General features: G+C 36.8%; 14 protein-coding genes and 1 pseudogene across 15 annotated transcripts; 10 read left to right on the forward strand and 5 right to left on the reverse strand.

Moving 5' to 3' along the window:
- The first annotated feature begins 4,848 nt into the window (after nucleotides 1-4,848).
- Nucleotides 4,849-83,054, forward strand: LOC306863958 (cell adhesion molecule DSCAM-like). Its single transcript, XM_079407588.1, has 33 exons — nucleotides 4,849-4,988; nucleotides 20,337-20,654; nucleotides 22,169-22,315; nucleotides 47,627-47,773; nucleotides 47,986-48,264; nucleotides 48,359-48,634; nucleotides 48,708-49,004; nucleotides 50,310-50,585; nucleotides 50,688-50,966; nucleotides 51,052-51,171; nucleotides 55,033-55,212; nucleotides 65,300-65,514; nucleotides 66,539-66,635; nucleotides 66,801-66,929; nucleotides 67,077-67,244; nucleotides 67,592-67,662; nucleotides 68,722-68,962; nucleotides 69,271-69,417; nucleotides 72,464-72,619; nucleotides 72,768-72,901; nucleotides 73,160-73,313; nucleotides 74,233-74,350; nucleotides 74,620-74,780; nucleotides 74,897-74,995; nucleotides 76,270-76,458; nucleotides 76,570-76,860; nucleotides 76,945-77,121; nucleotides 77,312-77,342; nucleotides 78,289-78,404; nucleotides 78,502-78,669; nucleotides 78,755-78,952; nucleotides 80,106-80,408; nucleotides 81,527-83,054. Exons 1-33 carry the CDS (start codon nucleotides 4,946-4,948, stop codon nucleotides 81,874-81,876), a joined length of 6,075 nt encoding a protein of 2,024 aa, XP_079263714.1. The 5' UTR covers nucleotides 4,849-4,945; the 3' UTR covers nucleotides 81,877-83,054.
- A 6,436-nt stretch (nucleotides 83,055-89,490) lies between these two features.
- On the reverse strand, nucleotides 89,491-109,071 carry LOC306864576 (calmodulin regulator protein PCP4-like). The gene is made up of 3 exons (XM_079408672.1): nucleotides 108,975-109,071; nucleotides 92,204-92,252; nucleotides 89,491-90,266 (listed from the first exon to the last, which is right to left on the reverse strand). Exons 1-3 carry the CDS (start codon nucleotides 108,981-108,983, stop codon nucleotides 90,133-90,135), a joined length of 192 nt encoding a protein of 63 aa, XP_079264798.1. The 5' UTR covers nucleotides 108,984-109,071; the 3' UTR covers nucleotides 89,491-90,132.
- An 8,146-nt stretch (nucleotides 109,072-117,217) lies between these two features.
- On the reverse strand, nucleotides 117,218-137,145 carry LOC306864012 (immunoglobulin superfamily member 5-like). Its single transcript, XM_079407666.1, has 11 exons — nucleotides 136,817-137,145; nucleotides 131,911-131,979; nucleotides 129,640-130,948; nucleotides 127,611-127,681; nucleotides 125,137-125,448; nucleotides 121,941-122,222; nucleotides 121,513-121,632; nucleotides 121,288-121,315; nucleotides 121,077-121,165; nucleotides 118,744-118,793; nucleotides 117,218-118,455 (listed from the first exon to the last, which is right to left on the reverse strand). Exons 3-11 carry the CDS (start codon nucleotides 129,642-129,644, stop codon nucleotides 118,396-118,398), a joined length of 1,017 nt encoding a protein of 338 aa, XP_079263792.1. The 5' UTR covers nucleotides 129,645-130,948; nucleotides 131,911-131,979; nucleotides 136,817-137,145; the 3' UTR covers nucleotides 117,218-118,395.
- Nucleotides 137,146-141,349: 4,204 nt separating this feature from the next.
- On the forward strand, nucleotides 141,350-145,220 carry LOC306863970 (uncharacterized protein). The gene is made up of 6 exons (XM_079407603.1): nucleotides 141,350-141,736; nucleotides 143,651-143,677; nucleotides 143,785-143,814; nucleotides 143,919-143,954; nucleotides 144,052-144,150; nucleotides 144,248-145,220. The coding sequence occupies exons 1-6, from the start codon at nucleotides 141,719-141,721 to the stop codon at nucleotides 144,284-144,286; spliced, it is 249 nt and encodes an 82-aa protein (XP_079263729.1). The 5' UTR covers nucleotides 141,350-141,718; the 3' UTR covers nucleotides 144,287-145,220.
- A 1,956-nt stretch (nucleotides 145,221-147,176) lies between these two features.
- Nucleotides 147,177-155,081, forward strand: LOC306864351 (mitochondrial intermediate peptidase-like). The gene is made up of 19 exons (XM_079408336.1): nucleotides 147,177-147,539; nucleotides 148,314-148,487; nucleotides 148,568-148,656; nucleotides 148,737-148,823; nucleotides 149,710-149,773; nucleotides 149,869-150,051; nucleotides 150,224-150,380; nucleotides 150,481-150,529; nucleotides 150,612-150,672; nucleotides 150,785-150,837; nucleotides 151,329-151,482; nucleotides 151,603-151,680; nucleotides 152,513-152,717; nucleotides 152,813-152,922; nucleotides 153,003-153,077; nucleotides 153,966-154,082; nucleotides 154,192-154,313; nucleotides 154,567-154,640; nucleotides 154,736-155,081. The coding sequence occupies exons 1-19, from the start codon at nucleotides 147,411-147,413 to the stop codon at nucleotides 154,819-154,821; spliced, it is 2,067 nt and encodes a 688-aa protein (XP_079264462.1). The 5' UTR covers nucleotides 147,177-147,410; the 3' UTR covers nucleotides 154,822-155,081.
- Nucleotides 155,082-155,422: 341 nt separating this feature from the next.
- Nucleotides 155,423-156,729, reverse strand: LOC306864352 (small ribosomal subunit protein eS25). The gene is made up of 5 exons (XM_079408337.1): nucleotides 156,635-156,729; nucleotides 156,219-156,311; nucleotides 155,905-156,088; nucleotides 155,590-155,688; nucleotides 155,423-155,483 (listed from the first exon to the last, which is right to left on the reverse strand). Exons 1-4 carry the CDS (start codon nucleotides 156,635-156,637, stop codon nucleotides 155,594-155,596), a joined length of 375 nt encoding a protein of 124 aa, XP_079264463.1. The 5' UTR covers nucleotides 156,638-156,729; the 3' UTR covers nucleotides 155,423-155,483; nucleotides 155,590-155,593.
- Nucleotides 156,725-160,393, forward strand: LOC306863805 (glucose-6-phosphate exchanger SLC37A4-like; annotated as a pseudogene). The gene is made up of 6 exons: nucleotides 156,725-156,764; nucleotides 157,157-157,388; nucleotides 158,155-158,407; nucleotides 158,744-158,899; nucleotides 158,997-159,082; nucleotides 160,349-160,393. The product of its transcript is annotated as a glucose-6-phosphate exchanger SLC37A4-like (transcript).
- LOC306863995 (galactosylgalactosylxylosylprotein 3-beta-glucuronosyltransferase 1-like) lies at nucleotides 159,951-172,103 on the forward strand. Its single transcript, XM_079407640.1, has 8 exons — nucleotides 159,951-160,175; nucleotides 162,081-162,235; nucleotides 162,326-162,548; nucleotides 168,513-168,576; nucleotides 169,182-169,300; nucleotides 170,421-170,935; nucleotides 171,004-171,300; nucleotides 171,393-172,103. Exons 5-8 carry the CDS (start codon nucleotides 169,189-169,191, stop codon nucleotides 171,477-171,479), a joined length of 1,011 nt encoding a protein of 336 aa, XP_079263766.1. The 5' UTR covers nucleotides 159,951-160,175; nucleotides 162,081-162,235; nucleotides 162,326-162,548; nucleotides 168,513-168,576; nucleotides 169,182-169,188; the 3' UTR covers nucleotides 171,480-172,103.
- Nucleotides 172,104-174,199: 2,096 nt separating this feature from the next.
- LOC306863996 (beta-galactosidase-1-like protein 2) lies at nucleotides 174,200-183,618 on the reverse strand. Its single transcript, XM_079407641.1, has 19 exons — nucleotides 183,368-183,618; nucleotides 182,156-182,335; nucleotides 182,013-182,081; nucleotides 180,694-180,789; nucleotides 180,349-180,457; nucleotides 180,176-180,268; nucleotides 180,024-180,105; nucleotides 179,239-179,303; nucleotides 179,078-179,162; nucleotides 178,686-178,823; nucleotides 178,192-178,272; nucleotides 177,496-177,602; nucleotides 177,257-177,403; nucleotides 177,100-177,171; nucleotides 176,471-176,549; nucleotides 176,293-176,380; nucleotides 176,106-176,217; nucleotides 175,480-175,596; nucleotides 174,200-175,174 (listed from the first exon to the last, which is right to left on the reverse strand). The coding sequence occupies exons 1-19, from the start codon at nucleotides 183,457-183,459 to the stop codon at nucleotides 175,091-175,093; spliced, it is 1,896 nt and encodes a 631-aa protein (XP_079263767.1). The 5' UTR covers nucleotides 183,460-183,618; the 3' UTR covers nucleotides 174,200-175,090.
- Nucleotides 183,619-183,669: 51 nt separating this feature from the next.
- LOC306864066 (etoposide-induced protein 2.4 homolog) lies at nucleotides 183,670-189,375 on the forward strand. The gene is made up of 11 exons (XM_079407768.1): nucleotides 183,670-183,768; nucleotides 184,338-184,468; nucleotides 184,775-184,920; nucleotides 185,000-185,060; nucleotides 185,143-185,209; nucleotides 185,295-185,419; nucleotides 185,879-185,998; nucleotides 186,090-186,201; nucleotides 186,295-186,406; nucleotides 188,380-188,454; nucleotides 188,539-189,375. The coding sequence occupies exons 2-11, from the start codon at nucleotides 184,427-184,429 to the stop codon at nucleotides 188,699-188,701; spliced, it is 1,023 nt and encodes a 340-aa protein (XP_079263894.1). The 5' UTR covers nucleotides 183,670-183,768; nucleotides 184,338-184,426; the 3' UTR covers nucleotides 188,702-189,375.
- Nucleotides 189,376-190,795: 1,420 nt separating this feature from the next.
- Nucleotides 190,796-197,943, forward strand: LOC306864454 (dolichyl-diphosphooligosaccharide--protein glycosyltransferase subunit STT3A-like). Its single transcript, XM_079408474.1, has 18 exons — nucleotides 190,796-190,986; nucleotides 191,617-191,739; nucleotides 191,824-191,884; nucleotides 191,968-192,089; nucleotides 192,308-192,453; nucleotides 192,546-192,636; nucleotides 193,206-193,312; nucleotides 193,419-193,583; nucleotides 193,663-193,843; nucleotides 194,021-194,176; nucleotides 194,917-195,008; nucleotides 195,102-195,257; nucleotides 195,341-195,529; nucleotides 195,620-195,736; nucleotides 195,839-195,941; nucleotides 196,070-196,258; nucleotides 197,370-197,485; nucleotides 197,578-197,943. The coding sequence occupies exons 2-18, from the start codon at nucleotides 191,652-191,654 to the stop codon at nucleotides 197,614-197,616; spliced, it is 2,118 nt and encodes a 705-aa protein (XP_079264600.1). The 5' UTR covers nucleotides 190,796-190,986; nucleotides 191,617-191,651; the 3' UTR covers nucleotides 197,617-197,943.
- A 665-nt stretch (nucleotides 197,944-198,608) lies between these two features.
- LOC306863806 (FAD-dependent oxidoreductase domain-containing protein 1-like) lies at nucleotides 198,609-201,342 on the forward strand (the record flags this gene model as incomplete). The annotated part of the gene is made up of 8 exons (XM_079407356.1): nucleotides 198,609-198,742; nucleotides 199,521-199,741; nucleotides 199,995-200,105; nucleotides 200,222-200,298; nucleotides 200,473-200,567; nucleotides 200,648-200,749; nucleotides 200,856-200,932; nucleotides 201,073-201,342. Exons 1-8 carry the CDS (start codon nucleotides 198,637-198,639, stop codon nucleotides 201,340-201,342), a joined length of 1,059 nt encoding a protein of 352 aa, XP_079263482.1. The 5' UTR covers nucleotides 198,609-198,636.
- Nucleotides 201,266-205,969, reverse strand: LOC306863949 (cryptochrome-2-like). The gene is made up of 11 exons (XM_079407575.1): nucleotides 205,879-205,969; nucleotides 204,879-205,146; nucleotides 204,558-204,752; nucleotides 204,374-204,492; nucleotides 204,152-204,306; nucleotides 203,334-203,474; nucleotides 203,086-203,253; nucleotides 202,870-203,010; nucleotides 202,628-202,779; nucleotides 202,322-202,542; nucleotides 201,266-202,227 (listed from the first exon to the last, which is right to left on the reverse strand). Exons 2-11 carry the CDS (start codon nucleotides 205,097-205,099, stop codon nucleotides 202,169-202,171), a joined length of 1,572 nt encoding a protein of 523 aa, XP_079263701.1. The 5' UTR covers nucleotides 205,100-205,146; nucleotides 205,879-205,969; the 3' UTR covers nucleotides 201,266-202,168.
- An 84-nt stretch (nucleotides 205,970-206,053) lies between these two features.
- Nucleotides 206,054-210,936, forward strand: LOC306863950 (m7GpppX diphosphatase-like). The gene is made up of 6 exons (XM_079407576.1): nucleotides 206,054-206,413; nucleotides 207,633-207,783; nucleotides 208,780-208,925; nucleotides 209,018-209,131; nucleotides 209,207-209,317; nucleotides 209,839-210,936. The coding sequence occupies exons 1-6, from the start codon at nucleotides 206,246-206,248 to the stop codon at nucleotides 210,103-210,105; spliced, it is 957 nt and encodes a 318-aa protein (XP_079263702.1). The 5' UTR covers nucleotides 206,054-206,245; the 3' UTR covers nucleotides 210,106-210,936.
- A 2,745-nt stretch (nucleotides 210,937-213,681) lies between these two features.
- Nucleotides 213,682-215,640, forward strand: LOC306864236 (ATP-sensitive inward rectifier potassium channel 1-like). Its single transcript, XM_079408088.1, has 2 exons — nucleotides 213,682-213,844; nucleotides 214,458-215,640. The coding sequence occupies exon 2, from the start codon at nucleotides 214,465-214,467 to the stop codon at nucleotides 215,635-215,637; it is 1,173 nt and encodes a 390-aa protein (XP_079264214.1). The 5' UTR covers nucleotides 213,682-213,844; nucleotides 214,458-214,464; the 3' UTR covers nucleotides 215,638-215,640.
- The last annotated feature ends 72,718 nt before the right edge of the window (nucleotides 215,641-288,358 follow it).

Here is a 288,358-nt window from a genome sequence, read left to right on the forward strand (position 1 = left end):
TTATGGGAAACACTTACTGTATCAAAACTAAAAAATGCTGTCCACAAGCATCATCGTAGACCATTGCATAGAAATGATATCACGTCAAGAGGTTTAGTCTTGTTCCAGAACAAGCATAGAATAGGAATTAAGGTACTAAAGAACATGCTTTAATGCATAAAACGTTTTATAAAACTAAAGCGCATGCAAACGTCATCACAAATCCCTGAGAGTCCTGAAATGTTTCCTGGATAATTTTGTTCTTTATTCTAAATGTTAAAAATAAAATGTTATTTAATTTAATGAAATTTAAAAAAATTATAATTATATATTTTTTTTAATTTAATTTAATTAATATATAACTATAGAATATTATTGATAATATATTCCACCACATTGGAAAAAATTTGTAAATGTGTCCTGAAATGTTTCTTGGCCTTTTTTTCTTCTTTTTTTTTTACTTTACATAAACTTTTTAATTCAATTTAATCGTTTTATTTAATTAATTTTAATGTTTATTTTAGTTTAGTGTTAAATAATTTTTTTATTAAATTTAATTTATATAAAATTATTAAATGTTACTGATAATGAATAGTAACATGTTATAGAATAATACTCCTTTATTCATGCAATTTCTGACAGCCAGAAAATATTAAAGCGTTTAGAGATCCATACAAATGTATGGATAAATATACATCCATAAAATGCATTGCATTTAATATTAACTTGCAATCTAAAGGAAAATAGGAACTAAAAAGCACGTTTTAATGCAGTTTACGAAACTAGAACGCATGCTAACATCATCCAAAATCCTGAAATGTATATTTATAGAATATATAGAATACTTTATTTTATAAATGTAATACTTAATTTAATGTAATTATTTATTTAATTTTGTATTTAAATTTAATTTATATAGAACTATAGAATGTTATGGATAATAAGTAATAAAATATAGAATTTGTGTAAATGAGAATTTAATTTTTAACTTTATTCTAATTTTTTTTATTTAATTTAAATTAGTAGTATAGTGTTTAATTTTTAAACTTTAAATGTAATTTTTTTAATGAAATTTAATTTTATGAAGAACTAAATATTAAGAAAAAATATGGAATTTAATTTCAATTTAAACTAAATATTTTATTACATTAGAATTTTCCTTAGAATTGTGCTGCATGATGTCTGCAGTTTCTCGTAGCCGGGAAATATTAAAACACCTAGATATCCATATTGCCTAAAATGTATGGCTTTTAATGATAATTTACAATCAACATGAAAACAGAGGAACTAAGGTACAAAACAGTCTACGAAAGTAAACCGCATGCAAACATCATCCCGAATCCCTCCTGACTACTGCCTCTCCTGCTCATAATTAGCTGTTCTGTTTTATCCGCTCCCTGAGGTTCTCTCCCATCCTCTAGGCTGGAGTCACTCCGAGAGAGCGAACCGCAGGAGACGTGTCCATGGGCAACGACTATCCGTGGACACAACATCCTCTGCGTGCCTGGTGCACATGACTCGCCCCCTGAGAAACTACAGCGAGAGCCGCCTTGATATCTGCTCTGTGATAGCAGCCAACGCAACTCCCCTCGGCTAAACCCGCCGCACCATCCACTGCTGTATTGCATGGGCTGTGCGAACCCAGCGCCAACATTGTTATTGGCTCCAAAAGCAAAGGAAACCGTGGCCTTTTCTGTGTTTGGTGTCTTGTGTCATAAGCCTGTCTGCTCTGTGAATCAATGGCTGCTTCTGACAAGCTTGCGGTGCATGTGGAAGCTCAGTTATGCTGCAATGAAGCAGCTCGTGCATGGAGAGAATCAGATTGAATGTTGTAGACCAGTCATTAATGTGACAAACACGTCTTAAAAGGAAAAATAAGACAGGATTGTGTGTATAGAAAGGGAATCCTGGGGAAAAAAATGGTGTGTAATTCAGTAAATGGTGCAGAGGTCGTGCTGGGCGGTGGGTGGAGGGAATGTAATGAGTTGTGCAGCTCACGTGAAGACAGCCATGGAAAAAACACTACCGGACATGGTGAACGGAAACAATACGAGCGCATTAAAAATCACAGGGCTGTTTGAGAATTGATTCCTAAAATGAGAATCGTCCCAGATTCTCAGCTTTATTTGCCAGCGGAATTTGTATTTCATTCCGCCTGTTGAGTTAATCGTAACAGCAGACTTTCTAGTAAGTTGCGTGTGTGGAGGGGATTTGTGTAAATGTATGAGGATAAGCGAGTGTGTCGCGGTGGCTGAGTCTAATGATGTGCTGTGGTTTTGTCAGTGACGAGTGACAGCTCCTGTATTCTGCAGCATGCACAGATCTGTGCTGAATCTGAACACCACTGGCAGAGCCTGTGCAGGCAAGAAAAAGAGCAATTTGTCTACAAATCGCACTGGAGATCAGTGGATGAAGGAAGATCAGTGGATGAAGGAAGATCAGTGGATGAAGGAAAAATATGGCACTGAAATATTCTTACTATTTGTTTTTAAATCTCTGCACAATCAAGCACCCATTTATCTATCTGAATTGCTGCATCAGTATATCCCCTCGAGAAGCCTAAGATCTCGCGACCAGAACCTTCTTTTAATTCCGCATTCTAGACTCAAGCGGAGAGGTGGCCGTGCCTTCTCAGTAATTGGGCCTTTGGAAGTCTCTTTTAAAAACTCACTTGTTTTCATTGGCCTATTAGGAATTTTAGTCTTGCCTATTGTATTTCCTTGCCTTATTTTTCTGGTTGTAATTTTGTGTTCCTAATTTTATGATGCTGATTCTTACTGTAAAGCACTTTGGTCAGTCTTGTGGCTGTTTTAAATGTGCTATATAAATAAAGTAAACTTGAAACCATCAACTTTATTCTTTTGTTAAACTTGTTGGGAAACTTTTTTATAAATCAAAACTAAAAAGTGCTGTCTAAAAGCATCATTCTAGACCGCTGCATACAAATAATAACAGGTGTAACATTGTTGCACAAACAAGCACAAAATAGGTTACATATTACAAAAGAAAATAATATAATGCATAAAACAGAACTAAAATGCATGCAAACATCATCCTTAATCCCTGAGAATCCTGAAATGTTTCCTGAACTACAAATAATAGCATTATTTTTAAAATAGAAAGAAATATCACATTTGTGTATTTTATTTCCTTTATTTTTAATAGAATATAGATACAGTGGTTCAAAAACATCAAGTATACTCTGTTATTATTAGACTGAACATAGGCTACTCAAATCTAATTAAAGGTTAATGTTTTTTCATGAAAACGCAATGAGTCGGCCCAACGCCTCACTGCGCAGGAGGCAAATGTTCTGATTTGTCAAGGTCAATTAATGAAGCCAGCTTAAGGGACGGAAAAAAAAAACCTCACACGCCCTCGGGGGTCCAGAATCCTAACACAAACCACATTAAATTACATCAATTCATGTCCACCAATTAAGATCATTTAGAGGAAGTTGTCATACACAACTGTGATGTTACTGTTACCTTCATTCCACGCTGTTTATTGTTCATTTAAACATGCATGGTGTGCAATTTCTAATGAATCGATGACAAATAAAGATTATAAAATGATTAAAAAGGAGAAATGGCTTTAAAATTCGAATTTAAACCATGCTTGTTTTGTGTTGTAGTTACAGTCATGTTGATTTTATTCGTTTTTGAAAAAAGGTCATATTAAAAAAATTGTTAAAATGTTCAGTGCTGTAACTATCAAGTAAAAAAAAAAAATAATAATTATAAAATACTTTTTTTATGTACTGTGGAAACGTGAGTTAATGTATTGCAATACATTTTTTCCAAACATGTTTTAATTCTTTTTTATATTTAATGAATTTTAAATATCAAGCTACAAACAGTTACTCAGTTTTACTTGTACAAAACATACACTGTACATTTTTTTTTTTTTTTGGAGTATGTTTTACAAGACCAACTATTTCAATCTTCACATTTTCAGTGCTGAATTGCTGTTTCTTTGTAATTATTGGTGAAATTTACTAGCAATTTCTTGGTTAAGATCATTTCTACACCATTTTTTTTTTTTCAGAGTAACTATTTATAAAAAAGTCAAAGTTTTTGATATTAATGACAGTCATAAGTGTCTAAAACAGTCCTTTAGTCACATAATGACCAAATGGCTTCCTTTAAATTAGACTTTTTTTTTTTTTCGGGATAGCTACACCGCCTAGACCTTTTTTACTTGCCAAACACTGTTTTTTTGTTTGTAGGTTTCGAAAATAAACATGAGCGTCAAATAAGTGGCCCTACTATGTTGCATATGCGTGATGATCACATGGTTTCTTAGAGTTGCTTTTGGTGCGCTTGGACTCTCTCTTTAAGAGCAGCACCCCTGCACCTTTAAGGCTGCAGAGCAGAGAGAGAGAGAGAGAGAGAGAATGAGAGGGGGGTGTTGTGTTGTGTGATGCTCTGGTGCTGATGCTGAGCTCTGGAGTGATCAGTGCAGCAGGGGAAGATGCGCGTGCTTGCTGACTGCTGGACGGTGCGAGGTGGTGAAGAGGGATGTTGCTCTGAGTACAGCTAACAGCCATCAGCTCGATCCATTTACGCGCTGGAGTTTCAGAGCTTTTTCTTTTTCATTTCTTTTTTCGTTCTTTTCCTTTCTTTTCCGCAAAAGTTTCCGCTATGATTTTGACTCGTTAATAATTGAGTGGATTTACTTTCCCGCGGTTTTATCCCTCGCACGCGCCTACACCTGTACGCATTGCCCTCAGTAAGCGTGCGCTCTGACTCAGCATCGCACCTGCCCGCCGCTCGCTCACCGTGTCGCGCCACAGCTGGATCTCAGCTCGGAGAAAATCAGCCCCGGAGCGCACGCTTCATATGCATCCCTTCCGCTGGAACTACTAAGTACAGATATCCATATTCCTGCGCAACGGCTGTTTCTGGAGGAAAAGTGTGCAGTGGGCAAAGAAAAATCTTAGTTTGGAGATTGAAAGGAGCAGGGCATGTGGATATTGGCCATCATCTTTTTCCAGTGCATTTTGAATGGTGAGTTGTGTTTTGTTGTATTATTATTACTATTATTATGCAGGCTGTAACTTCATAGAAATTAATTAACAGTGCAATGCATTTATGCATGCTTGAAAAATAATGCACTGTGGTGCACTGTGGAATTAGTCTCACACCACCTTTAGTGTATAAGGTTTACAAATATAATGTTAGTGCTTGTATCATGCATTCAATGCATGCAAATTTTCCCCAACAGTTCATTATAAATATTGCATATTAATTTGACCAAGTAATTCAGAAGGAACCAGACTACTTAATAAGCATTTTATGATTGGTCACTTTATAACATTTCACAGCTCATAATACTAAACAAACATGCATGCATTATTATGCAAACGGTGCATCAGGAATGTCAAAAATATGAATCTGGACCAAATGTGATTTGATGTGACAGATTTTATTGCTTTATTTTATTATGACCTTGGACAAATTTTTATATTAAGCGTTAGAATAACAAATTGATCTGCTGATATACTTTTAAAAAGAACATGCGCTAAATTGTAGAAAATTAAAGTAATAAAGCAGCTTTATGAATTAAAAAAAGGCCACCAAAAAACCTTGAAAATTAGCTTAAAAACACACAAAGAAAAAGAAAGAAATTAAAATTTGTTGTATTATGGCATAGTGACACTGCCGCCATGTTTCACGAGGAAGCAGTGAAGCACTGGAAAAAAATAATAACTCGCAGTCACTCAATTGGCACTTTACTGAATGCTTTCGCTGTGACCTTTTCACAAAACATTTATTCAAACATTTTTTTCCCCTGTGTGGGTGTCCGATTCATATTGACCTCTAAAAAAAAAATCTAGCACAAATGCTCGACAGGAGGCGAGTGTGTTGATGGCTTTAAAATGGAGAGACAGCGAGTGGGTGCTGGTTGCTGGGCTAAATCAGGATGGGTGTGTTTGTGGTGGAATAGAGATAGTGAGAGGGGGGAGTATGAGGGGAAGCGACAAGAAAATGGGCCATTTTGGTGGTTTTAACAGAGTAACGCACTGGGACGTTAATATCAGACCCAGGTCACTCCAACATAGACTGACCGCCGATGGCAGACGCGTTTTGATAGGATGCACAAAAATAAGGGGACACGGCGATGCTTTAGCACAAAGGGTGTTGGAGAGCAGCGCAAGGAGCTCCGCGATGATCTTTTCCCAAGCTTTGTCAGTTTTTTCCGCAAGGCAGAAATGGACACAGTCGTTTAACCTCAATTAATGGCGTATCGATGAAATTGATTATCATTTCAGAGGGATTTGGGTTTTGGCCGACTGAGTGCTGCATGTCTAGCCAACTGTGTTCAAATGAGCATTTCTAAAAAGCATTTTAAGTGTTTCTCTTTGAATCAATATGGTCCCATTTGTGCCGCTGTGTTCTGGCCGTGTGTATGTGGGTCTCTGAGGCTCCATTGATCAGCGTTCTGATGCAGTGCCGCTGCTGTCAGTGCATTGAGCCTCTCTCTCTTTCTCTCTCTGGCCAGTGTAGCATGTTTCTTGCGGGTGTGTGTGTGGGGGGGGAGAGAGAGAGAGAGAGAGGGGGGAAAAGAAGCCATACAAAATGAGCCTTTCATGATTTGGTTAAGCTCACAGCCCAGTTCTCCGCTGGTCTCTATGGAAACCCCTGAAATGTATGTTGGTGCAGTGGCCTTGGAGCTTCCTGAGCAGGTGACCCCGGAAGTGCTTCTGTAATGACTAGCTTTGGAAAACATGGCGTGCTTGTTTGCAAAGCCGTTTGGGATTTTTATCTGGAAGGGACGGATACATTAATTCCCTGGTTTCTTTAGTATTCCTTTTGAGATTTCATATTTTTTCATTGCAGCTTGTAGATCCACTATTAATAAATTTGTATCATTTTTTCCTAATAAAAGACATCTGCACCATTTTTCTAAGCTCAGCTCCCTGGTACAGTGATATACTATTATAGTTTTTAATAATACTTTGAATTGTTTTTTTTTATCATTTTAATTTTTGTTAAAATTTTAGTCCTTTTGTCATGTTTGTTAGTCGTTTTTTTATACATGCATGTTTAGATTTTATTCATTTTTATTTTATTTTTAGTGCAGATTCAGCTTGTAGATGCACAATTAAAACAATTAATTTGTATCATTTAGTCCTAAAAACATTCACACTGTTTTTCTAATCTCATCTCCCTGATATAGTGTTAGTTTAGTATCATTTTTGATACTATTATAGTTTTTATTAATATTTTCAATCAATCTTTGTATTTATATTTTCCATTTTCATTTTAATTTGAAAGTTTTAGTCATTTTGTTGTGCGTTTTTGTCATTTTAGTAGTTTTTGTTTTTTCATACATGTGTATGTTATTAATTTTTTTATTTTAGTCTTAGTGCCATTTTAGCTTGTAGATGCACATATAATTATTTTGTAATATTTAGTCCTAGTAACAAACATGTGCACCATTTTTCTAAACTCAGCTCCTTTTAGTATTATTTAAATACTATTATAGTTTTTATTAATGTTGAATCAGTTTTTATTTTTTACATTTTCTGTTTTAATTGAAGTTTTAGTAATTTTGTTGTGTTTTTAGTAGTTTTTTTATACTTATAGTTTTCGTTAATTGTTATTCTAGCTATTTTTGCACATTAAGTTGAACTGAATTAAAATGTCAAACGTTACAAGTGTCTGAAATATAAAGTATGTTTTATTCTATGTCAGTGAACGTTCATTTCAAGTAACAATTTTTTTGAATGGTTTTATTTTAGTTAACTCTAATAACCCTGCCCTGATACTGAACAATGAATGTTTTTGCATGTAAAATCATGCTGAGTTGTTTTCAATGGCTCTTGTGTTGGTGAAGAGCACTCGAGAGTGTGCATATTAACACACAAATGTAATTGGAAAACAACTGTGCGTCCTCGCACAGACGGAGCGGAAAGTAGGTGCGGTGTTGTTTTTGTAAACTGATGCTAAGGGCCAACTGTGACATACACTCAAATGGACACGGGTAAACACCACGGCGTAGAGCAAAGTGCCCAATCAGCTGTCGCTTTCCATGAGATGCTTTTTAAGAGAGCTTTTAGCTGAGTCCAGATCAAACACACAAAAGTGTGTGGGCACATCCATTTGTTTTGCTCAACTGTACGCCTGTGTTTGACGACCGCGTGCTGCACTGTGATGTGCTGGAGAGAAATCAAGGCCATGTTTGCAGTCCTGAAAGCAAAGCAAACTGGATATTGCTCTGCAAATCATTTGAGATGTTTTAAAATCAGCTTTGATTCAGAACGCTGTAGATTCATTGTGTTTGTTCTTTGAAAGCTCCTGAAATGTGCATTGAATGTTAAGTTTAATGACAAGCAAACATGTTTTGGTTGTTTTTAAATAATTATGGTTATTATAGGCTATGTCTGACTTTTTTATGTCATTTGTATTGTTTTGCATTTTTTAAATAAATTGAAAATTAATCATTATTTACTTTATTTATAGAATTGTTTTTTTATATTTTTGTCTATTTTATATATTTATTTATTTGTGGCATACATAGTTTAATAGCTATCGAAATGAAGACTTATCATACAAAAAAATAAATTTCATGTTTAATTAAGATTTATTCTTGTGACAAGTTTTTTTGTTTTTTTGTTTTTGTCCTCAGATAAATAAATAAAACCTTTTGCATTTTTTTTTTAATTAAACAACATGATTTATGTGGCCTATTTTATTTTTAATTTTGAGATTTATATCACTTAACAACTTTGGAACAAGGAACAACCTAGGAACAACTTTGTCTCCAAAATATATTATATAAACTAAATATATTATATAAACCTTGCTGTAGATGAAACAATAAGAAAAAAAGTTCAAGGATGTGCTTTGAAGCAATTTTCACTCAAAAAGTTACTAGTAAATTTCACAAATAAAACAAAAAATTTAACACATTGAATTAAACATGAAATTCTGAAGTAGAAAGACTAATATTCATTGTATATTACATACTCCAATAATCTTAGTTGTATTCATAGCTTTGAAAAATTAAATTATTTCAAATGAGTTTTCTTGTAGGTTAATTTTCCCATTATAAAACAAAAGAAAACAAAAAAATCCTTTGAAGTAAAAACAAGGATAAAAAATAAAATAAAAAATCATATCTGTTTCTGTTTCATCTGTACAGAAACAGTATGGGCACATTTTAATCTTGTTCTAGGTATAAAGTCAGTGGTTGGGAAGGTTAAAGCTGTGCCACAGGGAAGCACAATGTGCATTAGAAATAGACATAAACAGATATGAGGTGTGAGTCAGACTCACACACACACACACACACACACACACACACACACACACACACAGAGCACCACTCAACCCAGTAGTCTTTCTCCAGCGTATCAGTAATTCCAGGAGTCGTTTGGCATAATGGCATTTTGATGATCTGTTTGTACTAACTGTTTAGCCAGCAGTAAGGCTGATCAGTGTTCATATTTTCCATCAGCACAGCTTATTGTCAATCAGCAGGAAATATGCCTGACAGACGGCCCTGTGCTGGTGGCCGTAATGTGTATTTATTTCCTGCTTTGATGACTTGGCAGAAAAAGCATGTTCGTATTTTCCACTGATGAGGACTTTCAGGCTTTTTTTTTAGTAAAGAAGCTTGATGACTTTAGCACAAACCTCTGCGTTCCTCCAGTCACTGTGACCAGCTTAAACAGGGAGTTTTTCCTGTCAGTAAAGCAGTGGAGCTTTTTAGTCTGTTATTGTGAAAGAAATGAATGCTAGAGGTTGTTTTTGGTGAGTCTTGATCAGAGAATGGATTCATGTGCTTCATGGATTTTGAGGTCTTGCATGCAGTGTTTACGCCTGTCCTTCTATATATTTACTGTTTTCTTAGAAGTCATTTGTGTAGGAAAGAACGTGAGAGCATAAAAATGTATTGATTTCAGATTTAAAGATCTAACATCTATATGTTATTACATCTATATGTTAACATCTATAACATCTATATGTTATATTTGTTACATCTATATTACATAAATATAAATATGCATCTATACATCTATATATTTGAAATAAATCCAAAATATATATGTACATATTTGCTGAAATATAATATTTAAAATACACACACAACCATATGTGTGTGTGTATGTATGTATATGTATATATATATATATATATATATATATATATATGTGTGTGTGTATATATGTAAAATATATATATATATCATATATAATATACTGTATATTAAATAATATAGATAAATATAAATATATAATATTTTAGATAATATCAGATATTATATTTTTTCAGTTAGTCTTTAAGACAATTTAATACAACCATGTTAGTTCCTAAATAATAATTTCTAAATCATGACTTAATTTATATATTTTCATATAAATCCAGATTTGAATATTGCAGAAATTACATATTACATGCTGTGTTGTTTGTAAATGTTCCTTTTTTGTTCTTTTTTTCATGAACATTTTAAAATATAAAACAACAACATCACTGAACATGAACATCACTGTCCAATTAATGATTTCTATTTGATTTTCAGTCACTAAATAATATCTTATATTAGTGATATTTAATATATAATAATACTGGTTAATGTTAATTCAGGTAAATGAAGTCGAATGTCAAATGAAGCACATTTTAGGTTACTTGATAAAGTATTAAAAAGGTGTTAATAATATTTACAGCGAATGTGTTACTTAATTTTTTTACAGTCCAAATGAGTTGTTAACAAGCATATAATGTTTTAACCTAAATAAATATAAATTAAATCATAATTCACATTTGAAATTGCCTCCAATATTGATATTAGCGATCAACTAGGCTTTACAAATTACAGTAGTAAAATAAATTGAAATTAAATTATAATATATAACCTAAGGTGGTTGTGGCCCTGACAAAAATGTGTTACTGTATGATTCCCTTCTGTAAAGAACTCGGGTTAAAATGGGTTAAATATGGTCCCCTCAGTCCTGGATACGTGGTTACATCCTTGATTTTTGTCCATGAGTTAACAGGATCTGTTTGATCACTGAATGTGTCCGTGTAGCAGAGCAGACAAAAAATTGGGCAGAATTTCAACAGCCAGAAATGTGTAACATTTACAGAGATCCCAGCAAATGTCTCATTAAAGCTGCTCTCGCCTCAGGTCTGTTCTGTTTCCATTGCATTCTCTATCGGCCCGTCCCCAGAAGTGATTATGCTAATTGCTGTTTGATCAGATGATTAAATTATAATTCGATTAATCCTGAGCACTAAATGCTCTGAATACATTTACATCTGCTTGGCTGCGTCAGAGCGCAGGGGCGCGAGCTTTCTGCCATGCAGCCAGTGAGGAGAGGAGACAAGCTGACCTGAGACTCACACCCAAATATTAGCACATGCACATGTTTGGAAGAGGCCAGGAACTGAGACACTGGGATACTGTTAGTTGTTTAACAAAACAATAAAGAGTTTTAATTAATTATAGTATTAGACAAGTGGTGAACCAATATATGTTCATATCAATATACTTATAAATAAACTGTAAAAATGCTGAAATTATTTAAATAACGTTAATTCAATTACGTTTTTAAACTAGTCAGCCTGGCTAATATTTTTGTCTGGTTGTTTTTTTGTGCTCAATTTATTTTGGTTGTCCAAAATGACCTTTTCCTGTTATCTTACAGTGTGGAACTGAAAATTACCCATCTTCGTTTTTTTTTCACTGCCGATGCTCCCATGGGGAATTTATCTGACCGATAAAGATGGCATGATTCCTCACTGTCTTCACTGTGGAGCTGCTCTTTGTTTTGGTCTGGGTCTTGAGTCATAAACACTTGATTTTAGAATAAATCCCACTTGTCTCTGTGTGCTTCCGACTCTGTATAAAATGCTCTTTGCCTTCCATGTGGTTGGATTTGCTGACATCTGACATGTGTGGAAGGTTGATTTGGTAGGAAAGGAGGTGGCAGTTTGCAAAAAAAAATAATTTGACAGGTAGTTTGGGACATAAAAGGGAATGTTTTTATGTATGTAAATAGCCAATAAAGTTGACCAGAAAGCATGACCTCACTCGTACGGTTTCATACAATTTGTTAAAAATCGTACATATTTTACGAGGTGGCAAATTCGTAGGAATTCACACAAATACCTAACACCTACAGTTAGTTCGTATGAATTAGCCACCTCGTAAACTATGTATGAATTGGCTGTGAGATAGCATTGCTATTTTAAGTAATATAAACTGAGATTTTTAGGGAACCAAAAATGCTTCTTCTGTGGCTACGTTTACACTACTGTGTTTTCGTTTTAAAAGTTTCCGCCATCTAAATACTTTGGTACCTTCGTATACATATCTATGGTTGTATCTGCATGAATTGTCATGTGACATGCGCTTTCGTTTTCGAGATCGTTTCTGAAACAGTGAAAACGCCAGTGTAGACAGGGATCGTTTTCATTTTAAAATGCTGTTTTAAAACGAAAACTCACTAGAGAAAACAGGGCCTATGGCATCACTATGAAAGGGGGAGGGACATTCTAGAGGGAATTTGATTGGACAAATATCTGTGTAGTGCAGGATGAGTCATCAACATTTTTGTGCTTTTTTCCCAATATAGAAAGACTTGTAGTATATATTATATACATACACTGTAAAAAAAATTAAATTGTTCCAAAAAGTTGCTTCAACATAAAATAATTTGTTACCCCGCTGATTTAAAATTTTATTTATTTAAAAATGTATAGTTTAGTCAACTTGAAATTTTAAGTTACTGAATGTTAATTTAAGGGACAACTGGAATATTTTAGTTGAATAAACAAAAAAATAAGTCAGCGGGGTAACAAATTATTAAAGTTGAATCAACTTTTTTTTTTTTTTACACTGTATATGAACGCAACTGGTGTAGAATGTGTGTAGAATGGACTTTTTACTCAGAAATTGCTTGTACATTTCATAATTACAAAGAAGTGGCAAGTAACGCATTGAATTAAATGTGAAATTTTGAAGTAGAAAGACTGAGGGGGCATTTACACAAATGAAAAACGTTTTATAAGTTCTTCCTGTTCATTTACACGACAATGTACTTTTCAAAATGTGTTTTTGAAAACAGTGCCATTATTGTTTCTGTGTAAACTACAAAAAAAAGTGAATTTGTGAAAATGGTAACATTACGTATTCAGTCTGCAGGTTTGTGCGCAGACGCATATAGTGTTTCTTTACAAAATGACATTGCCAACTACTGGTCTGGCATAATACTGCGTTTTTAGTCATTTTCGCAGATCCATTTGAACAGATTGTTTTGACAATATTGTTTAACAGTCATGTAAATGTACTCTGAAGTAGCATTTTCTTGTAAAATGTACTCCAATAATCTGTTGTATTTGCAACTTTTTTTACAGTGTATGTATTATAAATGATATATTATATTATATAATTTTTTTCAATAAATCAGTCATTTGATTTGTTGTTTAATTAAGTATAGCATAGATTTGGTTCAGTTGAAAATACGCAACCAGTATGAGTTGTTGTAGTACACGTGTCTCTGGGAGACGAGGGGCCATCAGCCCAGTGTGAGCAGCCACGACTCATTTAGCTCTGCCTCGTGTTTCCTCATCATCCGAGTCAGCGGCGCTTTAGATTCAGACATCAGCGGCGTCAGTTCTCGTAATTGATGTAGATCCACGGAGGCCGTTTGATCTCCTTCTCACCACCAGGGAGGCTCTAAATGAACGTTTGCTCTGACATTATTCAGATGATATTCAAATCATCTCACTTAAGAGATGAGAAAAAACCCCACAAGAAACTTCGCTTTTCCGGTGGGACTCGCGCTGCTCCCATTCTCACCCTTTCCTCTGCATCTGGGGGTTTTCTTCGGCTTTACATATTGGCAATGAGCGGGGGTCCATAAACCCAGACACGGCTGGGTTGTGCTTAATATTCATGAGAGCAAATTGCAAGCTGGTTAAATTGTGGTGCTCCGCTACAGCTCCCTGACGCCGGGCCCGCTGTAGCCCCGGGGCAGGGACTGGAATTCTGACTCTCCCGGCTGCTGTTCCGAGCTCCCCTGCACTCTCTGCCTTAATTACCTTGAGCCCGTGATGTCCCGTCAAGGTTCCGCAGCCCGCGGGGGGGGAAACACCCCTCCCATCCGCTGCACAGACAACAGCGCAGACACAGTCGGCCTGCAGCCAACAGAGTGACCCATCCACCCACACCAGAGCCAAGATTTCATCCTCAGAGAGCTGCTGATTTTACGCTTTGCACCGTTTAAAGACACTCTAACGCAGCTTTGGATTTAGAAAACTGGTCCCTTTAAACCTGCGCATACATTTCGAAATTTGTTTATTTTTATGAATTATACACAGTTCATTACAAATATCATTACATTAATATCATTACAAAATATTTAATTTGTCTGAAATTTAGTAATAACGCAGCATCTTTTACTTACAAAAAATTGTATGCTATTGCTACATTATGTTCTGTCTTTTTTTTTGACAGGTTCCATATGTTTTTTTCTGAATTATACAGAAGCAATTCATCATTAAAATGGTCAAAATATCCAAATATATATATATATATATATATATATATATATATATATATATATATATATATTTGTTTTTGTCAGATGTGCAGGTTTAAAGTGGATTAACACAAAAATGACCAGGGTATTCTGGGGTTAAATTTTTGGACTTGGTACTGTTGGTAATAAAAAAATTATCTTCTTTTTCTAAAGTTTACATAAGCAGTTCATCTTAAAAATACTATTTAAAAGTATTTTGATTTTGCTGGTTTAAAATGGATAATTAAAACAACAAATGTATCAGGGTATTATGAGTGCAGATTTTTGGACTTACTACTATGGTAAAACCATAGTCAAATCATCCGAATCCAAAAATATATTTGATTTGGTCAAATGTGCAGCTTTAAATGGATAAATACAAACATCATGTTATTAGGGATATATATTGTGGGACTATGGTAATACCATTTTTTGTGTGTGTGTGTTTATTTTTCGGTACTTTTTTATTTTTGTGAATAATATACCTGTGAAATTCATGACTAAAATATTCAAATCATCGAAACATATTTGAATATTTGATTTGGAAGGGTCAGGGGATATTTCAATTTTAGAAAATATATAATGGTATTACCATGTTTAACATGTATTTAGAAATTTTTTGTATTTATACATGAGCAATTCTTTATAGAGTATCCCAAAAAATATCTGAATATAGAAAAATGTGCTGGTTCAATGTAATTTCAAAACAGTTTTTTTTTTTTTTTTTTTAGTTAAATATGATAATACCATGATATACTGTATGAATATGGTAACCATTCAGTACCATAGTAAACATGATACTACCATGGGAATCATCTGATAGCTTTAGTGTACAGTAGTACTGCAACATCTTTTTGTATGGGTTTATTGTGACTTAAGGTTTGTAAGGGTTAATACTCGAGCCACCCTTGCGGTTTGCAGGGTAAATATTGATCGTACATTACTTAAATAAACTGCCTGGCTAGTTTTGAAAAGAGTCCCATGATGGCTGGTTACATACTGTCGGTGGACAAATGCTAATGTGTTTTCAAAACACAAACCCATATTTCTGCTCGCCCCTAAATGCAATTGTCATTCCGCTCAAATGTTCCTCATTACAAACCTCCAGTCAGTCTTGTCACACTCATATATAATGAACATTTATTTTTGTTTTCAAAGATTGACTTCTCCTTTTGTAACACTGACTTTTAATAAAACTGCACTGTAAAATCTGAAAATATGAATGAGAGCATTTTCTACTTAATCAGATTCTAAGATGAATATACTGCGATAAATTCAGTTATTTTAAATAATATTTTATATTTTTGATAAATTTAGTTTGACTTTTAAAAAGCCACTTTTAAAGTGCTTTAACAGCACTGTAAAATATGAAAATATGATTTTGCTTTAAAAAGCTTTACTTAATCTAATTTTAAAATGACTTTTTGGTGACATTTAATGTACTGAGGTGAATTGAGTTATATTAAATAATAATATTTACTTTTTAATATTTTACTTTTTTAAAGTTACTTTGAAAATATTTATTCGACTTTTATTGCTATAATGTTTTGTCTAGTTTTTAAACCATTTGTGGGTTTCTAGCCTAATATATATATTTATATTTATTTATTTATTTAAAATGTTCACCTACTGTATACCGTATGAAACTCCTCATTACTGATCAGTATAGAGTTATTATTTAAATAGTGAATATTTTTTTTAAATAGTCTTATTTAAATCAAAATATTTTATTTTATATTATTTTCATTATATACATTGTTAAATGTTAGCCAGACCTTCATCGTAATCGCATATATTGTTAAAGCAAAACGTGCCTGCCCCTAGATCAGCTTGACTTTAAAATGGTCTCTGCTCTTGAGCTGTCACATGCTCACCCCATAAATATCACCCTGAGTCAAGCCCAGACAGGGCCACAGAGGGACACCGCATTAGACATTCTCTCAGCGGGAATTTACAATGATCGGCTCTGAAAGACAGAAACAAGCAGCGACAAAGAAAGCGCTCTGTCCATTATTTCAGGCAGATAAGAATCGCTGTTAATCAAACAGCCTGCAGCGCTTTCTGTAAAAGCCAGATTAATTATAAATTCATTCAATTCATATTTGAAGAGTCGTGTCTGGTCGCTCCTATCGTTTAGATAATTGAGAGCATAATGATTCTGACGGCGTCGCTAAGCATGTGCTGGGCTTTACTATCTGAATTTGAATCAGATTAACAGATGCTGACCATGCAGAGTTTTAAAGATGAAGAGTCCATCAGTGCTTGAATCCACGCTCAAGCTTTACTGCATGATGTCTGAGGTGCTAAATCACATGCTTCACGTCTGGATAACAGCTGCTGGCTTCTTTATGTCGTCCTCTTGTGTCTGAGGGAATGGATTGTTTTATTGTCAAGATCTTTTTGGTTGCTGCATATATTATGATTTTTTATTAGATAGATGTAAAAATATATTTAATGAATAATATTGTAAAATTTTTCGTTTATGCCTAAAATCATCAGGATATTAAGTAAAGATCATGTTCCATGAAGATATTTTGTAAATGTCCTACCATAAATATATTAAAACTTAATTTTTGATTAGTAAAATGCATCGCTAAGAACTTAATTTGGACAACTTTAAAGGGCGATTTTCTCAATATTTTTTTTTCTTTTTTTTTTTGCACCCTCAGATTCCATATTTTCAAATAGTTGTATCTTGGCCAAATATTGTCCTATCCTAGCAAACCATACATCAATGCTGAAAGCGGAATAAATAAGCTTTCCATTGATGAATGGTTTGTCAGGATAGGACAATGTGCCTATTTTGCACTATCAAAAATATCTTCATGGAACATGATCTTTAGGCTACTTAATGACCTAATGACTTTTGGCATAAAATAAAATTCGATAATTTTGACCCATACAATGTTTTGTTGGCTATTGCTACAAATATACTCATGCCACTTATGACTGGTTTTGTGGTCCAGGGTCACACATAGAGATATTTAATAAATACTATTATATAAAAAGTATTTGAGAAATATTAGATGAAATAAAGAGCATTTACATTTTGTATTTTTTATTTATTGTTGATCTTGACTTTTTATCTAATAGTATTAATACTGTTTTAATGAAATTATATACAGTGGTAGTGCATATAATATCTGTTAAAACACGGCAGGGTATCACTATATAATCTCAGTATTGACATAAAGTCTTTTAATATTTAATGATTCTTCTTAAGATCCAAAGTTCTTTTGATCCTTCACTGATTCTTTGCCTTATGTTTTGTGTGGAAAAAATGGTTGGATTGCCAGTGTTATGTTAAATGCTGAAAGGTATGTGCTAAATGCAGATTTATAAAAAAAAAAAAAAAAAAAAGTTTAATGAATATAAAATATGAAAATGAACATGAATTGTGCTGTCATTGAGAGTAGATTTTGACCTCAACCAGTCAAATGGATAAGAATAGACTGGACTTTCTATTGTCATTTTTTGTCTGCTGATTCCATTTCTATTTCCATTTATCTGTGTTTTTTATCTGGGGGAATCAACTAGCTAGAGTATGGGCATAAATATTTTATTTTTTATGTGCTTTTAGACAATACTAGCTTTATCCATGGCCCAGAACTGAGCTCCATTATCTATAAAATACCCCAGGGCACTGAAATTGGTTTTCATGTCCACTATGTCCATCTGAAAATGTAAGTTATAAGTGAACAAATCCATTTAAATTCAAAAGGGCCTTACTGGTATTACTGTGTTGCAACAGTGCCAATGGCCATTGAAAATGTAATGAATGAATACAAAGTATTAAAATACATGAGAAGTGATGTGGTTTCATTAAAACAAGGTTCTGGACTCATTCTCTAAATGAAATCATTTTAAAAGTCCCAGTGGAGAATTGAGGCGGAATTTGGCCTTGCCTGGCTATATTTCCAGTACAATCTATATGTGACCCTGGACCACAAAACCAGTCTTAAGTCGCTGGGGTATATTTGTAGCAATAGCCAAAAATACATTGTATGGGTCAAAATGATGGGTCCCAAAAATCATTAGGACATTAAGTAAAGATCATGTTCCATAAAGATATTTTGTAAAATTCCTACTGTAAATGTATCAAAACTTAATTTTTGATTAGTAATATGCATAGCTAAGAACTTCATTTGGACAACTTTAAAGGTGATTTTCTCAATATTTCGATTTTTTTGCTCCCTCAGATTCCAGATTTTCAAATAGTTGTATCTCGGCCAAATATTGTCCAATCCTAACAAACCATACATCAATGGAAAGATTATTTATTCAGCTTTCATATGAGGTATACGTCTTATGACTGTTTTGTGGTCCAGGGTCACATATCAGTTTTATTTGAAAGATTAGTACAGTACATTTTCTGAGCTACCTGAATCTTGCAGTCTGCAATATTAAGTATATGAGTTCCAAATCTGAGAGATTTTTGCATATATGTAAGTATGTATGATTCTGAACCCTGAAATGAATAGACCAGTGACTAAAAAGTGCCAAGACTAACTGTTTTAATATATTTATGAGCTGTTAAAGTAATTCATCCCTGGAGATGTGTAGACCAGCTGTGACAAACAAGCTGTTAGTTCTTCATACAGTGAGAAAGAGCTGTATGAAGTTCTGATGAACTCTAGCAGTAACGCCGTTCCCTATACGTAGAGTACGCCGTTTGCGTAGGGCACCAACTCCCAGGGGGGCACCATCCCAGTTGTTCAAAAAAACCGCTCGCACCTCATATTTGCGGATGAATGCAAATCATCATAATTGATAGACAACTATGCCCGTGAAACGACATCAGCAATCTGGTGCCATGAAAACGAAAGCCCGTGCATCACTTCATAACCCTGTGAAACTTTTTTGGCTGTTGACGTTAATAACGTGTTTTAATGTCGGTAATAATTTAACCCCCAACAACGCATATAATATTCTCTCTGACTTTCTATGTTCCCTTATGAAAATTAGTCATGGTTTTAACACAAATAAAACCAAAAATCATGGTTCTTGTAGCCATGGTAACAGCAAATTAACCATGGTTTTGTTACTTCAGATAATAATTTACAAAGAAGTATTAAGATAATAATTTTTGTGGTTATAAAAACAGACCTAAGGCAACAATAGCATTTAAAATGACTTAAAATGCTTATATAAAAACATAATTAATAATGGTTAATTAAATGGTTAATTAATAATTATATGATTTAATCAAATAACACTGTTAAAATACATAATGTAGGCTAATAAACAATTTATGTATATTATATGTTATTACAAATGCCTACAAAGGGAGCCGCAGGCCTGTTAATTGCTGCTGTTACACTTACAGGAAGATCAAATCCTTGTTTAATAGGCAATTTTGACCAAACATTTAATTCATATATCCACTTAATCTTTAATTTTGGCCACCTTTTTGCTATAGATGACACAACCTCTATAATTTCTTCAACAACAACAACAACAAAACATGTGGACATCAAAACCCTTGCAAAAATGAACTATGGTTTTATCGTATAAAACTGCTTAATTTACTTTTATGTGATTTCTGAATGCTTGAGACTATAAAATTAATCAGACTACTGTATTAATAAAGCCATAGGTAACTGAGCTACAGTTGTACTTTGTAAATAATACAATTTATTTATTTACTTTTATATTGTATTAAAGTTCTATTTTGACCCCTATAGTAGGTTTTTTTTTTTTTTACCTCCATAATATTTGAGGGAGGTGGACACAACAATATAATCCTGCTTAGGGCACCCATTTGGCCAACAGCGGCCCTGAAGTCTAGAAACACTAACCGCAAGTCCTCTCCTGTCTCCTGCAGTTCTCAGTGAAGACCTACATTCCAGCTTGTATTTTGTCAATGCATCTCTGCAAGAGGTAGTGTTCGCCAGCACCACGGGGACTCTGGTTCCCTGTCCTGCAGCAGCGGTGCCACCCGCTACCCTGCGCTGGTATCTGGCCACCGGCGAGGAGAGCTACAACGTCCCAGGGATCTGTCATGTCCATCCAAACGGCACTCTCCAGATCTTCCACTTTCCTCCGTCCAGCTTTAGCAAAGTGATCCACGACAACACTTACTATTGCACAGCGGAAAATCCTTCAGGGAAAATTAGAAGCCAAGATGTTCATATTAAGGCCGGTGAGTGTTTAAAGATATTTACAGATTGTTGCAAGATTGTTTTAAAGCCAAATCAAAATGAGAGTTTTGTGATTTTAGTAACTGTCTATTTACTTTGAATTGCATGTACTGTAAAATTGCCATCCATTTAGATTCACAGTTTTGACATAAACATATAATATAAATAAACTATCGGTGCCAATGCGATTCGGGCGTCTCGAGTTTGAGTCCCGGCTTGCAGACCTTTCCCAATCCCGTCCCACTCTCTCTCTCACTTCACTTCCTGTCCTCTCTTCACTGTACTATCAAATTAAAGGCAAAAACACCCCAAAAAATAAATAAAAAATGTAAACTAATAAACGTTATGTGATGCATCATGCATATTTGTCACTCATTCATAATTGAAACAGGTGAGATTTCTGTAAAAGTACTAATAAACTAAATGCATTTTAAACACAATAACGAGGTTTATCTATTTAGCATCAATAAATACTATTTGTTTCAACTATCTTCCTTTTTAACTAACTGAAGATTTTAACTGTTCAAAGTTTTTAGATGAATAAACTCACTATGAAAAGATTTGCGCTGATTCTAAATAATTTGAATAAATGCATTTTAAATAAAAATAGATGCAAATACTTGATAATGCCACATTTTTGATCGCAAACATATTACCTGTTCCTTTCCTATTTGATTAATGTTTGACTGACAAATAAGCGTCACATTAAATGTGTGTATGTTAAAATAGTGTGATCCAAATGGATGAAAAGTTTCTATGCAGCTCAAATACAAAAATCTTAAATATATGTCTAAAGATTGTTTTTAAGTGTAAATGTTGGCAGAATTTATTACATTGTTATAAATGCAGATGTACACAAATTAAATTTACAGTCTTTCGTTTTCCGGGAAAATGGACCAAAAATATTATTGACTCATCCTGCACTACACACATTTTTGTCCAATCAGATTCTCTCGAGAAGGATAATGTCCCTCCCCCTAATACAATTTGTAACTGACTGGGAAGTACCAAATCATTGCTCATAAATAATAAATAAAACAATATAAAAAAAAAATTTCATGAGGTTTATGTGTAAAATGTTTTCACAAACAAATATTTTCAACAAAACATTTTGCTTCTGAGGTCACTTTATCTTGTTTTTTAAAAGGCCAAAATTGTGTAATTTCTGCACCACTAGTGTCGCTAAACCGAACTGCAAAACTAATGACTATTCAGACAGATTTGGATCGCGCCATCTGTCATTGGTCAATCAAACAGATAATTCCGCCCCAAACTCACACCATTGGCTGAGCCAGTGTTGCTATGTTAGGCTAGTCGGATTTTCAAAGAAATAAAAGAGTGTTTTACTAGAGCCATAGAGGTTTAGCCTACTTTTTGGTGAAAGACTTCTTGTCTGCATATTAAGATAGAAGATACTATTAAAAACACAACACATTTTTGCAGTCCATGTTTTTTTAGTTTTTTTTTCAAACAATGACAATTAAAGTATCAATCAACATGAACCATTTCTCTCCAGTGTTACGAGAGCCCTATACGGTCCGTGTGGCGGACCAGACCGCGATGAGAGGCAGCGTAGCGGTCTTCAAGTGCATTATTCCTCCCTCAGTGGAGAACTACATCACTGTTGTGTCATGGGAGAGAGACACCTTACCACTCGTCTCAGGTAGGACACTGGAGGCTTTTGAGTTTGAACTAAGATGCAATTTTATGTTACTGTAAAGAAACAGTTCACCAATGCCATCCCATGTTGCTCAAACCATTTGCATGAACCACTTGTTTCCATATAATGAAGGTAAATGGGGACTCAAACGTGTTTGACGTCAATGCTGCCATTTGATTTGAGGTTGCATCCACTCAAAGTAATTGCATGGCTTCAGAAGACTTGGAATATAGTGCATGAGTCATATAAACCTTTTTATGATACTTTCCTGGTGCTTTTGTGGACCTTCACAGATCCAGTCCTCATTTCCTTTCATCATACTGGCCTGGATATTTTTCAAAACTTTTGTGATCCACACAAGAAAGAAAGTCAAACTGATTTGCGATATGACAATGAGTAAATTACAACATTTTGAGGTCAACAATGTGTGATTTTAAACACACCCCTGAAAATCGGTGCACTTTTGATCTTCCTTTAGCCAATTACAGTCCTTGCATTTCTTGGTTTTCCATCAGGTTAACAACCCCAAGCCTGCTCTTGAAAACACATCCACATCTTTAAGTCGTTTCTTGTCCTGTTGCTGACAACGTGAGATTTATTAGTCTCTAACTTGGCATGCTGTCACAGTAACGCTCTTATAAAGAGCTCCTCTCTCGGCTCACAGCTGTCTAATCCTGAAGAAGTGGACGGTGGCAGTCGTGTCACTGAGATCCACTGTACTGACCTAGTTCCCTTCCAGAGGCAGCGCAGTTTTGAAAATCCGTATCAGCTAAATGGAACACTCGTCTACACAACTGTTTCCTTCCCTCAGGGCCGTCGGCTCGTTTTATGGGGCATTTAGCAAATTCAATAAAGAATCAGAAGTCTTTTAGACTGGGGAGCGAGCGGGGACATTTTCCATAGATGTGTTGCGTTTTTCTGTTCGGCTAAAAGACATCAATGAGATATATGAATCTTTTATTCATCTTCAGGGAGTAATGTGACAAATGTTCGCCTGCAGTCTAAATTACAGTCTTTAAATTCTTCAAAGATCGCATGTATAATGCTCAGTCTCAATTTGTGTGCACATTATATTCCTATATGAATGTCGGAGCCCAAGACGGGTCTATTTCAGCGTAGAACAGAGAAAGTGTGCAATGTATCTGACAGATGTCTGTCATTTAATAGCGGCTGTCACAAAACATTAGCTTGCCGCTTGTCTGCACTTCTTTTCCGTGCTAAATATTTCATACGTAAAGCAATATTCCTGCAAACAACAGTTTAAACACAGTTCACTGTGTGTGGAACACTTTCGCCACGCTGTCAAGGGAATTTTGAAGGAATCTGTGTGTGCTTGGTGTACATTTGCTAATGGCCCCTCTAAAATTTTCTAAAACCTATTCTTCTGCCCCATTCTATAAATGAAAAAGCTTTCAATGTTGTCTCGCATGAGGAAAAGTGAAGCTGCTGTATATTTTTTGTTATAAAATATTAATTTCTATCTGTATTTCTGTCTAGTGCATTTGGACTCCATCGGGTAGTGAAACATTTTTGTTTTCAAATGTTAGAATTCCACAACTTTGATATTTGTACTATTTGATATATGCCAAATGTCCATTTCTAATGTCAATCATTCAAAAGTTTAGGATCAGTAAGATTTTTAATGTTGTCTAATGCTCATCAAGGCTGCATTTACAGAAAAAAATACAGAAAAACAGTAATATTGTGAAATATTATTGTAATTTAAAATAGTGGGCTTATAGTTTAATATACTTTACAAAGCTGAATTTTCATTAGCCATTACGCCAGTCTTTAGTGTCACATGATCCTTCAGAAATCACTCTAAAATGCTGATTTATTAAAAATAGAAAAGATAATTTTTTAATAAATGTCTGACATTTTATTGTGTAAAAGGTAAACATTGCAAGTCTGATTGGTGATGCATTAGACCTCCTTTAAAGTAGAAGATTTGAATTATCCAAGTCCATAGTCTAAAAAGTGTGAGATAAATTACACCTTGATGGTTAGAGTTTGTGAAAAATGCAAATTATAGGCAATAATACCAGTAATATTTGTCATAGCGAGCACCACTAACTCTGGTTTCATGGCTGAAGTACATGCAGTGTTATTTGGTATTGCACAGGTGTTTTAGTCGCAGAGAATTCTGGGAAGATCTGGTTGCAGGCGGCTGTGATATGCAGTGGTGAGCCACAGAACAAACCGCTACAGGCGCTTTAGAGAGTCCTTAGCATTCCACACACACATGCCTCGCACTGAGACCTCTGGCCAGAACAACCACTAAAGAGAGAGAGAGAGAGAGAGCGCCAGCGATACAGACCCTTTCTGTTCTGTTTTTTCCTCTCTTTCTGGTTCCACCCTGCTCATATTCCGCAGTGAGCAAATGCATTTTGGTGCAGACAGATTGGCGAACATATAAAAATACATTCTACTCGGAGAAGCTTGTATTTATTGATGTAGATTAAATGCCGTAAAAATCCCACTTTAGGCCTTGCTGTGCGTCAACTGAATCTAGTGGCATGCCGGAGATTTTCCTTACCATGTTTTCCAGTTATGTTGTTGACATTTTGCAAACCATTGAGCAGCAAGCTGACCATTCACTGAAAATCGCATTTGGTGCCCAACGTGGGGCGTAGCATGCATTTAACCCAACACCAATTTAATGGAGTGAATCTAACAAGGCTCAGCAGCGAATAGATTCATTAGCACTAATCTGCTTCATAAATACTCATAAATGCTCAATATTTTGAGATCATTTAGCTGGTGGGGCTGAAAGCAATCAATACACTCCTACATTTTGACAAATATGGAAAGCAGAACATAAGTTTTAACCTTTCAAACATGTAGATATGCATGAAAATGAAGGAAAAAGGTTGTGTAGCATTCAAAAGGATGGTAGAGGAGTGCTAATGTTTTTAACTGGTCCCACTGCGGCTTTTTTCCTCCAAGCTGGGTGAGGCTGAGCTCTCGCCTCTGCAGTCCGTGTTTCTGTGTATGACAAGCAGGATTGGGGACTTTTGTCCTCGGTCAGGACAGCATGTATAAACAGGCAAGCGGGAGAGAAAGTGGCTCTGGGCTGGTGAGTGATGCTCTCTCCAGCCAAACTGTTTAAAAACCTCAGTGCTCAGTGAGTAGAATTCCCAGAATTCCCAACCCTCTCTCAATCCCTGCGTCTTTTCCACTCTGACAGAGATGAGCGAGGCTTAGCCAGATAAATAAAAGGGATAGTCTGAAAAGGAAAAGAAGAAAATCAATATCAGTGTGCATTAATCATGCTGCGGGTGCCGGAGAGAATTATGGGTACACGGAGGGAGAGATGCATGTGTGTTTTCTCATAGGAACGGTTGGGCTCACTGGTTTCTCAGGCATCCGATTAAAGTGATTGTGAGGAGTTTGGTATGATTTCTTATTATGGATTATGTTAATGCTGAATGTTGAAATATTTATGAACAGTGGACTGATGGTTGATATTCGTTGTTGTTTAAGAAATGGTTCTTCATGAAATGGTACTGTTATAGTCAATGCGACTTCACAATGAACCCTTTTAACTTTTTTAAAGGTTAGGTGTATAATTCCTAAACCACTAGCAGCATCAAATGAAATTGCAAAAGTTAAGTTTTCCTGAAGTTTCCCAAATATTCTTAGACATGGTGGGACACTCAGTGGGCCTCATTCATGAAACACGAGCAGAACAAGTTTTTTGTGTAAATCGTGTGTAAAGCCGTTCTGACGTAAACTTTCGAATTCATGAAGATGTATGCATTTTCAAAATGTTATTTTTATATTCAGTAATATTCTTCAAAATAAGATTCTAGTAATACTTAACTGATGTGGATCATAGCAACAAAAGCGTCTCAGCTGGAGATCAAATCAATGTTCACAATAGCCACCAGCTGGCCATTTTCAGAAGAGCATTTTTTCATCTAGCTAAAAACTATTAGGTGGACACATGTTAATTGAATATTTATTGCTAGGCCTTTTAGTCTTTTTTTGCATTTATGCAATATACTGGAGCCAAACGTGAGAAGGAAGTACAGAATATTCCACAGTGTTCCTGGACAAGTAACTTATGCACACACACACACACACAAATATATATATATATATATATATATATATATATATATATATATTAGCCCTTTCAAATATACATATATAGTCAGTTTGTTCTTGGTCATTTGAAGGATATTATGCGGAATCCAGTCTATTCCGATTTCAGTTTAATCTTTGTTAAATCGCTCGCATGCTGGTGTTGATTACAGTTCTTCCCACACAGATGATTAAACCCCAGCTTCAGAATGGATCATATCCAGCTTAGAAAACACATCATAAAAATAACATTTTGCTTCCCTAAAGATTTAAATTGGAACGTAAAAATTGTCCCCCAATCTGGCTAATTATGATGATGTCATAATCCTCATTTGACCTTTGACTCCTTATTCTGCATCTGCAAATCAGTTTCCCTACAGCAGCAGCTAATCACTCTCGAGGAGCGTGTCCATGAGCCCTTATCGTCAGCGGACAGCTGCCGCAGTGTGTTTGAATGGTGGCGACGTTTGTTCAGCGTTCATTGTGCTCATGACCACAGCCCCATAACACACCGCTTCCCTGCTATTGTTTACAGAGAGAAAAGGGAAAAAACCTGGCAGGCGCTTTCATGATAATCTTTGAAATGTTCGTGAGTAGGGGAGGAGGATAAAATGTTTGGTAGAGTAAAACGCTCAAGGTTATTTACGTGGCTAGTCTGGCAACACTACACCAAGCTATTCGAAAACAAACAAAGCTAACGGCTAACAGCTACGAGGACTTAGCTGTTGTTGCGCTTAACTCTGCAGTTCACGTCTGATGTGTGTTTATTCACCGATTTATTAGAAATTCACTGCACTGGAGACTTGCTAACCTACCTTGGGGTGGATTTAGGTGTTTTTATCAGCAGGGAAACATCTAGTCAATATCAAGGACGGTTTGCGTTTAAGTAAAAGAAAAAAAAATCATTACAAAATTACCAATAGCATAAGACAGAAATGCATTTTGGGATGAGAATAAAACTTCTGTATTCCTCAATAAATAGAAATGTTGTTGCTAGGGTTTTTCGCTGTTAGATACACAGGTAAATGATTGGCTGACACATTGCATGCCTCTTCTATTTGTAGCCAGTCAAATCTTCTGCGCCATTTTTTTTTAGTAAATTGCCTGGAGAAATTGAACAAAATAACTGAAAAGGGAGAGGGGGGTGGGTTGCGTTTCATCTAATTGAGAGCTTCATATTATCTGTGCGGAGAAGATAAGCCCTGTTCTCTTAACAGCTATTACTCACTCTGTTTATAAGTATGTTTCATCCTTTCTCTGGCGCTCTGAGGTTTCAGGCCTGCTATTCACCCCCCCCCCCCCCCCCCCCCCACGCCACAAAGCTTTGCCGCTAGTGCAACTGCTCAAACATGCAAACTCCAAAATGGAGGCCAAATCATGTGACTGTGTGCAGCCATCTTCTGTGTGACTGCGCAGTCAAGTTTGAGTCAAGACAAGGCTGTTCAATGACACTGCTGAATGAACGTTTTTAAGGATAAAAGGATAGATTTGTTGTGTTCATCATTGACATTGTAACATAGATGTGCATGAAACCTGATATGGTTGCAACACATTTATTGTACTTTCTTCATGCGTTCACGTACACTGCACAATAAAATAAAATACATTTTAAAGTAAATTTAAAAAAAAGTGCTACAGAAGCATTTTTACCAATGTGGTAAGAAAAAAAATTAAATGCTATTTTTTTGAAAACATAAAAAAAATTACAATTTAAAAATGAAAGTAAACTTTAAAAATACAATAATAATAATTCATATTAAAATGTCACAACCCTAGACAAGAGAGGGTAATAATAATAATAATATATATAGTGGCACACAAGGTGACATTTTTGCAGTGTGTTTTGTAGACTCATCACTTGAAGCCAGAGGCACCAGACACCAGTTTCTTTCCACAGATATGAGTCCTGATATAAATATTGTGAAAATACGGTGAATAATTTAGGAATGACTAACCCCAGATGCTGCACTTGTTAAAATGTGTTAAAATGTATAAATGTGTTCTCATCTGAACCTGGATTTATAATTGATGACATCTGAGTATTTGTTTTAAGGTTTTTTTTGGCAGCGGCTATTTGCACTAAGTGTAAATAGCGATAGACGCTATTTACACTAAGTGCAAATAGCAATTAGATGCTATTTACACCAAGTGCAAATAGCATATTTTTTTAGTGACAGATGCAATTTACACTAAGTGCAAATAGCGATGGATTCTATTTACACTGTTAAAATAGCAAGATTTTCTGCTATTTATGCTACTTATTGCAAATAGTGGCAATTATCTGCACCTCAGTATTGTAGTACATTATAAAACAGTACGCAATAATAACGTACTGAGTGTAAATTATAATTTTAATTCAAATTTATTAAATGGATGCCACCTTATTGGGACAATAAAGCCCTCCCTACACCTACCCTAACCCTACCCGATACTTTATTTTCAACGTTTTGATTATTTCCTTAATTTTTATTGAAAATAAATGCCTTTCTGATGCGATATGAGATTTGAAAAGGGAGAAAAAAATGTTTGGCAAAAGGTGGGCTCGAACTCGGGTCGATCGCGTCAAAAAGCATGCGCCTTACCATCTACGCCACCGAAACTGATGTTGAACTAGCTTCTTTTTTTAATCTTGACTAACCCAATCACACGTTAGTGGGCGGAGTTAGTGTAAATAGCCTTTGCCAACAAGATGGGCTATTTGCACTTAGTGTAAATAGACACTCCGTTTTTTTTTTTTTTGGCTCAACTTGTTTTTGAGACTCTGTGTGCCCATTGCACAAATGAAACCACCTGTGAGTGCTGCATTATTTTCCGGGATATAATGACATGGACAGGTGTGCCGTTTGGCTAATTAAAACCTGTTTCTGAGCAATCAGTCAGGGTTGCATTTACCAAAAATATTGAGTGCCTAAATGGATCATCTTAGACTGATTAATTTATATCTACATATTTACTTAATACTATTTTTACTTAATTCAATTAACTTAAATTCATTTGAAATAATATTAAATCTATATAAAATATATGTAAAAAAAAATGATTGTGAAAAATAAACGAAAATATATATTTAATGTATATGGAATTTTAATTTTGCTATGTACATTTTTTCACTCTGATATTTAAAATGGATGTTTCGATGTATAAATTGTGCAGTGACCTGTCGTTGAGGTTAGGATTTGAGCGAGTCAGCATTTAGACTCTGGACAAACACTGGTGAGTGATGGGCGCACTCTTCAAACAGCTTGTGTTGCTGTTGTCACGGCTGTGCTCTGCTCTTCTGTGTGGGGTGCACTGAGCAGATGGGTCGCGGCAGATTAGATGGACAGATGAGTGGAAGTCGGGTGTCTGTGGGGGAGGGGTGACCTCAGCATGCTGACCCTTGAGATATAAGATTTAGAGGAAAAGAGGAATACATTGTACCAACAAGGATGTGTACCGGGAAGTCATTCTGTGTACAAGGCCATCATGTTTTCCCCCCCCGTTTTCCATTTTCATTATGTAATTATAACACACAATTGTGTGTTTTTTATTCTTATATTATAATTATGTATTGTAATTATTCTAATATTATATATATATATATATACAAGTGTGTGTGTGCGAGTGTCTGTCTGTCTGTCTGCCTGTGTTTATATTTATATAGCTATTTTATATTTTATGATACATATATGATCAAACATTTATATATATATATATATATTTTAGATATTTATCAAGTTACCAAGGGTATGTGTGTGAATTTAATAGTAATAATAAAACTATTAATATTATTATTATTAAATAACATTATATTATATTACATTATATTATATGATTTGTTGCCATCACAGGAATAAATTACATGTTAAAATATATTAAAATAAAAATTTATTATTTAACATTTTAATAATATTTCTATTTTTACAGTATTTTTTTTATCAAATTAATGCAGATTTAAATAAACATAAGATACTTCTCTTAAAAACATTAAATAAACTTAATGCAGACTTGTATGTTAATATTAAATTACAAGATGTTATATTATAAAAAAAATTATAATACATAGTTTTTGTGTCTTTTTTTCATTACAGTGTTAAGGAAATAATGTGAAAAGGCTAATTTCAACTCAAATTATTAATAGTCTTGATGTTCATTGTTTAGTTTAACATTAAGGAAATGTTTCTAATCGACAATCATTAAATATCAACTTTTGTTTTATCCTTGCTCTGTCTTTGGACTTTAGTTGAAAATGGCACTGCGTACAGTTCCCCTCTGTAAAGGGGATGCCACTCGTCTCATAAGCAGGTTGAAAAATGGACCCCTGGGACGCAATCCAGGGCCACACAGACAGGGGCCACGTGGAGTAATTAAAGTGTCCACATCCAGACAGCAGATCTGTTGGTGTGCGGTAATCCGCCTGGCATATGGAGATGAACAGAATTAACGCAGAGACGAAAACAAATGAATTAAAGCGGCCAGAAGCTTAAAAGCAAATATTTGGTTTTTGGTGACCTATCAGGATTCTTCGCTGAGCTGAAGTGGTTTAGACAGACAGCCTGCTGAAACGCTTGCTGGCCCAGAGCACTAATGTGCTTCAGGAGAATCTGTCTGCTGTGACATAGCTTTGATTCGAGATTTTCCTGCAATTGATCATATGTTGCCTGTATAATATTGGCATTAATAGTTCCATAAAAAAAACCTTTAACATCCATAGAACCTTTCCAATGCACAAAAGGTTCTTTACAGTGGAAAAAGGATATTTAGATTATTAAAATATTCTTCACACTAAGAAAAAAAAAGTGATTCTTTTAACCCTCTGGTGGTGCTTGCGTGGGGGTCCATTTTTTTCCATTTCAATAAATATTTATTTACTATATTTTTGTTAAGTAATGTTTTTTTTACCTAATGTTTTGTATTTTTAGGGAATTTTATGGTAATAAATTATATATTTACAAAATAATTGATCCATTTATGAAAATGAAAATGAAATTTCCAATTTAAACTGTCATAAATCTTGATTGCTTTGGAGTTAAGATTGGTCTCTTTTTAAAAAAGAGACTGGCAGATTATTGCAGAAGTGAAACACACAAAAGTTATAGAAGTTTAAGTTTATTATTATTAGAAATGCACAAACACTATTTTAAAATTATATATGAAATATATTTTCCAAAATGTGTCTTAATCTAAAACTGTGTCAAAATTTGATATCTCAAAAAATTAGCTTCCAGTAAGATTTTGTTTAAGGGCAGTACCAAACATTTGCACTAGATGCAATTAATTTCCAATGCGGACATTTGTTACCGCGAACAATACAAGTGTGACTATTTTTCCAGGACCATTTAACCTTTTCAAATCATGTCCATGAGTTTTGTGTGTGTTCACATACTAAGTGCCAAAATCCTTACCAAGTTTCGTAACATTCTGATGAAGTAGAAAATTCTTAAAAACCAACGTTTCAGTCAAAAATGAGTGAAAAGCACCAGAGGGTTAAGAAATGTTCACAAGAAATGGTTATTTTATGACATTGCTGTGAAAATGCCTATTTAGAACATAAATTCTTGAGTGTATAGTCTAAAACAGCATCAAGGTTTTATCAAAGAGGTTTGTGGTAGTCATTGTGATGGTGCATATTTTTAACATATATTCGCTATGTCCTTCATTGAGTTTTTTATAGTAAATGAGCTAGATTTGTGTGGGTTTTTTTAAAATAAGAAATTATTTTAAAGTAAGCAAACACTTGTCGTGTCTGGGCCTGCATGGTGACCGGGGGTGGGCATAGACAGATCACTTCTCTCCATGGCAGTAAGTCAGGCCGTTAATGTCTAACTGGCACCCAATGAGGGACTGCAGTCTGACAGCCTCTGAGATCCGCTCTCATTACCTCTTCAGAGCCCACAACATCTCTGACTGTACTCATCTGAGCGCTGCGGTTCATCTTTAAACTCTTTAAACCATCAGGTCAGTGTGTGTTATTAATCAGCACAATCAGGATAAAATACTCTTATTATCATCATCATCCTCTGTTAACTCACAGATTCATAACTTGCAGTGTATATTAGGGAAGTAATTACATCAATTTTACACGGATTTGAGGATTTTATTTGAAATACGGAAATTTCTTGTTTCTGTCAAAAGCTTCTTAGGTTTATTTTAAACTCGTCCCTGAGCCAAAGCAAATATAATACGTGTATCTAGTTACATACTATAGGATTATAGAGATCAAGCTTTCTGTGTATCAGCCAATTGTAAAATAACATGTGTTTCAATGTTCTCATGCCTCTAATCTGACTATTTTTTTTTGCAGATTTTCCACAGGATAAGACATCTGCTTTAAAAAAAAAAAAAACTCAATAATACCTAAATCTCTAGCAAGGATTAACTGAAGTGGATTTAACTGCTGTAGATTTTTGTTTATGTACTGTTAATAACACTGATTTAATCTGTATTGAAGATACACAATTCCAGTGTAAAGATAAAAACATGCCCTTTAACTACTATTTTTCACTATATGTTAGCAAAGAACATTAATATTGTGTAAAAAAAGAAAGAAAAATAAATAGTCTTTAGAGGAAGTCAATGTTTGGAGTTATTAGCATTGTTGCTAAAGCTAACTGAAAGTCTCAGCTGTTTCTTAAATAGTTTAGGCTGCTAGTTCAACAAACTGCTAGTCAGTTACGTTGGTTTTCCTAAGAGACACAGCCTCCGGCCTCGCTGTGTTTAATGAGTAAAACTGGGTCAGCAGGATAACATGAATGTCCTAAAATTGATCTAATTCCCGAAACAATGTTTGCTCGCAGGCAGAAGCTAAACCTGCCCTGGGTTTCTCATATAGCTGCTTTCTTAACTCTGCTGTATGTGTGCTAATGTGCCGCACAAGTTCATCTGCATAAGATGATACAGTAGCGCCTCAGGATATGAACAGATGGGAGTGTTTAGCAAACTCACAGCCCACCTTCTCCCCCCGCCGCAGTGCGGCGCCCCCCACGGGCGGCTCTGTTACCCTGTCACTTGTCATCACAGGAGATCCTGGCACCATATGCCCAGAGCACCAGAACCTCACCAGACATGAAAGCGGATGCGGTGAGGAGCAGGGGAGCTTCTTTTTTTGTGGCGTCTGTTGTCGCGATCAAAGATCTGTCAGTTTGCTCTGCATAATGTGGAAAACTGTTCTGATCATGCCACGTCTGCTTCTTAGATTGATCTCTGGGAGATGTTACTAGCTCATTGATCCGCCGCAGACACCTGTGAGAAACTCCTGTTGACTAGTTCAGACCTGAGAGGTATAAATTGTGTCTCTCATCAGCGTTTGTGAGTAGACAAACAGAATAAGTGACACCCTGATCTCAGCTTCATTTATTTATTTATTTTACTATTATCAATTTGCTAGTATTTTTGGTTGTTTTAGATTTGTAATATAGTGTACTATATAAATAGTGTAAATAAAAAAAAATGTATTGGTTTATTGGCACCATTGGTTTAAATAGTATGTTTAAATAATATTAAATATTTACTATACTATTTATGCAGAAAATGAAAATTTTGTCATCATTTGCTCATATTGTTCCAAACCCATATGGGTTTTAGAAAAAGAAAGAAAAGAATGTGCAAAGCACCAAAATGATCAAAAAGTGGTCCATATGGCTTATATGCTATATCACAAGACGTGACTAAAATCATATGACTTGTGATATAGCATGTAAGTCAAATCAAGTCACATGACATTATTCCCCAAAATTCTGGACAGTAGCCTTATATCCCCTTGCCATGCAAGTATTGTTTATGATCCATAAACAAATTTATCTATTGAGTCTGATCTTTTGTGTAAATATGGTTCTTTAGAATTAATTCAGAACAAAAACAAAAACATTCTTCGATTAACTAATTTCTTAAATATGACTGTAATACTAGCGCTTTATCAGTTATATTCAAAATTCAATATTTGTATTTTCAGAAGAAAATGTGACTGTACTGACCAGTGCAAAAGCTGCAAGTTGTTGCCATTGATAAGCACTTGCTAGGGTGTTCTGTGTGGTGTATTCTCAAAAAGTGACATGCTTATAAGTGTCATTCATGTTTGTAGCACTAACGATGTGGGAGGACTTACAAACCAATGTTTAATATTTAGTAGTGCCGTCAAGTTGATTAAAGTTTGTGTTACATAATGTGTGTGTACTGTGAATATCTATATGTAAATACTCATAATATATAAATATATATTTATACATGTAAGAAAAAATATATATATATATTCATATTTATATATGATTTATATTATATAAATTTTTTTTAACTGAAATATATACATGTATGTGTGTGTATTTTCATATACATATACAAAATACACAGTACACACAATAGGTAAACACAAACTTTTATTTTAATTTCGATTAATCAATTTGACAGCACTAATATTCAGAGTTTAGGCTTTTGTATACATATTCAACATGTATATGCGCAATAGTGATAGTGTAATGTAATTATTTGTGAAATTTTAAAGGGGTCATCGCATGCAAAATTAACTTTTCAAATTGTTTGAACATAAATTTTTGTTGGAAGTGTGTACACATCCATCCTATAATGATAAAAATCTACCCAGTGGTTTTTAAAAAATCCCTATTTTAAAATCCCGTTTCTGAAATCAGGCTGTTCTGAGATTCCTGTCAGAATGACGTAGTTCTGTACAGACCGTTCCCAGGCCGTCTTACCTTAGACCCGCCCTGAGTGAGCTGAGAGCTGTCTGCCTCCGGTGCAGGGGAAGACAAGATGTCTCCGATTAAGCGATTGAGGCATTTTGTTGTTGAATGCAATAATGAACATAGCAGTCGTCATTTACTCCTGACATCTGAGGCAGAAGCAGAAGATTAATGTTACTTTCGCTTTGAAGTGAATGCGCCGATCCCGATCTGCCTAAATGCATCTATGTTCGCCCGAATCATTCGTGATCCAGCTTTATCTACAGAAGAAGTGAATGTAAGGGTTTTTATGAATCTTTGCAAATCGCCATTCCTAATAATATGCTAGTTAGCCAGTTTCGCGGCTAAAGTAGTATGCTCCATAGATATATATACCTAGATGCCTCATTATGGACTGTTTCTATGGGCCCGCCATTTTTGGAACGGTCTGCGAATCTCTGAGCACATTGACTGTGTGCATCTACAACAGCAAGTTATACGCTTGTATATCTTTGAATATTCATTGATTATTATGGTGAATGCGAGATGGCTAACGCGTCAATGTATCTGGAGTGGTCGAATAGGGGATCTACATGTATCTATGGTCTGCTCGTCATTCCACGGAAGAGAGGGGCGGAGTCAGCAGAACTCACTAGGATTTAAAGCAACATGAACTAGAACAGCATGCTAAAAACAGAGCTTAGAAGGTGTAGAGTAAAGAAGGTGTTTTTTACACTACCATTGAGATATTTTAACCAAAGTATGATATACACTTTTCATTAAGACCCTAAAAAATCATATCAATAAAATGGGCATCCGATGACCCCTTTAAAGTGAAAATTGTTTAAAAGTAAATCCTACACAATTTTTCACTGTACACTTAAAAAAAAAGCCACAAGATTTTAGATATTCCTGTTTGTTGCACAAACGAAGTCACACACCAGGGTTTTGTATTCGTATATGATATTTACCTAACAAAAATATGTTCTACGAATGTTTTCTAATGTTCCCATTGAGTTATGAAAATTTTATTTCTGAATGTTCTGTGAACATTCAAAACGTCCAATTTTTTAATGTTGTAAAAGCATTGTTTCATATACAAATGTTGAGGGAACATTCCATTTCATTTTGCAAACATAATGGGAATGTTACTTTTGGATGTTCTCTGACCGTTCTGAAACAAGTAGTAACATTTAAAAGCCGTAAAAACCAAAACATTTCATTAATGATGCATAAATAAAGTTTTTGTGCTAATGCTTTGAATCAGAGAACTTTGAACATTCCTGGAAGAATGTTTGTTTGCAACTTCGTTCTCAGAACATTCTCTGTTAGCTGGCTAGTATGTGCAGTAGTGAGAATGATGTTTGCCTAAACAGCCACTGCTAATTAAACCAAGCAGTCTTATTTATTTAAAATTTCCCCCACAGCGCCATCTTGATGTGGCGAGAAACACGCCAAGGGCTTCTCGTAGCACACAGGCCTGCACCGTCCGATTTCAAACGGCTGAGTCCATCAAAAGAGCTCCATGTATAACATGTATAATGCATTCAAAATTCTACTCCAAATGTTCAGTCGAATGAATTTTGATTAAGACATTGCTGGGGGCTTGACGTCCTCAGAGGCAGGGCCCTAAAAAGGGATTATTTTCTCTCTCTCTCAGAGCTTACTCCTGCGAGGAGGAGACGGCGAGAATGTCTTGGTGCAGTAGACCAGTGACACATTGCTCTGATCTGCTTCCAGCAATCCCACCGCCCCCCAACCCCCCCGTCTCCACCCGCTAATGTCACAGCCTACGAGTCACTCCGCTGGTTGCCATCGTAACCGACTCACCTTCCTCTCGCCTGTCACATCACACCTAAAGAGACCGATATGTCTCGTAGTGAAGAGTCAGATAGAATGCAAATCATCTCTGAAATAGCTAAAAGCTCTTTTTTTGTTCACTATGTAGCCGGAAAAAGAACAGCTGTCAAGGAAAGAGAAAGAATCACGGTTTTGCTCGAGAGAGGCTGCGGAGGGAGGGGTGTTCTGGGTAGAAAGTGGGTGTATCAGACATGACAACCCGACTTTTGCAAATTTGCAAGCTTCACAGGACAGCTGTATTCGGCAGAGGAGCGTCTCGCTCTATACTGTCTGTCTGCCGCACGAGCGCAAGCTGTCTTGTGCATCGCAGCACTGCAGGCGGCAGCCACAGAGGAAACACAGCCTTTTGGCACCTGGGCATTTAACCTGCATTTTACTGCATGTGCTGACAGGCAATTAAACCGTAGCCAGGGGCTAATTACCTCAGATAGCAGCAGCTGCGGTTGGGACGAGAGGTAAAATTCGAGCATGTCAAAAATGGCGTTGTTCGCTTAAATTAAGAAGATGCGTGTTGTTGTGTCCGACGGCGTAAGCCGAGAGATCTGTGATTTGGTGATTTATACGATGTGGGTTCTTGGAAACTTTCACACGTTTTTGCACGAGGGCAAATGTGGCTTTTCGAGGGAAGATGTAGAGAGCTAAAAGAACAATGTCAACTCCACAAAAACGTAATGGAGTAATTGTCGGTCTCCACGGTAACATTCAATGCACATTGTTCAGGTGGAGCAGCTGACAGAAAGACCATTACGTACTAACCCGGAGAGAGAGAGAGACTATAATGTGGATAATCATGTGTTCTTTTCATCATGTAGAGTGCAGAACTTAAGAGAACTAACATTTTCTGGTTAGTTGAGCTTTCTACTTTGGTTTTAAAAAGCAGACCCTTTGACATTTTGATCTGACCTTTTAAATTTTGTCGATTCTAATATAATGTTATGATTCAGTTTGATTCAGTCATATATATTGTAAACTGTTTATTTTTGAATGAAACTTGTCATTTAAATTGACCATTTAAAGCAATTTTTTGCCTTTTTTGCCTTCACACACACATGGCCACAGTTGCATAGTGTCACAGTGAGTTTAGCATGGGAACATGCAACCCATATTTTCTTTAAAATATTTAGAAATTGTTTGTAATAATAAATGATAAACAATATTTAATAATAAATTGGAAATAAATAAATAAATTATAATAATAATAAAAAACAAAGACAAGGCAAGTGTAATGTTTTTATATATTTATTTTAAACATTTATTATGTTTTGTTTTTGTTTTTTCAATTTTTATATAGTAAGTTTTGCATGGGAAAGCGTGACTCACATTTTCCTAAAATATTTAGAAATGGTTTGTTTAAAAAAATATATTTTTTGTGTTTTGTTTGTTCATTTACACCAAATATACACCAAATTATAAATATTTTATTTATATTCATAAAATATTATATATTTTTGTATATTAAAATTGTATATTGTATGTATTAAACTGTCATTTATTTATTACTACTATTAATTATTTATTATGATTTATTTGTTATTTATTTCCTTTTTATATACAACCAATTATAAATTGCAATATACATTTTATACAAAATGTAATATACAAAAAAATCTAATTGGACCAGACAATCCACTTGCTTTGTCTTTTTTGAAAATCGTCAGTCATTTTGTATGCAGACTACTGCGTCTAGTTGACATGGGGAAGTGTTGTCCGGAAGTCCCGAGATGCATGTAGCCGTCTGTTCCTGTTTACTCTGACGGGGATGGCAGTCCTGCCAGCAGTCACGAGGGGATGGAAACTTCCCCTGGAGCAATTAAAATCTGAGCATAATTGACAGGGTGTTATCACACTTCATCTCTCCACTGACTCCAGGAGAGAGAAAGGTGCACAAGGATTATTTGCAAATAAACCTGGTCATAATATCCATTTAACAGAAAACACATTGAGGTTCACTGGCTCCTTTAAGCCGAAAGAAATTCTGTATCTTGTAATGTGTGAGCATCAGAGCGGAAACCTATTTATTTACATTGCACTTGTCACATGCTTTTATCCAAAGTGACTTACCGTGCATTCAAAGTACATTTTATCAGAATATGCCTTTTTCAGGAATCGATCACATGACCTTGCCGTTACCACTGCCATGCTGAGCTATAGGGAAATGTTTTTTTTTCCCATCAAAAAGAAGGCTAACATTTTTATTTGTTTTAATTTTAGTCCATAAAGCTGTACTGTTTTATTGTCATCAACTCCTCACTGTAAATGAAACTCGTTTCCCAGTAAACAGTGTTATAAAAGATTAACAGGATCTAATTTAGCACATGATTTGACATTATAGGCTTCAGTTCGTAGCAGTTTTTTTTTTATTATTTCTGGGAGTTTAATGAACTGAGCGCAAAAGCAAGGACACATGCTCTCACACTTACTGTCACAAGCTTTCATCTGTCCATCTATCTTTCATTTGTCTTGTTCGACCCTTTTTCATCACTCTCTCTCTCTCTCTCGCTCTCATACTCAGTCTTGAATATTTAATGTCTTTGAATTACGGTGCCTCTCATCCATAATGAAGAGATATCAGACAAATGGAGCTTCTGTTTTCAATCGCTCGTTTCGCAGCTGAGAAGCTAAATGATTTTAAGGGTCAGACTTGTTTGAATATCTAATCCAGATTCGCTCTCAATGTGTGTTCCCTGACTCAGCTGGATGAATTTCCTATTAGCTACTAATAATCACTGAGATGGGATGCTAATATATATATATATATATATATATATATATATATATGTGTGTGTGTGTGTGTGTGTGTGTGTGTATACATATGTGTGGGTGGGTGTGTGTGTGTGTATACATATATATGAATGTACATATAAAAATCAAGATTGTATAAGATTTCTAATTTCTATTTTTATGTTATAGAAATACACACACACACACACACACACATATATATATACAGTACATACATACATACATATATACACACACACACACAGTATATATATATATACAGTATATATATGTATATATATATATATTTGTATGTATATATGTATATGCATATACGTATATGAGTATATGAGTATTGGAATATCCATAAGTATTGGAAGAGTAAAGACAAAATTGCTCTGTTGGCTGTGGAGTCAAGACATTTGCAAATATGATTAAAAGATGAATATGAGACAAAACGACAGAATGTCACATTTTATTATTAGCCTTTCAACACACATATACCAAATAAAAAGAACAGCACTTTTAGAGTTCATCCCACTCATTGATGTGAACATAAGTATTGGGACAGTTGAACATAAGGCAGATATAAAGGATTAAAAGCTATCATTTAGTTGCAGATCCCTTGCACACAATCACAGCAGTGAGTCTGTGACCCATAGACATCACCAGACTCTTGGTCTCATCCTTTGAAATACTTTTCCCAACCTTTAATGCAGCCAATTCCAATTGTTGCTTGTTTTGGGGAGTTTCTGCCTTTACTCTCCTCTTCAGCTGGTGAAATTCATGTTCAATCAGATTTAAATCTGGAGATTGACTTGGGCAATCTAAGACTTTCCATTTCTTTGCCCTTATAAATTCCTTGACTGAACTGGCAGGGTGTTTTGGGTCATTGTCCTGATGCAATATGAAGCACTTCCCAATGAATCTGGTGGCATTTTCTTGAATATTGGTAGGCAAGATGGTTTTGTACCCTTCCAAATTCATTCTGCTACTGTCATCATACATTAAGTCATCAGTAAAGTTGAGAGGGCCTGTTCCAGAGGCAGCCATGCATGCCCATGCCATGACACCACCTCCACCATGCTTTACTGATGAGGCTGTATGCTTGGGATCATTTGCAGTTCCCTTTTTTTCTCCACATTTTTGCTTTCCCATCACTTAGATAAAGGTTCATCTTTGTCTCATCGGTCCATAAACACAGTTCCAAAACTCTTCTGGTTCACCTTTGTGCTTTTTTGCAAAATCTAATCTTGCCTTTCTATTTCTGGTGCTGGTCAGAGGTTTGCTGTGTAGCATCTGTAATTATGTGTCAAATCTGCTGAGGACAGTAAATTGTCAGAGCATCACCCCAGCTTTGGGGGAAGTCGTGGCCTAATGGTTAGAGAGTCGGACTCGTACTCTAAAGGTTGCGAGTTCGAGCCCCCGGCCGGCAGGGATTGTAGGTGGGGGGAGTGAATGTCCAGCGCTCTCTCCACCCTCAATACCACGACTGAGGTGCCCTTGAGCAAGGCACCGAACCCCCAACTGCTCCCCGGGCGCTGCAGCATGGCTGCCCACTGCTCCGGGTGTGTGTTCACGGTGTGTGTGTGTGTGTGTGTGTGCATTTGTTCACTACTCACTGCTGTGTGTGTGCACTTGGATGGGTTAAACGCAGAGCACCAATTTCGAGTATGGGTCACCATACTTGACAATACGTCACGACTTTAAAACTTAGCTTTCTGGAAGTTGTTGGTGATATTACAGACACGTCTTTTAGGACTCATTTTCACAGCTTTTATGATTTGTCTGTCATCATCTACTGCTGTTTTCTCAGCCGATCAGGTAGTTGTTGGTTGCTGGTGTCGCTGGTAGTTTCCAAACTCTTGATTTCTTCATGCCCTTTGTTTTTGCTATAGCTCTAATTGACTTCCTCTTTTCTTTTAGCATCCAAATTGCTTGCTTTTCTCTCAGTCAGCTCCCTCGTCTTCATCCTGGTTTGTGTGTGTCATCATTGAATGCAAGATTCAGAATACAGAAGTAATGGATATAACTGATACGACACATTCCCTGCATTTAATATCTGAAGAATTAATGCAACAGGACACAGCTGATCACTTAGAAAGACCTGTGAGGTAACGGTTCCAATACTTATGCTCACATCAGATAGGGGGATGAAACTCTAAAAGTGCTGAACTTCTTAGCTGGTAAAACATCTATGTGTTGAATCACCCAATAATAAAATGTGACATTCTGTAGTTTTGTCTCATATTCATCTTTTAATCATATTTGAAAATGTCAGCCTTGACAGGGCACTGTATATATATATATATATATATATATATATATATATATATATATATATATATATATATATATATATATATATATATTATTTTTTTTATTTATTTTTTTTTTTTTTATTATATAGTAAACAGACAAACGGCATAGTCTTAGACTTTTTTAATTTGTTGTGCTTATGTGCAGCAATCTCTATGATTGGGTTTACAGTAAATCTGTTGATAGCCAGTGCTGTACTGTAACATATTACAGACACTATGAATGTTTGTATGAACAGCTGGATTGAAGATCAGTCCTCTTCAGATGTAGAGAGCAGACAGGGAGTGAGTGAGTGAGTGAGTGCGTGTGTGTGTGTGTCTGTGTGTCTGTGTGTCTGTGACTGTGTACAGTATCAGGATGGAGTGCGTTACCCTGACAACAGCAGCTGCTGTCAACATCTCACTCTCTGACAAATGATGCTTTTTACAGCCGTGTTAATTGCATTCCATCTCTCTCTCTCTCTCTCTCTCTCTCTCTCTCTCTCTCTCTCTGTCTCTCTGATAAAGACACTGATCAAACTGTAGCTCACTTATTAGCATGATTAGGCTTTATTAAATGCCTGGGTCTCTCACTCTGTTTTTCTTTTTTTTTCAGGAAACTCTCCCCTGTATTATTTTGTATAATGTGGTCTCACAAGAGGACTTGTATTTTGCTTTTGTGCTACTGCTGTTGCGTAAACTAAGAATTAATCACACTCCTAACCTATGCAAGCTTAAACGTTTAGCTTAGTCTTTGAGGTGTTTAGAGTTATAAATCACCTGAACTATAGGTTTAGTCAAGATTGCGAATGTCATCAGTTAACAAAAAGACTTAAGTGTGTTTGGAGTTTGAGTGAGATGAGTGAATATGAGGAGTATTAAATCATGTGGTGTAAAATGTCATGTGTGAATCAGCTGATAGAAGAATATCAGAACTTGATTTCTGGGTTGAATTGGTAAACGCCATGTTAACAATATCAGCATCAGACATGAAATTTCCATTTTTAAGCATGGTCTAAGCTGTGTACAAAATTAGACAGTGTTTTATTATAAATAAAGTGTTTTTATTAATATAAAGTGTGTTTTATTATAAATTAGCCCATGATTTTATGTGAACAGAATATTGAAGTGAAGCAGTGACTGACTGTTTATGTTAAAACATACATAGCCTTCAAAAGTTTGGGGTCAGTACGATTTAAAAAAAAAAAAATAATACTTTTATTCCGCAAGGACGCATTAAATTAATCAAAGGTAAGAGTGAAGACATTTATAATTTTACTAAAAAATTCTTTGTTTAATGAATATTGCTCTTTTGAATTTATTATTCATCATAGAAACCTGAAAAAAGTGCATCACGGTTTCTACAAAAATGTGAAGTAGCACAACTGTTTTCAATATTACTATAAGAAATATTGGTAACACTTTATTTTAGGGTGTCTTAACTAGTTGCTTATTAGCATGCATATTACTCGAATATTAGCCATTTATTAGTAGTAATTAAGAACACATTAATGCCTTATTCTACATGAACTTATTCTGCATCCTTAATTCTAATATCTAAACTTAACAACTACCTTTCTAACTATTAATAAGCAGCAAATTAGGAATTTATTGAGGGAAATATTGTAGTCAATAGTGAATAAGTGTTCCCTGATTCTAAAGTGTTACCGAAATATTAAAGTAGCAAATCAGCATATGAGAATGATTTCTAGAATCACACCAAAAATTCAGCTTTGCCATCACAGAAATAATTACATTTTTAAAATATATTCAAATGTTATTTTAAATTGTAATAATATTTCACAATAACTTCTTTCAAAAATATAAAAACAAAATCTCCAAAATTTTGAACAGTAGTGTAATCGTCTTACAGGACAACAGAAACTGTAAACAAAAATCATTCAGTGACTTGTTAGACGTCTGATTCACAAATGAATCATTCTTTTGAACTGATTCGTATAATCAACTGTTAGCTCCGTAGCAGGCTTTACTAACTAAATATATATTTTACCACAAATGCTTGATTGTTTGATGTGAAGACTCAAAAGAATCAGTGAATCACCTTTTGAACAGCTGCATTGAAACACTTGACTATACTGAATCAGACTTCTCAGCGTTATCAGATCCTCACTGAAGGCTCTTCTTTGCAGTTCACATTGCAGACAGGCCACTGTCAGAGGCGAACTGGATCGTTACTATTAATCTCACGTCATTGTTCAGTGACCACACACACACACACACACACACACACAAACCAATTAACAGCTCAAATACCTTACAGGATGTCGTCAGAGGCAAGGGGACAGATTCATGTGGATTGTGTTCAGTGTTTTCGTGTGTCATTTAGAAGGTGACACGTGTGTGATACTTTAACTCTACAATGAAAAGCAGAATTTCCCTTGCTCTTACAGAGCGTAAAGTAAAGGGTTAAAACTGTTTCGTGGGATATGCATTGAGGTCAATGAGGAGCATTGTGTGGCCTGGCTTTGCTACTGTGTTTAAAGGAGAGGGGAAAAATGTGAGATTGCTAGAGGGAGAAACAGAGAAATTGGCTTTACAGGAAGAGAAAGGAAACCAGTAACCTGTCATTTCGACACAGTTAAAGCACCTCAAGAGCTCCTGCTATCAGATTAAAAAACTGGGGCACACGGCTCCCCTATCGGCTCTTCTGTAAGTATATTCATCCTCAACGCCTGGCCTTTCGTTGCACCATCTAAAATACAAAACGGCACGGGATAGCAGTGCTACTGAGTTAATAATCTCATTCTAAATAACCTGAAACGTCTTCTCCTCATTCTCAAGACAAACACAGTAGTACATTACGTGTGACTGTTAGTAGAAATGTAATTGTTTGTTTGAATAAATGGGAGATAGCAGCAGAGCCAGGCTTTGACAGAGACGCGTGTGTGTGTCTGCTGCAGTCGGCACACATACACAAAGTTATTTTCCTTTTGTCACTGAAGACAAGCTGTCTTATACTAGCACTGCTCGCATGCAAAGGAACAGATAAACAAGTACTTCGCATATCTCTGCAATGTGATGTGTCTTGCTGGATTCGGACGGAAGGGATGGAAATAAAAATATTTCAGAAGATTGTGATGTGATGGACTTTTCAGTTTATTTGCCTCAAATTAGTATATCTATAATTATATGTTTTTTATCATGTATACACATTTTTAATTACAATTTATGAATTTGTATAATGTATGAATTAAAATGTTTAATAGTGTAGATACTAATTTGTGTCACGGTGCACACACGAGGGAGGAACCAGGAACACGCAGACGAGGATATAAACTCAAATAACACTTTACTGAACATCAAGACATGGCAGGGCAGGACAAGGCAAGGCAGACAAGGACATCACACACCGGGGTTAACGAGTAGACCAGACAAAGTTTAACTGAACAGACAGGACTAATATACACAGGTAAATCATAGATAACGAGACGAACACAGCTAGACAAGAATTAACTGATGATTACATATAACAAGGACAGGAAACAAACCAAATATGGGCACAAGAGGCAGGAACACATGACACACACACGACAGTTCCCTGACAATTTGTAAATGACTTCATATTTTTCTGATATTTTATTTTTATTAATTTATTTTTATTTTTAAAATACTATTTTATTTAATTACTGTACAATACCGTATAATTTTTAAATGATTATACAATTCAGATGATTAATGTTAAATATTATTTATGCAAATATATATTTTTTAAGTATTATTTTAATTCTTTAAGTAGGGTATTTCTTTTATACCTCACTTGTAATATATACATATGTAGTTAAACAAAATATAAAAAAGGACCAGAGTAAAGTAAATTTAACTCCAATGTAATAAAATTATTTTTTATTTAGATACTTACTTCCTCATGCTAGTGGTTTAAAAATCAGACAGCTCATTAATCTTTGCTTAGACAAAATGAACACTTTCTCTCTCTCTCTCTCTCTCTCTCTCTCTCTCTCTCTCTCGCTCTCCACCTCCACCCACTCGCTGTGTAAATTGTAGCTCGTCACACTCCACATTAAGTCCACGACTGGCAATGCCTGCAGGACCTCAGATCTGCGGTGTGTCATCTCTAACTGGGTCAGAACTCACAATAGCTGCATCTCGCCTTTTGGCTTGATGTAGCTTCTTTTATTCATTGCTAAACAGTTTACTTATGGTACTTGATTTAACACACAGACAGTAACAGACTCGCATACACATAAATACACACACAGAGAGGCATTTTGTAATAAAATGGAGCTTCTGTTGGAAAATAGCCCAGACAAAACCCACAGGAGAACAAGAGCATCAGGAGCAGCTCACAGGGGCATTTGAATATTTGTAATCTAGAGGGAAGCATCATCCTTATAGCTGCTCTTTAAGGCTTGTGATTTTGTACTGCAGGAATAGTTCACCCAGAAATGAAAATGATAATTTACTCACTTTCATCTTGTTCCAAACAAGTCTTTCTAGAGTAAAGCGTGCTCCTGGTCTTGCTTTTCCATTCAATGAAAGTGAACGAGGAAGTATTTTAAAATACTGTATATGACATTTATTTTTAAGAAATTTAATTTGAGTATATACTGTAATTGTTTGTAATTTATAAGAACATATGATCTGAGAATTACCCGTATTAACCCCATTGGAATGAATGGAATTTAATTAAATTAATTTAAATGTATAACTCACCAAATGTAGGAAGCCTACATATTTATTTTTAACAAAACAACATTAATATTAGGTTTTCAAACTAAATAAATACATTTTACTTACATAAACATTTACTTTCAGATAAAAAAAAAAAGATAAAACATTTTCATGCAGCAATTGATCATCAATAAGCGTACATATTCATGTTGTTCAATAAAATTCAGTCCCAAAAGTATGTGCGATATGGGGAAAAGCTTACAAAAGTTTTTACTGCTAATAGAACCATAGATCATTTTACTAATGACACCTAATGTTATCTTTTAAAATTTAATTGCAAAAAAAATTGAAAAATAATAATGATAATGTTTCATATTTTGAGGGTATTAAAATGTTTTGTAAATTTAATTCCCTTACTAAAAATTATGCTATTTAAAAAAATTATTATAATTTTTATATATATTTGGCATCTAAATTCACTCTCTACACTCTAATAAACCAATTCTATTTAGAAGTGTGGGAATTCTAGAAAACTGAGCACTTCTCAACTTTAAATGACGTAGTGGAATTACCTTCTTATGTGAGGCCTGTGCGATATGTTCTTGTTACAGGAAGTGAGACAAATTCCACCCCTCCGTTTTAGTCATTACGTAGAAAAGAGAGCAAATGGCATTCTCAATCAAATGTGACACAGACGTCTCCTCTGAGAGGCATGGCAGAGCATGTGGCGGCCCTGGCAGACATTATTCCTCATAAAGTTTTACGATCTGCATATTCTGTGTTATCAAACCATTAGCATGAAATCAGTACTTACTGGTACACGAGCGGCGGGGCAATCAAAACGGCACGTGACTGGCAGGAATAGCTGCGCTAAATCAGCGAGTTCCTACTGAGGCTGATGGGGGAAACAAGATTCTGTTAACCATGCCCGTAATGTCTCATTATGACATACAGATGCTACTGATTAACTGTGTTTAACGCTCACCAATTAATTAAAGTTTACAAAGATGTTTACCTCAACCTAATTATATCGTATTTTGTGAATTTAGGGCCTCGATTTCTCATAACGTCCACGGGGGCCCTGTACATCTTGGATGTGCAGAAGGAGGACGAATTATTCAACTACCGCTGTATGACGAGACATCGCTACACATCTGAGACTAGACAGAGCAACAGTGCACGGCTATTTGTGCCAGGTAAAGGTGTATAATGATATATTATTAGTCTGTCAGATCAGACATTCATCATTTCTGTTGTTTTAAAATTTCAGTGAAAGCCAGACCCTTGGTGCATACAGTTAACATTAAGATTGAACATGATGGATATATGGATGAATAGATAGATGGACAGATAGATTCAATTAAATTACACATTAAAATTAATTAAATGAAAATTTTCTTATTAATAGATCCAACAAACTCTGCGCCTGCGATCCTCGATGGGTTTGAGAAGCGGGAGGTCATGGCATCCCACAGAGTGGAGCTCCCATGCAAGGCCTCCGGACACCCGGCACCAAAATACCGCTGGCTAAAAAACAACAGACCACTAGAATCAGACTCCCGTTTCCATCAGAGCGCAACAGGCCTGCTGATCGAGAGAGCCCAGCCCAGTGACACCGGCAGCTACTTGTGTGAGGTGTGGAACAGCTATGGGAATGCAGAGGTCATAGGTCGTCTCACGGTAAAAGGTAGAACTCAAGTTTCTCCTGCCATATTTTTTTATTGATTTCTAAATATCTTATTGATTAAGTTAACATAAGCTATGCCACTGTGTTGTTCCAGAACCTCTTAAAGTGGTGGTCAGTCCGCGAAAGGTGAAAGGCAGCGTGGGTAGCCAAGTATCGCTAACCTGCAGCGTGACTGGCTCAGATGACTACGAGCTCTCGTGGTACCGCAACGGCGACAAGATCAACACCGGCACCAACGTGCGGATGAATGGGATCAATAAGGAGAACCTTGTGATGGACGGGATGGCGAAGAGTGATGGAGGAGTGTACCAGTGCTTCGCCAGGAAGGCCAAAATGTCAGCTCAGGATTTTGTGCAAGTCATTTTAGAAGGTCAGCACCATCCCTGCCTTTTAATTTTGGGTCATTTTAGTTTCTTACAAACTAAAAACGTCTTTGTCCACAGATGGAACCCCTAAGATCCTGTCCGCCTTCAGCGAGAAAGTTGTCGGTCCGAACGAGTTTGTCTCTCTGATGTGTCACGTCAAGGGAACTCCACAGCCTGCCGTCACCTGGACGTTGGATGATGACGTTGTCATGAAGGACAGTCGGCACCGCATCGGTCACAGTATAACGGCGGAGGGGAACGTGGTCAGCTACCTGAACATCTCCCACACCCAGGTCCGGGACAGCGGGGTCTATCGCTGCACCTGCAACAACTCGGCGGGGACGGTCTCCTACCAGGCTCGAATAAACGTAAGAGGTGCTTGTCAGATCAGCTCCTCCAAAACACACACATATATTTCATTCTGCTCATCTCAAGTTCATACGTGAGACGAGGGCCTGACTAACATCTGCTCTTATTTTTATTTCTGTTGAGCTTTCTGTGCTTTTGTTGCTTTTTTCGGTCATGTTCACTCTTTCATATGGATTGATGTGTATTTGTTTTCTTCTGTGGGATTCCAACCACACTCTTAAAAATAAAGGTTGTTTATTAGCATCAATGGTTCCATGAAGAAATTTTAACATCTGATGAACTCTTTATAGAAGGTTCTTTAATAGTGAAAAAAGGTTCTTCAGATTATTCAAATATTCTTCATACTAACAGGGGCGTTTACACAATTGCGTTTTGGGGATAGATAGATAGATAGATAGATAGATAGATAGATAGATAGATAGATAGATAGATAGATAGATAGATAGATAGATAGATAGATAGATAGATAGATAGATAGATAGATAGATAGATAGATAGATAGATAGATAGATAGATAGATAGATTGATTGATTGATTGATTGATTGATTGAAAGGTTCTTTGGGGGACCCAAAATGTTTTTCTATGGCATTGCTATAAAAACTCTCTTTTGGAACCTTTATTTTTAAGATTTCAGGGCTGTAGTTCTTAAAAGTAATTTTAACCTCTTTTAATTTAACCCTAACTGTTTCTTGTGTGTATGTAGTGTTTGTTTGTGATCATTTTACTTTTTTGTGTGTGCTTCTTCATTATTAATTTATATTTTACACTCTTTTTCTTTCCTTTTTTAGAACAAATAATCTTGGAATTCTTGATTTACTAATTCTGCAACAACCTGGCAACCACCCACAACACTCTAGCATCACTTTTGCACCGACAAACACAAATCACAATTAACTTTTTTTAATTGTGATTTTTAATCAGAGTTTGCAGACCACACACAGACTAGCATATTTTAAACAATATGTACTTTAAAGAAAAAAATATATATTTTTTTTCAATGATTTTATCTTATCTGCAAGTACAGTTTATGTTTTAAAATATACTATTAAGGTTTGAAGTGTATCTTCAATATAACACAAGGGTGTATAAAGGTATTACATTTGTGAGAAACAAGCCATTTGGGAGTGTTAATGACCATCCTAAACTTTTACTTTCTGTTTTCTGTTTCTTTGATCTTAGAAAGGCCCTCATCCATAAACCATAAATCTACATTTTCTTTATTATTTTTTTCTACATTTACTGCAAATTGGATTTTCATTCCAATGTCAATATTCTTTTAAAGAGAAGTGTTTCTTTTTTGTACCCTGAAGGTCCTGCTGACATACGACCAATGAAAAACCTCACAGCAATAGCTGGACGGGACATGTACATTCACTGCCATGTGATTGGCTACCCGTATTACTCCATCAAATGGTACAAGAACTCCAACCTTCTCCCTTTTAATGACCGTCAACGGGCGTTCGAGAACAACGGCACACTAAAGCTGCTGAACGTGCAGAAAGAACTGGACGAAGGAGAGTACAGCTGCCATGTGCTGGTTCAGCCCCAGCTCTTCAAGAACCAGAGCGTCCACATCACTGTGAAAGGTAGCGATACTTGACATCTGAAGTAAAATTAGTTACATGATGTCATTATAATAGCTTGTTCATTCATAGCAATATTTATCAATGTTCTCTGGTTGTCGGCAGTGCCTCCCTTCATCCAGCCTTTCGAATTCCCACGTTATTCCATCGGCCATCGCGTCTTCGTGCCCTGCGTTGTGCGCTCAGGTGACCTTCCCATCTCTATCACCTGGGAGAAGGATGGAAAGCCCATTAACGCCAGCCTGGGGGTGACCATCGACAACATCGACTTCACCAGCTCCTTGCGGATCTCCAACCTCCAGCGCGTACACAACGGCACCTACACCTGCATTGCCCAAAACGATGCCGCCGTCGTCAAATACCAGAGTCAGCTCATTGTTAGAGGTAAGACTAAATGTTAAGCATCCTTTTTTTTTTTTTTTTTTTTACAAAGACAGAACTTGAATGTGAATTTGTGGGATTTTTGTAGTTCCACCAAGGTTCAAAGTGCAGCCTCAAGACCAGGATGGAATCTACGGTAAATCTGTCATCTTGAACTGCTCTGCGGATGGAGAGCCGCGGCCAACTATTGAGTGGAAATACTCAAAAGGTACATGGCTTCATTGAAATTATAAACTTCCATGCAAAAATCACTTTCTTAATCTTTATGTTGTCTTGTAAATATATATAAAAACTTTCTTAAAACAAGATACATTTACTTCAGAAACAGTTGTGTAAGATAATAATGCATAATTCAATAAACTTAATACACTTAGCTTTCAGATAATATACTTTGAATGAAGTATATTCTCAAACATTTATTTATTTCATTTAAAGATTTGCCCAGTGAAGAAAAATAAAATATAACTATAATAATAGTAGTAGTAGTAAAAATAATTCTAAATTTGTTCTCTGACTTTTAGATTTTCATGGATATTTAGATATTTTCTGCTAACAATCAAGACAAAATTATAGCTTTTTTCTAGTTTAAGAATAAACTTCACACTTTTTTATTTTATTTGAAAATAATTATAACAAAACAACAGTGAGGAAATAAATAAAATTCAATAATAATAATAATAATAATAATAACAATGATGATAGTAGTAGTAATATACATGCTATTTAGATTATATTTAATGATGGCTTTTTTGTTTTTAAGAATAAGCGGTAACACTTTACTGTAAGGTTCCATTTGTTAACCTTAGTTAACAAGATTAGTTAACAAATTAACAATAAAAAAGTACTTCTAAATCATTGATTAATGTTGATTCCAACATTTACTAATACATTATTGAGATCAAAGTTGTATCATTAAAGAAGATGTGCTGTTCAGGTCTAGAAACGCTTTTAATCAACTGTAAACCTTTCTACTCGCCACGTTCTGCTCGTTCATTCTCGTGAGTGTCTATATTCCTCCGCACGCGCACATGAGCTCAGATTTACTGAAACTCGTTGATCAGATCACAGACACAGAAAAACAACACCAGGACTCTGTTTTGATCATTCTAGGGGACTTTAATAAAGCAAATCTCTCCCGTGAACTGCCAAAATACAGACAGCATGTTACATGTACCACCAGAGACAGTAATATATTGGATCACTGTTACACAACAATAAAGGACGCATATCACTCTGTCCTACGGGCAGCTTTAGGACTCTCTGAACACTGTTTGGTTCATCTTATTCCGACCTACAGGCAGAAACTGAAGTCAGCTAAACCTCTATTAAGGACTGTAAAGAGATCAACAAATGAGACAGAGCGGGTTTTACAAGCCTGTCTCGACCTTACTGATTGGAGTGTTTTTGAAGCTGCTGCAAACGATCTAGACAAGCTCACAGAGACCTTAACATCTTATATCAGTTTCTGTGAGGATATGTGTATTCCTACCAGGACTCATCTAACTTACAACAACGACACTGCTAAACTCAGACAGCTCCGTCAGGCCAAAGAAGATGTTTGCAGGAATGGGGACAGAGTCTTGTATAAACAGGCCAAATACACACTGGAAAAGGAGATCAGAGTGGCAAAGAGGAATTATTCCGATAAGCTAAGGATCCAATTCTCTTCCAGTGACACGGCTTCAGTGTGGAAAGGTCTGAAAGACATCACCAATTACAAGACACCATCCCCCAGCACTGTGGAGAATCAACAACTGGCAGACGATCTGAATGAGTTCTACTACAGGTTTGAAAGAACACCATTCACACCTCCTGTAACCCCCCTCTCCCCCACACTTGAACTGCAGATAAGAGAAGATGACGTGCGCCAGGTTTTCAAAAATAACAAGAGAAGAAAGGAACCAGGCCCAGATGACGTGACACCAGCCTGTCTGAAATCCTGTGCTGACCAGCTGGTTCCCATCTTTACACAGATCTTCAACAGATCACTGGAGCTGTGTGAAGTCCCTTCGAGCTTCGAACGCTCCACCATCATCCCCTTCCCAAAGAAACCCAAGATAACAGGACTTAACGACTACAGACTTGTGGCTCTAACATCTGTGGTCATAGGGCTGGGCGATATGGCTGAAAACTGTATCACGATATCAGTGTTTCATATCAGTCGATATCAATAATTATTGATATTTTTTTTAAGGTGGTACATCAAGTTCGTGGTATTACCAGTCTTGGCGGGGACGACGGTCTTGCATAATTTGCAGACGACATTTGGTCTGACTACGGTCAGACTTATAATATCCAAAAAACTGCCATACTGGCGAGCTGACTTTCTCTTTTATTTACAATTTCCTCGCTCGCTGCGGCACTCATTTTCTGCTTATGAAGAGGAATCCAGCAGACCAGCCAATAGGGTCTGGCTGCAGACGTGCACTCTCAGCCGCGCGTGCGCACTTAGACACGAGACAACGATATGGCGCATCCAAACATGATACTGTTACATGATTGGCTGTTAGCGTGTCACTCCCTATGTTGCTAGGTTACCAGAGAGCGAGTGCCTTTGTTAATGCAACAAAACTTGCTTCGCAGCCTTTGTTTTCTTCCAACGAAGAATAAAAAATATCGAACGTTTTATCAAACACATTTTTTATTGATATCGTTCACGTGTCTATCGCGATACATATCGTTATCGTTTTATCGCCCAGCCCTATGTGGTCATGAAGTCATTTGAAAAACTGGTTTTGGCTTATCTGAAGGATACAGAGCAAACAGGTCTGTGGATGATACAGTCAGCATGGGACTGCATTACATACTGCAACACCTGGACAGACCAGGGACTTACTGTTTGTGAGGATCCTGTTTGTGGACTTCAACTCGGCCTTTAACACTATCATTCCAAAGCTCCTCCTGCCCAAACTAACTCAGCTCTCCGTCCCCACCTCTGTCTGTCAGTGGATCAACAGCTTCCTGACAGACAGGCAGCAGCTAGTGAGGCTGGGAAAATACACATCCAGCACCCGTACGATCAGCACTGGAGCTCCTCAGGGCTGCGTTCTCTCCCCACTGCCCTTCTCTCTGTACACCAATGACTGCACATCTAAAGACCCCTCTGTCAAGCTCCTGAAGTTTGCAGATGACACCACACTGATCTGCCTCATACAGGATGGTGACGAGTCTGCTTATAGACAGGAGGTTAAGGAGCTGTCTGTCTGGTGCAGTTTTAACAACCTGGAGCTCAACATGCTCAAAACTGTGGAGATGATCGTGGACTTCAGGAGAAACCCCCCTGCACTCCCCCCACTCACCATCATGAACAGCACTGTAACAACAGTGGAGTCATTCAGATTCCTGGGCAGCACCATCTCTCAGGACCTGAAACAGTTCTACTCTGCCATCACTGATTCTGTCCTCTGCACTTCTATAACTGTCTGGTTCAGCTCAGCTACCAAATCTGACCTCAGAAGACTACAGAGGGTAGTCCGGACTGCTGAGCGAATCATTGGTACAACCGTCCCCACTCTCCAAGAACTATACTTCTCCAGAGTGAGCAAAAGGGCTGGCAAAATCACTCTGGACTCCTCACATCCAGCACACTCCCTCTTTGAACTGTTACCATCTGGTCGACACTACAGAGCTCGGAGCACCAGAACGACCAGACACAGAAACCGTTTCTTCCCTCAGGCAATCCATCTCATGAACATTTGAACTCTTAACAATAAACATGAAACACACAACACTAGTTTTTGTTTTTATTTTTTATTTAACACACATACTTATTACATTTCAAATTTGCACCTAACATACCTGTACATACTGAATTGTCTATTTTGTATATTGTTATAATGTTTGTACATTATTATTATTATTATTATTATTTTAATTTTATTTTTTAAATTATTATTATTATCTGCGTCCTGTCCTGTCGCTGTCATTCTGTCGCACTGTGGAGCTACTGTCACTAAAACAAATTCCTCGTATGTGCCAACACACCTGGCAATAAAGCTCATTCTGATTCTGATTTTGATTCTGTTTTAGCGCTTTAACTAGAGGATGTCTTCCTCTCTCTCTGTGCCAGGTGCTGGGGTGCCCCAGTTTCAACCCATTGCTCTAAACTCGGGCTTCAGGGTCCAGCTGCTCGGGAATGGCTCACTGCTGATTAAGCACGTTCTTGAGGAGGACGCAGGTTATTACCTGTGCAAGGTCAGCAATGACGTGGGAGCCGATGTCAGCAAGTCCATGTACCTCAACGTGAAAAGTAAGAAAACAATATTGTACAGATATATAAGATGATCGTCTTGACAGTTCACTTTGCAGTTCTGCTAAAATTCTAACCCTTCAACCGTACATGAATATTTAGGTGTCTGTTAAGAGGTAAATAGTTAGTGAGACATTTTGTCCATTGCATCTGAAGCAAGCTTGCGGTTTGTTTGCGTAACTTAATGACACAGTGGAGAAAGTGAGCATCATGGGGCTCGAACCAACAACTTTCTGATTACGGCCACTCTTGATTCACTTGCAAAACCAATCAAATGTGTGTTTAGGTCACAGCTTTTTTTGTTTTGTGCAGGTTTGGAATTATTTTTTGCAAGATTCTTGTCAATTTTACAACTAAACAAGAGTGGATTGTGTCAGGTTACAGGGTTTCTGCAGTGGAGTCGTTTTGTCTGCCTCAGACGCGTGTTTGTGTTTATCCACGAGTAGCCAAAAACCTTTTTCCCCCTCATTACACTGTGAACTCCAGTAGGAGCTGACATGTGGAAAAGCATGTGCTTTCAGTGTTCTTAATGTGTGTGTGCATGTCTCACTTTTTCTGTTTACACCCACTCTCTGTTACACTCTGTTACCTCACACATACAGTATAAACGCACAGGGAGAGAGAGAGAGCAATAGAGATTACCTTATTCTTCTTCATGATGCTTGTGTAAGAGGTAGTCAATTACAAACTAGATGATAGGAACAGAAATAGGAACAGTGGTGTTTATTTTAAAGACAGCATTAACTCGTCCTCGGCGTGTGATGCATTCAGAGTAAAACAGAATATTTTGAGGGGGAAAAAATAATGTTTATGCATTTATAATTGTATTAATAATTTTAATATTTATATTTAGGCTATTGTTCAAACATTGGAACAATGTGTCAGAAACATTTTCTGTTTGTTTTTGAAAAGTCTCCTTTCAAGGCTGCATTTGAGAAAACAAAAAATACTATAAAATAGTACAATTTAAAAATATCTTTAATTTATTTGAAAATTTATTTTTATTTAATTTATTTTAAAATGTCATTTATTCCTGTGACGCAAAGCTGAGTTTTCATCATTACTCCTGTATTCAGTGTCCTTCAGAAATCATTTTAATATGTTGATTTGCTGCTCATGAAATATTTCTTGTTATTAATGTTGAAAACAGTTTACTTACTGTAATGTTACTGTGGAAATCATGATGCATTTTTTTTTCAAAAGAAGAAAAGAACAGCATTTATTTGAAATGTAAATAATTTGTAACATTATATTATATTATTACACAACATTAATTAATTATTTTTTTAAATTGTGTTGACCCAACATGTTTTATATATTATATTATATTATATTATATTATATTATATTATATTATATAAAAAACAGTTTTGACCCCAAAAAAAGTAGAGCATAAAAAATATAAAATATGTATACGCATATAGTAGTGTATTTGTTTGTTTATAAAATTTTGAAATGCAAAATAAAATATAAAAAACATAACTATTTATGAATAAGATTTATATTATATTTATAAAAATTTATTATAAAATGAAATTTATTATAAAACCTGAAACATGCTTTGCAGGTAAACTGGGTCAATTTTGATTTGATGTTGACTCCTTCAAGTATGTTTATTTAAAATGTAGTCAAATCTTTACACCTTATTGTGTGACTCAAATAAATGCTGAAATCCATTTGATTTAACAGCGTTTTCTACAGCGTGTGACACAGCAGCTAAATGAACTGTTTTAATGTTGGGTTATGCTACTATTCCCTGTCTGCCTATGCATGCGGCAGCGGCAGAGTGTGATGTTAGAAAGGCTTATTTTCACACCCTGCTCTTATCACAACGCAGCAGGAGCTTCCCTGCAGAGCCGCTCTCTCTGCCCAATACAACCTCTTCTTCATCCTTTTCCCCTTCCTCCCTCCCTCCCTCGCTCTCTGTCTCTATTCTCTCTGCCGCTCTCCTTCTCATGTCGTGTATCAGCACACACGCAAAACTGTGTTCTCCGAGAGATCGATCAGGCTGACAGGTGAAATACTGTCGTGTTTGTGCGGAGAGCTCTGCTCCCAGAGGCACGGCTCTGTTGTTGTGGCTTGTTCTTGTAACTCGAGTCTCTCTGAGAGGTTAGTTTGAGAGTCCACTGTGATCTCTCCAGTTTACCGCAAATGAGCTCCTCATTAAGATTAGCCGTGATCAGCACTGAGAGTTCAGATCGTGTCCTCGTGGCCACAGAAGGAGAGAATTCTACCCTTCTGGAAGAAAACAGAAAAAATACTTGAATGCATTACTCGATACTCAAATCTAAATGCTAGAAAAAACAATTCCAGGTTTGAGTTTGTACAAGAGCATAGTGAACTGCTTTCTATGCAGTATATCAGCGTATACATATTTTATCATTTTTATTTATTGTTTTTATAGTATTGAAAAAATATTACATTGTTGCAACATGATCTCATCACATTGTATATTTACGTCATTAAATGTGTGATTTAGTTAATAGAAATAAAAAAGGACAACAATTAAAAATAAAATAGAAATAAAAAAATTAATTAAATTAAATTAAAAAAATAAATATAAACAATTCCAGTGTGATGAATTAATGAGAAGTAAAACAGCTGGCATTTATTATATTATATTATATTATATTATTTTACTGGTTTATTTCTGGTTTAGCTATCATACTGGAATTGTGAAAGATATAGAACTCCATTTCAAACTCAAACTGAAAAAAAGTGAATGCTAGATAAAGTTTAGCATAAGAAATGTCACATTGTGAGATATAAAATGACATTTTTATATAAGAAGTAAAGATTACTACAAATAAATAGTCAAAAGTAATATGGTCTTAGTGTATGCTACTTAGACTGTATGAACAAAAACTGATTGTACAGTGCAATTTTCAGGAAATCCTGCTGCTAAAAAAAGATATGATGATCCCATGAAACTCTCTATATAACAAGACATAATGGAGTGTCATGTCAGTGGCTTTTTAACCATGATCCCTCCCCTCTTTCGCTCTGATTGGCCGTGCACTTTTCCATTTTCAGCATCATGATGCGGCTCATTCTCCACGCAAAGCCCAATGGTGCAGTAAAGGAGGATATCAGGCTGCGGTGAACACAGCCACTTAACCAGTCAGCTCACTGTTTACCCCGGTGCATCGTGGGGCAGGAGCTGTTGTACACATGCGTGTAATCTGCCCGCCGGCCCAGCGAGGCGGAGGTTCTTGGCCTACATCCCCCACAAATGTCCCTGAGCGCTGATGTGAAAGGGGGTGATGGGTGCCCTCAGAAAGCCTGCGGGGAGCCAGGAGCCGCTATGAGACTGAGACAGGAGAGACATTACACTGCAGGATGACTCTGTCTCCAGATCCACTTGTTTCCGGCTTCGTTTGTAGCATTATGTGGCCAAGAAATTAAGCAAATGATAAACATAATATTTTTGTGATGTTGCGACAAGCTGTCACAGTTTATATATTTATCTGATTTATTATATGTATACATGTTCTATTATTTATAATTTTATATAATAAATATTAAATATATAAAATGATACAATGTAGGTAATACTTTACAATAAGGTCTCATTTGTCATCAGCTCTTAATGCATTAGTTGACATTAACTGATCAATGCGCTATATATATTAGCAGGAAATATGACTAATTAACTTCTATTGCTGTAGAAGTAGTATTCATTGCTAGTAAATTTCTGTAGTTAACTAATTTTATCAAACGAAACCTCATTGTAAAGTGTTAGCAAAATGCATATTTACACCACACTCTAAAAAAATGCTGTGTTAAATACTTGGGTTATTTGGCAACCCAGCGCTGGGTAAATATTGGGCTGAACACATGGTTGGGTTAAAAGTTTTTACCAAACATGCTGGGTTGTTTTATTTAAGTCATCTATTGTTTAAAAATTATTACATTGCTGGCTTAAAATGGACTGGAAATTAAAAAAAAAAAAAACAGAGAATTACTACAGGCAACGGCAATAATCACAAATTGAATATTTATTATCAAGCAAGAGCACATGGACAAATTAAATATATTTTGTTGAACACAGCATAGTTTAGAATATTACATACATTTAAACTCATTTAACAAGCATTTTAGACATAAAACATTCAACATTTTAAAAGTAGCATTTTAATTTAAGTGTATTCAACCATTCTCTGTAATCGCTTTTGACCAAAATAGTTCTAATTCTCGTGCCGGTGTGTCGCCGAAATCTGAGCCAGTGAAGGGCTGCTGTTCGCGGGGGAACTGCGAACTTTAGACCGCGGCGTTGCGCGTTTCACTCGTAGCTGAAAGATGCTGGCTTCAAAACCTGCCCATAAACAAACAGTACTGAGATTAAAGAACATATTTTAACATTAAATTAATTCAATTAAAGCACTGTCTCCCTCATCCAACACACCCGATTCAACTCGTCAGCTCATTAGTAGAGACTTTAAGACCTGAAGTGGGTCAGAAAAAGTGAAGAGAGTTGAGAGAAAACACGATGCGTGTCAAATCCGCGTCATGTTCAGCCGCAGCAGCTCTTAAAGAAATAGTAGGCAAATAACCTAATAACCCCATGGCTGTGATGTCTGTTAATCAAAGAAAAAAAGAGCTTTTATAAAATTATATTTATATACATATATATGTATATACAGTGGTGTGAAAAAGTGTTGGCCCCCTTCCTGATTTTTTTGCATGTTTGTCACACTTGAATGTTTCACAGTTGTTGCTGCTAAGGGTGGCCCAACCAGTTATTAGGTTTAGGGGGCAAGCACTTTTTCACACAGGGCCATGTGGGTTTGGATTTTGTTTTCCCTTCATAAAAAAAACCCTTCATTTAAAAACTGCATGTTGTGTTTACTTGTGTTATCTTTGATTAATATTTAAATTAGTTTGATGATCTGAAACATTAAAGTGTGACAAACATGCAAAACAATCAGGAAGGGGGCCAACACTTTTTTCACACCACTGTATATATATATTAGTGCTGTCAATCGATTAAAAAAAATCACTAATTAATCGCACATTTTTCTGAAATTAATAGCGATTAATCTCACCTAACATTAACGTTTTTAAATATACTTTCATATTGCAATAATTTCACATTCAATCTTCATATTAATGTACAAACAACACAAAGACAGCATATTTTAAATATTTGTTTACTGCCATCTTTTTTTCAAATTCCATTGTAACAGCTAGAGCATGTTGTCACTGTGTTAACGTTTTTTTGGTGAACTTTAAAGAACAACTTTATATAATCATTTGTAAAAAAAAAAAAAAAAAAAAGAAGTGAGACAGTAAGCTCCGGTCTGCCCTATTTTTTTCTATTTGCTTTAGAGACTTTTTTCTGTATAGGGGAAACTGGATCATATCCCTGCATCTGCACCCAACATGCGGCAAACGTGTCTCCGATTCACAGATTTATGTGTGGATTGATAGTTTGGGGTCAAATGTCATAAAGCCTTGCAAAGCAAACTGTCAATTCTGACCCCTCATGACCTAATTAGACTGATTAGTTCCACAACCTCTCCAGCCTTATACACATCAAGACATTAAACAAACACAATCCTTCTTTTCCCTTTGCACTATTTTGTTTCTTATCCTGAAAAAGCACAAGATTACCAAAATCATCATCCTCCCAGAGAAAGATATTCAGCTCGGATCCATGATACAAACATGCAGGCTTGTAACCGCTCTCCTCTGAAAATCAATTCTGGATGTTTGTTCTATTCTTGTCCTCCATTGACAGCACCCTCTTACAGCTGGGGGAGAGCCGGAGCTGGTTGGCATGGTAACGTGTCCAGGTGAAAGGGAGATGCAGGCATTGGCTCTCATGGGAGGGGAGGGGGGGGGGGGGGGCTGGGGGGTGAGGATAGCAGCCAGGATTCCCTGTGGGCTGGATATAAACCAGAGACCACAGACTCCCTCTGCATCTCAGTCAGCGAGACCTGTCAAGGACACACATCTAAAAAAAATCACCTTTGTGTTTATACAGATAGATAGATAGATAGATAGATAGATAGATAGATAGATAGATAGATAGATAGATAGATAGATAGATAGATAGATAGATAGATAGATAGATAGATAGATAGATAGATAGATAGATAGATAGATAGATTACACTACAATTAATGCAAATATATATTTAAATACATACATGAAAACTTTCAAACCTTTTTATTTCAAATTTCATAAATATCATCAATAAAAAATGCTTCAAAATATTTAGTTTGTGTGTTATGAGTCTTAAATATATATTAAATTTCCACTTACTGAAATAACTGATGAAAAATATTGAACTTGTTCCCAATATTCTAATTATTTGAGATGCACTTGTATATGCCTTACATGTCTAACGGAATGTAATACAATTTTAATAAATATTATTATTAATACATTAATAAATTTAGTTTTTTAAACATTTTTTCTTTCAATATGCTGTGCAGTCAGTTCTAAAACATTCCGTTTTTTTCTGAATGAAGGTAAACAAACTAATTTGTCAGAAAGATTGATGCTGCAGATGTCATGTGGTGTTGTTCTCACTAACATTAGTACCTTCAATAGTGTATTTCACAAGTACAAGTGATGATTGTTGCGCTTCCGTAATTAAATTTTGTCAAAGAGAGACTGCAAATGAATTTACCCTTGCTAGAAAGTCCCTAGATTTGTTTTTATAAAGAAATGTGCTGTGACCTTTCAACTGTTGTAGGGTGTCTATTGAACATGAACTTTAGAAATTACACAGAACCGAAATAAATGGTTAAATGTGAGTTTGGATGAAATAATTGTGTTAAATATATAGTTCAGTCATGAAACTCTAGATGGCACAGGCTGACGGGTTGTTAATGTAACTGATGATATTCAGAAAGTTAAACAACTTGGCACAAGCTGATTGGTTCATGCTGCATATGCAGCTAATGAGCTTACTGCCTTGCATTTATATGGCTGGCTAGCATTCACTTAAGATTCCTGCAGCACACTTCAGAGTTTCTCTGAAATCCTTCACCTTCCCCAGCTCCACCTGTATAGATCTGTTACAGGTTATTTTATATGCTATTTGTGCAGCAGCAGTATGTCTTAAATACTCACCGTATCGCTATATGCATTGGCAGTAGCAAGTTCCTGTACTTGCTTGCAGCAGCAATAATCCACAACTACAGCAATAACCAACAGCAGAAGCAATTCAGCAGCAGCGTAGCAGATCTGTTCCACCAAGACCAAATACATTAACATTGTCATATCCATCACCATGCTAAAATCTTCTGAAAGTTGTCATGATTGAAATACATGTTAAACACATGAATTTTGGCAGGGATAATGTACTGTACTTAATGTACATATAAACCTTTAAATATATACAGTTTGCCTTGATTGAAGTGAACAGAAATTATGCAGTGTTCAATTCAAGTTTAGAAATTAATTTTTCCTCTCAGGTAAATAATGCTGAATCTACCAGTTTATCATGTCCGTTTGTCTCTCAGGATGAGTGCATCTCACTTCTTCTGCCCCTGATAGAGCAGGGAATAAAAGCTGCTACCCCGAGAGACCGTGTGTAAATGTGTGCATTCGTGATGCATGCAAAAATAAAATAATGCTCCGGCTCAAAAGCACAAAGCAGCCTAACACAGCTCATTTTTGTCCATTTACGACCCCTAAATGAACGAGTAAAATGAGCCTGAATCAATCAGAGAGGATTCAGAAGAGACGTAAATCACTCCTACAGCCGAAGAGCAAGTTCCTGCCCAGCAACACACAGTTCTTCTGTCTGCATCTCAGGAGAGGAATTAGCACCTTCCTTTTCAGTCCAACTGCTGCTTATAATTCAGCTGGATATTAAAGAAATACATCAACACAGCAATTATGCAGTCATGATGAAGACAGCTCGCAGCCTGAGGGAAGATACAGCTGCCCCTCCAACACAGAGACTACTTCCCTCTTTAGTGTTTTATTCTGGATAATCATATAAGGAGCGAGCGCTCGGCTGGGATAAGAAATAGGATGCCAGTTTAAGCTGCCTGCGTCTTTTAGCGGGGGACTGTGCCTCTTCATTTTTACCTTCTGATAAACTGTAGTGGTTTTAAGAGACTTTGCACGTGTCCTCTCAGTGTTTACAAATAAAAACGCTAGGATTGCTAACAGGGTGGACATAAAGGGCTAGCGTTAGCCAGTGCTCAGTGATAGCTTACAGTACATGATGATCCCACTTTTGAAATGTTTAGATTAATCAGACTGATAATCATACAAATTGTGGTTAATTAAATTTTTTTATATACTTTTATACAACAAGGATGTGCTAAATTGATAAAAAGTGATAGTAAAGACATTGTAAAAAAAAAAAAAAAAATATATATATATATATATATATATATATATATATATATATATATATATATAAATTTTGAACGGCAGTGTATGTATGTATATATATATATATATATATATATTATTGCTGTCAAACGATTAATCGTGATTAATCGCATCCAAAATAAAAGTTTTTGTTTACATAATATATGTATGTGTACTGTGTAGATTTATTATGTATATATAAATACACACACATGCATTTATATATTTAAGAAAAATATGGTTTATATATTAAATATATTTATATATAATATAATAATATAAATATATAAATGTATATACATGTAAATATTTTCTAAATATATACTGTATCTGTGTGTATTTATATATACATAATAAATCTACACAGTACACATACATATATTATGTAAACAAAAACTTTTATTTTGGATGCGATTAATCGTTTGACATCATTTATATATATTTTGATATTTCCAGTTTTCAATTTCATTTTAGTTGAAGTTTTAGTACATTTTTATAATGATGTTATATTTTAATATTTCTCTTTAGATTTAAATTTCTTTATTTTTTTATTTTTACAAATCTTTATTTAGTTTTAATATTTAAACTGCAATTAGTTGCCAAGCTAACATTTATAATTTTTATTTTTTTAAGTTTTACTTTACTTTTTTACTTTTGTCATTTAGCAGACGCTTTTGTCCAAAGCGACTTACAAATAAGAAAAAGTAACTAAAACTAAAAAGTTACAACTCTATAAATACTATCTACCCACATATTTAAGAAAATAAAGAAATTAAATAAAATTAACACATGCATATAACAACAACATTTCAATGATAAACATATCAATGAAAAAATTAAATAAAAAGCTACTACTATCCCTTGCCGGTGTCCCTTTTTTAAGTTTTTAAGATAGTGTGTTAGTTTATCATTTAAAATGTATATTTTATTTAATGTCAGTTTTATTTCAGTAACCAAAAATTATTTTTAGTTTTAATTAACAGTAACTGGTGTTGCCTTTTTTTTTTTTTTTTACCTCTCTTGTATTAGCTACTAAAGTTTGTCCTGTTGTTAGTGATGTCACTTCCTGGAGGATGATGTCATGAATATTTTAAAAAGAAACATTGGGAATATTTCTTAGAAATTGCTCCACCCACCCCACCCCGTTAAACATGCAGCACTTTGGCAATGTTGCTTAAAATAATGTGACAAAAGACTAAAAAAACATTTTCATAAAAAAATGAAATGTTTAAATATTTAAAAACAATTTTTTTAAAAACAATTTTTATTTTTAAATAAAAAAATATGCCATTTTTAATTCAGGCATGGATTTTGTTGCTGCTGAGCTGAGAATTGCTGGAGTGAATAAGAGATGACATGTAAACGGTCGGGACTTTCAACCTGACACACTCAATCACATCACATGCTGTCCCGCTGCAGCCACGTACCCGCCTGGTGCTCCGCTCCCCCAATGAATGCCTGTGAGGAAACGGAGCATGAGTGTGTGTGTGTGAGAGAGAGAGAGAATGGAGTAAAAACTGTACCTCTGCATAAAGCATCACATTCAATCTTGTTATTGCCATAGAGCTGTAAAGCATTTAACTTGTCTGGGGTAGTACAGTGTTCTGATCCTCGCTGTTGCAAAGCGTTACATGGCATTTGCACAAATGTAAGTTAAAAGTCGTTGATGTCATAAGAAAAACTTGCTCAGTTTGATCCGCTGTGATGGTATTTGGCTTCAAGATGCTTCTTCTTTTCTCTCCCTCAGTTCCGGCCATGATAACATCGTATCCCAACAACTCACTGGCAACGAAAGGAGAGAAGATAGAGATGAGCTGCAAGGCTCATGGTGAGAAGCCCATCATGGTTAGATGGGAGAAGGAGGTGGAAAAGGAGAAGCAGTCACACATGATCAATCCAGACATGTGGCGGCACACGGTAACGGTCAAGAATGTCGGCGACGAGGTCGTCTCCACCCTGCAGGTCAGATTCTTCAGTTGTCATTTTTCATGCTTGGCCTCTGATACTTTGATGCAAGTAATTTTAAAATGAAACAATCTTTTCACACTTCATACTGATGGTTTAAATTATGAAAGTTTAATTAACGGTAAACAGGTCTTTCAAGGTACACAGACTTACAATTAAATTTTAAAAGTAAAAAAGATATACATAATAATATACAGTATTTCTATAGGTATTTCTATATTTATATAGTAATTTATTATAGATCACTGAAATGTAATAAATAAAAAATCTTATACAAAAACTTATACAAAATATGTGCATTAATGTTCAAAGATTTGTGGTTGGCAAGGTTTTTTGATATTTTCACAAGAAGTCTCTCATGCTTAATAAGGCTGTAATCATTTGATCAAAAATACAGTAAAGGCAGTAACATTCTAAAATATTCAAAATTTGAAACAACTTTTTTTATTTTAAAATATTTAACAATTTAATTTGTACAATTATTAATTGTTCATGTTAAAGCTGAATTTCCAGCATCATTACTCCAGTCTTTAGTGTCACATGATCTTTCAGAAAACATCATTCTAATATGCTGATTTGGTTCTCAAAAAGCAGTTATTATTTTACATTTTGAAAACAGTCACTTCAGATTTATGTGGAAACCATGATACTTTTTTTTTTCAAAACTCTTTCACAAGTAGAAAGTTTAAAAGAACAGCATTTGTTTGAAATAGAAATCATTTGTAACATTTTAAATATCTTTACTGTCACTTTTGATTGATTTAATGCATTCTTCTTGAATGTTTTAATAATCATCGGGCCCCAAAAATTTTAAGTATGTTTTTTTAAATATATCTATATATATTATTGAATTTATATTTGACAACCAAACTAATTTCAAACATATAAGCATATCAGGTCCTTCAGGTATCTGAACTTTCTTCATAAAGTTTGTATGAATGGTTTGTGATGAGCAGGGTCATTTTGGGTATGAATGTCTTTTTTCTTGTTGCTCATTCATACACCATATTCCTGATTTCAGATCTATCCAACAATGAGAGAGGATTCTGGGTTCTTCTCCTGTCACGCCATTAACTCCTATGGTGAAGACAGAGGCATCCTTCAGTTAACAGTTCAAGGTAAGCAGCCGGAAAATCGCCTGGGCTTGGTTAGAGATTCGGGGGATTTATTAGGGATTTGAAATGACTCTTGAGGAAAAGCTTCTGATTTAAATGTCATTGTTTAAATGTGGAGAGGGTTTCAACGCTTCTGAGAATCTGAGCGCAGTATTGTTGAATTCTCAGAGCCACCAGAGCCTCCTAAAGTGGAGATTCGTGAGGTGAAAGAGAGGACCATCGCCCTCCGCTGGACCATGGGATTCGATGGGAACAGTCCCATCACCGGATACGATATTGAGTGCAAAAATAAAACAGGTACATGATCCAAACCAATACGAGCAACAGTAGCCGTTTCGGTATGAATAAATCATCATAGAATTTGTAAAAGACCTATAAATGAATCTGATCAGCTGTCACATGAGATCCAGATATGTTCTCAAGCATCTCTCCAACCATATACAGAAACTTGGGAACGAGCTCGCAGGACCAGAGATGTGTCTCCCACCCTATACCAGGCCACCATCATAGAGCTTCACCCATCGTCCACCTACAACATCCGCATGTTCGCGAAGAACCACATTGGCGACAGTGAACCCAGCAATGAGCTCACAGTAACCACCGATGAAGCAGGTACGATATACTAGTCATATTCATGTTAATGGGGATTATTATGTACAGTTCATCAGTGGATGTTACTCTTTCATCTAATTTCTGATATTTAAAATGTACTGTACAGTCTTTTAGAAGTTTTTGAAAGGCTTTCCTATTTATAGAAACAATATTGTTGATGTTTCACTTCCTGTTCCATCAGCAGACACACAAGAAGGAATTATGTTGCAATACTGACAATTGGTGGTCAAGGGTGAAATTACAGGAGAGTGATTGAGATACTGATAACTACTGAGGCCACTGTTTATGAGAATCGTGATGGCAAATCTCAGACCAGTCTAAACAGAGTCTATGTTTGACCACTCTAGATCCTGAAGGACCACCCCAAGACGTCACACTGGAAGCCATCACCTCCCAAAGCATAAAAGTTACATGGAAGGTATGGCTGCACAGGTTATTGTGGCTGTATCAATTTTGATGTAATATAAACATACGCATACACATACCAATTAAAGGTTTACTCATTCTATATTATTATTATTATTATTTATAAATATATATAAGTAATACACATGAAAACGAATAAAATCTACATAGTTATATTTTTATGTATATAAATAATTTGTTTTGTTATAATTGTTTTGTAATATTTAATATTTATGTTATTAAATAAATATAGAAAATGTGTTATTTATTTGATTATATTTATTCCTAATATTTAATTTATATAATATATATATTTTATTATGATTGTTTATATTTAATATTTATATTACTAGAAATAAATAAAAGAACAAATTATATCAAATGTAATGTGCATGTTTTTTTATTTTTTCATGTTTTTAAATCTTTTTTATTTATTGATATTAAGTGCTAATTTCATAAAGACATTGATATTATATTGAAATATATTTGACTACAAAAATAATTTCAAGCATATACATAAACCATAAATGCAGGCATAAACTTTTGTTTATTTAAAATTTATATATATGTATATATGTGTGTGTGTGTATATATATAACTGTATGTATATATATATATATATATATATATATATATAAATAATAGATTTTAGTGTTAGTGTATAGTGTTTTTTCAACCATTGAATATAAGAGTACATATATGTATATATATATATATATATATATATATATATATAATTATTTTATTTTCCTTGCACTTTTTGTGATATTTATACACAGGTATACACTCTTAATTAGGTTTCAAAAGTGGGTTTTTCACAGCAATGCCAAAAAGAACCATTTTTGGTTCCCCAAAGAACCTTTTATTGATCAGTTCTAAAAATAACTTTTTATTAAATAACCTTAGTGTGAAGAACATTTTTATTCTTTAAAAAAAATGTGTGCATTGGAAAGGTTCCATGGATGTTAAAAGTTCTTTATGGAACCTTAGGTTCAAATGAAGAACTTTATTTTTAAGAGTGCATGCCAGTAACTGAGGTCTTGGTTCTAAACATTATGTTCCTCACCTGCAGGCACCTCTGAAACATCTCCAGAATGGCGTGATCAGGGGGTATCAGGTGTGCCATCGAGAACACTCCATCAACGGCAGTCACCAGTTCGTCTGCATCAGCATGGAGGCCACGGGAGAGACCGAGTCCCTGAGCCTCAACAACCTGAAGAAGTTCACCGAGTATGAGGTGGTGGTGCAGGCCAGTAACAGTGCTGGTCCGGGACCGGCTTCCAGTGAGGTCCGGGCCACAACAATGGAGGACGGTAAGCCACTGTAATCATTCACACGAAGCAGGAAATTTTAGTCCCTCAGTGTAAAGTTTTATAGCTTTAATTACTTCTTTTAAAAACTATTCATCAAAAATACCATGATATGCACGAAGCACATTTGTAATGTTTGCTGCCATCTAGTGGCTACTGGAAAAGCTGACAGTGCTTGAAATGGCTATAAGAAACCAGTTCAAGTTAATTCATCAATTTCAGTTTCTTTCACACCTACTGTACATGTTCCGAGCCAGTGACTAATTAGGTTAATTATGAGATGATTTTCTATATTTCACTTGTGCTCTCAGTACCCAGCAGAGCTCCAGAGAAGGTTCTGGCCACCGCTGCTTCCCCTGAGAGCATCTCTTTATCCTGGCTGACTCCGTCCAGGGAAGCTCTCAACGGCGTTCTTCAGGGTTTCCGCATCATCTACTGGGCCAATCTACCAGATGGAGGTACAGCTCAGACCCCAACCAGTTTAATGTGCCTGAAATAGCATTACTTTCAATTTGTAGACGTTTATATCCAAAGCATCTTATATTATGCTTAAATTAGAATATATATATACATATATATATATATATATGTGTGTGTAAATTTTGAATTTATATTTTGGAAAAAAAATTGAAATATTGAGAATATCGCCTTTAAAGCTGTCCAAATGAAGTCCTCTGCATTGCACATTATTAATAAAAAATTCAGTTTGAATATATTTACGGTAGGAAATTAAAAAAGAACAACGTTATTAATAGTTAATATAATAATATAATATATATATATATATATATATATATATATATATATATATATATAATAATAATAAAATCTAAATAATAATGATAATACAATTTTAATTGTATAATAATTTTTATATAATGTACGATATATATATATATATATATATATATATATATATATAAATTATAAATATTTACAGTTATAATAAATAATAATATATATATAAATACAATAAGATTTGAATAATAATAAATAATCAATTGTAATTTATGTGTGTGTGTGTGTGTGTGTGTATAGAGAGAGAGAGAGAGAGAGAGAGAGAGATTATAGAATTATTATGATTATATTATTATTATTATTATTATTATACATATTTTGCATCCATGGACCACTAGGGGGCAGAATGTACCTTTTCATCTGGGAAGCCAAAACAAAACTGACTACCAATATGTATAGTATATAAGCATGATGTATATTGGTATTAAGTTTTTTTTGCCTTTAAAAGGAAGAATTCCTAGTTGAAAAGGTATGGTAGTATATACTATATAGTGTGGCAATATTGCATCCCAAACTATAGCACATAATATACTATTTTCAAATTTTAAAGCTTTTTAGGATAATGTTATCCACAACTGGGTCTCTGATATCAATACATGCAGCTATGCAAGGGCTCTCAAGTACTAATGTGTCAATTTTTATTTCCAGCACTGGCATACTGACTTACTACATACCTGTACTAAAAAATACATACTACACTATCACCAATGTAGTACATGCATTTTGCAATTCAGCAATAGTCTCGTTTCATAAGTGTTGTGCCAGCATGCATACTTGAATAGGCCTTTGTCTGAACAGGCCTCTCATGAGTGATTTAGACTGTGAGGTTAGTTAATCGATCACTCAGCACTGCAGCACGCAAACCAGAGAGCAACATAACCCATTCTGCACACCTGTTTAATTGGCTGCTTTATGGCTCTCGATCAACTTGTGCTCAGTAGAACAAACTCACAGCACACATTATGTCGATCCGGCTCTTTCCAGGAGCTATTTGCTTATAAATTGCCTTATTATGATGGAGCTCGGGGACAAAATTCAGCACCGAGCAGCAAAAGACAGTGGCTCTTTTCCATCCAACAGCAGCAGCTAGATTGCTAAAGGAATGATAGATAGCAGGAAAAAATGGAGACATTAAAATTTTAAAACTTGCAACTTTGCTGTAGAACTGCAGACAGTCTCAATGTCTGCCCTATATACTGCATGGGTGTAAATTGTTCATTATTTAATCATACAATAACAAATTCCTGGTGAAAGAGCTGATAAAAAAGTCACATCATAAATTTTGTATTATTCAGTTGACTAAAAAAGGGATAGTTCACTCGATAATGAAATTGTTATCATTTTCTGACCCTCATGTTGTTCCAAACCTTCTTATAAACACAAAAGAAGATATTTTGAATAACTCCAGTTAGATTATGATTCTAGTTGTTCTTATTTTCCATCAAACCATTCTACGCTGACTGCAGCAAAAGCAGCAGACGGGATGGATGAAATTGCAAATTCAGTCTCTGACATTAGGTGGTACTTTTTTGGCACTTATTTTATTAGGCATCATGCGGAGATAACATGAAAAAAAATGTCAACGAAATTTTTATGAAGAAAGTCAGTTCCCTTTTATTCGTAATGCTTCCCCCTTTAAACCAGTAAATACACTCCTATGCCTTGCTCGTCCAAAGACTTTAGAAGGCTAATCTTACAAGTGGACATTTCTGAGCAGACACTGAGTGACACGGGGAAAAAAATCACGCATGCATGTAAGGTCTGAGGTGAAATGAAAGGAATTCGTTGTTTGCTCCAGAAATCCACTTTTCAAAACAGTGTCTAATTTTTAAAATGAATATTTAAAATGATTAAGTATTTCCAATGTCAACTAGCAGCAGCAGTTCTGTTTAGTCGACTAGCCGGCTATTTTCGCACATTCTTCTTCAAAATTAATTTATGTGAGTAAATGATGACAGAATTGTCATTTGTAGGTGAACTATCCCGAGCACCTTTTTGCACCATCAACAATCATACAGTGGTTTATTTTATATGACCAAATGTTTTTGAACGTCTCTCCGGGTTTTGCCACAATATCATAATTTCACACCAGTGTGGTATTATCGCTGGTCAAAATGCATTAAAAGTTTTCATTTTTCGTTGAAAACAGTATCATGTAAACGCCTCTTTAATTCCTAACATGATCAAAACTTTGCTGGAAAAACCTGTTGTACACAATCTACCACATGACTTCTGCCCTTTTATTGATAGTTCATACTTTTTAGCTAGTAAAAGGCCTTTTAATAAAATAGAAAAACAAACATCTGCACTAAATTGCATATTTTTGCTCAGTTTGGGCCTTTGAATAAAATTGAAGAATTTTTAATTGAGTGTGAGCTCCATATTCTACAAAAGCCTGGCCTATCAAATATGTTATGAAATGAATTTTTAAATTTTCTTTTTATATTTTGTCTAAAGATTTGATGCGCTGTTCTGTTTTATAAAAGTGCATTTTTTTCTGACTATTATTTAGTATGTCAGGCTTTACAGGGTTAAATTTGAAGTTATATTTGTGAATTTACAGGAAATATTGTATTAAAATCAGTGTTCACTTCATTTTAGAAACCTCATTGGCTGTCACTCAGTAGAATTGTGTTTAACTTGGCACAGTCGAGCTACTGTATGAGTTGATAGCAAGTCTTAAATAAGTTGTTTATTCCTCTGCAGAATTAGGGGAAATCAGAAATGCCACTACCCAGAAGGCCCAGCTGGAGCTGGAGGGTCTGGAGAAATACACCAACTACAGTATCCAAGTTCTGGCCTTCACCAGAGCAGGAGATGGAGTACGCAGCGACCAGATCTACATCCGCACCAAAGAGGATGGTACGACCCACAGATATCCATTCTTTGACCAACTAAAGTCACAGAAAAAAGATCTTCTGCTGTCAAATTCTGTCCTTCTGTTTGCCAATCTGTTAGCTAAAAAAGTTGGTAAAGATCTCTCCAAACAGCCTGAATCTTTTCTCTGCAGTGCCAGGTCCGCCCGGCGGGGTGAAGGCAGCTGCAGCCTCCAGCTCTGTGGTGTATGTTTCTTGGCTCCCTCCGCTGAAGCTGAATGGCATCATTAGGAAATACACAGTCTTCTGTTCAAGCTCGTATCCCACGGTAAGACTCGGCCAACTGCTCTCATACTAAAAAGAGAGATATCACGCTGGCTATTAAGACAGTGTTAAACAGCATGTGGAAGTGCAAAGCACTTTAGCTCAGAGCCAGTACTACGTCATCGAGCTAAAGGTAATGTTTAAATAGCTTCTTCTTTCCCAGTTTAAAATGAGAGAACTATGTGACGCAAGTTGTCAACTGATGGAACTGATGGAAGACACAAGGTCTAACCAGCAGTCATTTATTTTGGGTTTCGTTTAGGTGGTCAGTGAGTTTGAAGTGGCCCCAGATGAATTCCTGCACCGGGTTCACAATCTCAGTCGCAACAGGAAGTACAGTATCTGGGTGATGGCGGTGACTGCGGCCGGCCGGGGGAACGGCAGTGATATCATCACCGTGGAACCTCTGGCCAAAGGTGAGTCCATTCGTTCTTTAGAAGCAAAGCAGCTGATCTGTGGTTTTAGGGGGATATTTTTAAGTTAAGCCTCTTGTTCAGCCATTCTGTAAATCAACCATTCTGGAGTAATTAGTCATATTTTGAGTTCTTGTGGCCCTCCCGGAGCATAACAATAAACCATGAGCAATCTAAGATACAAAATATGCCAAAGTGTAAAAATATCCCGAAATGTACAGTGGACCCAAAAGATTCTTGAATACATTTTAAAAGATGGGAATGTCATTGCAATACAAATATTAAACCAACTAATCATTCTCGAGTCCGACTCTCTAACCATTAGGCCACGACTTCTTTGTGTCTGTGATGTTAGCATTTTTAGCGTACACTACTGTTGAAAAGTTTGAGTTTTTGAATGTTTATGCTCATCAAGGCAGCATTTATTTGATCAAAACTACAGTAAAAACAGTAATATTATGATATATTATTACAATTTAAAACAGCTGTTTTTTATTTGAATAATTTTAAAAAGTAATTTATTCCTGATTCAAAGCTGATAGTCTTCCAGTCTTCAGTGTCACATGATCCTTCAGAAATATAAAAATAATATGCAGATTTGGTGCTCAAGAAACATTTCTTATCAATATTGAAAATAGCTGAGCTTGTGTAAACCGTGATACATTTTTAAAGATTCTTTGATGAATGAAACTTCAAAAGAACAGCATTTAGTTGAAATAGGAATCTTTTGTTAAGTTATAAAAATCTTTACTGTCACTTCAATTTAATGCATCCTTATAAAATACAAATCTTAATTATTTTGAATAGTAGCATAAATATGGTGTAATTTGCAATGATTGTGTTCTGCAGCAAAATTGTGTATTAGGCTTTCCTAAATCGATAAATTAATAAATTATGGTGTTTTTTTTATGTTTTTAAACAGCTCCTGCCAAAATCCTTGCATTCAGTGGTACTGTTACAACGCCATGGATGAGGGATGTTGTTTTACCCTGCAGGGCAGTCGGAGACCCGCCTCCTGCCATTAAATGGCTGAAAGAGAGGTAAATAAACCTGTTTCATGGGCGCAGACTAGAATGTATAGAACATACACTCTCAAAAACATATTAACATGAGTATGAGCGTATGATTTAAGACAAACATGGCAACAGCTCCGTATTATAGTGAAAGACATACCGCATTGCAGATCTAGCCTTTCGTTAAGAGCAAACACAAGCATCTGAATACCTATGAGTAGAATCAGTCACTGGGGTATGCTGGGAAATGTCAAACTCTGCCATCTTCATTGAGGATTCACACTGTTTCTCGCCAGCGGGAGCCCGGCCCCTGCAGTCATTGATGGAAGACGCAGTATCCATGGAAATGGCAGCTTCGTCATTAAGACCGTGAAAGCAGAGGATTCTGGGTATTACACGTGTGTCGCCAGCAATAACTGGGGAACGGACGAAATAATTCTGAACCTTCAGGTTCAAGGTGAGGTGTGAGAGTCGGGCAGGATGGTCACTTTCTGTATAGCCTCGCCTGTGTGTCAGTTTCATTTCCTTTGAGTTATTACGCAGTGTTTCTCACTGTATAAATATCATCTTCAGTCCCCCCTGACCAACCTCGTCTCACTGTGACCAAGACAACCACCACATCCATTACTGTGTCCTGGATACCAGGAGACAACGGTGGGAGCTCCATTAGAGGTGAGCTGCTTCCACCTTCAGCTGTTTTCCTGCTGGAGAAAAACAAAACAGAAAAAAGAGAATAAAATTGTTGTTCGACTGCTCAAAATTTAAGCAAAAATCTTTCTTTTTTTGGCATATTGTATTCAAATCCATTTAGTATTTTGTAGCCTGAATGGAAAAAATAATAAGTGTTTTTTTTGTTTTTTAGAAACCCAGTCCAAACATTTGTGTGGTTTAAAATACAATTCAAATCAGATATTTTCCCCTAAAAGAATATAACATTTAATTAATAATATGTGATTACAGGTATGTTCTTTGAATGTGGCTCGTCCAATCAGAATTTAGCATCTGAACTATCGGTTTTATCATTTTAGTTTGACTATTTTTAATGTCATTATTACAATATTCTGAATCTGTTTTGTACTGATGGTGGATTTATTTGTGATGAACAATCTGGTCCTTTGGTTTAGTATCCATTAAGTTCAGAATAAGAAGAAAAATCGGATAAGATTACATGTACATTCAATTCACAAATTATTTGAATCACTGAATTGTCCCAAAAAAAAAAACATGGTTATATGTGTATAAATTATATACGCTACCATACACATTATGTAAAAGAAATTAGCAGCACAATTATTTTGAACGTTGATAACGATAATAATAATAATAAAAGTAAAAGAGCAGCAAATCAGCATATTAGAATGATTTCTGAAGGATCGTTTAAAGATTATTGAAGAATTTAAAACTTTTTCAATACAAAAGAAAGTTTTTTAAAATTGTAATAATATTTCACAATATTAGTGTTTTACTGTATTTTGATTAAATAACTGCAGCTTTGGTGAGCATAAGATACTTTTTTTTAAACATGAGAACATCTTATCAACCCCAAACTTCTGAATGGTAAAGTAAATATAAACCAATTGTACTTAACTACCATTAGAGAGATATACTGTAAATCCCTCATGTCGTGATGTTATCATTTGAAATTTAAAATGCGTTTCATTGCATTAGTTAATGAAATATGTAGTAAAGTGGCACCTGTGTTTGAATACATAAAATATAGCAATGTCTGCAATTCATCCACCCTTGTCACACTAACAGCAAGTCTGTTGATGTGGAAGAAAAGTCATTAATATAGCAACTGATGTGGATGAGCAGGATATAAAGTGCACTGAAAAAATGGATTCGATTGCATTGCTTGAAAAGTGACAGTCAGTCCTAAAGAATCGTTCGAAATCAAAAACAGAGATTTATCTTTATAAATGAATTCTGTGTCTGTCTTTATGCAGGATATATTCTGCAATACTCAGAGGACAACAGTGAGAAGTGGGGAAGTATTTCTATCAGTCCCAGTGAGCGTTCTTACCGTCTGGAGAACCTCAACTGTGGCACCTGGTATAAGTTCACACTAACAGCCCAGAATGCTGTTGGTCCAGGCCGAATCAGTGAGATAATCGAAGCAAAGACTCATGGGAAAGGTATGCATTTTGTTTTGTAAATATAATTTCTCAATTAATGGTGTGGAATTGTTTAAAATAATGATCACAAACACCCTTCCTGTTCTCCATCATCGTCTTCACCCATCACAGAGCCACAGTTCTCCAAAGAGCAGGAGCTGTTTAGTAGCATTAACGGAACATGCGTCAAACTCAACCTGATTGGCTGGAATGATGGCGGTTGTCCAATCACCTCCTTCACTCTGGAATATCGTCCGCTGGACAGCCCCGTGTGGACCAAAGTGAAACGCACCTCTCTTACGAAGAGCTTCAACCTGCTGGACCTGCAGGAAGCCACTTGGTACGAACTGCAGATGAAGGTGTACAACAGCGCAGGGCTGGCTGAGAAACGTGTCAAATTTGCTACTTTGAACTACGACGGCAGTAAGCGAAGTTTGATGGATCACCTTTAAAGTAATTGTCAAATTAATTGTTTGCTCTTTTAAATATTAAATGTGTTTGCAAAAGGCACCATTCCTCCACTGGTTAACACTGCGGTGAAGGACCCGGTGAAGAAAACCAGCAATGAGGGGATGAAGATGATGGTGACGATCTCCTGCATTTTGGTTGGAATGGTGCTGCTCTTCGTCCTGCTGATGGTGCTGAGGAGGAGGAGGAGAGAGCAGAGGCTGAAGCGGCTCAGGGGTTAGAAGTTTTTCACTGCTCTTAGCTACAGATCAGAGCGTTTTCAAAGAGAAGGTGTAGATTCGTAGGCGTAAATACAGACAGCATATGTTGCCGTTTGAGATTTTACTCATGCCAGGCTTATTTTTCATGACTCGATAGTACTTCCATTTTCTGTTTATGTTAATAAAGCTTATTGTTTTTTCCACAGATGCAAAGAGTTTGGCTGAAATGCTTATGAGGTAAACATGATGAATTTCAGTTTTGTTTTTTTAAGGCAAAAGCACCCCAAAATAGAAATCCTGTCATTTATTTGCCATCATTTTGTTCCAAACCCATAATGTTTTTTTCTTCTATGTGACAGAAAATAACATATTTTGAATAGTCTCTGAGCTGCTCTTTCCATTTAGTGACAGCATAATGATCCAAAATGACTAAAAGCATCATAAATGTAGTTCAAATGAGTCACTAGGTTCCAAATCTTTTGAAGCCATAATAAAATCTGTGTTTTTAACATGTTTTTCATTTTAACAGACAGTTACTAAGCATATTATGCAAAAATGAAAAACTCTATTAGCATTTTGTGAGAAAGCATCAAGTCATTCATGACATTCATCTGATGCAAACCAACAGAATCAGTTTCTTTAAACAGATTCATTGTAATGAATAGTTCAAACAGAAATGAGTCAAACTTAAATAAATCAAACTTATATTAGCATCGTTTAAAAAAAAAACAAGCACCAAGTAGTTCATAGGACTCACTATATTCCAGATATTCTGAAAAAAGCCAAGAATATTATGCACAAATGAATCAAACCATCAAGTAATTTATACGCCTCACTATATTGCAGACCTCCTGAGTCAGTAGAATCAGTTTTTGAGAAGATTCACTACAACAGACAGTTCTGAAGAACATTGTAGGGAAATGAATCAATAATAAATAGATTTGCGTGATGAATGAAGCACAAAAGGCTGTCGCTTCAGAAGGATTTAGGATGCTTTTACGATGACTCTCGTCCTTCATTGAGTTTGACAGTCCTTGGTTACCGTATTCTTACATTATATAGAAACTGCAGCTGGGAAATGGTTCAAAATTCTTATTTTGTGTTCCACAGAGAAAAGAAACCATATAGAAACCATATGAATTGCGGAGATGTTATTCACAGGCTTGTTTGTGTTCTCCTCCAGTAAGAACACAAGGCCTTCAGATACCATGAACAAACAACAGCAGACCCTTCGCATGCACATCGACATTCCCCGAGCACAGCTGCTAATCGAAGAGAGAGACACCATGGAAACAGTGGGTGAGTCGTGTTCGCTGAACCTAAACCTAAACATATATCTGAGAAAGAATGATACTATTGGGGTCTCTAATAGTTCCATCTCTCCCTTCCCTGTTAGACGACAGATCTACAGTTCTATTGACCGATAACGATTTCGGAGAAACTGCCAAACAGAAGTCGGCCACCGTCACGCACTCTGTCCACTATCAGTCTCTGTCGCAGGCCACTGGCCCGCTGGTGGACGTCTCTGATGTCCGACCTGGGACGAGCAAGAGCAGTCTGTCGAGTAAGAAAGAAACTTCTTAATGCACAAACAACACAGTGAATATGTGATCATGCTATTTAACCGTGCGTTTCATTACCGTCCCCAGATCCCACCTCTCGCCGTACAGCTAAAGCTGGCCCTGCGGCCCGTAATCGCTATGCCAGTCAGTGGACACTAAATCGCCCCCACCCTCCTGTCTCCGTCCACACTCTCAGCACGGACTGGAGGCTGGGAACGCCCAGAGTGGCCGGCTCGGTGGACAAAGAAAGCGACAGCTATAGTGTCAGTCCATCACAGGACACAGGTCAGTCTGCTACACTGTCTGTACATCTTGAGCTTTTGTTAGGTTCTTTTTTGTTGGTTTGAAATGTCATTAAAGCTGGGTACTTTAACAACTTTAAATATTATGTTGTATTTTGATTAAAACAAATAATAAATAATATATATATTTTAATTATCTTGTCAGCTTTTCATAATATTTAGTCAGTAATTTAACATGAATGTGTTTGCTGTTTTTAAAAATGCTGAACACAATGAAGAATGGTATTTAATTTTTTTATGCATGGGTATAAAACTACAAAGAAATAATAAACAGTAATATTTACATACTTAAACTGCGATAAAACATTTAAAGCGTATAATAAAGCATAAAATGTCATGCAGGAACATCCATGATATTTGTAAGTAAAGATGCAGTCGAATCATTCGGTAATTTTTGAACAGATTCATTGCAACAGACAGTTGTAAATAATATTTTGTGGGAAATTAATCAAAACTAGTCTATCAGCATTTAATACATTTTATTTACATTTTTTATTATTTTAGTTTTTTATTTTATTATTATTATTATTATTTTATTACAGTACTGTTAAAATGTCTGGGGTCAGTAAGAGTTTTCTTTTTTGAAAGAAATTAATACTTTTATTTAGCAAGAATGTATTAAATTGATAAAGTGACAGCAAATACTTTTATAATGGTACAAAATACGTTTATTTAAAAACACCTTTTTTAACTTTATATTAATCAAAGAATCATGAAAAAATATCATGTTTTTCACTAAAATAATAAAATAATTTTCTCAGGATTTCTAAAGGATCATGAAGTAATTTCTGCTTTTCCATCATAGGAATAAATTACATTTAATATTAAAATATATATATAAATATATATATAATAAATATATTAAAATAGAAAACAAATTATTTTAAATTGCAACAATATTTCACCAATTAACTTGTATATTTTTAATCAGATAAATGTAGCCTTGGTGAACATAAGAGATGTTTTTTAAAAACATGAAAAAAAAAAAAATCTAACTTTTGGACAATAATATTTAAATAATCACAACATTCACAGTGTTAATTTTATATCAGCAAAAAAATAATATCAAGTATCATATCAAAGCTAATACATGCTAGAAGTGCCTATTGTGATGAATTCTGACCCACTGTGTTCAGACCGCGCTCGCAGCAGCATGGTCTCCACTGAGAGCGCTTCTTCTACGTATGAGGAGCTGGCCAGAGCCTATGAACATGCCAAGATGGAAGAACAGCTACGACACGCCAAGTTCACCATCACAGAGTGCTTCATCTCAGACACATCCTCCGAGCAGATGACCGCTGGTACCAACGATTACACAGACAGTCTGACCTCCAGTACACCATCAGAATCAGGCATCTGCAGGTTCACTGCCTCACCGCCCAAACCCCAGGACGTCTGCAGGGTGAGAAACATGGCCGTACCCAAGGCCCACAGACCAGGTGAGAGTACTGGTGGGAGGTAATGATTCTAAACTCAATTTCAGCCAACTGGAGCTGTTCTTAATAATCCTGTGTTAAAAAATAAAGCTGGTGAAGATAGCATTTTAAGGAATTATATGCACTTATATGCAAGGTGAGGTCGCATTTATCATTTTTCAGTGGGTTTTTGTGAGCAAAATCCAGTCATTCCAAAAGGAATTCACGTGAGCTGGAATTTTGCATGAATGCAAATGTTTTTCCAATGCCGATCTCACAATAGTTTCAAGTTGCCTGCTGCTTAACCAACAGAAATGCATGTATCCTTTTTGGATGAGGCAATTCCACAATGAATTGTGATATTTGGAAAAACAATCTCAATCTCATTAAAATGACAATCAATTGTACACAATATTTCTGAGTGTTGTGTGGTTTTACTTTTTTTTTAATTGTTAGATTAGAAAAATTCTAACATCAAACTCCATTCAAAGTAAATTGTGAGTAGAGCTTCTCACAGAGCTTCATGAGAAGAGCATGTTTATCTTGTAATTTGACCGAATCATGCTGAAAAAACATTTTAAACCAGCATAAGCTGGTTTCCTAGCCTTAGCTGTTCCCCCAGTCAGGGTTGGAAGGTCCAGTGGGCTGGATTTGGAGGGATTTGTGCACTTTTTAGCTGGTCAGGCTTGGAGACCAGCTAAACCAGGTAAACAGAAGCTTGGCTAGTCTCACAAAACAGGTTAAATCATCTAAGACCAGCTAACAAGCTGGTTAAAGTGTATTTTTTGCAGTAAACAACTTAGAAATGAGGTGCTCATGCTGTAAGATGCTAAAAAAACATCAACACAGCATCTGAATATGCCTGCTTCCGTACCATAGAATGTAAAAATCAGCACATCCGAAAAATTAAAATTTATTTAATTTATTCAATATAGTTATTCATTTTAAAAAATGTTATTCATTTTATGCTTTTAAAGTGTCCATTCGATGGACACTTTAATGTACCATGAAGCTATGGGAGAGGTGTTGTGATTGGCAGTGAAATAACGCAACTGTCACTGTTAGGTCACGTGAGCGTGACGACGTGGTGCAATCAAAGTTGAACTGCCATCCTAACAAAAGTCTTTCTCTTTATCCTGCAGGAGGGGAGCTCGTACACCTGCCTCCGTACCTGCGGATGGACTTCCTTTTGAACCGGGGTGTGTCAGGAGCGTCTCGGGAAGCGGCGATGGGCCAGGCCTGTTTGGAGCCGCAGAAGACCCGCTCGCTGAAGCGCCCTGCCTTGCTGGAGCCGACGCCCATGGAGGTGCCGACCAGCAGGGATGTGCAGCAGTGGCAGCCGGGCACGGCCTCGACGCTTCCACAGAGGGAGGCCGGAACGGACTTGGCCCAGGCAGCCAAAATGAGCACCTCCCAGGAATCGCTGCTGGACTCCAGAGGACACTTAAAACAGAGCAACAATCCCTACGTAAAGTCCTACACACTGGTATAACAAAGATCGGACAAAAATAAAACATCAAGAGCAAAAAGCGAACTCTTCATGCGCGGTTGTATATATGTTTCCACTTCTACTCCTAACAGTTTCTTTATTTTATGCTTTTTTAAACCGTGAATTCACTTCTTAAAGAGAACTCCACACACCCAGAGATTGCCAAAATGATTTTATTATTATTATTATTATTATTAATGATGATGACATTGATGATTTACTAATTTACTTATTTTAGCAGTTAGTGTGCACAAACTAATGAATGGGAACCCATTTTCATTTTTTTTACTAAAATTTCTTTGTGTAATTAGTTTGAGATAAAGCGTGAGAGTGATTTCCATTGGTCCAAAGTTGTCAGCATTCTGTTTTGAAGAAATCCTGGGAGTGCATGAGGACGAACCAATTTAAGATGAAGATGACAGTATGAATACCGACCACTGGAGGGTCCAGCCCAGAATTTTTTGACAACGAAAATATTCAAATGTGAAGATTTCGTATTCTTATGAGTATAAATATATAAAAAAATATATATATAAAAAATGAGAAATCAATTTTATTTGTGGGTATTACAGGGAAATTTTTTGATTTGGTTAATAAAGTCCTTTAGTCATGTTTGCACATATCTTGTTTAACCTAGAAAAGAAAGTCTTGATTGAAAATTATTTGTGTTCCATTCTCTAATGGTGCAATATGAAAATCCATGAACCACGTTTGCTTTCTACTGTACTGTATCTCGCCCATGACGTGAGCTTCTGAGAGCCGGAGCGAATGAAATGACAGATTCAGGTGTAAATCAGCTGCGGTGAAAGGAAAGGTTGATTTAGCATGCTGCACGGGGGAGACTGGACCACCTACTGCACTGACAGTGTGGCTCTTTCACCTCCTATGTGTAGTGCACTAGAAAGGTGTCTTCAGGGCACGCTCTCTTGTCTTCATTAGATTTATTTTTGCTGCATTGCAGACATGCTGCACTACAGGGAAACTGAGACAATCTGAGATCCCCTAAAAGAATAACAATTGTGATCATATTCATAAAGAACAACAAGCAGTTCTATATGATTATGGGCCGTATGGTAGCAATATGTTATTGTTACCGCTCTGCACCAAACTGTCTTGCAGGGAGAGTTATGATGAAGAATTGTGAGATGATATTTCGCTATATTTGATTAGATAAATCTATTGTCCTCACTATACTCATTTACAAATGTTTTTATTGTTTTTCACTTTTTTTTCTATTTTTCAACAGAGTGCTCACAGTTGTGACACTCCAGAAAAGATTTTCCATGATAATCCTGTCGACTAATAAAAGGTTGATCCCTAAACGAATCTGGCAGTTTGGTTAACGCTTTTCATTTTGCTGTGGGATATAAAGGGTTCTGAGTGTATGTGATGAACGGTGAAAATGAACAGCTTATACCGAGATGGGATTCAATTCAGAGAGATGAACTTGAAGCAATAATTCCCCCCATTTATGTCGTTACAAACCTTCAGCATTTCTTCTTTTGTGTTCCACAGAACAAAGAGAGTCATACAGAGTTTGGAACGACATGAGGCTGAGTAAAGGATTTACATTTTGGGTGAACTATTGGTTTAATCACAGCAAAGACAGAATCACTGTTCACTGGATCATCTAAATGAATACTAGAGCTATTTCGTTTTGGAAATCATACTCAAATGAAAGACAGAGAGCTCAGCAGGAACACAATGAAAGTAGAACCACACATCCTCCTGAAAGGAAGCAGAACTTTCCTTTTCTTCTTGGTGTGCTGATTTTCCTCAGCTATGGTGGCCCAAGGGGAGCAACAGAACATTAGCAATGCAAACAAAAGTTAGAAATAGTCCACAACTAAACCGAAATAAACCACAAAACAAATAGTCCATATCACAATGGAAATAATCAGTGCAAAAGAAATAAGCCACAAATTGCTGAACTGAAAGGGACTATATGATATATGCGGGATTTATATATGTAATACTTTTATAATTCACACTGTTTGGATGACAAATGATCACATAAATGTTGAAAAGTTTCAGGAGTAACAACTGCAGTTATGAGTCAGTCACAATTTCATGATGATTGACACAGCAACGGACTAAACATCAAAATAAATGTAATTTAAAAAAAAATAGTTCACCTAAAAATGAACATTTGCTGAAAATGAACTCACCCTCAGGCCATCCAAGATGAGTTTGTTTTATTCATCGGAAGAGGTTTGGAGAAATTTTGCATTACATCACTTGCTCACCAATGGATCCTCTGCACTGAATGGGTGCCGTCAGAATGAGAGTCCAAACAGCTGATCAAAACATCACAACAATCCACATGACATGGTCCATCAATGAACATCTTGTGAAGTATAGAAAAAAATTTATTTTTAAGAACAAATCCATCATTAAGGCATTTTAACTTTAAACTACTTAAAACACCAGCCCTGAACACTCATGAAAATCCATATAAATAGTATGAAAATCGTGGTATTGATATGCAATCGGCGTGCATATAGTACGCAGTTTTCGCGTACATATGATACGCATCTACCCCACAACCCTAATCCTACTCATTGCGTATCATATGCACACCAAAGTCAATTTATGCGTATTAGGCCAAATCGAAACAAACTTGTGCTATTGATACGCACTTTCATGGGATTGGGTTGTAAAAACCCATAATAGCCTACATAATCCTTAATGACACTTCATCCGGTGAAAAAGTCACATCAATAACATATTTGTTTGTAACTTTTATGTTTTCCTTTCTAAATGGTGCTTGCATATTTCTCTCCTGATTCAGAGAATCAGATGACTTTTCACTGGACAAAGCAATATTATGATACTGACCACTGAAATTTTGGTATTGTGACAATACTAATTTGTTACACAAAGTCAGCAACGCATACCCTCATAATATTTTTTAAATGCTGTTGCCTAATTATTTGTAAAAAAAAAAAAAAAAAAAGTGATTTGATTATAATGTTACATGAAGAAATTCGTTTTATTCTTCAAAATAAATTATGCCACACTGGAAATTCCAGAGGGAACCCACGTGCTCGAAAATGCTTACCTGAAGTTAGTTGGATGAAAAACAATTAATTGCGTTGTTTTCATCTTTTGTTTACTATTCTAATTTTGTTCAGCCCCTTTAGACCACCGTACCTCACAGTCTGTAGCAACTCTCTCAAACTGCTGTATTGATTCAGAAGCCTTCAGTGAAGGACCGGAGACAGCCACTCAGAGCACTTGGACAGAAATTGGTTTTATAGTGCTATGTCAGCCCGGTGGGTAATGAGGGAACACGTTAGTCATTGTGACAACTATATTCTCCATCTTCATCTGAAATACGCAACAAATTAAGCGTCGCTGGCACATATTTATAGACGGTCTCGCTCAGCTGTTATTAACCTCCATCATAAATAAAGCAGCAGTGTGCTGAATTCTGATCTCCCTCAGAAACACACAGCTGTCAGCAACACAACACTGATGGCGTCTGAATGAAAGAAGAACCTGGCTGAGTTCCTCTCATTCTGTTTGGTTAATCTTCATTGCTTCGGCTTGAGAACGATTTGGCTGCGATCTCTATGGAACACTGGCAAACTGTTAAGTATACTGCAGTCTTTAAAAAGTGTGAAAATGTTAAAATATGTTTTGTGAAAATATTACGAATTATAAATATTGGGTTGATACTCTTTCTGAGGCGTTAAGGTTAAAAGCTAAAATAATGGACTAGTAAGTGTGCATAAATGTTTTCGCCTCTGCAGTCATGGCACAAAAATACCATTAAAATTCAAATTTGAAGAATATATTAAACTTTTTTTTATCTTGCATAACATAGCGAAATTTAACAAGCTGTTGATCCATTTTCAGTTAATTAAATTTTCTGAATTGAAATCTGCAAAGGATTGTAGGTGACTGAAGGAAGCAATTCTTGATGCATTCTTCAAAATAGGGCTGAATGATATGAAATAAAGGCTGCATACTAAGGAGCTTTCGAATCAAGATGGAGCTTTATGACATGGCAGGATGTATCCTGAACATTAGCATTCGCATAGCATTTGGGAAATTGCATTTTTAATCCAGTTTTCTATATTTAAAAAAAAAAAAAAAACACTAACTTGATGAATCCTATGTGGTAGCCTATACGGCATACTATTTTTTTTTTTTTTAAGTACTCCAAAAGAGTAGCACACTACTGCCACATGACTTCATCAGAGTGCAAGTGAGGTCAAGTGTTGTTGTCATGTTGGAAATAAAAATTATTATTTTGCATTTTTATTCATTTTGAGTAAAAAAAAAATTTACTTTTGGAAACTTGATTAACTAAAATGTCAAAAACATTAAAAACGTCAAGTTGAGCACATTGCATTATGGCATTATGGCACATTGCATTATGGCATATAGCCTAATATTTCTATACTGTGCATTTTGACAAATTTAGGTTGTAATATTCGCATACTGTATATGCAATTTAAAACATAGCTTCACTCGTGAAAAATTTGTGAAAATCAAGGCTAATATTTACTCCTAGTTTAACCTCACTGAAAATGAAAGATCAACTCAAGCACTTTGCCTTATGTGATATTTAGGGATATTCAGATATAGTAAAAGTAATATGGTGGTAAGAACATCGCTTGCTGTTTGACTGCTCACATTATTTTCAGTGTGTATTTCACAGTTTGGTTGTGAGCAATACAGATTAATACACATTTCATCTCAATGTTTTTCCTGTGTGAGCAATAGCTTTTGGATCAACGTGAATCCCTCTGTTTTCTTTCCTTTACTACGTACATCAGAGTATAACACCCCCTCCCAGCTGAAACCTAATGAACCTTTCAAACCTCAGCATGTGGTTCTGAACAGAAAAACTACCGTAATTAGACCCATGAGGGGGATTTTCTCTGAATCTCTTTGAAACCTCCTATGCATGACTCACAGAGCTCAGCGTTTGCTGCACATACTGGAATGACACCATAAAACAGTCAAATACAGCACAGTTTTATAAGATTATAATAGTCAGCAAGCTGTTGATGAAATGGGCTTGTCTTCTCATTCTCTCTCTCTATTTTAAATGAATGTTAATTCATTAAAGTAATTAATTGAATCACTTTCACAGATCAATAAACCAAGACTCGGATCCAGAATGAATTCATCACAATGGCTGTGTCCGAAACAGAACCAGCGGCCTCACTGCCCAATCGATGCCTTAACGGATAGCATTTTGAATGAAGGTGCCACCTGAGGAAACTAGTTTTAGATTGGCTTCTACTCTAATGCACAGTGAATATTAAGGAGATAACGTCTCGGTTACGTATGTAACCCTCGTTCCCTGAAGAAGGGAACGGAGACGTCACGTCGGTGACCGACGAATTGGGACTCGGAGTGACCGACTGATAGGGAACCAATTGAGTGGACACAGAATCATATGTAAAAAAAAAAAGATAGAAATTAATTTCTGTATATTTCAATGTTTCAGGTATGGAATTTGTACAGGATTAAGCAATTTCTGAATTGCCCAATTATTAATTCACTAATAATGACCATTAATTACATAATTCATAATTATACCAGTGAGGGTTTTTGCATTATTTGCCAACCCCAATTAACACTAAATTTGAACAGTTAAAATTTACACTAAATATTGAACTAGAAAATGTCCTATTTCCAAGATAAACTGATTTAAACTGGAATCAGTGATCTTTTCAGAATCGTCTGAAAAAACCGATTCAATAGAATGAATCGCACTTTCCAAACATGAGAGAGAGGGAGGCGTTAAGTAATAAATTCACTAAAATGAATCTGACTTTATCTCCGCTCGTCTGACGCAGTAAATTAGGTCATCTCCTTGTCGAGAGTTTAAAGTCTGGGTAAAGGAAGAAATAATTTCTCCAAAATTTGAGAAAAAACGCACAATATGGTCGTATTATACGCTTTATTAAAAAAAATAGCACAAAAATAGTGCTTGGGATATAGGTGCAGAAGGCCAGAAACACTGTTGAACAAAATGTGCTAGTTGTCTTTTCTGCATCCGTGTCCGTGTGCGTGTGTGTGTGTTTGAAAAAGTATTTTTACATAGTCCTGGCTGTGTAAATAGGAGAAAAAATAAAGTGGATGGGGCCGATCAGACCGAGCACCACAACTGTAGCCAATCAGAAGCAAACAAGAGACGTTTATTGATGGTGAAGAAAGAGTAAGCACGTGCGAGATTTGTTGTAGAAAGGCTGTAGAAAGAGAAATAGCTGAGGCATTAGCAAAGAGGAGGAGGTCAAAGGAATAGGCTATAACTGGAGAAGGAAAGGGTTACCCGCTGGAGAGACGAGTTGGAAGGCCTGAAAGTGGACGCTGAGGTTTTGTTTCTGCTCGACACGCGAGTAACCTTGGGTTTGCTGCGTTTCACAGAACCAAGATATGCTGTTGTTGTAATATTGGTTACAGTAACAGGATAGTTTTGTGTTTGTTTGGTGTTCATTTCAAATATCAGTCTCTCCACTTGACCACTGTACTTATTGGGTCCAAGTGTTCAAGACAGTGTCTCTGTACGAACAGATACGAACAGATCACAGAACAACTCTTTTTAAATGTGACACGCTTACAATATGGTGTTGTAAAAAAATGCACGTAAAGTTTTACATAGCTTTATTTATACATTGTGTACTTGTCACACTGACTATAACATGTTTTGTGTTTGGTGTCCATCTCAAATATCAGTCTCTCCCCTTGACCACTTGTCTACTTATTATTCAAAAGCTTTACTTGCATTTTTACAACACTATATTGTAAGCATGTCACATCTGTTAATCAAAAGCGACACCGTTCTCTTTTGATTAACAGATGTGACATGCTTACAATATAGTGTTGTAAAAATGCAAGTAAAGTTTTTACATAGCTTTATTTATACATTTTGTACTTGTAACACTTTGCGCTTTAAAATAAACGTATAAATTTCTGTTCCGTAGTCCCTATGAATAACAATTTAATTGGCTTTTCTATTTAAGTGATAAGAAGAAGCTGCATACGTTATACACATACCCATCTCTGTACCAATAAATGTGCAACACTTTACATTGTACACAAATGATATGTGTTATTTACATGTGTTACGTTACTAATTAAATTAACATAAACTGCAAAGTTTAAGGACTTCTCACAGTTTTAGAGGATGTGAGTTCCTGAAAATGCTCCAAAAGCTGTTTTAGAGATTTAGTGTATGTTAAATACACTTTGAGTATAGACATGATTAATACAACAGATATGATTGTTTTCTAATTTTATTTCCAAGCTATTTGAATTTCTGGCATCTTTGGGTGAAACAGTGCCTGAGTTTTTTCAAATACACTTTCTCAAATCTTTCCTCTCCCAGATTTGGCTGGAAAAATGTATGTGCGAGAACAGTTAATGAAATATTTTGTTTGTGTCTTTTTTTATTGAACCAGTTCTGAACTAAAAACAGAAATATACAAGATTTTGGCATATCGTAGTCTTAAAACCTCTAGAATAGGTTATGCTGCGTTCAAAAACCAGATGAAGTATTATGTTATGCAAACATTGGACAACCTTTTGATATTTGTAAGGTTTTGGACACAGCCAGTGTTGAAAGAAAAATGGTGAAATAACCCATCAGTCATTGAGGTCATCCCAATATTTATTGAGTTCACATACAATTATATCCAATAGTTTGGTGTCAGGAATATTACAATACACTGCTTTCTGACAAAAACACTGACTGGTAATGATAAATAATGATAAACCACAAACACAACATCAGTTCATCTATACAGACAAAAAACACAACATAGGTGAAAGATTAAATAAGTCTGTGTGAATCTTTATAGTTTCAGATGCCATTCAGGATGTTTCCTTAAGCAACATTCTTGATCATTTGGCAATAAATACGCCTGGTTTCTGGTCTTACACAGAGGAAATACTGTCACACAGTTGGTAAACACTTTAAGGTGGATATTTTCAAACACCTTGACATTAATGATGGATCTGTTCGTATTTATCAAAAAATAACAAAAGTATTTTAAAAGGAAAGTATTGTATTGAAAAAAATCTATGTACTAGTGGGAACCAGAATATCACATTTTATTCCTGACAGATGATAGCAAAAGGCAAATTGCCTCTTCACCTAGCATCTTCCCCCACCCTCACCCCAGTCAACCCATGACCCCCCACCCGAGAACAGTGCAGTTTATCTGACATGCAACTCCCTGCCCTAATGGTGCCATTGGGCCCGCGCGGGGCCAGGGATGCCCTGCATGGGCGCGATTATGATTTCACCACCTGCTTCTTCTTCTGGAACTTTCTGAATTGTGATTGGATGGCGACGGCTGCCTTCTCCGTCTCGGGGGCGCCCATGTCGATGTCAAAGTCCTCAGCTGGGACGTCCTTCTTAGAGGGGTCTGTGGGAACGACACATTGTGTATTGGATCGATATTATGCACTGCAGTTCTGTTGCAGATCTGCAGTCAGGCTCGACTCTGCTTTTTTTCATGGTTGATCAGGTTTGACCATTACATAGATCTTTGTACTGTGCAGTAGCTGTACGACATGAAAAGATACACACTCTTAAAAATAAAGGGTTTTTAGTGGCATCAGTCGTTTTATGAAGAACCTTTAACATCCATGAAAATTTTCAATTGCACAAAAGGTTCTTTATAGTGGAATATTTGGTTCCTTAGATTATTAAAATGTTCTTTACACTTTTAGATCTTTTAAGAATTGTTCACTGAAAGGTTATTTGGGGAGCCAAAAATGGTTCTTTTATGGAATTGCTACAAAAAGTCCCTACAAAAAGAGATACTTTTAAGTGTATTCACTCGTATATTTGCATTTTTAGAAAATACCTTTGAAAATTAAATTTTGTTCCTCACACAAAGCTGCTGTGATCTTCAACTTTATTTTGAAAAAACGCATAAAAGTAATGAAAACACTTTACAGTAAGGCAACACTTTACTTAAAGCGTTTATGTATAATGCATTATAAAAGGTTATTAAAGGGTGTAAATTAATGCATTATAATGATTTATAATATGCGTTGTAATGCATTATATTTTGTTGTCATAGATAATTATAACCAAATTTAAAATGCATAATGTAACAATGACAAGTATATAATATATTGACAGTGGTTACAATTATTCATTAGATTGTACAATTTTATAATGCATTATACATAAAGGCTTAAAGTGAAGTGTTACCAAAAATACTTGTACAACATTTATTGAACTTAGTTATTTCTACATTTACTAATGCATTATTAAAATGAAAAGCTTTATCTGTTGATATTGTTAATAGTCCTGACCTAACATGAACCAACAATGAATAGTTGTATTTATTAACTAACGTTAACAAAGATTATTAAATACTAAAACAAATGTCTCAAATGTGACCCTGGACCACAAAACCATAAGGGTCATAAGGGTCGATTTTTAAAAATTTAGATTTATACATCATCTGAAAGCTGAATAAATAAGCTTTCCATTGATGTGTGGTTTGTTAGGAGAGGCCGAGATACAACTATTTGAAAATCTGGAATCCTGAGAGGTAGTTCACTCAGAAATGCAAATTACCCTATGATTTACTGACCCTCAATTCATCCCAGGTGTATATGATTTTCTTGTTTCAGACGAATACAATCAGAGTTATATATATATAAAAAAAAAAATTAATGGCAATGAGTAGTGGTTGAGATTTTATAGCAAAATAAAGTGCATCCATCTATCATAAAAAGTACTCCACACAGCTCCGGGGCCTTAATAATGACCTTCTGAAGTGGAAGCGAAGCGTTTGTATAAGAAAAATATCCATATTTAAAACTTTATAAAGCCATCCTAGGTGTATATGCTGCTCGGACATGTTTTGATATAACTCCGACTGTATTTGTCTGAAAGAAGAAAGTCATATACACCTAGGATGGCTTGAGGGTGAGTAAATCATGGGGTAATTTTCATTTTTGGAACTATCCTTTTACGTTAATGTTAGTTCATGCGTTAAAAGTGTTTAAGTGTTTCCAACAGTACTTAAATTTCAAATTTTTCATTCATGTGATAAAAACAACATGATGATGATGAAGTGTTACAATAACGTAAGAAAAAGTCATTTAAAACATGAGGCTGATAAATTTTTGTGAGATCTATTTCTTTAATTGCACACTTTATTAAAAGACTGTTTCTTTACTAATCTACACTTACCTTCAAACATAAAATCATATTGCATATTCTACAAATATTGCACTGTGTAAGAGAGAAGGAGAAGTACTGAAAACTTGCAAAAGACTCTGTCATGACTTTATCCAGATAATAAAATGCACAATTCCACTGTGGAGTAGTGAATTATACCTTGTCCACCTGAGGGTTTGATGTTTCCAACTGGTCCGGATTCTTGTCTCTATAAACAAACAAAAAAGAACAGAGATAAATGTCTGTGGATATATTCAGAAGAAATCTAGCCAATGAATGATGAGAGTTTTCGGTCTCATTAGCTGATCAAAATTTAGTGCTTCATATCCTGAATTAATAACTCTGTGTGTACAATGAATTTCAAACACTTCAGAAGAGCTTTGATGCTCTGACGCTAAAGCAATCTTCCTCGGTGTGTGTGTGTGCCGCTCGTTTTCTGCTGATGGCATTCTGTATGGATCTGGTTACAGTGGAAAGCGTGTCATTATATGCAGAGGGATTATTCCACACACACATACACATACACACACACACACACTGGCACAATTTAATCATATTAGTCTCTCTCTCTCTTTTCCTCTGTCTCCTTCTACCTCAATCAATCCTCTTGTGTTCAGTTCTATCTTTGTCTTACAGGCTCTGATAAACGTGTGGAATTTACATAAGAATGTTTGGCAGGGGAAAATCTGTGAACGCTTCACGTTGCCCAAATACAAAATGCTCGGTTATTGCTTTGCATTTAGGACCCGATGCAAACAAGTCATCCTGCTGGATGGTGTAGCGTATAGTTTTGTGGCTGTTGTGAGGATGGTGAAGGGCGCTGCTGCATAAATTACAGTCATTTGAAATGTCATACGGCGTAGAGAGTTGAACGCATATGCACTCGGTGCTACATTGCATGATTAAAGCTTGAGAAATTAAATAGTTGCTGAAATGTGAGCCCAAATTCGCAATCAGGCAAGTCAAGTTGGTTCAAATCAGCTGCACAATATTAAACAGGAAAATAAGAGAATAAATGTTCGAATTTCAGACAAAATTCTGCTGTAAAGCAGCTTTAACAAGACAATAGTGTCATTGTCTGGCTCAAGCCAGTTCAATGTTGGTTCAGTTCAGTTCAATAACAGTAAATTTCAATTATGAAACAAATATTTAGCAGCAGCTCTACAGAAGACAATAGTGTTGTTATTCAGCTTGAGTCAGTTCAATGTTGATTCAGGAGGAAACATTAGAAAGTTCTGTAAAAAAAGAAAAACAATACAGGTATTCAGAATGATTTGATGCAGAAAAATATGCACATACTGGACATTTATTTGTGCATTAATCTTTCCATTTAAGTTAGTATTGTTATAAAGACATTTAAAAATATATATATGTATAATTTAACAAAACTCTAAATATAATCTTTAGCAAATTTCAAAATGAAAATCCCTTTTTCATATTCTACATTATAGTGTTATAATAGAAGACAAATAATCAGAATATATGGCTGTTTTTTAATTGCATTGTTTAAAAAAAGATAATCAGATTTAGTTTTACATGAAAATGCTACACTGGAAAAAAATACTATTTTGAAGTAGTATTTTCTTTTAAAGCATACTCCAATAATTATTTTGGGTCCAGATGGTGTAGTTGTAGTGTAATTTTCCAAGGAATTACTCACCATGCTAACTGTCTGCACAAACCATTGCATAATGTGATGCATTCCCAGCCAATAAGAAAATTTGAATGTTTCATGTACAGTTACATTGAGCACAATTTTGGACCAGTCGGATTTTACTATGGGCGGGGCCATCCAGTTTAACACCACAGATCTAGAAAAGCTGCTGACAAAGTGTCCTGTGACTCGTTGGTCGTGACTGGTAAGAATAAAAATCACTTATCGTGGTGTAAAGGTCAGGATGAATTAATGTATGCCAGGGCAGTTTATTCTGCTCCAGCACTTCCCATTTTCAAACATATTTCTAACCGCTCTGTAGGTACAAACCCGCAGTGAGACCCCCGCCCCGCTTCAGTTTCTGCTTGAAAAGGAGTGAAATGAGGGAAATCTCCTCACTGCAGAGGAACGCTCTCCTGTTTCTAATCCTGTTTATGTGAGGAAACTCTGGAGTGAGGAGCAGAGGGAGACATTTTCTGGCAGAATCAATATCAGCAGGGTTACATCCCTCCGTTCTGACAGTCTCAAACCACACAGACTCAGAGCTAATGCCATTAAACTTGGATTATTACATTGGGCTCCGGGGAGGCACAAACAAACACATTAATTGGAGTGAAGTGACAGTCAGCGGTGTGTCATGTGAAGATGCGAGTCGGAGTGTGGTCAAATAAGGGCGAGAGAGAGATTTTATTCAATTTATTTAGCTAATCAGATGGACATCTGTGCATAGCCACTTTAAAGCACGTCAGTTCACCTGGCGCCCATCTATCTATGTAGGCAAAGATTTACTTTATTTACAAAAATCTGTTACTCAAAATTATGCTCTGATCAGTGTTATTTTAGTATTATTTATATACTGTTACAGTATTTAAATGTAATTTTATTTTCAGTTTACATTGTAATTTTAGTTTTAGTAATTTTATGTACTTATGTTTTTATTAAATATTTCTATATAGGGATCCGATGCATCTATATTTGCTTTTAATAAAAATTTTAGTACTTGTATTAAAAGGGATGGTTCATCCAAAAATGAAAATTCTGTCATTAATTACTCACCCTCATGTCGTTCCAGACCCGTAAGTCCTTTGTTCATCTTTGGAACACAAAAAAAAGAAATTTTGGATGAAATCCGAGAGCTCTCTGATCCTCCATAGACAACAACGCAACTGAAATGTTCCAAGACCCAGAAATGTAGTAAGGACATCTTTAAAATAGTTCATGTGACATCAGTGGTTCAACCGTAATTTTACAAAACTACGAGAATACTTTTTGTGCGCAAAAAAAACTAAAATAACGACTAACCATTTTTCTCCCCCACACGCTGTCTGCCGCCATTATCAAGAGTACCGAAGATAAACAAAGGTCTTACGGTTTTGGAATGACATGAGGGTGAGTAATTCATGATAGAATTTAGATTTTTGGTTGAACTATCCCTTTAAAATGAACTATTTCAGTGAGTTGCCAAGGCAACATTTCTAAAGTTTTATATAATTTTAGCTTGATTTCCGATTCAGAAAATTATATTTAATAGTTTTATTTTTAGTTTATTTTAACAATAACAACACTGGCATAATATTCAATATCATAGTTAAAATCGATTTGAAATGTTTTCACATTAACACATTTTGCTGTTTTCAAGTTATGACTACATTAATTCTGAATGTTCTCCAAATGTTCAAAATGTTCCTGGTTATGCGAAGGTTAAAGGAACATTACAATTTATAATTTTGCAAACATTATGGGAATGTTACTATTGAATGTTCTCTGAGCGTTCAAAACGCGTTCTAAAGCATTTTTAAATGTTTCAAAAATGGTTTTCCTGGTTATGCGAACGTTAAAATTGAGTAGCATTATCATTTTGAAAACATTGTGGGGGTGTTACTTTTAAACATTTGGAAAAAAGTAGTAACATTTGAAAAATGTCAGATAAACATCCAACTAAAACCTTGAATAATGTATAAATAATGTTTTGTTTGAACATTTCGAGAACATTATTAAAGGCCACATAACATTGAGTAAAAGTTCTATTAACATTACTGGAAGAACATTTGTTCATAACTTTGAAAGAACCTTTCCAGAACGTTAGCCAAAGTTCTAAGAACATTCCCTATTAGCTGGCACTGTCAGGCTCACCTCTGCAGTCCAACAATGCAAACGACAATCTTAGTTATCCGAAAGAAAAGCAGGGACACAAAATCACATTAATGAGAGAATGACTGCAGGAAATAATTAGTTAATGCATAAACACCGGCTCCATTTGGAAGCGGTGAGCAGAGAGAAGCCGTTTTGGATGAAGCGTTTTCACCCTCCTCGTTCTCTCTCTTTCTCTACCACCATATGCCTCCCCCATATTGTGTGTTCATTATGAACAATGATGATTGCAATCATAAACTTCATTAGCTGCAGTGAAGAAAGGATTGGTAATGAAACCCATGTGTACATCACGGGGCAATTAAAATTTTAGGAGAACAGGATGTTTGCTGCTTCTCAGTGGACAAATTTGCTCGGACCCAAAGGGCTGCAGCGGATGAGAATTACGCCATGTAAAAATATGAATAAAAACCCTTTTACTTAGCATTTAATGTCAGGGGTGGAAAATAAATCTAATGTCAAACATGACTCAGGTGTCAGACTCAGACGTCTGCAGAGCCAAGCTTTGCAGTGAATTGAACCTGATGCCACAGAGATGCCCTGAGCTCAGCACACCAGTGCCCTTCAGAGCTGCGCTTGGCACTGCCACTCGACGCTGCGACAACATCCCTCTCCTCGCAGTTTGAGCATGCACTGCTGCGACGCTAATGAAGAACCTAATTTATTTCCACTCACTCTGACAGCTGGATTCACTAATTAATAGAAATGCGTTTTAAACCCCATTTACAGACAACCATTGAACCGAATGCTGACAGCTTCCTCCTCAAAGCTGATTTATGGACATTCTTCTGGTTTCCAAAAAGGTTTTTTTTCAACCAACAGTTAGTACCAATCATGCAGCTGATAGCTGTGTCTACAAAAATGTGAATCAAAAACTTTCCAGTGAAGATTCGCACTCAAAAAAGGAGCAAATTTCACTTCCAAATTCTTGTTGTGTTAAACATCTGAGGAATTTACCAAAAAAATACTGTATTCCGTCTTTTTTATTCGAAGCCATTTGGAGAGCTATTTTAGATTCATTTGGCAGCTCGAGATCTTGGAAAGGCTTCCATGCTGTTCTCAACATCTATTAAGAATTTAAGGGAGAAACACACAACTAGGACACAGACAGCTAAAGCGGAGGGGGGTCCGATGCGTCATATTTGAAGGCTAACAGATGCTCGACTGAATGTAGGAAACAGGCTGGAGTATGGGAACTCATACGGTGGCTTTTATTTGAGTGCTTCACCACCAGAAAACACTGCAGGACGTAAATACTGAACTGAATTCCATAAATGATTATCTCCAAGCAGATCTCGCTGCTGGAACGGATCGCAACTTATTTTTGGCACAGAAATGTATTGTATTCTACAGCATTCATATTAACTGCAGTTAAAAATCTTTAATAAATGTGTAAAAGATGGCTTGCCACTAATTGCTAATGGTTAAATAAGGATTTTTGGCACATAAACTTGTTTTATTTAACAGTATTCATAATCAAATTCAGTCAAAGAGTGAAAAAGAAGGCATGCAGCATTGCTAATTGCATTTATTAACAGCTAACTACTTAAATTAAACAAAATTCTATTGGACAAACAAAATGTATATATTAAATGACAATTTTGCATCTCGATCCAATCTCGTAATTTATCATTTTATCGGTCCCCTACACTGTAAAAAAAATTATTGTGATTTTAACGGTAAAATACTGTAAAAATACCTGTTAAATGATTAACTGTAAGTTTCCTTTCTATATACGGTGAATAACTGTAATCTAAGCTTTGTTTTTGAGAAAGTAGTCTCAGAATTGACACTCATAGACTGTGTCAGAAACCACAACCTAAACCCTCAGCCACTAGTTCTACAAGGTACGTTGACGAACTATTATGAAGGAATTTGGCTTTGGCTGTAAATTTTGTTTCTCTGCTCTTTTTTCTCTTTCCTTCTGTGATTTTACTTGATAACAGCAGGTGTTCATCACTAAAGCTCAATCCTCATTTAATTAGTCACTTCATTCTCTCATTAACTTCAGTGTTACTTCAACACTCTTTAGTGTGGACATATAAGTGCTCTTTAAAACCGAGGATTTTGCTGTGGGATTAAAGGGGTTAAATATGTGAGATGAAAAAAAAAAACATACACAAACGTAATTTTAACAGAAATACACTGTAAATAAAAAAACAACTGGTAACCAAAGCTGCCGATATTTCACCGTAAAATCAAGAGAGAATAAAAACACTAAAAAAAATACAAAATACTGTAAAACCTAACAGTCACCTTCCTGTTGTGTTTTGTGGGTCACCATTGTGCTGGAGAGTAGAGCCTGTGCTTAAGTCAAGGACAGACAGAGAACCACTGCATGTTGTTTTATTTAAAGGCAGTAACTGTTGCATTACTGATGCAGTGAGAATCTCTTTGCTCATTTTAATCATACATGTTTGTGTGCTCCTGTTATCTAAGAGAGTTGAGCTGATGCTTTTAATGACTTTGCATAAATCAGTAGGTTTTTCTTCATGTACTTAAGCAAAATAGTTCTCAATACCCTTATGCTCAGTTTACTTAAACATTATAAATATTAGTTTATAAACAAAAGGCAGTTGGACAGTTTAAGTGCAGTCGGTTTCTGCAATTAAAATGAGTTAACTGAAAAATTTGTATATTAACATTGTATCAGTTAATGAAATACGTTTTTTCACTGTAAATTTAAACAGTTCTGTAAATCCAAAAATGTTGCTACTGTATTTTTCACGGTAAAATTCTGCCGGTATTTTACCGTAAATTTAACAGATTTTTTTTTACAGTGTAGTGAACATAATAAAGAAAGCAATAAAGTTTTTTAAATAAATATATTATTATATAAATTTACATATACAAATGCATTATTTGTTATAAACAATACAATTTAAAATATATTATAAATCTACTTGTATACATTAAAAAATTGTTATATATATATATATATATATTCACTGTAAAAAAAAACTTAATTTTCTAAAATTGAAAAATGTATATTACATTTAATGAATATTGGTGTGTGTGTGTGTGTGTGTGTGTATATATATAATTATTAAATTAATAATTATGTTAATTTAATTATAGTGTATATAATAATAGATTTAAATCCATTTTTTATTTAAATAAATTATTTGCCTGATAAAATGGAGTGCAGTATACATTTTATCTGATTCCCATAAATAATCCTAGGATTTCAATTATAGAAAATATTTTTTTTATTTAGCTTTATATTTTCTGAAGAAAAATATGAATGCTTTGGATGTAGCAGATGATGGTGCTAATTGGTTGCTAAGGTATTGTTGAGTGTGTTTTAGCAGCGTGATATGCAGTTTCTAGAGTGTTTTGAGTGGTTGTTTGGCATGTTTCTAGGTGGTTGCTAGGGTGATTAGGGCACTCCCCAGGTGAACATTTTACTATATATTCCTATCTGTTATTTTGACTAGATGTACATATATCAGTTTCCATGCCAATTTACTACAAACTTTCTGAAAGGTCAGTTATTCTTGTTCTAGAGCAAATATGCATATTGATATGAACTCTTATATCAGGGCATTTCACTCTGGTGTCTTCTGAGCTCTGTTTACGACTCAACTAAAATAATATGCTGCTCAATGCAGAAAAGTTTGTTTGATTTACAATATTATCTCCAGGAATCGCACTAGCGCTGAGGCAAAACACTGTTCCAGAAATCTGCGCCTCTGTTTTATTCTTCAACAAGCCTTATGAATAAACATTACGATGGGGAAAACAGAACGAGAGCACAAAATCAGGGGAAAACACTGGGAAAACAGAGAAAGACAGGTGAATAGCTAATCACACTTGAGGAAACGAGTACAAATGATTGGCAGCTGCTTTTATTGGCCGTCTTGTTACATGTACATCCTGTTTCATAGGCTTACTTCCTTTTCCACCATCCTGCACATGAATTTTGCGATAATGGAATCTTTTTTTCCTGCTGAGATAATCCAAGCAAGACTAATGACGGTGACTACATGGACTCCTCATCAAATATTTAGCGACATTAGCGGTGGCAGCAGCCTGCCTTCAGGCACCTCCCACCACGCGCCTCACTTTCCCCGCATAAGAGGAGGACACCACTGCAGGGGTATTTCCTTCTGCCCTGACACGTGCCCCCACCCTTCACGCAGCACACTTCTATGGCAGGACGATTCTACCACCCGGCAGAACAAGTCAGAAAAATAAAGCACACCCCATTCGCCCCATCCGCCATTTTATGAGAAATGTCAAAACGTAGAGCACCAGTACAAAATTTGTTAATATCACGCCACAGGAATTTAACCCACCAGTCACTACGTGCCTCCTCAGTACTACAAAAAATATTTGTCTTAAAAAATAAAATAAAATAAATTCTGAATTCAGTTTAATTAACATGACAAGGTTACATACGTTCTTTTTTGTTTTGTCTTTGTCTTTGTTTGTTTGTTTTTTAATATATAGTTTATCATTAAACATTGCAGAAGACATTTATCACCAAAATGTTTCAGGTATACAGAATATTATTTTCAATACTTAATATTGTATGTAATATATTAGATATATAAATATATTAGATATTTTATATAGTATTTCATGTAAAGTCATGTGAAGAAGTTAGGACACCCTATTGAATTCCATGAATTTCCATATAAAGACATCATAATAAAATATCTTGTCCTTGTCAGGTCTTAAAATTTGGAAAATAAAACCTCAGATGAACAACAACACATGACATATTGCACCATGTCATTATTTATTTAACAAAAATAAAGCCAATATGGAAAAGCCATGTGTGACAAAGTTAGGACACCCTTACTGTTAACATAGGAATTAAGAGGGTAAGTAGCAGTCAGACACTGCTAATCAAATGCCTTTGACTAAATGATCATCAGCAAGTGTGAGCACCTCTATAAAAGCAGAAGTTTTGGCAGTTTGCTGGTCTGGAGCCTTCAGGTGTGTTAACACGATGCCAAAGAGGCAATACATTAGAGACCTTAGAGAAGCAATTATTGCTGCCATTAATCTGGGAATAGTAATCCAAACAAATTGAAGTCCATCATTCCACAGTGATGAAGATAATTCACAAGTGGAAGACATTCAAAACGGACACCAATCCTTCCAGGAGTGGACATCGCAGCAAATTCAGATCATGTAACGCTCAGAGAAATGGCAGACAACCCAAGAGCTTCACTGCAGACTCTACAGGCCTCAGTTAACATGTTAAATAATAAAGTTCATGACAGTACAATTATATATGAGACAAGTATGGCATGTTTGGAAGGCTTGCCAGAAGCTTCTATCTACCTCACAGTCACTGAGTTGAACATGAACTCCTCTGTATACCAAAGTATTCTAGAGAGTCAAATATGAGGACATCCGTCTGACAGCTAAAGTTAGAGAAGCAACATAAACTGGAGCAACATTGTAAAGAAGACTGGGCCAAAATTCATCCAGAATGATGTGAGAGACTGATAAAGTCATACAGAATGATTGACTGAATCATAGGGTGTCCTAACGTTGTTACACATGGCGTTTCCATTTTGGCTTATATTTTGTTAATTAATTAATAACAGGGTGTGATATGTCACATCACGTGATGTTGTTCATCTGAGGTTTTATTTTAAACCTATTATAAGACCTGCCAAGGACCAGATAATTTTTTAAAAGTCGCTAGATGTGTCGCTATGCTTTTTTTATTTTGGAAAAAGTCACTAAATATAGTTGGAAAAACTGCATCTAGGCAAGGGTCAAACAGAAAATGTGCGCTGCATTAATCGTGCGTTAATAAAATTAGTGCCGTTAAAATGAATTTGCGTTCATGCGTTATTAACGCATTAAATTTGACAGCCCTAATTTTAATACAATTATATTACAATGATTTAAGCAATTATAACAATAATTCGTTACATGTATATAGCACTTTTCTAGACACTCAAAGCGCTGTACATTGTAAGGGGGGGAGGTCTCCTCAACCACCACCAATGTGCAGCATCCACCTGGATGATGCGACGGCAGCCATATTGTGCCAGAACGCCCACCACACACCAGCTTATTGGTGGAGAGTGATGCAGCCAATCAGTACACTGTAAAAAACTTAAAAGTTTTTGTTTTCTCATCTTATTTTTGTAGGAGATTTTTGAGTTCTCTCAACTTTTTGTTGTATAAACTTAAAACAACAAGTTGAGAAAACTCAAAAATCTGCTTAAGCTAGTTTCCTTAAACGTTTAAGTTCTCTCAACTTTTTTACAGCATTGTAAAAAAATAAAAAATTAAAAAGTTTAAGTTTAAGACAACCAGCTTCAGCTGATTTTGGAAGTTGATACAACAAAAAGTTGAGAAAACTCTGAAATTTCCTGAAAAATAAGTTGAGAAAACGCAAAAATCTGCTGAAGCTGGTTGCCTTAAACTTTTAAATTTGCTCAACTTTTTTTTTTTTTTTTTACAGTGTAGATATGGGGATGGTTAGGAAGCCACGATGGTCAGAGGTCAATGGGCGAATTTGGCCAGGATGCCAGGGTAACACCCCTGCTCTTTTTCAAAGGACATCCTGGGATTTTTAATGACCACAGAAAGTCAGGGCCTCAGTTTAACGTCTCATCCGAAGGATGGTGCTTTTTGACAGTATAGTATTTTAATTAAATTATTTTAAAAACTATATCATTTTCAAAAAGTATATATATTTTGTCATCATACTCAAAATACCAGACATCCAAATTCTATTGATATCCACTGTTCAGTGTGCAGGGAGCAGTGAACACTGTGTAGAAACCAGAGTGCACCTTTGAGTGCAACTTGAGCCAGACACTAGTAGTGTGCGGTAAAATCTTCTTCATAGACTCTTTAATGGTCAATTTTTTTCTCTCTATCCACATCTAATCCTCCTCTTGCCCTAATATGCCTTCTTTCATTCGTTCATCCCTCTTTCTATCCTGTTCAGTGACATTTCCCTTTCAGAGCAGCTGCAGGGATTACTGCTCAAGCGGTGAGGCTGGGCAGAGAGCTGCAGTCGGACTCTCTCTGGCAGTTTAGAGGGATTACCGGGGATCCGAGCGGAATCTGTGCGTGTTGTCAGAATGATTATGGTTTGAGAGGATGGTGAATCACAAACATTACTGTGATAAACAGCAGACACATTACTGTGGACGTAATTCATCACACAGCGGATGCAGGTGATGCATCAGACATTATGAAGCAGGCGCAGAGATTGAGGGAGCATTTCATTAGCTTTAAAGTGGAACGGATCACATCCGATGCTTTACAATTTGACATGTTGGGAGATATTTATACAGCCTATCATGTAACGGGCCCTAAAGCCAGGTGCACGTCATACAGGTTTTTTTGTTTGTTTTTTTTGGAATGGCTGATTTTTTTCACTTTTGCATCAAATCAAATACTTATTTAAACAAGACAATCTGGCATAAGAAATACTGACATTATACAGGATATATTTTCTGAAAACAAGTTTTAACCTATCTGTCATATGTGATATGCAATCATCTAAAGCCTATAAATTATCACCATGATCAAAATTTGAAAGACCAGGTTGAAATGTGAGCATCAAATTTAGGCTTTTGAGGAATGTTTTTTTTTTTTTTGTCTTTCAATCATCATTGTATTGCATTGCATTATAAGATATTTATATGTATTTTGTGTATATAGTCTGTTACACTGCTACGAGGTAGTGTTATTTCTGTATCATTGAGATACTATTATAGTTTTTATTCATATTTTGAATCATTTTGTATTTTTATATTTTCCATTTTAATTTTAAGCATTTATTTTGATACATCAGTATAGTGTATGTCTATAATTTTTATTTCAGTGTTAGTTTTAGTTCATTTAATTTACATCAAGTACAGCAACTAGCTGAAATAAGTTATATAATGGTTTTAATTTAGTTTTAGTTTTATCTATAATAACGCTGATATAAATTTCTCATTGATTTGCATTACAAGCTATAAGAATTTCATCTCACCTTTTGGCCATATAAATATAAGCAACTGTACCAAATTGCATATTTATGTTCAGTTTGAGCCTATGAATAAAAATTTGGTGTTTTTTCCCACTTTGAGTATGAGATCCATATTCTCCTATATCATATGAGCGATTAAACACTGATAAATCAAATATTATACTCAACAAACAGATGCCAACATTTTTGCCAATATTTTAATATTTTGACTAAAGGCTCAAAAAACAGTTAATTTTTTTTCTTATAAGTCAGATTTTACAGGGTTAATATCTTGCAATTTTGCTTCTCAAGATTTCCTTTTTAAGAATGTTTAAATGTTATTTTTAAACAGATTTCAGTCATTTGCAAAAGGCATTGTCAACTGGCCAACGTTACAGCCCGTCTGGTGATTGAGTAGTTTTGTAGACAGTTGTCTTAAGATCTGGTCTTGTCTTCTGGTGTCAGCAACTAGATCAAATTTGCATGTGAGCGTCTGTCTCAGAATTGCTGTATGCTCAAATTTGTCCATAACTGTCCTCCAAGGGTGGATCTAATTCACTTACAAACGCCTTTAATCTGCAGATCGGGGGTTCAAAAAGGTGAGACGGACACAGTCAGTCTGCCAACCATCCTTTCTTATGCCAGTATTTCAACATTGCCGCTTTCCATGAATCAATAACCCTTCAGACCCCAAGCCTCTTCTGAAGAGCAAGCGGCACAAATCCCTTTCTGCCGATAATGGCTCCAGGTTCTGACAGGCGGTTCAATACTGTGTACACATTGCTGATACATCAGGGAAACAAGTGCAGTGCTGAGTTGCAGGAGAGTTTGCTCTGGAGTCTGCTCAGGGCAACTGACCAAGGAAATAAACAGTAAATCTGCTCCTGTGCAATGCGGGATCTGAGATCTAGTGCCGCGCCGTCAGATGTTTAATGCAGCAAGAGGAAGATGAAGACATAAACGAGCAGGAAGAACAGAACCGTGTGCCCCGGACCGCCGTGTGCAGCGCTTTTTGGGGGGTCGTTATGCGTGTGCAGTCTGGTTCCCCCATGCACACAGTCGAGTGCGCATTTCCTCTTTATCCGTGTGGAAGATGCAGAAGCGCTGGGCCGTAATGTATAAAAATCAATTGTCAGGCCTGATTACATCCAGTGTTTGCACCTCGAGGGCCATAAGTTACTTTTGATCTCCGTCAAGTTCATAGCTGCGTTCACCACAGCACATGGAGCTGCTCGGTTCAGATGTAGCTCCAAATAGATCAAGCGCATTTAGGTTTACAAGGGTAACCTAGTTATTTTGCATATGGTAACCCTCATTCTGCAAAACGTCTTCCAACGTTATTTTGAGCCCTGCAGCAACTCTACTGCTACCACAACACCAATATCAGAATCGCCTTTCATTCTAAATAATGACACTGATGTACTTTTACCAGCCATGAAATAGCAACATGGCCTAATGAGCTAAGACTGTATTTTACACAGTATCACAAAAGTAATAATAAAAAGTTGTACAATCTGTGATGACTTCAACTTTAAAATCGCACTATAGGGTCATATCGTACAATCTAACCAGAAACAATCATAAATGCAATGCAATGCAAAAATATATAAAAAATAAATAAATGTATTCTACACAAGTATTTAATTGTATGAACTTAAGAAATTGAAATAAATTGGACAACAGCTATTTGAAGTGCAAACCACTGTAAAATGTATATGCACGTTTCTTGTGCATATACAAAACAAATGTTTGTTTTATATACATAGCTTATTATATTTATTTAAAAGCTTTCATTTTTATTTTGTATTTAGAATTTTTTTAATTTGTAGGCAAATTAAAATTTAAATATAAACTTTATCATAAAATTATATATATTAAGATGTAAGCGAAACTATTTATAAAAAATACTATATAAAAAAATCTGATAAATACATTTTTTATCTTTGAATGTGCTGAGAAATATTTTTTAAAGTTAACATTTTAACTTTGAGCGCACAAAACAAGAAAACTACATTTCCCATGATTCTCAGCAGCAGTTTGCTTTTTTCTTTTTTTTTTGCATTAGCACAAAGAATGCTTCACTTCTCAGTAAGATAAAATAATAGAAAACATATGAAATTACTTCTCATTCAATTTATTTGACTAAAACCACTTGAGTACACTTCACACTGCAATTATGACTTCTGATCCACACGCAAGAACTTCCCAGGAGCACTTGAAGACGGCCTTTATACCAGATGTCAAAAGCGGACCCTTATTATGGTTCAGATCCAAATCCACCCTGTGTTACATAATCCTACACAGCAACAAAAGTCATCTACAAATCCGCTTAATATCTCCGTGTGGGGAGCAGTTCAATCTCTGGTCTGTCCACCAAATCTAGACCTTTTGGATGTAGTTCCATACTCGCATTCTGTAGCTTTATTTACAGATTTGCTAACCACACAGCTGTAGCTTTTCTGGGAATAATGGGAAGGCAAAGAGAAAAAGTGATTTATCCACTCTCAAATGTTGGAAAGACCAATCAGTCCATACCAACATTAGTGGAGGTCATCGCTAATTGTGCTTAATCCTGATCTCTTTGTCTGATCTCATCAGTCTGTGCGGTGTATTTTCACTGCATATTTATTAAATCCCTGTTTAAACAATGACTCTGATATCTAAGCAGGTAAATGTGTCACAGAGCCCATTTCAGGCATAAGAGATTACACTACAAAACATAACAAATCCTAACGCTCCCCCTCAAATTCAGACAGACTCTTGTAAACCGGACAGCTGTTTTGTTTTGCAGTCTTTTTTTTATTTACTCACCCTCATGCTATTTAAAAGCTGTTTCCAACTTGAAACTTGGCTACCAAACCCCAAAATGAGTAAATGTATTGTAAAGGTGGTTCATATTCTATGTGCATAGTAATGAAACAATTTAATATTTTAAATGATTAAATGAAATAGATTTAAAAAATTTAATAAATAATGCAAGATCCATTCTTTCCCTTCCTTGAGTAGCTATGCTTATGTCTTTTTTTCCTTAAATAATTAAAAGTAATTTTACACAAATTTTACAGTAATGATGAATGGCTATATTGACACATTTTGTCCCCAGAAATGTATTTATCAGTATCATTCATAGTACTTAATTAGTTAATTTGGAGATTCAATGTGAAAATGTTTGATTGCAAATTTGTTTTGCAATGTTTTGCAAAGCGTGAAGTAAATAAAGGCAGAGTTTAACTTTTCAGGTTAGGTAATCCTTTAAGAATAAAATACCAGCTATTGTGTTATATTGTTTTGAGTCCATAATGAGCACCCAGGATTCTGCCCACCTGCGTTTTCCCTCGTTCCCACCCATATCTCTGGAATTCCAGCAATATTCCTGGACATGCAAACACTTCAGCCAGTCTAAATTTGCAAGAGACCGTGAACATCTTTCTTTTGGCTCTTAAGTGAGAAGAACGTAGCTGGAACAGGTCAAGGGAAGATCTTGAATTATTCAAGAGTGTTGTATGAAGTCCATACTCCACTAGCACCTGCATGGAGGAGTTCCCAGCTTATCCTGCTCTAGCTAGCATTTTCTGGATTCCATGTGCTTCCTCTGTTCATTTAACTGACAGATATGCTAGAATGGGCCAGCAGATTTGTTTGAAGATGTGCAGTAGCCTACACCTCACGCCTTATTGAGCTCTTTTAGCAAATACTACGTTCAGGCATGTTTTTAATCGAGACTAAAATCATTTACATAACATTCCTACATTTCCTGCTCCTGCTATGAGGGAAGCTCCTCATCATGCTGCAGTGGGTCGGCGCGTACTATGCACAAACGCACGCGCGCGCTTCGGGCATTTCGAGCGCGTGCAAGGCAGTAGACGATGGTAAGTCCGAATCATTTCTGGAATCGGTTCTTTCGAACAAACAAATCCCTGGCACGCGTTGGTTCTAAAACGTTCCAGTTGTTTGTCATTTCATGTCTAATAGTTAAGTTTATTGCAGCCACGAGTCAGCTCATTAAAAAACAAGAACACATTTAGAATCTGAATATAATTAGCATTTAATACAATAGCAAAAGGTATTCTTACTTATATCGTTGTAGACCTTGTTTATTAAAATAATTTTCTTCAGTAAAACGAACTCTTTTTATTAAACTGTCATAATCTATTTTATTTATTTATTTATTTTTTAACATTGCTGCTTAGGCTACTTTTTGTCATATCGGTTCAATGAGGATTTTAGGTTGTGGGGATACGAGTGGGAAATTACAGGGGAATAAAAACAAACAAACAAACAGATGATTCTCGGTTTATGAGTGAGCTTGTAATACACATGATTACGATTCGGACACAAAGAAACGATTCTCTGTTTAATGAATCAGTGCGTTGCTGAATCGAAAACAACTCAGACCGATTCAGTTCGTTTTTAGAATGAATCGTTTTGACTTGTTCTGTAAACCAGTTCAATGTATTAAAAAGGTCCGAACAAAATAGCCTCCTAAACTGCTGTGTTTAAGATTTAGACTCAGCCTAATTTAAAGATAAATCCCAAAAAGATCAGCCAGAAAAAGAGTCCAGACAGCTAGGCGAAAAATGCGTAAAAACTGTGGTGGCTCCATGTGCACATAGTAAGTAAAATCTAAAACGAATTCTAAATACATATTCATATTTTGTATGCAAACATTATCAAAAGCATTTGGTGCATCAAAATACTACAAATTCGACTAATTCGAAAGATCATGAGAGCAAATTTACAAGCCTCGTATCATCAATAAACATCACAGTGTCATCCCAGGTTAGTTTTGAGTCTTAACTGTCATTTGTTGCATCATTAATCAAAGCGTGGATAATGCTGATTCGACTATCTGCCTGCGCGCGCAGATGCAACAGAACAATATTCCCAATCCGTCGCGCTCTTCTAAGCTTTATTAAGCATGTTGTTCTGATAAATGGGTGCCATTTCAGTTTTTAAAACGATTTTTTGCGGTTGTTGTGAAGAAAGCATGCGCTCAAACTCCGCAAACGGGGAAATATTAGACTGCAATCAAAGGAAGTTCAAGGCATTGCCTTAATGTAGTATTTTCAGGTCTCCCCAACACTGAAAGAGAATTTCCTCCTAGGGAAACCCCATTAGCTCGTTACAGTAGAGTGATGCATCGTGCACCGAGGGTTATAGTAGCCTATATGAGGAAAGCTCACCTCACTCATGCTGGATGATGAGTATGATGATGAAGGGTTGATTCGGCAGAAGAGCAGCAGTGATGCAGTCCTTCAGTCCGCGCGCTGCGTGGGTTTGTGCGCCTGCTGGAGTTTTATACTTGGAGCTCCAACTCCCTTTCATGTCATCACGTTTGCACTAAACCAATGGAAAACTGGTTAAAGTGATGTCACCACTTTAATCTTCTGAATAATCACTTAAGCGCACAGTTGCAGCCTTTATGATTCCTATAGAAATGTACAGCATGATAAATAACATATGTTGATGCATAGGAATTCAACTTTAATGCATTGAACATATAGCTGCATATTTCTATCAAAATATTTAATTTTATGCACATTTTAATGCACTTAACGCACCTTCATTGCATTGAAATAATGTGTATAATCTATAATGTGTGAATATATATAATGTGTGTGTGCATGTATGTGTTGAGAGTTAAAGGATAAAAAAAATAGTAGTCCTTAAAAAAAAAAAAAAAAAAATAAGACATTGGAAAGTCCCCACCATGATAGCACTCTGATACTACTCTGAAGAATAAATAATTATAATAAATAAATAATTAATAGTACTAATAATGATATAAATAAAATAATAGTAATAATTAAAATATGTATACAATACATTTACGTATACAACCAAGTAACTATCCCCACTAAATGTATTCAGTTTGCATTACAATTTGCAGAAATTAGACTTATTTAAGGTATTCCCTCGGTGCAGATCCGGCATCTCCCTCCTAGAGTCAGCATGCAGCCCTCGACTCACATAGATTCAGATGAACGCCAGTGCAAAAGCTTCACTGCAGCAGTGGTTCTTGGCATAAGTGAAGTTTGGATAAATGTAATCTTTAAAACAGCAGCAGGGAGAACGACCTAGAGCCAACCCTGTTGAAGAGAACTGTCCTTAATAAGCGGATATCTTAATAAATCATTTGTGTATTAGCATATGCATTGATTGTGCATGTGCAATGGAGGGGGGAAACGTGCAGTTTTCTCCTTCGCTGCAGCATGTGAGCTTGGGGAGAGTTCCTGTTTGCATGCTGCCACCCACAAACTAATACAATTTCAAACTGTTTTGAGGCTTGGTGCATCAGATTCACATACGGTCTTTATAATCGCTGAGCAGCGAGTTTGGTTATCACAGATGTTATCATCTCTCTCAACAGATGAGCTCCATTAAACACAAGCTATTCCTCTGGTGCTGTGCGAGATAAAACCAGCTAGAGCGATGCAACTACAGCCAGATCAGAATTGTGTGACATCTCTGTCTTTGTTCCTTGAATTCCCATAAATGACAATCGATTGCCTTTCATTAACGCAAGATGGAAGACCAGTTTTAACAGAGACATTTGAATGGAGATTGGAAATTTAAAGACAGTCCGTGGTGTTCTCTATTGACTCACACTTGGCCAAACAGGCCTTACAGGGCAATTGTCACCATGAATTTTGAGATGAACTATGTATAAATGGAAGAAAAACATAGATAGAAAATCATTTTATCTTCTTGTTTTTGCATTTCCAGCACTTTAAAGAAATAGTTCACTCAAAAATGAACATTTGCTGAAAATTTACTCACCCTCAGGCCATCCAAGATGTGGATGAGTTTGTATCTACTTTGGAACGGATTTGGATATATTTACCATTTCATCACTTGCTCATCAAGTGCAGTGAATGGATGCCGTCAAAATGAGTCCAAACAGCTGATAAAAACATCACAATAATCCACAAGTAATCCACACAACCCCATGCAGTCCATCAATTAACATCTTGTGAAGTGAAAAGCTGTGTGTTTGTATGAAACAAATCCACCGTTAAGGTGTTTTGACTTTAAACCATCACTTCTGGCTGAAATATGAGTCCAAAATCCATAATTCTTCCTTCAGTGAAAAGTCCATCCCCTGTTGACCTCTCACATTAAAATCCACTGACACAATTGTTTGTAACTGTTTTGAACTGTTTGTCACATGTAAACGGTGCTTTATCTGTGCATATTTCTCTCCTGATTCAGACAAGTTGACTTTTCCACTGGTGAAAGAAATGTTATGGATAAAGGACTTGCATTTGTCTAGGAAGCAATGAAGCAAACAATGGTGTTTGAAGTTAAAAAGACCTTAATGATGGATTTGTTTCATACAAACATGCAGCTTTTTCACTTCACACGGCATTAATTGACGGACTGGAGTCGTGTGGATTACTTGTGGATTATTGTATTGTTTTTATCAGTTGTTTGGACTCATTCTGACGGCACCCATTCACTGCAAAGTATCCACTGGTGAGCAAGTGATGTAATGTTAAATTTCTCCAAATCCTTCCCGATGATAAACAAACTTATCTACATCTTGGATGGCTTGAGGGTGTGTAAATTTATAGCAAATTTTCATTTTTGGCTGAACTATTCCTTTAATTCAAATCACAGCCTTGCAGAGGGTCACTGCTCTTTTCTTTACATAAGAGAATTGTGCTCGGGTCTCTGTATTTCTGGTCTTTCTTGAGTAAACAGTGCCGCAGACAGTCCCTGTTTAATGGCGCTGCCTGGTGTCATATAATGTCTCTGCTGCCCCCGAGCTCTGAATTTGATAATGACCCACACTGCCTCAGAGTTACACTGCAACACTTTAGTAAGATCCTCAGAAACGACTGGCTGTGTTTTTCAAAGCAGTCTCTAGAATTTTCCTGGTTGATGTGGAGTATTTGACGATCCATAACCGTCATCCAGCCAAACCTGACAGCAATAGCACATTACTGTACATATTCAAGCAAATGCTTAAAGTCTACTTCTCGTGATTACTTTTCAGCTATTCATTAGACTGACAAGGCTTTGAGAATGGTTAAGCCTTAATTAAGGCCATTCCTGATAGACTATCAATGACCATTAGCAGAATCCTATGAATCATCTCCAATGCACTGCTGGCACAGAAACTGCCTACACTAAGAAGAGCGCAGGAGATAGAGGAGGAGGAGGGGAAACGTTCATTGGCATTTATACAGCTTGTCTTATATTATAGTGAACCTACTTGTGTCTGAACCCTGTAACAGAGGAAGCCTTCTGTCCAGTGTTATTCTGTCATTGCTTGTGCATATGCAATCTTATGGCAGTTCATAACTATTTTATGTTCTGGCAAATTTGTGGGTAATTTATAATGTATAAACACACTAATACACTCTTATTTCTATATTTTTTGTATGATCTGCTTACACCCCCAGAGACAGTTATGGTTAGAGGTGGATCTTCATGCTTAATTTGATAAAACTTGATTCACATTGTATGAAATTGACAGTTCATGAAATAGTTATGTTTTCTTACTTAATTCATGCAGTGCCGTGATTTACATACTCTCTACATCTTACGAATGTGCAAAAAGCATTCAGACATGTTAGCAACCACATAACACCCTAGCATCATGGTGGTGAGTTCTGCACTGACAAACACCACTTATTTTCTTAATAATAATTATATCAATTATGTTAAGCCTTATAATTAATAATTATCCTTAACTATTCAGTGAGGACTTTATAGTGACCTAAGCACAATATTCACTTGTCATGTTTTCTGTCATGCACGTCACTTTGAATTTCATTAGCTGTGTGCTGTAATGAAGTGTTCAATTCACAGTGGGCTCATTTGAAGTAAATGGCTCTCTGACACTGAATCCTGCTGAATTATTACTGGCCTCCTGGAAAACTTGAACATTTTGGTGGAAAAGCAAGAGTTGCTCCTCATTCCAAATAACCCCATGGAAACATGTACAATACAGTTTTAATAGGTACTAGCTAATGATGCAAATTATTGATTGGCAAAATGGTGGAGTTGTGTACATGGATCTTCAATGCTGGTGAGAGAAAGATCTTGTTTACAGAATGTCTGCGTGTTTATTGGACTAGAAAATTTAATTAAAACATATGGGTTTACATGATGCACTGCATTAATACTAATCGCAAACGGACCAAACAGTCTCTATACCTCAACTGAGCCAATGACTTAAAAGCTGAAATCTACCTGGCTATTCATTAAATAAATACATTTTGGTTATATACCAAATCTAAATACACTTAACAAGAGCTAAAAGAGCTTATGAAAATGGATTGACGGGGCTTTACGGTTCATTAGTGATTGTTAGGATGAGAGCCCACCATTATGGGTCAAATCCCATCCATATAAAGCTCAGCATTTAACCTTAAAGGAAAAGTTCACCCAAAAATGAAATTTTTGTAGATTTAGAAAAATTGAGCATTACATTACTTGCTCACTAATGGATCCTCTGCAGTGAATGGGTGCCGTCAGAATGAGAGTCCAAACAGCTGATAAAAACATTGCACTTATCTATACGATACTGACACGACTCCAGTCCATCAATGAATGTTTTGAAGAGAAAAGCATAGTGTTTGTAAGAAACAAATCCATCTTTAAGATGTTTTTAACTTCAAACTGCTGCTTTCGGCTGCTTTTCGGAGTACTGTATCCATAATATTACAGAGCAAGTGACGTAATGCTAAATTCCTCCAAATCTGTTCATATGAAGAAACAAACTCAAACCCCCACTTTTTCTGCTGTAAGTACAAAAATAGCATGTTATTTTAAATAACAGACAGACAGAAATGGGTCTCAAGTGAGTATGCACCATGCAACCACAACAAAAGCATTTCTATTGGCTTGTAAGGGTATATATAGAGAGAACAGACAGTTTTGCTACTCTCTGGAGGTTTTATTGTGAGAAAGTCATAAATATTTAAAAGCAAGGTTGTGAGCAAAAGGTGATAATATTTCCTCTCCAATCATTAGCTCCTAAATTTTCCCTGAGACCAAGCTGTATCTTCTGGCAAGACCACCCTGGTGTATCAGTTTTAGAGGTTGAGGTATTTCTGTCTGGTTTTCTGAAACACAACAGTGGTTCATTAACTCCCGGAGAGCCTTTAGCAAAAGATCCAACTAGATTGTGTGGACAAATAAACTGTGGAGTCTGGCTGACCTTTCCGCTTCTCACATCCATGATCATTTGCTTCAGGAGAAGACAGTCATTCAGACCAACTGAATTAAGCAGCTATTCTGAGAGGTTGTTAATAGTGGGCCAAGATCTATGGAGAACTTTACATCTGTTCACTCACTGAATATTTCATAACATTAACTTTGAAGGTCCATGTTCTTGAAAATGCTTTTGAAAAGGGTTTGACTTTAATGGCCATTTTATGACTGAACGAGATGATTTCTGACAATTATTTTAGCGCATTACCACAGTGAATTTAGTGTAAAAATAATGGGAATGTCTGAATGTAAGAATGCCAAAATGTATTATTAATTATCCAGTAGAGTCACAAATTCTGGCGTTTTGGGTGACGTACCCAAAATATTTTTAGCAGTATATATAATCAGATAATTATAATTCATTTTCATGTGGTAGCCTAATAAAAAATAAACCTAAGCGAACAATAGCCTGTAAAATACAATAGCCATGAAAAATAGCCATGAAAAAGTTAATTTTTTCTTGTAACTTATTTCAAAAAGTGAAACTCTCATATATTTTAGATTCATTACATGTGAAGTAAAACATTTCAAAAGTTTTTTTGTTTTAAATTTGATGATTAGAGCTTACAGCTCATGAAAGTCAAAAATCAGTATCTCAAAATATTAGAATATTTATATTTGAGTTTCAATTAATGACCATCACTACAGTATAAATTCAGGGTATCTCTTGTTCTTTGAAACCACAATAATGGGGAAGACTGCTGACTTGGCAATGATCCAGAAGATGAACATTGACGCCCTCCACAAAGAGGGTAAGTCACAGAGGCTCATTACTGAAAGGTGTGGTTGTTTACAGAGTGCTGTATCAAAGCATATTAAATGCAAAGTTGACTGGAAGGAAGAATTTGGGTAGGAAAAGGTGCACAAGCAACAGGGATGACCGCAAGCTTGAGAATACTGTCAAGCAAAGCTGATTCAAACACTTGGGAGAGCTTCACAAGGAGTGGATTGAAGCTGGAGTCAGTGCATCAAGAGTCACCACGCTCAGACTTCTTCAGGAAAAGGGCTACCAAACCACTTCTAAACCACAGACAGCGTCAGAAGCATCTTACCTGGGCTGTGGAGAAAAATAACTGGACTGTTGCTCAGTGGTCCAAAGTCCTCTTAAATTTTGCATTTCATTTGGAAATCAAGGTCCCAGAGTCTGGAGGAAGAGTGGAGAGGCACAGAATCCATGCTGCTTGAAGTCCAGTGTGAAGTTTCCACAGTCAGTGATGATTTGGGCTGCCATGTCATCTGCTGGTGTTGGTCCACTGTGTTTTCTGAAGTCCACAGTCAATGCAGCCATCTACCAGGAAATTTTAGAGCACTTCATGCTTCCTTCTGCTGACAAGCTTTATGGAGATGCTGATTTCATTTTCCAGCAGGACTTGGCACCTGCCCACACTGCCAAAGGTACCAAAAACTGGTTCAGTGACCATGGTGTAACTGTGCTTGATTGGCCAGCAAACTCGCCTGACCTGAACCCCACAGAGAATCTCTGGGGTATTGTCAAGAGGAAGATGAGAGACACCAGACCCAACAATGCAGATGACCTGAAGGCCACTATCAAAGCAACCTGGGCTTCCTTGCCTCCATGCCATGTCGCATTGATGCAGTAATTCATGCAAAAGGAGGCCCAAGCAAGTATTGAGTGCATAGAAACATACTTTTCAGAAGCCTGACATTTCTGTTTAATTTTCTGAAACACTGAATTTTGGCTTTTCATTATCTGTAGCCATAATTATCAAAATTTCAAGAAATAAAGGCTTGAAATATTTCACTCTATGTGTAATGAATCTATATAATATATGGGTTTCACTTTCTGAAATGAGTGACAAAAAATATTGACCTTTTTCATGATATTCAAATTGTTTTAGATGCACCTGTATAATAGCAATGAAGTAATAACAATGGGTTCAAATAAAGCATCAAAAGCAAGTAATCATATGGTTTTATTGAGCAAAACTGGTAAAATACATAATGTGTCATAAACAATAAAACTAATGTACATTACATTTTATTTTAGTCATTTAGCAGACGCTTTTATCCAAAGCGACTTACAAATGAGGACAACAGAAGCAATCAATTGTAGTATTACAACAACTAAAAACAGATCCAAAACTAAAGGCTAAAACTTTATGAATTCTACCTATACACATTATAACAAATGCCTGCGATTTGTTTTCACCCTTTACTGTGCAATCTAATCCTTGTTCAGTATTAACTAAACATTTAATTCAAATGTCCACTTAAACTTTAATATTTGGCCATTTCTTTACAACAGAAGTTCTTGAATATGTGGACATCAAAACATGTAACCTCGGGATTAAACTTTTATTTTGAAGTCACAATGAACAGTTGAGAAAATGATTGTTTGCTTAGGTTTATAAATGATTCACCTTACAAATCAGATTAAATGGAGCATGTTGCGTTCCCAGATGAACAATATGCAGAGATGGAGGTTGAGATGCTCCACTCATAAATTATACCGTTTATGTGGAGCAGCATTTACTGTGAACTGGCACAGACGTGCTATAGCTTATTTAAAATACCTTGGAGTAGCATGAAAATACCATGCTATATGATAATTATTTAGTGCCATGGTACAGTATATATCGAAGCACCATGGTATTCTTTGACATCAACAGCTGATACCATCACTATAGCAGCGCATCACCAGAAGGATTCTCCATGATATTTTGCTTCATATTAGAATGAAACTGGAAATGTTCCATATCCGTGTCTTGGAGGTACACAGTGCTGGTTACATAAGAGGAAGTTTCTTTGGTGTGGTCGTAATGAGTGGGAGAATATCAGCTGCTCGGCCAGCTCAGATCTGGGTGGAGTGAGGCGTGAGGAAGAGGAAGACTCCACAGCTCATAACAAGCCACGGGGGAATAGATGCCTGCCTACAGCTGGCCATTAACCCAGCTTTATTTATTTATTTAAGAGCATTCATTATATTTTAAGGGAAAAGATGAAAGAGGGCTAATATTCACACACACTGACTGCAGAGCACTTATGTCAGATGCACACTGCAGCGAACGCTTGAAAAGAGCAGCAGAGCGTCTCTGTCTGTTATTTATATGTCTGTTCTTTGATTTAAAAAGTTCTCCAACTTTGCAGCTTCTGAACACATTTTTGAGATATCTTGAAAACAGAATAATAAATTCAACTTGGATGGATGGATGGATGGATGGATAAAAAAAACAATCATTGTACAAAAAGTGTTTATTGTTTATTACATAAGAATCTATAGCCACATAAATATGTTGTCTAACAAAAACAAAAACAATTTTTTTTTTACAGAATAAACATCCTTAAAATAAAAAATTTATTGAGTAGCAAAATAAAATATATTTTGAATTAATTTAGAATTAAGTACAATACATTCTTCATATCTCACTGGCATATTTTTCTTGTTTTAAGCATAAAAAGTGAGGTTCATGCTTAAAACTAAAAAAAAGAAAAAAAGAAAAAGAAATTCATAAAACATTTAATAAAGATGCAAAAAAAAGATTGAAAATCAAATTTGCTATTCATTAATAACACAGTTTTAAAAACATTTTTTTTTAATTCTTGGATTTTAGTGCCGTTAAAATGCATGAAACGCAGATAATTGAAAACTAATAATGTTGATATTATTGATTAAGTGACTGATTGATGTATTAATAAGGATCACATAGTTCCAGGCCATTTCATGACACCTCACTGTATGATGTAATTTTGGAGTTTAAGTAGTTCCCCTCTGTGGGGAGTTAAAAACCAGTGGTTTAGATGAATTGTTTAACTCTGTGAAGCATGATGTGTCACGCAGGATGATCTTCTCTAAACACTTCTGTTGTAAAATCTTTGGTTTAATTCTAAGTAGCTATAAAAACAGGAAGCAAAACTCTCACGGCGTGTGTGGTGCCATATGCTGATGATTTTAGGATTCTGGAGAAAACAGGAAGATGTTGATTCAAACAAACCTGCTGTGGAAATACAAGCATCTGATGAATGCATTATGCACATGCAAGGACTTTAAAATGAATCAACACTTCTGTCATATTGGTTTGTTTAAATACAGACAAGTGATTTCTGGCAGATCTTAAACAACCCCTCGACTGCCCTCATTCTGACCACTTTATCTGTTAAAGCTCAACAACACACTCTGATGGTGATTATACACAGTGTTCAGTGGGGTCCAAAAGTCTGAGACCACCAAGAAAATCCTTCTGTGTTCCAATAAATAATCCAATAGAGGTGAAACAGATCACCTCAAGTGCTAATGTGAAGTCCTTCAGGCTCTCTTTCTTCTGTAAGTAAACCTAAAATCATGATTTTATGTACAAGAGAGAAGAAGAGAGCCAGAACACCTGCTGTCTGTGAAGTCCAACATCTAGTCAGATTTAGTCTCTAGACGATGGTCATGTGTCTGTGGTTCCTGTGACCATCATCAAAAAAGCCATCAGGCATCTGAAAAACCAAAGATTTGTATTAGATCTGCAGTCTTGACAAATATTCATGCTTATGAAATGTATTGAAATGTTCAGTTCAAAATGAAAGCTACAACCCATTTTACTTCCATTTTGAGAAATTTTTCACAAGTAAAAAAAATTATCGGTTTTCACTTTGATGAAAGACAATTTTTCTTTGAAATAGTGTGCACTGATGAATCGTTCAAAACAAGATCATGTGTGTTAAGGAAGTAAATAGGTGAAGTTTTGATTTCATGTTGGCTTTAAGCTTGATTTGAGGCATCACCTGATGTTTGTTAGAGTGGTTTGTGTACCAGACTCCTCCATTGGTGTGTCCTGCAGTAAAGTGAAGCACATGATATTTCATAGTACAGAGTTCATTCATGCTTTCCTGAATCATTACATTAGAATAGATGTCAGTAAAAGAAACGAACATGAGGCTTCTTTTGTGCAAAAACATAATGCCCATTCAGATTTTTTACATTGATTGTGAATGCAATCAACAGCTCTTTTTTCCAGTTATTTATGTCTTTGAAGTTTTGAAATTTCACTTTAATTGTCAAGTACAGTACAGTTTCAATTTTGCTTGTTTTTTTTTTTTTTTAAATATCATAATATTCATAATATTACTGTTTTTATAAAAAAAATACTGTATTTTTGATCAAATAAATGCATATATGTGTGTGTATATATATATATATATATATATATACACATATATACATATACACGCATATATGTATATTAGTGCTGTCAATCGATTAAAAAAAATAACTAATCGCACGTTTTAAATCCCACCTAACATTAAACTTTTTAAATATACTTTTCTATTGCAATAATTTCACATTTAATCTTCAAATTAATGTAGAAACAACATAAAGACAGAATATTTTCAATATTTGTTTAATGGCATCTTTTTTTATGACTGTAGGTCAGTATCACTGACACCAATCCTACTGATGCCTCTATAAAATTTATTTTTTTTCTAATATGTAACCACTGACTATAGCCATTCAACATTACAGTATAATTGAGAGCTATCAATTTTAATATTTATTAGACTTTATTAAAATAACTTCTAATTTAAGTGAACTTTAAACAATCTTCACATAAACCCATTATAACCAATGTCATATTTAGCTACCTGTGCCTTTCATCAAGTAGGAGTTATACAGAAATTGAATAAAGTATCAAACGCTAAATTCTAAATTAAATATACATGAATAGGAGGGAAAACAAAGTCCAAATTCTCTTAATCATCCATCACAATGAGAAAAACCAAAGAATATATTTCTGATGTGCAGCAAAAGATAATTGAGCTTCACAAATTAGTGAAGTGGCTTCAAGAAAAGAGCTAGAGCAGAAAATTCCAATTTCCACCATCAGGGCAATAATTAAGAATTTCCAATCAACAGAAAATGTTACGAAACTTCCTGGAAGAGGAAGTGTGTCTATATCGTCCTAATGCACGGTGAGGAGGAGAGTTTGAGTGACTAAAGACTCTCCAAGGACCACAGCTGGAGAATTGCAGAAAATAGTTGAGTCTTGGGGTCAGAAAACCTTTAAAAAAATTGTCAAACAGCACCTACATCACCACATGTTGTTTGGGAGGGTTTCAAGAAAAAAAGATTATTATTTTTTTTTTTATAAAAGATCAAAAGTATTAACAAAGCAAATTAATTTCACAGCCTTCTTTGATCATATTTACCAAGGGTTCCAATATTTTTGGCCATGACTCTATATGGGTAGTTGACAAATAAAAATTGGACTGTGTTCTATGGTGTGACATAGCAAAAATGTAGAAACAAAAAACTTAACATACAAATAACATGAGAAAAATTTATCTTCGTTCTTAAGGTCATTGCACAGTCTGAAATTTTTGCATGCGTTTTTCCGTATTCCTCATCCCTTCCTATCAAAATGCATGCTATGGATGCGAAAATGCAAAAAATCTAACCTGATACAAATTTTTTATGATGGACGAAAGTTTCGGAGGCAGTGTGTAAATGTGATTGACACAACGTGAGGTCGTTTTTTTTTTAACGTGCGAACATTTCGGACTCGGTGTGCAATGACCTTTAGAGTTACAAATAGCATGAGAGGTTTATCTTCAATGTTAGAGTTTTTTTTTTTTTTACATTTTTCCGTCACACCATAGAACACATTGATACGTCAACTATATATATATATATATACATGTGTGTGTGTGTGTATATGTATATATGTGTATATGTGTGTGTGTGTGTGTGTGTGTGTGTGTGTATGTGTGTGTGCATGTTTATGTGGTTTATGAGGACACAAATTTGTATAATGACATGGGTATGACAGAGGTATTACAATATGAAGGTGGTTTATGAGGACACTGCCTATGTCCCCGTAATTCAAAAGGCTTAAAATACATACTAAATGGTGTTTTTTTTGAAAATCTAAAAATGCACAAAGTCTCCTGTGAGGGCTAAGTTTAGGTGTAGGATTGGTGTAGGGCAATAGCACACACAGTTTGTTCAGTATAAAAACCATTACGCCTATGGAGAGTCCCCATAAACCACAAAAACCAACATGTGTGTGTGTGTGTATATTGGATGATACCCCTATGTATGTTTGTTTATGCATACTCACCATCATGCCTGTCTCTAATATATCCTTGGTTGTCCCGTCCTCGCACATTTTCTGTGGCAGGCGTCCTATTCTGGGACTGGACTCTTGCCCTGAAACGGGAGCCCAGAACCTGTTAGCAAGCCACTCACAATAATAAGGGTTTTGAAAGAAATGTTTCCTCAATTTCACATTACAATTAAATGCAAAAGACACACTAGAGATCATTTCTCACCTCCTGAGCTCCTCCTGGTAGCTTGACTCTGTAGAAAAGAGACAATTTACAATTACAATTTAAGACCAGAATTACATCAATAATTTAAGAGGCTTGGCTAGTTAGCATGGTCCAGTTAGCTTAACAACACAATCTGGTTGCGAAAAGCACTTTTTGTGGGATGCACTAATGCAAATAATCTGTCTTACATTGGGAAAATTGGGATTCATCCCCACAATTACTCACTTTTCTTCCTTCTCTTGCAGAAGAAAACAATTCCGTAGATGATTAGAAACAATAGAGCCGCAGCACTGAAGGCCACAGTGATAGCGATCAACACCGTCTGATCTCTTTTAGCAAGCTTTCCTTGAACAGAAAGAGATAAGGGAATCATGCATGCTCTTCATCTTGTGCCAAACAGGACAGCAAAGTAATACAATTAGCTTTGATGATAATATTAATCTTCATGTGGCTGGATTGGTGTTTGCAGTGCCCTCTAGCTGTTACTAAAAGTAATTCTTCTGATTTTTGGTTGGAATTAAAAAATACCCCATTTATATTGCTGTGCTATGTTTAGAATTCTGATTCTGTTTGTGTTTATCCTTAGAATAGAAATAAGAATTTGTGATCTTCTGTATTTGTTGATCACTTAAAAGCATGTTTAATATTCTTACCAACGGTCAGGAAGACAGTGCTGCTGTCCGGTGTGCTCAGGGCTGGTATCTTGACCAGACACTGAACAGAAGAGTTTTTGACTGCAGTGACCGCCAGCATGCAGCTGGAATCAAACAGATTCCCTTGTGTTACAGAGCTTGTGTTGCAGGAATATGCCACTCCGTTAACAGACCAGGACACGTTGGGTTCAGGAAACCAGCCCACGGCCCGGCACTGGAACTCCGTCTGACCTCCTTCCGTTTTAGTCTGATTTCCACCTATGATCCCTACGCTGCCACGTTCTGGAAAAGAACAGAGCATAATTATCTCTTCGAACACACATTCTGCCCTAATCACTATGGATTTGAGAGTTTGCTTTAATGACGGCCGGGCCTGTCGTGAAACATGGCCCAATTTAATTAAGAAGTAGATTATTATTGATTATCTGCACTTTGAGAAGTAATCGGATAATTTCCCACAGGACAGCAGAACAGGTGAAAGCAGTGACTCACAGGTGTGGCTGATAACATCTCAGTTTTGTTTTGCTTTGTGTTGCACTTTGTACTTTTTGTGGTCTGTTATAAAAGCACTGACAGATCTTGAAAGGTAAAACTCCATTCACTTACAATGCATCAAAGAATGAGGAAATGATTTCAATATACATGCTTGCTAAACTCATAAATTCTCTGCTATATTCTGTGGCTAGTTTGGCCTTCTGCTGATACATTTTCAAGCTGAAATGTCTAATACTACATATATATATATATATATATATATAATTAAGATTTATTATAAAACTTACAGTACAGTACTGTACAGTAAACCTTGTAAAAGGTTGTAAAGATTCGAAGAAAACGCGGATCATGCATCTGACAAAAAATTAACAAAATTAAATTATTTTGTTTTTATTTAGAAATCAATTTAAGGAGAAATATAAATATATTTTTTATATTTTTTTAAATGTATAATTAAAGGGGGGGAAAGGGAAGTGGTGTGTGGCCAAGTATGGCGACCCATACTCTGAATTTGTGCAGAAGTATTTAACCCATCCAAGTGTACACACAGTAGTGAACATACACCCGGAGCAGTGGGCAGCCAATGCTGCAGCGCCCGGGGAGCAGTTGGGGGTTCGGTGCCTTGCTCAAGGGTCTCACCTCAGTCGTGGTATTGAAGGTGGAGAGAGTGTTGCTTATTCACTCCCCCCACCTACAATACCTGCCGGACCCGAGACTCAAACCCACACCCTTCAGGTTCCAAGTCCAACTCTCTATCCATTAGGCCCAAGCAAATATGACAGAATTAAGCTATTGTGTAATTTTCACAGTCTTCTTTGACCATATTTACCAAGGGTGCCGATATATTTGTGCATAACTGTATACATATATATATATATATATATATATATATATATATATATATATATATATAAAATTCTTTTTTTGTTTTTGTTTTTTTAATCAGCCTCCTATATTTGTTCAGTTATTTCACTTTAATTACATAGAAAAGGACCTATACATTGCCAATAGAGTAAAATTACTGAACCTAAACATAGCAGCCTGATAAAAATGCTCATTTTAAATGAAAATTTCGGATGGCACTTTTTTGGGGGCTTTTGCATCTGAACTCTTCATATATATATATATATATATATATATATATATATATATATATATATATATATATATATATATTCATATAAACATAAAATATACAAATAATGAATAAATAAAATAAATAAATATAAAAAATGAATACATATAAGCAACATTATTATATAGATTTGAATAAAACGTAGATTCTGCACAAAAAATGACCAAAATTAACTGCTTAAATGAACACTTAATTCCTGAAACAGCCGTCAGAAAAAATAATTTTATTTTAATACATTTTATTGCTCAAAGGTTGTTCTGGAGACTTAAAGGAGTGCTTCGTTTTGTTTTATTTTGGAATCAATTTAAGGAGAAACAGAAAGAAATTAGACATACATATAGAGCTATAAAAGTAATACTGAATATAATCTGGATTTGGGAAGAAGTTACTTTTGAGATCTTTGACTTGATTTATTTTGGCAAATCTGAGCATAGTTTGGGACATTGTTGAGATATTCTGAAACGTGAAATTACTAGGGAGTGTGTATTTTGTATTTGGTCTTGTTTTAATTTTATTGTTGTCTAGGAGAAACACTGACTTCTGTTATTTAGCTGATAGACGCTTATTTGGTCCACAAAGGTTATTTTAGGGCTGATGAGGGGGGCATTAGTTAGTGCAGATGTATTTAAGGAGACAGTCTCTGGAAATGTTCTAGCCTAATTTTACGCTCTGTCATGCATAAAATTGCTGAGTAATGCTTAAAGATTGTAAAAACAGATCAGCATATGGATGTTGAAGCCTGAAGCAAGAAGGTAGGTGCTGTTGAAGAGTGTAATTTAATATTCAAACCATGACACAAATCATTAAGGATGCAGCTTTGCATCAGAGAAGCAGTAGTTTGAACACAGAGCCTTTTAATATACTGACTGTAAACCCAAAGGCAACCTGTACAAAATGCAACCCAAGAATAAACAAGAGTTGAACTGAGAGTAAAATACCATGAATTATCAAGCTTAAGAGAGATCCAATCATGCTTTTTGTGTTTGCTTTTAATTGTTTACTTAAATCCTTGTTTAATGTTCTTAAAAAGACTGAATCAAGCGTTTAAAGAGATCCAAAAGTCCTCATGCAAATACATTTTTAATTTTTTTCTTTCATTTACTCTTGAAGTTCAGGGTCAGAATATTTTTTGAATATTTTTCAAGTAAGTCTCTTATGCTCACAAATCTGAATTTTCATGAGTCTTCAGTATCACGATGCTTCAGAAATCATTCTAATATGCTGATTTGGTGCTCAAGAAACATTTATTATTATTATCAATGTTGATGAACAGAAAGTTCAAAAGCAACATTTATTTGAAATAGAAATCTTATAAGGTTATAAAATTTTACAGTCACTTTTAAGCATTTTGCATACTACTTTCATAAAAGTAAACTTTTGAACGGTCTCTCTTTATACATAATGTTTTTAAATTGTTAGCTTTAATTATCTGCAGCTGCTCTGTCTTGATGACTTTCTCTCATATACTCTCATATTTCACTCTCAATTATTTCTGTGTAGTCATTTTATGTCATGTGGCATGGATCAGTTGAAATGAATGACGGTAGACCTTCAAACACTGCTCACCTTGTATAGACAGTGTGGCCATTCTACCCGCTCCACCCAAAACCTGACAGGTGACTTCACCTGCGTCCTCTCTCTGCACGTTGCTAATTACAAACTCCCATCTGTAATCTCCAGGCTTGGTGAAATTTGTGGCAGAAAAACGATCTGTGCTGTTCAGCACCTCAGATGCTTGCAGAATGGTGATAACCAAGCGTCCGTTGACCATCCAGTTCATGACGGATGGGGGCTGAGTTGTGCTGCAGTTGAACCGAGCCTTCGACCCACGAAGCACCGCTGCATTCAGAGGCTGTAGCTGCACCTGAGCGGACACCACTGCAGTCAACGACACACAAATAACAAATGATTTCAAACCGCTGCTTTTGTTTAATCCAATTATTCAAAGCATGTTTTCTTGTTTTTCTTCTCATCGTAAATCATGTTTAAAATAAGTGAACATCATTTTCTTGCTATATTTAGTTTTTTTCCCTCCTCTTTTGAAATTAAAGGTGCATTAAAGGTGCCATAGAATGAAAAACTGTCTTTACCTTGGCATAGTTGAATAATAACAGTTCTGTACATGGAAATGACATACAGTGAGCCTCAAACACCATTGTTTCCTCCTTCTTATGTAAATCTCCTGAACAAAGATCACTGAAAAATAGGCGAATCAGAACATAACACGGACTGTGACGTTACAGTCGGGATCACTAATAGTTACGCCCCCAACATTTGCATATACCCGCCCATGTTCTAGGCCAGCCGCCAGCAGAACCATCAGAAGTTCTGCAGGTTTCGAGGAAACAAGCGAGGACAACAGTGAAAATGCCAGATCATGGAAATAAATGCTATGTTCCAGGCTGTGCAGGGGATGTGAAGTGCAGGGATGGGTTGGTGTCTGTATTCAGAAAGGCACGGAAAGCAAATAAAAAACACGAGCCACTAAAGGGACATGGTTAGCTCCTTGCTAGCGGTAGCCTGTTGGAGAGATAACTGAGGATGATGGCGAATGATTTACAGATCCTGAGTACCACTGACAAACATCTGATCTTGTAAAATGTGTGGTAAGTACTGCCGCTCCATAGTATAAACAGAGTTTGTGCATCGCAAATCTCGAAAGTGAAAGTGAAACTAAAACGCAATCGTGCATTTGAAAGCAGATTCAATGCCCCGCATATCAATGCTCCCTGATGCACACATTTTATTTCCAGTATAAATATACCCAATGATATAACTGTGCGAGAAAGTATTGAAATATATATTTCTTCCTGCTGTGTGAGCTACTGAAATGAGCTGCACTGTGAAACAGCCAATCAGAGCAGAGCTCAACATTATTATTCATGACCCTTCCAAATAAGGTAATAACAGACCATTTCATTCTAGGGAGAAATCCTAGGGTTGTAAATGGGCATGTAAAACCGTTTCTGGAGAATTTTTGCCCTTACCTAAGCCACATACCTTCTATGTAGATATCAGAGAACAATTTAAGATATTGCATGCATTCTATGGCACCTTTAACATAGAGCTGAGCAAATCTAGATAAATACAGACTGGGGCTAGTTGTCACAGTGGATATATCTCAGTAAATATGAGGTTTTGAGTCAAAAATCAATAATAAATTACACAAATTTGTGTTTTGTGTGTGTTTTTGTTCTAGCAAACATTTCTCCTTCAAATTAAAATAAACTAAATAATGAAAGCTAAATTACATATTCAAACCAATATCATCATATTTTTGTACTTTTCTTAAATGACAAGTTGCCACAAATGTTACAAATGTACACAATCTATTAACTACAGTACTCGTTTTTATTTTGCTTTTTAATGACAGGTTTCATTATCTCAACTTAATTCATATGGGCCCGGTTTCATAGACTGGGTTTAGGCCATCGTTCAATGAGACATTTAAGTAATTTTTATAAACATGCCTTAGAGAAAAGCATTAATTGTGTGCATCTTAAAACAAAAATAAAAAGGTTTTAAGATCAGTCAGTGCACGTTTCTTTCAGTTGAAACAACTCAGATTTACATTTTAGTCTAGGACTAGGCTTAAGCCTTGTCTGTGAAACCAGAGGATAATGTGACAATCAAATATAAAACTAAGAAATACTGACTGTGACAACTTGCCCCGGTCTAAATTCCCATAGAAATTAATTTTACTTTAAGATTGCACTAATTTCAGTGACTTTTCCAAGTTTACAAATCACACCTTTAAAATGCTGATACTTCCACACACACAAAAAAACTTTTACTTAACCATTCATCCATCCATTCATCCATCCGAGACTTGTTTTCAATCATTTAATTTTAGAATAAATGTTAAGTTTATTATTAAAGAAAAAGAAAATGAATTTGTCAGTGGGTGAAACAAACAAGTCTTGTTTTGAGGATATTTAGATATTTTTACTGGAAAACAAAACTAAAATACTCTTTAAGTGTCTGTTTTTGATGCATGCGGATGCTGTGGGCACCGTGATAAAGTGAATATGAAAACTCACCCGTAGTGATCAGAAGAAAAAGACCCAGTCTAAAAGCATACATGTTTCCTCCGTTATCGTCACACCAGCATCTACAGCCGTGAAATAAATGCACATCATTGTGAAACAGGCAGGACAACCAATAGGACACAACCCTGAAATGATCAGTATGCTCAGTCGATTGTCTTCAATTCAGATTCAATTCCTCTTTTGCTTTTGTAGGTGTGTCTTTGATGTGAAAACTGAGCACAAATATCTAATTATGTTGTTAGGTAAACACTAATTTGTAAGCCCTTGGGCTGTTTAATGCATTTGAGACGTTGTGTTTTCCTCAGTGCATAACTGATACATCACAGGTATATTTTTCATCTGTAAATGTTAGGAAGTCATGTAAATATATACATTTTGCTGTCAGGAGTGGGCGAGGCATACGCGAGACTGAGCAGAATAGAATAATAGCGCAAGAATTCTGAATAAAATATACATTCTGCTAAAATATTTGTTGTTGGACATTAAATGTGAAACATATACTAACTTAAATAAGTTAAATGTGTGTTCCTTTTATCAGTTCAAATGTAGTCTGATTTCTATTATTTATTTTAATTCTTAATTCAGTGATTTTAACTTTTATGTTATTTAGTGTTTTTAAAGAGCCATTTTAGATTGTAATGTTTTAATGTTCTAATAACCATAAAAATGTTAAAATGACATTAGCCTACATTTTGGGCACAATACATTAAATATAGTTGGTTGTAGCCTATTTTATTTATTTATTTTTTTACTTTTTTTATTATTTGAGGTGTATTTTCTGTATACTTTTATTATTGGACTAATAATAAAGTCAATGAATTTTATGTGAGCGAGTCAGTGGTAATATTGATGCGTTCCTATTGGTCAGTGTTAGAGGAGCTCAGCTTAGTCTGACAGTTAGCCTGCTCTTGACCAGGTTAGTTTCTCAGCATAAGTTACCACAGTGACTGAGCTTAAGCTATGTTAATTTTGCTTTTGGAAACCAAATCAAGTGAAAATAAGTCAGAATTACTGAAATAAGCCTGGCTTATTTGGTAAACTAGTTTTATGAAACAGCCCCCAGCTCTGCTTGTCACATGCAGAGTACCATCCCAAAAGTACAGTGTGCTGGTAACAGCCTCATGCTATGGGGCTGTTTTTCAGCAGTAGGGACTTGGAGACTCATCAGAATAGAAGAAAAGCTCAATGCACCAAAATATTGAGATAGCCTTAATGAAAACCCAGTCCAGAGCATTCAGAACCTCAGACGGGCAGAAGGTTCACCTTCTAACAGGACAGTGACCCTAAGCACACAGAAGGAGTGGCTTATAGACAACTCTATGAATGTCCTTGAGTGGTCCAGCCACAGCCTGAACCCAATCAAATATTTCTGGAGAAACTTGAAAATGTGCATCTGACCCCATCCAACCTGACAGAGCTTGAGAGGTGAGGAGAAAAATGGCAGATAATTGCCAAATGATGATGAGCAAAGCTTGTTGCAACAAACCAAAAAGGCTGTAAAGGTGCTTAAGCGAAATATTTAATTAAGGGTATGAATACTTATGCAATGCACTTATTTAAGTTTTTTTATTTTTAATAAATTTAAGAAGTTGTGAACAAAACGTGAAAAAAATGAATACATTCGCAAGGCACTGTATATTATATATCACTATGAACTTCAGTATGAAAGAATTATTGATTTTACACTACCGAACTTAACATGTAATGTATTCATGTGATTTATTATATTTTGGGTCACACTTCTGAATAGTAGTGTATAATAGTTTCCACAAAAACTTTAAATATTAAGCCAGAAATAGAAATAGTTTTCAAGACTGTTAATAATATTTGTTTGTGGAGTAACAAATCAGCATATTAGAATGAATTCTGGAAGATTATGTGACTATGCTATTTTATCATAACTACATATATTATCAACACTACTACATTGTTTGTTCAGTACACAGACAGGTACCGGCTTTCAGATTTTAATACGCATGTTCCTTTTGTGAACTTAATAGTATCCTGAACAACAACTTACCTCATGAAATTCAATTAATCCAGTAAAACAGAGAAACAATCCCCAGTCTTCCTTCGTCAGATCACTTGTCAACCTACAGAGAGGCCAAAGTTCAGCTGACTTCCAGTCACGTTATCAAAGCGAGAGAGGTAAGCCATCTATTACATCTCCATGCAATCGAAACCCATCGAGCCTGTCTGCTTTGCATATGTCTGCAGATCTCGTGAGGATTTGACGTCACACTGACATGTCAAACAAGGTGGCCTGTCTATCAGAAAGATTACTTTTGGGGCACATAACCCATGATCCATCTGTTAAGGTTCACGCAAAACTTGCTTGAATGTAGTTGATTCAAATCTGAAAGACACACCCAGTTTCACTGAAAAAAAAAGAGTTGACAGTGTCAACAGCAGTCATTTCTGGAGCTCAGCTGACCTATATATCAAATCTCTATCACTGTATCTGTACAAAGCCACTTCTACAGGTGATGTTCACTTACCTTAAGGTGTGCAGACAAAACATCTCAGGTTATTGAGCAACTGTTTGCTTAGTTATCTATTGTTACCAGGGCATCAACTGCAAGCGTAATGTACACAGGACATATACAAACAGGTTACAATGATGTCAGGCCTGAAACATATTCTGTTTATACACAAAACTACACACCCCGTGGCACCTGGAGACACTGTATTTGGTTTCTTTACCTACTGCAAAGAAGACTAATGATAATAAAGCAACGTTGATCTGACTGGGTTTGTGCTACCAGCTACTCAATCGCAGGTGTAAAAACAAACCAAACCCTTAAGTGGAATGTACAAATGTGAGAAATATATATTTATAAAAATTTACACATTTGACAAAGGCTCTATTCAAAGTAATTTACCAAGCATTTAAGCTATACATTTGTACTTTGAGTTTTCCTGAGAATCTAAACTTCTTACACCATGCGTTATCAGTTGCTGTTATATTGTTTTCTGTGGAAAAAGAGTTTTTGCCAACTGTAAAATTCCCTGATATTTAAAAAGTATTTGTGCAAATAAAAATAAAGTATAATTTAAAGGATAAATTTGCTTGAGAAGTAACATAAAATTTCCAACCTTGGTTTCAAATATTAGCTTAAATCTTTAACTAAATATATGCTTAAAACAAGAAAATTTGCCGGTGGGTTAAATCAGGTAAATTATTGGAACCATTGATATTTGCTCTGCTGAAATCAATGACCTGGAGAAACCTGTCACTAGATTACTGATATGATACTTTTAAGATACATATTTACCTTGTCAGATTTGATGACCCTGCTGTATCTGTTCATGTCAGACTAAACTGCTTTCTAGAGAGTATTAAAAAAAACAAAAAAACAGAGGAGGTTAGACATGACCAGAGTGAATTTGGGTAACATTAAAACAATTCAGTGTGAAAATAAGGAGGATAATGGATTTCTGTAACCTATAATGCTGTGTTCTCGTATTTGGTGACCCTGCTGTATCTGTGTCTGTTTGCATCAGGCCAAAATGCATAGTAAGATATAAAATGCTGGAAGTTAGAAATCACCAGAGGGAATGTGGGTAACATTAAAGCCATTCTGTGTAAAACAGAGGGAGGTAACAGATTTTGGTGTCCTCTAGTCTAATGCTGTTTTGTTGAATTCGGTGACCCTGCTGTATCTGCAGCTGTTCACATCAGACCAAAATATTTTCTAGGATATATTAAGTAAAGGCGGATGGACATTACCAGGGAGAATCTAGGTATCATTAAAACTATATTCATTGTGAAAAAGAGGGTGCAGATTTCGGTTACCTGCTGTGCTCCCCTGCTGTACATTTGTGTCTGTTCATCAGACCAAAATGCTTTATAGAGCATAAAATAGAGGAGGTTGGAGTGAATTTGAGTAACATTAAAACCAATCTTTGTGAAATAGAGCGGTATAACTAACTTAGGTAAACTGTATTGCTACCTTGACTGATTCAATTACACTTCTGTATATCTGTAGCTGTTCACATAAGGCCAAAATGTGCTGTAGGAAATAAAACAGAGAAGGTTAGACATCACCAGAGTGAATTTAATATTCAAGCCATTCTGTGTGAAATAGAGGGAGGTAACCGATTTTATTTTATTTTTGCATCTGATTTGGTGACCCTGCTGTAGCCTATATCTGCTGCTGTTCACATATTTCATAAGATGTTAAATGTTACAAAATTTGGAAGTTAGACATCACCAGAGTGAATTTGGGTAACATTCAACCATTCTGTATGAAATACATGATGAAGAATGATGGTAAAGAATGTTGGTAACCTGTTACGCTGCCTTGATGGCCCTGCTGTAGGCCTATCTGTGTCTGTTCCTATCAGTCCAAAACGCTTTCTAGGATATAAAATAGAGGTTAGACATCACCAGAAAGAATATAGGTAACATTAAAGCCATTATGGAAGAAATATAGTGACAGGACTCGGGCAGCTTGTCTAAAAAGATTAAGTAAATGAACCTGTTTTACAGCACCGCTCACTCAACGAGTCTGTAGTCCGCAGCACTTCAATGATAATATCAAAACATTTGATGCTTGGAACACCATTTGCATTCTAGCACGAACATTTGACGGAAAACGACCTGTAGTCGCAGATTTAGCCAGAATAGCTGTGTGATTCTGTAAAAAATATAGGCTATATCATAAAACATGTCTATATGACTCATGTTCTATATTCTACATCTTTTGAAGCCACACGATAGCTTTGTGAGAAGAACAGACCAATATTTAAACCATTATTCTCTAAAGATCTTCCCAAACTGGTGGATTCAATACATTAAATAAGACATGATGTTTCAGTGGAGCAGTTTTGTTATTATGTCGGGAGTAGATGATCTATTCTACTGTATGCGGTTCACCGGCGATGCAGGGTCTGAGACAACTTGCAGGGGGCGGGAGTGAGTTAATGCGGAGGGGGCAGGTGCGCGTCAGCCAGCAGGGGGCAGGAGTGAGACTCTTTCTTTATTAGTATTGAGTGTGAACTGCACCTGTGGAGAGCCAGAGATGGCAGGTCACACATTTGATTAGAGTCAATGGGAGGGAGAGAAACCGCACAAGGTCACAGACAAAGGCTACATGCAGGTGCACACCTGGTGGACAGGGGACTTACTATAATGGGCGACATGGAATTATCATTTTTAGACATTTCCCATTAGTTCTATTTAGTTTTTCCTTATACTTTGAAAAAATATACTTGAATGCAAGCTGGATGTAACGTTTTGGACACTTAATTGCATGGTTGCAATTAAATTATAGTTAAAATTCATATTTAATGCGGTTAGTTGAACTTCAGAGCTTTTAGCCAAAGTAGAACTGAAGTAGCGATATCTTTATGTGTAATTTCGTAATTGCTTCTATTGTCTTTGAAATGTGGTAATGACGAATGTGCTGACAACTTGAGGTAAACTAAAATATACATTAAAGTCATTTTTATTTAAACTTGCCATCTACTTAAATATAGTTGTATTTACACATTTGTAATAGCCTAATAAAGTTGCAATTTAGTACATTTAAAATATGTTAGCTTTAACTGTAATATCAAATAACACCGTTGAAATTATAATCAAGTACATGTGCTTTAGTGCGTACTTCGTTAAGTGTGACAAAATATTAAAACATGACGTAAAATGTATTCCAAAGTAAAACTTTTAATTTTACATTATTCAGTGTGTTAAAAGTTTAAGTGTGTTTACAATTACCGAATTTTGCCATAAGTTAAATATATTGAGTTTCTGCAATACATAAATATATTGTGGAAACTTAATTTCCTGTAGAGCTGCTTTGCAACGATTTGTATCGTAAAAAAAGCACTATACAAATGAACTTGAACTTTAAGTACACTTAAGTGGCCTTTTATTTGATAGTATAGTATTATGTTATCTGCAAGTAAAGTTGTTTAAAAATGTACTTTTCAGACCTAAAGTACACTATAAGTTCACATTCAATACAGTTATGTGTACTTATTTTTCCACAAGGGATGGTAATAACAAGTAGGCCTGTTTTACATAACCCATGGTATTGGTACAAGAGTAATATCATGTTTTTCTGTTGGTTATACCATGTTTCTTTTGGCTGTAGTCAGTGTTGGGAAGGTTACTTTGGAAATGTAGTAAGTTACAGATCACAGATTACAAGTTACCCTATTTAAAATGTAATAAGTAGTGTAACTATTTCAATGACTTTATTAAAGTAATATAACTGATTACATTTTATTACTTTTCTAAATTTCTAGCAAATGTTTTCAACTGTTAATCATTTTCAAACATTTAAAGCAAGCCGAGTTAATCTTACAGTAGTACTCAACACCGATTATCAGACTTTAGCACCTCTTTTTACTTTGAGATCGTTCTGAGGTTAAATACAGATTTAAAATCATAACAAGAAACTGTTTAATAGCTATGATACTGTTTTTGAAATAAAATCCTTGCATAGCTATAACAAGAAATACTGGCATCTAACAATGCCTTTTGGAAAAAATAAAAGTTAATCTTAAAAAATGAAAGCATGCACAAATTCAAATAGGAAATAAATCAGTTATCGAATAAGCAGTGTCCTATTCTGTGTCCTAAACTTCTGAAACAATGGTGTCTCTTTAGTGTCTCTATTTTAGAGCAGTCAATGCAATTTATGAAAGAAATCAATTGTGTCTGTGTGAAAATATTCAGATGTAACCCGCTTTGTAATCATTAACATTTTCAGAAGTAACTGTAATTTAATTACACATTTTTTCTCAGTAACTGTAACAGATTTTTGTAATTAAATTACGTAATTCCATTACATGTAACTAGTTACTCCCCAACACTGGCTATAGTAATGAGGTAATTCCATCCAATGCTTTGAAGTACACTGAAGCCGTGTTTTAATTCTATGATATTTGAATATGGTGGAAAAATTGCATTTGATACCATCACATGTCACATTACAAAATATATTTGATCACAGAATGTGAATAAGATAACTGAATGAAACGTTGTTGCACTGCAGATTTTCCTCTTGGGCTCTTTGGTTTTCCTGCACCAGTGAATTGGGCTGCTTCATTCAGCAAAACAGAAGCAGGTTTGGCACAGGGACCCCAGTGGAGGGGTCATGGGGTTTGAGGTGTTACAGGTTTGGGAAGGTGTGACCTTGGTGTGAAAAAATAATTTTCTGGCTTGCAAAATGCTCAAGTTTTCTCCCAGCAAATGGAAAGCATTCATTAATATTTTAATATTATTACTTTTCATCTGCCATCATTAAACAATGCAACACTGATGCTGTATGTTAGCTGAAAGTGTGAAAAAATAAATTGAAATATATTTTTATGAAGTGGGGAAAACGTGTACACATTTGAACAGCCTACCTTATAGCTATAGTTGTTTGTTTTCTCTCATGTGGTCTTTGGCCTATAGGAATTCATTTTCCACAACTTTTTGTATTTTAAAAATATTAGTATTTATTTTTGTTATATTAGTGTATGTATTTTTTATTAGTAGTAATTTATTTTGCTTGACTTCTTTGCATTATTGTAAGATCTGCATCAATATTTAATGCTCATAATGCTCACTTGATGTTGGAAAATTAAATACAACATAAAATCAAATATAATAATATATTTTGAATTACCATAAATGCACTTTCTGAAAAAATAAATATTATTAATAATAATGATAATTTAGCATAACAATATAGGGTTGAACAAAATTATTTAATAAAGTGTTAGATTGTGAAATTATGCTTTTTATATGAGATGTTGTTGAATATTTGAAATGTTTTTCATGACTCGAGTATTATTATGTTTATCACCATAAACCAACCCTACAGTCTTAGGTAAGTTTTATTTTTATGGATGTGAAAATTATTTGGTACTTTTTTCCAGTAAAATACAGTTAGTAAATCCTGTAATATGGCTGTGAATTACATCAATATGTCAATGTGTAAACTCCAAACACTAGTTCCTTGCTAAATATTTGCCTTTGTCGCCTTCTAGTGGTGGAATGTGCTCTTACATGTAAAAATAGTCAATAAAATATTAGAAAAAAAAAAAAAAAAAGCAGTGTGTTAATTAAGCACTAGGGCAGGGCTGTCCAAACTCGGTCCTGGAGGGCCGGTGTCCTGCAGAGTTTAGTTCCAACTTGCCTCAACACACCTGCATGGAAGCTTCTAGTATGCCTAGTAAGAGCTTGATTAGCTGCTTCAGGTGTGTTTAATTAGGGTTGGAGCTAAACTCTGCAGGACACCGCCCCTCCAGGACCGAGTTTGGACAGCCCTGCACTAGGGCAATAAAATTCAAATAAAGCAGGAAGGAGAAAAACGAAGTCAGTTCTAGGGGTCATGACTGAAATTTCAGTCTGAATTTGAGGATTATTGTGAAATTGCCCATATATTTATTAGGATATATAATTAAATCACTTTTGTAGGCCGACTGGGATCTAATACACAAATAGCAGCATTGTAAGCAATAAAGACCCTCAGTGCTGCAACCAGGAAATATTGTATAGGATGGGGGAGGGGATTGAGCCCTCAAGACACTCTCTGGACCTGACCATGTTTTAAGGCACTAATACCACTACAGGGTCTTTAAATCCACTGCTGTGTCCCTCAAAATCATCTAAAGCTACTGACTTTTAAAAGTCCCATGTTAATCTCTTTACTTCACGCTTGATTAAACCTATTGTGTGTTTTCACTGCAATTTGAGACAATAAGTTTCATCACAAAAGAAAAGTTGGTCAGCCATGATGTCATTGTCTAAGACGCACCTCTAAGAAATCTGTTAAGCTAGTCGGTTGATCAGTTAAAGTGATACTTGGTCACAGCAGGTTCCTGAGCTTTACTGTACATCAATCTCCAACACGTGGCCTCTGTTGACAACAGTAGTATCATGTGTAGTGTGCAGGTTTTGCCTCAAAATACTAATTTTTATGATTTTTAACTTACTGTATCGTGTGAATAGACATATTATTGATACATTGTGTATCTTAAAATGTAAAAAGTTTATGTCAATTAGGTTCAATTCCCAAGGATAAAAATGTATACCAAGAATGCACTGGATGAAAGCATCTGCTAAATGTATTGTATATTAAACATTGTGAGCAAAGTGTTCCACGAGAAGTGTAGTGTAGTATTCCACTAGAAAATGTAATGATAACCCCAAAATATCAATGAAACACATTGTCTATTTCCAGATAACAAGTTCGTACCAGACTGGCGAGGAGCTCTGTCTGCTTCCCTCTCACTGACCCCTGCTGCATCACCATTACTCTGTGTAATCTGGGCTTTACGTGCACGTCCAGATGGGCAGGCAGCCATTCGCTCGAGGAGAAATCCACTTACTGATCCATATAGTCACTGGGTTACACTTGCACTTCCAAAATGAGTGAGTTCTCTAGAGCCGTCTGTGCTTGTAGCCAGTCCTGCAAGAGCACATCAGTGAAGCTTTACTGAACTAGTTTAATCTCTATGTTTGCATAATAACATTGCTGTATGTTTTATCAAGTCTGATCAAATTGCATCAACCTCTGCTAAAAACCTTTCTTAGTCAGCTACCGGCAGGATTCTAGATTGCACCACAATTATTATGTTTTACATTTTTAGCATTCACCATTATCATCTTCTGCATGCCTGTGCAGGTCTGGGTTTGACTGGAGCCAAATAGATATGTTTAAACCAACTCAAAGCTGAAGTCTGGTAGATTTACTATGAAATGGGTCTTAATTAAACGTCTGTACTCAGATTATATAATGATCGAGAGGATAATATGAAGGCGGTCGAGTGAGTAAGATGTTGTGGCAGATGATTGGATAGAACCACAGGAAGTGCTGCCCCTCAAAGAGGCTTTTGTTCAAGCTACTGGAAATACCTCAAGGTGACCTGGTATCTTAATCTCACTCATCAAACGCATCCCACTGTAAATCTATTTTTGCTGATCCTCACAATGCATCTTTCAACTTTACAGAATAACAAATGTCTTCCTTCCAAAAATGTACCATGATAACATAAATTTTTAACAAAACATAGTTATGTGGCGACATAACTTTGGCCACCACAACTTCAACAAAAAAGATAGAAAGAAAGAAAGAAAGAATAAAAAAGAGAAGAAAGGAGGGCACCCGATTGACTTGGGCGTCAACTCCTTTGACTTGGGTTTGTATGCAACCACCCAGAACACCCCAGCAACCACATAGCAATGCACACAAAAACACCTTAGAGAACACCTTATCAAATGTATAGCAATACCCTACAAACCACATAGCAACACACTAAACCCACCAGAAAACTCATGCAAATGCATAACAACACCCTTGTAAATGCATAGAAACACAAAACACTCAGAATATCCTTTCAAATGCATAACAACACCCAATAAACCACCCAAAACACCTCAACAACTAGATAAAAACACCCAATAAACCACCCAGAACACCTCAACAACCACATTACAACACACTAAATAACACTCACACTCAGCAAATGCATAGAAACACCTAAGAAACAGCTAGAACACCTCAACAACCCCATTTCAACAAACTAAAAAACACTCACACTCAGTAAATGCATAGTGACACCCTAGAAACCACCCACAACACCTCAACAATAACATTACAACACACTAAAAACACTTACACTCAGCAAATGCATAGCAACACCCTAGAAACCACCAACAACACTTCAACAATCACATTAAAAACACTCACACTCAGCAAATGCATAGCAACACCCTAGAAACCGACCGGAACACCTCAACAACCACATTACAACACACTAAAACAACACTCATTCTCAGCAAATGCATAGCAACTTCCTAGAAACTGACCAGAACAACTCAACAACCACAACTCAACTAGCAAATGCATAGTGACAACCTAGAAACCACTAAGAACACCTCCACAACCACATACAATAGCAACAAACTAAAACCACTCAAACTTTAGAAAATGCATAGTGACACACTAGAAACCAACCAGAACACCCATCAACCACACCTCAACTAGTAAATGCATAGCAACACCCTAGAAACTAACCAGAACACCTCAACAATCACATCGCAACACACTAAAAACACTCACACTCTAGCAAATGCATAGCAACACCCTATAAACCACTAAGAACAATCTCAACAACCACATAACACACTAGCAACACCCTAGAAACTAACCAGAACACTCTAGATACCACGCAGAAAAATCCATTCATAATGCTATTGCAAATGCACAACTACATGATGCAGTGTTTTCAGTTATGTACACATATTATAAGCTACTAAAATTCTATAGTTTACTTGTCTTTAGAAACATTGGAATTCTTCTGAAATTCTTTGTAAGCAAATGCACAGATTTGCAGTATGTAGCCGGTGATTAGTATGTGAAATAAACCAAACACTGAGGACATTCAGATGGTGCTCATGAGTTGTAAGGACCTCATTGTACACTTGTGTTGTGTGTTTTCTCAGTGAAGTGATCACACATGCACAATGATCTCATTCTCACATGTATGTTTAGTTAGTGACTTTGTAATCGTGTACAGCACAGATTACTTCAGTGCCCCTTTCCTTCCTGTCTCAACTGAAGTTTAAGGATGGCAACAGTCCTCAAATGTGACCTGTTATCTGAAACTCAGCAGCCACACCTACTACACCCACCCCCATCCCAGTCCTGCAGGAACATACAGACATGGGAGAACTTCACAAGCAGGACTTTCCCGCCTGAAAGAGGGTTTAATGTTTTCATGGGGGAGGGGACCAGCGAGGAGGGAGTTACTATGATCTGGTTGTGAAATCGCAAGGGTCTGGATAAGGAGATAGCAGTGTGGTTGAAGACATGACTGATTTTCATGATGTGGACCAGGAACCACTGGAGCCTTTGAAATTAGGACCTGAGACATAAACATTCCACTTATAACTGGAAAGAGTTAATAGACTAATGCCTTAGGAGCGCTTTTTAAGCTCCACAAATCACTTTTTATATTATATTTATTTAGAATTAACTATTTCTGTAATGTTGGTGTAGAGAAACCAGGAGATCTTCACAAGAAGAACCTGTATTGTAACATCAAGACTTTTATAAGCTCAAAAGAATCGTATAGCAAACTCAAGAACATTATAGTAGTCGTAGTCGTGACGTATTGTCAAGTATGGTGACCCATACTCGAAATTGGTGCTCTGCCTTTAACCCATCCAAGTGCACACACACAGCAGTGAGTAGTGAACAAATCCACACACACACACACACACACACACACACACACACACACACACACACACACACACACACACGGAGCAGTGGGCAGCCATGCTGCGGCGCCCGGGGAGCAGTTGGGGGTTCGGTGCCTTGCTCAAGGGCACCTCAGTCGTGGTATTGAGGGTGGAGAGAGCGCTGGACGTTCCCTCCCCCCACCTACAATTCCTGCCGGCCGGGGGCTCGAACCCGCAACCTTTCGATTACGAGTCCGACTCTCTAACCATTAGGCCACGACTTCCCCCAGTGTGGTATTATATAGTAACCAGTGTGCTTCAAGGAACCATGAAGAACCTTTGGTTTTTTAAAGTGTATGATGACACCAAGCTGTTTAACACATGTTTTAGGTCATACACTATGACAGATTTCAGAGCATCATTTATTGAAAGGCGTGACGTAAAAAGGAATATTTTATATATATATATATATATATAAATAATATAAATAAATATATATATAATTAGTATGCTACTTAATAAAACTACAAAGAAGTCTCGCAAAATATTTAAATGTGACCAAATGGAGGATTCAGCATTCTATGTTTAAAACATTTACCACAGAAATATCCACAGATTTGTACAATTTATTACATTTCCATCACTTTCCAAGCCTGGAAATCACTATTTTAGAATTCTCTTATGTCTACCCTTTTGGGGATTTTCTCATGAATGATTATTATTACTATTATTTTTGTCCTTATTTTTTTGTCAAAATGCTATGTTCTGGTTCTTTTATTTCCTAAATATCACTTTAAATAGTGATATTTATAAATAAAAGTGTTAGTTTTTTAAATAACGTGGATTTTAGTTTTTTAAATAACGTGGATTTTATTTCACTTATTGTATCATTTTCACACTGAAAGCAAAAACAAAAAACCTAAACAAATTATTTCAAATTGCACTGGGGAACTGCAACATTCATATTGCACCATTATTGCGCTGTCGATTCAGCTAAGGCTACATTTTGTTGGAGACACAAGTGAAATGTTTTCAGTGCACAGTCGCCATTTTCTCCTGCAAACCCTTTGCACGCACACGGGGGGCTTTAAAAGCCCAGCAGCTCCGTTTGAAATCCGGCTCCTAAAATAACCCGCTCACATCTGGAAACCATAGAAAAAAAAAAAAAAAAAAAAAAGAATAAAAAAAACCTGAAAACCCTTAGATTGTGCAATATTTATGATGTAATCGCATGGAAATTAAATATTTGGATTTCCTAACATTTTAAATCGACAACAGAACCAACAAAATCTCCCTTCACTAGCTCTAAGTCATTGTAAAAACAAATAAAATTCCAACTGATTGGCATGCAAAAGCGTCCACACGGGTATCTTGCTATGATTTGAAAATGTGCAGTGAGTCTCCGCAGCCCAATCACCGGAGCAGGAGGCGGAGAGACGGATTTGATAATCCTACTATGGTGAAAACGTGTCTTATGAATATTAAATTAGCAAAATTGCGTTCACTCTGATTGGCTTACAGGTAGTCGTTGGCAAGGGGACGCTAGTCTGCTGGCCAATGAACGGGTTCTACAATCGATATGGCATGGCTCATTAATATTAATCAAGGAAGGTTACCAAGTACCGTCATCCATATCTAATTATTATTCATGAGATGCGGCTTCGTCATAGTGGGAATCGAAAATTCGCTCAGGCCGGCCTGTGATGAATTGAATAGGGAAGAAGGAGGAGGAGGAGGAGAATCCAATCCGGTTTGAGCAGGTTTTTGTTTCGGACGAGCGTTAACGTCTTCCTATACTGTGTGAATCTTTAGCCGAGATCAACACACAGTGTCGACTGTTTTTCAGCGTTAAATCCGTGCATCTTGCATTTTAAACCGCTTTGATTTTTGCGCGTTGTACAAACCCACAGCCATGCCTAAAAGGAGCAAAGTAAGTAGCGCATTGGTTTCTTAATTTATCGAGGCACCATCTTTAATAGAACATGCTGTATAAAAATAAAGCAAAAGAGGAATTTAAAGAATAGTGCATGTGCAATAGTGCACTTTGCATGCAAATGTGCTTATTTTCATCCAGTTGCAGCAGTATTCGTGCATTTTTGTGTTTGCATACTCGTGTGTTTTAATAAACGCGTTTTGATTTGAGAGCGCGCGACTGAGATTTTTTTCTCCATCGGAGTTAACTAAATTAAACCGCAGATTAATTCTCATGCATGATCGGATGTGGAATATAATTTGTGCGTATATATGTGTCGTGTTTCTGTTTACAAATAGATGAAGTCTCTGTCGACATGCATCAGACAAAGGGGGTGTAACGATATTAGTTTTCGTTTATGTGCAGCTTATACAGTCGCGCAACCTAAAGGCTGTCGGGCGCAGGACGTAAAATCAAATTGTTGCATGGAATATTTATCTATCTATCTATCTATCACATGCAGTTTTTATTTTAGTAGGGTTTGCTACAATTGCACGTAAATGTCTTTGTATAGTCTCGGGTTTTTTAGTGTCATGGCTGCCCTTACACCCGATGATTTAAACTCGCTGTGGATCTGAAAACACAGCGACAGACGGCGCAATATTTTATCCTGCAGCTCATCGTCGCGCTTTAGGGATTTAATTCGTGCATTAGGGCTTTAGTGCACGATTGCGTCTCGATATATTTGATCGTGCAAGTGCCAGATTATGCAATGGCGGTATTCTTGCACATCATAGCGCCACTGTTTGGTGTTTCCTATTATTCTGGTATATTCTGTGGTGTTTTTTTCCCTCTCGGATGTGCACCTCGGGATGTTGTGTTTGAAAGCGAATGGCGGGAATGTCATGGAGCGGGGTCGGTGGGGCGAGAGCAAATCTCCATTAATCAGCATTGAACGAGTCGGTGTGCATGAAGGGGGCGGTGCGCGCGGACCGAGCTGCACAGTATTGGAGAACGAAGGCAGGACATAAACATTGATGAATTGCTGGCTGCATGTTTGGGAGTCGTTTCTTTAAGAAATAATCCACACAGTAGAGCAATGACTCATGATCCGATTCTTTACTGCACTACCCGGGTAGGCTCATTCCCAAACGAATGACTCAAGTGAACCGATTCTTTTTAATGATTCAAAACCATACGAGGCGACCTGTGTAGTCCGGTTCTCGAACAAATGACTCTAATGAACCGGATCTTTTTGAGTGAATCAATAATATACAGCTCGATTATTCCTGTTCCCCAAGGAATGGTTTTTATTAACCCCTTTCTAATAAATCACATGAATCAGTTAAAGGGGTTACTAAATTCGCAGTTGATGAAAACCACATGTTATTACTTTAGTCATGTCCGACTGGAAAGCAATCAACTGTTTCTGCGTTATGTTGTACTTATAGCTCATTTAAATTATTGTAGTAAGTTACTGACTGGTTATTCATGCCAAAGTGGCTTTATTCACATTATGACATGATTTTTGTTAAGTTTTGTTTTGTTAAAATAAATCAATGAAGGAGATTTGGTACCACGTGTTTAGTTTGTTTTGGTATTTTAACCAATTATTGACTGGAGTCTAAAACTATGAAAAGTCTTTAAACATCTTCAGCAGTTGTATTAAGTTGATTTCTGTTCTGTTAAAACATGAAATTATCTAATTTATTTTCCCCTCAGAATATGTCTTAAATGTACTAAACTAATTATTAAGGAGGAATCAGAATAAAAAATAAATGAAATTTGTAAAATTCTCCAATGATCTAGACTGTTTTAGTTAATACTTTTTGCCATTTTCTACATACAACTCGCGTTAAGATGCATCTGTTATAAATTACACTGATGGACTTGAGAATAATACTTTTTTCTCTCTCTCTTTTTCCCCCATAGGCGAACAATGATGCTGAAGTCACTGAGGTAAACAGATCTCACTCCTTATTGCACAGAAATAAAGTTTAATAAAACAATAAATATTTATTGCATCAAAATAAGGTACATGTTTTAAGCTTGTTATTACTTCACAGCCTAAAAGAAGGTCGGAGAGGTTGGTAAACGTGAGTATTCATGTTCTGCTTTTAAACACAGTACTCATTCAGTCAACAGATATGGCAATATTCTCTATTTATTAATTGATGTATTATATCTTTTTCATTTTTAGAAACCTGCAACCCCAAAGGCAGAGCCTAAGCCAAAGGTAATAAAACTGTTTAAATAAGAATGATAAAAACCTAGATTAAATTCTAAATTATAACTTAGAAACAATATAAAAAAATTAATTTACCACATTGCAGAAGGCGGCTCCCAAACCTAAGAAAACAAAGGAGCCCAAGGAGGAGGAGAAGAAAGATGAGGTGCCCGCAGAAAACGGAGAAACAAAAGCTGACGAAGAGGTAACAAAGTCATATGCTGGCAGATCTTACATATAACACCCTAAAATGATTTGTGGTCTTTATATGTAATCTAACGCCAATGATGATGTTTTTTCAGGCAACGGAAGACGGCGACAAGGGAGAAGACGGGGAATAACTTTGCTGAGGTCTCATCTTTTACCAGCACTCCCTGTACCTCTTTTCTTGTACAATTCAGGGGAATATTTTTATCTACTATTTTCTAAAGGCAGGTTTTTTAGTAGTTTGATTGTAGAGACACATTTTTTATGGAAGAAAAGAAACATTTTGAAAGTGATCTCATCATATCCAGCATTTTTACATTGGGCAGAAAAAACTACCGTCATCATAAATGTCGACAGGCGTTTTTTCCCCCTCTTTGCTCTCGCTTTCAAAGTGTGAGGTAGAGGGGAAGGTTGTGGGCATGTCGTTTACACAGACAGCTGGACATCTTATTGAGCTTGTCCGAATGACTAACATTCCATTGGCTCTATGAGGGATTTTATTTTTGTGCGTGTGTAACCTGTAATGTGTGTTTGGGGAGGGAGGGGTGGGCAAATAGCTCATTGTTTATTGTTTATAAGGCGAAAGATTACTTGTAGAACGTTTGTAAGCTGTGTTCCATATGTTAACTGCAGTTCTCCATAATCATTTCTGCTAAATAAACATATTCTCTAGTACTGGAGTTCATGTCAGGCCTGTGCTTCGTGTGTATTGATTTGGTCTCTTCTGTGATAGTACCGCAATAAATTTGTAAAACTGCTGTGAAAAAGATTTTTGGGGCTTTAAATCCAGTTTGTGTTATGGCACCGATGGCAGACGTGGGATGAATATCTCTGTAAAGCCAGCGATTCTTTAATATCCAAACGCATTAATCAAATGGGAAATTCAAGACAAACGAGTCATTACGTGTAAATTCTCTTTAGTTGAAAAGCGTTCTGACCAGCAGTAGCATTATTTTTGTGGGACTTAGATATCAAGTATAAATGTACAGTTTCTTTTGATCATTGTTTATAGATGTATCTTTGTGTGTTATGGTTCGATAAAACAAGCCAATAAAAAAAATCAGTTGTGATGCCCTGTTCTCCCTTTGATTTTGAAGTTACATTCATTACTGAAGGTTTAGTTATACTTGCAATGTTTTAAAAGATTGATATATTAAATAAACTGGGTGATTATGTATTACTTAGGGTCATTACAGTCAACTAAAACCATAAAGTTGTTATTAAAAAATGTATGTGTGTGTAAATTAGCTGGTTGCCAAAGAAATGTCTAATTTTCTTGATGTACTAAAATAAAAGTTATTATACTATATATACACACATTACTAAAACTTAATGTTTTCTTCCAAGGCATTTTTGTAAAAGTTGCTTAAATATCTTAATTGAACTAAGTCCTGGCTTAAGCTAAGCCCCGTTTGTGAAACTGGGCCTATAAATTCTGTAGTATTAACATGTTCTATATTTGAGCATGTACCATGGTAATACCAGTATAATTTTAATAGCAATGAGATAATATAATAGTTTTATAAATATTTTCTGTTCTGATTTCTCTTATTTTATTTGAAAGTTGTGCATCCTGACAATGACACTGACCTATTTTAAGATATGTCAGAGCAAGATATTTTCAGTCGAGACAGCTCAAACATGCATTTAAGTCTGGGACTAGCATAAGCCTTGTCTGTGAAACCGGGGGATAGTCTCTATTTTGATGTTTGTGCATAATTTGCACATATTTCTACTTTTGTCATGACTAGATGTCAAGAAATTAGTTTCAGGTAAAACATTCAGCTGTATGAAGCCTATGAGCTCTTCAAAAGTTATTAAGATGTATTTGTTATTTTATGTCAAATTTATTCCTTTTATAGCTAAAATTAAATTTCTTTGGTATGGTGTGTAATAATTCGGCAAGTAGGCCTATTGGAAGATTCGCTTGTCAGTTGCTTTCAAGAACATTTCAGGTTGTATTTTGATGAGTCTGACAGTTTTTATTATTATGGTAAAATGTGTAAGGATATAAATGCAGTGGCAGCAAGTTTATATCTATGACTGGTCTATTTCTTACACTTTATTCATTTAATATGACAGATGAATATGCACATGTATGAACTCATTTACATATTATTACTCAAAAACAGTCTTGTACTGATGTGAGTATCTTAAATGACCAAATCAGATGAGGGGCAGATGGATCCACGCTCAACAGCACCTGTTGACACTGAAACTGACATCAACAGTCACTCTGTTCCCACACGAAAACAGAGAAACTGCCTAATAAGATAAATGGATAAGCAGTTGCCCACCATATGTGATCTTAACTCCAGCCCCCACCCAAACTTTCTCTGACAGGGATGACCTAGAAAACACCTGTCAGAAGGGTTTTTGTTTATATTCAAACACACTTCAGCTTAAGGCAAGGGAGTGTCTGAGCTTTGTGTTTAGTGCCACATTCCTGCTATTTCTAATGTTGGCTAGATTTCCTTATGAAGATTTGTCAACGAGATGAAAAACAAACCTATCTGATCCAAAAGACTTACGTAAAACATGAAGAAATGAGGGAACTTGATTGTCCTTGATTGATTTTGCTCAAGGCATTTGTCAGATCAGCTAAAGAGCATAAAATATGAATGCTTGATTTGGTTGATCAGACTTTTCACAAACAAACAGTTATTTAATTCAGTGTTATTTGACCAGTGCATGTGATCACTTCATATTCAGATTTTGAACCAACATCAATTCCAGACATAATTGAGTCAACCAGTCATTAAAGCTTAATCTTCGTTTGAAACATTTTGGCCAGTGAGAACAAGGGCATGGCGACCTTTGTTTGCTGCTTTGGACGGATTTATTTACTCTGAGCTTTACGTCACAATTCATTTTCCCACCGCAGTTTCGTCAGTATGTGAAAAAACAAACGCGAATTAACTACAGCATTGCTAAACATAACATAATACATATCTGAAATATATAAACATAACAAAAGTTTATCGATTATATTTCCTTAACTAACGATTTGACGTTTTCATTGTTGATTATAGAAAGTGCTGAAGTGAAACCTAGGTGGGTTTTTTCACGAGAGAGGTGAAACTGAAATCTCTAGTTACAGCTGATCTTCGCAGATTTACAAGCTGGGAAACTTTAGTTAGGCGAATTACTTATGTTTGCATAATACTTTGAAAGAGCCGGCCTGGTTGTTTCACAATGCGTGTACACAGGAGCGTATGCTGTAATGTTAAATAGTGTTGTGTGTGATGATCTTCAGTGATGCGCGGCTCGCGGCTCTTGCTGCAGCGCTCGCACGCGCTCTACAGACGCAGCGTCAACACATGGTCAGCTGTCGGAGCAGCCTTCAATGCTCAGCACCGACGATTTGAACATTTACAGAAAAATGTGGTGAGACTTTTGTAAGAGATTATGATACATACATGTGCTTTAACAGTAAAATAATTTAGGCAGACGTATCTGTCTATAAGTGATTTTTTTTTAAATAAAACATTTATAAAGTTTTTATTTTAAATAAATCTTTCTATTTATTTTTAATAAAGTATTTCATGTCAATTATATAGTTTTGTATATTTGTATATTTTACGTTGTACAATGTATTATGATATATTATATAATATATACTTTTTTATTGGCATGACAAATGTATGGAGAAAAAAAAAGTGATTGTGGCTTTTCATCTCACAATTCTGAATTCAGACAATTTTTTATCTCACAATTCTGAGTTGATATCTTGGAATTCTGATTTTACCTTTCCCCCCCTTTTTTGAGAAATTAACTCTTTATTTTTTAATTGGTGGCAGAAATAACAAAACTAAAAAATTGTGAGATAAACTCATAATTCTGACAAAAAACACAGAATTGGGAAAGGTAAACTCAGAATTACAAGAAATAAAATCAGAATTGCAAGATGTAAACTCAGAATTGTGAAAAAAAATCTGAATTCTGAGTTTATATCTTGCAGATCTGCCTTTTTTTTCTCAGAATTGCGAGTTTCCCCAAATTGTGAAAGATAAGCTCAGAATTGTAAAAAAAAAAAAAAAAGTAATTTACCTTTTTTATTTAATATTTTACTCCTTGGCAGAAACAGGCTTCCATACAAATGACTACAGTTGCATTGACCTTGTTTTCTGTGTAAAATGAGGATCTTTCCTCTGTTCTCAGGGTCTGTTTGGAGTATCAGAGCTCAGCGGTCCTGCCGGTTTCCAGATGGCTCAGCATCAGGCTCTCAAGGAAGCAGAGTTTCTGGTCCACAAGGCTTGCACACATCCTCCTGGTGCCGTCACTGTGGAAACATTTGATCAGCTGTCTGACAGCTTATGCAGAGTTGCAGACCTGGTAAACATAATTGTGTTGGCGTAGCATAAACTGTGATTCTTGTTAGGGATCTGTGAAATCTCACAAGTGTTTCATTGCAGGCAGATTTCATCAAAGTGGCTCATCCGGATGCTGCGTTCCGGGAGGCAGCGGAAAGGACCTGCGTTGAAATCGGAACTGTTGTGGAAAAGTGTGTATCTGTCCTCTGGTTATTCTGGCAGTACTAAACAATATTTGTGTTTTATTTTTATTTGTTTGTGTATATTACAGACTCAATACAAATGTCGATTTGTGTCAGAGCCTGAAGAATTTACTGGAAAACGAGGCTGTTTTGGCCACACTGGACTCAGACACAAGGCAGGTGAACTTTGAAAAATTATTTTAAACTTGATTTGAAAGTTAAACGAGAAGATGTATTTCTGAAACGACTGTGGACTCACAACTGTGTTTGTATGAGTTGGAATCGGTAAGAATTGTCAGTGTTTTTGAAATTATGCTCACAAAGGCTGCATTTATTTGATCAAAAATGCAGTAATAATGTAAAATATTAGTACGTTTTAAAATATTTTATCAGGTAAATTGTACCTGTAATGTTGGAGCTAAAATTCATCAGTCTTCAGTGTCATGTGATCCTTCAGAAATCATTCTAATTTGCTGATTTGCTGCTCAAGAAACATTTTTCTTATTATCAATGTTGAAAACAGTTGTGCAGCTGAATATACATTAATATAAGAATCAGAAAGAGCTTTTATTGCCAAGTATGCTTGCACATACAAGGAATTTGTTTTAGTGGTCATAAGCTTCCTGTTCACAGACACACAGACAATAAAAATAAGAAAAAAATACACATATGTAAATATAAATAAACAAAAAAATGAAAAAGAAAAATAATTTGAAACACAAAATGATTATATATACAGTTGTGCTATAGATGATAGAATGGGATAGAATAGGAGATGCAGGGATGTACTAGGATGGAGGTGGTAGCAAATAAATATAAGGTTATTGCACATTGTTATGAGAGGGGGGCATTTAACTGTTCATAAGTTGGATTGCCTTGGGGTAATATACAACAGCGATATATATTTTTCGATTCTTTGATGAATCGAAAAGATCGAAAGAACAGCATTTATTTAAAATATAAAGTTTTGAAACTATATAAATGTCTTTACTGTCACTTTTCATCAATTGAATGCATCCTTGCTGAATAAACGTATTAATTTCTTTCATGTTGCTGATTTAGAAGAGTGGCAGAGCTCTTCATGTTTGATTTTGAGATCAGTGGAATACATCTGGATGAATCCAAGGTGAGAACAATCCTTAAAGCCCAAAATACGAGCCCTTTTTAATGCGGTCACACTGATTGTATATAGGCCCTATGTTTCTTTATGAATCATCTCAGAGGAGCAAGGTTGTCGCTCTGAATGTGAAGCTGCTGGATCTTTACCATGAGTTTCTGAGCGGCTCTCAGCTCCCAAACGCCATAGATAAACAAGTTCTACCAGAACACATCCGCCACTGCTTTTCCATAGACGGGAACCGCATTCAGATCGGCGGGTTGCATGCTGACTCTCCAAACGAGCTGGTGCGTGTGATCATATTATTCTGTTTACGTAGTTACCATCTCCCTGTTTGTTGCTTGAGCTTAAAGGTGCACATAAATCCATCATGACATGCTATTGGCTGTTTATGCAAGCTAGATGGCAAGGTTCGCTTTCGTTTGCATGTAAGCGTCTTTTTTTTCTTCCCTCTGGTAGGTGCGAGAAGCTGCGTATAAAATCTTTCTGTACCCCAATGCTAGTCTCTTGCTTTGTCTGGATGAGCTTTTGGCTTGTAGACATGAGCTGGCTACATTAGTGGGCTATGAGTCGTTTGCACACAGGGCTTTGAAAGGAACGATGGCTAAAACCCCAGGTAAAAATAATCTGAGCATCACTTGATGGCTACAGTCCTCTTTTAGCTGCAAATGGAGTTGAAACAAACGAATTTGTAAACTAATTTGTTTGCTTTACAGAGACTGTGATGAAGTTTTTGAAGCTGCTAACAGAAAAGCTCTCTGACAGGTATGTTTTGCACTGCTGTTTTTGAATAGGAATCTTTGATGTGTTGTATATATGTTTACTCGGTTTGTTTGTCATAATACAGAACATCAAGAGACTTCAAGATGATGAAAGAAATGAAGAAGCAAACACACTCGACAAATCCTGTAAATGTTTATCTTGTGCACTGGATTTGTTTTGTGAATTCTGCTTTCATTTTTTTTTCGTTTGCATCACAAATGCAGACAGATTTCCTAAATATTGTTTTTCGCATGTCAGGAAGTGATGGTGTGGGATCAAGCGTACCTCAGCTGTGCCATACGAACGGAAAAGTAAGGCGTTTTCATGTATACATCCCTCTGGATATGTCATCTACTTTCCCGATTATTAAAAAAATAATCCCGTCTATGGGGGAAGTCGTGGCCTAATGGTTAGAGAGTCGGACTCGTAATCGAAAGGTTGCGAGTTCGAGCCCCCGGCCGGCAGGAATTGTAGGTGGGGGGAGGGAATGTCCAGCGCTCTCTCCACCCTTAATACCACGACTGAGGTGCCCTTGAGCAAGGCACCGAACCCCCAATTGCTCCCCGGGCGCTGCAGCATGGCTGCCCACTGCTCCGGGTGTGTGTTCACGGTGTGTGTGTGTGTGTGTGTGTGTGTGTGGATTTGTTCACTACTCACTGCTGTGTGTGTGCACTTGGATGGGTTAAACGCAGAGCACCAATTTCGAGTATGGGTAACCATACTTGACAATACGTCACGACTTTACTTTACTTTACTTTACTTTACTTCCTGTTTATCCTCATACACATTCATGTACTTGTAGGTTTAACATTGATCCCAGCGTCTACAGCCCGTACTTCTCTCTGGGTGCTTGTATGGACGGACTGAACCGTCTCTTCATGCAGCTTCTGGGCGTTTCTTTTCAAGCGGAGCAGCCGAAGATGGGTGAACTGTGGAGCGAAGATGTTCGAAAGCTTGTGAGATTCTCTCCTCCATCTTTGTTTGCTCATTTTTCAAGACCAACTATCTGTCGATCACTCACAGATGAATTAATGCAGATGGGCAGCTGTATTTACTGGTTCTTGTGCTGCCAACAGGCTGTGGTCCATGAAACAGAGGGACTGCTGGGATATATCTACTGTGATTTCTTCCGCAGACTTGATAAACCTCACCAGGTACAGCTGTCTGCTCTTGACTGATTCTGTAAAATGCAGATATATAATTAAATTGGATATACATAATATTGGTGAAATTAAATGAACATAAACACACATATGACAAATGCCATTCAGAAGTTTGGGGACAGAAATTAATAGTTGTATTCAGTAAAGATGCATGAAATGTATTAAAAGTGACAGTAAAGACATTTCTAATTTAAATAAATGCTGTTCTTTCGACCTTTCTATCACAGTTTCCACAAAAAATATTAAGAAACAACTGTTTTACTGTATATATTTATAAGTATGGAAGCCTGTTCCTGCGACGGAATAAAAAAGGAAATTGTGACTTTTTATCTTAATTCTGACTATTTTGTTCTTGCAATTCAAACTTTACAACTTGCAATTCTGAGAAAAAAATTGCAGAAATGTGAGACATAAAGTCTTATTTAAAGTTTTGTTCTCACAATTGTTAACATCTCTCAGTTTTTTCCGTGCCAAGAAGAAAAAATAAAAAAGGTAATTGCGACTTCTTATGTCATGTTTCTCTTTTTGTCCTCTGAATTGCACGTTTATATCTTTAATTCTAATTTACGTATATATCTCACCATTCTGACTTTTTTATTGGAATTACAAGATATAAAGTCCGAATTATGAGATAAAAAGTCACTTTAAAAAAAAAATTCTATATCAGAAATGGGTGTCCATATTTAAGATACTTTTTTCAAACTTTGATGGGTAGTGTGTGTACATATATAGTTTTAAATGTTTATTTATATATTTTGGAAAAATGAAAAAAATAATATTGCTTTATTAGTATCTCTAAACATACTATTTCCATATATGGCAGGACTGTCACTTCACCATCCGTGGTGGGCGGCTGAGGGAAGATGGCATTTACCAGCTGCCTGTTGTAGTGCTAATGCTGAGTTTACCTCCACCCAGTGGCAAAACCCCATCTCTGCTTACCCCCTCTATGGTGGAGAACCTCTTCCATGAGATGGGACATGCCATGCACTCCATGTTAGGCAGGACACGCTATCAGCATGTCACAGGTCAGAGTTAACTGAATATTCACGGTTATTTGGTGTTTACATATAAATTGAATTTACATGACAAATAACTCAATTTAATGTATGTATCTGTACAGGAACCAGGTGCTCCACAGACTTTGCTGAAGTCCCTTCTATTCTGATGGAGTATTTTGCCTCAGATTATCGAGTTGTGAGCCAGTTTGCAAGACATTATCAGACTGGAGAGGTGGGTACATCGTCTATGTATCTGAAACACCATTAGAAGAACTGCATGTTGATGTAACATATGTCTTTTGTCATCTCTAGCCTCTTCCAGAGAGCCTAGTGTCCCGTTTATGTGAGTCTAAGAGGGTTTGTAGTGCTGCTGACACTCAGCTACAGGTACTAAAACATATCAGTGCTCTGTGATGGAGAACTATAGTGCTAATATGAAGTCAGCTTTAATGAGTCAGTAGTAATTGTGGGATGTAAACTAGTTGAGTAGATACATCAGGCTTTTTTGGCTCATATAGTATATGGGACACTCGAGGATGAAAAAAAAACATCTACATTTCATTTACAAGCCCAAACTGAGCAGAAACATGCAATTTGGTACAGTTGCTGATATTTATATGCCCAAAAGCCAATATGAAATTCTGATAGCTTGTAATCTAAATCAATGAGATTTTATATTAGCAGGCTACTTACATAAATTGCATGTAAATATCATTATCATTAAATATTTTCCAATAACGTGTCTTAGTAAATTTAAAAGCTTAGTTCATGATCAAAGATAAGTAGATTTTTATTGTGGGGAATAAAACGTATAATGCAATGCAATACAGTGATGTTTGAGAGTTGAACAAATTTCAAGTCTCTTATTTGATACATTTATTTAAACACGATTTTCTGAAGAAAAAAATGGTTTATGGATAATCATATATATCCAAGTTGTAATTTATACCCAAGTTGTTTCAGTCCAGTTAATGTTCATCTTAAAATATTACTAGCAATTAAAAATTTATAAGATTCAGTAAAGAACTGACAGCAAAAAGACTCATGAGCATGACCTGTAAACTATACTAAAAGGCCTTTTACTAATAAAGTATGAACTATCAATCAGACAAAAGGTGGCATGTAGTAGATACAGTAGGTTTTTGCGTACATCAGGTTTTTCAGCAAAGTTTTGACCATGTTGATAATTTAGAGGCCTTAAAATGTACGTAACAAAAATGCAGATTTATATTAAGTCTACTAGTGATCGTTTTTGTGCAATGCTTCTCTGTACAGATTTTCTATGCAGCTTTGGACCAGGTTTATCATGGAATACCACAATACAGATCAACCACTCACATCCTCAGAGAAATACAGGAGAAATTTTACGGGTTACCTTATGTTAATGACACAGTGAGTGGCAACTTCACAGGCGTATTTCAGATTCTGTGCAATTTGTCTATTACATTTTTTCAAATGTTTTTTGGCAATGTTATATATTATATATTCTCCGATGATGTAGGCTTGGCAGCTGAGATTTAGTCACCTGGTTGGCTATGGTGCTAAATATTACTCCTACCTCATGTCCAGGGCGGTTGCCTCGATGGTGTGGAGGCAGTGCTTTCTACAGGATCCCTTCAGCAGGTCAGTGTGAAGTTTTCAACTCCAACTCCTGGCCATGTAGGACAGCTTTGTCATGCATATGTTTTGCTATTCTGTCATGGATGCAGAGTACACAGATAATGGTACTCGCGGTGACTGGAAATTTTTATTTTTGTTTGATTTACATTATGTTAAATTTTCTATTTTACAGTGACTGTTCACTTTCAAAACATAAAATATCTGTAGTTGTACTGTATGTCTGGTCTAATTAAAGAGGAGACTGTGTCCTTTGCAGAGTGATGGGAGAGCGTTACCGCAGAGAGATGCTCGCTCATGGGGGCAGTAAAGAGCCTATGCTGATGGTCCAAGGTAAAAATAACACTTGTAATTACATTTTCTGTAAGACCTCAATATCAGTCAATTTTGAGAGTAAATATTCACAGATTCTTATTTTTGATCCTCAGGAATGCTACAGAAAACCCCTACCATTGAAGACTTTGTTGATGCACTAGTGTTAGACCTTGATGCAAATGTCAAATCCCAAACTTAGTAGAGGAAACGAAAGATTCTTGTTATTTGTTTGGTCTCATACACTGGGTATAACCTCACTCTTTCCTAATGTCTTGCTGCTTTTAAGCCTAATAAAAATGTGAAGAGGCAGCATGAAAGTATTTGTTACTTCTGCATATTGTGCCTGAGTTTCATTTAGTACATTGTGCCGAAAACAGCTTCAGCACACTGAACTTCACTAATAGTAGGTGTTGATTTGAAGATGTATATCTGATATTTTTGATAAGATAATCTTGCTTTAAAACATACCCTGTCCCCCTTATTTGTACTTAATTACGAACAAAATTACACAACCATACAGATGAAAGATGTTTAAGTTTTGACAAATATATCTATCATTATAAAATTTGCAAATGGCCTGCTTTTCTAAAATTACCATTTTAATTTTAGCTTTGAAAAACTCAAAGAAAAGCAATTTAAGATTATAAACTGGTATATGTATTAATTGGGAGAAATTAAGCTTTGTTTCTAAAAATTTCAACCTACTGTCATAAACCACAATATACATTCTCAAAATTATATAATGAGTACAAACACAACGCAGGTACATATGGACTTTGTTGAAGAAATGCACAAACAGGTTTCATGTTGTGGTTGTTTATTTACCTATACAAAAGACCATAACTCAAGCCAAGGTGGGATCTGAAAAAGAGATGAATCTACATTCAATACAGGAGAGCAGTAGATGAAACAACATTAGCTGGCACAAGACATCAAATATGAAAGTGAGTTATGAGTTGATAATCACCATGTTATGCCTCCTTCTCTGGAGCTACCTCATCTGTGCCCTTGGTGTTTCTGGTGTAGATCAACTGAGCTCTGTGCTTGGACACCAGCTTGATCAGACCTGACAACGATAAACAAAATATCACTCCATCATGAATTCAAAATAAAGCTAGAGACATCTCTGAATGCGTCAACTAAAATAAAAATCGGAATACTTTAAGTAAATAATTTCTGTAACGTTATAAGGCGTTTAGCTGACAAAAAGCCCTGCCATATGAGATGTACTCGATCAGTTTGTGAATCAATCATATTCACTGTTAGAGCATCAGATGATCACCTTTGCTGAGCAGCTCCTGCAGGGCAGCCCTGGCCAGCGAGCCCCTGATCTTCAGCCTCTCAGAGACCACAGCGGGTGTGATGAGCTTGTAGTTGGGAACTTCTTTGTACAGCTTGTCATAAGTGGCCTTGTCAAAGAGAACCAGGTTGTTCAGCTTGTCCCTCACCTTTCCTTTGGACCACTTCTACTCAAGACCAAATACAGGAAAATTACAATCCATGCATGCAATCACAGCATGAAGTCACAGTTAATGACTTAAAAAGGACGGACAGGTTTCTTAAGCTATGTAAAATACTTTTAACTGTAGTATTTACCTTCTTCTTTGCTTTGCCTCCGGATTTGTTAACGGGATCCTTGTCCTTTTTGGACTTGCCCGCATCTTTCTTCTGCTTCGAATCCTTGGGCGGCTAGACAGGCAAAGAAAACTCATTTCAATCACATGCATAAATAAAAGCGTATTTTAATTATTACATGGTCGGCGTTTTTTTTTTTTTTTTTTTTTTAAAGCAATGAGGTATTACGGTGCGTGTGTGTTCAGGCCTCGCGCACGATGCGGCAACACTTAATAAAAAATAATCACACACAAACGGCGAAATGGCCCAATAAAGCTACATTATGTTATTCATCATGCTTAAAAACGTAGCACAGTGTTGTTATAATACGACTATTACACGTGAGAAGTGGGTAAAAGTGCTATTTTCTAACATTAGGGAGTCGCTCGAGCACTCACCATGCTGAGCCGTTGCGAGCTGCGGAAGAGAAAGGAAGTGGCGCACGCGCACGTCCGCTTTGTCCGCGTGCACTTCGACTCGTGCTGTCTATGCGCTCAGTAGTTCACGGTCGCCACCTGCAGGACTGGAGTGCGGCTGTCATGTGGAAACTTTAGAGAACTCCTTTCCTCTAAATATAAACACTGTGACATTATTTACCCGTTTTAAAAGTGATAGTAAATAACTGTTTAATGTTACAAGCTGGATACTGGAAGACTGCTGAAACTTCAGCTTTTTCAACTTTTCATAGACTTTTAAACAGCTTTTTTAAAATTCAACATTTTATAATATATTTGAATAGAAAAGAGTTCACAATATAACTGTTTAACTGTTTTTTTTTTTTTTTTTTATCAAATAGGCCTAAATGAAATCTTGTGAAATGCAATGCAGTATTATTTAGTTGCTGCATGATTCTTAGTGATCAGATCTGCAAAGCATCCAGAGGATTTCAGCCTTGGTTTGTCCTGTTTCCTGTGATGCAGGACTGATCACCAGCAGCCAGACTCTGGCCTACGCTATCAGTAAGTTTATCAGCGGAGTGCTTTCGGACCAGATCAGCGCTCGCTGGCTCTTCTCCATCGGGCTCTTCATTGTGGGCGCCATAAACATCGCCTTTTCCTGGTCATCCACTGTCATGCTGTTTACCGTGCTTTGGTTCGTGAATGGGTTTGGTCAGGTTTCGGCTGGCCACCATGTGGAAAGGTGCTTCGGAAGGTAAGGCTGACCCTTTACCTTTAAATCCATCAATATGCACCTGTCTTCCAGTGTTGGCAATTCTAACTGCTGACCTCACGGCTCACGCTGATGGATTGCAGCATGTATTCTAGATGCAACAGCTGATGCCGGCCACAAACTTGTGGTGTCAAGCTGGGAGCATTACGACTTAAATCTAATTAAAGTAACCAGCAGTTGTTATCTGTGCCTGACCAACCTGGAAGCACTTGTTGGTCTGCAATAAAATTAATGTCATTGAGTATTACATAAATTTCAGTGGATGATCAAATGCATAATGGTCATTAACAGGCATTGCTCTTGGACTTTAATGAACTAAATGTTATTTACTTGCATTTCAGATTGATTTGTGGATGTTTCGTAGTCGTCTTAGATGAAAAATGAATACAAAAATACAAAAATGTAATTATAATTGTAGACTACTCCAAACCCTAGTGCTGAAAACTTGTATTTTTAGAATTTATTTAAATTTTATGATGTTTTTCACTTCAAGAACATCCCAAAATGACATTTTATTTGCTTTATACAACATTTTCGAGCAGCTTTGACCTGTGTAGCTACATTGTCCATGCACCCTGGGTTTCTTAAAGAAACTAAAAACCTTTTCTAGAAATCTAGCTTTTAAATAGTAAATAACACTAAAAAATCATTTAAATTGCCATTTTTACACTTTATCCCGTATTGACATTGTGTTTTTGGTTTTCCATGAAAAGTTTATTCAAATGTCCTTGTACTGGCCTTGTTTCAGTGGTTTGAACCGTCTCAGTTTGGGACATGGTGGGCCATCCTGTGCTGCAGTATGAACCTGGCAGGTAGTCTGGGACCCATCATCACTACAGTGTTGGTTCAGTACTACAATTGGAGACTCATCATGTCCATGTCTGGGGTGATCTGCATGACTGTCGCTGTCTTTTGCCTTCTGACGGTAAAGAACGAACCCAGTGATGTGGGGTTGCCCAATATTGAGCCTGGCGCTAAAAAGGGCAAAGGAAAAAAAGGAGGTAAGAAAGCAGTATATCATCTAGTGCTTAGATCATCTAGTTGTTTTCTAATCTATGGCTGAAGAGAATACATAATACATTACATTTTAGAATATATTTGAATACAACGTTGTTGTTTTAAATTGCCATAACATTTCACAATATTACTGCTTTTACTGTGTGCAGCCTTGGTAAGTATAAAAAGATTTCTTTCAAAAACATTAAAAAAGTTCCAAACTTTTGAATGGTAGTGAATAATATATTCTTGGTGTTTTTCTGTTTATGCAATTTAAATGATGTATGTTTGTTACTGGCTACTGCTCGTGTCAATCCACTCAGTCTTCACTCTTTTTCCAGGCCCTAATGATGAAAGCAGTCTAAAAGAGTTCCTGCTGTCTCCTTATCTTTGGGTGCTATCTGCTGGCTACCTGGTTGTGTTTGGAGTAAAGATCGCCTGCACTGACTGGGGTCAGCTGTTCCTCATGCAGGAAAAAGGCCAGTCTGCTATGATGGGTGAGTCTGGTACTTTATGTTTATCGTGTTATCCTAAGTTTTCTGTGTTGTTTATGGCCTGTGTGAGGATGCTAACGTGCTTTTTTGTTTTCTACAGGCAGCTCATACATGAGTGCCCTGGAAGTTGGTGGGTTTTTTGGCAGCATTGGAGCTGGTTATCTGTCTGACAGGGCTGTGGCTAGGGTGTGTTCAATTCATTTTGAACTTTTGAAAAGCAGCACAACAGTTTTCAACCTTGGTAATAATAAGAAATGTTTTTTTGAGCACCGAAACAGCATATTACAACAGAATGATTTCTAAAGGATCATGTGACCCTGTCGAATGTCTCTACACCTAGGGGCCAAACACTGTATCAAACATAGATCGATAGAGAAACTGGAGAGATAGCCTGTAAAAGACACAATTATTTGTTTCATACATGGTCTAGTTGCTTGAGGGGTGCATTTTGGCCAACCAAATTCAGAAGCATGGATCACAGAATTATTTACATGATGTGCATGGCCATTCTATTGTGAAAATATAGACAATGCTAAATGGTATGACACAGTTGGATTTTTGGAAAGGAAGCATTAAATAAGAAAAAATAAGAATTAGAGAGAATCAATAAATTATGAGCAATTCACTGCCATTTTATGAAAAATGTATAATCGTGTAATCCATAAAAAGTAACTGTAATCTGAGCATTACGAGTGCTCAATATTTGGAATCTGACTACATAATCCAGATTACATATAATCACTACCCAATACTGAAAATAAAGACATACCCTGAAAAAAATAAATGTCTCAAAATTTCAACAATAATGTCTAAGAGGTTGTTAATTTACCCTCACTTTTAAAACACACCACAAAGTTCACTAGCCTTCTGACATGCTGTTTAGATTTTTACAGCTAAATGTCATTGGAAACACTTAGTAGAAAATTGCAGTCGAAGTGACAATATAATGCCTAATGCCTCTATAATGGCTCTGTCTACCCATGGAAATCGACTTCTCCATGGTTCGACTCATTATGTGTGTTTGTGCATGTGTGTGTAAGTGAGTGAGACAGACAGAGAGAGAAACGGAGAGAAGCAGCGCAGGATGCTTTACTCCTTTTCAGATGAGGTTGTGTTCGAGTGTCTGTCTTGTTTTCTTTGTTTTGTAAAAACTAAATATTAGATTAGAAGCCGTCTTTCAATTTAGTTCTAAAAAAGCATTTGCAGGAGCAAGAGACGAACGAAAAAAGAGTGAAGAGTCTGTACAGAGTGGGACTTGGTACACTTGACAAGCATTCAGGTAAGAAAATCTATTCTCCTGCAATCAATAGACTGAACTATTATTAATTCATGCTCTGACTCATGCTATTGAAAAATTATTTCTAAAACAATTACAGACCCAGTCACATAGAAGCGTTGTGCTAGGGATTTGATCTGCTTTGAAATGTCTCTCTGTTTCTTTTCTGGGTTTAGTCTTCACAGCTCAGAAACTGTGATCACTGCAGCACGTGGACGTGACCGTGCAGTGTTGTCTGTCTGCTCCCCTCTGGTGCTGCAGGCTGAAGGCTTTTATTAGTACAGTCAGAGGGTTTTTTCTTTCAAACTGAACAGTGTCATTGTGCATGGACATCAATAAAGTGGCTATCAGCCAAACCACCCCAGGAGCTCATAGCACTGTCCCATGAAGTAAAGACTGCATTAACAGCTTTTAATGACCTGATTTAATGATTTAGAGTTAAAATGAGCTCTCTAAAAGAACTGGTGTGTGATTTGTCAGGGAATTTTCAGCTTTGGTATTTGCGCATCTTTTGGAGCAGATTGGAGTAGGAAGAAAATCTCATACTGAAACAGTACACATCAGTATGATAGAGAGAACAGAAGAAAGGAGCAGTGTCAGTAAGAACTGTCTGTCATTCATACCAGCGATCTACTGCCAGATTTGTCCCCCTGTTGCCATAGCAACAGTCATTATGCATAATTTCAGATTGTAGAGTTAATATTCAGGAACTGGTACTATCTGTACCTGCATCATTGTAAACTGGCTCACAAATATTCTTCATTTGTTATTTAAATGGGACTAAAATCTGAAAAGTGGAAGTTAAAAAGTAAAATCTCACAGTCTGGTTTCCTTCTCTGTCTACATTCATTGACTAATTTTAACCTCAGTCTGATTTCACGCACTGGTTTAGACTTCAGTCTGATTTTACTATCTGATTTACACCTTGGTCTGATTTCGCTGTTTTATATCCATTTCAGTTTGATTTCAAAGTCTGATTTCCACCTCAGCCTGATATCTCGCTGTGATCTACACCCCAGTCTGATTTCACTTTCTGATATCCATCTTTATTATTTCATTGTCTGAAAGTCTGATTTAATTGTCTTATCTCCACGGCAGTATGTCAGTGTTTGATTTCCAGCCCAGTTTGACTTTACTCTCTAATATCAACCTGAGTCTATCAACCTCTCTAAATTCCTCAGTCTCAATTTGATTTCACTCTTATTTTCATCTCAGTCTGATTTTGCAGTCTGAGCTCCACCTCTGTCTGATTTTTACCTCAATCTGATTCCATTCTCATAGCCAACTTCAGCCTAATTTTACTTTCTGACAGCCTGACTTCACACTTTAATATCCACCCCAGTTTGATTTCATTGTCTGATATGCATCTCAGTCTGATTTCACTCCTTTAATTCTACATAAGTCTGATTACATTGTCTCATAACCAACTTAAGTCTGATTTTATTTACTGACAGTCTAACTTCAAACCTTAATATCCAAGGTTTTCATTGTCTGATTTACATCTCAGTTTGACTTCACTGTCTGATATCTCAGTCTGATTTGACTCTCTTGTTTCCACCTAATTCTGATTTCACTGTGTGATCCCCACCTGAGTCTGATTTCACTCTCTTATTTCCACCATTGTCTTGTCTTCACCTCGGTCTGATATCTCACTCTGATCTACAATCCAGTCTGATTCTGCTTTCTGATGAGTTCACTGTCAGTCTTATTTCACCATCTGATCTCAATCTCGGACTGATTCTAATGTCTGAGTTCCAGCTCAATTTGACCTAACTGTCTGATACCAAACCAAGTCTGATTTCACTCTCTGATATCCACTTCAGTTTGATTTCTCTGTCCAATTTCCATCTGTCTCATTTAACTTCAGTCTGATTTTGCTGTCTCATTGCTGTCGTCTTTTAAATTCAGCCTCTCTACAGTGATTGAGACAGACGATTGCAGCTTTACTCATGTGGGATGATCTGATCGGTCAGAATTAAACAGGACAGACATTGTGTGGAGGAAAACCCACATTTCACAGCATCTCAGAACAGTAAAGGATAAAACAAAGCCTCATTCTTAAGGTAATATTATTGTATTGCTCATGTTTTGAGAATTTCAGTTGGTGACGTTGTTGATGAGTGCCCTTTGTCTCCACTGCCATGTCCCATCAGCATCCACAATTGCAGTCTTTGTTGTCTGAATGAGAGGACACATTCTTCCAGAGGGATGACCTCTCTTCTCCCTGCTGGCCCTGGTACTGCTGACACCAGCCCAGCAGCCTCTCTCTCCATCTCTTATTGTCTTTTCTCTCTCAAAGGCCACCAGCAGAATATCTGACTGATAAACAGAGTGTGTAAAAGACTGTGTCAAGGCAAAGAGAGAAAGATGGAACATGTAAGTATAGCTGTCTTTAAATCTTTTTCATTTTCTGTAGAGCAGATGCTGATATGCTTTCCTCTTAAATGCAAAAGTGTGAGATTTATGGTGTTTAACTATTTTACTGTCATGGTTTAAAAAACTGGTATGGATCATTTCAAAATTCAAAGTTGCTTTTTTATGCACGCTTGAGTTTGTGCTGAATATATGGAGCTTCAGCTTCTCTGTCAGCCAATTTTAGCAACACAACCATATCTCCCTCTGGGACACACGCACAATAAACAAACTGAGACAAGTGTGAGGCACCAAGCAGTGCTGCCTTTTTATTGGTTGTTTTAATGTTTGTCTAAACAGTAAGAAGTGAATCTGGGCTGTGTGCATAAGACAGAGACAGACAAGCGATTAAGCAATTAAGTATCTATCTTAAGAAAGACTGAATCATTGACATTGAAGAGGAAGTAAAGGATTCATGAATGTCCGTCTTGAAGTTTCTGTTATTCAACATTGTTTTGGAGAACATTTTGAATGAATCTCATAAAAACATTTTAATTTTATGTATGTATGTATGTATGTATGTATGTATTTATTTATTTATTGTTTGGCATTATGCCATTATTTTCATAACAAATAAGCACATTCACCCACAAATAGATTTTTAATTTGTTTAATTTATATTCTATATTATGTGTTGTAAATTTATATAAAATGTCAAAAATGTGTCAATTCTAGAAGGTAGCATATTATAATTTGTCAAATATTTTATGTTGTGATGCAGATTTGGTGACTTAAGGCCAGATAAAATGCTTCACCTCGATTCAGTGGCTTATTTGGACTCCAGTCTAAATCCCTGGCGGTGCTCATTATTTTGTGATTTATTGAGGCACACAATGGTTTGACCTAAATCTAGCAATCTGTGTGTGTGTGTGTGTGTGTGTGTGTGTTTATGCCTGGGTTTTCTGTTCATCTTCCTGTTTGATGCAGTGTATATATTTAATGCCTGAAATCCTCATGGGCAGAATGACCTGCCAAACCAGAGATAATGTTCTGCATGAATTGTCATGGAGTGAAATGCTGGCCAGGAATACATATAATATTTTAAGAGATATATATATATATATATATACAGTGCCCTCCAAAAGTATCGGAACAGTAAGGCCAATTCCTTTATTTTTGCTGTAGACTGAAAACATTTGGGTTTGACATCAAAAGATGAATATGAGATGAGAGATTAACATTTCAGCTTTTATTTACATGTATTTTCATCTGGATCTGATCCACAATTTAGAAGATAGCACCTTTTGTTTGAACCCACCCATTTTTCGTGTTACCAAAAGTATTGGAACAGATAGAATTATCATAGATTAAAGTGAAAAAGACTTAATATTTAGTTGCAAATCCTTTGCTTTCAATAACTGCATCAAGCCTGTGACCCATTGACATCACCAAACTTTTGCATTCTTCTTTTGTGATGCTTTTCCAGGCTTTCACCACAGCCTCTTTCAGTTTTGGGGGGTTACTCCATTCAGTCTCTTCTTTAGCAGGTAAAATGCATACTCTACAGGGTTTAAGTGTGGAGATTGACTTGGCCAGTCTAAAACCTTCCACTTCTTGCCCCTGATGAACTCATTTGTTGTTTTGGCACTATGTTTTGGGTCATTATCTTGCTGCATGATGAAGGATCTCCCAATCAGTTTGGTTGCATCTTTCTGTAAATTGTCAGACAAAATATATTTCTGTAGACTTCTGAGTTAATTTTGCTGCTGCCATCATGTGTTACATCATTAATGAAGATTAATGAGCCTGTCCCAGAAGAAGCGATGAAAGCCCAAGCCATTACATTACTTGTGTAATGTGTACTATAATGTACACCTGTGTACACTGTGTTTCAGATGAGCTTGTATGTTTGGGATCATGAGCAGATCCTTTCTTTCTCCAAACTTTAGCCTTTCCATCACTTTGTTACATAAAATCAGTCCATAAAACCTTGTCCCAGAATTTTTGAGGCTTGTCTCCTATTCTTCTTGCTAATGAGTGAACAGAACAGTGCATCTTCTGGTGTAGCCTCTGTACTTTTGTTCATGAAGTCTTCTGCGAACAGTAGATTGTGATACCTTCACTCCTGCCCTCTGGAGGTTGTTGCTAATGTCACTAACAGTTGTTTTAGGGTCTTTCTTTACAGCGGTCACAATGTTTCTGTCATCAACTGCAGATGTTTTCCTTGATCTAACCGTTTGAGGTGTGTTACTTAGTACACCAGTGGTTTCTTTCTTCCTCAGGAGATTCCAAATGGTTGTACTTGCCAGTGTTTGTGCAATGGTTTGATTGATTTTTCATCTTCTCTCAGCTTCACAATTGCTCCTTTTTCACCCATAGACACCTCTCTGGTTTTCATGTTGGTTACACGTCTAACTAACTATAAATGCAGTCTGCACGGATCTGAAACAGCGCAGACATTCAGTGCTATTTATTGTTTGGATAATCAATTAATAGGACACACCAGGGCAACAAAACACACCTGTCAGTCACATGTTCCAATACTTTTGGTAACATGAAAAATGGGTGGGTTCGAGCAAAAGGTGCTATCTTCTAAGTTGTGTATCAGATCCAGATGAAAATACCTGTAAATAAAAGCTGAAATGTTAATCTCTCATCTCATATTCATCTTTTGATGGCAAACCCAAATGTTTACAGTCTACAGCAAAATAAAGGAATTGGCCTTACTGTTCTAATACTCTAGGGCACTGTGTGTGTATATATATATTAGGCAAATAGAGTCTGATGTTTGAGAAAATTTAAAAGGTTACTAACTTCATTTATCTTTATTGTTAGACACTAATTTTCATTGTTTTTTATTTAATATGAAATTATGAATAACATCATTTTTTCCCTTTGACTTGTTGGACATTTTCAAGATAAACTTTGACAACAAGACAAACTTTGCTGTCATCCATTCAAAACTGTAGAAAACTGAAACACAAATTAAGATTTTTTGATGAAATCCGAGAACTTTCTGACCCTCCATAGACAGCAATGCAACTGACATGATCAAGGACCAGAAACGTAGTAAGGAAATCGGTAAAATAGTCCATGTGACATTAGTGGTTCAACCGTAATTTTATGAAGCTACCAGAATACTTTTTGTGCACAAAGAAAACAGTAATAACGACTTTATTCAACAATTTTTCTCCTCCAAGTTACCATCATGTCAGTTGCGTTGCTGTCAGTGGAGGGTTTTTTCCACTGACATGATTGTGTTTTTCATCAAAAATATCTTCATTTAGCCATCTGTAAGAGAACTGTTGTGTGTGTGTCATGTGTTCCTGCCTCTTGTGCCCATATTTGGTTTGTTTCCTGTCCTTGTCTCATGTCATTAGTAGTTTATTCGAATCCAGACGTGTCTGTTAATTTACCTGTGTATTTATAGTCCTGTCTGTGTTGTGCCATTTTGTCTGGTCTACTCGTTACTCCCCGGTGTTCCTGTCAGTGTCTGCCTTGTCTTGCCCTGCCTGATGTCTAGTAAATATGTTATTTGAGTTTACATCCTCGTATGCGTGTTCCTTGTTCCTCCCTGCTGTGTGCACCGTGACAGAAGACCAGACCAGTACAGTAAGCGTCGTCCCTTCACCGCGTTTTCTGTTGTCAAGTTTTTCTAGTGTTTTTTTGTTCCTGTGTTTTGTGTTTTTGCCCGCCGTTCGCGGGTCTCACGCCGCGGTCCGTGGGGAAAGCACACCCACTGTCCGCGGCTCCCCCAAGGCCGCTCACTCCAGCCTGCCGTTCGCGGGAGGCGAGCCCGCCGTTCGCGGATAACCAAGCCCGCCGGTCGCTGGAGAGGAGGCTGCCGTTCACGGGAGTCAATGCCCGCCGTGTCGCCGCTGACTCAATGCCCGCCGTGTCGCCGCTGACTCAATGCCCGCCGGATCGCCGCTGACTCAATGCCCGCCGGATCGCCGCTGACTCCAACCCCCCGTTCGCGGGAGATCACGCCGCTGTTCGCGGCTCACCTTGCCCACTGAATCGCGGGGAAGGCCAACCCGCCGTCCGAGGTCACTCGGCCCGACACCGGTTGGGGCTGCCTCCAGCCCACCGGTCCCTGCCGTTGGGATGGTCAGCCGGCCGGCTGCCACCGTTGTTGTAGTGGCAGCCGGCTGCCGCCGTATTGACCAGTGACCGAGGTCTTTTTAACTTGTGTCTAGCCCCGGAGGGCTCCTGATACCCCCAACATCCCCAGGGAAATTTTTGGGGGGGGTAGTAGGGTTCCGGCTGTAGGGGCCGGGCCGAGAGGGGTCCGAGGCCAAGGCTCCGTAGACCATCTGCCTTGGCCTTCTGTGCTCCCTGCACCGCCATGGTCACCTGAGCCCCTGGCTCCACCATGGCCTCCTGGGCTCTCCTGGGTCTCCGCTGGTCTCGTCCAGCTCTCCTGGGTCTCCGCTGGTCTCGTCCAGCTCCGCTGTGTCTCCGCTGGTCTCGTCCAGCTCTCCTGTGTCTCCGCTGGTCCCGTCCAGCTCTCCGATGTCTCCGTCTGTCTGTATCGCTCTGGAGGTCCCTGTCCTGTGTTCCGGTCCGTGTCTGTCCTGAGAGGCCTCCAGAGCGCCCACCCCCCCTCCCCGATGGAACTGTTAAGGCTCGGGACGAGCCTTTCGGGAGGGGGGAGTAATGTAAGAGAACTGTTGTGTGTGTGTCATGTGTTCCTGCCTCTTGTGCCCATATTTGGTTTGTTTCCTGTCCTTGTCTCATGTCATTAGTAGTTTATTCGAATCCAGCCGTGTCTGTTAATTTACCTGTGTATTTATAGTCCTGTCTGTGTTGTGCCATTTTGTCTGGTCTACTCGTTACTCCCCGGTGTTCCTGTCAGTGTCTGCCTTGTCTTGCCCTGCCTGATGTCTAGTAAATATGTTATTTGAGTTTACATCCTCGTATGCGTGTTCCTTGTTCCTCCCTGCTGTGTGCACCGTGACACCATCACTTCGATTCTATTTACTTTCTGCATCGTTCTCTTAGGATCTCCTACTGACTGTGTGGATCCCTGTTAATTTTCTCTCTATATTTCCATGTCCTCTCTCTCCCACTGATTTCTCTTCCTCAATCTCAAAAACAAAGTATCACATTTTATACTTATTTTCATGATACTCTATAACAGTACAAGTTTTCAAACTTCTTGATAATTCTTCTCACGGCTGTTCTAGACACTTGAAAACGCTTTGATAAACATGCATATGCTTCTCATCCTTTTGTGTGCATTAACAATTCTTTTTCTCAAGTCTAAACTAATTTTTTTTTTGTCTTTGCCTTGATGACAGTACATTATTATTTTACTAGTTGTTTTGAAATATACTAATCTGAGTACAATGCAAAGGCTTAGAGGATTAATTAGGTTAGTTAGCCAAGTCAATGAACAACAGTGGTTTGTTCCGTAGCCAATCAGATAATTTCTTAAGAGGGCTAATAATATTGACCTTAGCAATTTTTATTTTTTAAATAATTCTTTTATTCCGGGCAAATTGAAATAAGGCTTTCTCCAGATGAAAAATATAATAAGAAATACTGTTAAAATTCCCTTGCTCTGTTAAACATCTCTTGGGAAATATCTGAAAAAGAACTGTAATTTCACAGGGGGGCTAATAATTTTGTGCCTTTTATTGTAAGTGGACAGTGGAGAGCTGATAGGAAAGCATTGGGTGGAGAGAGGGGAGCGGCATCAGCAAAGGACCTTAAATGAGGTCCTTAAACTAATTAAAGTTGTCTGTGGAATTTTTTTTGTCACAGTCTCTGTAACTATCAAGTAGCCCTGAAGACCTTGATTAGATGTTTTAGGTGTGTTTGATTGGGGTTGGAGCTGAAATCTACAGGACGGTAGCTCTCCAGGGTTGAAAAGCACTTATATTGTATATTAATTTGGGCGAAAGCTATTGAGAAACTTGACTCATTACTGTTCATGATATCTGAATTTAAACATGATTATGTGTCTCTGTCGACATGCTGCAGATCATGATTGAGTTATTCAGACACTGACTGCTGAGGGGTTATGATGAGAGAGGAATAAACACAGGTGAGCTCATTTTTAACATGCAGAGTATTGACTGAAGATGTGAAACTGAAGACATACCCAAACACTTCTAACAAGATCAGAAATTGAGAGGATGGATTCGCATATTTTAGTCTTTTAATTTTTCTTTGATTGCAACAGAAGTAAAGTCTAAAGGAAATTCTTGTCATCATTTACTAACGCTAATGTCTTTCCAAAATTGTATGGCTTTTTTTCTGCTGTGCAACATAAAAGACAGAGCTGCAGAGAATATCTTTGTTTTTCAGTCACTTTTTCAAGTAAAGCATGACTTATTTCATCCTATATGCTACAAATCATGCTGCATGTTACAGGGATGAACATTGTGTGCCGTGAAAGACCAAGTATCACCAATAATAATACTAACTCTCGCATTAGCAAACGCCACTTGTTGGGTATGTCTGCTCCATTATGGCAAAAAAGCATAATCATATTACATTTGTCTTCGTCTGATTAATCTCATATATCTTTGAGCGAGTTAATTAACTACTGGTAATCACTAGTAAAACGCTTAATTTTACCGGTGTTCATTCAATTTTTATATATATTTTTTTTAATTATTATTTTTTTTTTCCCGATTTTTGCCACAGATAAGACATGCCGAAAAGAAAGGACGTCCTGGCACTCTTTTTGATTTTGTTACCGTGGACTTTATTGATCACATTTTGGCAACAGCGCTCTGGCAGCTCCTTGATTCCAGTTCCTAAAGGTAAATATTAATTTAAGATCATTCTTGCCTTTTAAAATGCTGCAAGATCATTTATGCATTTAGTGAAATATTAGCCTAGTTTTTGTGCCACTGGCACATGCAGTTGGATGTTGTGGTGGTACATCCTGTTGCTTATACAGTGCTTGAAGTGGGAAAAAAAAGAAGTGCCACACAATGAAGTAGACCGACTCTGCTTGCGTTCATTCACGTGATTGGTCGAGATGAGAGGTGATCCCGCCTGCGTAGTGTGATTTACATAGTTTCTATATAATTTCTAATCATATATGGGATCATATAGCCTAATCACCCAGACCCTGACGATTTTACTCTGAGTACCGGCAACATGTCAGAAGTGCCAGTACGCACAAAAAAGTGCAGGTACTCTAAAGGCTAATATAGAAGATATGTACCGGTGTGTACCGGCCCACTTCAAGCACTGTATATATATCTATATCAATAAAAGTTTTCATGCATGATATTCTCCGTACGGTAGTGGCGATGTAGTCACATTTAGCTCACAAACATCAGTGCAATATGCAACCCAAATTCTGGAAATGTTGAGATGTTTTTTAAATTTGAATAAAACGAAAAATGAAAAGATTCAGCTGGGAAAACATCTAGCAACTAATTAAGTTAATTGACATCAGGTCTGTAACATGATTAGCTACAAAACGGATGTCTTAGAGAGGCAGAGTCTCTCAGAAGTAAAGATGGGCAGAGGCTCTCCAATCTGTGAAAAAGTGCGTAAAAAGACTGTGGAATACTTTAAAAACAACGTTCCTCAACGTCAAATCGCAAAGGCTTTGCAAATCTCATCATCTACAGGGCATAACATCATCATTTTTATTTTTTTTATTTTGGAATTTGCAAGTACTCCTCACTCACATTTTTGTACACTTATTGATATAGTGCAATCAAATGCCTTGCACGTCAATACAGAATGCCACTTTTGTGCAATAATGGCAAGTGCTGTGTACTATGACACAGGTTGCACCACAAAATTAAGTAAATTTAAAAGTTCTTAAATATCCAATATGCACACAAACCAATATGGTACAGATATATTGTTTGTCCCTGCTCTAAACTCTTGCAGAATTCTTTTTTTTTTTTTGATGGTCAGATAACAGAACTAGGGCCAGTAAAGCTCACCAAAGAGGCTTTCGACTTCATGAGTCCTGCGTCACGGAGAACAAGCGCATCATCACTAAGGCCAACCGGATGAGGTACATCCACCAGCGACCTCCACCCTGGTCTGACACACTGCCAACTCTTCACGTAATAACTCCAACCTACAGTAGACTCGTCCAGAAGGCCGAGTTGACCCGCCTCACTAACACCTTCCTACACGTCCCAAACCTTCACTGGCTGGTGGTGGAGGACTCAGCGCAGAAGACGGCACTGATGTCCAGACTGCTGGAGAACACGGGACTGAATTACACTCACTTGAATGTAGAGACGCCTGAGAATCTCAAGACACAAAAGAAGCCCAGAAATGTACGTATCCCACGAGGCACCATGCAGAGGAACCTGGCTCTCCACTGGCTCAGGGAGAACATCAACCCATACTCCAGTCATAAAGGAGTTGTGTATTTTGCAGATGATGACAATACTTACAGCTTGGAGCTGTTTGAGGAGGTACGGTACATTTGGTCTACCGTTCAGTGTCCTTACACTTAACCGATTCCATCTTCCTCATACCGCAGATGCGTTGGACTCGTAAAGTCTCAGTCTGGCCGGTCGCCTTTGTCGGAGGTCTCCGGTACGAATCGCCCAAAATCAACTCTCAAGGCAAAGTGTTCGGCTGGAGGACGGTGTTTGACCCTCGTCGACCTTTCGCAATCGACATGGCCGGGTTTGCCGTGAACCTTCAGCTCATCCTCAGCAAACCTCAAGCCTACTTTAAGTTAAAAGGGGTAAAAGGTGGATACCAGGAAAGCAGTCTGCTACAGGATCTGGTCACCCTCAGTGACCTGGAACCCAAAGCCGCTAACTGCACAAAGGTCAGTCGTGAATGTGAATCTTCATACCCTTGCTGGAAATCAAAAGGCTTATCAATGTAAACAGAAAAATGTGTTCTTCGTCTTTTTTTCAGATACTGGTTTGGCACACCCGGACAGAAAGACCCTTGCTTGTGAATGAAGGAAAAAGGGGATTCACGAATGGCAGCATGGAAGTATGATGAACTGCTTTCATACTGTTTTTGAAATTGAACAAAACCTTAAGTATCTGGAACAAAAGTAATAAAACATTGTTTACAGCATTGAATGTAAACAATCAAGAGACACACTGAAGTATTTGATTTAAGGCTGGAATACACTACATGACTTTTGCCCAGATTTTTGCAGTCTGGAGTCGACGCATGTTGAAAGTCGCAGCCAGTCTACTGGGCAAAAGTTGACACACTGTAAAAAATGATCTATAAAATTTAGATCTTTAAAAACAGCAGCTGAAGTTGCTAGAACCTTATTGCAAAAATATATATTATGGATTTTACAGACTGTACTAATTTACAGTTAAATGTCATTGTCTTATATTGTCTTATATTATTATATTGTCTTGTTTGGTACCTTTATAATAAACTAACAACTATCATACACCACAGGTGCTAAAGAGGGAGCCATGTGACGAATCAAAGTTCAAGTAGCTTTTCCACAAGCTGAAAATATTAATAATTAGAAGGTGCACAGTTTCATCCACAAAAATACAAAACACCATCATGGTAACACATGAGACTTAAATAATGCAATAAACATTTAACAACATGAGATAAAACATACGTAATGCCCTAATCTACAAACCTGATAACAAAAAGCTAAAACTTTTTTTAAAATGAAAAACGATCATAGTGTCGCACAAGGAATAATTTTCCATGAAATTATAAGATGCTCTTTTTGACTTTTACTTTCAAAAACTGTATTTAAGAGTGTTCTACATTTAAAATGTTCCATTTTTCACCATGGCTGATAACCATTTACAATTCAAATTACAAGCGTTTTCTTACAGTGTGGATTTGACAGAAAATCACATGGTGTATGATGGGCACAGACTCTTTAGGTGTCTGCTCAAAATTCTGTGTCAAAATGCAATACTGCATATTTAATGTAATGATATTAACTCATTTAGTGTATGATGCCCTGTTTTTTTTTCTCAAACCATTTACAAAGTTGTCAAAGTTTATAATGTATAGTGTTTTAAAATTTGTCAGGTTTTAAAAGTCGTGAAGTGTATTCCAGAATTAAGACACTCTCATTGAAGAACAATTCTGAGTTAAAAAAAAGGATTTAAGTGAAATTCCCATAGTGATTAATTCCAGAAAATGCTCTGGAAAATGTTGATTCTAAAAGAAGTTTACAAAGCTGATTTGAGTTGAAGTTTTGATACAGTTTGGATGGAAATAGTATTTGATGAAAGCTTGATTGCTAGGTGGTTGTCACACGATCACGAAATCATATTCTGACCATAGATATTGACTATTTTCTGCCAGATGAAATTTAGGCCAAAGTTTGATTGTTTAAAAAGATCCTTCCTGATTTTAACTGTACAGTATGAGCAGTGTTGGGAAGGTTACTTTGGAAATGTAATAGGCTACAGATTACAAGTTACCCTACTTAAAATGCAATAAGTAGTGTAACTTTTCAATTACTTTATTAAAGTAATGTAACTGATTACATTTGATTACTTTTCTAAATTTCTAATGTTTTCAACTGTTAATCATTTTCAAACATGTAAAGCAGGCAGGGTTAACCTTACAGTAGTACTGAACACTGATTACCGTCAGACTTTTGAAATCCTTCATCACTTGAATTAAGATTATAATACTTTAATTTTATAGGAGACAATGAGTGCAAAATATCTTAATTGGCATATAAATGTGTGGACACAAACACCCTACAATGATAAAAGTCCACTCACTCCTTTATTTTTAATCCCCCAAAAACCTAAACGGTCTCATTTATCAAGTCATTTTGATTTTCTGAGCAGTATGACATCATACTGCTCAGGCCCCTCCCACGACAGTTGACCTACTGTCCCGTATTAGCATATTTCCACCCTCAGCCAGTTGTACAAAGTCTGTCATTTTCTCCGTGCTCGAGCATCTGTAGCGACAACAATGTCTCGTAAGCAAGGCAGGTGTTTTGTAGTTAGATGTAAGAATATAAGAGTCCTAATTTTCTCCAGAGATCAGAGCCGCTGAGGATGCAGCAGATTAGCTTTTGATTTTGATGGTAATGCGCCACCGAATACACCTAAATTTGTTTATGTCTGCACAAATCAATTTACTCCTGACTACTTTCTGAATGAGGGACAATTCAAGGCAGGTTTTGTTAAGTTAAAATTCAAGGACGAATTGGTACCCATAGTTCATGATCCAGCAGCACGTCCAGGAGTAGTAAGTCTCACACTTTTTATTTTTTATGATTATTTGCGAATAGCGTTTGCTCTTCCACAGAAGAGAGGGGCGGGGTGAGCAGAGCTCATTAGCATGTAAAGAGAAATGCACCGAAACGAGTCGCTGTGAACAGAGATGTTTTTGACAAGGTAAAAAGTGTTTTTCATGACCACTGAGATCATTTTGAGAAGGCCCTAAAGAATCATACCACCTTGTGGAAAATGGGCATCCGATGTCCCCTTTGAAGCACAGCCACCACAAAATCAGACTTACTTTAAGATCATTCTGAGGTTAAATACAGATTTAAAATCATAAGAAATAGTTTAATAGCTATATTGTTTTTGAAATCAAATCTTTGCATAGCTATGACAGGAAACACTGGATCTAACAATCCCTTAGAAAAAAAGTTAATCTTAAAAAGATAAAGCATATACTTAAACCCATTTAGGAAATAAGAGTTATCAAATAAGCATGTTATAAACTTCTGAAACATTGGACTTTCATATTTTAGAGCAGTCACTGCAATTTATTAAAGAAATCAATTAAGACTGTATGTGGGAGTGTGTGTGAAAAAATCAGATGTAACCCCCTTTGTAATCCTTAACATTTTCATAAGTAACTGTAATTTAATTACACATTTTTTCTCAGTAACTGTAACTGATTACAGTTACTTTTATTTTGTAATTCAATTATGTAATTCCGTTACATGTAACTAGTTACTTCCCAGCACTGAGTATGAGGTATGATGTATGCCTGTAACATAAACAATGTTTAAGTTCTATATAAAGCCTTTCTCAGTGTTTGCAAAAAGGGAAAACACGATAACGCTGGATCTACAGTAAATGCACTCATGTAAACAATTGGCTGCCTGTGGAAATTACTGAAAGAAAAATCAGTAACTTTCTGTTGCCTACATGGCCAGTGCAACATTTACATTTTCATATAAAAAAATTATAAAAATATTGCACTAATATGACCAATTTCAGCCAGTAAACAGCATGTGACAATCAAAAACGTAAATCTACCTTGTGTCTTGCTAATAAATAAAGCTGTCATTCAAACACACACCCTCAACTGAGTTATAATAGGCAGTCCATCTCAACATGCTCAAACATTTTCCATTTGAACACAAATTTAACAAAATTACACAGTTCCCAGCAAGACTGCGCTTTTTCATGAAAAAGTTGAATGTTTAAACATTTTAGAAATATCATGGAATGCAAAGCCATGCTTTTAATACAAATGTGCTATTGATGTTTTAACAATCCAACAGTGACATACAACTTTTTATTTATTTCATCTTTGTTCAGGCACTTTGGTATTGTTTATGTATTTGAAAGTACAGTCCTGTGTCTTTAACCTTATGTTGATTTACTTAAAACATTTTTGAATTTTGTTCACTAAATGTCAACTGTCATTCCCAGATCAGGAGAATCTTCAAACTGGATTTTAAAATCCGCTTCTGCTTCTTCAAACACAATCACCTGTTGAATAAAAGAAAAAGATCTTTCAGAACTTGCCTTAATTTGTTAATGGTCAATTTTTGTTGATTTGTTGCCACGGAAACAAATTCCACCACTAAAAGTCCAAACATTTTATTCAAGATTCTAAATAATATTACACTGGTTCAACACACCGATCTATATCTATTATAGATCAGTGGTTCAACATTGATATTTGCAGTAATTCTTCAAGCACATAACCAAAAATATTTATTTGGTGTCAAATAAATTTATATAAAATTGTATATAGCATACATTTATATATGGAAACGAGTATATAAACTGACCTGGTTCATTCCACTGTTGAGGAAGGGTCCTGGTAGAAACAGAGCTTGCTGTGGTCCAGCATCCCAGTACCGTCCGATGTTTTGGCCATTAATAAAGACTACACCCTTACTCCAACCCTGCATGGGGACATAATAAACAGTACAACATTTCTAACCAAATTTTAAAGAATAGTTCACCCTAAAATTTAAATTTGCAGAAAATTTACCCTCAGGCCATTAAAGATGTAGATGAGTTTGTTTCTTCATTGGAACAGATTTGGATAAATTTAGTGTTACATCACTTTCTCACCAATGGATCCTCTGCAGTGAATGGGTGCCGTCAGAATGAGTTAAAACCTCTTAATGATGGATTTGCTTCTTACAAACTTGCAGATTTTCACTTCACAAGGACTGGAGTGGTGTGGATTATTGTGATGTTTTTATCAGCTGTTTGGACTCATACTGACGGCACCCATTCACTACAGAACATCCATTGGTGAGCAAGTGATGTAATGCTAAATTTCTCCAAATCTGTTCAGATGAAGAAACAAACTCATCTACATATTGAATGGTCTGAAGGGGATTTTCATATTTGGGCGAGCTATTACTTTAAGCGATCAAATCTTGTCTTAATTCATTAAACTCACTGGCAGCTTGATGAAAGTGTCGCTGGGATATCCATTCACGAATAACCTTCCCTGGAAAAATCCTGGGAAGCTTGGTTTGTTAGGGACAGACTTCCAAGGTGCCCTGTACAAGCTGAAATAAAAGCATTGATTACTAAGGGTTTTTTTGGATCTTTTCTGGCCTGTCACATAGTAAGATTTTACTCACCTGTCAATAAAGTCAGGAGTCATACCAAGGCTATATATTGTGAAGTCTCTAAGAGGGGTATGATTTAATAAAATGTTCCCAACAATACCTGAAAACAGATTTTGAAAAGGTTGATGTAGTTATAAAATGTTTCAGAGAGACTGTGGCATCTTAAAACACAAAGCATTGATGGTCATACCTTTGCGCTGGTTGTCCATGTCTTTACTGTAATGCACACGGCCACAGTTCTCCACCAGCAGACTCAAAGTGCGTTTCTCCTACGGATAATCAATTCATTTATTTGATCAAAAATACAGTAAAACTAATATTTTGAAATATTATAATTTAAAATAACTATTTTCTATCTGAATATTTTAAAATGTAATTTAATCCTGTGATTAAAGCTGAATTTTCAGCATTATTACTCCAGTCTTCAGTATCACATGATCCTTCAGAAATCATTCTAATATGTTGACTTGCTGCTTAAGTAACAATTCTTATTATTATCATTGTTGAAAACAGCAGTGCTGCTTATTTTTGTGGAAACCATGATTTCTCAGTTTCAGTGAGTTTTCAGGATTCTCTGGCGAAACATTATAAATGTCTTTACTGTCACTTTTGATCAATTTAATGTTTCCTTGCTGGATTAAAGTATTAATTTTCTTTCTTTCAAAGAGAAGTCTTACTGACCCTAAGCATTTGAACTGTAGAGTTGATGTTTTTATAAATTATATTAATAGATATAATTACAAGATCTTACTATAATAAGATAATGTTTTTTAAAACGTTATCAGAACAAAAATAAGATATAAAGATATAAAATCATACCTTTCCATCAGGAACAGCTAATTCTACATTTCTGTGGTGGAAAATGCCAATGAAACTTTGGTTCACAAAAACCTAGGGGGAAAATCCTGATTAAAATGAAATTAGAGCAGATGCATATTCGTACAACAGCACAGCTTGACTGTTTATCAGCACTAACCAGCGCTCTGTCTTGGATGTTGTGTCCTGATTTTAAAGAGCCTCCTCTGATGATGGTGGTCTCATAGAGGGTGTATCCATACGCCTGGCCATTACCGTTATTCACAGGCAGATTCTCCATATTGACCGGGAATTGGGATTTGAAAGGCTTGAAGGTAAAGAAGTTGGATTTTGAGATTCATTTCTCAGAGTAAATATTTATATTTCTCAGGATAAGTCAGGGTCAAGTAGACTTCTTACCTCATGTGTGTAAGGCAGAGCGTCCCACAAGGACAGGTGCTGGAACAATATGGCTGCCTCATATTTTTCTTTCCAGCGGAGACCAGGCATCTCAGGGAGGATTTCACCTGAAGAGCATCACAGAAATCAGCACAGCTCAGGAAAATAATATTAACCGATAATATGTTGTACAGCATCCAAAATTGGGAAAGAATTCAAGATGCATGGCTTGAGGTGCAAAAAGCTGCCATTGTTTGTGGCTAAAATACGAATCCTCTAATATTGCTTTCTCCAGGATAAAAGTTGTCTTATCTGCACCAGGAGAGAAATATGCACAGATCTAGCACCATTTACATGTGAAAACAGTTGAAAACCATTCTAAACAAAAATGTTGATGTGAGAGGACAACAGGGGATGGACTTTTGCATTGGAGGAAGCATTATTATGGACTATGTCCAGGTATTTTGTCCAAAAGCAGTAGTTTAAAGTAAAAAAAGCCTTGATGGATTTGTTTCTTTAAAAAAAACCCACTTTTTCACTTCACAAAATGTTAATTGATGAACTGGAGTGGTGTGGATTACTTACAAGTGATGTAACGCTAAATTTCTCCAAATCAGTTTTGACAAAGAAACAAACTTGGATGGCCTGAGGGTGAGTACATTTTTAGCAAATTTTCATTTTTGGTTGACCTATTACTTAAAGGATGGGATCACGTACTGTTGAAATTGCTGAGAAGATCTCTGAGAAGATGGTACTTTGGTGTGTAATCTGCTGCTTCTGACAGAGGAGCATCATAATCTAAAAGATAGAAAGAGAGAAAGAAAGGCTTGTTATGCATTTTCAAATGCAACATTGTTCTGCTGTTTTTTCAGTCCTACATGAAACACTTGTGCTCTACTTAGCGCCAAACACAGGCCATATTGTGAAGTACAACATCAGTTCACCAGAAATGAAGATCCCTTACCCTCAACCGCATGTTGTTCCAAACCTGACTTCCTTTTTCATGTGAAACATAATTTTTTTTTTTGTCTGTTTATTATAAGCACACGCTCGTCTGCTTCTTTAAATTCTCGAGCTCATTATAGCAGGATGGATTCTGATTGGGATTCATCAGCTGCTATTCTTTAATATTGAGAATGATTTTTAGAACTATATCTTTATGGGAATCTGTATAGTTATCGTCCTTGGTGTGAACGGGCCTTAACACAAACCATAGCTTGTAACCAGAGCTTTGTAAGATGGCTTGGCCAATGCTCCATTCATGAAGCCAAAGTTTGTCCCTCCGTGGAACATGTACAAGTTGATGGACATTCCTCGTCTCAGTATCTCTCTTACCATGGCAACCAAGTCTATATTAGAAAGGAAATTTCACATCAGTGCTTTGGCCCTTTATGTTCATCATGTTAAAAGGCAATTTGTCAAGAGCTTTTTAAATAATTCATATAAATAAAACATCATTTAAATTAATAAAAAAATAAGTATAATATAACTAATGAATAATTATTGTTTAAATTGTTCATTTTAAAATATGATTTATTATTTGTTTTATTAATTTCTATGTGTAATTGTTTTTTTTTAATTGTGTCATATGACATCATCTTACCCTCTGCAGGTAAACTATGGTGTAAACCGCCCCATCCATCAGACCTCCCTGTCCAGAGCTCCATCACCAGCACAGGACTGTTGGGCTTTATGCACGATTAAAGTAATGTTAAACATTTCATATAACACTTTTATTTACAAAACAGACACTAAAATATCTACCTGTACTGTTTCCAGATATTTGATGTCATCATGATTCAATTTCTGTAGATTTAGAGTTCTTAAAGCTGTGATGGAGGAAAGAATATTTGAAAGCAATCATTTGTTATTGTTAATATCTAATCTATAATCTAGCACGTCAGTATTTGTGTGTGTGTAAGAAATTAATACTTTTATTCACCAATGATGCATTATGTTGCTCAAAAGTGAAAAAAGGAAAGAAAAAAGTATCATGATTTCCCCAAAATATTAAGCAGCACAACTGTTTTCAACATTGATAATACAAAATGTTTCTTAAGCAGCAAATCAGCATATCAGATTGATTTCTGAAGGATAATTTAACAATCACCCTCACACACGATGCGTAGAAAAAAAACAACCAAAAAAGGTCAAACTTCAAGCAAAAAAAATAATAAATCCTGCAAGCTATACACACTTTTAAATGTATCAAAATATTTATTAACTAACAATGTTTCGGTCCATGACCTTCATCAGGCATATAAAAACAATTCCAACAATCCAATACATAGAGACATCATTACCAATCAAAATCAATTATTATCCATTATTATTAATCATTATTCATGCGTTTATGGTATTTGTATTTTTCTATGCAAAGAGGCATGTCTAATAATGTATTACATCACTGATTTTGATTGGTCATGTGTTGTTTTAAATTGGATTCTTTTTTTGTTTTGAAGGATCGTTTAAAAATACTGACCCCCAAACTTAGTGTTACAGCAAATCATTTTTGAATTTATAGTTTAATTCTTGTGTTTTGTTTGTACCTCCTTGGACGCCACCATATCTTAGACCCTCATGGTCGTCTGATGTTAGGAGAACTTCCCTGATGCCTCTTTCTTGGAGAGCCTGGAAGAAATTTAATTCAAATTGAGAAAAAGCAAGACATCTGAGTTGGGAATGTTCATTCATACTGTACCTCTTTGATAAATGACATGTAGTTTCCATCTCTTGCATGTGATCCGTATTTGTTCTCCACTTGAACGGCAATGATAGGCCCACCTTTCTTAAACTGACATCATATAAGGCCAACATCAAAGATCACTCAGAGTATGTTTATTAGCACTTATTGTGTTTCAAAAAGAATAATACCTGGAAAGGCACCACTTTGGGAATTAGCTTATCGAAGTACACGTTTACAGCTGCTATGAATCCTGGGTAAGTGGTTCGCAGCATCATCTCTCTATCACGCAAAAGCCAGCTGTAGAGGGAAGTGGTTTGTTTGTGGTCATAGAAGCAGAACAAATTGATCTTTCTGCGTGATGTTACAATTCACATTGATAGTCCAGTGTGGCACATCATTTTGGTTTGATCAAATGCTGCCTTTGCTTGCTGCTTCACAGTTTTTAATCACATTTTCTCTGGAATATGCAGGATACAACTTAAAAGTTATGCTACAGAAGAGCTTTTTATATTTCATTCAATGGCAGAAATCACCTGGGCAGTCCTCCAAGGTCAAGGTCAGAGCCTATGTATGGGCCTGGACGTAAAATTACCCAGAGTCCCACCTCTGCAGCCAAGTGAAGGAAACTTCTGTGAAATGGATGGGCAAAACAAATTAGATGCCTAAAAATTGTCAGATAGAAGTCACGGAATTATAAATAAGTATCAAATGAATAGCTAAAATAAACGAGTTGGAATTTGTAAAGAAACAGTAAATTATTTAGAAATTAATTCTTGCCGTTTGAATAATTAAAAACATTTAACAAAATAAATAAAAATGTAAAATAAATTATATAAATATTGAATGAATATATTACTTAAATAAATACACTCTTAAAAATGAAGGTTCTTTATTGGTATCAATGGTTCCACAAAGAACCTTTACCATCCACGGAACCTTTTTATTCCACAAAAGGTTCTTTAGATTATTAAAATGATCTTCACACTAAGAAAAAAAATGGTTCTTTTAAGAACTGTTCACTGAAAGGTTCTTTGGGGAACCAAAACTGGTTCTTCTATGGCATCGCTGTGAAAACCCACTTTTGGAACCTTTATTTTTAAGAGTGTATGTGAAAGATGGAATTTATCAAAATAAAAAATAATTATTGCCATTTTAATAATTAAAGTATTTCACTAACTAACTAAACCAATCAATCTATACTTGAATGCTGGAATTTGTAAAGAAGCATAGTTATTTTGTTTGTAATTTATTACTGCCATTTTATTGAAAAATAAATATTTAGTTATATTTATAAATAAATATATATTTCAATATTTATAAATAAGTTAAAGAAGCACAGTTAACTACTTAAAAATAGATTATTACGATTTTAATAGTTAAAGTATTTAACAAAAAATACAAAATAAATGCGCGGAAGTTGGAATTTGTAAAGAAGCATAATTAATTATATAATATTTAGAACTGAATTATTGCCTCACTCTGATTTTAAAAGATCTTTGAATTTTGCATTGACATTAGTCTCATTCTCCAGTTGGAGGGTTGTTTTGTTATGGAAGAGCAAGGATCTACGCTAATGATGTATTCCCAGTGCTGTGCAGAGCCCAGATAATGATGCAGACCAGGATGAAACAAGAATGAGAACAAAGTCCCTCCTGACAACAGCAGACTGACAGTATTGTCAGAGGACAGGCAACAGGAGCTCTCAGAGATGTTTGTCTAACTACCGTAAGTGAAAGTCCAACAAGGCATTAAATAGAAGTGAGATCCTTCCAGGATCAAAATATACAGAGCAGATATCACGCTAATGTTCTCACATGTGGGAATTAGGCAAAGGATAGGGAGGATTTCTTACTCTATGTCAAGGCCTCCCTGGAAACGTAGTTCTCCTTTCTCTGGCTGATGGAGAGACCATGGCACATCACTGCAAGACAAACACAGTCTGATTACTGAATGCTTCTCAGTATTATTGACTGTGATTGTCCATTTCAAACCTACACAGTGAGAGTGTTGAGACCACAGGCTTTCATCTTCACCATCCGATCCTTCCAGTAAGCTCTGGGCAAGCGGAAGTAGTGTAAAGAGCCCCCCAGAATACGAAAGGGCTTTCCTGCCAGAGTGAACTGGGAAGAGTTCACCCTCAGACCCATTGATCGATTTATCTTTCCGGTTGGACCTCTGGACACACAACAAGAGAAAATAAAACATTTTCCTCAGGAAATTAACATCAACATTGCAATAGTTAAATCACTGAACAAACAAATAAATAAATACAAGAAAGTTGGAATTTGTTAAGAAGCACAGTTAATTATTTTGAAATTGATTATTGCCATTTTAATAAAGCATTCAAAATTAATGAATAACCGAATAAATAATTTGTCAAGAAGCACAAGAAGTAAAAATAAATAAATGTTTCCTGTAACTAATATTAATATGAATTCATAATTTAATCATTTTAAATAAAATGTAAATAAATTCTCAAAAGAAGCACAGTTAACTACTTAGAAATTGATTATTGCCATTTTAATAATTAAAGTTTAACATAAATAAATAAATACATGAAAGTTGAAATCGTAGACAGTTAAAAACTATTAAAGCATTTAAGGTAAACAAACAAAAATAAATATTTGAAAGTTTAAATTAGTAAAGCACAGTTACTTATTTTGACTTAAACTGACAATTAAAGCATTTAACGTAAATGAATAAATAAATAAATAAACACTTGAAAGAAGAATTATTGCCATTTTAATAATTAAAGCATTCAAAATGAACGAATAATTCGTCAAGAAGCACAATTACAAAGAGAAGTTAAAAACAAATGTTTCCTGTAACTACACTTTTACAATATTGGTAACATTTTATTTTACAGTGTCCTTATTTTACATTTAGGCAAGTAATAAGTAACAGTAAATGATGCTACATCATTAGCCTACATCAACTGCTCGTAAACCTAATACTCACCCCAACCTTATAGAAAGCAGGCTACATGTTGGTAATTAATATTTCTCAGTACTTAAACATACAAATGCACTTTAACAAGGACACATTAAAACACTAAACGATTCAAAAACCCTGCTAATGCTGAGATGAATAGTGAATTACGTATTTATTTTTATGTCTATTCCTTCTGTGCAGCTGCATGCAAAAGATTTCGAAACTAAAAAGATTAAATATTAAAGACTTTTTAACTTGGAAGAAATTGTGCCTTACCTGAAGTGTCGGTATAAAATATAGCACGCGAGACCCAAAAACAGAATAACATATCGCCTCCTATGATTGTTTCTTATACTGAAAACAGCCATGTTTTCCTTATTTAAGAGCTATGAAATATTTCAATAAATAAATAAAGTGCCCAACAGTATCTAGTAAAAGGCAGTGACATTTAAGCAGCAACTTGCTAAGAACAAACAGAAAGCGTCACTTGGGTATCTGCGGTGTAGTTCCTGTCAGTCAGCGGGGTCTAAAAACTACAAATCCCGTCATATATCAGACCGCTCCGCGCATGCGCAGCTGCACTGGCCTGATGCTGTTTTGTTGAGCGCCTGAGAAAAGAGAGTGAAACTTCAAGGCTTCAGGAGAAGTGTAGATTTTAGCCTAAATAGGCACATGAGGTAAGATGTGCTAGATTGATACGTTGACATGTTTTCTTTGATTATAGGGTTCCGATAATATCTGTTAAAGTAGATTTTTGCTGTAGTTAGCTGCTCAGCTAATGATCTACTGGCTAAAGCTGCTGGGTTTGTTGTTTACTAGAGAATTGGTCCATCAAACTGCTTCGTGACAATGTTTTTTTCATAATCGAAATGGTGATTATCTTATTTGGCCTGAAATATCATGCGGTATCTCGGAGATATAGAGTGTTTTTTTCCCCCTAAACCAAGCTTTAGTTCTGATCAAAATATCTTACAAAAAATGATTATTATATATGTGTGACCCTTGATCATGGTCACATGGAGCTCCATTAGGGCACGTTTTCAACGTACATGTCCCTCTAATAAAATTGAAGACACGTTATTCAATTTATTCCTTTCTTTCAGTTCATGAATAATGTTTTTCAGTAACTTAGTGTTGTTGTTTTTGTTTTTTTTCAAAGCTGCTGGATCAAATGGCTTAACACTGAAATTAAAGCATGGAAAAGTTATGAAGCCTCAGATATAAAGAGTTGTCTTTCTCTGGATAGTTTCCAGGCGTGTCCTCCTCCTGTCATGAGATCTTGCCTGGCCCCTGGCTGTCCCTCCTGCAGTTGATGACTCCGCAGCCGGTGTGGAGATGACGGATAGTGTCAGAGCGTTTGTCCGCAATGTTGCGACGGTCAGAACCAAATTTTACATCTAATAAACCTTATGTTTTAATGTCTTACCACTTGAAATAACATCAACATCTGTAAGCTCTTGGTGTGGGATCCTAGTTGGAAACACAAGCTTGCCTTTTAATATTTTTAATGCAAATATTAGAATGATTTCTGAAGGATCATGTGACACTGAAGACAGGAGTAATTATGCTGAAAATTCGGCTTTGCATCACAGGAATAAATAACTTTCTGTATTTAGTCAATTTTTAACATCATTCACACACATAGGCCTCAATCTAAATGGCAATCTTGCTGTTTTATTTTAGGGGATCAAGGACTCCATCCTGGGCATTGGAACGATCTCCAAGCTCGATGCTCGGATTCAGCAGAAGAGGGAGGAGCAGAGGAGGCGCAGAACGAGCGGGGCCCTGGCGATGAGACGGGCTCAGAGCGAGGAACGGAAGCAGGATAGGTATCAATGCCATTCAAATTAATTTATTCAGTTTATTATAATACTATCAGTCCTGATAAAATGCTTCTTTCTTTAACAGTGAACCAAAACTAGCAAGTCGAATTTTTCAATGCTGTGCCTGGAATGGAGGTGTATTTTGGGTATGTTTCTCAGTCTCTTATTGGCCAACTATGCATTGGCTAAACTGTTATATTAAAAAATCCCATTTGTTTTCTCTCACAGCTAAGCCTGTTCCTGTTTTATCGGGTGTTTATCCCATTGCTGCAGTCCCTCACTGCTAGAATCATAGGTATGTGGTGCTTTTAAGGAACTTGCATGTCATATAGTCCCGATATGTCTTTGTATTTATGCTTGTCTTGCTGATCTGGTTTCAGGTGACCCTTCACTGCATGGTAACGTGTGGTCCTGGCTCGAGTTCATCCTGACATCTGTATTCAGTGCTCTCTGGGTTCTGCCTCTCTTTGTGCTTAGCAAGATAGTCAATGCCATTTGGTTCCAGGTGAGACTTTTTTTGTACATATCTTATGAGTGGCTTGCTGGTTTGATAATGAAATCAGCATTCTTATTATTAAGTAGTTTTATTAGAGCAAAAAAAGAAACACCCACACACAATCAGACATTATTTACAGTGATTTTACGATGCTTATTGAGTTAGGTAGGACTTCATAGTGGTAAAATAGTTGAAAACAGTTTTCAAGTCTTTATGCATGAACACTAGTACCGTACAAAAGTTTGGGGTTAAGATTTTTTTATTTTTATGACACACGTCTCTTATGCTCAGCATTTATTTGATCAAAAATACAGTCAAAGCAAAAATCTTATGAAATTTTTATTACGGTTTAAATAACTGTTTTCAGTGTCGCATTATCCTTCAGAAATCATTCTTAAATGTTAATCTGGTGCTCAAGAAACAAGCATACCTTTTCACATACAATTTTTATTCTGTTTTGCTGGGCAGGACATTGCTGATCTGGTGTTTGAAGTGTCTGGACGTAAAGCTCAGCCTTTTCCCAGCGTCAGCAAGATCATTGCAGACATGCTTTTCAATCTTTTGCTCCAGGCCCTCTTCCTCATTCAGGTAGAAGATGGTTGAAATCTCTGCATCTATCCACACAACATATTCATCTCTCTTTTTTTAAAGCATGCTTTTTATGTCTGTTGTTTCTTAGGGATGGATTGTGAGTCTCTTCCCCATTGATTCTATTGGTCAGTTGGTCAGTCTCCTGCACATGTCTCTGCTCTACTCACTTTACTGCTTTGAATATCGCTGGTTTAATCACGGTAAGTGTGTGACTCCTCTGATCAATCAGAGTGATAAACGATCAGAGTATCTACTCTAAACTTTTCCTAATTGACATTGGATCTCTTCTGAAGGGATTGAAATGCACCAAAGGCTGTCAAACATTGAGAGAAACTGGCCATATTACTTTGGCTTCGGTTTGCCCATGGCACTACTGACTGCGTTGCCATCGTCATACATCATAAGGTACAATCAGAGTCCATTTTGACTCACTTTGGTCTGATTGTGATTAAAGAGAATGAAAATGACAATGAAAAATGTCATCTACTTGCTCTCATGTCATTTCAAACCTGTTCCTTCTTCCGCTGAATATATAAGAAATTTAGAAAAATGTCCTTTTACAGTGGAGCAAATAAGTATTTGATACACTGCAGATTTTTCAAGTTTTACAAAGAACGGAGAGATCTGTAATTTTCATTGTAGATACACCTCAACTGTGAGAGAGAGAATATAAGAAAAAAAATCCAGAAAATCACATTGTATGATTTTTGGATAATTAATTTCCATTTTATTGCATGACAAGTATTTGATACAATAGAAAAGTAGAACTTAATATTTGGTACAGAAACCGGTTTACAATTACAGAGGTCAGACATTTCCTGTAGTTCTTGACCAGGTTTGCACACACTGCAGCAGGGATTTTGGCCCACTCCTCCATACAGGTCTTCTCCAGATCTTTCAGGTTTTGGGGCTGTCGCTAGGCATGGAGTTTCAGCTCCCTCCATAGATTTTCTATTGGGTTCAGATCTGGAGACTGGCTAGGCCACTCCAGGACCTTGAAATGCTTCTTACGGAGCCACTCCTTAGTTGCCATTGCTGTGTGTTTGGGGTCATTGTCATGCTGGAAGACCCAGCCACGACCCATCTTCAATGCTCTTACTGAGGGAAGGAGGTTGTTACCCAAAATCTCGCTATACATAGCCCCATCCATCCTCCCCTCAATACGGTGCAGTTGTCCTGTCCCCTTTGCAGAAAAGCACCCCCAAAACATTATGTTTCCACCCCCATGCTTCACGGTTGGGATGGTGTTCTTGGGATTGTACTCATCCTCCTTCCTCCAAACACGGCGAGTGGAGTTTATACCAAAAAGTCCTATTTTGGTCTCATCCGACCACATGACCTTCTCCCATGCCTCGTCTGGATCATCCAGATGGTCTTTGGCAAACTTCAGACGGGCCTGGACATGTGCTGGCTTGAGCAGGGGGACTTTGCGCACGCTGCAGGATTTTAATCCATGACGGTGTAGTGTGTTACTAATGGTAACCGTTGAGACTGTGGTCCCAGCTCTCTTCAGGTCATTGACCAGGTCCTCCCGTGTAGTTCTAGGCTGATCCCTTACCTTTCTCAGGATCATTGATACTCCACGAGGTGAGATCTTGCATGAAGCCCCAGTCCGAGGGAGATTGACAGTCATCTTGAATTTCTTCCATTTTCTAATAATTGCACCAACAGTTGTTGCCTTCTCACCAAGCTGTTTGCCTATTGTCCTGTAGCCCATCCCAGCCTTGTGCAGGTCTACAATTTTGTCCCTAGTGTCCTTAGACAGCTCTTTGGTCTTGCCCATAGTGGAGAGGTTGGAGTCTGATTGATTGAGTGTGTGAACAGGTGTCTTTTATACAGGTAACGAGTTCAAACAGGTGCAATTAATACAGGTAATGAGTGGAGGATAGGAGGGCTTCTTAAAGACAAACTAACAGGTCTGTGAGAGCCAGAATTCTTGCTGGTTGGTTCCAATAAAATGGAAATTAATTATTCAAAAATCATACAATGTGATTTTCTGGATTTTTTTTAATATTCTGTCTCTCACAGTTGAGGTGTACCTACGATGAAAATTACAGATCTCTTCATTCTTTGTAAGTGGGAAAACTTGAAAAATCGGCAGTGTATCGAATACTTATTTGCCCCACTGTATGTCCATAAAAGGGAAATCGATGGGAACCAAAACTGGTTAGTTAACAAAATTCTTCAAAATATCTTCTTTGGTGTTCCACTAAAGAAAGTCAGTTTTGGAGCGACATGAGGGTGAATAAATGTTAACTTTTGATTTTAATCTCAATCTGAGACATTCCTAGTGTTTTCCTAGGCTTATGTTTTATTCCTGCAGCGTTTATTATGTATAATTTCTGTGCGACTACTGAATCTTGTACTCTTTCCTCTAGCGGCTGTTTGTTCTCCATTCTCTTCCCGCTCTTCATCATCAGCGCTAATGAAGCAAAGACCCCAGTCAAACTCTAGTAAGAGTTTTTTTTTATATACTTAACTTACTAAAAATTAGATTTTTATTGCTGATAACGTTGCTGTTTTTTCCAACATTGCAGCCACTTCCAGCTCCGCCTCTTTTCCCTGGTAGTCCTCATCAGTAACAAACTGTTCCACAAGACCGTGCACCTGCAGAGCTCCCTCACGACCTCCACGTCCACAGAGAAGCTGCCCTCGCCTCACGTGTCCCCGACGTGCCAGCGACCTATGCCCCCCCAGTGACCTCTTTCAGGATTCCCAATTCGGTTCGTTTTGAAAGTCAGGTGGATGGAAAAAATTTGCGTTGTCAGTCAATGTTCTTCTGAGGGATGAATGGGACGGGTTAGTAATGTGTTTGGGACTGATCGCCCTGTGCCGATACACAAGGTCATGATTCTGTGTGTGATTTTTGTTGGACTATTTTTGTACCCATTATGTGCCATTTGGGTGATTTGTAGAGACGGCACAAAGACCTCAGCGTGCACATTTTCTGTGAACTGGCTTCCCTCCTCTTTTTGGCCCTGTAGTTTCTATCTTGAGTCGTTTTATCTATTTATGGCCTTCTTTTTAATTTTATGTAATGGCTTTTTCTGCCTTGTGAGGCCCAGACACATGACAGGTTTGTTTCTCTGTTAACACTAAGCTCTATGACATGCTTTAGCTAATGACTTAAGGAATGGATGAGTAGAACAAGTGGTTCGTTTTTCTGCACTCAAATCTGGTCTAGACTGAAAAACAATCAAATTGAAAGGCCTCTTTATGCAAGGGATGTTTCTTGACCTAAAATGTTGTTGTGAGTTGTCTGTCTGCTAGATGTTTTAAACTTCCTTTAGTGATTACACATTATCTTAATGGATTAGTTTGGCTGAAAATCATTTATTCACCCTCATTGTTTCTTTCATCTGTGGAACACAAAAGTAGAGATTTTGCAGAATGTTAATGCCACTCAAGTCCCTATATCCTTATATTTTATGAAAAACAGCAGTGTGGGTTTCTTAGAAACTTCTCCTTTTGTGTTCCATTAGAAGAGAATCATGTTAGGAACGACATTAGGGTGAGTAAATGATCGCAGGTCCCCCCCCCCCCTGAACTGTTCTAGAAGTAGCAATGTAAAACTCAAAAGGGAGCTGCTTTTATTTGGTTTCTTTTATAATGTGTTTTTATTTTGGGAATACCATGTCAACATGATCCAGTGTCATCTGTAATGGTTTGGGGATGATTTCCAACAGTATGCACAAGCTTTATTAATCTGCTGCTGTCAGGTGACACTGCCAGACTGTGAGACACGTGTGAAACTGTTCTTTAAATGATCACGGATCCAGTTTCCAATGAATGCTGGCATGTCAAGTGGATGTCTACTGTGGTGTGTATTCCTGGAGTTCAGTACCTGGAACTTGTTTTGAAACTGAAGCACATCATTGTGGGGGTGGGGGGCCGTGGGGGGTTTGTATTTTAAAAAGGGTTGTAATTATCGTCAGGAGTCAATAGTGTTACACCTACAGATGGGAATTTGTGAGTGACATTTTGTAAAAGTATTACGTTATTTCAATAAATTTGGTCCGTGTCCAGTAGTACAGAATTCTCTTATTTTATGTTTACGTTTTACATTTATGCATTTGGCAGATGTTTTTATCCAAAACGGCTTACATTGCATTGAAGATGCATAATTTGGGAAACCCTAGTTGGTATGCATTTTACAAAAATATGTAGTTATATTTTACTGTAAATCATTGATTTTTTTTTAAAAGCAATTTTTATGTATTTTAATATATAGAACCAAATTAGCATATTAGAATGATTTCTGAAGAATGAGTAAGAGCTGCTTGAAATTCAGCTTTGCTATTACAGAAATAAATTACATTTTAAAATGTATTACAACAGAAAACAATTATTTTAAATGGTAATAATATTTCACAATATTACTGTTTTTACTGAATGCATAATCAATTAAATACAGCCTTGGTGAGCATAAGAGATGACTTCCAAAAACATTTAAAAAAAATCTGTTATTCCAAACTCTTGACCCGCAGTGTATATGTGTAGCATTTTTTAAAATGGTGTATAATCTTATTATAATATTATGTATTAGTCACAATACAACTGTCTGCTAAAAGTAAAAACAGACAAACTTTCCCAAATAAACACTGCTTTAGAAGTAGGCCAATAAAAAAACTTCATGCTAATTTTTTTTCTTGATATAAATTATGAACGTGCAAGGGGAATATTAAAATAACGTGTTATGATATTTAATAGTTAAAGTTTTAAAGTTCAGTGCTGCATGGACTCCTAAGTGCTGACTGTCTTTCTCCCTTTAGGACACGTCATATCTGGAGCGCCATGCGGAACTAGTCTTGACACGCTTGAATGACATCTCGAAGACCAATCAGCGAAGGACGTTCTCACAGAATCACGACGCTGAGCCAATTAGCGCCCTCTCTACGTGGATGGGCGGGGCTTGATTCGCAGAGAGGGTTGTGTGTGAGAGTGTGGAAAGGTTGGAGTGAGTGAACCGCCGATGATTAAGACTGGTAATTTAGCTTATTTATCATTTCTAATCTCATTAATTGCAACTATACGGGTCCGCTGTCATTACATTTACACCCGTACGTTAAATAACACATTTACATATAATAAAAAAAGCTTGGGAAGGTGTGAGACGGGTATGATATTAGCTAGCAGCTAAGGAGCTAATCAAGACTTAAATAGTTTATTATCACGAATAGTTTATCAGACGAACACAGAATTTACGTGCATACTGGTAATTTCTGAATTGATTTATCTGCTCGTACATGTGTGGTGAAGTATTAATGAGTATGGTTTTATATAGGAATTGTGCACAAACTGGCTCTTCCAGATTTTATAAAGAGTTGCCACTTTAACAGATGACATAAGATGCAGATTTATGCATTTCTGAAACTGCTTTACCCTCTACAATTCATATTTGACGCGTAATTGATAAACCTCTAAATCAAAAATAAGTTGTAGGGTTGCATAATCATGTTTAGAAGTTTAAATCTGCCAACATTTGCTTACTGCTTGTCCATAGTTTGTTGTTAAAGAAGCCCTATCCTACACTTCTCTAACATTAGATTTTTCCCCCGTAAAGCGTATGTATAGTTTAAGTTGCAGTAACGTGCTGCTGTTGTCTGTTTTGTCAGGTATCAAGAGTTAGTCCTGCGTCCTGTGTGTTAAGATGACCAAGCTGGGCTTCCTGCGTCTGTCCTATGAGAAACAGGACACCCTGCTGAAGCTGCTCATCCTGTCTATGGCAGCCGTCCTGTGTGAGTGGATAAACGTCCCTTCAACTCAGACTCCCTGTATGTCAGCTGTCCTCTAAACCTGTCTGTCTTGTCATTTTCCTCCAGCGTTCTCCACCAGACTGTTCTCTGTGCTTCGCTTCGAGAGTGTCATCCATGAGTTCGATCCGTAAGTGCAGGTTCCGCGTCATTATTGCAGTGCACCAGCATCTGAACACCTGTTTAAATGAGTTTCCTGTTTGTTGTTGGCAGGTATTTCAATTACCGGACCACTCGCTTCTTGACAGAAGAGGGCTTTTACAAATTCCATAACTGGTTTGATGATCGGGCTTGGTATCCACTTGGGAGGATTATAGGAGGCACTATCTATCCTGGTACATCTAATTTCAAAATCTATAGCAATATAAGATTATTTGTGGCCTGACGCTATGTACAAATGTTAGACCTTTTCATCTGACGGTTGATAAAACTGGCAGAGATCTATGGTCTATAAACCATATGTAAGGACTCTTTGACTAGTAACCTTATAGCAATAGGCTAAAACAACTTTTAACAGTGTAGCAACCACATGTTGTTTCTTTTTTCCTTACAGGGTTGATGATCACATCTGCGGCTCTGTATCATGTGCTGCACTTCTTCCACATCACCATCGACATCCGCAATGTGTGTGTGTTCCTCGCCCCTCTCTTCTCCTCCTTCACTGCTATCGTCACCTACCACTTCACCAAAGAGCTCAAGGTGAGATGAACCTCAGCACTCGTCCATCACACACACCTGCTCATTATTTGTCTTGCTAACTTTCCTAACTGAAGTAACATTGTATGTTGCAGGATGCGGGCGCAGGGCTTCTGGCTGCCGCCATGATCGCAGTCGTCCCTGGATACATCTCCCGTTCTGTGGCAGGCTCTTATGACAACGAAGGTATAATCCTGTCTCAGAAATGTGTTCAATTTCTCAAATTGATCGATATGATAAGGGTTTATTGAAATGGTTTTGATGCTTTTAAAAAGGCCTCATTAGGAAATGTTTTAGAATTTCTGTCAAATATCAAATAGTTTTTTCTTTTTTCTTTTATTAAAATAAAATACTTTTAATTCAGCAAGGAATGTGAATTGCTCAAAAGGGAGTTTCAATTAAGCAAAGAATTTTGTAAAAATGATCTCAAATTTTCTTCACAATAATATTAATTTTCAACATTGATAATAGTACGAAAATTTCTTAAGTTATAAAATTGTAAAATAATACTAATATTTTCACAATAAACGAAGCCTAGGTGATTATAAGAGAATTCTTTCAAAACAAACAAACAAAAAAATCTTACTTGCCCAAAACTTTTGAATGATAATGTGTTTATAATATAGTTTGTTCCTTCTATGTCATTGTGTTTTCAATATACTGAAAAATTTAAATGATTAATATATATTTAAAATTTACATTGATTTTATATATGTATATATTTAAAATATATATATTTTTTTTGTGATGTAAAGGAATTGCCATTTTCTGCATGCTGTTGACGTACTACATGTGGATCAAAGCAGTGAAAACAGGCTCCATTTATTGGTCGTCCATGTGTGCGCTGGCATATTTTTACATGGTGAGCTACATTTGAGATACATTGTCACAGCAAATCAATAAATTGTTATTTAAATACACAAAATACATTGTTTTAATAACACAATAACTTTGCGTGTTGGCATCAGGTGTCCTCCTGGGGTGGTTACGTGTTTCTGATTAACCTCATTCCCCTGCACGTGCTGGTGTTGATGCTCACCGGCCGTTTCTCTCATCGCATCTATGTGGCGTACTGCACAGTCTACTGCCTGGGCACCGTTCTCTCTATGCAGATCTCTTTTGTTGGATTCCAGGTAAGGAGTTGAACATCAGTTACCAAACAAGAGTTTCCAAACAGATGAATAATCTCTCTCTTTCTTTCTGTTTTTGTAGCCCGTCCAGTCCTCTGAACACATGGCTGCATTCGGGGTGTTTGGACTGTGTCAGATTCACGCCTTTGTCGATTACCTCCGGAGCAAACTGAACGCGCAGCAGTTTGAAGTGTTGTTCAAGAGTGTCATTTCGCTGGTCGGTATCATGCTGCTCTCTGTAGGCGGAGTGCTCATGCTGACAGGTGAGAGGAGACACTCCCATTCAAATATATATATAAAAAAAAAAATATATATATATATTGTTTTTTTTTTATGTTATAATTATCATTTTCTTTGTATTTTATTAAGTATTTATTTCTGGTCATTTAAATATAATTTTTTATTATTTCTAAATAGTTTTTTGTACTGGCATATGTTAGGGAAAATCTCACCTTGGACTGGCCGTTTTTACTCTCTGCTGGATCCATCATACGCCAAGAACAACATCCCCATCATCGCCTCTGTGTCTGAGCACCAGCCCACCACCTGGTCCTCCTACTACTTTGACCTGCAGCTTCTGGTCTTCATGTTTCCAGGTACAGCGCCTTAGTTCCTGTGGCTGCCTTTTGTCTTTAAACCATCAGACCAGTTTTGTTATTGTTAACTAAAATTATGGAGTCTTTTCACTTTTCTTGGGTTCTCAGAAGCGGAAGTCGTCATAGTTGTATAGATTTCTGAAGTGGTGAAAGGAAACTAAAAATATTTTTGTGTTCTCATTGACCCTAATAGCAAAATAAAAAGCATTTCTATGACTTTCTAAAAGAGGACAAAATAACGAGAGATCGATTACATGTCAAATTTGCCATTACTCCCTCAGCTGCTGTGCTAGAAACACTTATGCAGCAACAGTTTTATTTATTTGATGTTATAAATGTACAAAATTTGAAATTATAAAATGAAAATAGAAAAAATCTTTGCTAGATTTACAATGTTAATAACTGTGGAAACGCATCACAGTCTGTGAAAAGGGTCCATTAAATAGTTTTTGTTAATTGAAATAAAGCAAATATAAAATAAAAATTTTAGATAAACTTAAATGAAAATTAGAAATAACATATTGTCTTCTAACTGAAATACAATAAATTTACATTGAAGTACTAAAATGACTAAAACTGAAATAAAAATAAATTAAAGCTTGAAAGAAAAACTTATTAAAATGACGAAAGCTTAATCTTAATGAAAAATCTAAATATTAATGAAGACTATTATAGTATATAAAAATGCTAAAATTACAGTGGATCATACGTATTAAATCTGTCATATCTTGTTTCTTCAGTTGGTCTTTATTACTGCTTCAACAACCTCTCCGATGCCACGATTTTCATCATCATGTATGGCGTCACCAGCATGTACTTCTCAGCTGTGATGGTAAAACACGTTTACTTTAATATTTGAAGTCAGCTTGTTGGCATTTCTTTTAACAAAGGAATCTCTGACCCTTGTTTTATCTGTTCTGCTCAGGTGCGTCTCATGTTGGTCCTGGCTCCTGTTATGTGCATCCTGTCTGGCATCGGCGTTTCTCAGGTCCTCACCACCTACATGAAGAACCTGGATGTTAGCAGACCGGACAAGAAGTCCAAAAAGCAGCAAGACTCCACTTACCCAATCAAAAATGAGGTACCATCAATGCTCTTCATGTTTCTTAGTTTTCCTTAAATCATTGGTTCACTCAGTGATGCTGGACTCTGATTGGTCGGTAGGTGGCGAGTGGGATGATTCTGGTTATGGCGTTCTTCCTCATCACATACACCTTCCATTCCACCTGGGTGACCAGCGAGGCGTACTCTTCCCCGTCCATCGTGCTCTCCGCCCGCGGTGGTGACGGCAGCCGCATTATCTTCGATGACTTCAGAGAGGCGTATTACTGGCTCAGACACAACACACCAGAGGTCAGTGAGATCTGTCATGATGCTGAACTTCCTGCTTCTTTTGATTCCAAGCGGTTTTGCTCGTCTCACATTACTTTTGTGTGTGTACAGGATGCTAAAGTCATGTCGTGGTGGGATTATGGGTATCAAATAACAGCGATGGCCAATCGAACGATTCTGGTTGACAACAACACTTGGAATAACACTCACATCTCCAGAGTTGGTCAGGTGAGGATGTAGATTTATATAGTTTAAACTACAAAAATATTGTTTTGCTGTTAACAGTTTTTATACTTCGGAGATTTCTAAAAATGTTTTTCTTCTTCGCAGGCTATGGCCTCCACTGAGGAGAAAGCCTATGAGATTATGCGAGAACTGGATGTTAGTTACGTCCTGGTGATCTTTGGTGGACTGACGGGATATTCATCTGATGGTATGGGCTCAGATGCATTTTGACCCACAGAAGCGACTTTGTGGTTCTTAATGTTTGAATTGTAGTATCTGGATTGGATGGAACCTAAATAATATGTAAAAATGAATACGTTTGTGTATTTGTTTTAGACATTAATAAGTTCCTGTGGATGGTCCGTATCGGGGGCAGCACGGACACAGGGAGGCACATAAAGGAACACGACTACTACACACCCACCGGAGAGTTCCGTGTGGACCGCGAGGGGTCCCCCGTCCTGCTCAACTGTCTCATGTACAAGATGTGCTACTATCGCTTCGGCCAGGTTTACACCGAAGCCAGTACGTATCTCCTTTGTGTTTTCTTTCCTTTTTTTTTTTTTTCTTTTTTTTACTAACTATTTACCATACTTGTTTCTCCAATTAATGTAGTTACGCCCACTTTAAAATCTTCTCTTCATTCATTTCTTGTGATTGAATATTATTTTATTATTTGCTTGATTAATATTATTTTAATGAATATTACTTTTTAATTTTCTAATTAAGAGTAATTTTAGTACACACACACACTATATATATATATATATGTGTATATGTATGTTTTTTTTTCAGTTTTGATTGTAATTGTAGTTTTTCTTTATTTCTATTTAGCTTTAAATTGTTTTTATTTTATTTTTTATTTTATTTATTTTTTATTAATTATAGCATTTCAACTTATTTTCAGTTATTTGCCAAGGCAACATATGTATATATACATGTCTGTGTGTATTTTTTTTTTTTTTCAGCTTTATTTCAATTAGTGTTTCAGATATTTTTAACAGTTTTAGGGATGACACCAAATAATTTAATTATTTGAATAAATATGTATTAGAATTATTTTATTGAATATTATTTTAGCTATTTTGTTATTTTAGTATTATTTATATACTGTTGAAGAATTTATTAATATTTTTAAATAGCTTTTATTTGTATATTTTCGTTTTTATTTTATTTTAGTTTAAATTAATTTAAGTTTTGGTCATTATTTTATTTAATTTTTTTTCAGTTTAGCCTTTAAAAAATATATTTTTGTGATTTTAGTACTTTCTTTTCAGTTAGTTTCCAAGGCAAAAAATTCTGATTTTCTTTGTTGTTGTTTTTAATCTAAAATTTAGATTTGTATTCATTTCAGATATTTCAATTAATGAAACCAAAAGTTTTTAAAAGTTCAGTTTTAATTTTATTTTTAGTTAACAACAACAACAACAACAACACTATGAATTTGTATTATTTTATTGAATATAATTTTACTATTAAATTTTATTGAATTTTTTTCTTTTCATAACTGACATTATGGAAGTAAAATGAGTTGCAAATGCTGTTTTATGTTGAGTTTTAGTTTAGGGTTAGAACAAAAAAGTCTAAGAAGTTAGTGATGACTAGAATTAAACTCTACATTTACTTTTCTTTCCAGAGCGTCCTCCTGGTTATGACAGAGTTCGTAACGCTGAGATTGGCAACAAGGACTTTGAGCTGGATGTGCTGGAGGAAGCGTATACTACAGAGCACTGGCTCGTCAGGATATACAAGGTACATCTGAACTCACCTGTGCATCTTTAACCGTTACTGTCCCTCTAAACCATCTGAACTTCCACTGATGATCTTCTGCTTTACCTCCACAGGTCAAAGACCTTGACAACCGTGGCCTCTCAAGAACGTAAAACCCAGAACTCAAAATCCCACCCCCTTCTCCGGAACACACAGCACTGAACGTCTGCGGCCCCTATACCATGATCAGAGGAGAAAGCGTGAAGATTTTTATACTTTTGTTGTTATTGCTGAAAGAGATTTTCCTTTCGTACCTTTTTTTTTCTTGGTTTGTTTTTTACATTTGATTGTCAAATGTGATGTTTACTGGGGGCAGAAGGTGTCAGATTATCACCTGAAAAGATGAGATAAATGTTCATAAGTCATTTCTGCAATCAACTGGCCAGATAACTGTTTGATTTGTCTTTCAATGGGTGAATAAAGGAGTGACTGGGATTCAATTGATCGGTCTTTCTTTTTAACCATTAAAATCACATGCACTCCGAAGTTTGGAGTCCAGACCAGACCCACTAAAATATAGACCTTGGTTCAACACTTGTTAGTCCAAAAACCAAGCTGCCCATTTTAATAAATTGAAATAGAACCGATTTTTCCATAATTTAAAATAAATAATTGTGTTCTTGACACTCAGCAGTGTCAACAGACGATCAGAATTGAGATGTTTTATGTTTTTTCGATATTTTTTTCGTCCATGATTGAAATTCATCTTACGCTGAATTTGAGGAGCGTCTCGCTGCAGTCCACAAGATTCAGGGGGCGTGGATCTCCTCCCACCTAAACCTACCACCTAGATGTGGATCCAACCACGCCCCCTGAATCTTGTGGACTGCAGGAAGCCCCACTTGCTGAATTTCGTCCAGTTAATGTAACAGCTGGTCAAAATGAAAATACAAGTGAAAGTTAGTACATTTTTGCTTACATGCCCCCTATTGGACACTAAATGAAACTACAGCTGTGGGCTGGTGCTGGTGTGGCGTCATTGTGAGCATGCGCACTGGGTCAAATGAGTGTAGTGTACGCTCCGCAGTGAGCGGCGTGCATAGATATATATACAGTATATATATATCTATGAGCGGCGTGTCAGTGATTAGAGTGTCTTCTTCTGCATACATGACCGTCTGCCGACAATAGCAATGTGGCGCAAGCTGTTCACCTCCGTCCAGGCTTTCAGAGCCCTGAAAGCGCCCTGTCGGAGCTTTAAAAGCAGCAGCAGGGGAGCTGAAAAGGACTTTTTTAAAGGTAAGACAATTCACTTAATATACATTATGCATCTGTACGTTTATGGTAATATGAGAGTCAATAACCATCCAGTGTAAACTGTAAGCTGAGACAAAGTCATGCGTGCCTTCCTTAAATTCTCGCATTTCGAATCCTACTATGACAGAAAGGTTAACTCGTTAATATTAATTTGGTCATGCTGGCTTTGGTTTGCAAACTTCCTTCGAGCCAGGTAATGTAATCAATATTCATGAGCCAAGCCATTGTCGCTGTAGCCGTTCGTTCATTCGCTAACTGCGTAACGCCCACTTGCTTTTCAGCAAATCAGTGAGCTCTACAGGTCGAACGTAACGATGCGTAATTAATATTAATGAGCGTTGTTTTCGCTATAGTAGGATTTGTAAATTCGCATTCTGCATAACAAACATTATAGATGTATAATAGTAATTCAGTCCAGTTCAAAACTGTAATCAAAGTTAAATATATTTGTAGTGTTTATAGTTACAGTAGATGAATACAAATGATAATTTGTGTATTCTCTTTTTATTATATTTAATTCCTGAATAAATCTAGTTTCTTTTTTTTATATATTTTTTTTACTTTTGGATATAATAGTATAATTACCAAACGAAATACGTTTTTTATTCCAGTATATTTAGATGCATAAATGAGAAATTTACTACAAACCAGCATTACATTAATAATAAAACTCATGGATTCAAGAAAATGTAGGTACTGATGAAACTGGCTTCTGCCGATAAAACATATCCTCATCTATCTCATATGTAACTCATTGCAGATCTGGATGCTCAGCTGCGGGCGTTTCGGGACAAAGCGGCTGCAGCGATGCCCGGCAGTGACTGGAGCCCGATAGAGTTGACCCCTGGCCTGCCCCCGGAGAGGGCTGATGTGGTGATTGTAGGAGGGGGAGTCATAGGATGGTCCGTTGCATACTGGCTAAAGATGAAGGCGCGAGTGAGGGATGGTCTGAGAGTGCTGGTGGTGGAGAAAGACCCTACTGTGAGTTTATTCAAGGGCACTTGGGAGCGTGTCTCAAAAACTAGTGAACATTTATTTGATACTACAAAGGTATGTAGGCGGCTCAAACACTGCTTTTTTTTTTTTTTAAGTGTGTTTGTGTTTTAAAAGTCTGCTATATTCTGTGGAATGCTAATAATCATGTATTGATCATGTTTTTTTAAAAAGTTCACTCACAAAAAAGAAAAACTTCTTACCATGTCATTCATTAATTTTTATGTTCCTCTTTCTACAGTATTCCCAGGCGTCAACTGTGCTGTCATGTGGTGGAATTCGGCAGCAGTTCTCCTTGAAAGAAAACATCCTGCTCTCACTGTTTTCAGCTCATTTCATGAAGAACATTAATGTAAAAACTTCTATATTGCACTATTGAAAGCTTTCTGAAATATTGTTCCCGTTACAAATGCATTAATGCTACAGAATCATCTCAGGGTTGTAAATGAAGATCCCGTTGATCTGCAGTTTAATCATTCCGGATATCTCTTCCTCGCCAGTGAAAAATCAGCTCATATTATGGAGGAAAACTACAGAACTCAAAGGTAACAGGAAAAGTTGGATTACCAGATACAGATTATATACCAATTTCTTTCAACTTTAATAGGCGTTTTTATTATCAGGACTTTGTGTTAACTCAACCTTTCATAGTAGCTGATAAACAGCCTCGCAATACAAAGTTAAAGATTAATAAAACATGTTTTTGGTTTTATTTGTAGATACATGGGTGCAAAGGTCGCCCTCCTCTCACCATCTCAGCTGAAGGAGCGATTCCCCTGGATGAACACGGAGGGGGTCGCTCTGGCTTCTCTTGGTTGGTACCCGTTTTCACAATCTGTGATACATCTCACATCCAAACTTCATTACTGAGTGACATATTTATTCCTCACTAAGGACTAGAGAACGAGGGCTGGTTTGACCCCTGGTCTCTCCTGAACTCTCTCAGACGTAAGGCCATGTCTATGGGAGTCTATCAGTGCTTTGGAGAGGTCACAGGTCAGGATTCACAACAAATGTTGTCAAATTATTTCATGTTGTCCTACATTTGGTACTTTTTGGTACATTGCATTCTCAAGTCAAGTTGATTCTCTTGAATTTTTAGGAATTAAATGTGCTGCAAATTTGGCAGAAACCACAGATGGAGAGGTTCTTAATGTCCAAAGGATAAAGTATGTTAATGTAAGTTTATATGCCTTCTCAAAATGTCTCAGAACACACTGTCTGTACAGCACACTGTTTTGAAACTTGTTTTCATCGTTTTATAGGTGCTCTAAAGTTGAAGTGCACTAGTAGCATTAGTAGATGTGGTGTGGTTTTAGGTGCAGATGCCCAACAGTCTGGAGTATCAGCCCGTGGAGTGTGCCGTTGTGGTAAATGCAGCAGGTGCAAACTCAGGAAAGGTCGCCTCCATGGTAGGCATCGGATTAGGCCCAAAAGAATCCGTGTCTGGGCCTAATCCGTGTCCTGGAGTCGGACTCGCCGTGGCTGAGCTTATTCTGGACGGAGGCTATAAAACCATCGACCTTAGCGCTTTTGACCTTAAACGGATCCTCCTGCAGGAGCCCATACTGGAGAGTAACATTGTGTGAGGAGCAAAAAAACATATAGGGAAGATGTATGTGTCCTCGAATGGAGCCACTGGACATGAACGTTGCATTGACAGAACTCTCACTGGAACAATGGAACCGAATTTTCAGGAGGATGAGCTCAGTTTGGAAACAAAATATACTCAGATTAATAAGACATTAAGGACAAGAGTGATCCGTGCTGCTGGATTCAACAAAATTATACTCTACAAGAAATGTACGGTACAGATCAAGAAATCAGATCAGATTTGTAATTGCATATTTAAATATGCATATGAAACAGATCATGATTTGTCCTTTTTTTTATTATTATTTTTAAAGTGCTTTTCTATATCATTATATTTATACTGTTTCAAAAGTTTTATAAATCTGTATATCTTTAAATGTGTGTTAATATGGATACGAATACACATGCATAGTGTGGAAGAAGACATAAATGTGCTGTTTTATTATTTACTGTATTTTCTCCAAGTTAATTTCTGAATTAATTTCTTAAAAAAAAAAACCTTAGTGATCCCAAACTTTTACACACACAGTGTATATAATGAATATATGATGTATAACTTAAAGTTAAGTAGAAAACGGCAAATTTTCCTACATCCAAAATGCTGCTGAGATTAAAAAGTGCTCTATTCAGCCTTTGACCTTTAAAATGAACAGGTTACTTTACTGCAAAACTATGATAGCTAAACAATCCCAGCTAACCACTATAACAAGAATGTACTGTATTTTAAACACACATGCATCAATGTTATAAAGAAGTATAAAAAACATAATTGACCAATAGTGGAACACAGTATAAAAATCGTTTGGATGAGAGAGAACAACTTTATCTCTTTGCCTTCTTCTCAAACATATCCAGGATAGATGTTGCTTTGCGTTTTACACCTGGAGAGAGAAAACAAGAATCAATAAGTCGAGAATTTCATAAGAAAATATATTTTTGTATATATAAATAATATTTGTAGGTCTAAATAATTACCTTTGGTGATGGTTTTGTTATCTTTGTCCCCTGAAGAGCGCTTTGCATATGCTGCTTTCATTCTCTGAATATTCTTTTTATGGATAACCTCATGGTCCACAATAGGACGAGGGTAATCTTTTCCCACAATGCACCCTGCTCTCTCCTGAATGCTCCGAGGAGCTTTCCAGGGCTCATATATGTACTCGGCAGGGAATTTATTCAGCATTGGAAGGTATTTCCTGGAGGACAAGCAGAGTAAGCATTTTGTAAGTCCTTCTATCACAAAGACTTTTATATTAACAGAATGAAAAAAAACTAACTAACTTAATGTAATCCCCGTATTTGTCGGTTTTCTTTCCAAAGGCGATAGGAGAGTACACTCTGAAGTACTGCTGAAAGAACGCGCTGGCTGAGAGCCACTGCCAGTTTCCTGCATTTAGTGACCAATCAGCATCCAGCAGCAGCTCCTCAAACACCTTCAGATGATCGTGAGCAGAACACACCAGCTCAATGATTATATCTCTAAACTAGCTGTAGTATAGCATGTAAATGGGCAAAACACAAACCTTTTGGCCCTCCTCCCAGCTTATCCACAAGTCTCCTCGGGTCAGGAAACAGGCTACCGCATGCCGGGCCAGATGATGGATCCAGCCCTCCTGACGTAATTGGGTCATTATGGCATCAATGAATGGAAATCCGGTCCGAGCCTGAATTCACACATGCCCATCTTCTGTATTATTGTGATTTTAATATATTCAAAAAACACAAAAAACTCACTTTACCTCTCTCCATGCAGCCAGGTGCTCGGGATTGTTGTCCCAGTCCACTTGCACACAGTGAGGGTTGCCCTCCATTCTGTTGAAGTTTGGGATCCCATAGGCAGTGGTGTAGAAGAACTCTCTCCACAGCAGCTGGCCATGCAGGGAGACCGGAGGTTCAGAGTGCTTCTTCTGCAAAAGACAACATCGCTGTCAGCTGCACCAGGATCTTGCACTGTTAAACAGCTGCTTGTGGCTCAAGTAATGCGTACCCCTCTATACACGTCTGTGAGCCTCCACCAGAAGGTGCGTGCAGACAAGCAGCCGAATCGGACGTAGGGGCTCAGGACGGTGGTGCTGGGGATAATGGAGTTGGGGGATGTCTGTGGTTTCTCAAACTTGCACACCCACGCCTGCAAAAAGATAAAATCAGTATTTTCTTGTTAGTAATAAAGTTTATATTGTCATTTATCAAAATGAATATTTAAGCTACTTATGCTTAATCATTCAATTTATGGATAAATATATAAAAGATTCAGCATGTATTGGAGGTGTATTTATTGCATCCATAGTGATGCATTTCATGCTGTATTAAGATTACCACAATTAAAATGATAATTTAATCATTAAATTAATAAAAAATTGAAATAGCATTTTACTAAGATATATTTAGAGTGAGGACATTTATTTATATGTATTTAAGTATGCAGCCAATTCTAAATATCTAAAATCGCATTGATTTTCACTTTGAAAATGCTGTTGCTACCATATTTGTTTTTTCTATCCTTAATAATACCTGGGATTTATGTACACATTAAAATATATTTTTATAATTTATTTGTAACATTGTTTTATCCTTTGTTGGCACACTTTTTGACTACCACAATGCAAATAAATTATATAAAATTAACCTTTCTTTTAAATTAACAATTTGCTTGGTTTTTATTTTGTGTTTATGTAACTCTTGTATTCAACTGGATGCTGACATGACAATACAAATATATATATATGTATGTATGTCCAAAGCAAACAAATAAAAAAAAAATGTTAGGCTTTATATAGTTTTTATATTTAAAAAAAATGTATGTACTGTTCTCTGCATGTGCTCATCCAGTCTGCGCAGAGCTTCCTGTTCACCCCCCGGGAACAGATCTGATCCTAAAGATGACGTGTCCAGTCCAAGATCTTCAAGAGTTGGAATCCCAAACTCCTCTTCATGGTCCTCAGAAAATGGAGTGGACACACCTTCCAAAGAAACAGGCATTAAAATCTCATCTCATTTAGCATGATGTCCACAAAGATGTCTGGATACCTTTCATGTCCTCTTTGGTTGGAGCAGGAACAGGTTTTTTAGGATGACCTATGTCCTTCACCACACTCTGGAAGCGAACATAAGTCAAGGGAGGCTTGCCGTTGTTCTCTTCAATAATCCTGTTTGAAAACGCAGGTGAGTATTTTTTGTGTATATCTTTTTCAAAATATGATTTGCAAATTACCTGTCAATGTTGTAGAGAGTGTGAGAAATCTTTGGAATAACTTCCACACCATGTTCCTTGGCCAACTTCATGACTTCCTTGTCTCTGCTCTGACTGTACGGCTCCGTATCAACCTCGAAAGTCAACCGAGTGATCTTCCATTTCTCAAAGAGCTTCGGAAGGACCTCTGTGGGCGGCCCACTGACAACAAACAGCCTAGAGGTACAAGAAACAAAAAATTACATAAAACATGTTGCATTAAAAAAAAAACATATCTGTCCACATTTGACTCCCAGTACCCTCAGCTCAAACCTCCACCTGATCTTCAGTTCCCATCCCTACCTGGAGTTGAGTTTCTTCAGACTGGAGTCCAGGTCTCTGAGAGCTTCTATCAGAAATCTCCATCGATTAATGCCTATGCAAGTGTTGCTGGAGTACCAGGGGTCCAGCAGGAACAGGGGGTAGATGTGTCTACAGTCTTTCAGGGCAGCGATCAGAGCAGGATTATCATGCAAACGCAGACCCTTGCGGAACCAGTGAATGGAGTTATGGCTCATGGTCATTTTTGGGATGCACAGACCTCCGCACAGATACACGGATAAAAATGGCACTGGAAAAATGAGTATAAATAGTACTTTAACACACATTCTTCCAACAACACAAATGTGATTTTGCTGGCAGTTGTTTTGTATGTTAGTGCCAAAACTGACTTAAATAGAAACCATTTCCACAGTAATAATATCAATAATTTTGTACTTTTTTGCTTGATATTTTGTTAGTTTCCTTTTTGCTGTGTTTTTTTTTTTGTTTTAAAGTGTTTAAACTTAACTTTGTATAAAAGGTCTGTTTTGATTATACAAATCCTATCAAATCCATGTCTATTTCAAATTATCATCCATCATTTCTCAAATTAGTTTCTATAATTTTCACTTTTATAGAAATCTATAATTTACACACTTGTTTAAATTTTAAACTATTTATTATGAAAATAAATTAACTTAAAAGGCAATTTCAGTTTTCAATTGTACATTAATAGTTATAGATTAATGGTTAATAGTTATAGATTTATAGTTAGGATTAATGGTGATTTATAAACTGAATATTCAGTACTGCAACATAAGTCTTATTAGAAATAAAAATGTAGTTTTAAAAGTGTAGTGATGCATTAAAATGAGCCTAATGAGTCTAATGTACAGTACAATGAGCTTGTTGTTAATTCTGTTCGTACCTCTGGTTACGCTTAAAGTCTGTGCAATCAAATACACACATTCTGAGATAATAGTGCAAACTAAATAAATACTCTATGGGTATTTCAATAAATTAAATAATTATCAGTACTTACGGGTTTCCTGATTACGTGAGTTCGGTCTTGCGTTTTGTAACGCTTTCCCCAACGTTACAAAAGATGAGCCATTCAGCAGCACGTGTCTCACAAGCTCAGCCAATCAGTGACTGTTTACATGCTACAAGCTCAGCCAATCAGTGACTGTTTACATGCTACAAGCTCAGCCAATCAGTGACTGTTTACATGCTACAAGCTCAGCCAATCAGTGACTGTTTACATGCTACAAGCTCAGCCAATCAGTGACTGTTTACATGCTAGAAGCTAGCCAATCAGGATGCAGTCGGTGAGACATGCGCACGGGTTTATTTTTCCCATGTGTTTAGCTCGGTGCATCCTCATTGGTTTCTATTCAGCGGGCTGAATCATGGCGGAAAGCGAGAACGGGGCAGCTGCAAAAAGACTGAAAACCGATGCGGAGAATGATTGCGGAGACGCTGGAGAGCCATCATCCGACAGCCTGCTCTCGGACTTCGAAATCAGCCGAATTCTGCGCGACGGTGCGCGGGAGAAGATCATCTTCATCCATGGGAAGGTGCGTGTGCGGGAGGGAGAGCAGAAATCACAAACCACCAACCTTTAGGTCATTAACTTATACTAACTTTTGTAAAAAAAAAAAATAATAATTTCTAGTACGTAAATCAATAGTGACTTCTATATGTTCTGTTTACGTTTCATTAGAGACTGGCATTTAAATGAATGAGCTCTGACTCATTAGATAGCAGTACTGTGTGTCTAGTTCTTATTCAGTACATTTTAGGACCTATTCCTCTGTTACTACTAGTCCAGTAGTGGCAATAACTGTAGTATTATTACTGGTAACAAACTGTGGCCGAAATGTACCTATTTTTTTTTTAACAGCCTTTTTTACTAGTAACTGTATTGGGTAGTAGTTACTAGTAAGTTACTACTAGTATCCTCTCCAGTTTTTATAGTACTTATTTGTTAAATGCTATGTGTCTTTTGTTATACAAACTAAGCCAATTGCTTATAGTAGTAACATATTTTGATGTTTTATAGCTTTATAGGTCCCACAAGTTAAGGTTAGTAAATGTATTAACAAACTTTACCTAACAATGAACAATGCATTAGCAGTTTTTATCTTTGTTAACGTCAGTTAGTAAAAATAAAACCATTCATTGGTAGTTCATGTTAATTAATGAAAATGAACAAATGTGACCCTGAACCACAAAACCAGTCTTAAGTCATAATTTTCTGAAATTGAGATTTCTATATCATCTGAAAGCTGAATAAATAAGCTTTCCTTTGTATGGTTTGTTAGGACAGGACAATATTTGGCTGAGATACAACTATGTGAAAATCTGGAATCTGAGGGTGCAAAAAAATCAAAATATTCAGAAAATCGCCTTTGAAGTTGTCCAAATGAAGTCTTTGGCAATGCATATTACTAATCAAAAATTAAGCTTTGATATATTTATGGTAGGACGTTTACAAAATATCTTCATGGAACATGATCTTTACTTAATATCCTAAGGATTTTTGGCACAAAAGAAAAAGCGGTAATTTTCACCCTTGCTGTGTATTGTTGGCTATTGCTACAAATATACCCCTGCTACTCATGATTTGTTGCCCAGGGTCACATATAGAACCATATTGTAAAGCGTTATCAATTTTACTAGTACTGCTAATAAGATTACCTACTAGTAATTAAAAGTCAGCATTATTATCATTAAAAAATATACTAGTTTATAGGAATAAATGTTACAGTGACCTGCTGGGTTGTGTTTCCCTAGGTGAAGGACCAAGATGCTGTTGTGATCCTGGAGAAAACTCCCATCAGACAGGACACACTGTCTGAGTTACTGAAGAGCAGTCAGCTCAAGCTGGAGATGAAGAATGACGTGTACAGCACATACCAGCTGCAGGCTCCTGCACACCTGAACGGTAGGATCACAACACAACAACAGGTTTTCACCAGCTTCTCTCTGTCTATCCCATTCGATAACATGTACAGGAAGAGTGGCTTGCTTGTACTACCATGCTGTATATGATTTAATATGGTAAGCGTTTAGTATTCTGATACAGCATTGCATTACCTTTTAATACCATCACTGTACAATTTGTTATATATATATACACTACCGTTCAAAGGTTTGGAGTTGATATGGTTTTTTAAAATGTTTTTGAAATAAGTACCTTAAGGTAACCTAGACTGCATTTATTTGATTTAAAAATACAGTCAAAAACATACATTTTGTATCCTGTGATGTCAAAGCTGAATTTTCAGCATCACCTGTGCCGTCTTAAGTGTCACATGATCCTACAGAAATCATTCTAATATGCTGATTTGCTGCATTTTGTAGTATTATTAATGTTGAAAACAATGCTGCCTTACATATTTTAATATACAACCATTGTACTTTTTTATAGAAAATTCAAAAGAACGGCATTTATTAAAAATATTAATTGATTTCCATTTGCCATTTAATATATATTGCTATTTGGATTTTTTTTTATAGGTGATTATTCATTTAAGAACTTTACTGTTTCTTGATATGATTTTAAAGATTTTTAAAAATAATTCTAGGTTTAAATGTTTTATTTTTAAATATAATTTGTAATTTGTGAGTGACATTTTTAATTTGCCAGAATTATTTCTCCTATATTTTTTTTAAAAGTGTGAAAATATACTTGGAACTTTTTCCTATGAATTTGCATCACAATTAGACAATTTCTTATTTTAGTAATAAAGAATCACTGTCCCCAATACTGCTGTCATTACCTTCACAGCAAGTTTCATAAAAACAGTTTACTGTTTAGTTATTGAAAAACTTGCACGACTGCTTATTGAAAGTTCAAAGCTTGTTCAGCTCCATCACATGCAACATACAAAATCCACACCATCAAACCAAAAATAAAAAACGAAATTGTTCATAACAGAAATCAAAACGACAGTGGTGTGCCCTGCGACAGAGAAGCATGTTAAGAAGTATTTGCATCAGGAGGTTTTTCTGATTGAAGAATCAGGAGAGGATTATCGTAACCTCACCCTACCGTACATCAACAGCCAGAGCTTCAGTGTGCAGGTGAGCCTTCATTTCAGTGTTGTTCCTGTCCCATGTGTCTCCTTCCTGTATGAGGTATATAACTGAACTGCCCATGATTCATTTGGTTTCAGTGGGTGTACAACATATTGGAGAAGAAGGCTGAGGCTGATCGGATTGTTTTCGAGGATCCAGACCCCCATACTGGTTTTGTCCTGTTGCCCGATTTGAAGTGGGATCAAAAGCAGGTGAATCAGTGTTGTAATATTTAGCAGTGAATAAAAGGCCAATGTAAAACATGGAATATTTCCTTTCCTCTCCAGCTACAAGACCTGTATTTGATTGCTATCGTCCACCGGAGGGATGTTAAAAGTTTAAGGGATCTTACGTCAGAGCACTTGCCGTTACTCACAAACATTCGCAGTAAAGGAGAGGTGAGTTAATGGATTATCTAAGTTCATCTATACTGTAAGTCTGTAACAAAGTTATAAATGGATATAATGCAATATATTTGACAAGAAAATACTTTTTCAGTCTTTCTACTTTAAATGTGATTCAGTATATTACATGCCATTCCAATAGATTCTACATCATATTTTTTCAGTGTACAAATGAATTTCTGCACAATGAATAATGTAAAGTTGTGGTTCTGTTGTCCACTAGATGTCACTGTTGATCTTAACATGTGAACCACTTTTTGCTTAATCCACTGTATCTGCTTGCTTTCTAAAAGCACGTGGCACATTGGTTACCACATATGCACTAGATCTATTGATCTGTGGTGATCCTATGGAAGACATGGGTTCGGTCCCAGCCTGCAACATGTCACAATCTCAACTCAAAAGCCCTAAAACAGTATGAAAATCATAGCACAGGGCTTTCCCCAAGTGCATTTGTGAGTTGTAGCATGGCTGTATATGTCAAATTTAAATTCAAGTCTCATCTATATCCACAGGACACCATTCAGAAGCAGTACGGTGTCCCTCCGAGCAAACTGCGTGTGTATCTCCACTATCAGCCGTCATACTATCACCTCCATGTCCATTTCACCTCTGTGGAGTACGACGCTCCAGGTTGTAGAGTGGAAAGAGCCCACTTGCTTTCCGATGTCATTCAGAACTTGCAGGCAGATTCCAGTTATTATCACAATCGCAGCCTGGCGTTCCCGCTGCGGGCCGATGATGGTTTGCTCCTGAAGTTCAAAGAGGCTGGGAAAGTCTAGAGACCAGATTTTTGGGAACATTATTATAATTTTTTTTACTTTGTAAATGTTAAGTATCTGTACACTGCTTTTAAAAGATGCATTATTACAGTATCTGCTAGATGTATTGTTAACGGGTCATGTTTGTGACCTTTTGTTAGCAGTTTTATGTTTAAAAATGCTTAGATATTGTCATCAGCTGCATTTTTATTAAACTACTTATTGTTTTTAAATTTGTTTACTTATGTCTGTCTGTTTTTCATGCTTTGGTTGATTGTGTGGATGCAACCCATATTAATCACCAAAAACCCCAATTATTTTGTGCACCTGTCTGTGGTGCGACTTGGAAATTAATTTTAAAGCAGAATTTGAGCCAGTGGGCCCCAGGCCTTATTCTTTGAGGTTTTTAGGGGTCCTTTGAAGAGATTTGGCTGTGACTGACAGAGCAGCGGGCCGCAATGAAGCTCCTGGACTGTTTTTAAATCTTCTGAAAAAATGAACAAAACCTACTGGTTTAATATTAGTCTAAGATGCATTAAGAGTAAAATATTGTGAGTGCAGTGCAACTGATTCTGTTTTTGCTTTCCAGAAAGTTCAGCTGCAGTGAGGTGTATAGTTCTTTGGTTCAGAGCTCATTGTAAATCCATGGCTAGAGAGGCAGAAAAAGCCCCAAACTCCCCTGAAGAAAAAAGATTGACTGTTCAAAGTTTGCTTATGTGCTGTTTGTTTGTGGTTTTTAAAGGAGATTTCGCTGCTTTACATTACACAATCAAAGTCTTACAATACCCTCTGTTCACAAGGAGTCACAAAACACAATAAAATTATTTTTTTGTCGGGATATCAGCTCAGGTTATACTTAAAAAAAGAAAAAGAAAAAGACATTTCACCTGAAAATGAAAATAGTCACAAGCTACTTGTCCTAATCTGCATTTTGGCCTATTTTCTTACAAAAAACTATTGTGCAGCTTTAGACCACTTGAAATCTAGCGCTGGACTGTGTTTTTGGTCAATTTGGACCTCAACAGCCATTAGTTTCCAATCTATTTGAATTATTTTTGTGTTCCACAGAAGGTGTTGCTTCTGGCTAAAATGCGAGTCCTCTATTATATTGCTTTCTCTAGTGAGAAAGTTCTCTCATATGAATGAAATATTATGGAAAAATATTCACAGATCAAGCACAGTTTACAAGAGAAAACGGTTCTAAACAAATATAGAACATGGGATGGACTTTTCACTGGAGGAAATGTAATTATGGATTATAGGCTCGTATTTTGACCAGAAGCAATGGTTTAAAGTTAAACGCCTTGATGAATTTGTTTCTTATAAACATGCAGCTTTTCGCTTCACATCTTAGATGGCCTGAGGGTGAGGACATTTTCAGTTTTGGGAGAACTATTCCTTTAAAGCTTCACATTCAGATCGACCTGCTTGATTCATATTGAGTCAAATGTCAAAGATTTCATCTTTTGTGTTTTTTCTCTAAAGCACCTGAAGCCAGTTGCAACAAATCCCTCAGTAAAATAAAAATAAATAAATTATTGTACTACTGGTACAATAATAACTAATTGCTTTCTTTTCTTAATGTTTTGTTGCATCTGGCCACTACTAATTTCAGTGTTGTCACTATAACTAAATCACTTGTGTACTCCCACTCATGTGGCTCCAGCTCATTGTTATATGTTCATTAATTCAGAGTAATTACCAGGTCTTATTACTTATCTGCTGGGATATGTTTGGCAGCAGGATTCAATATTTAGACAGAAAATTCCAGAGAAGAATGTAAAAGTCCTTAAGAGCTTTTAAACGGCCTTACGGAGGCTCTCCAGAACAATTACATAATTATGCCATACAAGTGCTGCTGTCAGACAGAGCCACTCCATCTTCATATATCACTCTGCTCTGCAGTTCAGAACAATGCTTTTTGTAAAAAAATGTTTTTAATAATTTTAATGTACTTACTGACTACATTAAATCGGAACATAATATAATGGGAGTGTAATGAGACTGTATGTTATAACTTTTTGTTTTTAAAATGGGAAGTTTCATGGCCACCAGCCAGTGGTTTGGTGAATTGATTTTAGAAGCTTTTCAGCAGCTAGATGTTTTCACAAGCCTTTTTGTTTTTTGCTTTTCTATTGAACAGTGTATGAAAGTTTAAAACCGACCTTTACAGTGTATAACCATTAGTGAAAAAAAGTGTCTCTTGGAATTTTGTAGTTTTTCAAATCTATTAATATTGTAAATATTTCATATTTATTTTAAATGTATTGTTAAAATTATAAATTATGTTGCATTCTATTGATCACAAATGAAGTGGGCATGAAAATCTGACATTTTGTGCAATGTTTTACATGTTGAATGCCACAGTTTGCTTAGAATCTGACATTTACACTGTAAAAAGTGGTAAGTTGACTTAACTTAAAAAATTTGAGGAAACCCCTTGCCTTAAAATTATCAAGTAAATAATAATTTAAAAATTAAGTTAAGTTAAGTGAATTGTCAGGTTCACTTAACTTATTTTTTTTAAATGATTATTTACTTAATAATTTTAAGGCAACGGGTTTCCTAAATTTTTTTTAATTAAGTCAACTTATCAGTTTTTACAGTGCATATATTCCTGAAACTTGTTTCTGGTTTCAAGTTAGATTTCCATTTTAGTCTCAGAAAAAGCTCATGTTGGAATCAAACCCATGACTTTGGTGTTGCCAGTGCCATGCGTTGTTTGAGCTCCAGTATAACACCTCTTTGTTTCTTTCTCTGAAATGATTTGTGATCTGATATATGAGTGTGCTTTGACACCATTTGTAAATCTGAGCTTTATCTTACTGCAGTGTTACAGAGGAAGCTAATGTGGTTACGTGTGATAAGTGGTATTTGTGTAGCATGTTAGCAGCTCTGTGTGTTTGACTGGTATTTTTAATTTTGTGCCTGTTAATTTTTTTATTTTAATTTTGTGTCAGTGTAGCGGTTCACTAAAAACGTTCATATAACTTGTTCAGATTAACGCCAAGTAGGCAAAGAACATTGTGTGTTTTCCTGCTTTCTTCTGTAAATTCCCTGCAGTGAGGCTTTTGTTTTCATTTTGCACTTGAACTAAAGCCTTCAACTTTCGAATCCTATGAGTCACTTGACAAAAACCTAAAGATGTAAACTTGACAGTTGGACATTTTCACAAAACTTCTGAGTTAAACTTTGACCTTCACTGTAAATGTATTATCCAGCTCTCATTCACATCAGTTTATTTGAATGCAAATGCAGAGATGTGGGGAGTCAGAGGGGGTGAGGGGGCAAGGATCAGCACAACGGGAAATGTGATTCAACTATTTCTTTGTGTTGTTCTTTGCAAAGCCTTTGCGTTCCCATGGGTACAAGCAGCGAGGAGCTCCACAGCTGAAGTTCCTCCTTTCAGATGGGGTTCCCTGATTGCTGGGGAGGATCTGAAGAGGAATTTGGATAACTAGAACATTGACCCTCAATGTAAACCCATCCCGTATGCTATAATGGTGTCTCTTTAATTAGTTTTCCTCTGGTTTGCATTGGTTGATCGGTGTGCGAACACTACATCTGATGTGAGGTTAGTTTTGGAACCATTTTCTAAGATGTCTTTGCTTTAGAGTGTGTAAACTGAGGCATGTGCCTGGGATTAGGACATTTCATTGAGGATTTTAGCAGCACCCCGATGGTTATATGCTTGGAAAGAAAACTTCATGGCCTGAACTTCAAGGAACACTTTGTTTGCTGGGACCTTTTCAGTTTGCAGGTATGAGGTGAATACTTTTTCACATATAGGTGTCAAAAAAGCAATCAGTGCTTTATTGGTGTGGTTTGTTGTGTTTAAGAGGATTATGAGCTGCAGTAAATGCAGTATTTATCTTTTGGGTTAGCAGGCAACTTTTGAATGTGCTTTTCTTACAGAAGAAAAATACATTTTCTGAGTTTCACTTCTTGTAAGGCATCAAATTATTATAGCTGTGTTGTAAATTATTAAGAGGAAACCATTTTTAAAAATGTGTTTTTTAGCTTTAAATAAAATGTAATTGTCTTTTACATGCTTATATATCAGTTAAAGGGCACAATAAATAGTTTCAACTATTAAAAATGTAGTTTGTATATTATTAATTGATTTAACTTATGCTTTTATATACGTGTATGTATATAAAGTGTATATTTAATATAATTGTCTATTGTAAAAATAAGTGATCTAAATACGTTTGTATTTAATATATATTATGTGTACATATAAATGCAAATAAAATGAGTTATTTAAAAATTATTTTTTTATTTTTGAAATGAGTTATAGTAAAATTAAATTATTTATTAAAAATATTTATAGTGTTGTGCAACTGATATTAATACTTGTGTATTTCTACTAGCTGAAAGATGTTCCAGTTCATCCAGAAACAGATTCACAATCACCTTGTGGAGCGGAAAATTAGGAGAACTCGTCTTGTTACAAAGGATGGCCACTGCAACATTAAATTTGGGACCACTGAATATCACAACCATTTTGCTTTCCTCATGGACTTCTGGACTACATTTGTTGAGATTCGCTGGTGTTTTGTCATTTTTTTATTTGCCGCTGCCTTCACAGGAAGTTGGTTCATTTTTGGTTTGCTTTGGTATTCGCTTGCAAAAAATAACGGAGACTTAGATGTTCTCCAGAACTCATCTGAATCCCAGCGGTTGAAATGTATAGATAACATTAACAGTCTCACGACTGCCTTCTTGTACTCTTTAGAGACCCAGACAACTATTGGCTATGGCAGTCGGGCTCTCACGGGTCACTGCCCAGGCACAGTCGCCCTCTTGATCATCCAGTCCCTCATGGGCGCCATCATAAACTGCTTTATGTGTGGACTCATTTTGGCAAAGATCTCTCTCCCGAAGAGAAGAGCAAAGACGGTAACATTCAGCGAAACAGCGGTCATTTGTCTTTGGAAGGGAAATCTGTGCCTCCAGATACGTGTGGCCAACCTACGAAAAACTCTTCTTATTGGCAGCCACATTTATGGAAAGCTTCTCCGAACCACCATCTCTCCAGAGGGGGAAACCATCATACTGGATCAGGTGAATATTGACTTTTTGGTGGATGCTGGAAAGGACAACCTGTTCTTCGTTTGTCCACTTACCCTGTACCATGTGATCGACATATCCAGCCCGTTTTCCGAAATGGCTGTGGACACTCTTCAGCAGCAGGACTTTGAATTGGTGGTCTTCCTAGATGGAACGGCTGAATCCACCAGCTTGTCCTGTCAAGTCCGAACTTCCTACCTTCCACGGGAGATCAAGTGGGGTTACAACTTCCTGCCCGTCATCTCTCGCACCAAAGGTGGGAAATACCGTGTCGACCTGTCCAACTTTTCCAAAACAGAGGCAGCGGTGACCCCGCACTGCGCTTGCTGTTTCCTCAACGAACATAACAAGGAGCTCATTCTCCACCAACACGAACGTGAAGGCATCTACAATCTGGGATTTCATGTTATTGATCTTCAAGACTCTGTTGATGTAACTGAGAAGAGTGATTTAGAGTTTGCTGCAGTAGCAACTGGTTAAATACACGGTAAACCATCCTGTGAAAGTTAGATGCCATATAAAAGAGGAGGGAGGAAGAGGAGGACTTGCTATATTATGTTCTCTGACAGACACATTGGCTGTGTACCAAAACCTATTGAGCTGCCTCTGTAGGCAGACTTTTAAGAAATCATAAGCATTTCTGACACCAAAAGCTAACAATTGTAAAAACAAGATGCCTTGTTTTGATCAAGCTGTAATACCTGTCAAAAAGACATCAATTGAGTGTTTCTTTTTATTTTAAATTAGGATTCTTTGACTTGAAAGTTCAGAAGAACAGCATTTAAAATATAAATCTCGTTTAACATTATGGAAGTCTCTTGTCATTTTTCCAAAAAAATGTTTTATATATATAAATACATAAAACTGACCGTTTATTTTTGTATAATATATTCATATAACTTTGCAACATGTAAATGGCAAACTACGCAGTACCATTCGGTTTTAAAGAGAAAATGAAGACAAATGCTGTAGACATGCACATTTTCAGACATTTGATTGCACATGCATCACACTTCCTGTCAATGAATTGCTTTTAATCACAACAGTCTTCATTTTTATTCCATTATATTCAGTTGAAAAGTATCTGGATTTTTCTTCCTTCATTTGAACTGCACGAAATTTTTCAGAATTATGCATTCATGCCAAATCTATTGGATATTTTACTTTTGTTCCCCCACACTTAACCAAACCTTCAGTGTGTAACTCTGAACCCCCCAGAGAGCATTTCAAATCATCACTTATGGGGTTCCTTTTGTTAGAATCCTACTTTAGAATGCAGGTGTCTTTGTAGACATCAAGGCAGGTCAAATAGGTTTTAGAAAACGGCCAATATTTGCATATCTGTGCAAATATTGTTTTTTTATTCTGTTTCATAAAGATCTAACTTCTAACAGAATCACTGGAGAACAGTTTGGGGAGCTTTAAGTGCTCTTTGATTGCAGACATTGACAAGAGTCACCTGCTGAGTGTTCATTGGAGGATTAGAGCACAAGCCAAATTAGATTAAGGAGAAGCATAAGAGGAGTAAGTGGAAATCCAGTACCAGAGAAGAGTCCTTTGTCATAAACTAGCAATTCCACGCACCTTTCGAGAGTAGATGCGAACTGAGAATGTGATTTATTTTTTTTTTTAATTGCCTTGTAAACATTTTTGCTGTTCAGACTAAAAAGGACTGAGGCGCTGGAAATATTCGATTCTGCAGGAATGTCATACATGTTTATCTTTATTCACTAATAGGTGAGTAATTTCAACATTGCATAAACAGTAATGCTTCTTTTATTTAAATGTTGAAGTCTTTTATTCCGGTATTGTCCATGAAGTTGTAGTTTTCATGAGGGTTATATTGCTTTCATACAGCCTGATAAAATTCTGACCTACACTCTCCAGATAACCTATTAGTTTGTCTGATGAAATACATGAGCTATAATCCTTTACATTAAAGGGGTCATGAACTGAGAAACCAAAATTACCCTTTATCTTTTGACATATAAGAGGTCATTGTACTATAAAAACATCCTGTTTATTTCAGAACTCAAAACTTCATTTTTAGTCGAAAAACAGCTTATAATGAAGCCAGTTTGTCAAAACGACAGCTTAAAAACAGGACAGAAAATTGCTTTTTTTTTGACATAAAAATCTTTATAACATTAGAAGTGGACCTCAGAGAACAGGCTACAAAGTGAAAAACAAAGGCAGTTCATGACCCCTTTAATGTAGGCTACTTGGCAAAAAACAAACAAATAAATAAATAGCATGCACCAAGTAATAATAAATATGCTATAACCGTGGTACATTTGTTCAGGTTGTACTAGCACCAAGTTATAGTCGTTCTATACCCTACTTTTAACCCCGGCTAGGGAACCCTAAATATTACTAATTAAAAATTAAGTTTTGTTATATTTTCGGTTGGAAATTCACTAAAAATCTTCATGGAACATGATCTTTACTTAATATCCTAATGATTTTTGGCATAAAAGAAAAATGGATAATTTTGACCTATACAATGTATATTTGGCTATTGCTACAAACATACCCCAGCGACTTAAGACTGGTTTTGTGGTCCAGGGTCACATATGTACATGTTTTGAACAGTCACGGAAAGAGCGTGTGTTGTAGCCTTTCAGAATTTGAGTGGGAAAATGTCAAATGGTGACAGAAAACACATGAACCGAAGTGAACAAGAAAATGTTTTGTTCATTCTTTTATCGTCCGACAAGTCCATTCAGGAAAAACTCAATAGTCAGCATAATATGAGAAGGCACAATGCTAGAGCCATTATGTAAACAGATCGCATGCTGCATTCATCCAATCAGTCACCGCAAATAATAATGTTAACCCAGGGTTTAGGAATGTATAGTTTAACGTCAGATTATGAATAACCAGGGTTAACTGTTAACCCCCAGCCTGGGTAAGTAATTTAAGTTGAAATAGGCTTTTAAAGGTTTCTTTTCCCTGGGGGTTTCGAATGACCCACAATGAACTATTTTAAATGTGAAAGGGCTTTTTGTCAGGCACAACATAATCTTAGCATAAACCCTAAATTGGCATGTATGTGAAAAATGGCAAAACTCTGAAGGGCCTATTTTATTAAGACTCACATAAAAGATAGTTTTTAATTTAAAATATTTTAAACATTAACTAAACTAAAGTTGTCTGTCCCCTGTTGTGGTACATAAATATACAGGTAGGTAATTAGCTCAACCTAGATTTTTCCAGGCCAGCAAATCATTGCCATTCATTTGCAGTGTGGGTACTTAATTGCCTCTATAGCAGAGGCTAACTGGACAACTAGCAAACCTCAGCATTGGAGCAACACTCCAGCTCTCTTGCGCCTCCATATGATCTATGATCTCATATGGAATCTATGATCTCATATGGAATCTGAGAGTTCTCTGACCCTCCCATAGACAGCAAGGATCCTTACACGATCAAGGTCCAGAAACATATAGCAAGGAGATCGGTAAGATTATCCATGTGACATCAGTGGTTCAACCTACGAAGCTACGAGAATAGTTTTTGTGCGCAAAAGAAAGAAAAAAACTACTTTATTCAACAATTCGTCTCCTCCGCGTCACCCTCGTGCCATTTTGGAGAGTATCACATACGTAAAGCTTATGCTGTTCTGTGTCAGCTGTGCCACACGTTTCTGAACCTTGATCATGTAAGGACACTTGCTGTCTATGGGAGGGCCAGAGAGCTCTCAGGATGCATCAAAAATATCTTAATTTGTATTTCGAAGATGAACGAAGGTCTTTCGGGTTTGGAATGACATGAGGGTGAGTAATTAATGACAGAATTTTCATTTTTGGGTGAACTAACCCTTTAATATGTTTTTGAATCCTCACTGTTTTTAGAGCGTTTTGGATTTCTCGAGTCTCTATGTATGGCTTGCTGTGGGGAAGTTTGGATTAAGCCTATAACTCACTAAAACTGCAACACTGAACCACTTTTTTTAGCCTTCACAGCATCAACACCTCTGTTTAAATGACAGAGATGTTGGTAAAGACAAAGTCGTCTGGAGTTTTATCTCAGATACATGACGCGCTGGGAAACTAGATCAAGCTGTGTGCTTTTTTTTTTTTTTTTGGCTGCAAATTAACCGCCTGAACGTGTATAAGACTGGGTTTAAGATAGACGTTTAATTTTCTCCTTCTTGAGTGATAATTGGGCACAAACTTTGATGTTCTCATTAGTGGACACTGAGGTAGGATATTGTGAAGCATTTCAATATAATATACTGTTATCAGTTTCAAAATGAACCGGCACTTTGTTCACCATATATAGCAATAATAACAATGCCTAGTTTGATGGCTCTCGTTTTTTTGACACTTTTTTTTTTTCATCTGGAAAATAAGATTTTTTTTTTTCATAATTATTTTATATGTACTCCTTTTGCTTTTATTGAAAGAGCAAGACTGAACAAAACCCCATGATCCATGTTGTCCGGTATGATTTGATCTTATACTTCAGAGGAAGCAAAAACATCTGACCTATATCTGAAAAATCAATAGTGACTCAGTTTCATGCCTTTGTTTTAAATCTCTCAAAATCCTGAAAATATGATTAATTTTGGGGTTTAAATGTGGAAACAAATACAGATTTTTATCCAGATGTCTCAGACTTTGGGTTAGTTTGAGAGTTTGTGACAGACGGCTACTTACTATCATTTTCTGTATGTATCAAGTGTGATTTTGATTAAATATTTCTCCCAATATGCATTTTTTTTTTTTATTTAGTGACATTTTACAACCTTCAGTGAACCATATGACATTAAAAGCAAAAACACTCAAAGTATTCATGCCAAAATATTTTTTATTATTATTATTTTTCAATATTTGTGCAAATTCAAAACCAGCTTTGGCAGAATAACACTGAAACACTCAAAATAATACGGCAGAATAATTTTTTTTTAAGTTAGAAAAAGGAGCAATTCTCCTTGTCGATCTGGCGGCACTTCAGCAGTTTGAGGAATGTCTGCATCTTGTGTGCATCTTTCCTGAAGCAGTAGATCACACTGTAGTCTCTCCTCAGAGTCTCAAGTATATTGGAAGAGACGAAGCGATCAGATGTCTCTTCAGGACCCCCCAGAAGCAAACCACCTTCACCCAATATCTGACAGACAGAGAGACCAGATTAATCAAAAAGGGTGTTTGATTGGTTGATTAAGAGTTTAGACTCATAATTTTCAACAATTCATATTCACCTGTCTAATAAGAACCAGTACACCTTGCTCCAAGCTCATTAGTTTGGTAGACATCCATTTGTTCCTGGTAAGCAGGGCACTTGGGGCATTCTCATAATTCTCAAGAGATGACTGTACTTCTATCAGTGGATCAATCCAGAACTGGACCAGAATCAGGAGTGAGTGAAGAATCCATTTGTCCTGGAGGTAAAAACAAAAAAAAGACTAGTTTATCTTAGCAGTTCTGTGCAGAAAGTTACTCTGGAATTTCATCAGATGCCATTTGAGGAACTCACAGGCATCTGTTGGATTTCATTTTTGGACATAGGAGCCGGCATCGTTTTTGTAGCACACATGGTCCCTTCGGGAATATGCAGATTCATTCCGAATGAAATTAGAATCTCGTCCTGAAAATATTTAGAAATCATTCTGTGCTGGTTGACTGTTTACATATTCTCATCAGGTATTTAGTGAGACTGAAGTCTTGGTATATTGCAAAATCCAAAAAGAATATTTGATAAGCTTAGCTTTAGGTTCATTTCTCCGATACTCACAAACAGCAACTTGGACTCCTCTGAGACGCTGTAAATGAGATCTGCAAGTTGAATGGCTCTTTCCAGGAGCTTCTCCAGTGAGATGATGCAGGAAGTTCCTGCAGTATCTTGGTCCGAACAGTCCACAGGAGATCCAGTCACGGCCTGCGGTGAGCAGAGCACAAACGCCACACAAACCTGTAGAACTTCAGGATGGTAAGGGGACAAAAGGAGAGATTCATTAGCAGATACATTCAATAATGTTCACATTGATTTTGGAGCCTGAACATTTATTATCAAAGCAACTTTATGCATGCTTTAAAATTATTCCTTAGTGAGACTGTATGCGTATATAGACCATAAATACTCCTTATAAATAAGCTTTTCATACTCTTAATGAGGTATGCTTGTTAGCCATCATTAAATTAGAATATTTTGTGCAATATAGATTGAGCTACATTAATTTTTCCCTATTCAGCAAGACGTAAGACCCTGTACCTGTAGTCTTCTTCATTTTCTAGAACAAAAGAAAAGTCTTGTTGGACTCTCTGACTGTGATTCTGTCGCAGTTATCTATACCTTATATACTCTACTGGATTTATGAATTAACCAAATAAGACAAGAACTTGAACGCAAGTGATGGTAAGTTGATATTTGTGACCACATGCTACTTTGTTTTTATGCATCATCTCTACTAAAAAGACATGTCAGATGCAAAATTCAGCTGTTTCTGAGCATTTCTGTTTGTTCACCGTTAATTTGAGTAATATTATATCCTGCAATGTGACATAACAAATTTAATTTAAAACTACTTAAAGCAGCATTTTTTGTAATAGTGTTATACTGTAATATAATAGTATTATAAACTTTTAGCATTTTTTCCCCCTATATTATATTAAATGAGAAACTGGAACATTTGTACTTTTAAAAATTAGATTAATGCAAAACTAAATTTATATATAAATATTATTAATATTCAAGTACAAAATTAGGGTGAAGTCAGCTAAAATGGTCCAAATAAGGTTGTAGCATCATATCTCTTTAAATTTTGATAGAAAATCACAATAACTGATCTTGCATTGTTGCTTCAACACTTGTTGACATGTAACAATTTTTATTGGTCTGAGTTTTTTAAGGCGGGCAGGGCAGAGTTTTAAATGAAGCTCGTCAGAGAAACTGTAAGGTAATTGAGCCTGACATTGAAAATTTCATTAATCACCAATAAGGGTACTAAAGCAATTATAAGTAGCTTACCAACATGCTCTTTCAAATAAAAAAGTTTAATTTATAAAAGAAACTTTGATTTTTGTGAAGAAATGGCTGGTTAAGCTAAAATGGGGTGCATACACACACACACTTTTAGACAGAAATTGAGGGTGAAAATAGGTTTATAAGCCTAGATATGTATCCATACAAAATCTTAACAGTCTTTAAAAAAAATACAAGCATACACATACATGCACACAAAAGACACCAATGCGCAGAAACACACACCTATACATCATGATCAGTTCATTTTAAATTGCATTGTTTAATTAAATATTCATTCAACTTTCTATTTAATTAAATCCATTTATGGTGTTGCTATGGCACACTAAAGACAATAGTGTCAATTTACTGTTAAAAATAAAATGATTTAAGCTGAAATTACCTGTGTTGTTCTCTTTTTATACTGGCCCATTTTAACTGAACAGCTGGCCCGTTTTACCTGAATGTTGTGCCGTGGCTCAAGAAGGTACCTGCCGATACTCTAATTCTCATAATTTAAAAACTTTTATACTTTTTCACATTTAAAAAAATGTAAATATATTTAAGAGACCCATGCTTATTTATAAGAATATCATTAGATTTCATGCATAGCTTATTTGATGGTATTATAAGTCATTTACCAAAACGTGACCCATTTTAGCTGACTTCACCCTACTTATAAAAACAAAAAAAACAACACCTAAAAAACCCGTGACCTAAGCACAAGACAATGTTTGCTTAGGGATGTATGTGCGCATCGACTGGTCTAAGCTTTATTTTATGCTATTTGATCATAAGAAACAACATTTATGAAACGGTTGTTGTAAATATGAAATGTAATGGTAAGGTTGCTGAACAGTTTTGGAGAATTTTATGGAGGGACTTTGCTAATATCACACTGCGAACACGTGCGTTTCATAACCATAACTAGCGCCATTTTGCATCTCAGTTCTGAAAATCACTTAAGAGGATTTCACTATTAATTTTATTGTAAAATTGTTGCAATAAGTGTTCGTTTTATTGCTTGCCTGATTGTTTTGTAGCCTACAATTCACTAGATAAAATCCCAGTAAAACTGACTTATTTATATTTGCCTATAGGCTATATAGGCTAGTCTATACAGTTATGGCCAAAAATATTGGCACCCTTGGTAAATATGATCAAAGAAGGCTGTGAAAATTAATCTGCATTGTTTATCCTTTTGATCTTTTATTTAAAAAAAAATCACAAAAATCTTTCATTGGATAATAAGAATTTAAAATGGGGGGAAATATCATTATGAAATATATATTTTTTCTCTAATACACATTGGCCACAATTAACGGCACCCTTTTATTCAACACTTTTTGAATCCTCCATTTGCCAGTTTAACAGCTCTAAATCTTCTCCTATAATGCCTGATGAGGTTAGAGAACACCTGACAAGAGATCAGAGACCATTCCTTCATCCAGAATCACTCCAGACCTTTTAGATTCCCAGCTCCATGTTGGTGCTTCTTCTCTTCAGTTCACCTCACTCATTTTCTACAGGGTTCAGGTCAGAGGACTGGAATGGCCAGCAGAAGCTTGGTTTTGTGCTCAGTGACCCATGTTTGTGTTGTTTTTGAGGTTTGAGTTTGGCAGTGTTTGGGAGTAACTAGTTACATGCAATGGAATTACGTAATTTAATTAAAAAATAAAAGTAATTGTAATTACAGTTACTAAGAAAAAATGTGTAATTAAATTAGTTACTTATGAAAATGTTAAAGATTACAAAGGGGGGGGGGGTTACATTTGATTTTTTTTTTCATACACATTCGCACATACAGATTTCTGCAGTGACTGCTCTAAAATATGAAACACTATAGTTTCAGAAGTTTATACTGTAACATGCTTATCCGATGACTCTTATATTTCCTATATGGGTTTATGTATATGCTTTATTTATTTAAGATTAACAGTTTTTTTTTTCTAAGGCAATGTTAGATTCCAGTGTTTCCCGTCTATGCAAATATTTGATTTCAAAAACAGTATCATAGCTATTAAACTAAGATCATTGTGAGGTTAAATACAGATTTAAAATCATAAGATATAAAGCAAGTCTGATTTTGTGGTGGCTGTGCTTCAAAGGGGACATCGGATGCCCATTCTCCACAAGTTGGTATGATTCTTTAGGGTCTTCTTAAAATAGTGTCAGTGGTCGTGAAAAACAACACCCTTTTACCTTGCCAAAAACAGCTCTCTTTACATGCTAATGAGCTTTGCTCACCCCGCCCCTCTCTTCTGTGGAAGAGCAAAGGCGATTTGCAAATGATCATAAAAAATATAAAGTGTGAGACTTACTTCTTCTGGAGGAGCAGCTGGATCATGAACAATGGGTACTGCTCCATCCTTGAGTTTTAACTTTTTAACAAAACCTGCCTTGAATTGTCCCTCATTCAGAAAACAGTCTGGAGCAAACTGATTTGTGCAGCCAGACATTTAGTGAAATTTAGTGAAAGTGAAGTGATGTGTGGCCAAGTATGGTGACCCATACTCGGAATTTGTGCTCTGCATTTAACCCATCCAAGTGTACACACACACACACACACACACACACACAATGTGAACACACACCCGGAGCAGTGGGCAGCCATATTGCTGCGGCACCTGGGGAGCAGTTGGGGGTTCGGTTCTTGCTCAAGGGCCTCAATCATGGTATTGAAGGTAGAAGAGAGCGCTGGTTATTCACTCCAAAATCAAAATGGCTTGATAATTGAGACGGTTTAGGTTTTTGGGGGATTAAAACGATAAAAAGGGCTTTTTATCATTTTAATTTTTTTTTATCATTGTAGGGTGGTTATGTCCACACTCTGCCAAGACACATTTATATGCAAATGAAGATATTTGGCATCCAATGTTTCCTTTAAAATTAAAATATTATAATCTTAATTCAAGTGATGAAGGATTTTGAAAGTCTGACAGTAATCAGTGCTGAGTGTTACTGTAAGGTTAACCCCAGGACCTCCAGCAGAAATATAGGCCCACAAAATCAAAAATACAGCAGTATATTTCATTGTACACATGGGGTACTTTTTATCCCCGTGTTCGCCAAACCCATCTTGAGTGTGTTCTGATAAAAAAGCTCATTTTTTAGTTTCATCTGAACATAGAAGCAAGTCCCATTTGAAGTTTCAGTCGTGTCTGATAACTGAATATGCTGGAGTTTGTTTTTGGATGAGCTAGGAGAATTTTTCTTGAAACCCTCCCGAACAACATGTGGTGATGTACGTGCTATTTGACAATTTATTTATTTTTTTAAAGTTTTTCTGACCCCGAGACTCAACTATTTTCTGCAATTCTCTAGCTGTGGTCCTTGGAGAGTCTTTAGCCACTCAAACTCTCCTTCTCACCGTGCATTAGGACGATATAGACACACATCCTCTTCCAGGCAGTTTTGTAAAATTTTCTGTTGATTGGAAATTCTTAATTATTGCCCTGATGGTGGAAATGGGAATTTTCACTGCTTTAGCTCCTTTCTTAAAGCCACTTCACTAATTCGTGAAGCTCAGTTATCTTTTGCTGCACATCAGAAACATATTCTTTGGTTTTTCTCATTGTGATGGATGATTAAGGGAATTTGGGCTTTGTTTTCCCTCCTATTTATATTTCTGTGAAACAGGAAGCCATGGCTGGATAATTTCATGTTCATAATCACCCTGGAGTGCTCAAAATTATGAATATGAATGGGAATACACTTCAGAGATATTTTACTCATAAGAATTTCTAGGGGTGACAATAATTGTGTCCAACGTGTATTTGAGAAAAACATTTATTTCATAATGATATTTCCCCCCATTTTAAATTCTTATTATCCAATGAAAGGTTAGATTTCTGTGAATATTTTAAATAAAAGATCAAAAGGATTAACAATGCAGATTAATTTTCACAGCCTCCTTTGATCATATTTACCAAGGGTGCTGATATTTTTGGCCATGACTGTATATACACCCATACCCACATTTATAACATTTCAATTCAAATCAATATTTCATGTACACGCATTTATTTGGCCAGTAGATAAAAGAATAATGTACAGTCAGCTGGTCATAATAGTATTTTTATTTATTTTTTTGTCTCTGATAATCGAAAGATTTTAAATGAATGCATAAACAGCAATGAAATTTATAAAAAAAAAGTTTCATAAGGGCAGCAGACGGTGTCTAACACTCATGACGTGGGGAAGTCTGACTCTCTCATTTTATTATTCATAGTTTTCCATTTGCATGAGGGTGTCCACTGAGCAAAAAGATAAGCATAGAGAATGTCTGAAGGGTCTGTCCAGGGATCAGATGTCAGACTTGTGACGTTCTTCATGCCAAAAGTATGTCATCTTTTCATCTTTGTGATGATGTGAGTGAGGATGAAACTTTCCCCACTGAAAAGTGGACCCAACTGATATGTCTCAAATCCAGCTAGGATGCTTATAATAAATTAAAACCTGATTGGGTGAGTAAAATATAAGTGTTGTTTGCCCATACAAAAAAAAAGTGCCATATGCTAGAGTGTTCTGGGTAGTTGTTAGTGCATTGCTATGTGGATGTTAGGTTGTTTTGAGTGGTTGCTAGGTGTTTACTCCTAGCAAATAGTCTCTTTTATATATTTTTGCTTCTAGAATTAGATGTTTGCCCATTTTATTGTCAGCCATGAAAAGTATAAAGATGGCCACTGTTGATTTTGTGTGAAAATAACATTTTTGTATTTATCTAGAGCCTATGTATTGTGAAAATGACTACTTAGAAAAGTGCTGTGCTGTTTGTTCTGTACTTCAAGACACATGGGAATATCATCTCACATTCTGTCAGGCACGTGACAGTCATGCAGCACATGGCGGTTTGAGCTAGGCAGAGGTTTGATGAAGTTGCAGGAGGGCTGTGTTAATCACTAATTACCAAATAAAAGTGCATTTCACACAAATTAACTTCCAGGAGACTAATTGCAGTGCTAGAGTCAGGTCAAAACCTCAAGGGCACAACGTTGACAGAAGTTTCAACAAGAGTGTGATTTCAGGAACTTGAGATGAGATAAACTTCCCAATTAGAGCAATGCGCGACGTTCAGAGAACCAATCAGATATTTCCATCGGTTTACAAAAAGAATTACAGAAACACATAATTGCTTCTTGGCATTTATTAATGCTTCTGCTTCTACATAAATATCTCTTCTAGGGCGTATAAATAAACATACATATACCACATATAAATACATAAGCAAATCTGATAAAAACTCATTTTACCCACTTGCCTTTAATTATAAATGGTATCACAGTCATTAATCTCTAATTGTGCTAGTTATAAAATCAAGAGTTTTTAATCATCCCTAATACAAAACACCCGGTGACACCACAGTTTTGATAGAAATATAAGTTTTCATCTCTGCCTCTGACCTCAGTTTCTCTGTGTCAGGAAAAAAACACATTGAAGAAGGGGAAGGAGAGATTAAAACGAGTTTTCTCTCATTTAAATTCTTTGGGTGTTGGTTAGGAGGGTGTTTGCTAATGAGAGAAATAATGCAGTATATCTGATAAGGTTGTTTGTGAATGTTTTGTGGTTTGAGTGGTGTGAAATACAGCACATAGTTGAACGTGGTTATTGCAGACTTACTTCCTGATAATTAGTTGCATTGCTAGTTTATAAACACTGCATCAATGAAGACAGTGCTTACAGGCCCAATTTAATGCTGAAAGCATTTAACAGCTGGTGACTGATGGGGTCTCAGTGTTTGTGTTCAGAAGAGCTGCGTAAACAAGTAGGAGTACACTGACTTAAATGAGACTTGTTGGTTGAGACTTGTTGGAGAGTTGGTTTCTTCATTGGAACAGATTTGTTGAAATTTACATTGCTTGCTCACCAATGGATCCTCAACCCAGTGAATGGGTGCCGTCAGAATGGGAGTCCAAACAGCTGATAAAAATATTACAATAATCCACAAGCAATCCACACCACACCATCAATTAATATTTTATGATACGAAAATCTGCATGTTTGTAAGAAACAAATCCATTAATAAGGTGCTTTAAACTTAAATGTTGCTTCTGGCTAGAATACATAACCCATCAAGATTTAAGAAATCTAATCTTGGATTTATTTTTAAAAAATGCAGCTTTTCATTATTTTGTTGTTTTTTATGCATTATACATTTATTTATGTGGTTGCCATGTGGTTTCTATGATATTCTGTTCTCTATGGTTCAGATTCTTTGTTGTAAGTCTGAGTATTTCTTTCTTGATTGTTTTTGCATTTACAAAGCAAATACATCGTCTGATTACTTAGAAAAGTTATAGCACAGCCCTCCTTTGCAAGCAACACTACAAAAAAAAAAAAAAAAAATCAATAAAGAGGAATTAATCTTCCAATTTTCTTCCAATAGGTGTCAGTAAAGGTCCGAGAGGCTCTGACAGATGGACTCTATTCATCAGTTTCAGCACCGAGGGGCTCGGGTTCATTTGTGCAGAGGAGAGATGTCACGATAACAAAGACAGATTGTGAAATGATACACTCTATCAATCAGACGTGAAAAGAAGGAAAACAAATCAACTGCAGTTTAATGAAGAATGAAACGGAAGAAAATGAAAGTGCGAATGGAAATGTGTGATTACCTGTTGTACTCTCGTCTGCTCTTGCTCTCTTTTAATTGAAGGAAGGGAATGAGCTTTACAAATTCATTACTTTCAGTACACCTCACACACTCACAGACACACGTGCTGGATATATTTGCCATCGATGGGAGTTCATTTGTTTGCCAAATCAAATCAGACTCATTTGTGGTTTGCGCGAGACCTCTGAGACCCGGCGGAGTAAAGAAAAAGGGGTGTTTGATTGGCGGCGGGCATCAGAACAACACAAATGTTGGTTAACATGGAAAATGCCTTTGTGCGTTAAACTGCATTCATAAAGCCAAAGGGAGTTTCTTGCTTCCCTTCGGTTTGTGCTTCAGATATTTTAGAAGCATGAATGGTGATAATCTGTTTCCCTCTCGCAGGTTAATTTCCCCGCGCCGCTCTCGTTCAGCCCGTATTCACGTGGTTTTCAAATAATACGCAGGTGAATGAAAGCCACGAGACAGATAATGACGCCGGAACACTTTGAGAGCATAATGTTCACATCTCCACGAGAAGGCCCCAAAAAGGCCTGCAGAAAACTCAACAAGCACCTCTCGAAATAATTGGTCATCTCGAAAGAGTAATCTCACGCCCCCCGGCCCGGTTCTCTTTTACCGAGTTGGGAGATTTTATAGCTCTGCCATACTTATGAGCTATCTTCCTCTGATCAGTATTTGCTCGGCGGCGCTGTCAGATAAAGGACTCGCTGGCAAACAGCTTGAAGCTCTGACATGATCTAGTCGTTTCATTCTCAACTAATGCCCGCGTCACACTGTTCCCAACCGAGACCGCGGCCCCCAAACCCTTAAGAGCGTGCACGGCGCCGGAAATGATCGCCAGCTCGTTATTGCCAGGTATATAACAAACAGAACAAATATGCTCTCTGCCGTCCGACGGCACCGCTGGAAGGCTGCTTTATTTATTTTTTGCAGCGGCTCGGAGGTCATCGCGAGACCAAAGGCTTCTGTAGTCAAATGCCTGGGTTTCCAGCGAGACTCTATTCTCTCTGAAAATCGCATGGCTTCTCACTAACTGAACCCTGCTGGTCTGCAGCCAGCTGCCTAATAGTGAACTTTATTCATTCAAATGTATTTGACTCAATGACTCATAATTAAATCATTAGTGCGAGTATGGATTCATAGCACCGCTTATCAGAATAGAAATAAACAGCTGTAAATTCTGCTCTTGTCGGCCCTCCAGGAGCCCCTGGCGAAGCGCTCGAAAGAACCTGTGAAGTAAACAGTTAAGTATTCACCGCACACCTGACAGCACAAAAGCCACATAGAGAAATATCCATTAATTATTGCAATTCATCAAGTTAATAGGCTGTGTTTGAATAATAGTCTGAGTATAAAAAAGAGGAATAGTTTTACCTCATTAGGTTCTTTAATATTTTCCTGCACAGAGAACATCAGCACGCAGCAACCATCATTACACGCGCGTGCGCACGCTTTTATGATGGGATATGGATTTTTTTTTTTTTTTTACTGTCTATGAAATTATAGCATTAAAAAGACAGGCAAAGATCAAGAACATCGAGATCAAGAGATAGAAGCTGGTTATGACGGTTGGCTTCTCTACGCTGGGTGAACTGTTTAGAATGTCATGTTTCGTTTCTTTATTCTTCCGTGACTGATCATCTGTGGCTTTTTCTTGGTTTCTCCCAACTCATTTCTAGTTGTGCTTTTAAATACAAAGGCTAGAAACTCTGAACCATTTGAGTGGACACAACTGAAAAAGTAGAGAGTCATCTGATGGAAACTTCCAGGGTAAAAAAAAAAAGGTAGATTAAAAGGTCTTTCAATAATAACACATTTGAGAAATCTCACCTGTACCCCTGAGTGTCTGTGCCCTGCGTGTTTCAGCAAATGTAATAATTGGTTTTGGTCCAGAAAGCTCTTCATTGCCATGCTTAAAATAATACTCATGTATTTTTGAGGCTTGATAGAATGGGAGAGATTATTGCAGAAGAACAGTTTTGGGTTGCATGGCATGCATGCAAGCATCAAAATTTTGATTTTATGTATTGGGCCTGTCTAAAAACTATAGCTGAATATACTGTCAGAACATTTGGAATGCAGTACATGCATGCAGTGGCTTTAAAGATTAAATTTAGTTCTACGTCAGTCTCGGGTGTCGCTTATGCATTGTGTAGTCTGGGCAACACTATATCTGGTGTCTGAAGACCAAAGGCCCGATTAAATCTGTCGTTGCTCTGTGGGTCAACGTGTTGTGTCTTGGATCAAGTTGATCTGAGAGGTCTTTGAAAATATTTGCTGTGTTTATTTTCAAGGTTATCATGTGTGCACATCCCTTGTTCAATTACAATTGTTCGTTTAGTTTTCATCCGCTGCCTGTCACGTAATAGTGCTTCATCCAGACTATCCAGCTGGCATCTAAAAAATAAGATCAAGGTAAAGTGGTTTGAACATCATAGAACACAATTTGTCTTCCATAATGGTAGATTAAATCTTAACAATAATTTGGCAAACCAAGACTCAAAGTGTTTAGACACAAAGTCAAACTTAAAAATATATGAATATCATGTCCTTTTTAGTTGACCCTTTTCCAGCAAAAGTGAGTGATTCAGTGACCCACACAATTAATTATAAATCACCTTATTGCATTGTGCATTGTCACCCCCTCTACTTTAAAACATTATTTTGTAATGTTTTCACGTATGTAACCAGGCAGAGAGTTATAATCTATATGGAAATCAACAGAATCTTTTTAGAGTGAAATATGAGGTGAAAAAACAACAACATTTATTTATTTAACATTCTGTATTTTCCTTACCATACTACATTGGGTAGGCAATTACCATTGAGATCTATGGTAAGCTGTAAAAACCATTAACAAAGAGATGAGTGTATACAAATAAAGAATGAATCTGTGTGTATATAATATATAAATAATGATGCAATGACAACAGTTCAGCAAGTTAGTTTTATTCAGTAGCCTCTCTGACAGTGAAGGATTCAGTGGGTTCATTCAGTAAAGAATCATCAGATGAATTCAAATACGTAACTGCAGAGTTCCTCTTTTTGACTTATTCAGAATTGGACTGCACAGGACGTGCTTTGTTTTTTGAACATGGGATCTGCACACACTTGGTTATCATGTTCGATACATGCAATTAAAAGTTCTACCAGCCACCTTTTTACCAGAATCTGAGAACATTCTTTTTTTTAATTTATTTCTGACGTACACAGATGCTTCACAATTATTGCATCTATGAGAAGTGTTATTTTCCACTCTGTGACTCATTATGAAAACCACTGTTGTTGTACCAAATTATATATTGTTCAAATTTCATGGTTGAAATGTTAGCAGAGTATGTCAAGATTTTGTGTCACCTGTTACTCTGATAAATAAGAAGTTACTATAAAAAAAAGTTCAGAAAAGTAAAGTTTGTTTTTAGAAAAAATAAATAAATAAAATTTATTTTGATTAGAATTTGATTGCAAATATGGTTTAGGTGCCCAAATAGTTTTCAAGGCCACATAAGTAATAAACTAAAATATTTGTATATCTATATATATTTTTATAAATTTATTTATAAACCCGTAAAATAACCAATATCTACACACCTGGGGGTATTCCAGAAAGCAGGATATGTGACATACCTGGGTATGTTTGAGGATAAGCGAGCGGATAACTTCAGCTTCCGGTTCCAAAATCGGAGGTAACTTTCAGGGTGTGTAAGTAACCATAGCAACTTGGGCAGTCGTGGCCTAATGGATAGAGAGTTGGACTTGTAACCTGAAGCGAATAACCAACACTCTCTCCACCCTCAATACCACGACCCAACTGCTCCCCGGCATTGGCTGCCCACTGCTCCGGGTGTATGTTCACTACTGTGTGTACACTTGGATGGGTTAAATGCAGAGCACAAATTCAGAGTATGGGTCACCATACTTGGCCACACACCACTTCCCTTTCCCCTTTCCCTTTCCCTTGCTCTCTGAAGATAACCTGCTCCGGAGTAGGTTCTGTTTTAGGGTTAGTTCACTTCAGCGCTATCAGCGCATGCGTGATCTAATGACGAGCCTTCAGTGGGCGTGACAGCTAGCACACAACATTATATATTATTACAATATAGTTATGTAATATATCATATATATATATATATATATATATATATATATATATACATACAAGCCGTGGCCAAACATTTTGAGAATGACACAAATATTCATTTTCACAAAGTCTGCTGCTTAAGTGTTTTTAGACATTTTTGTCAGATATTACTATAATATACTGAAATATAATTACAAGCATTTCATAAGTGTCAAAGGCTTTTATTGACAATTACATTAAGTTTATGCAAAGACGCAATATTTGCTGTGTTGACCCTTCTTTTTCAAGACCTCTGCAATTCGTCCTGGCAATGCTGTCAATCAACTTCTGGGCCACATCCATAATCAATGCTTGGAGTTTGTCAGAATTTGTCGGTTTTTGTTTGTCCACCCGCCTCTTGAGGATTGACCACAAATTCTCAATGGGATTAAGGTCTGGGGAGTTTCCTGGCCATGGACCCAAAATTTTAATTTTTTGTTCCCCCGAGCCACCTAGTTATCAATTTTGCCTTATGGCAATGCGCTCCATCATGCTTGAAAAGGCATTGTTCATCACCAAACTGTTCTTGGATGGTTTGGAGAAGTTGCTCTTGGAGGATGTTTTTGTACCATTCTTTATTCATGGCTTTGTTCTTAGGCAAAATTGTGAGTGAGCCCTCTTCCTTGGCTGAGAAGCAACCCCACACATGAATGGTCTCAGGATGCTTTACTGTTGGCATGACACAGGACAGATGGCAGCACTCACCTTTACTTCTCCGGACAAGCGTTTTCCGGATGCCCCAAACAACTGGAAAGGGGATTTATCAGAGAAAATGACTTTACCCCAGTCCTCAGCAATGCAATCTCTGTAACTTTTTGCAGAATATCAGTCTTTCTCTGATGATTTTCCTGGAGAGAAGTGGCTTCTTTGCTGCCCTTCTTGACTCCAGGCCATCCTCCAAAAGTCTTCGCCTCACTGTGTGTGCAGATGCACTCACACCTGCCTGCTGCCATTCCTGAGCAAGCTCTGCACTGGTGGTGCCCTGATCCCACAGCTGAATCAACTTTAGGAGACAAAAGTTTTGAGAATGACACAAAAACATCCTCCGAGAGCAACTTCTCCCAACATCCAAGAACAGTTTGGTAACAAACAATGCCTTTTCCAGCATGATGGAGCACCTTGCCATAAGGCAAAAGTGATAACTTAGTGGCTCAGGCAACAAAACACTGACATTTTGGGTCCATGGCCAGGAAACTCCCCAGAACTTAATCCCATTGAGAACTTGTGGTCAATCCTCAAGAGGCGGATTCTGACACATTCTGACAAACTCCAAGCATTGCTTATACAAGAATGGGCTGCCATCAGTCAGGATGTGGCCCAGAAGTTGATTGACAGCATGCCAGGGCGAATTGCAGAGGTCTTGAAAAAGAAGGGTCAACACTGCAAATATTGAGTCTTTGCATAAACTTAATATAATTGTCAATATAAGCCATTGACACTAATGAAATGCTTATAATTATACTTCAGTATAACAAAGTAACATCTGACAAAAAGATCTAAAAACACTGAAGCAGAATACTTTGTGAAAATGAATATTTGTGTCATTCTCAAAATGGCTATATATATGTTGTTGTATGATATGTTAATGATAAAGTGCTAATATAAGTAACAAATAAGGTAATATGTTATTCTAATATGGTTATTACATTTATTTTATTGGCATAAATAACAGTTATCTGTATAAATTATAGAACACTATTATGACAAGGTAATGTTTAATTTATTATATTATACATATTTATTACATTTTATATTATGATCTCACACATGAATGTTTCTATAATGTATATCTCTATACCAACATACCTTGAGTAAGCAGGTTTTGGGTTAATCAACCGAAAGTTCGGGGTTTAGCTGACGGTAAGTTAACCATGCTTTCTGGAATACACCCCTGTACGTACTATTAAATTATAAGGGTTGTTTATTTTAATTATTAATAATAACCATAAGTGTCAGGCCCAACTTGGAATGGATGTATTTTTATCTCAGACACAATTATCATGATTATTATAATATAAATTATAATTATTGTAATAATAATCATATCATAATCACGTTTTATGTAGATCTTTTTTTTTCTATATTAGTGTGGCATAAACAGTGGTATTTTAGGATTAGTTTTTATTTTAATATTTTTTTGTTTTAATTTTATCTATATATTTAGTAATTCTGTAGTTTTTGTCATCTTTACTATATATATATATATATATACACTCACCTAAAGGATTATTAGGAACACCTGTTCAATTTCTCATTAATGCAATTATCTAATCAATCAATCACATGGCAGTTGCTTCAATGCATTTAGGGGTGTGGTCCTGGTCAAGACAATCTCCTGAACTCCAAACTGAATGTCAGAATGGGAAAGAAAGGTGATTTAAGCAATTTTGAGCGTGGCATAGTTGTTGGTGCCAGACGGGCCGGTCTGAGTATTTCACAATCTGCTCAGTTACTGGGATTTTCACGCACAACCATTTCTAGGGTTTACAAAGAATGGTGTGAAAAGGGAAAAACATCCAGTATGCGGCAGTCCTGTGGGCGAAAATGCCTTGTTGATGCTAGAGGTCAGAGGAGAATGGGCCGACTGATTCAAGCTGATAGAAGAGCAACTTTGACTGAAATAACCACTCGTTACAACCGAGGTATGCAGCAAAGCATTTGTGAAGCCACAACACGCACAACCTTGAGGCGGATGGGCTACAACAGCAGAAGACCCCACCGGGTACCACTCATCTCCACTACAAATAGGAAAAAGAGGCTACAATTTGCACGAGCTCACCAAAATTGGACGGTTGAAGACTGGAAAAATGTTGCCTGGTCTGATGAGTCTCGATTTCTGTTGAGACATTCAGATGGTAGAGTCAGAATTTGGCGTAAACAGAATGAGAACATGGATCCATCATGCCTCGTTACCACTGTGCAGGCTGCTGGTGGTGGTGTAATGGTGTGGGGGATGTTTTCTTGGCACACTTTAGGCCCCTTAGTGCCAATTGGGCATCGTTTAAATGCCACGGCCTACCTGAGCATTGTTTCTGACCATGTCCATCCCTTTATGACCACCATGTACCCATCCTCTGATAGCTACTTCCAGCAGGATAATGCACCATGTCACAAAGCTCGAATCATTTCAAATTGGTTTCTTGAACATGACAATGAGTTCACTGTACTAAAATGGCCCCCACAGTCACCAGATCTCAACCCAATAGAGCATCTTTGGGATGTGGTGGAACGGGAGCTTCGTGCCCTGGATGTGCATCCCACAAATCTCCATCAACTGCAAGATGCTATCCTATCAATATGGGCCAACATTTCTAAAGAATGCTTTCAGCACCTTGTTGAATCAATGCCACAAAAAAAACTGGGTCAAACACAGTATTAGTATGTTGTTCCTAATAATCCTTCAGGTGAGTGTGTGTGTGTATATATATATATATATATATATATATATATATATATATATATTAGGGGTGTAACGGTACACAAATATGACGTTTGGTACATAGCTACCTCAGTTTTAACGTCACAGTTCGGTATGATTTCGGTACAAATACATTCAGTTATAGTTAAAATTTTCTTAGTGATAAAACTCTACCTCAGCTTATGCTTAAAACTATAGGGAGCCCTTTTACATTATAAGGTTACAATTAGGCCAAACAACTTAACACAAATTTAAATTTAATTACTATTTATTTTTAAATAGATAATCAACAGTCAACTTACAATTTTTTTTCACATAATGCAGTTGTTAAATTAACGTATAAATAATACAATTTCTAGGCTATTTGTTAAAATATATTAAAGGGGTCCTATTATGCGTTTTCACTTTTTGAATTTTAGTCAGTGTGTAGTGTGTATGTTTGGGCATAAAAAGATCTACAAAGTTACAAATCTCAAAGTCCACTCCAAAGGGAGATGTTTTGTTTTTAAAAAATCCCTTTTCAAGAACTACAACGAACGGCTCGTTTGGATTACAAAGTTGTTTTCCTGTATTTGTGACATCAAAAATTGGTCCATTAGAATATAATTAAAATAAATCCTGCCTGCGGAAGTTCGAATGGTTGGGGGGTGGGGAGAACGCTTGGTTGAGCACTGCACGTTTCAAAATCTAAACCCGGGGCTGTTGTTTTTATATCACTATTTCTGAAGGAAACCGACTGTCTTCAGAAAATTTTGGATGTCATTTTAATTTCATCTTGCATGTAATGTCTGTTAAAGCAGCGTTTGTGAGCGGACCTCTGTTTTGTGTAAAGCGTTAACGGGGAAATCGCTCTCTCCTGCTCCAACAGCGCCTCCTGCTATACAAATAGTGTAACTCTGTGGGACTATGGTATAAATAAATTAAACCGTATAACAGTTTCACTGCAATTCATGTTATAATGTTAGAATTAAAGAACAATTAACTTAAAGCGGGCCTTCATCAAACCCGGAACTAATCGAGCCGTTTGTGCAAGGCTGGGGAGAAAGGTATTGTAATAATGTACATTTTGTGAAAAATAATGCGATTTTCGAACCACCAAGCATGAGAGCATGGTCTAGTACACCCCCCAAAACAAAACCAAGACTTTGTAAAAGAGCATAATAGGACCCCTTTAAATTACACACAGGCTGTCACAGAATGGTTCATAAAAGATTAATTTAAACTTAACATACATTAAATAATTAAGACTAACAGGTTTAGTAAAAGAATATTTCGCGACATGCTCCTCTCTAGACTTCATTTCTCTAGTGAACTAACGAGCTGTGGACACTGATGACTTGCTGAGGTAAACGAAATGCTACGAGACATTTTATTCCCACGCTGTTTTGTTGATGTGTTTCTGTGGTTGAAACACTGATTGAGCGATTACATGAGGCATGAGATGTTCAGTTATGTTTATTCTACGTTAAAACTAGTAGTACAGAGGAAGGAATGATTGCGTGTTGTGCCCATTTTCGACCCCCTGCCAAATTATTACCCCTTTCGTTGAAATTGCTATATGATTGACTAATCCTAACCCCACCCATACACCTAACCCTATATATATATATATATATATATATATATATATATATATTATTTATGTGTTAGCTTTAGTTATTTTAATTCATCAAATTAAACTAAATTAAATTAAAATGAGCAATAAAACATTTTTAAATGTAATTTTACTTTTGACTCTTATTTCATGTAGTGAAAATGTTTTTCAAAGTTTTAATTTTAGTTTCTGTTTTAGTTTTAGCTAACTATAATATCCCTGGCAGAAATCATTAATTTGTCCATTATAAATTAGGTCAGTCCAAATAAGCAAAAATCACTTCAATGCATATCTCTGAATGATTAAGTATGAACAAGATACAATTTTTGTCTAGCAACCATTTTAGCGTTGTCCCTAAAATGAAGCATAAGATTTGGTCTTAAATACTTTGTTGTGTATGTAACAAGACATACCTTATTTTGATTCCCACAAAAACAGTAAACTGCACGGCAACAACCAGTGGTGTGAGTTTGGGGCAGATCTATGTTTTTGACTGACCAGTGGTAGACGGGAGGACACCTGTTTGATAACAGTCATTATTTTTATGACTCCATTTGGCAGAAATGATGCACTTCATCTTTAAGTGTATAATAGAGTGATACTGGTGCTTTATTCATGGTTTTTCAGAGCTTTCAGCATCAACACAACAACAGAAGCCTGCGTCATGGAATCGGTCGCCGTCTGACTTTTCGATCACATCTGAGCCTTTCCGAAGGGCTGCAAAGATGGGGCGGCTCTTCAATTCCAACTCCGCTCTCCTCTCAGCTTTCAAGCCGCTCAGCTAATTCCTTCACTAAGCTGCACCTACCCCGAGGAGGCACTGAAGTATTCAATACTCAGTCAATCCATTAGGAACTGAAGCAGCTGCCTCAGCTCCAGCTGAGAAGAGATTCAATTTCCATGGAGCTGAAGAGAAGCCTGAATCCTCTGAATGAATACAATAACAAATTCCATGAAATTAATAATTAAAGACAGAGAAAGACTGCGGGGACCAGGGTGAGTCGATAGGAAGAATAAAACCATATCCCCGTTTCAGATATACACAGAAGCCTGAAGCCCTTAGAAAAACCTGAACGGGGAAAAGAAAACTCCATTTGAAAGCTTTGTGGCATTTTCTGTTCCTAGGGCCTCCCTTCATCTCTATCCGTGCTGTCCCTCTCGTCGCCTGTTTTAAATTCAACCTTAAATATGAGAGTTTAGACTCAAATGCCCGTTATTCACCTGTCTGACTGATTGTCAGTTATGGGGCCTGTGTGTTTCTGTCAAATTAACTAGATTTCAAATTTGAATTTTCTATGCAGGGCCATCATACACCATTTTCTGGGAACAGTTCTGGGGTCACTTGGTACACTAGGTGGCGATAAATCCCAAAAAACAACACTTCTTAAAAACTTAGTAGTCGTATAAACAAACAAAAAAAATCTTTTAATTCAGTGCTAAAGGTTTTGTTTATCATGCGAGGTCCACATTCTGACTATTCTGACCCTACTCTGACAATATAGGTCAACTACTATTTCTTATTTTATGAGTTATTTTGAGTTACTCACCCTCATGTCGTTCCAAACCCGCAAGACCTTCGGAACACAAATTAAGATATTTTTGATGCATTCCAAGAGCTCTCTGACCCTCCCATAGACAGCAAGGATCCTTACACACTCAAGGCATTTACATTTACATTTATTAATTTAGCTGACGCTTTTATCCAAAGCGACTTACAATTGCTATATATGTCAGAGCCTCTGGAGCAACTAGGGGTTAAGTGTCCTGCTCAGGGACACATTGGTGTCTCACAGTGGATTCGAACCCGGGTCTCTCACACCAAAGGCATGTGTCTTATCCACTGCGCCATCACCACCCCATAGGCTCAGAAATGTAGCAAGGAAATCGTTAAAGTAATCCATGTGACATCAGTGTTTCAACCGCAATTTTAGCTAAGCTACGAGAATACTTTTTGTGCACAAAGAAAACAAAAATAAAGACTTTATTCAACAATTCATCTCCTCTGCGTCACCCTAAAGCGCCATTTCGGAGAGTATCACATACAAAAACAACATATGCAACATCTGTATGCGGATACGTTGTTTACATTCAGATCAAAGTGTAAACGACAAAAACATCATATCTGCGTACGGTGCTGCTGACACAGAACAGCATATGTTGTTTTTGTAATAAAGTTGTTTTCTTTGCACACAAAAAGTATTCTCGTAGCTTTGTAAAATTACGGTGGAACCACTGATGTCACATGGATTATTTTAACGATCTCCTTGCTATGTTTCTGAGCCTTGATTTTGTAACGATCCTTGCTGTCTATGGAGGGTCAGAGAGCTCTCGGAATGCATCACAAAAATATCTTAATTTGTGTTCTGAAGATGAACGAAGGTCTTACAGGTTTGGAACGACATGAGGGTGAGTAATTAATGACAGAATTTTCATTTTTGGGTGAACTATCACTTTAAATGGTTTTATATGAGAGACTATAACATTTGGCATCATATTTTAAAATATAATTTAAAATATTTTCAATTATCTTTAATTTTAAGGCATTATGTGGTTTTATCAATTTTAGTTTTAGTTTATTTTAAATATTATTTAGGTTTAATTTCTTTAAGTTTTAGTTTTAGTTCAATTTTAGTATTTATTTTATTTCCAGACTACACAAATGAGAAAGTTTTTTATCTAATATTTGTATTTTTAAATTTCCATCTTTATTTCAAAAAAACAAAAACAAAACAAAACAAACAAAAAACACATAAATAGATAATCATTGATGATGATGATGATAATAATAATAGGTATATATGATATACATGACGTTTCAACAAGTTTTACTCTTTTAGATTAATAAACTGACAACGGGTAAAACAGGAGAAGGTAAGCCACAACCTATTTATAACAGGCTGTTCCAGGTAAATTACAGGCAAGTTCCAATCGGAATCCGCCTCTGTTCAAATGAGAAAGCCACCACCGCGGCATGATTCTGCTACAAAAGCTTGTTGTCTCAGTCTCTGCTCTCCAGGGTCTAGACACACAGGAACATTTTCTTCAGATGGGAAAGGGGCTTGTTACCCCGCCAGTGCCAGCAACAATGTGGGTGTCTCTTTCACACAGAGGATAGAGTTCCTAAATGTGAGCTGTAAAAGGACAAGCAGCCATAGGAGCACAGAGCCAATTAAAGCAGACAATAGAACAATACAGAAAACCTCAAACTGCTCCAAATAGGCATAGGTCTCAAATTTAAACCCTTTGCTTTTGGTGAAACCAGTGTTATCTTCTTCAAGCCGAAGTTGGAGAAAAAATATGAAAGCTTTTTATTATAATTCAAACAGAGAGGAATCTGATTTGTTGCAACACATCAAGTTGAATATAATTAGAACTGAGGCTACATGCTTCAAGAGTTTTATTTTTGTGCCATGAATGATTGTATTTACAAAATGCAAACACGTGAACACCATCACAATCTTGTGATTACCAGCAGGAAATCAGGAGGAATTGTTGGCAGCATGTCAATTTAAGAATCAAGTTGGAAGTTAATTGGTGTTGATCATAATCAATTATTGTTGGCAGTGTGAATGCTGAAAGTTGTGAACAGAAGTAGTTTTGATGAAGACAACTCATTTAACTTGTTTCTGAGGAATAAGGCTTGCCTGACAAAACTACATTTCCCATCATTCTCTGTGACAACTCAAGATTGGTAAAATATACTGACCATCATTTACACACCTAATGCGCATCATTTAATTTTTGTGAAATCTTCTTGTCCTGGTTAAACATTTAAAAAAGGGAGAGAACAAATGTCTAACATCATTGTATACCATCAAAATAATTTATACATTGAGGGCAGCAAAATATAGGGCACAAAATACTTTTGTACAGCAGTGCAGACTGCTGAGTGAACTATACAATTGTTACAAAATATATTTTCTCTGTTTGGTTTTCTTCAGAACAGCTTTGCTCACAGATCATGTTGGGCTAAATTACTTAGAGGAGAGAGACTGAAAGGTACAGTAACTATACAGCAGCAATGCTAATGAATGTCTTTATGAATTAATATGAATTATGCCTTTCCTCGGTATGGAATTGATACCTAGATTTTCATAATGAAAGGTAAGGTACTGTAAATCTTTTTAACATTTTGAAGACATAAATCAACATCATATTAACTAGCTATTACACTACCATTCAAAGTTTTTTTTTTTTTAATGATCTTACATTTTTAAATGTTTTTAAAAAAAGCCTCTAACCCACCAAGACTGGATATATATTTGATAAAAGTACAATAAAACACTAATAATGTGAAATATTATTACAATTAAATGATCTGTTTCATTACATGAAAAAAGCATCATTACTCCAGTTTTCAATGTCACATGATCCTTTAGAAATCATTAATATGCTGATTTGCTGCTCATGAAACATTTCTTATTATTATCGATGTTGAAAACAGCTGTGCTGCTTAATATTTCTGCAGAAACATGACTCTTTGATGAATAGAAAGTTCAAAAGAACAACATTTATTTGAAATAGAAATATTTTGTCACACTACAAATGTCTTAACTGTCACTTTTGATCAATTTAATGCGTGCTTGCTGAATAAAAGCATTAATTTCTTTACGAAAAGTAGTGTATATGATCATATTAGCCAATGGTTGTATGGATGTATGCTAGCTTGTAAAAATATGTTTAGCTAGTCCTTAGTTGCATAAAGTAACACCAGAAAATGACAACTCAATGAAATAAGAAGGAAGCAAACATACACTACAGATCGAAAAAATGTGCCAAACTTTAGAAACTTGATTTGCAGTTGTGCGCGTGTCCTCTTTTAGAGCATGTTGATTTATTCATGTATGTTTTGCACCAGGCCTGAGGCTGCAGGGAAAAGAGGCCCCTGTCAGGCCTTCCTCCCATCCTGAGCCCCGCACAAACCCCAAAAACACACTCACGCCGGAGAGCTGACAGTCATGCGCCCGTCTCGGCGGATCTCTCCAGATGCACGTCACAGGGATCAAAGGCTGGCCCTTGTCACCGCCGCGTGGCTCATGACAGTCGTCACACAGAAGAATAATTCAGGGGACGAAGCCCACCGGGGGAAAATGGCATCGGCGCACATGTGTGTGATTATTTTCAGCACACAAACTCTATGTTTCTCTCCTTCCCACCTGTGTTTGCCCCAGGCACAGAGGCTTACAAAAACTCACCTTCCCTTCCAGCTCACTTGATAAATATGAGAGGTTTGAAAACCCTGATAAGGGAGTGACAAACAGGATTACATGCTGTTTGCACCTGGTTGTCATAATTAGAGCACTGATGACAGGGGAGGAGTTAATTGAGATGAAGATCACACCGAGGCTGGTGCGATGTGCACACGTCTCTGCATGAACGCTCAACGGCTGTTTAGAGTGATAATTACTCCCTCGGTCACCTTAAACAGCATTAACAGGCTTTTCAACAGTTAAGGCCTGAAACATAATCTACACAAGGATGTGAGACAGGTATGTGAGCTCGAATTTGTGACTTGTTAAGATCTGGAGCGTGTCAGACCACCACAAGGGGTGCTATAGTATAAAGAAGAAAGAATTCATGCGTGTGAAAGTGTCTGTCCCAATATCCACACTTGCTGTTTTTGCACTTGACCACTTGTCTACTTCCAAGGAGCGTTATGTCTAAATAAGCTGGGAATGCTCAGCATGAATGAGTTCAGGGACTGGCTAAATGTTAATATTACTTCTAATTCCCTTGCCATTTAAGGTGTAGCATAAGACTTACATGATAAAATTTTGGGAATACGAAAGTAACTGTCCATATTATTTATTTGCCACATGACATTCATTTTCTGCCAATCTGTGCCAGAGGGGTTCACGTGCCATCAAAACTTTTCTGAATACAGTCGGTTCCCACTTATGAATTAATACAATTTATTCAATCATACATTCCTTCATATAATTTGTCTTAGCAGTCTGCCTTATTTCAGTCATGTTTTCAAACAAAATGAAACCTACTCTGCGTGATGCACCTGGGTGAAACTTACTAACATTGCTTAACCCTGAGCATTATTTACTGCAAGTTTTTCCAAATTGCGATATCAAATATGGTTTAATGATAATTAAAATAACCCTCATGGCTGATATGTGAACATGAATAATTAACTTGCATTGGAGGGGTGGGACACCTGTCTATATTAGCTTACTGAATAAAAAGTATGTATCTTTAGTATCTCTTCAGCAAGCCGACGCAAACTGTCACAAATGAAACTGGAAGTAAGTCGCAAACGCTGAACTCACAATCGTCTTTATTAAAAGTAATATGACTAACTTCTCTTTCCAGTGCTGATGCCGCTCTCTCTCCTGGTTGCAGTCTTTGATCTTGAAATTAGTTTATGATGAATAAAATGCAGCACATTTCTGTTGCTTTCATTGACGTAAACTCCGTTAAATTTGCATATAGTGCAGGAAGAAGATCGTATATATATATATATATATATATATATATATATATATTTTACAGAGACACATTTATATGGCCAAGTGTAAATGGAACTGTTTAACAAATCTGGGGTCCATTCTTCATACGTCGCCAGCTCGTTAGCTGGATTTGATTGTTGACGATTTGGCAAGATCTTGGATTGCTAAATTCTTCAAAGCTCATCCCAGAGTTGTTGTCATAGCAACAGGTCTGTAAGCTTAAACCTGCTTGGGAGCAGGCTTATTTCATGGAAACAGGATTAGATCAGTGGCGGCTCCTGGGTTTTAAAACAGGGGGGGCACGCTAATTGGTTTAACGCTAATAAACGCTAATCACGGAACCAGCTTTACTGACAAGATGTACAGTGTGAAACGACTGTTAATGAATACCCAGGATTAACAGTTAACCCCAGGTATAGTATGAGCAGTCTGAAACGTGATTACAGATAACCAGGGATTCCATTTATCCGGGGTTAAGGATGACCCAGGGTTAACAATTTCAAGGGTGAAATTGAAATGTTAGTATGAAATGAATTGCTAATTACAACATAGATATATATATAAATAATTGGGAATCATGTAAAAAAAAAAAAACAGTGCACATTTCATTTATCTATTATAACATTTATGTAGTTTTGTTTGCTTGGTAGTTTCCTTATAAAGGTTGAGAAATTTGTCAAGTTTTTCATCAGGTGGTTTAATTATATGATGTTATTACGCTGCTGTCTGGACACCAGCCAATCGCTGCATTGCTGATAGTGATTTTGAGTATTGATCTGCCCTTTTTGGGCAACACAAGAACGTGCACTAATTTTAGGCAACTTAATCCAGATATTTTAATCAAATCTGCAAATTCGTTTGAAGAACCAAATTAGCCAGAGATCAGTTCCCATGATTAGAAGATCTGGCATCTTTCAAATCATCTCAGATCTATTAAGCGAGGTACGAAGAACGGACCCCAAATAGATATCCGATCAGAGAAAACGCATTAAGTGACCAGGTGTAAACAAGTACGTTGATGGTATAGTTGGTATAAAAGCTATTGACAATAGGACTTGTTTTTTTTGGATGTGAAATTTTGATGAAATATCGTTACATCACTAAAGTGATTTTTCAGACCTGGGACAGTTTTTTTCAACACTTTCTGTCATGTGCATGCGCTCTCAAGTGGCCAAGACTATGAGTACTCAGAAAGGCCCTCAGAATATGAATTGAACTGGAATGACAGGAAGAGGAATCATTCTCTTTCCTATAAGCCTTCAATAAAAAAACAACAAAAAAAAACATTTTTTTCAGAACTTTTAAACAGTTTGAAACAACTTATTTTTTTTTTTAATTCAAAGCTCCCTGCATTTAAATTCCACTTGCAATTATTTTTGCTTACATTTACATTTAGTCATTTGGCAGACGCTTTTATCCAAAGCGACTTACAATTGGAGAATACAAGAAGCGATTCATCTTGAAGAGGCAATCAGATAGAGGAAGTGCTCGTAACACCAAGTCTCAGTCATTGTTCAAATAAGTACAAGCTAGCAAGGGAAGGAGAGAAGGATAGAGGGAAAGATTAAGTTTTTTTTTTTTTTCAAGTAGTGCCGAAAGAGATGAGTTTTCAGTTGTTGCTTGAAGATTGACAGGGATCCAGAATTCCGGATAGGGGTGGGAAGATTATTCCACCAGCCAGGAATGATGAATGAGAATGTTCTGGAGAGTGATTTTGAGCCTCTCTGTGATGGTACCACAAGGTGTCGTTCACTAGCAGATCTCAGACTTCTGGAGGGGATGTAGGTTCGTAATAGTGAGTGGAAGTAGGAGGGTGCTGAGCCTGTGGTCGTTCTGTATGCAAGCATCAGTGTCTTAAACTTGATGCGAGCTTCCACTGGTAGCCAGTGCAAGGAGATGAAGGGAGGTGTAACATCGGCTCTTTTGGGCTCGTTGAAGATCAGTCGTGCCGCTGCATTCTGAATCATTTGTAGAGGTTTGATTGTGTTTGATGGCAGTCCAGCCAGAAGAGCATTGCAGTAGTCCAGCCTGGAAACGACAAGGGCCTGGACAAGAAGTTGTGCAGCCTGCTCTGTCAGAAAGGGCCTGATCTTTCTGATGTTGTGTAGTGCAAACCTGCAGGATTGAGCAGTCTTTGCAATGTGCTTCCTCAATTCATATTCAATTCATTTCTGAATAGTGCACAACCCTGTCAGCTGCTTGTTGAGTTGAAAGGGATAGTTTTTGTCACAATTTATTTACCCTCATATCATTCCAAACCTGTATTTCTTTTTTCTTCAAAACTGTATTTCAAAACTTGCTTTCTTCTTCAGAACACGAAAAATTGGGAGGAATATTGGTAACCAAACAACACTAAAGCCCATTGACACCCACTGAGGTGTTTCTCAAAATATTTCATTTTATGTTTGAAATGCATTTTGAAATGACACGAAGGTGAGTAAATTGACAGAATTAAATTTTTTGGCTGAACTATCTTTAAAGACATTTGAAAGTAACTGAGATTACAACCAGAGTAACACAAGACAGAACTATGTATTGCCTACGCATTCACTTCTGTGTATCATTGTGATCTCTGTTTCTTGTCTAAGATAGGCAAAAATAGTCTGGAAACAGTTTTAGAAAGCATAAGTTAAAAACATAAAGATGTCACCACGATACCTTCTCTGAAATCCGAAGGCAGTATTGATGTTTAACTCCAAACCTTTGTGTTTACTTTACAGAGCTCCTGACAGTTTCTGTCTCATTGACGCACACATCAATACAACCTTTCCCACAAAATTCCAAACCACATCAATATTAAACAGATCTAGTGAGTCGGGTAAATTATGTAGATTATGTTTTGAAAGACTGGGAACATTTTTCTCACATCATTGCTGGTTGAGCCGCTCCACCTGGGCGCGTTTTGATGTGAACATGGAAGGGAGTGCTTCCATTAGCCGCGTTCACATTATTGATACGCACCTTTTGAGAAGGGAGTGTGGGAACAGAGTCTTTTCAGAGACGAATGAACTACTGTTTGTGCTGAGGAAAGGCTTTTGTTCCCGAGCTATGCAGCGTCGCACCCCACCGTCAGAAACCCAGATGAAGAAATTGAACAGAAAGTCTTATTTTACTAATCTAACACCTATAGTTTGTATCAGCTTGATAAAAATAGCTTTAAATAAAGCAACTTTTACAAGCAAACTGTGTCTGGGGTTTATCTCACAGGTTCTTAGTAAGATATTATCTTCAACAAAGCTCCATTTTCTCGAACATATTTGTCTTTTATGTTATGTTATGTGTGAGTCTTGCACCTAGCGTTTATTTGCGCTACTGTGAGAGAACTCGTACTGTAAAGATCTCACTATGACATTTAGCTGCTCATCTCTCTTTCAAGAATAAATGCTGCAATCATACGCTTTCGCAGTTTATTTTGCAAAGGATGATCAATGTGCTTTAATGGGGTGCAATAAGCTAAAAGACCTACTTATTGGAGTAGTTCACCCAAATATGAAAATTTTCTGAAAATGTGCTCACCCTCAGGCCATCCAAGATGAGTTTGTTTCTTCATGAGAACAGATTTGGAGCAATTTAGCATGACATCATTTGCTCACCAATGGATCCTCTGCAGTGAATGGGTGCCGTCAGAATGAGAGTTCAAACAGATGACAAAAACATTGCATATAATCCACAAGTAATTATTCCATCAATTAACATCTTATGAAGTGAAAACCTGCATGTATGTAACAAACAAATTCATTAAGATGTTTTTAACTTCAAACTGAAGCTTCTGGCTAAAATACAAGTCATCTATCCTTTTAAGGAACGAAGTGTATTCTTTGTATTTCAGTGTCCTTTAGTTTTTCATAACATATTGTCATCTAGAGCTTCATAAAACTACAATATAGATCAAATTATTTGACAATCAGTCTTTTGTCACTGCACTTCATAACCTCATGGATCTGAAACATTTTGCTGTGCTGCTGCTATATGAAGTGTTTCGGGAGAAAATAAAATCAAAAGTGCCCTTTACCTTAGGGGGCCTTTAGCTCCTTGTACCCTACCCTTGATCAAAACACTTAACCTCAGATTACTCCATAGGGACAAAGTGTGTACTGTATGTCACTTAGCAATTTCCACTGAACATGGTTGTGTGGAAATAAAAGCAAAATTCTATATATTGATATGTGAATGCTGTCTTCTGCTATACACACCTCTCCACCGAAGGCAATATACACAAGAGGTTAAGATATTAAACCTGAGAATATCACTAAACAGTTTTCTTTTCTTATTGTTTCATGGCATCACCTACAAGAGGGTCGGTACAATGTGGTCAGTTTGATCCTGAACAGCAATTAATTTTCTCTTCGGATTCAGTGGCCTTCATAATAGGTTGTTTATTTTTGAGCTGCACAGAGAAATGGTCTAATTCATGCAATTTGCTTTTGCTATATTTAGAGAGTAATTGCTAGTGAAGGTACTTTCATCAAGAGCCAGAGGTGGTTGTTTATTTCTCCCTTAGCCGCCTGCAGATTTCTCAGAAAATGCTTTTTAAAGAAGTTCAGATCAAAGACAACAACATTAGGTCCTTGTCGGAAAATAGTCAGCTGTGTTCGGCACAGCAGATTCGTTTGAGGATAGTATTGCTTACACTTTGGCTAAAGGTAGGCTAGAATCTACTAGATGATTTTACGTGTCTCTAATTGGCTTTCAATCATCTGACTATTGTGGTCTGATCCCTACTGGTGTGCTTCCAGCTCTGCCTGTTTCACTTACAACTATGAATAAACGAGCAAAAAGCAAAAATTATGACATGTAATCTTCTGGCATTTTGGCAGTGCCATTTATATTTGCATTTGCACTTCTGTGTTTTGAAAATGGGATTTCTTTCAGGGAGAAAATAGCATTTCTTTCTGATGCAAAATTGTCTGGAAGTCACACTGAGAAATCCAATGAATGAGAATCAAGAGTTGAGAATCATATCTTCATCATATTTTCTGTCTCCAGTCATTTTGCCTTAACTGGCGTATTCTGTTGAACATCCCCCAGCTGAATTCGCCTCACGCACGTGGGGTACAGTTCAGCAAGGGAAGAGACTATCACAGCGCTCACCGCAATACTTCTGAGAAAATGATTTGTTTAGTTTCAAATGAGACACGCGCAATTTGCATGATACTATTTCAAGCTTCATTGAAACTAAACCTTTGGTGCACTTTCGGCGTCTGATAGGAAAATAGTGTATCGGGTCTTGTCATTTTTCATCAAGCCTTGAGATTTTTTGATCTTTTATGAGAACGCACTGTCAGGAACAGTTTACATGACAAGAAGGTTTGAAAACACATCAATCATTCCGATGATAAACATGGCTCATGTCATCTCCTCTTCCTGTCTGCTCTCTCCATTTATCCAACTTGTGAACGTGTCCTTATTATGTCACGTTCAATTAGTGAAACGCCTTTGGAAAATGGAGACCTCTTGATTGGTGACAGAGAAGAAGAGCCTTGGCAAACGGCGGGAATGTTGGTGTATGCATTCTGACACGGACACACAGTGCGCCATGTCTTTGAATATCTTTTTTACAAAGCCAGTGCTCATAAAATGTGTACAATAGCCCTCTAACATGATATTAACTCAAGCCAGCCCAATGTAAACACTCTCAAATTATAGTGAGGGAAAATATATTTTTATTCCAAATCAGCCAGCAGTGTGAAAAGATAGAGGAGCATTCTGAAAATACGCATCAGTGACAATGATTTGAATTGAATCTGACACCACTAAAATTACCTGAACCTTTTCAGTCTGACAGCTGTAGCAGACTGGCACCTTAAAATGAACAGCTCCTGTTTTCAAAACCCAACAGCGGCTCTATCAGTACGGCCACGGATAGTTTCGCAGAGGGCCGGTTCTAATCGTAAAGGTTCAGTGTTTTTGGCAGGAGAAGGCAGGTTCCAGATAAGGCGAGGATTTATGCACAGACAAGATTAGAAATCCACGCGGCTCTGTCACAGTGCACTTCCTCCATGCAATGCAGTGATACTGAAACTAATCTCGCGGCAAACATATTGGAGATCCTGTAACACAAACCTAGATGGGAAGGAATGGGCTAATCTATCTGCATTCGCGCCATCGGACTCCACAAAGGACGACGTTTGCCGCAGCTGCAGGCTGAGACGCTGCACAGATGTGGCCTGTGAATGAACCTTTTTAAAAGAGAGATGATGCTCAGTCCGGTTCTATAGAGATATGAGCGCAGATCAATATCTCCCACGCAGCCAATAGCAGCTCTCATGCTATTCAAAAAGCACAGGTGACACAGAGGAAAATGCCATTGCTTTAGCTCAGGAGCCTCAATGGAGAGGTTTCATTAAAGCATCACAATTTTTCTACTGAAATAATTTATGAGAATAAAATTAAAGAATGAAAACAAAAAAGTACAGTTGTTGACTTTGATGTTTAAGAATGCAAATCATTTGATCTTGGAAGAAATGTCTGCTCTCATATTGAAATACTGGCAAGCAATCAGTTCCATATTAGAGATGGGTTTGCTCACCCAAAAAATAGACGTCATCATTTACTCACCCTCAAATTGTTCCAAACCTGTATGAGATTATTTTTTCTGTTGAACACAAAAGAAGATATTTTGGAAGATAGTTGGTAACTGAACAGCTGCTGGTAGCCATTGCCTTACATAGTATTTTTATATCTTCTTTGTGTTAAACAGAAGAAAGAAAATGATGTAGGTTTGAAACAATTTGAGGGTGATGACAATTAAAGTGAAGTGAAACCCCCCTGTTTCAGCACTGGTCTTTCACACCTTAGATCTAAAAAAATCTCCAGAAATGGGGTCGTAAATAAAAAAAAAAGAGAGTGGCAAGAGGGGAGAAAACAATCAATAAAACACAGACTTACAACACACTCTTTCATTATACAGACCAGTGAATATTAAAATATATTTAAAACGGAAAGAATAAAGTTAGTTACTTTTTGTTAACTCTTTTTTTATTTTTGGTCAATACTGTGTATCTGTTGTGTGAATAATCTGTTGTGTCATCGCGTTCAAGATCAGACGTACCGCTGTACCAGTGTTCTTATTTGCCTGTATTTCATTTGATATGTGCGTATACGCAGTGCTGGTTTATGTTCGGGGGACGAGAGAATATAAAATATGTTCACATAAACTTGAAATATGCTTGCTCCAGTCCACGCAGCGAGTGTTGTTAAACTCATCGAGGCATTCAGCGCAGAAACCGCTCTCATGCATGCTCCACGTATTGTAACGTATTAATAGGGTGACCATATTTTAGTTTGCAAAAAAAGAGGACAGTGGGGGAAGGATGCAGTTTGGACAGTGGTGGGTGTGGTGGATCTGTGGGGGTTTGGGGTCTTGGGTTTGAGGGGAGTTAATGTAGCGCCCACAGTAGCACAATGACCATATCCCAAATAAAGGCCTGTAATAAAATAAAATACATATTTTACAGTCACCGTTATGCAGATTGATCATAAACACAGCTACTACAAATGGCTTCCTACCAGTGGTCATCCTTCACAAAACTTAACATCTACCACAGTTTTATCATAGATAGAATACAAAATGTTTCAATACAAGCATTTCAGTCAAATGTAATTTATGCAATATTTCAAACCTTTAACCCACGAGAGACAATCAACTCGCCTCAACAGTTTAAAATCAGCCCAATTCCGTGAAAAAACATGTGGATTTGACAACCCTGCATCCAACGCAAGCTGCATGTACAGTGATTTAAATAGCGTACTCCACATATTGATAGTGGCTCCCTGTTGTGCGGAAATTATATTCAATATTAGAATGTTTGAGTGAGCAGGTGGTAATGGTCAGAAATTCAGCGGGAGCGGGATTTAAAAAAAAATAAAAGGTCACACTTTATATTAAGTTGCCTTAACTACTATGCACTTGCATCAAAAAATAAGCACAATGTACTTATTGGGGCCATGTTGTATTGAAAAACACTTTTGCTGCTATTGAGATGGGATATGGGTAAGGTTAGGGACATGTTTGGTAGTATGGGTATGTTTAAGGGTGGGTTAAGCTGTAAGGGATGGGTCAACAGTGTAATTATAAATGTAATTACAGAAATTAATTACAGATGTAATTACATTTAGGTATTTTAAAAATATAAGTACAATGTAAAAACATGTATGTACACACTAAGTGCATTGTACCAAATTATTAATTTAAATGTAAGTACACAGCAGTTAAGGCCACCTAATATAAAGTGGGACCAAATAGGATAATACAAAATAATTAAATACAAAAATGCACAAAATGAATGGCGACTGTAGAAAGCAATATACGTCACTTTTCATGACATTGGTTCAACTTTGCTTTTTGAACCGGAAGAAAAAAATTGCTCCAAAAAAAATAAAAAATAACCACTTTTCCCTTAATAATAGACATAATGAGTGGCATTGTTTTTTTTTCACTGATGTGCAACCTGTTCATAAATGTTAACATCTTAAAAAAAAAAAAATGTGTTTTAGGGTTTCATGACACTGTAAATGATGACACAATTTTCATTTTTGGGTGAACTATCCCTTTAAGACTTTTCTTGAACTAATACATTTCAGATTAATTACCACTCTGAAAATAAAAAAAATATTGCGTTCTAATCTTTTTCTTTGGTTTTTGTTGGTCTGGATAAAGCTGTGCATTTAACAACTCCACTCCGCTCATCACTAGTCTGAATTATACCACTTTGCTCTAAAATATTTAACAACATGGGTTTAAGGGCTCATTAACAAATTGGTCAATTCAGCATCTGATAAAGAGGTCCATCTGTTTTACTGAAGGCCCCATGTGGGCCGCTCTGAGATTCACAGCAGCAGAAAATTATGTTTTTGAAATATAAATATTATTGGCTAAAGAGACATTTTCATTAGCCAACACAACGTAACCTGTGAGTCCAATACAACTTACATTCAGATAAATATTGAGGGACATTTGCTGCTGAAAGGTGCGTCTAATCTTCTAAATGACACTGTAAAAATGAAAGCTGATTCTCTGCTGTTCAGCCCTCCATCTGGAAACCCATCTGTACCTCCTGTTTTATGGATCTGATTCCCACTGTATCCAACACTCACATGAAGGTTAATGACTGGACAAACTGTAACATGCAGAGGGCATGCATTAACCACAAACAGGGTCAGGAAGGGTAACCAGAGCTGTTAGCATATGGGTAAATATTGAATATGAAATAGGATAAGCTTAGGGATAGATCTATTGACAATGCTTAATGCGACTGTACACGCTAAAGACTATCCACTGGGATTATTTATTTATTTGTCATATCTATTCTAGGGCAAAGCTATTCTGTGACATGAAGCAATTAACACTGTAATAAGATAACGTCTTTGTGAGGGAACACTTTATTCAAAGCAATTTAAAATGGCTTTGCTGTGGTCATAGTTAAAGATCCCTCATCATGTAATACATTTTACAAAGATACTGTCAAAAAGATATAGTGTCAACGAGGCTCTACTTCACATAAAATAAGAGGCACTATGATAAGAAAAGACTGATTACCCCATGCTTTAGGAACTTTTGATATTGCGTGGAGTCCTGGGGTGGAAAAGAACCATTAACCGCACCTGCTGTTGCATTGCCTACATCTGTTCCTTATTACAGTGAAGCAAGACACATGCTTCCACATGATGTGCCAGCTTGACGCATTAGCTCATAAGCGTTCTGGTTTGTTTGATGCTTTAATGACAGATCAACGATCGACCCATAATGGGACAATTATTGGAAAAGTCGGCTGTTTAGATTTTGCTGAGAAATCAAATGCACTTTCATAATTTCAGCATAATTTCCATCAACGTGTAATGCTGTGGGATTCAGATACATCCATCCAAATCTTTTTTATTTATTGGACTGAATGAATCTGTTAAAAAAAATATCTGATTTATTTTAGTGTTATTTAAGAACGACAAGATACACAGGGAGATCTGTTTCTCTGTCAGTCAATAGAGAAGAATAAGTGTTTTTTGTGAGAAATGTGTTTAACAAAAAATCTGTTTAATTTCAAGAGAGCATAAGTTGTGGCAGAAATAATTTATTTATTCTCTTTAAACTTGGTTGAACTCATGAGAGATAATTGGCTCACCATAAGTTAATATAATTATTCCGTAGCACAATCTCAGTTTGTAGTAAAAAAAAAAAAAAAAAAAGTTAATTAAAATGAAAATATAAATTAAGCCACAAAATGTAATTTCAGGTAATTTTAAGTCTGTGGTTTATCTTGAAAGAAATTACCATAGAAATGATTAGGTTGTAATGTTAAATAGCTATCCACCTTTTTCTTCAACATGGAAGTAGCCCATGGGTGAGACTTCCGGTTCATTAGCCACTATAGGTAAATAAGGACAAGAATATCAACCAGCAGTAAAAGGTAAAACTGTTTGCACTACTAACCAGTGTGTTCATAATTAAGATAATACATTAAAATTATATGGTAAGACACATCAATTTTCAATATAAAGCAGCAGAAGTTTTGTACAGCTAAAAATAGCTGGACGTGGATGAGACCGGAAGCTAGACCCAAAGAATTTACAAATGGCCACGTCCATTTTTACGGCAAGAAAAAGCTGGATAGACAAATTTGAAAAAAATAAATAAATAGAATTTTATTAGACACTTATGTTCGTATGGCCTTTTAACAATACTATGTTTTACTTCTACATCTGATTTATCATAATATCATTATGCCGTATGCAGAAGGATAGATCTCATCTCTCAATTAAACCTCATGTGTTTACGTGCAACGGGCGGATCTTGACGTTTCCAACGTGGCGGACTCACGGGACGCAGGTAAAGGCTAGAAGGGATACTTTTGATACTACTGGGCATGCATACATCAATACAGCGTAATTTTTGTCACACTGTACAACAATAATTACTATTTTTGAATTCTTGTAAGGGGTAGGTATAAGGTCGGGTAGGCGTAGACGTTAATAAAACACAATCTAATAGGTAGAAAATTAATTTCATTGTTCGTTTCCGGTCGGAGCTGTATACCTTCTAGCCACAACCCGGGACGGATCTCTCTCAAAGTAGGCTGAATTTGAAACAGTTAAGAAATACGAGAGATTAAGTCATATTTTGTTTCAGCATTGATTGAAGGAGTGGTGCTTAAATATATAAATGAATTTGCTTGTTTTTTTTTCCTGTCAGTAATTGTATGGATATATAATTGTATACACGATCTGTGTAGACACGTTTAATGTTGACACATGCCTGCAAGTTTTGTCCATTGAGATTTCTGCTGCTGCTGGTCTCATATGATTTAAGCATGATATAATAGGCCTATTGAAATATGTACATCTTTGTGCATTTTGTTAAGCTTGCTGTGCTTCAGAAATGTATGCTGACACATTTGTGTTCCCTGTCGATATTTCACTCGTACTGTGTCGTAAGACGCTGTATGGGAAAAACTTTTTTCCTCTTCAACTGAAGCCTTTTCAATCACGCAGTGAAACTGCACGTCCATTGGTTCGTGCAGTGCTATAAAAACGAACCAATGGTGATGCAGCCCGCCATAGCCCGCCTCAGATTTCTTCTCTTCAATGATGAAGTTTCTTCCTCGCTGACTCTTCACTGATGCTGACTTCGCCGTGGAAACGCCTCAGCAGCTGGATTAGACCTTGCAGCACACAGCTCGCGATCCGGTCGATCCCCTGCGGCCATCCGGCGATCATCTAAAAGAGCCTCACAAAAAGAGCAATCGGCATTGTTTCAAATGCCGCGCTGTCATTGTCAGACGTGCAGGGCTCCCCTGCACGCTGGTGATGGACACACGGAGTGCGCGTCATGCTTGGGGAAATCCCACGCTGCGCTCAGCGGGACTGACTGCTCTCATTGCGAGAGTTTTATTCTTGCCTCTCTGCGCTCACAGATAGCTTTCTTCTCAGAAAGTGACCCCGCCCCTCGCACCCTCCCGTTTTCTTCCTCCCAGGGACCTGTGAGGAAAAAACAGCAGGGCACAGGAGTTGAGCAACCGGAGACAAGCGAGCTCACGTCGGCTCAATGCCCGTGTGCCTCGCTGTCACCTGAGAGAGAAAAATCGCCGGTCCTCTTCACTCAGCCTGATCAGCATCCCTCCTGCGAGTGACATGATCTCGTTCGGTGGGAGCGACGACGACATGGACAGTCTTTCTCTGGTGGCTTCGGATGCAGAATAGTTTTCGGGCTCTGTGTCTGACCCCGCCAGCAGCGCCAGACCCAGAACGGACGAGGAGCTCATCTGGATTATGACGAAGGCTGTCGGTGAGCTCGGGCTCGAGTGGTCTCTGCCTGAGGAGCCATCTCGCAGCAGGCTGGATGAGTGGTTTCTCCTGGGGCGCCAACAAGCCCCCCGCCAACACTCGTCCCCCTTTTTTCCCTGAAGTCCACGACGAGCTCACTAAATCGTGGCACGCCCCCTACTCGTCTCACATCTGACCCTCTGCTTCCTCCGCCCTCACCTCCGTTGATGGCTCCGAAGAGAAAGGATATGAGCACAGATATTTTGTCCTCCCAGAGCGTGTCTTAAACACTATGGCAGAAGCAAGAGCCCCGTCTACCAGTCGCCTCTATGCTCTGAAATGGTCTATTTTCTCGGCTTGGTGTCAAGACCACGACTTAGATCCTGTTTCCTCCGAGATATCAGTGGTTCTTTCGTTTCTGCAGGAGATGCTGGATAAACAGTGTTCCCCATCCACCATCAAAGTTAACGCTTCAGCCATAGCGGCTTTTCATGTCCCAATTGCTGGCCGATTGGTGGGCAGAAATAGTGCGTTGGTCAAGTTTATACGAGGCGCCAGGATAATGAACCCCCACGCCCTCTTGTAGTTCCACCATGGGAATTACCAACCGTGCTAAGGGCCTTGAAGGGCCCCCCATTTGAACCATTACAGTTTACGAGCCTGAGATCACTCTCGTTTAAAACCGCCCTGCTGTTAACACTGGTGTCGGTTAAGCGAGTAGGAGACCTACAGGCCCTTTCCGTCAACCCTGCTTGCCTGGAATTCGGGCCTAACGACTCCAAAGTCATTCTGAAACCAAGGCTGGGTTATGTACCCAAGGTGCTCTCCACTCCGTTCAGAGCCCAGGTCATAACGCTTTCTGCGCTGGCCCCTTCGGCGGATGACCAGGAATTGTCCCTGCTCTGCCCCGTCAGGGCCCTTCGAAACTTCCGCCTCATACAGGAGATCGGAACAACTTTTTGTCAGCTTTGATAACCGCGCTAAAGGTCACCCTGTTACGAAGCAAAGAATTTCCAGGTGGTTAGTGGAGGCTATCTCCCTAGCATACTCCTCCTTGGGTTTGCAGTACCCCATTGGAGTCAGAGCCCATTCCACCAGAGGCATTGCCTCCTCCTGGGCATGGTCCAGCGGGGTGTCCATTTCGGAAATTTGTGAGGCGGCCGGCTGGTCCTCGCCGTCCACATTTATAAGGTTTTACAACCTGGACGTTCCCGCCTTGCAGGCCAGAGTCCTTTCTGCTTAATTCACCGCCTCCGGCTAGATGTTATCTGACCAACATTGCTCAAGCCCCTCCTTCTCTTGGGCAGTCCATATTATATGGACACAAAGTGTCAACTATACGGGACGACACCCAGGCCACGGATGACCCTCATGCTCAGCCTGTGCTTGGTGTATTTTTAACTTTTTAAAATGGTTTTGAGTCGTTCCCCATCATAGCACGGCGTGATTGTACTGGATCCCATACAGCGTATTACGACGCAGTACGGGTGAAATATGGACAGGGAACGTACTCGGTTACTATCATAACCTCGGTTCCCTGAGATATGGGAACGAGTGCTGCGTTCCTGGCCGTGCTATGAGCTGCACGCCTCAGTCTCTATCTATCTATCTATCTATCTATCTATCTATCTATCTATCTATCTATCTATCTATCTATCTATCTATCTATCTATCTATCTATCTATCTATCTATCTATCTATCTATCTATCTATCTATCTATCTATCTATCTATCTATCTATCTATCTATCTAGTCAAAAGTTTTTGAACAGTAGATTTTTTAAATGTTTTTTAAAGAAGCCTCTTCTGCTCATCATTTATTTGATCCAAAGCACAGCAAAAACAGTACGATTTTGGTATATTTTTGCTATTTAAAGTAACTGTTTTCCATTTGAATTTATTTTAAAATGTAATTCCTGTGATTTCAAAGCTGAATTTTTAGAATCATTACTCCAGTCACATGGTCCTTCAGAAATCTTTCTAATATTATAATTTGCTGCTCAAAAAACATTTGTCATTGTTATGTTGTCAGGTTTTTTTTGATGGATAGAAAGTTCAGAACAAAATTTATCTGAAATAGAAATCTTTTGTAACATTATAAATATCTTTATCATCACTTTTGATAAATTTAAAACAACCATGCTAAATAAAAGTATTAATGTCTATAATGTCTATGACCCAGATGTGATATTTAGCAATAATGACCGACAGAGTGTAGAATTAACCCACTTATTGCATGGCTAATAAATAAATCAATATGAACTTGTATAAGAAGAAACACTGTGGCGTGATATAGTGACTGACCAATCAGAATCACGTATTTCAAAGAGCCGCATAATTGTGGCGTATTAAATAGCCAGTTTTTTTGTTGATTTACCTGCTGTTCATTAGTATCAAAGCTCGTTTACCCATGAGCATGTTCATCAGCATGTTTTTTGGCTTTTGCATAAGGGATCTGTGGATCTGTTTCCGGCTGTGTTTAGAACGAATGCACATGTTCAGATGGCACAGGGAAGATCATTCATCTGGGGTTTTGAACAACAGGACACATGGACAGCGAGGAGGCATTTATCTCCTCTGAACAACACAAACACAGAGCTACTGCCCTGGAGACTTCAGCTGCATGCTCAAATCACCATCCCTCTTCATATTCCACTGTGTCTAATTAGCCAATTCAGTCCAGACCACATTTATAGACCCGGTGGAACATACAGATACACACACTTATACACACACGCACACAAAGTGTCTGTCCTGGAATTGACATGTAAATTAGATTGTAGTTCAGAGAGCCTTGTTCCCACGTTGTGGGCGTCTGCCTGTAGACACTTTGAAGACAATCTAGTGGAAAGGACCTGGGTATATATTAGATTGAAAACATCAGTCTCTGGATTTGGGTGTTAATAAATGCAATAATGATATTCCAAACTCGTGCGATTCGAGACACATTCAGCCATCCACCCCAGCTAGTGATGCAGTTTGGGCCAGTATGTTCTCTTGAGGAGAATCACACTGATGTCTTCTGACAAGCTTTATTCCACAGGAGAGTAGGGTCTGTCACCAGGACACCATCGCCCAAATGCTTGCCTGAGGCTGTCTTCCCCACTGACTCACATTCTACAAACAAGACACTAAAAACAACAGCTTAGAAAAGGTAGAAAAACAGCATGAAATATCCATGAAAAAATACCTATGCAAGATTTTCTTTCTATGGAACTCTTTCTATTGAAATCATTTTTTTATTCTATTGAAGGCATCACTGACTTCATTATAAACCAATTTGTTTCAAATAAGAGACTGGTGTAAATATATCCAGAATTAGTAATTCTTCACTGATACTTTATCAAAAAGCAAAACTCAGTTGATGTGATTCTAAAACACCGACTTGCACATCTGAAAGGAAAGCAATTTCCAGCATATATTCCAATTAAATGATTCTGAAATGATTCCATGCTGAGTCCACCTCGTGTGTAGGTAAATTTGCAAATGATTCAAATTGGTTTAAAAGTGCACATTAAAAGAAACTTTATTAAATGTGCAGGAACTGACTCACAGTGAGGATTTCAAGCTGATTTCACCTAATCATTGCAAACTAGATTGATATGAATAACTAAATTCTGCATTAGCATATGTTCCTGATTTGTCTGGAGCATGACTGTTGTTTCTTGAACTGTGATTGGGCTTAGAAGCGTGTTGGATTAGTTTTAAAGCATTGTGACAAGATTGCAACAAATGGATTATCGGAAATCTTGTCCATATTGTAACGTGGAGAATTTAGTTTGTTTCCACCAGATCTGAAATGCCATCAACGAGAATGAGAACTTTAATGTATATATATAAAAAAAAAAACTTAGACAATGTAGAAATACAGTGTAATGCATACTGTATAAAATGAACAGTAAAAATACTGAAAAAATTGTTTCAACAATTTTAATAATGAACTTATTGACTATAAATTACTGTCCTGGTTTTATTGCAGAAAACCTTTTTATGCAGTATGCTCACTCAGGGACTTAAGTAAGATTTTAGATTTTTTTGTAAATTTAAAATATCTTGTATAATTTTAACTGCTGTATTTTTGTGTTTGCGTGTTTTATGTTTGTTTATGCGATTCTTGTATTATTCCAACTAATTTCTTGCCATAAAGATAGCCTTAGATACTGACATAGCAATACAAATAAATAACTAGGCTATTGCTGCTGACTATAAATTTAAGCAATTCTTTTTACAATTTACAGGCTTGCATATACAATTAAGATTATCATTTTCAATTTTTCAGCCATCTATCTTGACAAATTAGTTTTATCTTTGTTTCATATTAGTCCAGGATAAGTCGTAGTGTCGCGCACAAATAAAATGCAAATCTGTTTTGGTCTCATTAAAGGGTGAATGCAATGAAAAGCCCCTGCAAGCTCACACTCATCTGCCTCCATACACTGATCATGAAAATCATGTTTATGCATTATGCATTTTGTGCTCAGGGGTCATACACTCAACTTGGATTTTCTAAATTATGCTTTTTACATTTTATGGCTGTCGTTAATATTAAAATGAACGCTCGACTAATCTGTTAATTACGTGATAAATGTTTGTGGCACGAATGCAGCCTATAGCAACATGAAGACTGCTTTTATTTAATTATAAAATATAGATTCATCCTCATCTTTGAGAACTGTTAGAGAAAGCTATTCATAAATAAAAAAGAAATTAATAGCAAGCTTGAAAAACACGTTTAAAATGATGTACGCTCAGATGAGATGAAAAGTCCAGTCATAGGAGGCTGGTTTATTTTACATGAAAAGGGCTACCATTTAGAGATCACATGTCCCTGATGAATATTCAACTTGCATCTCAAAACAGAGAAATATTAATAATCATAATGACTGTTTTCATACAGGTTTCCCAAATTCTCTTCCTATCTGCCATTGATTGTAAAACAATTAGCTCTGTCCCAAAGTCACAACATTAATTGAGTCAATGTTGCTGCAGTGTTTACAAAATGATTCCAAGGGAATCAGAATACTAATGTTTTCCTTATAAATGTCTCTGCATATTATGCTGTGATAGGAGCATAGAAAATATTGCTTACTTTACCTTTAACTATATTTGGCCCACAAGGTTTCTCATAAACACTTCAGACAGTGTGGAGAATAATCCCCATTAGTGCTCGGCTCTCTTCTTTGAGAAACATCCTCAGGCACCTGAATAAAATCTATTCCAATGGTGCCGTTACAAACACCTCTATTCTGTTTCTTACAGAAGTACCTGCTTAAAAGCCCTCTCTCTCTTTCAGAAACTGTTAGCGATTTGCTGATGACGAATGATGCTGAATTTGAGGCCATTAGTTAATTAGTAGATCATAACATCCCTGAGGACAAAAGAAGCCCCAGAGTGGCTTCCTCTATCAGAACCGTGTGTCATTAGATGAGAGAGAGACACTAATTAGAGGGCTGAAAGAGTCTAGATATTATATAATGTCTCCCTGAGCTCGATGCTATACACGCACGCACATTTAAATGTAATATACAGGCCTGTTTTCTCCCCGCATAGAGAATGCCTAAATCTAATTTTGGGGTTTCAAAATCAATAACCTTTTGCTAAAAGCCTGGCTTGTTAGTGCAAGAGGTGCATCTGGGAAATGGAAGCCGTATGAAACAAAATTCTGAGGTGAGACTGAGATGTTGTCACTCTTGTGTTGTTAGAACAGTCGATTTCATATGGCAACGTAATATGCGGCGACGCAAATGAATAAAAACATTCATTAGAGTCTCGCATCGCATGAGGCTACACCTCATGAACAGAAGAGATTAGAGTAAATGTATTTTTAATAATTTAATAATTTAGCTTAAAATCAATATGAAATGGTATTCGAAACTCATAAAAACAGGATGTTTTATGGCAGGGTTTGATTTTTTTTTTAAGTGGAAATTGATTGAACCAAGAAAAGTAGGGTGGTAGGAGGGAAAGAATGGGAAATAAGAGAGCTTAAATGAAAAGTTTCAAGAAAGTTGTTGTTTTAGACTCAATGTAATGTAAGAGCGAGCGCTCTTGTTCTCTTTTTCCGTTACATTTTGAATGAGCAGCGCCACATCCAGTGGGTTCAACTGGATAAACTAAAAAAATCATTAAAATGCAATGACGACACCTACATCATCAACGCATAGATGAGGCATAATTTGCTTGTTTGTTTATTCCTATAAAATATATTGCTATGCATTTAAAATTAGTTTAATATGCTATATCCATTCAAATAAAAGCTTAAGAACATTTTTATTTTAAAATAAGTTCAATCAAACTCTGGTGACACAGCCACTTATGTCTATGTCATTTTGAAGTAACACCACAGACTTTATATTGCAAGTTACTAGTATAGGCTCTGTGGTGTTACCAGAAAAGACAGTAACGCCACAGACAAACCGGCCTAAATCCAGACTTTTCTCAAATGGAGGCTGCTATCATGATGATTTCAAGATCAGGGGAGATTTTGGAAATATTAATAAGTATGTATTTATCAAAATTTTGATTAAAATATGTAATATCTGCAAGTTATCAACATAACACCACAGACACTAATAAAGTGCAGCACATGAAATTGTCAGAAAATGAATAATAAAGAATGTACTCCCCATGCACCCCTCAGATCAACCAGCACCTGCAGGGACATTTACACACAGGAAGTAGTCCAAATAGATTTCCCCCTTTTCTTAAAGGGTGACATCCATTGTTGTAACACCACAGACATGAATCTGGGGGACACAACTTTTTTCTTAAATATAACAAAATATGTATTTTTTTAAAACAATTTAATAAAATTGTACGTTAAATAAAATCTATATTCACATTATAACCACTTTATTTGTGTTAAAAATGTTATATTGTTGCAATTACATTCCAAGATACCTCTCTAAGGTATGGCGGGAACATGCATATTTTGTTGCAAATGCAATCTCTCAAACTCAATTAAATATGTATTTTAAAACAAAAATGTAACTATTAATAGTGCACAAATTGTGTTTACACTACAGAATACAAACATGCAAACATTTTATAATTTATTGGTATTTAAAGTTTATTTCAACTGTTGTAAAGTAGAGGGACACCACTTGCCACTGCAACTGAAGAATGACCTGTGTGCCACATATAAGGCTGCCTGAAATACATCTAAAATTCAAATACAGCGTTTTTGCATTCGAATGTGGATTATTATTTTAAAGTCAACAAATTTTCGAAATTCGATTAAAAAAAAATAATAATAATTTTTTTACAGCCCTAACCTAGAATACTGTGTAGTATTCAGCTGGTAACGTGAACTAAATTTATGCAGAGCACAAATTCCGAGTATGGATCACCATACTTGGCCACACACCACTTCCCTGTTTAAATATGGTGACCTTTTTTTAAAATTAAAAAGCTTTGTCTAGGCCACTGATGTGACTCACAAACATTCTATTCATTGACAACACGATTAATTTCTTTAGATGTAAAAACTTTCAAAAGTGGCCAAAAATACCCAGTGCACCTCTAAGCTAATCGATCAAAACATCAGTGACCTCCGGCGTGATGCACCCGCCAACAGATCTGATTCCTCTCGTCAGTATGTCATTATGAAATGGAGAGGCGTTTAATTATTTATTTATTTTTCTCGGTTCCTGATGCACGTCTCTGACAGGAAAGCACTAACCGCAAGTGTCCGGTCAGCATGCTGTTGCTCTGCTTTGAATCAATATGCCCAGGCTGAGTTTGGCCTGCAGGTAGAGCATACAGATTGAATAATTTTCAGATGATCAGATATGCATCACTGATGGGAGAAGACGGGCGCTAACGTGGACTCAACGTACGCGAGACTCTGCGCCACGTGATAATGAGCCCGCGAGTCTCTGATGCCTGCCTGTTCCTTGCCCCGTCTGCCCGCTAACGAGACCCTGAATGCATCATCGCCTGACTGTCCGCCTCTGTCCCGCGGTGTCATAATGAAGCTTGAGAGGCCTCACACCTCACAGACGCCGCTGCTCCCTGCCGCCCGATGCCTTTTAATGGCTTGTTTGTTTGCCTTTGTTTTATTCCTCATTTTCAAAAGGCGATGGCACGTAGTCCCAACGAAATCGCCTGGGGCTCTCCTTGATGTTTATGTTGCATGGGAAGTGAATGGGATTGGAGCAGACAGAGCCGTTTATTGCCGAAGGCGAGTGCATCCGTACTCGATATCTGAATGGGGTTATTAACATCCCCTGTTTGCACCTCTTGGATGGGATTTTTCAGCAATCATTTTCACTCATGTGCAAGGCGCTGGAACTCAAGAGAGAAAGATGTGCGCTCGTAGGTTCAGAAGGTTTTATATAGATTGGTGGAAGAGTCTCTGCTTCTCCAGCGAGAGGTTTGAGTAATTCTAGCTTAAGTACAAGAGGTCAGCAGATTTGCAAACCATAAGCAATGGACGTAACACCTTCTGAATTATTCAAACCTTTCCGTATCGTCCTTGCAACAAGAAATGGGAAAATCGAATAAAATCCTTTGAGACTAGCATCTTTCGGTGGCCCAGTAAACGTGTCTATTTTGAAGTGGTTTTAAATAGGAAAATACAGCAGTCTTAAAAATAAAGGTTCTTTGTGGCTTGAAAAACTATTTTTTTCCTGGCTTTTTTCTCTAACTTGTTGCTTATGCTTAATACTAACATTGAAATATTGATGTTAAATGATTTTTGAAACATTGATGTTAAATTATTTTTCTTTACGTTAGCCAGATAAATTTCAATTGGCTTTATTCTGGAGGTTCAAAATTTTTTTTGGTGTCAGTATTATGGGCATTATACTATTTTTATATGATCTAATTAGTGACTTAAAAGCAATGGTCACTAGGGGAGAAATTCTGCGATTTTCTGACTGCATCGTGATTCTCAGGAATCGATTCTGAGTTTTTTAAACAGCAGATGGCAAAAGATCACGAAAAAAAGCCCTTGTGCATTTGCCTTAGTAATGTGAACGGTTAAATGTACTTGCACCTCAGCTTTAATGAAGCAAATTTAATGCAAACACAGCCCACTGTGAACACTCTTGTAATTTGCTTCAACCTTTAAGAACTTTATGAATGATTATTTTAGATTCAATTTTTGTGTGTGTATAGAACCGGAAGGGCGCAGGCTGTTTAAAACTAAGTTCTATCGCGACGCATTCGGAAAATCACAGAATCGATCCATGAATCGATTCATCTTCGCTCCCCTAATGGTCACATATGTTTTGAAGTATGATTGCATGTAATTTTTGTTAAAGAGCAAAATAGTAAATTAATGTGAACCACAGATATTTTCAAACCCATTCCAAATTTCTAAGGAAACCCAAATGCTGAATTTTTCCCCCTCTGTGTAATTGAATAACTTTATGTAGATTATTCTAAATTATATATTGGTTTCTGGGCTCTTAAAACCCCATTAGAGAATACAGAAGTTATTTGTAGATTTTAAAATGTTCCTCAGTGTTGCATAGGCTGTTAAACCTTGTTGTTTCTAATTGGTGCCTTTAAGTTTATTTGAAATATTTTTGGATGTACATTATCTTCAAAGACAGGGAATCTTGGATGAGCACTTACATCCACTGGTTAGAGGTCAGCGTCTCATGCAATTACCGTCACCATACAGAATTATATGGATGTTGCCATATAAAGCTTTGGCAATTATCGATAATGCCGGTGAACTAGCAATTTCAAGGGGACCTTTTGTATGTGTGTGCATGTACATGTATGTTATATCCAAGGATACGATCTTAAATAATGAATGCCGCATATGCTGGTGCAATAAAGAGCAGATAAAAACATGCAGGAGTCGTATGATTCATGCATTCGTTTTTTTAAAAGTCATGCAATCACTTCTAGGCCGAGACATCTGCAATCTCTAGTTTTCCAGCCCAGTGGACACTACATTTCTTCTCTGTTCGTAATAGACAAATCACTCAAAGCAGCCCAAATATGGTGAGAAATCTAATTTGAAACCCTTCAGCCTGGAATTTCAAAGCCAGATCAGCCAACCCAAAAGTGTTGCGGTGTCCTGATGACATATGAATGTAATCACATGACAAATCAGAAACACAAGGAAAGACAAGAATATCTTACCCTCTGCCACCTCCAGCCTCTGGGGAAAAGTTGGAAAGAGGAATCTATTTACCTGTTGTATTGTCTAAGACGTGTCATAAAGTATTTCAGTCTTTTAGCAAAGAGAAAAAGTCTGGATGTACATTCAGTGTGCAGAACTGCTACAAATCAAAAAATCAACTTTACCTTCCTTGTGATAAAATTTCATGTTTCAAAACCTAGTGAACTTTTTGTCTATTGCCTACACAGTCAGCTACCTTCTAAGGCAAGATATAGGTTATACCAAATTGTTGGCAATTATGTTTTTAAAGCACAGAGTTGTTTCAATTGATGTTTGAGGCATGACTAGATGTAATATGTTAAACAGACTTTCACTTTTTATTCTATAAGGAATGTTAACCACATACCTTATTTTACAGTGCTATTCTAAAAGCCTCCTAGAAACCGATTACCAAGGGAACCTAAGACTTGGAATTGCTAATTATCTTCAGTTTTTTATGACTATATTATGAATAGCTTAATTGGATTACTTTATTATTTAAATTTATCCAAAGAACTCCTGAGGAATCACTGCATTTGAGCTGTATATATTTCCCTGTAGTATTAGCTTGTTGCTAAGCTAACGATGCAATACATTGCATTATATTAGACTGTACTGTGTTTATTGTCACTTCTTGTTATTGAATGAAATATATTGAAAGGCACCATCTTGAATATTGTTTTGTAGAGCTTAGAATTTGTCCAGAACAAAATATCTTGCATGACGTGTTGCATGGCTTTAATGTCTTAGAATGCTGTCTGTAGGAAGTTTAGATTTTGGAACAGAACTTGTATATTTTTCAGACATGTTTTTCTCTTCAGCCTGAAAGAGGAGAGATGATTTGGCAGGCAGGAACAGTTCAGCTGTCCACAGAGATGAACAGTCATGTCAGTGAGGCTTGTCAAGCTGTCAAAGAAGAGCAATAGCTGCATCAAGCTATCTGAGAATTAATCTCATCACCAATAAAAATTGTAAAGATTCGGGGCTGGAGAGGTGCTCTAAGCCTCTTAGAAGAGCGCCCGTCATTTCGATTTCAGGTCAAGATGTTGGAGTCTTTGGTTATGCCAATCATGTGTTCGAAAACTTGAGATCAGACACATATGACATTGCAATAATGGTGCAATAATCGAATTCTAGCATGCCAGAGTCACATTTTCTTCATCCATCAGCCCTCGTCAGTGTGCCGGCTTTATCTCTAGAGGAAGACATCACACAGAGAGTGAGTAAACCCGCACACACTTAAATTTATCAGATGACATGGCTTTCCTTCCATCAAATAATCTTCAGCGAAGATAATAAAGAGATTAAACACTTCTACTTCTGGACCAGTTTCTCCGTAGAGCAGATCCGAAACTGTTACGGATGGTGGAGCTCATTCATCGCCTAGTTATTTAGAAAGAGGGGGAAATGGATTCTGCACTTTGACTATGACTAATAGAACATTCAGTTAAATGTATAAGAAGCCAGCGAGCCATAAAGAAACAGGAGAGGCTTAAAAAAGCCATCGGGAAAGACCACTGGAACCAGTTGAGCCCTTACAATCTGACTTTGCTGCAGTTGGAATTGAACTGCTGGTTCGTTTGGCCAGAGGAGAACTGAGCCTGGTTTCTCCCAAGGTTTTTTTCTCCATTCTGTCACCGATGGAGTTTTGGTTCTTTGCCGCTGTCACCTCTGGCTTGCTTAGTTGGGGACACTTCATTTCCAGCGATATCGTCGACCTGATTGCAAAGACACTATTTAAACTGAACTGAGCTGGATGATGAATTCATCACTGAATTCAATAATGAAATGCCTTTTAACTGAAAATCTTTTTTTTAATCTTTAAATTTTACATTATTGACACACTATTTTCCTTTTTTGATATTGTGCAGTTGCTTTGACACAATTTACATTGTTAAAAGCGCTATATAAATAAAGGTGACTTGACTTGACTTGACTTAACACTGAGCTGAATAACACACACTCAAGCTCAAAGAGGTGGGAGGGTAAAATACCGGGATTAACGATTTGTTTCTGTATGATGTTGGTATGTTGATCATCACTTGTCTGCTGGAGCAGAGAACTACTATAAACCCAGCAATGAAGATGTTCAAGCAGGTCAGATAGAGTTATTGGTAGGGCTAGATGGAACCTGTGGCTGTGGAAAGAAAAACCTGGTTTATTAAATATGTTGTCTAATTGACCCCTTTGCTAAGTTCCGCCCCTCCTTAGTTACTGTTTGCTTACTCAAATAAGCTTATCCATCTATACATGTGTCCAAATGTTTTGTTTCTTACTCAAAACTTATTTAAATTTTAAGTTATATATGTTTTTGTGTGTGTGTGTTCTCAAGATTTGAAAAAGAACAAAAATACTACTGAAATCCTCCTTTGGGTACTTTGTGTCACTATTATAAGTGACTTAATACCATTTCACTGTTCTTTTGGACCATTTCTGTAAAAATATCTGTAAAAACAAACTTTTTTTTCTCGAAGCATGTCTGGGTAAATTGCAGATGGCAAGAAATGCCATGTAGCATTGACCATTAATACTATGGTGGGACTTAGTAAAGGGTCTATTTGAAAATGATCTCTCAGCTGTCAAATAGACCAACCAAGGATCATTGGGAAAACTGTGCCTGTGGTGACATCTCTGAAAAAACAATATTGCATTGCTTCTTGCACGTTTGGTGACACTTTCTAAGTGAAATTTCCATTAAGTGGTGCTAAAATTGCGTTCAGAATGTGAATATGGCAACATTTTATTACACTGGTTGTTGAATGTATCGTGGCAGTTTAAAATTTAAATGTCTGATGGGTGGTACTAAAACATTAACACACGACACACCACCTTTACTAAACCTTACCATAAACCCAATGTTGAAAAAAAAGAGAAATATATTTGCTGAAGTCTTTGAACTTTTTTTTTATTGTGACTGATATTTCACAGAACTTGTACAGAGAGCTCTGCATTGCAAGTGCAATATTGTACCAGATGAGCTACAGAGCAAGTTTACTATGTTAGGAAAAACCATACATACAGAGCTACTTAGGCCTATGTGATGCAAATATTATCATCATGAAAAGAGTTTTGAGGCCATAACATGGTATTGTGCAAGAAACTGTGCAAATATAAGTCGTAGAGGTAGAGGCAGATTTTGTATAGTATAGTACAGTGTTGGGTATGATTTAGTTTTTTGATTGCTATGCAGCAACTTGTGATGATAACAATAAAAATTCACATTAGCTTTCCACTCATGCACATCATGTAAGATATAATCTAAAAGCATAAGCATTTACCGGTGAAAAATGCTTTTATATAATGATATACTGCATTATATTTTCTATGTTCTCGTTACTTTAGCAGGTAACAGGGAATTTAATAAAAAAAAAAGAAAGAATTTGCCTCTGAATTCGTCTGAAAATGGTTGAATGCTATAAAGGAGTCTTTAGTTCTACTAATTAAAACACATTATATAGGTGTTTATATATAAACAGCTGTTTATTCACCTTGAACTCCCATGACTTGGGTTTTCAATTTGATCCTCCATTTGATTTCCTTTCATGCTAGTAAGTGGTGATAGACCTTTTTTAACATGCAAGCAAAACAGATAAGTGCTGCATGATGTGTCTTTCAAAAGAAATGTTTTGTGAACACTTTTAAACCTCTGTGTTCTTATCCTTGCGTTCTTCTTTATGCTTTAGTAACGATCAGTTGGTTTGAAACATTCTGTCAGCGAGGACATCTCAAGGTTGAAACACTTACTTTGATCAGCTGGTATTGGCTTGATATGTAGAAATAATCTCAATTAAACTCTGCGGGAGATGGGACATGCAGGAACATATGCACTGTTTGCTCTGGGTTTTGACACACAGCAAACATCCCAACCATTTACAGTCAACACAGTGATATTCGCAACCCTTTTTTTAATGTTAGTCTAGGATTGGATTGATTTTTGTCCATAGGGAATTGGATTGTTCCCATATTTCTCCATTGACTGCCATTCTGACAAAATTAAGTTTTTAACAGTTAAATCACAAATATTTGATTTAATTACAGTGGGTATTTTGCCAGTGCCTGATTTCTTTTGGGTTCTGGATGTGAAATCAATATTTGTTCTTGTCACACCTTGGCGTTACATTTCCTGTACAATGACGTTGCTTAACAATCTGCTGCTTAACTACCATAGCTTGATGCATCATTGGAGAAATTAAGCTAGTTGGAACTGTTTTCCAAAATTGTAGTCACACAAAGCCATGTTGTTTCAACAACATAGTATTGTAGTAATGACGGCATGCTCAGTTGGTGTAATAACTGAACTACCATTAATTAATAAATTGAAGATTGCAATTAATTAACTGTTATTTTAGTATATAAACAAAACAATAGAAAGCTGTTAATTTTCATTACAATAATCATGTTTACATGCAATATGTATGTATAGTAAGTCCACATGACATACACCAAGCTACTTATAACCACAGGTCAAATACTGTAGTTACTAATTTGCGATGCTGTATTTGAATGCTTGTTGGAACTATTGTTTTGTGAGATGCAGAATCATAGTTGGCTAGCAATCCTTTTGGAAAATGCACCCCATAGTTGTTCATGATGGGTTTACAACTAAATTCTTGTGGTACCATCTTCTGCATGCTTACCATTTCTGATGTTGTAATTGATTTTGTCATGTTCAAGCGCATTGTTGTCGAAAAGAACAGGAATCATTATTATATTTAGCATATATTTAGTTTGCTGACAATTCCTAAATTTCAAGTAATATCAAATGGATATTTATATATGTAAATATGCATGATTGTAACTTCAGGAGAAAGAATGTAGATGTTCTAATAAAACTTAATAAAACGACTACACTTATGTATCTATTTGCCGGCATGTTTAAAGCTGATGGCCTGCCGAACTCAGAAACTTGGGTATCTAAATTACTGAGTTTCCCATTCATGTCCAATTCAGACTAAGAAACTCGTATTTACGATAAATCCGTTAAGCTGAAGACAGCATAACAGTCCCCTGATGTCCTGTGGCTCATGAGTTGTTAGTCACATGGCATTTACAGCCCAGCTGACTGGCTCAAAACAACCTGGCAGCTTAACTTATCTCCCGTGGGCAAAAATGAATGGAATTCTGAGTTCGCCGTTTAAAAGTTCCTATTGGGAACTCAGAATTTCTGACTTCAGAGTACAAATGGAATGCACCATAGCATATAGCCCATTCAGCCTTGATGATGTTGTGAATGATTACAAAGACATTTTTTTGATAAATAAGTGCGTTAGTGAATCATGCACAATAAGAAAAGGAACAAGTGTTCATGTTTACCGTAGATGACCTTGTCAAGCAGAAGTGTATCACCATAAAGAGGAAACAGATAAATTAGCAGATAAAGTTCACTGTGACAAATTCACTCTGTTCTTTCAAGGTTTCTTGACCCTGGTGACATTGAATGCCGGATCAGCGTAGAGGTGTTTTGAATCACCAAGGGGTGGTCAAAGGTTAAACATCACTTAAACATCACATTCAGTTTTATCCAAACTCTGACCGATGCTGATTTGATACACCCCTGAAAGCAGTAACACTGTTGAATGCGCTGAAACAAGCAGATAAGTTGAATTGAAGCATCTGAATATATGTAATATATTGTGAGTGAGTGATCAAATTGAAAAAAGTCAGTTCGGTAACAGGATCTTGACGTTGTGAAAGAAACCATTTGGGTAATTTGCAAACAAAACCTCAAACTCAAATCTCCTCTGTAGACACCCACCCACATACCTCTTCATAAAAGCCCTCAGGAGGCAGTCGGATGTGTCTGTTTGGGGGAGATAAAAACTCGTTCACCGGATCCCATGAGCTGGAAAGTTGGCGCGACACAATCCGGCAGTCACTCTACTCTTATAACAAGCGCTGCCACTAACTGAGAACGAGAGAAAGAGACAGACAGCAGAAGAGGTGCTGGAAGAGAGAATGAGAGATTCATTCATTAATAGAATATTCCACTTTAACAATTGGGTAGTTATGTACAGTTATGAAGCCCAAAATTGATATAAACTTACTCCCCCCAACCTTTTAGGTTCGATTTTGTAGCCCTAATGAGGGAAAGTATAGTTTAGATGCCTTGACCTTTTTGCAGTTTATTTAAATGATCCTGCAGTGTGACATTTTCTGAAGTAAATATTCCATGCAGTCTTGAATTTATTGTGCGCTTGTGGAACTTGAGAGTGAAATATGTGAAATTGTTTCAAAACTTATGTCATTGCCAGAAGAACGAAATTATAAGTGTGCGTGTGTGTGTGTGTTTTAATAGATGCATGATATATCGGTACTATATTGGTTATCAGTCAAATTTGGGGATTTGTTATGAATCGGTATCGTTGAGATTGGATATTCATTTGTGCTTGCTTATTTTCATTATTTTTCCATTTAGAATGAACTTTGCCATCATATAACAGTCGCCTAATTTTAAAAAACCTTAATTTAATATAAACACTAATATAAATAAATATATGACTATTCATTGTTTGTTAATGTTAGTGCAGGTAAAATACAGATACAACTTTTGATTTTAATAATGTATTAGCACACGAAGAAGAATACATTCTTTAATGTATTTTTCATTTTTCGTTCATGTTAAATAATGTTAACAATAGGAAACTTATTGTAAAGTTGATAACACTTTAAAGCCTTTATGTATAATGCATTACAAAAGTAGTTTTAATGCATTAATGAATGCACCTTATATTGCATGAATAATTGTAACCACAGTTAATACATTATAACACTTTGTTGTTACTAACATTCATTGTTACACTATGCCTTTTAAATATGGTTCTAATTATTTCAAGTTCAAGTTCAAGTTGAGCTTTATTGTCATTCCGCTACATGTGGAGACATACAGTGGAACGAATGGACTCCATGTTTCAGGAGGTAGGGGTTTGCATGGGGTTTCAGAGGGGGGCGGGGTGATTTGAGTTCAGGGCTCTCACATCCTGGGGGAAAAAGCTGTTGAGCAGTCTGGTGGAGCGGGCTCTGATGCTCCGGTACCGTCTTCCTGATGGTAGGAGCTGGAAGAGACTGTGGGAGGGATGGGTGGAGTCCTTCACGATGCTGTTGGTTTTGCTGGAGCATCGTGTAAGGAAAATGTCCAGGATGGAGGGGAGAGGGGCACCGATGATCTTTGCAGCTGTGTTCACTGTCCGCTGGAGGGTCTTGCGGTCAGCAGCACTGCAGTTCCCGTACCAGACATTTACGACAACTTATAATGTATTATACCCTTTATAATGCATTATACATGAAGGCTTTAAGTAAAGTGTTACTGTGAAGTTTTACCCAAATTCTAAAATACATACTGTAGCCAGCATTATAATTGTGATGACTCAAATAACTTGTAGTGTTTTATTAGTTATTTTATACAAATTAGTATATAGTGAATAAAATAAGATAAAAAGGCATTTATCAGCTGTAGGTGTTATGGTCTGGTGTGATAAGCAAAGTGCACGACGAAGGAATACAGTTCAAAAAGAGTTCTTTTAATAATCCACAGGATGAAATGGACACAACCATACATAAATCAAACGATAGCAGACAAAGGAACATAGGAGAACACATGCTTTAAAGACTAGGAACGTAATCAGGGAGAAACAAACAGGTGTGGAGCTAAATAATAAAAAAACATGGCAACAAACTGGCAGGCAACTGGAATGGGACAGAACCAAAAAGAGAGCCAAAATAGATCATACATGTGACAGTAGGTCATTTCATGACAATAATTATCGGCTTATCGGTATCGGTGAGAATTTCTCTATTAGTGCATCTCACTATTTTGGGCAGGAAAAAAAATATACTGTACATCATAAGCCTTATAAAAAGAATGACTACAGTATCATCAGAGTCACCCTTGCACTTTTTCATATGGTCTGTATTTAGCTTTTTAGACGAGGGTTATAGATGGGTCTTTAAAACTCCCCCTAACCCTCCATTTTCCTCTTAAACTTTGTAACATGTTAATGGATCTCTGTGTCTGCAGTGACAGTGATGTTCTCTGTTGTGCAGCGAGATTGTTTGCAGGTTAGACAGATTGTGCTCCGAGGAACAATCAATATCCTTTAAGCAGCAGGAAGTAGACAGAGGGTGTGGAAGTCCCTTGTGGCTAATCCACATGTAAAATACAAGCACGTACTTAACCAGTCTTTCCGCAATTAACAAATTGTGCGATTCATACATTTTTTATGGCGTGAGCTTGTTTTTGAAGCGTTCTGATGTCTCTGGGATCTAAACAAACGTCAGCGATCAAATCAGCCATTTGTGAATTGTGCGGCTTTGATTATTGTGCATTGAAAGTAACTTTGTGCTTTGAATATCAAATTGTAATCACAGCAAATGATCCACATCCACGCTCTTTTGTTAAAACATAGCTGTATTTATGCCCCAAGCACCTGCAAAAATGTAAGCGTGATTCATTACCAATTAGGATTTTATTGTAAAAATAAGAAGCAATATGTGAATGAGAAAGGAATATGTTTTTGCTGAGGCTAGTTTTGGTGGTCTTTTGAGATTTTATGTATGCACTGTGTTCTATTCAAACTGACATGAGAGCTAAAGCCCAGGCAAAACTAATAAAAATAAATGCCTGGGCAAAACTAATAAAAAATTCAAACGGTGGAACTGCACGGCTCATAAATTTACTCATAAACTCCAGATACCGCGTCAGTTCATTTGTTTCTTTATTTGATTCATCTCTAGCACAGTCCATTTCATGGATTGTCGCACGTCTCCTCTGAAAACCATGTTTCTTTCTGTCCACTGTGCACTGATGCAGTTTGCACACAATGTGATTTAGCTAAATAGGATATGTTCTTGCATTAACAGTCTTTATTGGTTCTGCAACAGCATTTTTTTTTTTACCAACAAATCATAGGCCAGATCCAAACTCTAGCCTTAAAACTCTCAAATCTGAGGAAAATTATGGGTTTATAAGAATGTCGTTCAAGGTCTAATGCTGCGTTCAATTCCAGTTCGGAAATTGCAATTATGATGTGATGTGTATTCAAGTGATTTTGATCAGAATTCAACTGCTGGGCATATCATATTTCTCTTTTTCACTTACTAACGACAACAGGGAGTGATTTTTTGCAGTAGTGCAACAAAATAATAAGCAAATGATACACAGTAAGTCTGTATTTGATGCTTTAGTTTTGTATTTTATCATTCAATGTGTTACTACAGAGAATGATGGGTAGTATAATTTGATTGCACAAATATGTTAGTTAAAGGGATAGTTCACCCAAAAATGAAAATTTGATGTTTATCTGCTTACCCCAAGGGCATCCAAGATGTAGGTGACTTTGTTTCTTCAGTAGAACACAAACGAAGATTTTTAACTCAAACCGTTGCAGTCTGTCAGTCATATAATGTCAGTCAATGATAATCACGGCTTTGAGAGAAAAAAAACAAACATCCACAGACAAAACCTAATTAAACCCTGCGGCTCGTGATAATACATTGAGGTTTAAAGACACGAAATGATCGGTCTGTGCAAGAAACCGAACAGTATTTATATAATTTTTTTTTACCTCTGATCCGCCGCCCGATTCAACTGTCCTGAGCTCGTACACACAACAGCCGGCACGTGACGCGTCATCTTCTTCTTGCTTTACGGCGGACTCATCTCAGTGTTTTCTATGGGAAACCATTTAACGTGAAACTTTGCACATTGTGTTTATATTGAGGGGTGGTGATGGCGCAGTGGATAAGACACATGCCTTTGGTGTGAGAGACCCGGGTTCGAATCCACTGTGAGACACCAATGTGTCCCTGAGCAAGACACTTAACCCCTAGTTGCTCCAGAGGCGTGCGACCTCTGACATATATAGCAATTGTAAGTCGCTTTGGATAAAAGCGTCAGCTAAATGAATAAATGTAAATATTCTGGCTTCATCTGCTTGCCTGTACAAAATATACATAATCGAAAAGGTGTATACTTAATTTTGCCTTTTAATATCTGCATTTTACTACATTACTACTTAATGCAAACTGCGTAAAAATAACTGGCGGTCAGTGAAGCAAAGCTTTGTTTTGCCCTCCAGGTGGGCGTTCCTATAAGGGTATCAATTGGCCAACATGAAGGTTGACAGGACCAGCAAATGTGTTGTTCCAGGAACATGGCATTTAAAATTCAGTAAATTGTAAATATCAAATATACATAAGCATTTAAAAAAATATATAATGTATATATTTTAGGCCCCATGGAATTTACACTCAGGTTGAAGAAACACTTTGTAAGTGTAATCGTGTCTTTTAAAACTTTGGTTTTATTAAGTTAACCTAATGCAGTCTTCTCAAAAATTTTACTTAACCCTTTAAGTGAAATTCAGTAATTGCAAAGTGATTTAATTGTTTCTATTCAGTAATTTCGTTTGATTGGCTCTTATTATCTAAATGATAATAATCATCATTACTATAATGTGGTGTGGGTGAATAAAGGCCTCATGTAGCGAATCCATGCGTTCTTGTAAGAAAAATATTCATATTTCAAACGTGATAAACACTTTTCTCTCACTTCTGCTGACTGTGGTAAGCGAAAGCCACTCCGACAGATGACGTAGGACGTAGGACGACTCTGAAATATGCTAGTCTCACATGTAGCAACGATTCCTTACTTTAGCAAAGTAAAACCAGTCTCCTCATGGCTTATATCGAAATCTTCCAACATTTTTCTTTATTTGACGTGTTTTGGACTGTTGAATAGAAACCGTCTCAGGTTACGTATGTAACCATGGTTCCCCGAAGGGAACAAGACGCTGCGTCCGAAGACGCTTAGGGAACGCCTTCAGCGTGACCGCGCTCTGAATCATCTGTACAATAAGTCCAATGGAAGGGTGAGGCGTCACGGGCGGGTGACGTCACGACCAGGAAGCTATAAAGGCACGTGCGGCAGAGCCGGCTTCAGCTTCTAGGAATGAAGCAAGCGCTGGCAGGGATGCCGGAAGTGTGGCTTCGAGACGCAGCGTCTCATTCCCTTCGGGGAACCATGATTACATATGTAACCCGAGACGTTCCCCTTCAGGAGCTCGAGCTGCGTCCGAAGACGCTTATGGAACGAGATACCCACGCCGCCAGACTGACAAGTCCCTGCCTAGTGTGCACTATGATGAGAGGACAGAAGAGCCCGGAGCAGCTCGAATGTCGAGGTCATAAAACCTTACAAAAGTGAGGGGCGTGGACCACCCAGCAGCGTTGCAGATGTCCTGCATAGACACAGCTGCTAGGAAGGCCTTGGAGGCCGCCACACCTCAGGTTGAGTGAGCTCTGACTCCCATCGGCGAGGGGAGCTGAGAGGACTCATAGGCAATATTAATAGCATCCACTATACACCTACAGAGGATCTGCTTAGCAGCAGGAAGACCCCTCTTAAGAGGAACACCTTTCTCCACAGGGCAGCTCTGTGGATGTACGTGCCCAGTGCTCACACTGAACACATACAATTAAGCTTCTGCTGGTCGGGCTCCCTGAAGGGAGGAGGACAGAAGCCTCAGCGCACCGTGGAGGAAACGTGTAACTAGGGGGTGTCTACCCACTGACTGACCACAGACAGGAACGTGGTAGGCCACAATGGCCGCCACGTACACCTTAATGGTGGAGTGGGTTAACCCTGCGGAGAGACGGGCCTGCAGAAACTCCAGAACTGTACCAATCGGGCAGTTAACTGGGTTGAGCTGGCGGTCTCCACACCATGAAGTGAAGAGTGTCCACTTCAGGGCGTACAGTTTCCTCGTAGAGGGAGCTCTGGATTGGAGGATGTCTCGACAACCTCAGTTGAGAGACCGGAAGCTATGAGCTGTGCCCCCTCAGTGGCCACACCCACAGCTTCCACAGCTCCGGGCGAGGGTGGACGATAGTGCCCCCCGCCTGTGAGAGGAGATCTCTCCTGACGGGAATCTCCCATGGAGTGCCGTTGAGGAGCGAAATCAGGTCTGAGAACCATACTCGGCCCGGCCAGAACGGCGCTACCAGTAGTAGACTGACCTCGTCCCGGCGCACTCTCGCCAGAACTCCCGGGAGCAGAGCAATAGGGGGAAAAGCGTACAGACGAAGCCTCGGCCAAGTATGCACCATAGCATCCAGTCCCAGAGGAGCTGGAGGAGTCAGAGAGAACCAGAGGGGACATTGAGCTGACTTTATAGTCGCAAACAGGTCCACCTGGCCAAAAATTCTCCATATCTGCTTCACCACCTCGGGGTGAAGCATCCAATCCCCGGGCCTCGGCCCCTGTCTCGACAGAATGTCTGCTCCCACATTGAGATGCCCAGGAATGTGCACTGCTCTTAATGAGAGGAGTTTGCCCTGGGACCACACAAGGATCTGGTGGTTTACCTACGAGATCACCGACGTGTTGTCGGTGCGCACCAACACGTGGTGACCTCTTAGGTCTGGGAGGAAGTGTTCGAGTGCTTGAAACAGGTTGGCCACTCATGACCGCTCCTCAACCGGTGAGAGACACGTCCGTCGCTAACGATAACTGGCGACACGGAGCTCCCAGCACCGGGCCCTGATTTAAAAACCAAGGTTTCCTCCACATGTCTAGGGCTTGCACACACCGAGAGACCTGATCATGCGAAGTGGATTCCCCTCGGGGAAAATCCCTTGGTCTTGAGCCACCACTGTAGGGGTCTCATGTACAGCAGGCCAAAAAATATCACATTGGACGCAGCTGCCCTCAAACCCAGCAGTCTCTGAAACTGCTAGTGAGTGACTGGCCTTCTTTCACTCTCTTGACTGACATGAGGATTGACACAATCCGAGCAGGGGAATGCATGCCTGCATCGTGGTCGGATCCCACACTACGCCTAAATAAGTGGTTCTCTGTACTGGAGAAAGCACACTTTTCTTGGCGTTCAGTCCCAACCCCAGCTCTTTCAAGTGCGCGAGAACGACACCTCGATGTCGAATCGCCAGCTGCTCCAATTGAGTAAGTAACTGAGAGAAGCGCTCGCTGGAGCCCTGGAACACTGTCAGGGTTGGCAGACCGATCTCCCGAGGGCACTGAGGAAAGACTGGCACCGTGTACCGCGGTTTACGCCGAACTTCCCCAGAGGGGCCTGCCCTCATGAGTCCTGGACCATAGCATCAGGACTGTCTCAGCTGAAGTCTCCTATTGAGACGACGGTCCTCAGACCCGCATCATTTATAGGAAGACTAGAACCTGCTCAGGCAGGACCCAATGAGACACGCTTAGCAGGGGCTCCCTCACCGCCAAGTGCCTACTGAGGGAACCAGTCTCTCGAGACTGGCCTCTGGTGTGCTTAGAGCTGCTAGCTCGGTGTCCTGGAATGGCACACCGGCAGGAGACGGCCGAACTAGATGCTCTTCTGCTACATTTCCGGGCGGAAGTAACTGAGAGAAGCGCTCGCTGGAAACAGCTGCGCCCTGGAACACGGCAGGGTTGGCAGACCGATCTCCCAAGGGCACTGAGGAGAGACGGGCACCGTGTAATGCGATGTACGCCGCTCTTCCCCAGAGGGGCCGGCCCTCAGAAGTCCTGGGTCATAGGCAGCAGGACGTTTTAGCCAAAGACTATCCAGCGAGAATGACGATCCGCATATCCGCCTTCTGCTAGAAGCCTTTGGCCCGGGAGCGTGACTCTGACTCCAATATTATCGGGAGTACGAGACGTGGTGCTCCCTAAATGAGGAGCTGGAACACGGTTGGGGCTGCTCCGCCCAGCAGCCCCTGCTGATCACCTCAACCTCCTCAGAGGAAGAAAGGTAAAGCATCATGCTCTCACTCGAGAAAAGTCCCAAGAAGCTCCTATATATACATATATGTATGTGTATACATATATACACATCTAACTTCTCCTAGTTAGATGAATACATAATTGAATTCCTCAAAAATTAAATGCAGAAAGACAACCAGATGAGTGAACACGGTCTGATATGAAAAGGATTCATAATAAGAATGAGAAGCCTTGGCAACGCGCGCTGCAACAGCTAGCTCTCACTCAAAGGGGAAGAACCACACCGCGGGCTTCCAGCCCCGAGCGAGAGTACTAGATCTGGGGAACGCAGGTGGAGATAGGGCGAACCCGTCTCCAACCCATCCGCCACATCCATGTTGCGATCCCCGAGATCTCACTCGCTGCCATGCCTCAGCAGTGGCGGACCGGAACTGCGAGATCTTACGGCGGGGAGATGCACAATCAGCCCTTTATCTTAGAGCTGACAGCGCGAATATAATGATGTCGTCATTCATAATATGCTTGTGCAAACACTGCAGCTTTACAAAGCTCATCGACGTCTTTCACGTCCACCTCCTCGGAGGAAGACAAGCGGCGCGTCGAGCCCTCTCTCTGGGGGAAGAAACCGCGGGGCGGGCTTCCGATCACAGAGAGCGGACGCTGGATCTGATGGGAAAGGGAGAAGATAGGGGCTCGCCCATCTTCATTCCCTCCACCTGATCCATGTGCGAGCCCCACGAGTGCAGCCGCCGCTCTGCCTCGGCAGCCGCAGGGCCAGCACCGTGAGGAATACTCGCAAAGGCTCCCTTCTCGAAGAGAGCCCTCCGGGAGCGAAGCGTGCATAGCGGAAGCCGCTCACAGTGTGAGCAATCAGCTCCCTCGAGAGCCGACTCCGCATGCTTCGTGCCCAGGCAGACCACGCACAAACTGTGTGTATCCCCACTCGTGATTGTAGCGAGAGCAGGGGGGAACATACATTTATCTTGACAAACAACACCAGATAAGACTCACAAAACAAATATCGGACTGACAGACACACAGAGCGCTTGCTGAATGACAGAAAGCTGAAGGCGGCTCTGCAGCACGTGCCTTTATAGCTTCCTGGTCGTGACGTCACCCGCCCGTGACGCCTCGCCCTTCCATTGGACTGATTGTACAGATGATTCAGAGCGCGGTCATGCTGAAGGCATTCCCTAAGCGTCTTCGGACGCAGCTCAGGTTCCTGAAGGGGAAACCCGCCGAATGCAATGATAGAGCTTAGAAGTGCCAGAACAATTTTTAATATACAGTAACTCCGATTGGATTCGCCTGAAAGAAGAAAGTCATATATAGCTAGGATGGCTTGAGGGTGGGTAATAACAGACTAATTTTCATTTTTGAGTGAACCAACCCTTTAAGGTTATCGAAGGTAATGCTAACCAATCTAACTCTGAATGCACACAAAACATCTAAAACTAGAAATATAGTGCTGATAAGATGTTTTTGCAAGCCAAAACTTGGAAACACATTAGAATTTTAGCAATTCCAGTTCCATTGTCCCAAAGTCAATGGCTTTCAAATGGCTTTAAATGCCTGAAATAAGGTCTGTGCTTAACAAAAGTTCAAAATCGTTTTCACATTTTAACATAAAATCCATTAGTCCCCCTTGTCACCTTTTCTGTAAAGCTTTTACTTGTCTTGAAAAAGGCAGTTGACTGAATGAAGTAGACTGAATGAAGACTGAAAGAGTTGTCCAAAACTTAGTGATAGTGACGTTATAGTTCTATTTAGCTTTTTACTTCTGGCAGCTGTATTTAGGCTTCAAAACATGTATTTGTGTTCATTTGTGAAGATTATCATGATGAACCAAATGTGTCATAATCGTAAACTTTTGTTGGTCACAACAATCCAAAAGTCGATGGAAAATTCCTATTGAGTTTTTTGTTGAGGAAACCAGGGTGGTACAAACTTCCGGTTTGGCCTACATAAATATGTAATCACTGCAGCACTCTATTTGCACGTCCCTCTTTTGAAGTAATTCAAGTGCAAGGGCTCATGGGTATTCCCCCAAGCTACATAGCTCAGTATCACAGACAATATTATAAAGTTCATTGCTAAGCTTTAGCTTAATTAACGATTAATCATTCTGCATAATTAGCTGCAGTGAAAGCATATGGATTCAGTCAGATCAAAGAGACAGTGTGGTATTTCGTAACTGATCACTTAGAGATATTAACCTTAAATTTGTGAATTTTTTTATCCAGAAGTTGTAACGTTTAATTAGGACAACTTGATGCATTTTTATTAACTCTGACATTAGGGTTTACCGTGTGTCATTTAGCCCGAAGGGCCTGTTAGATTGTTTTTGGAGAGTTCAGAGTGATGATAGATGCTCGTGTGTATGCTCTGAGGCAGTTTGTTTCATTACCGAATATCATCTCACCTGCACAATGGGGAATTTTACCCTCCTGGTCTGCATTGTCAAGCACTGACAGACCCCCTGTGGATTTGAAAAGAGAGACATTAGAACATCAAACGCTGAGTTGAGCTCTCAGAGATCCACTGTAAAGAATGCAGTGACTTCTTCAAATACTCTAGAGGAGGTCTTTTAAAAGCTACATAAAAGAGCTGAGGTAAAAAAAAGGAGGGCTGTTGGTAGATGCTGCCAAGAAGTGGAAAAACCTGAGAGTGATCCAAGTTTGAACTTCTAATCTGTTTGGAAGGGACGAGCAGCACGAGGGCAGCGGACTTTAGCTCCTCGGCATGGTTCCTGATGGTTGTTTTGCAATTAGACTTCATTTTCCTTACTCTTTAGTTCCTGGAAGTGCTGATTGCACCTTTGACTACCTGTCAGGGCTGGGACTCTTAAACACCGGCCTTGAGTAAACCTTACACATTTTAAAGATGTTTTAATGACCTGCCTTGTACCCACGGCGCTCACAATTGCACTATTAGTGTAGAGGCAGATAGGTGACTAATTTAAGTGTCACTCTGCGCTGAATCCACTTGAACATTAAGTCTTTGTACTTCCTTACGCAAGCTCGGAGGATACTCCGTGGAGTCGTATGCATGACAAAAGTGCTGAAGTCTGAATGTGAATATCATCATACAAAATCACATGAAAATTTATAATAAATACATTCAAATGAAGGCAACACTCTGGGTTCTTTCTATGAGGATATGAATGGGATGAGAAGACTGAGTGTCATTGAAAGAGATTTTCTATTTTAGAGACTTTAAATAAGTTGTACTGAGTGAAAAGTAAGATTAGGGCTAAATGGGTTAGGAATGAAAACAACAAAAACACAAACAGCAACAAAAAAGCACCTATGAATCTGTTTGAATCTAAACATGATAAATGATTACAAATAAATACATTTGTGATCATACAAATGTGCCTTTTATTTTTTTTAATCTCAAAGGTTTGCTCATATTTACAGTATGTTAAAGGGTTACTCCACCCCAAAGTGAAAATTTTGTCATTAATCACTTACGCCCATGTTGTTCCAAACCCATAAAAGCTTTGTTTGTCTTCAAAACACAATTTAAGATATTTTGGATGAAAACCAGGAGGCTTGTGACTGTTCCATTGACTGCCAAACAATTTGCACTTTCAAGGTCCATAAAAGTATGAAAGACATCGTCAGAATAGTCAGTCTGCCATCAGTGGTTCTTTTTATACTTTTAATACTTTTTGCACGCAAAAAAACAAAAGAACAACAACAAAAAAAAGCGACTTTATTCAACAATTCATCTCTCCTGTGCGTCAGCGTAGCACCATTTTGGAGAATATGTGGCATATGGCGCAGCTGACACAGAACAGCGTACGCAGTTTGCGTCCAGCGGATACTCTCCAAAATGGCGCTACACTGACGCAGAGGAGACTTTAATTGTTGAATAAAGTCGTTATTTTTTTTATTTTTTTTTGCATACAAAAAGTATTCTCGTAGCTTCATAACGTTACGGTTGAACCACTGATGGCAGATTGACTATTCTGACGATGTCTTTCATATTTTTCTGGGCCTTGACAATGCAAATTGTTTGGCAGTCAATGGAACAGTCACAAGCCTCCCGGTTTTCATCCAAAATATCTTAAATTGTATTCCTAAGACAAAACAAAGCTTTTACGGGTTTGGAACGACATGGGGGTAAGTGATTAATGACAAAATTTTCATTTTGGGGTGGAGTAACCCTTTAAAGGGATTGTGAAATGCAATTTCAGATTTTTATTTTTTAAGTTTCTTAAGGTTAGTTTATAAAGTTTTTTGCACCAAAAAGATCAGATATCTTCCTCTTTGTGAAATTCTCACTCTTTGTGAAAAATACTAAATTTCAAGGGGTGTTACCTCCTTCAATAATGGTAGCAAACACCCACTATGATGGGTTAACATTATCGCACAATATTTGCACCCTCCTTTACAGTCATGTGTTTTGATTCTCGAGATGGCAAGCACTGGTAGAGTGGATAGAGTCATATATGTTTGAGCCCAAGGCAGAGACAATAGAAACAACACAACTACGCAACCCAACTGATTGCAACAATTTATTTTAGCATGTTTATTGCTTTTGCTTGCTTAAATGCTTAATTTTTGGTATAAAGTTTTGTCATTACAAAAGACGCTGTACTGTACGTGGGTATGTTCTGATTAGCAACATTCAAGATAAGCTTAGTGTCTTAATAGTGTTGAACGCTGATGGACCCTTTTCACAAGACTGTGATGACGTGTTTATCGGTCATCAGCATCATAAATTTAGATTTTTAAAAAATGTATGTACAATGATAACACTATAATTTGTATTAAATCACATTTGCATCAAATTACAAAAAAACTAGTTAATGCTAATGCGAGGGTGTTTCTAATGCAGTGTCTATGGGAGGGACGGTAAATTTGACATCGCTCTCTCTTCTGACTGCTTTTATCAGTCTCTCTCAATGTTTTCCCCCTTTTTTTGAAAGTCATGAAAACACTATCATGGAGTTCTTCTTTTGCTATTTGAGCAAATGGCAATGCAGAAAATATATTTGTGGTACTCTCCCATTCACTGCTCTTCAAGTTAACCCAACTATGACGACCTCTGAAATGTGAAAAAGGTCCATTGTTTGATGTTTATTACAATCACACTTTAAAATTAAATGTAAATGTATTGCCCCAAGGAAAAAATACTAGGCATTTCTGTATCTTTCAAAAAATGACATTTTTAAAAATGCAGCATGTTTAGAATAATTCAGAAAGAAGTCCATTGATAAATGTGAGGGACAAATGAAAACTCTCAGTCGCTCAGGCATGTGATTTAAAAATAATCTTAAGTCATGCATTTCTAATGTTCGGATCTTTAGGAAGGAGTCATACTCAACATCTTTATCCAACAACATCTCTCTTGTGATTGATGGACAGACACGAGTTGTTTAGAATGCACCTCCTTGATTCCCTACAAAAGTAACACATTTTAAGGGCTGTGTCAGTTAATTACTCATGTAGTTAAATAAATGGACCTTTTTTGTAAAGTGTGCCAACTTTTTAACTAGGAAAAATGCATCTTTTTTACTCTGACAAATATACACTATATTGCCAAAAGTATTGGGTCACCCCTTCTAATGAACAGGTTTGACTACTTTAGTCATTTCCATGAGTACAAATCTTAATGTTTAAGCATATAATGATATTCTAGGGAATTGTGTGCTTCTAATTTTATTGCAAAAGTTTGGACAGGACCCTTTTCTAGTCTAACATGACAGTGCCTCTGTGTATAAGGCAAGGTTCAAAAAGAAATGATTGATTCAGTCAGTGTGGAAGAACTTGACTGGTCTGCATAAAGCAAAGTCCTAATCTCAGCTGAACACCTCTGGTGTGACTTTAAATGCAGACCTTGAGCCGAAAACTCATCACCAAACACCAATGACTTGTATATGGGTACAGTCATTTTAGACACTTTCAAAACTGTTGCAACAGAGATGGAAATACAGTTTTTAAATACGTGATTATGCTTCCATCTTTGTTGCCACAGTTTTGGAAGTGTCTTCTTCTGTTCTAAAGAAGGGGGTGTCCCAATACTTTTGTCCATATAGTGTATGTACAAATCATTGGTGTTTGGTGATGAGTTTTCAGCTCAAGGTCTGCATTTAAAGTCACACCAGAGGTGTTCAGCTGAGATTAGGAATGAATTAATTAACTTAATTTCCTGTAGAGCTGCTTTGCAAAGATTTGTATCATAAAAAGCGCTATACAAATAAACTTGAACTTGATGTGTCAGGATGGAACGTGAATAGACAATTTGCACAAGGTTCAACAATCTATTCATTCGACGTAATTAAATTTGCTGTCACAAGATGAGGTGACTCACGGCTTCACTGGATCTGAATGTAAGGCGACTGGTCAAAAATAGACCACATGATTAGCTGCGTTTCATAGATAAACATAATTTTCTGTAGCCTCTTCTTTGCTGCATATGTGAGCGTACCACCTCACAGTCCAGAACTTATTTCGCCCACTGACAGATACAAAATGTCACATTGCAAAAAGCAACGGAATGACAACAGTTATTTTTTTCTCGCATCCCATCAGAATAAAGACAAAGACAGCAACCCACTGCCGTCATTCCACCACAGTTCCCATGGACCTGTCAGCACCCTTGCTTTTCTGTGAACGCAGCACCAGTCATCTGTTTCGACTCTGCGATTAAATATTACTGCTGGCCTACCAACGCTTTAAACATGCACTGATATTTTATTTATTTCTAGCAGACAGGATCCAAATGGCGAGAGATATGCCCATCCTGAGAGATATATTGAGGAAGACACCTGTCAACAGCCTCATCTCTCAGAATGAAATATTTCACTAAAATGTTGATCATAAACCTTTAAAACTACTTTTTCAAATCATATCTGGATTTGGCAGGTGTTTTATATACAGTACTGCTCCAGAGGCGATTTAAGCCATAACCATGGGCACAAAAACATGTATGAAAAAGATTAGGGAAAAACACAATGAAACAGGACAGAAATGACTATATGTATGTATCGCTATATATATATATATATATATATATATATATATATATATATATATATATATATATATATATATATATATATATATATATATATATATATATATATATATATATATATATATATATATATATATATATATATATATATATATATATATAGCGATTAGGAGTTTTATTCATATTTGTGACTTACATCTCATAATTCTCAGTTTATATACAGTGTGACTATTTCTTATTTTAAACTTTCCCACAAATATCTTTTATTTATTTATTTATTAAATTTTTTAATTGGTCCTCAGAGTTTGAAACAAACTTCTATACTATTGGTTCCCTTAGGAATTTCTAATGAATTTTAAGAATAGAAGTTTTAGTAAAATAAGATCTGCAGTAAAAGTTTCCAATTTTGTTCTATAAAATACATCATGTATATTTTCACCAAATTTTGGATTCAATCTTTTTCTGAACTTGTTTTCTTTCAGTAAGCACATGTTTTGCATTTCTAATATTCTAGAAACCAATATTAGGTAATATCATACCATTATGAAAAATATATAAGCAATGTTTGATAGGTCCTGAAAATCCTGAAAAGTACAGAAATTTTAGTATTTTTTTTATACTCTTTGTGAGCAAAGTCAGAAAGTTTTAGTCCAATGTGATAACATTAAGGGGGGGGGGGGGGCTGGTCCAATGCTATTTCATACATTCTGAGTTATTTACACTGTTAAAGAGTTAGATTTTCATGCTATACATGGCCATATTTAAAAAAAAAAAAACAATTTGGATTAATGACAGATTATTTCTGGGCCAAATACAACCCTTCTGGATTCGCATAAGTTTCGGAAAGTTTTTTTTTTTTCCAACATGACCCTTCATGATGTCATGAAGAGCGGAATTCTTTGTGTGGGCACTTCTCCCGGAAGAGCGTGCGTGCGCAACCAGAGCGAG

This window comes from Barbus barbus (assembly GCF_936440315.1).
Source record: "Barbus barbus genome assembly, chromosome: 45".
Classification (NCBI taxonomy): Eukaryota; Metazoa; Chordata; class Actinopteri; order Cypriniformes; family Cyprinidae; genus Barbus; species Barbus barbus.

Bases quoted from the DNA above. Each gene is read 5' to 3' on its own strand.
- LOC306863958 (XM_079407588.1), top strand. From the start codon at position 4,946: ATGTGGATATTGGCCATCATCTTTTTCCAGTGCATTTTGAATG. The intron at 68,963-69,270 runs GTAAGCCACTGT...TTGTGCTCTCAG, and splicing joins GGCCACAACAATGGAGGACG to TACCCAGCAGAGCTCCAGAG. The intron at 72,620-72,767 runs GTACGACCCACA...TTTTCTCTGCAG, and splicing joins CATCCGCACCAAAGAGGATG to TGCCAGGTCCGCCCGGCGGG.
- LOC306864576 (XM_079408672.1), bottom strand. The intron at 90,267-92,203 runs GTATAATTCACT...TCGTTCCCACAG, and splicing joins CAAACCCTCAGGTGGACAAG to ACCCCTCTAAGAAGGACGTC.
- LOC306864012 (XM_079407666.1), bottom strand. The intron at 125,449-127,610 runs GTGAGTTTTCAT...CGTTGACTGCAG, and splicing joins TTTTCTTCTGATCACTACGG to TGGTGTCCGCTCAGGTGCAG. The intron at 121,316-121,512 runs GTGAGTAATTGT...TCTTTTCTACAG, and splicing joins CTGCAAGAGAAGGAAGAAAA to AGTCAAGCTACCAGGAGGAG.
- LOC306863970 (XM_079407603.1), top strand. The intron at 143,678-143,784 runs GTAAACAGATCT...ATTACTTCACAG, and splicing joins ATGATGCTGAAGTCACTGAG to CCTAAAAGAAGGTCGGAGAG. The intron at 144,151-144,247 runs GTAACAAAGTCA...ATGTTTTTTCAG, and splicing joins AAACAAAAGCTGACGAAGAG to GCAACGGAAGACGGCGACAA.
- LOC306864351 (XM_079408336.1), top strand. From the start codon at position 147,411: ATGCGCGGCTCGCGGCTCTTGCTGCAGCGCTCGCACGCGCTCTACAGA. The intron at 149,774-149,868 runs GTGAGAACAATC...GAATCATCTCAG, and splicing joins TACATCTGGATGAATCCAAG to AGGAGCAAGGTTGTCGCTCT. The intron at 150,838-151,328 runs GTAAGGCGTTTT...ATGTACTTGTAG, and splicing joins TGTGCCATACGAACGGAAAA to GTTTAACATTGATCCCAGCG.
- LOC306864352 (XM_079408337.1), bottom strand. The intron at 156,089-156,218 runs GTAAATACTACA...GGTCTTGAGTAG, and splicing joins GAGGCAAAGCAAAGAAGAAG to AAGTGGTCCAAAGGAAAGGT. The intron at 155,689-155,904 runs GTGATCATCTGA...TATCGTTGTCAG, and splicing joins GCAGGAGCTGCTCAGCAAAG to GTCTGATCAAGCTGGTGTCC.
- LOC306863995 (XM_079407640.1), top strand. From the start codon at position 169,189: ATGCCGAAAAGAAAGGACGTCCTGGCACTCTTTTTGATTTTGTTACCG. The intron at 170,936-171,003 runs GTACGGTACATT...CTCATACCGCAG, and splicing joins GCTTGGAGCTGTTTGAGGAG to ATGCGTTGGACTCGTAAAGT. The intron at 171,301-171,392 runs GTCAGTCGTGAA...TCTTTTTTTCAG, and splicing joins AAGCCGCTAACTGCACAAAG to ATACTGGTTTGGCACACCCG.
- LOC306863996 (XM_079407641.1), bottom strand. From the start codon at position 183,459: ATGGCTGTTTTCAGTATAAGAAACAATCATAGGAGGCGATATGTTATT. The intron at 182,082-182,155 runs GTAGGTTTGAAA...TTTGTCTTGCAG, and splicing joins GGTCTCAACACTCTCACTGT to TGATGTGCCATGGTCTCTCC. The intron at 179,163-179,238 runs GTAGATATTTTA...TCGTGCATAAAG, and splicing joins AATATCTGGAAACAGTACAG to CCCAACAGTCCTGTGCTGGT.
- LOC306864066 (XM_079407768.1), top strand. From the start codon at position 184,427: ATGACGGATAGTGTCAGAGCGTTTGTCCGCAATGTTGCGACG. The intron at 185,999-186,089 runs GTAGAAGATGGT...GTTGTTTCTTAG, and splicing joins AGGCCCTCTTCCTCATTCAG to GGATGGATTGTGAGTCTCTT. The intron at 186,407-188,379 runs GTACAATCAGAG...TCTTTCCTCTAG, and splicing joins CCATCGTCATACATCATAAG to CGGCTGTTTGTTCTCCATTC.
- LOC306864454 (XM_079408474.1), top strand. From the start codon at position 191,652: ATGACCAAGCTGGGCTTCCTGCGTCTGTCCTATGAGAAACAGGACACC. The intron at 192,090-192,307 runs GTACATCTAATT...TTTTCCTTACAG, and splicing joins AGGAGGCACTATCTATCCTG to GGTTGATGATCACATCTGCG. The intron at 193,844-194,020 runs GTGAGAGGAGAC...GGCATATGTTAG, and splicing joins CGGAGTGCTCATGCTGACAG to GGAAAATCTCACCTTGGACT.
- LOC306863949 (XM_079407575.1), bottom strand. From the start codon at position 205,099: ATGACCATGAGCCATAACTCCATTCACTGGTTCCGCAAGGGTCTGCGT. The intron at 204,493-204,557 runs GTAATTTGCAAA...GTTTTCAAACAG, and splicing joins ACTCTCTACAACATTGACAG to GATTATTGAAGAGAACAACG. The intron at 202,228-202,321 runs GTAATTATTTAG...TTCTCTCTCCAG, and splicing joins TAACAAAACCATCACCAAAG to GTGTAAAACGCAAAGCAACA.
- LOC306863950 (XM_079407576.1), top strand. From the start codon at position 206,246: ATGGCGGAAAGCGAGAACGGGGCAGCTGCAAAAAGACTGAAAACCGAT. The intron at 206,414-207,632 runs GTGCGTGTGCGG...GTGTTTCCCTAG, and splicing joins TCATCTTCATCCATGGGAAG to GTGAAGGACCAAGATGCTGT. The intron at 207,784-208,779 runs GTAGGATCACAA...TGTTCATAACAG, and splicing joins GGCTCCTGCACACCTGAACG to AAATCAAAACGACAGTGGTG.
- LOC306864236 (XM_079408088.1), top strand. From the start codon at position 214,465: ATGTTCCAGTTCATCCAGAAACAGATTCACAATCACCTTGTGGAGCGG.